This window comes from Myotis yumanensis, unplaced genomic scaffold, assembly GCF_028538775.1.
Source record: "Myotis yumanensis isolate MYYU_CA2020_CCGP unplaced genomic scaffold, mMyoYum1.0.hap1 SCAF_15, whole genome shotgun sequence".
NCBI lineage: Eukaryota > Metazoa > Chordata > Mammalia > Chiroptera > Vespertilionidae > Myotis > Myotis yumanensis.
The window spans coordinates 28,662,303-28,893,263 of NW_027223766.1; the positions used below are offsets into that span (position 1 = coordinate 28,662,303).

Sequence of the window (230,961 nt, forward strand, 5' to 3'; positions counted from 1 at the left end):
GGGGGGAAAAGGAGATATATATAATACTTGAAACAATACAAAATTAAATAATTAATTTAAAAAAAGAGTGAGTATAAAAAATGGGTAGTACAGGCACAGGGAAGTAGGCAGTGGGGGCTGGGGTGGGACTCCATAATTTGGGGACCAAAGTTGTTCATCTTTCTATGATAATAGGCAGTTTTTGAATGAGAATGGACACATTCTAAGGTTGACTCTCAGGTCCAAGATTGACTCTTAAGTCCCACGGGTATACAACTCCCAGCCAGGTTAGAATGTCCTTTCCTTGATGAGAACAAGGCAATCATGGTTAACAAAGCATAATTAATATTTCTTATAACTATAGCTAGTCCCCAATATTCTGTTTTTGACCCTAACAGTACTTGTAAAAATAAGAGGTAAGAACTCCAGATAAAATATAGTTGAATTTCTCACATTCACATACTAACTTACAGTTTATCAAACACTTAAGTCACATAATCTCAACATATGATGTTTTGATTTCACCTCCCCCTTGAATTTTACCTTATTCCATATGGCCCTCATGACCATAATTAAGACAGCTCATGACCACGTTAACAACTGCAGAATTTTTTTCTCAGTCTCCCTCCAATGTCTTCCATTTTTTCCATATCTATGTTTTCTCCTTGTTTTCTCAATACTGGATACTGGGCCAAGGGAAAGCCATCTCCTTCCTCCTGAACCCCAAGTCCAGCAGTTTCTTCTCTCCCAGTAGGATCCTAAATAAAACAGGGGTGCTAGGAGTACACCTAGTTATTAGTTCAACCTTTGCTGAGTATACACCATGTTATCATGTTATTAGTGATTAGTTGCTGATTTCAAAGATGTACCATCCTCCCAGCACTTGGAAATGCTGGGGGGAAAAGAAAAACAAATCAGGGCTATTTATAAAGGTCAATTCAAATTAGATTAATATCTCAGCTTCACTGCTATTGTTGAACAATAAAAGGAGAAAAAAGAGAAGTTGTTTTTTGCCACTTTACATTGTATGTATTGCTAGTCCCTGGTTCCCCTGATTAAAGATAAAGCAGGTAAAAATAATTATCTGATAACCTCTGCATCAGTTTTACTAACCTGGCAACTGCAAGAGACAGTTGGTATTACTTATTTATTAAGCTTCTCACAGCATCTCTTTCTTTTATAGAATCATGCCTTCTTCCAACTCTTGGTCCGTATGGTATGGAAAGGATGAATTCCATCCCTCTGATTCAGGGCAGACATATGGCCAGAGAACTATGTCCTTTGGCCAAAGGGATACAGTGAGGGATGGGCACATGATGTCAGCAGGTCAATTAGTGTTAACCCTTAGGACTTTTGCTGAAACTCTCAGGAAAGGGAAGTTCTTTGTTGTCTGTGATTGCTAGCTAGGAGAATGATGTAAGCCTGGGAATTCGGGTGGACATTTTAACCATCACATTAGAATGATTTCATGAGAATAAATCCAAAACTGAGGAAGGCAGGGCCGAGAGAGAGGGAGAGAGAGAGAGAGAGAGAGAGAGAGAGAGAGAGAATAAGGCAAGTTATAATGGCATTATTTGAGCCACTTTATCCAGCCCTCCAGAAGTTAGAACACTTCTGAAGTTCTAGTTTAATGAGCCAATAAATTCCTTTTTACCTAGAGAAGTTTGGTTTGAGATTGCAACTAAATGCAATCTCAAATTTTGAATTTCTATAAAGAAACTGGTGTGTGTGTGTGTGTGTGTATATATATATAATTTTATATCTTTTGTTTTCCCTTAATTATTGATAATCCAAGCTATGCATTCAAAAGGATGCTGTCCATATTTTAACTGGCATTTTTGTTAGGAGTTTCGGGTTATCTATTCCATCATATTTTCAAATATAAAAGTATGGCCATTGTTTTAAAATGTTTCCCATAATAAAATGTAGACTGCCTTCATTCTGACATAAACAGTTGTAAAAAAGCTGTATTGCAACCGGCATTACAGCTGGCAAAGGAGAAACGTGATTTTCCTATTGATCATTCTTTCTTTTGCAAAGTGCTCCTGTTGAACTAAAAGCCTAAGAGCACAGAACATATTTTTGTTTCAGTCTATTGAGTTATATTAATTAGTCAATGTTTTCAAAGTGCTTTTTGAAATGAAACCATTATTCATGAGCAATCCAAGTTTTTTGTTATAATGATGGCTCCTTTTAAAGATGTAAATTGGCCCACCTGCCATGAAAGAACAATTTCACCTTTGCATTAATGACTGAAAACAACATACCTAGACATCCCATTTATGAATTCATAAGTGAAGACTTCATAGGCGAATATATACGTGTATATTTTACTGTTACAATAGCAATGAAAATTCACTGCAATAAAAGTGAACATTTTGACAATTCTCTGTACCTCCTGAAAATAGAATGTTGCTTGTATGGGAGCCACAAGAGAAAAGCTATTTTTCTCATTGTTTCCATATCATTGTTTCTATATATACATAGGAGAAATATTTCCATATTTCTCAGCAAACTAAACCTTATTGAAGTAGTCCATTCTCAACATCTGGCCTATGAATATTGTTTTATGCTATTTCTATCCTCTTTCTGTAGAGGTGGAAGAATTATTAAATTATATTTTCAGTATTGAAATGAAAATAACAGTAATGAGTAACTAAGCAGTAACAAGAAGACTTATCTCCAGTTCTTTTCTAAAATGCAAAGAGAGAATATTATGCCCTTTATAATATTATCCAAATATTCCTTAACTTCCCTCCCCCCAAAATTATATTTTTATCCACACTGTATTTTATTAAATAGCAAGTGTTTGATATGGCATTTGAACTGACTTAATTTTTTTTTCCAAAGGCCAAAATAATTCTTATAAACCTTCCCTAGGGAATCAAAACTATTTGGAAAGCAACATAAATAGCCCTCTCATCTGAAAAAGTGAGAGGCCTATAAAAATCTAGCATAGAGAGCCAAGTACACTACAGCTCTTATAAACCTTACATCTAAAAATAAACCTTTTCATGACACTTGTTTGAAAAAAAGAGTTATTCTAAGAGAATATTCTAGAAATAAATTTAATCCAAATGTCTTCTTTTTTAAAAATTAGTTTTAAAGCCTTTATTCCATAATAAAAAAAAGCCCAACAGAGGAGCAATTTGTTAATTGTAAAGTAGGCATGTGGGGCTGTTGGGTTAACCCTTTCATCGACCCAGGTGCCCTCTAATGGACTGAAGTACCCACTTATTAAAGGGCATCCCAGGGCCCAAAGAGCTAAGGGAGCAATGAAAAGCACCAAAATTATTGTCATCAACCAGATTCTATCCTGAGATCATCTATATGGTCCACATAAAAAAAAATGAATACAACTGAAATTTTTGAAAATCTGATATGTAATGTTGAGAATCTGGTTTCTAAACAAGTCTTTATTTCAAAAATTGATTTGACAATTCCCTAGTAGACAAGTTTCGCTGCGTCTAAATAAAGAATTTAAAATAGCTGGCAAAGAAACTCTACCATCAGGGAAGCTAATTAGATGAATTTTAGGTTGACTGTAATTTAAAATTCGGAAGTTTACCTTTACATATTGTACTGGTCATTGGATGAGGAAAAGACAAATATAACACAGCCTTTGCTGTCAATAGTCCCACGGCCTGAGGGGGTACAGACACTTAAATTTGCAGTTATAAAACAATGTAATAAGCACAATGACTGAGCACACTTCTAAGTGCCTTGATGGCAAAAAGGAAGGAGTGATCGATTCCACTTGGGAAGCTCAGAGATTTCCAGAGAAGGTATTTGCACTAAGATTGAAAGCTAAGGAGGAGTTCTCTAGGTAGACTAGGGGAGTAAGAGTCATCTCAGCAAAGCTATGAAATATGATGACAGGTCTGGAGAATTGTATCAGTTCAGTATGATTCGAACATTAAGTATTCCAGGAGAACAGTGGGAATTGAGGTTCTGAAGGCATACATATACGTATATTTACACTTTAATATTTCAGCCTTTTTAAAAAATATATTTTTATTAATTTCAGAGAGGGAGGGACAGGGAGCGAGAGATAGAAACATCAATGATACCCTAGCTGGTTTGGCTCAGTGGATAGAGCATTGGCCTGCAGATTGAAGGGTCCCAGGTTCTATTCTGGTCAAGGGCACATGCCCAGGTTGTGGGCCCAGGTTGTGGGCTCGATCCCCAGAGTGGGGGCAGCCAATAAATGATTCTCTCTCATCACTGATGTTTCTTTTCTTTGATTTTTATTGATGTTTCTACCTCTTTTTCCCTCTCCCTTCCTCCCTGAAACCTAGAGTTCAAGGCCATAGTAGCCTCTGGCCTTTAATGTGCCTCTCATGGTGTCTGGAAACTCTTTATAAAGCAAAGAACCTTCACAGTATAGCTCCCACCTCTCTCAGAATTCATCAAATAGTAACTTATAAGTTCTTGTCTCCTCTTCCAGGGCAGCTACAGAGAAATATATAGAATATAGATCCCCACTGGTTTGAGGACACATAAATCTCATTTTCCCTATTCAGAACAATCTCTCTCCATTTCCTTGCCCTCACTTTCCCATCTCTTTCTCTGGGACACAATAGTTTTCAATACCCATAGGATTTTATAAGAGACAGAAAGAGTTCTTGACTTCAGGTTTCTTTTACTAAGGCTCAGGCTGCTACATGGTACAAGTGGGAAGATGAGGCACAATTAGGAATAATGGAAAATACAAAGAGAAAAAGCCATAAATGAATGTTTTAACCAATTAACCAATTAACCTGGAACACATACTGTGGAAAACATAGATGTAGACAATGGCTTCTTTGTGTTTTGTTTTGTTTTTTTGTAACCTGTCTCTAGTAACTAGTATAGTACTTGGCTCAATACATATAGATTATGTAAAAGAATGAATGAATAAATGCATGAAGAGTATTCAATCAGTTATATTTAATCCACCTTTGTTTAGGTCTGCCAAATGTAAGCTATCTCCATCACTTTCTCAGGCTGCCCACATAAATTGGTATATCGATATGGCAACTATCTGAAGAGCAAAGAAAAACTTCAAAGTCATCATGGTCTGAATTTTCAATGTGCACACATCAGACAACCAGAATGCAATCCAGGACATTTCAAACATCCTTTTATCAAGCAAAAAGTTCAAGGGCCTATTTTCTTTCTCCGTTATAAGGATCGTTGATGGCAACACTGCTAAAACCTGTACCAATTTTGATGTGGAAAAAGTGTGCAAATTACTGCTAGGCCAACAAGCCCTGCAAAATCAGTGTCCATTTAAAGAAAAATAAATACAAAAATGAGAGTGTGGATGAGACTATGGTGCTCTCAACATGTCTCCAGGTGGACAGAACTCTGTTTGCTTCACCCACTAAAAAATGATCTGTATCATCTGAACCCTTTGCTACCATTCCTCCATTGATGCTCATCAGTATGAAAAATGTCCCCCTCCTTTTTTTTTAAAGCAAATCTCTCTGACTATGCTTGGGATATATATGAGTTGGCTTTGCTGTAATAACAAAATCCCAAATCTCAGGGACTTGCATCAGAGGTGTACTTCTGTCACATTATGTGTTATCAGGGGACCGACTGCAGTTCATTCTAGGTGATAGGCCTTACTCTACAAGTCCAGAATGTAGGCGGAAAGAGCAGACCTCATACAATACCTCATTTTCAAGGTAAAAAGGAGAATTAAGAGAATTGAAGATGTATGTCAAGTCTACTCACAGCCTACTAACCAAAGCATGTCAGGTGCCCAAACCCAATCAGTGGAATAGGGATATATAAGTATCTTATAGGGAAGAGGGTTAATAATGCAATCTGAGTAACAATACAATTTATCATAGGATCCCTGTTGCTTCCTCATGGAGTTTTCTCCATTGATGATCCCCTTACTCTCCCATATCTTCAACCTTTCTCTCTATTCACCCCTTTCTCTGCATTTAAGCAAACTTAAGTCCTTTCCATTAAAAGAAACAGCAAATCATCCTGCAAATCTGATGCCTTTTATCTACCATCTAACCACTCTTCTTTTCCCTAAGATCCTTATAACAGGAATCAAACTCTGCTGTTCTTTTTACTCTTCAACCCACTATATTCTGATATTTCCAACCCTACCCACAAAACCTTGATGTGGCTGTTGCCAAGGTTACTAATACCCTCCTAGTTGCTAATATCAATGAGTGCATTTTCAGTCTTTATCTGACTTGACCTCTTGGCCAGGATAGAGCACTATTGACCACTGTTGAGGTTCTCACTGCACTTAGTCATTCTGATACATGCTTTCCTGGTTTTCCTCCTATCCTTCTGGCCATTAACTCTATCTTTTGAGAGCTCCTTCTCCTCTTATATGTCTGTGAAGGCTCAGTAATTAGTTCACCCTCTTCCTGCATCTTTTTGGAACCAACTGGGAGATAGGCAGGGAAGTCAAGCAGGTAGAGATAAAAAGGCAAGCTACATGTATTGATGAAAACTACACTAGTGATATGGTTTAGATGTACAACAATAATGAGCTTCCTAGAACTGAAACTCAGGGGTAGATAGATTTACCCACTTGGTCCCAGGCAGTGATGGACACTCACAGGCCTACCCGCAGGGGTAGACTTTTTTATTGCTTTTCAGAGGACTGTCTGATACTAAAGCAGAAAGGGAAGAAATGATTTTTCCTCGCTCAGTACTTCCTTTTAAAGCCACCAATTAGATAAGTCACTCCTCTACCCTCTAATCGACAGGGAAGTGAGAGGTCAAGCTTGTTACTCTAATCAAAGTCCCTCAATATAGAAATACAAGCCAGGAGGAAAGAGGTGCTTTCACATGTTACCCATGGAACCACTAGCACCCATTTCTTTAACATCAGTATTCCCTGAGATATTACCCACCATTTTCTTCTCAATCACCTCTATGTGTTCTTTGCATTATCTAATCTACTCAATTGATTTCAACTCTCACCTGCACACTTATAATTCTAATGATATAGAATTATTCACTTTGGGGGTCAGAGGTGTTTAAGAAAAAAGAATATAAGAAGGTACTTACTAGTATAGGGGGAAAAAAGACAGTAGAGGGAACAGTGGACTGTCTTATATCCAATCCAACACCATGCACTTGGCCTAAGCCCTAAGAATTCGGATCACTTTTTCAAGAATTTGTACAAAGCTCTGTGTTGTGAAACAAGTGTATATAACATTCTCCAGAGGCTCCTTAAGCTGTCCTTTATCATCCGCTAGGAAAAGGCATGGTGCAACCAATACTTCCTGAATCCAGGGAGCCCCTTTCCTCTTGTTCCACAGATGTTGCAAAATCTTGCTTTTCATCCACTCCAGGGAGTACCTGAACTCAGAAAGTTAGAGCACTTGGCATAAGCAACAAATTGCCCTTCAGAACAAAGAGGCACAGTTATAAATCCAGCTGCAAGAACACACCGTGCTAACGAATAGCTCCCCAGCTAGGTAAACCACCTGAACTCCGAGAGTGACTTTGCACCAGGGGCCTCTCACCAATCACCCATCCACTACTCATGCTTTATCAACCCACCCATACCCCCCTCACCACCACAAGGTCTGCACCAATCCATGCTCACCATTTCTTTTAAGTTCTAACTCAACACTCACTTGTCTGGCTCTGCCCTTTTCTGAAGATGCCCACCTTCCACATTTCCCTGAACACTGAAGTGTTCAGTCCCCAACACAATGGGCTCCTATGTGTGTTCAGGGAGTCAGAATAGCACGGTGAAACTCTCCAGGACGGACATCTGACAGAAGTGCAGAAGGATCCCAACTCTGGCTTTAGCTAGCTATGACCTTGGGCAAGTTGCTTAATAGTTTCCTCCACTGTCAGATGGATAATGGCAGTTGCCTTGTTGCAAGGATTAAATCAGATATGTGTAAAGTGCTTAGCTCTGTGCTTGACTCATGCTGGGAGACCTATTATTCTTAGTTTTACCTCTATTTTCAGGTAGTTTTATGTAATTCCTTTTTTTAAAATCCAACTTGTCCATCCCTTGAGATCAGAAACCAAGTCTTCTGTTTTTAATGCCATAAAGTGTCTAGAACAGGCTGTTTATGGATTAATGAATAATTGTTTCTGAAATTATTGGAATTTTTACATATTATTGAGGTCAAAGGTGAGAGGGACATGTGAATCATATTTTGAAAGTTGGTGGCCTCAACAGAATTGGCACAGTAATGTACAGAGCAGTGATTTCTCCAGATTCTGGAGAAAAAAGCACTCTAGTTTGACTCACAGAACCTGAGGTATGATAACCTTGCTAAAGTAACACATTGGTAAGTTTTTGTGTCCTGATCAATAAGTGATCTTAACAATAGCTGACCTGCCTACCTTTCCAGGACATTTTAAGGATCAATATAAAAACATGTCTAAACAGTAATATAATGTAAAAATGAAAGACCTAAGAACGGTCGGGTAAACTGAACTTCTTATGATTACCTGGGAAAGGAATAGGTAGGCTGTTTCTCCTGGGAACCATCCAATCTCTGACCATCATTAGAATTTGCAGCCTTGAAATATGTACATGATTTGATCCTCCCCTGGATGAGGGAGAGGCAGGCTTTATTTCGCAAGACTGCTCAGAAACAGATCTGCTAGCTCCTTAAATTCTGCCCTTGCACCTGGGTTAGAAGCCTATGGTTGCTAAAGCTAATTTCTAAAATATTTATGAAGAGCAAAGTCCAGGAACTTATCAAGAAACATTCCCTGGGCTATGATTATAGAGAATACAGAGAATCCTGGAACTCCTATAGATTCAAACAATTTCAAACTTCAGCTCCATACGAGTTCCATTTTTAGCACTTTTTAGATAATGTTGTTTTGGTTTCTTTTCATTTGTTTTTGCTGCAAGTTTGTGGAATTGTTTGCCTCTTGATAACTGGGATTTGGGAAACGGATGGAAAATCACTATCTGATAGCTGTTCTGCGCCTTTTTTTTTCAGGAACCTAATATGAAAGCATCCGGTCTGGTGTTGAGCCACACAATGGAAAACAGAATGTCTAACCCCTTATTTCTGTCTGTTTTTGGGGCACGGATGGAGATTGGCTGAATACATCATGACATGGAAGAAAGGCCAGAGGGCTAGTTGCCAAAAATATCCTATGTTGTAACAATTATATTTATTGTAAGAACGGGATGGGTAGTCTTTGGAGCTCAGAGATTTGATTTTATGAGAACATGAAATTGTATCAATGTACTAAAGATAGGCTTACCAAAAGCAAACTTCTCAAAGACTGATAAAGAAATCCATATCTTCCAATTCAGTTACTTACTTTGGGAATTACAAAGTCATGATCTAAAAAACAAATCCAGCCTGTGTGAGTCTTTCATTTGCTTATCTTTTATTTTATTTATGGAACCAAGTGATATTTTATGTAAATATGAGTCAAAGTATTTTCAGTTTCATTGAGATATAATCTATAATAATAAAAGTATAATATGCAAATAGACCAAACGATCAAACAGCAGAATGACCGTCCAGATGACCTTCTGGACGACCATGCTATGACACACACTGGTGCCAGGCCAACCAAGGCGGGTGCGATGCGATTGGTTGGGGGCCCCACCATCACCCCTTGATCACTCCGCAGAAGGAGGCCCAGGCCACCAGCTAGCAATGTTGTGGTGGGTGTGCGGGGCTGGCCAGCGATTGTCCTGCAGAGGGAGGCCCAGGCCAGCCAAGCGATCACACCCCATGCCTGTCACCCACAGAGGAAGGCAACAGGTGGAGGGGGAGGGGGAACAGCGCCACACAGATGGCAAGCAGTCAGCGGTGGGGGCAGGGCCAGCTGCCGGCAGCTGGGGGAAGGAAAGCCCCGATAGGCCCTGATCGCAGGCCAGGCCTAGGGGCCCTACCTGAGGGGTCCTGGATTACGAGAGGGCACAGGTTGGGCTGAGGGACACTCCCCCCCCTCTCCTCCCCCCCCTGTGCATGAATTTCATGCACTGGGCCTCTAGTAGATATATAACATTGTGTAAATTTGAGATGTACAACATATTGATATATGTACTACTATATATTATAAAATGATTATCACAATACAGGTAGATAACACATCCATCACTTTACATAGTTATCTCTTGTTTATGCTGAGAACTTTAAGACCTACTCCCTTAGCAACCTTTGAATATAAAATATAGTATTGCTACCTATAGTCACCATGCTACATCTTAGATTCCCAGAACTTGTTCATCTTATAACTGAAAGTTTGTACCCTTTGACTACCTTCACCCACTCCTCCCTCCCACCAATCTATTCTTTGTTTCTATGAGTTTGTTTTTAGATGTTATAAGAGAGATCATGCAGTATTTGTCTTTCTTTGTCTGACTTATTTCACTTAGCATAATGCCCTCATGTTGTCACAAGTGGCAGAATTTCCTTCTTTTTATGACTGAATAATATTGCATTATATTTATATATTCCACAATTTCTTTAATCCTTTCATTGATGGACATCTGTTTCCATATCTTAGCTATTGTGAATAATGCTGAATATGGAAGGTCAGATATCTCAGATACCTCTTCTAGATTGTGATTTTGTTTTCTTCAGATAAATACCCAGAAGCAAGATTACTGGATCAAATGGTAATTCTATTGATAATTTTTTTTGCGGAATCACTATAGTATTCAGTAGAATTTTATATTCCCACCAACAATGCACAAGGATTCCCTTTTCTCCACATCCTCACCAGCACTTGTTAGCTCTTGCCTTTTTGATAATAGCACTTCTAATAGACTAAGCCAAATTTTAAAAGTCATTTATAAGTATACTCCTTGATTATCTTGGAAAACTGGAAGATCTGGTCCTTACGCTTTCCTAAATGCCAGCAATCATTGGCTGGTGCTGAGTATTGCTGGCCCTTTACAGGAAGTCTGTGTACTCTAGGTCCATTTGTTTCTCACCACTGATTATTCCCCAGCACTGGGGCCATTTGTCTTGGTACCTGTGTACGTTTTCTTTCTTTCTCTCTCTCTTTTTTTTTGTAATAGAGAAATATCACTTGTATACTTATGTCACTATCACAATTTGGAAAATGGAATAGAAAACTAGACACTGGAGAATTTCCAGAAAATTCATGTATCATCATAATCTTTATCATCATTAACCTACTGTCACAGCTACTCTTTTCTGTAAAGGAAGAACACAATAACATTAGCTTTGAAAAAATTTCAGAACTCCCTAATTATAATGGGCTTTTTATGACACAATCTAAGTTTACTCTAAGTAGATTCTATTGGGAAAGAAAGAAAGAAAGAAAGAAAGAAAGAAAGAAAGAAAGAAAGAAAGAAAGAAAGGAAGGAAGGAAGGAAGGAAGGAAGGAAGGAAGGAAGGAAGGAAGGAAGGAAGGAAGGAAAAATTTTTCAGTTGCTTGACTTTCCAGAAAGAAAATAAATGGCAATAAAGTGTTTTTTACATTCGTGAAAAATAGGACTCCCTTACTCTGACTGAAGCCACTTTTTACTTGGGGCCATTGGTATTGTTGACACTAAGAGGAACAACCACAGTGTTTTAACCTTTCAGAAAGCCTGGGGGACAGAGTTTAAAACATAGCAATGTTAGGGCTGCCAAAGTTCGCTCTTTGGAAGACAGGTTGATCCTCCTGGGGGCTTCCCTTTACAAATAATTTTAAAGGCTCTCACTCAGAGGACCACGGGATGTAAAATCTGAGTTCAATCGACTGAAGCCTAAAATGTGGCAAAGGTGGCAGTGTGACCCAGAGGAAAGAGATGTGGTGTGGAATTTGTTAAACTTAAGTCTGAATTCCAATCCCTCCACCCCAAACCCCTGTGTCCTTGGGTGGGTTTCCTTATTTCTCTGTGTTCCAAGTTTCCATTTTTGAAACTTGGATGATGTCTGCTTCACAGAGTGAATATTGCATGAGAAAATATAAACCGACCCTTTGTAAACACTTTTGAATATTGTTGGTTCTGATTCTTCTTTGTTTGTTTCCTTTATCTATAATGATGAGAGCTACCATGAACTAGAATGCTTATTTGTCAGACCATTGCCCCTTAACCTGACTTCAATGTTCATGTTTTTAAGACCCTCCCAATACTTTCCCTAGCACTTTAATCATCCTTTTTCTGTAAAGGGCCAAATTAGAAATATTTTGACATTTTTGACTATTGCTATAATCAAAAGGCTCAAAGTTCAGAGGGTTCTAAAGTCTCTGTCATGATTAGTCAACTCTGCCTTCCAATGTAGTATATAAAAACTGCCATAGACAATATATAGACAAACGTGTGTGGTTGTGTTCCAATAAAACTTTACTTACAAAAGCAAACAGCTAGATCAGGGGCCATAGTTTGCCAATCCTTGCACTTGACTATGAATCTTCAGCATCCTATACATAGATCTTGTTATCCTAAGGCATTGATGGCAAACCTATGACACACGTGTCAGAGGTGACACGCGAACTCATTATTTTGATTGATTTTTCTTTGTTAAATGGCATTTTTTTTTTTTTTATTTATTTTTTTTTTGTTTAGCCATTTCATATAGAAGGAGGACACAAACAAGCCCTCCCCCTTCAGATCATGGCGATGTTACTCTATCCCATAAGCAGAGCCACCAAAATCTACTGGGAGAAAATGTGGCAGTCAAATGGGGAAAAATGGCATTTAAATATATAAAAGAAATATCAAAAATATAAGTCTTTGTTTTAATATGATTGCAAATATCAAAAAAATTCTATATGTGACACGGCACCAGAGTTAAGTTAGGGTTTTTCAAAATGCTGACACGCCAAGCTCAAAAGGTTCGCCATCACTGACCTAAGGCACAGTTAAAATTCCAATTTGTTTTAGGAATGAGGGAGAGAGGCAAAGAGGAAAGGAGGAAAGAAATAGCAAGAGAATGCAAAATGAATTTATATGCTGTATACTGTTATATTTAACTAGTTGCAGAGAAGTTTCTTTTTCTTGTCTTAAGCTACACACCTGAACTAGAACATTTAGCACTTTTTAGCTCTGTCACAACTAGTTAATGTTTATCGATCGCCTTTTTTTACTCAGTGTGGGCTTTGTGTCAAGTGCTTTACATGCACTATTTTATTTACTTCTTGCAATAATGTTCTGAGATAAAATAATTTTTAAACATATTTTATAGGGAGTTAAACTGAAGCTTCAAAATGTTAAATACTTTCCCTGGTGTCCCAGAGCCAACAAATTAGCTGGGAGTTAAATCTAGGCATTTTGACCTTACAATTGCTTACCCTGTTCGCCTCAGTTTCTTTATACATAAAAAAAATGGATTACCCCTTTACACTCTGCTTCATTGGAAAGATTACAACAGTGAAAGTATCTGAAAGTGCCTGGGTCAGCATCAGAAAGCACCGAATCAGTTCCTTTTTCTTTCTCTACCCTGCCATTCGTGATTACCCAGTAACTATTAAATATTTATTGAGTTCCCACTGTTTTGTTGGTTTGACTGGTCTAGAGCCACCAATTTCTAGGAAAAATAATTTTAGTCTTGGCTTTCCCCCCAAGGATATGTGGCCCTAGAAAGTGTTTGGCTTTGGATTTCCACATCTATAAAATGTCAAGTATCTGCTTGGCCTTTCTTTTTTTAATCCTCACCTGAGGATATGTATTTATTGATTTTTGGAGAAAGAAGAAGGGAGGAAGGGAGGGAAAGAGAGAGAGAGAGAGAGAGAGAGAGAGAGAGAGAAACATGAATGTGAGAGAGAAACAACCATCATCACCTGGTTGCCTCTCTTATGTGCCCTGACCAGAAATCAAACCTGCAACCTTTTGGTGAATGGCACAATGCTCCAACCAAGTGAGCCATCCAGCCAGGGCTCTGCCATTCTTAAAATGTGCTTTATTTGTATTAGAACCCCCTTGATACAATGTACATTGCCAGACCTTTCCCAAGACCAAAATCCTCAAAATCTTTTGGGGCAAACTTGGGTTTCTGTATTATTATCCCTAATTCTATTTTGAAACTAAAGTATGAAACCTATCAAGAATCATACAACAAACCCCCATCTACCATCCACTAGATTAATTTATTAATCTTTCCATAAATGCTTCAAAGGTCGCTCTTTCTTACTCTCTCTTTTTCACTCCATATTTTGAAAGTCGCTTCATAGTTTACACATTTTCTTGATAATTCCTTCGTCCTTCATTTGAAAGTCAGTTACAAGCATAATTTCATTCCTCACTAAACATATCAATACATATCCTCTAAGAAAAAGGAATTCTACAACCATAGTGCCATTATCACAGCAGAGGAATTTCACTGACATTGATACAATTATATTACCACATACACGGTCTACATTTATGTCTTGAATTGTCACACAAAAAATGCCCTATAATTTCTCTTTGACGATCCAATCCAAGATCTTGCATTTTATTTTGTTTTCATGTCTCTTTAGCTTCCTTTCCTTTAGAAAATTCCACTCTGCTTTTTGTTTTACATGACTTGACATTTTTGAGGCGCATAGGCCACTTGCTTTGTAGAATTTGTCACCATCTGGATCTGCTTGCTTTCCCATATCTAGATATTTGCATGGCAGATTAGATCAGGCATCTACATGGTACTCTGTGCACCTTTATTGGAATATAATCTAAGGACAAAAGAAATTGCAAAGACATTTTGAACTTACTAAGTAGGGTTGTTGTTGGTATTCCTATTGCAATAGTAATTCTGAGACAATTCCTTTCTATATTGTAGGATACAGAAAAATGAATATATTGACATTTTTGAAAATGAGATTTCTCACATTGAGAGACAAATATAGATTAAGGGAAAGTAAGGAAGTACCTCATGGTGTTGGATTTTAATTGGAATGTGAATATAAATTCTATCTTTTATAATAGTAGAAATAAGCATATTTAGTCTTCAGATCTTGGTTTTTAAATAATACCTTATACTGAAAGGAGCTAGGGATCCTTAAGGAATGGTTGATCCAGGGCTAGGCAGATAAAATACAAGTGGATCCTGGAATAGCCAGAAAACAAAAGAAAAAGAAAAATGTGCTTAAAGACAATAGGTGCCTGTCAAGAGAAACAGCAGTGAACTTGAAGAGGCTCATATTGGCCAAATTTGGTATATCTGAGCAGAAAACAAAATAATGATATTAATGGATTATAGCATTTTAAGTAAGAATCCATTTTATAGTGAAATCAAAAGAACAGCAACAAAAATAATTAAATAGAGAACTTTAGAAGCATGTCTGCCAATAAATATAGAAGGAATTGTTGAATTCAATACCTATCTTTTTAACATGCTCTCTATATGGTTCTAATTCCCTCCAGAATTTGGGAACAACTGTCAGATGTTACCTTGAAGCTCTTTAAGTCCATACCTGCCATAAAATCTTAAACATAGTCCCTGCCCTGAAGAAACTAATACTTAACTGAACTATATGAAAAATGAAATTCTAGTCGGCCTGTGAAGATGTGTTTCCTCCTTTCAAATACTTCTGAAAGTCTTTTTCTTTTTTTTTCCACTGTTTTCTGCACCCAGCCTTCGGGTTACTCCTGCATCTTGCCATTCTATTCTAGTGTGGTCCTAAGAGAATTCCTTCCCCCTCGTTGCCACGGTCATTTCCTGCCCCTACGGTGCAAAGCCTTTACACCCATGGGGATGGGCAAAGGCTGCCTGGGACTGGCTCCAGGCCCTGCCTTTTGATGGCTCCAGCTTCTTTGTTCTTTCAGCAGGCAGACCAGAGCTTTGAGGCATCGAGTGCCTCCTTGGAGTTTAGTCCAGTGGACACTGTATATACACACAATGTCTTGTGATGCCTCGGAGGGCTTGATTTTTCATTTCATAAGTAGGCCAGTAGCCCTTTGACTTTAAATGTGTGTTCTGCCTCTGGGCTTCCAAGTTTTGCAGTTAATTGGGGCTATTTTTATACAGTTCTAGTTAATTATGCAAAGAAGCAATTCAAAAGTTCGCAGAGTTGTGAAGTACTCTCTCCATAGTAAAGCTGGCCTTTGCTCTCCACATCCAAATCTATTGCCGAGCCTTGTCAATTCTTCTTTCAACATTTCACAAGCATCATTCTTTGACTTTTCATTTTCTTGCTATCATTACCAAGGAGCCATGACTGAGTTCTCCCTAACATTTCTCCCTTGATCACATTAGGCTCTAATTTAAGCAAATGACTCCAAAATGTTCTTATCCAGGCCCTGGACTTCAATGCTTTAGGATACTACTTGTTACTTGCTCTACTATTCCCTCAATCTCAACAAGTCTAAAAGGAGCCAATGCCACCTCTGGATGAGTTCTGTCACCCTCTTCCTGGCCACCTAAGCTCATGCCTAGTTTCTCATAACAATTAAAAAGCATGAGTTTCAGAGTCAAACAGAACTAAGTTAATATCAGGCTTGAATTGCAACTTATCAACAGTGTGACTTGTTGGACTCAACATTCTCATCTGTAACCTGGGGATAACCTTACGTACGTCAAATGATTGTAGTATGTAACCAATGACATATGTTATGCTCATACAGGGCTTAACATAGTGTAAAGATTTAATGAAATCAAATGATTAATTCATTGGTTTCTCCTCCTCTTCCTAGTTCTCTATCCAGTAAATTATCACAATCTGTTCAACCTTTCTTTAAACTATCTCTTTTATTTCCACACAAATATCCCTGCCTAGGCTATTGAACAATCTTTCTATTTTCCTGTCTTCAATACCCCCAAAGACTTGTGTCCTTTTTTGTTTAATTTAAATTATTTATTGTTTAAAGTATTACATATGCCTCCTATGTCTCCTCTCCTCCCACCCCCCCCCCCCCCCATTGACCTCTCCCGGGCTGTTCCCACCCCCCAGCACATGCCCTCATCCCCTTACTGTCTGTGTCCATGGGTTATGCTTATATCCTGCATAAAAGTCCTTTAGCTGATCTCTTACCCTCCCCATTTGTGTTCTTATGTATGCAATAAATCATGCTGAGGCACTTCAATCCTTCCCACCTAATCCATTCCTCATTCTGTCAAGTGGTTTATCTTCCCCAGTATCTTTTTTTCATTATATCTCCCCTTTGATTGGGAAGAATCAGTGGCTTCCCAGTACATTTAGGATAAATTCCACAGATAGAGTAGAAGAGTAGATAGGTTCCAACCTACCTATAGTGGAGAGCTAGCATGTGGTCTGGCCCAACCCTCCTGCCTGCCTTCTTCTGGTAATTGTATCTCTTTCTTTTGGTGAATTCTTTATCATTCCCATTCCAATCACGGGGCTCTACTGCGGACTGCCAATCACAGTATCTATCTGGGGCCACCAGGGTAGATATGTGACCTAAGCTGAGCCATCTGAGTTCTTTCTTCCTTTGGATCCTTTTCTAATTGAGACGAGGAGAAAAGAGCCCTTTTCTTCCTAGAAGCCAAGCTGCCAGTGGCCATGGTTTGGCCTTGTGCACTGAGAGGATCAAGTGTGCTAGAATCAATTCCAGCTGCTCTTGAGGTTAGCCTTTCTCTCACCATTAGTGGATTGGCAATGTGAGCCGGTGTATTTTCTCCTTGGTGATTAATGTCATTTGAGATTTTATCATTTGGAGCCAAACATTCTGATTAATAATACTATCTTTTCACCAGATCCCTATCTTATTTCTTTCCCATACCCATCCATGCCGATCAACCCACTGCTCAATAAAGATAATCTGTACCTCACTTTCTTCCTGCTTTGACCAAATTGTTTCTCCTGCTAGGAATGGTTGTTCTCTCTTATCTCATCCTCCAAAGTCTGCACTTCCTTAGGACTCGGCTCAAAGCCTTCCTCTTTTATGAAGCCCAGTTTTTCTGCCACAAACAAGCTTCCTTAGCTTCACATTTAAACTCTAGATCCTAAAAACTAAAGTCATCTGATATTTATTTGCTAATTGGGTCATTATTCCTTGCTATTTCCTATCAAACTACCAAATTAGATAAAAGTTCCAGGATCAACTGAGGTCTAGAAGTGAAGAGACTAGTTCCAAATCACAAACCCAATTGGAAGCAGAATACATTGAAGTGTCCTTAAAAATACTCATGTTTGACTGATGATAGCAGAGGAATACATTGAAAAGGAAAAAACAAGAGCCAGGAACTTAAATTACCCCCAAATTTCTAGATTGCCAGCGGTTTTGAGGAAAAGATAGACCATAAATTGAAGAAAGTACTAGAATGTGCTAAATGATGAAAAATACAAGACCATAAACATTCCATGATCTGGAAGTATTACTAGGCATCAAAAATGTTGGTGTAACTTTCACAAGACCTATAGGGCAGTCAAAGAGGTAAGACTCTTGCCAGAGAAAGCAGAAGGGTGGGAAGTGTGGTATTTGGGAACAACTGGAGTTAGGAAATAGAAGGAATAGATGAGAATTCAATCCAGAAGAAAAGAGGATCTATATGTAGCCATATTGGTGGACTAAGAGTTTAGTACAAAGGGTTAATGGAGAGATTACCTGGAGGGATTCCACAGCAGTGGGAGGGAATACATTGGGTGATGAAAGATAATGGGCTATCAGGTTGGGAGGTAGAGTACAGGAAGAAGTTTCTTGTAGATCAAGGGAGAGTGCACAGGAATGAGTCCATAAGAAGTAGAGATGGTGTGGGAAAGTTAGACAGTTTCCCTCACATATAGACCTCTGTTTCCAAAGGTTCCAAAAGTAAGTTAATAATCTGCCTCTTTTGAAGTTTGAAGGGTAGTCTAGCAAGATCCTGAAATATTTATTGAAATTTCATTTACTATGTTTTTAAAGCTGTGTATGGGAGAAACTTCAATTTCTTATACCTCTTCATTTTTGTACCAGGAAATCTTGTATGCCTATTTAGGCCAAGTTTCCAGAAAGTTTCTAGAATATGTTCAATGTCTTTAATATGGGATCTAACCTAGCAGTCTACAGTTTTTAAAAAAAAGAATCAAAGGTATGAACCCTTAGGAAAAATGATAAATTTATATTGTATATATTAAAAGACTGGTAGAAGATTTGTTTCAACAGCAGGTTGTTGTGAAGGAAGGAAAGGGAGTAGAACTCAATAACAGAAGGTGGAGGACAAACACCGAAGTACTTTAAATTCATCCTTGGGCTAGTCTGGTCCTGGAAAAGTCCCCTCTGCAACATTCTAAACACAGTGAGCAATCAAATAACTCTCACCTGAATGACTGGCTGGATGATAGTATAGGTTGTGGTCTATCTGGTTTACCAAGGATCCGCCCAGGTAAGTGACAGGTATTTGCAATACAGAGTATTTGCCAACCCATTTAATATTGATGATGTACCTGTTAGCACACCAGAGAAGAAGGAACCTGCTCAGCTTTCTGGTCCTGGGTCATCCCTCAATCTCAGTGCTTCATCTTTAAAATAAGAATCACTAACCATGCATTATGATTTTATAAGAGTAGGTAGTCAATTCAACATGTGTTTATATAGGTCAGACTCACTTTAAGAGATGTACTTTTCTAGCACCTCTCCTGCTCCTCTCTCATTCTGTTCTTTAATTTATCCCCAGATATTCAGGAGCTCTCCACTTCCTTTTCACTATTTACCTTGTTTCCACTGTTCATCCTGTATATTGGATAATTGCCCTAAAGATGCTCAATCTACTATTTGGACCATGTGCTCTAACCAGTAGAAGTTTATTCAGTAGTCAATGGGAAGTATTTAAAGTCAAGATTCTCCCTGATATTCCAAAATGCATGGTTGTTGGACCTCAAAGAAGACAAGAAGGATGGTCTGTGTCTCAATCCTCCAGAGCCTTACCTGGAATCTGGTCCAGCCTATCTCCCTGATCTTCTCTCCTACCTCTCTCTTCCTCCCATGGGTTGCCAAAGCCACCCTGACCTGCTTTTGGTCCCTTGAACCAGACAAGCTTGGTTCTGTCTCAGGTGCTTTGCACTGGTTCTTCCTTCTCTCTGGAACCTCTTTTCTAGGTCTTTGCAAGACTCTTCTTATCATCTATGTATCAGCCTCAAAATCACCTTCTCACAGGGGCTTTTCTTAACAGCCATCGTCCCCAAGGTGTCCCTTGCCCTTAGTCATTCTTGATCCTACTACTCTTTTTTAATTTCTTCCTAGCATTTACTTCTCCAGGGAAGTATCTTATGTTTGCAGTCTCTCTCTGTCTCCCACTTACTACCCACTACAGTGTAAGTCTCAGAGGGTACATCTTTGCCACTTTGTCGGCTCCCATTACTGTAGTACCTAGAACAGTGCCTGGGACATGGTAGTAGAAGCACAGTGACACTTTGTGGAATGAATGGATGGACACAGCTCTTTCCCACTGGAGGCAGGGGCATGTATCCTTGGCTCTGTGGAGCTGAGGATTGTGTGCCTTGTTCTTGCAAGTCCAAGTCCACCCAAACATCTGTAGAAAATGCACCTCTCATGGGAAAGAGGCATACACTGAAGAATCCCAATTTAGGACAGAAGGAGGAGACAGAACAAGAGACAGAGCTAAGCAAAAGAAATCTGGTTAAAAGCGGAGTGGAGTAGGGCTTCAGGTGTAATCCTATATAATAAAAGTCTAATATGCTAAGTGTCCAGTCGACTGGTCAGCTGTTCAACCAATCAAAGCATAATATGCTAATGATATGCTAAGGCCGCTCAACAGCTCACTATAATGTGCACTGACCACCAGGGGGCAGATGCTCTGACCGGTAGGTTAGCTTGCTGCTGGGGTATGGCCTATCGGGACTGAGCGAGATGGGCCTGACATGCCCTGGAGCCCTCCCTCGGCCCCTCCCCAGCTGGCCAACCCTCCCCATCCTGCAACCCTCCCCCTCCTGCATCCTTCCCCAGTTCTGATCATGCACTGGTGGTGTTTCTGGCCTGGCCTGCACCCTCTCTCAATATGTGAACTCTTAGGGGATGTCAGAAAGCAAGTTTTAGCCTGATCCCACAGGCCAGGCCCAGGGACCCCACTGGTACACGAATTCGTGCACCGGGCCTCTAGTGTATAGAATATTGAAGTTGAACAGGTAGCCATGGTAATGCAGTTGTGACTTTGCCACAAACTCCCTAAGTGGCCTTGGGTCTGCCATTGCTCTACTCTGAGCCACACTTACAAAAAAGAGGAAGCTGGAAATCTCTTTGGTCCTTTCTAGTGACAATTCATTATAAAGGGAGGCCTAGGAGAGTATAGTCGGTGCTAATGGTGAGTATTAACCTTGACTGCAGTGTGGTAGTTCCACCCAGAACTAAGAAATGAGGTCAATAAGGTTTACCTTTAAGAATCAGTATCACTAATCAGAGGCCAGATATGCTGGGCTATCTGAGGGATAAGCTGGGGCTTCTAGGCCAGCAAACCCCCAGCAGTTGCCAATTTCAACATATTAACATGTCTGAAGAAAAAAAAAAAGTGTCAATTAGGGGAGTGCAGGGTATTCTCTAACCTTGGAAAGGAGAGGCCAGGACTGGCTGGGCCCTCTTACATGTGGTCAAGGAGAAGAGCCTTGACCCTCAGAGCTTCCGTCCCCAGAGAAAGGCTGGCCTCAGTGCCAGATGAGCACTGCAGCTAACAGGCTCTGAGCATTTTCAGAAGAATGGAGGACAGTGGTTGAATTCAGACTGTTCATTGCTGGCTTCAAACCTTGACTACCACTTGCTAGCTACATGACTAAGTATTATAGGAGGCAAGTTCTTAAACAAGTATCCCCCCCGTTTCTTACTGTGTACCGGGAGTGATGATAATGGCAAGTATCCCCAAAAATTTCTGGAAGGATACAGTACTATGTGTAAAGCACTTAGAACAGGGGTCTGTTATTATACTTTCATTGGCAAAGCCATCCTCTGGCTATCACGCTCGTCGCCGGTTTAATATCAAATATCTGTCTTCCCTCTTTCTGATGCTACTTTCAACAAGCAACCTACTCCTTCCCATGTGGGTTTGCTTACACAGAAAAAAAGTGCTTATCACAGAGCTTCTGAGAAATTCCCGTTGCAGAGCCTGCAATATCTTATGGCAGAACTGATACATTATCTCTAGTTACGCCTGGGCCTCGCAATTTGCTGGACCACAGAGGCAAAAGGCACAGGGTATGATGTGAATGGAGGGTTTGGGGCCAGAGGCAGATCAGTGTTGATTTCTAAGCCATCCCACTGGCATTCTGGTACCCACCTCTACCTTAGTCTGCTGGGGTTAGAACGCAGACACTCTGATTTCCTGGAGAGTGATGCATGTGACTCCTCAGTCCCCAAGGCAGAGGACAGTCCTTGCTGCTTTCCCACCCAGCAGTGGTGTCACCTGTATCAGCTCCCTGTCTGATCCTGTGCATAGAAGCTGCAGGCCCTGCCTTGGGAACCTTCATAGATGAGAATAAAAAAGCTTTTGGGAAAACTGGTGGGTGAAAACTATAGAAAAGAAGAATCATTAATCCAAGGGCCCCACTGATCTGTCTGCAGTGACTTTCCCTGCTCCTCCTCGTCCAAAAAAAAAAAAAAAAAATCCAAATGTTTTCATTTCCTTCGGGGACCCTCCTGGAATACCATCCAACCCTTTAGGGGTTTGTCTGAGTTTTTAAGCGTTCTCCATTAAAAGGGTGAGTCATTCTGGAAGGGTTAGAGAACTTTCAGTGATGATACACATCAGTGGAAATGTGTTCAATATTTCTTTCCTCCTGACACCTTGCTGGATTGGGTTTACCTTTAGGAATTTGCAGCTTTGTGAGTTTGTTTATGGAGAGAAGGGAGAGGGAGGTGAGAAGGGGAGGTAAAGGAGAAGTGAAATCCTTGGAGAGGCCCAGGAGATCTGCTCAGTGTGGGGATAGACCTGAGAGGCTGAAGGACCAGGAGGACTCTGGGAGGTTGAGCTATGAGATGGGTTATGTTGGCATTTCCGAGTTGACCTGGGAAAGTAACTAACAATTATAATATTGTTCCCCTGGAAAAGGCAGCTTGAGTTCTAAATAAGCAACTCAGAAAGGAACTTCTGAGATACAACCCACTGCACCTGAGTTCTTAAACGGGGGCTTCCTAGCATAAATCTTGGGAAGAAAGTCCGGGAAGCACGTGGTGTGACATTAGGGGCTGGGGGTGAAGGGTAGGCGAGAGGCACCGAGCATATAATGTGTGAGAGCTGGAAGAATATTTGTCCCTGGGTCTGGGGCAGGCCGTGACCTGCTGAACAACCCGGCCAGCAGATACCTCTCCAGAGACCCGGCAGGAGGATGTCCTGCATTGAAGGAGAGGAAGTTTGGGGGAATTGGGTTATGCTGACGTTTCATTCTGGGTTCTTGGGACAGCCTTCCCTCTCCACTCTCAGAGGACTCCTCTGCCTGAGTCCACCTGGGAGTCCCTGAGAAGGAGTGACAGGTAAGAACTCAGCGGGAGAAGCCACGTCTTGGTTTGAGGGTTGGGACTGAGGGACAATGCCAGGGAGGATGTGAAAGGGCAGGGGGCTCAGGCACATCCAGCGAGGGGACCACGGCGGGACACGCAGACCCAGCAAAAGTGCGGGTGGGAGCCCGCGGGGAAGGGCGAGTCCAGAGGAGAGGGCTGCGCGGGGTGGAGAGCAGGCGCCAGGGAAGCTGTCCCTGCGGCGACGTGCGCTCGGAGGAGGGAGGCGGGGAGGGTCGGCGCCCACGGGCTCCGGTGACAGGTGAGCGCGCGGACCCCGCCCTGGCGCGGCCCGTGAGCCTGCCTCCTACCGGCTGTCCGCGGCGCTCGGCTCCTCTGGGCTCCCCTGGCTTTGGGGTTTTGCAACTGGCAGCTGGCGTTTTCTCTCCCCTCCCCTCGTTCAGGCTCTCCTTCTTTTAGGTTGCTCCACCCCGCCCAGGATCCGGCAAGGGGGAACCGGCTGGGCTGCGGCTGCCAACTCGCGCCCAGCGCGCCCGCGAACGCCCGGAGCCGAGTCCCGCGCGCTGCCTCCTCCCCGCCGGGCGCCTGCTCCTCGCGCCCCCGGGCCCCGCGGCCTCCCGGTGGAACCCTTCCCCACTTTCCCCCCGGTTTTGCAATCACATGGCATTTTAAGAATGCCGGAAAGATGGCGGTAGCGGCGGCGGCGGCAGCGGCGGGGCCGGCGGGCGGGGGCGGCGGCCGGGCGCAGCGGAGCGGGCTGCTGGAAGTTTTGGTGCGGGATCGCTGGCACAAAGTTCTGGTGAACTTGAGCGAGGACGCCCTGGTTCTGAGCTGCGAGGAGGGCGCCGCGGCGTACAACGGCATCGGGACCGCCACCAATGGCTCGTTCTGCAGGGGCCCCGGGCACCCCGGCACGGGCGGCGCGCAGCCCCCCGACTCGCCGGCCGGGGTGCGCACCGCCTTCACCGACCTGCCCGAGCAGGTGCCCGAATCCATCTCGAACCAAAAGCGTGGCGTGAAGGTGCTGAAGCAGGAGCTGGGCGGGCTGGGCATCAGCATCAAGGGGGGCAAGGAGAACAAGATGCCCATCCTCATCAGCAAGATCTTCAAGGGGCTGGCGGCGGACCAGACCCAAGCCCTGTACGTGGGCGACGCCATCCTGTCGGTGAACGGCGCCGACCTGCGGGACGCCACCCACGATGAGGCGGTGCAGGCGCTGAAGCGCGCGGGCAAGGAGGTGCTGCTGGAAGGTAAGGGGTTAACGCGGCGCGCGGGCCGTGCCAGGCGCGCACACCCACTCCCCCTCCCAGGGCGCCCGCACTGGCACCCGCAGGCTGTCACACCCCAGGGGGCCCGGGTGCTGTGGGTGACCTGGAGTTTTAACAACTTTTACCCACACGGGGGCAACTGGTCCCCTCCCTAGAATCGTTCCAGGCTTTGACCGGGCAGGGAGGTGTGAAAGGCCAGTGTTTTTTGAACTTCTACTACGCGCCAAGCACCGGATCCCATGCTTAGTGCACCTCGCCTCATTGTAATCTGCAGATAATCCACGTGGAGTGCAGGGACTGGGAAGTGGCGCTGGCAAGGGAGGGCAGACGGAGAGAGTCACCATCCACGCTAGGAAGCTGGCTCACTGAGTAATCACAGCCCTGATAGTTTTCCTCTTTGGCAGTTTCCTCCTCAGAAGCCTGGACAGCCCAGCGTAAAGGGCTGAATCATCAAGGGGCCTGAGAGGGGTGGCAGCTTTTGAATGCTGGAACTCCCACCACCCTTCTCCACTGCCCTGCTTCCAACGTGGAAACTGGGGTTCTGGCTGGGAGGTGTGCCAGGGGCTGGGAAGTGGGTTGCAGCTTTATGCAAAAGTTCACCTCTGCTGCCAGGTGTTTGGCAGGTCAGTCTGGATTCGGGGTTGTGCTGGGTGGAGGGCTGGTGAAGTGGGTTTTCTGCCTGCATTTTCCCGGGATTTTTCCAGAGGGAGGTGGAAACAACTTCGCATTTGTAAACAGTTTCCCCCTGCCTGTGAGGCATCTTAGAAACCACTCTGTTGAGCTGTGATGTCTCCAGCTCATCATTGAATGTGAATAAAATAGCTAGTGTGTTTTGTACCCATTTGTGGTTCTGTGGTGGTGGTGTGGGGAGGGGGAGGGGGAGGGGGGAGAAGGGCAATAGGGCAGTAAGCAGATAATGCGTCCCCTTTCCCGCCACAGCTGCATTTCTCAGTGATCTCCGCCTCTCTGCCACTTAGCTGGCTTTGCCCATGCCTCTGTCAGCACCCACATTGTGTAATTATTTTACCTTTTTACCCAGCTTCTAACTGCAGATTGAGTTGTCTGGGGTCTCTCACTAAGTCATGGCCTAAATAAGTACATTTAGTGTGGACTTAAGTAAACATTCTGTTCACCAACTGTGGTGCTGGTGTGTGAAACTGAGAAAGTTCCCAGTTGGGAAACCAACTTTGGTACATGTGACAGCTGATGCAATCCCTGCCCACCTCCTGGCCTAGACTACAGAGGGTTTTCCCCCTCTTATTTGTCTAGAGGAGCCCTGAGATGTCTTCATATTTAATTGCTACCCTGGATCCAGAAAGTGGAAGGCTGTTTGCTTTGGCTTGATGATTAACATAAGTAAACAGAAAAAAGTTTTCTCCAGTGTGTGTTGGTTTTTGTGACAAGGGGCAGGTGGGACCTGGCGCAGGTGTAGTTTGGACTCTAAACCACTGGACACCTGCTCAGCTTGCAGTATTTACTGTAAACCATCAGGGGGACAAAGTCAGGTCATTCCTATTTCACTGCCCTTCGTTGTGGCCCTTCTTTTCTTCTTCTTGCTTTCCATTTAATGAATAATGACTTAGCTAACAGGTAAAAATCTCTCACCCCAAAACAGGAAGGAAAGGTGACTCCCTGCATTTGAAAATAAACATAAACAAAGGAAAAACAAAGTCAAGCAGTTATGTGACCTTTACTGATGCCAATACTGAAAAGTGAGTTTTGTCAAAACTTCTAACATGACATTTTTACAACATGTTGTCATGTGTTGCAGGCCTGGCCTATGGGGAAGACCTCTGGGCCTTCTTGACAAGAGCCACCTGGGCTCATGGCAATGGTCTTATTTCCAGTCTAAGTTTTCAGAAATTGACTCCTATTAAGAGAACAAGTAGAGGCCCCATTTAAATGAGTGTCTCTTATTCTGAGGCAAAGTGTTGGTCCTAGATGCGGTGGGAGTGATCATATACCATCAAGTCAGCTAGCACATGACCTCTCTTTGTAGCTCGTACAGAAATCCCCAGCTGAAGGGGCTTGTCAGAACCACTGGGAGGGCTTGCCCACATTCTGAAATGCCATCTTGATTCCAGAATTTCTTTTTAGGAAAAGTTTTGCAGGTGTAACCTCGAGGGACGAGAGGGCTAAAGGAGATATTTTAAAGATATATTCATATGGCAACTACACTTTTTAATTTAGATTTCTTTTTTTGCTTTGTTTGTTGGGGGCGCTCATAGAAATTAGTGTAGTCCCTCCATGGCTGCCGGTACTGCACCCCATTACATGACATGCGCCCCCTAGTGGAGAGTCACTGCCTCTACTAGTGGGACACCCTGTGAAATGGAATGCTGAACAGCAAGTTTTAATGCCTGCCTCCTAGTCTGACATTCTGCCACAGAATCATCTTAACCTCCCTGAGCCTCAGTGTCTTCTGAAGATTGGGAATAAAGATACCCGGCGGGGCATGCTTACTCTACAGGGCTGCTGTATGGAAGAGCACTCTGAGAATAAAAGGGAAAACAACATGTATCAAATGCCTGCTGTGATTAGTTATCTTTACAATTCAAATGAAATGAAGATGCAATGGCCTCTTCTAAGAGATAATCCTTCCTTTTTTATTTACTAGATTTTATATTTCTTATTTTCATTCTACTTTATTTGTAGAATATGAAATTCTACAAAGTTGTCATATACAGAAGACCACTCTTCTGGGGAAAGAATCGTTCCAGTACTAATATTTCTTAAGCACTTACTATGTGTCAGGCTTCACTTGCATTCATTCATGTTACCTTCTAGTAACTCCATGAGGCTCGTACTCTTGTTCCTTTTATTGATGAGAAAGCTAACGCTTACAGACAGCAGGTTATTTGCTTAAAGTAACATAGCTGAGAGGGCTCCAGGTCTGACATAAAAGCTCATACTTGTAACCTCTGAAACTGATGCTCTGAGCTTCTGGGTGGAACTATGAACTTGGGTCAGTGGGAGCCTCATCAGTGATTGGGTCAGGGTATCTTCCCCACTCCTCAAATATGCTCAAGTGCTTGGAACAGCCCTGAACAGGAAATAGAAAGTGTGTGGGCTACTCAGAAAGGAGGGACAGGAAAGAGAACTGAGCCTTAAAACCCCAATGCACCAAGTCTCTCTGGCTATGAAAATGGAGCTGCTTCTGTGTGACTCAACTTGACAATGAGACAGGGCCTCCATCATTGAACACAGGGCCAGCAAGGAGACTAGACAATAATTCAAACTTAAAATAGTGAATGAACTGTGCCAGTTAAGTCAGTGTTTAACTGAATATTCAACAACATTAGTATCAAACATCTTCACACTATGAACTCATTTCCCATGTCAGGGAGTGGGAGCAGGCACCCTGCATGTAGCCATGCAGATATTGAACCCCTTGACTCCAGGGGTTACCATACACATAAGCCACCATGTGAACGGCACCCTCTGGGTTGGGCAGGGCACACCTACATAAACAGCCTCAGCAGCTCTGCGTAGGGAAGGTAGGAGGTGTTGTCCCCCCTCCCTTAGAATATTAATAAAGTAGGAATTTGAAACATATCAACCTGTTTGTAACTGAAGTTATAACAAAATTAGTTTCTCCATAACTGTGTCAGGATGAGGAGTACAGAATATTCTGGAAGATTCATATTGGGATGTGGAGGTTGGTTGGGGGTGGACAGAATCGTCTCTGATTCCAAATGGTCTCCTTTGGAACTAACCCAGAAAAAGTGGAAAGTCAAAGGAGAAAGTCAGAGACGATTGTTGACCATAACCCTGTACATCAAAGCTTCCCCCCCAGACTGCTCCCAGGAATGCTTGGATGTTGAGCTGATCTAAGGTGTTTTTCACAATCACTTCCTCTAGTAGTGGAAGTGGGGATGGTGGGGCAGGGATGTGGGGTACAAAAAAGGGGCAGTGATTTTGTCAGCATAAAACCTCAGGATGGGATGAGAATTTGATCTTTAAAGAATCTTACTTTGGTCGCAATTCCCTGGGCAGTAAACCACGCACCATCTTGTGACACCTCCCCCTCCAAAAAAAAAAAAAAAAGAATCTTACTTTGTATGGGATCTACAGATTCTTTTTTTGTTTTTGTAGGATGTACAGATTCTTAAAGAACACCCAAGAACTCCGGAATTAGAGTCTTGAAACTTGGATTATTTATCTTTTAACTAACAGTTACTCTTTTTACAAGATGCTGTATGTCTTTAGGCCTTGATTTTCTTCATTAGAAAGCAAGGTGGCTGGGGTAAGCCACATGTAAACCTTATTTCACCTCAAACCCTATCAGTTCATACCCAGAATATATATTTTTTTCCATTTTAGAATTTCACAAATCACATAAGCAAACTCTAATTTAAATTTAAAAATCAAGGTAATGCCCTATTACTATTATACTTTTAACATAAACATGATGGAGAAACTATTGTTTGAAAAGCTTTAGTAGAAAAATGCATGACACAACTACACCAGAGGTCACAGTGAAGGAGACAGATGCTAGTCCTTGTTTGTAAAATCACCATCAATGCGCACGGCTACAGATGAAGATGGCTAGGAGGCTGTGCTGTCATTTGGGATCTGGTAAAAGCTTGCACTGTTAAGTGACTGCCCTTGATGTTGCGAGATGTCTAGAATTCCTGGCTCCTATCACTAAATGCTAGTAGTATACCAACCTCCCATCCCCTTACCCTCTAAAGTGCTTCTGCAAATTTCTGAACTGCTAATGGGGAGGGGTGGATTGGCCCTTCACCCTCTTGAGAATCAGTGTTCTATAAGAATGTTAATATTACCTTGCCAGTTCATTATGCCTAAGTTTTTGCAAACTCTTTTTTTACATACGTAATAATAGCTAACACTTACCTAATACTGACATTGTGCCAAATGCCGTTCCAAGCACTTTACATAGATAAATCAGGGGTCCTCAAACTATGGCCCTCGGGCCACATGCAAATACAAATGTTGTTTGTTCCCATTTTGTTTTTTTACTTCAAAATAAGATATGTGCAGTGTGCACAGGAATTTGTTCATAGTTTTTTTTTTAAACTATAGTCTGGCCCTCCAACGGTCTGAGGAGCAGTGAACTGGCCCCCTGTTTAAAAAGTTTGAGGACCCCTGGTCTAAATCATTGATTCTCACAATGACCCAACACTACCAGTATGTCTATTTTACAGATGAGAAAACAGAGGCACTGATTGGTTAAGTCACTTGCCAAAGAAACACAATGCAGAGGCTGAGAGTCAAACTCAGCCCATGTGGCTTTCGAGCCTCATAAACAGCCGTATAAAATAAGCAGATCGGGGATCCTTACCCTCGGTGAGGATTAGGAGAGTGAAGCGCCTAGAGGGGCAATGATTTGTCTCAATTAGGGCTTCTACTTTCTTGTCTGGAATCTTAGTTTACGATTGCCGTTATAACAAATTACAGTAGTCCTCCCTTATCTACAGTTTCACTTTCTATGGTTTCTGTAACCAACAGTCAGCCATGGTTTGAAAGTATTAAGTGGAAAATTCCAGAAATAACAATGCATGAGTTTTAAATTGCACACCATTCTGAGTAGCATAAATGATAACTACTAACATCAGGATTGACAAGCCACTTTTACAATGATGCTCTGGTAACCCTGTGAAGGTCATTATTATCACCTTCATTAAAATCATCATCACTTTTATCATCATCATCATCATCATCCCTATTTTATAGGGAATAAAGAAGTTTTAGGCTCATAGATATTAAGTGACCTACTTGTGGGCAGTGTATGTATGAGTCAAGACTTTTAGTTGTGTTTGACAGTGACCCAACTCAAAAGGAGGAACCTAGGAGAAAAGTTCAAGGACCCCCTGAGTGTCAGGGACAGCTGGGTCCAGGTGTCTCATCACCTTTGTTTCTCTCCCCTCTTAATGGGAGACGCCCAGCAGCAGGGTTAGTATGTCTAATAGGAAAAACAGGAGCTCCCTTATCTGCAGTTTCCCATTCCTCAGTTTTAGTTACCCATGGTCAACCATGGTCCAGAAATATTAAATGGAAAATACCAGATGAGAACAATTCATCCATTTTAAATTGTGCGTCATTCTGAGTAGCGTGATAAGATCTCTCCTCTGTCCAACCGGGTATGTGAGTCATCCCTTGATCCAGCATCTCCGAGCTGTAGGTGCTCCCACCCATTAGTCACTTGGTACTTAGATTATTCTTGGTTATCAAATCCACTATCGTGGCATTACAGTCCTTGTCACCCTTATTTTACTTAATCATGTCCCCAGAGTGTAAGAATAGTGTGCAGGCCATTCTTGGATATGCTAACAAGAAGCCATAAAGGGTTTCCTTTAAGTGAAAAGGTGAAAGTTCTTGACTTAATAATGAAAGAAAAAAAATCACATGCTGAGGTGGGTAAGAACGAATCTTCTATCTATGAAATTGTGAGGAAGGACAAAGAAATTCATGCTAGTTTGCTCTCACACCGCAAACTGCAAAGGTTATGGCCACAGGACACGATAAATACTTAAGAAGGAAAAGGCATTAAATTTGTGGGTGGAAGACATGACATTGTCATGCTCGATGATCCGCCCTCTGATATCACAGTGCCACGAGGGCAGTGCACGTGTCACGCTGTGGCTATAACGTAGTGTGGCTATGCGGGCAGAAGGTGACCTTCAGAGCTTGCCGAGGGGCAAGGCTCTTGTCAAATGACCCAGCTCCCTGTGCCCACTCAGCTGCCCTGCTACTCAGCCCCTTGACCCTGAATTATACTTAGGAGCGCCTTCCTGAGCAAGACTTAGGTTTGTAGAGTGGCTTCACTGGCATTAGATTTTTGTCACAGTGGTCCCTTCTTTCTCCGTGGGTGGTTCCACTGGTATTGTGATCTCCCTTTTGTACAGCAGGAAATGGAAGTGCTAGAGTTTAGGGGATTTATCTGCAGTTACCTTGTGAATGAGGGAGCTGGACGTTAGATTATCTCACACCCCATCAAGCCCTTCCTGCCACATACTACACAAATGCAAGAATCATGCCATGGACAGAAAGTCGTCTAGAAGGTACCAGGTGTGGCCTCTGGTTTCAGGGAGCTTCCAGTCAGTCATTCACGGGGTGGGGCTTATGAGGCTGATTCTGAATTACTTGAGATTAGTAATACAAATAGTGTGATTTTTACCCCACCATATACAGCATAGTACCTGGCACATGTTAGACTGTTAAAATGTGTTAAAAGGGAGCGGGGGGAGGACAGATGGAAGGAAGGAAGGAAGGAAGGAAGGAAGGAAGGAAGGAAGGAAGGAAGGAAGGAAGGAAGGGAAAGAGGGAGGGAGGGAGGAAGGGAAGGAGGGAAGGAGGGAAGGAGAGAAGGAGGGAGAGAGGGAGGGGATTATAGCATCCAATGACCCTTTTTTATGACTTCCACCCTCCACCACTCATAGTGTTGGATGATGGTGATAAACCTAATGAAAATGGTACCTTGCTCCAGAGAGAAGAGAAATAAAGAAGTGAGTTTATAGACCTAGGAAGCACTTCCTTAATGTAGACCAGTCTTGAAAGACAGCTGACAGAAGAGAGCCAGACATGAATTTAAAAGTTATGGGAAAAGCTAATTATCCTTTTAATGGAATATATAGAACCACCTTTCCTTTGCCCCCTGAGGCTCAGGGACCTACAAGTCTGACCATGTAAGAAGGCTTTCTACCCGAGGAGATGGAAACTGTCTGCTTAGATATTTTAATTGTTTCTTTTCCAGGGTTAGGTATCAGCCTGAGAATTCAGACCATATTCCTTAAGTGAAGGTGATGTGTTCAATTCTGTTTCCGCCGTGGTGGGTAATGCTCTTCCCGTTTAGTGGTGCGTTTTAGCTGTCACCCCGTAGAGTATGTATTAAAAATAACTCGCTACACGGGGCTCCGCATTTGTGAAAGGCATCAAGCTACCAGTGGTCTGTTCCGGGGAGGGAAATTATTCTTCAGGAGCTAGTAGCCTACTAAGAATTCTATTTCAAATGATGCGTTTCCAAGCAGTTAATGTTAAAGAAAAGCCAGAATTTCCCTTGCATTTATACCAAGTGTTTTATATACCAAACCTCATTACCCACTTCACTGGTTTTGATCTATAATAAGGCTTGCCTTCAGCTCTGGCCTGCAGAGTGGGACTTAAGAGAAAATATGGAATATACACCATGAAGTACGTGTCCTCACAGACCCGGGCAAATGAGCCCCACTCCCAAAGTGGGATAAACAAGGGAAAAAGTTAATGATTAATGGTTATTATCATGGAAGTGAAAAAGATGACCCATACTTTTGCTGTTTAAAACTACCTCTTCCTGCGGTTTGAAGCATCTTTCTTAGCATGTGGATAAATGTGCAAAGATCTATCTCAGCTTGGACGGGTTGCTGAGCATCGATGCAATCGACATATCTAGTGTGTTTGCATTGCTGTTCACATTGTTTCTTCCCATGGCAATTTTTTTTTTTTTAAATCAAAGCAGTATTGTGCAGTGGTTTAGAGGCTGGGCCTTGCAGTTACTTTGTCTGGGCTTAAATTCTTGTTCTAGCTCTTTCTATCTGTGTGATCTGTGCAAGGTCCTTAAATTACAAGCCTCAATTTCTTAATCAGTAGGCTCATTCTGAGTAGTGATTATGTATGTAAAGTGGTTAGCTCATTGCCTGGAACACAGTAAGCACTCAATAATTACTATATAATATGTCACATCTTATGCTTAGCTAAGTATTATTTTCAGAGAGAGGGTTCAACCATATGTTATAGGAAGTCTATTGGGGGTGCAAGGGACGGTTTGGGAATTGCTATATTAGGGAGCCAAGTGATATAACTGATGGCCTAGTTCTTCTGCCTATAGGGGTGAATTATGATCTAACAAGGGTGTATTTCATTGATGATCTTTAGGAGCATCAGATGTTTTCCATCAACCCAACCACAGTGTAGGCTGCTGTGGCTTTTGGTGGGCAAATGGGAACTATGTCTTAAAGTGCTGATATGCAGGAACATACCGAAAACTGTTTTGTGAAGGGAAAGCCGGTGGGTCAGGATTTAACCTACCCAGCAAAATTCAAAATTCTCTGAAACATTTGCTAGTAATTATAGGAATGTGGATATCTTATTAGCCAAAAGAATCCCAATGCTTCTTTTATTAAAAATGTAAAATACTGACATAACTGTTACTAAGCCAGCATTAAATTGTCATTTTTTAATTCTATTAATTAGTATTGTATTTCATGGAACCTTGGAGGCCATCCGATGGAAGATAGATCATTGTTCATGTAACTTTAAGAAAGCAAAAGGTCTAAGATGGAGAATCACATAGGAAACCTGCTTACATTTGAGAGACCCAAAGGCTGTCTCTTCTGTGCAGGAATAAATGAAAAATAAACCCATCACACATAAAGGAATAGCAAACAAACTCACACCTCTCAAATTTGCTACTGGTGAAAGGAAGAAAAATGATATTGTCCAAGATTTTGAATTGCAAGTTGGTTCTAATAAATATTTAGGTCTGAATTTCCAATGTCAGTGTGAATTTGAAAAAATACTTAGGCAGATAATTCAATCTAAAGTGTTCTCAGGTTAGGAGGGCCCAGATGAACAATAGGACCAGTTGTAAAGACTTTCTGCAAGAACTCGGCTTCCATCCAAGCCTGCAGCGATTATAAGACACATTTCCCACAACAGAGAAGATAAAATATTAAATAAACAGGCAGTTTGAGTGTATGAGATACGGTGTACCATAATGACACAAGTAGTCATTGAAATACATTTTCTTTTAAGTGTTTGTAAGGTCGGATCTTATTGGTACAAGGAAGCAAGAGTTACAGAGGAATGAGATGAATCTCTTGCTCTTCTAAAATAGAATAGTCCAGAGGGGAGGCAGGTGTGGAGTAATAAAGTACTTTTATGTAAAATACCAATCAATTTTATTGCAACAATAATAATAGTAACAGTAAGTTATAAAGGAGCAAATGCTGTATCAGAACTTTTGGAATACTAAGGATATATGAGATGGAAAGGAATGCTCCACAGAAGAGTAACTTACACAGTAGGATTACATAAGCAAAGTGAAATTTAAAATTTAGGTAGTTATTTGGCTATTTCAGGGCCTGCATTTCAAATGCTTTCATCTGAAACATCCTTTCATTGGCAAGATTATCAATGTTAATGACTGCACATTTTGCTTGCAATATTCATATATTGTCCTCTCTTTTCTAATTCATTTTAGAATTTGCCTAAATCAAAATAATATATGCTTATAGCATTCCTTTGCCTGACCTTCCCCATACCATTTCTCCTGCTTCACATAATGTTAAATTGTATATTCTAATATTAAAATAGATGTTTTCATATTAAAATATTATAGTGGTAGTATAGGTATATTATTTATATTAAATATATATCTACATATCACTTGTGTGTTCATATATTATAATATATATTCTAATATTCTAAATAATATGCCTATACTGCTATCTTGATATATCATTGCCAGCCATTATTAACCAAATCAGCCTATGTGGATAAAATTATGATTATGTCAGTATCATTCCATTTTTCAGCCAAGTAATATTCTATGATCAGGTTTCTTGCATTTACTAATAGCTTCTCTTTTTTTCTATGTGCTTAATTTTCTTATACCTATCTCAAGTTTGTTTTTTCAAAGTGCAGTATCAGATTTATCAAGTCTCTAACAATAATGTTTTTTTCAAATGCTCACACATAACAAATAATCTACCCATTCTATTTTTTTTTTCTTGGAATCCTGCCACTCTGAACTGGTTCTCTCCTGGCCTGGTGCATAGCCATTTTCCTCAGGTTGCCCTTGGCTTTCTCCTGGGTCTCTTTTCCTGGACTCACTGTCACCTTTACTTTTGGTTTACTCCCTTGTTTTGCTGGAGCACATTCTTTTTTAAAAATATATTTTTATTGATTTCAGAGAGGAAGGAAGAGGGAGAGAGAGATAGAAACATCAATGCTGAGAGAGAATCATTGATCGGCTGCCTCCTGCACACCCCCTACTAGGGATCGAGTCTGCAACCTGAGCATGTGCCCTTGACCGGAATCAAACCTGGGACCCTTTAGTCCGCAGGCTGACGCTCTATCCACTGGAGCACATTTTTGAGTAGCTTCCTGAGAAAGAATATTTAGGAGGTGAGTGTCTGAAGCTATCTATTCTCTCATTGGATTGATACTTTGGGGATGATGGTCTAAGTTTGCTATCATTTTCCCTTGGCAGTTTTCAGAGTTGCTGGGGCCATGGTGCACTGGAGTGAGCAGAGATTATCTAAGGTGGGCAACTGAAGTTCTTGTTGCCATTCGGAAGAGATCTCTTTCCTGTTTTGCCTGGAGTCTCTGGGTCTTGTGGACTGATTTCCCTTTATCGGTGCTGTGGAGCACACAGAACACATGAACAACACTCCTCTCTTTTCATATTTCTGTTATGGCAGCAAAGCAACCATCGAGTCACAAAGTGACAGTCCAGAGCTCGGACTGGGCATGAGCAAAGTAGACAAACCAGCTTTGTGACCTTGGGAAAGAGCCTTATGGTGAAGAATTCCATTTTATCACTGGTAATATGAGGATAACAGTGTACTTCCATAAAGGGTTGAGGTGAGAATTAAAAGAGTTAATACAGAACCTGATACAGTATCTGGCACTAAGAGTTTAAAGTGTGTTGATTGTTATATTTGTCTTCCTGCACTAGACAAAATGATGCTAAGAAACGGAATTAGGTCTCGCTCATCTTAACATCTTCAGTAAACAGAACAGAATTGACCCATTAGCAGTTGTCTGTACTGACTGTAAAGTAATAGACATGGCATTGGGTAAACAAATACTTAAGAATGTCTCCTGACCATAGGCCTTTATTATATCAATCCTGGTTGAAACAGGGCCTAAATGAACAACGCCCACTGTGCCATCCTGATCCTTACTGGGAAAATGGAATTTTGAAATGGATTTACTGGGTTTCAAATCTTTTACACATTTTACAATTTTTATATGGATACATTTTCTTTTAAATTATAACTTGTGTCCCATAATCATTATCCTTCATTTTGTTGGAAAATGTCCTCCAAAAATTTCTCTTTGCCTCAATAATTATAAAATGCCAGAAGACCACATTCCCAGTATGGTACACTTATCATCTGTATTTATCTAGGGAAGTGGGGGGATGAGTATGACTTTATAACTGTTTCAAGTACTAAATAAATTGTGTGTCCTCTGAAAATGAGAATTATCTGAAAGAAGAAACTTTTTAAAGAATGTATCTCAGACACTGATTTTTAAAATTCCATTCTCAGCAACTTAATTTTTCAGGTGTGTTTATGTTTATATATTTGTGTGCACGTAATGTAAACCATGCACACAAAATATACTTTGGGAACATCGAAAGTTTGCCTGATACAGTGGTAAAGACAGAACATACATAAAACACACATACATGAAAAGCACATACATGGAAAACGCACAGGACACGATTGGACAGCTTTGCTGAATGAGTGTTAGAGATAGTTTGTGCTACACATACAATGAGGGAGGAAGCTGAAAGCTGGGGCCAGTGAGGAATGCTTTTGCAGAGCCAAGGCCTGAACTGGACCCAGAGTAACTCATTCTTGTCTGCCACAGCCTACTTCCACGCCAGCCCTTCCCACCAGGGGGAACAGTCAGATTCTTGGGGGCAGGTCCCACTGGAGCTCCCACTTCACATGTTTTCCTGCCCATGCTTCATATTGAGAACTGTTTTGTTGATTTTTTTTGTCTCTCCTCTACAGTCTTTCTACCACAGTTACAGATTTCACCCCTTGTTTTAAGTTGAATGTGCCCCCTCCCAATTCACATGCTGAAGTCCTAACCTCCAATAATTCAGAATGTGACATTTGGAAATAGGATTGTTGCAGATGTCAGTAGTCACGATGAGGTCACAGTAGAGTAGGGTGAGCCCCTTATTCCAGTATGAGCTGTACTCTTATGAAAACGGGAAATTTGGATACACACACACACACACACACACACACGCACACACCACCTTTTGAACACGAAGGCAGAGATCTGGGTGATGCTTCAACAAGCCAAGGAACTCCGAAGGTTGCCAGCAAACCATCAGCAATTGGAGAGAGAGGCACGGGACAGATCCTTCCATACAGTTCTCAGAAGGAACCAGCCCTGCTGACACCTTGATTTCAGACTCTGGCCTCCAGAACTGGGTGAGAAGGGCTTTCTATTGTTTAAGCAGCCCAGCGTGTGGTGTTTGCTATGGCAGCTCTAGCAAATGCATACACTTTCTATAGCAGGTTTTAGGATAAACTTGATGGAAATTTAGCAAGGAGTTTAAGGGGTGAGTGCATAGTAATTGAATTCTAGCGCATTTTTCTTTGTCAAATGTCTAATGACACCATTTGACTTTCCTAAGTGTTAAGATAAATTCCTCATCACCTCTGGGCATGTGAGTCAGCACCAAAGAGGGCTGGGCCATGACTAGGGTATTGCTGGTTGATCTGTGTTCATGAAATAGGTGGGGATTAAGCTCTCTGTTATGTTACATAGACTTGCTATACAGACTGTTACTTGGGAGCAATTTCTCTACTTTCTGGATGAGTCAAACCCTGATATCCATGCTATTGAAATCATGACTGTAGTTCCCTCAAATCTTCATATGTAGGGCTGCTGGATAAATTACTGTTATTTGATACAAATAATTGTTCTCAGTGGAAGTATGTCCAACATATTTCATGAGACATACTTATGCTAAAAAAAAAAAAAATCCGCTGCTAATCGCTAATCTGAAAGTCAAATTTAACTGGGCATCCTGTGCTCTTATTTGCCAAAGCTGACAACCTTATTTCCATGGCTTTCAAAATTGTAGCCCGCAGCCAGCCAGCGACAGAACCACCAGTCACTAGAGATAGACTAATCAGAGGCTGAATCATTGGAAAATAGTTTTATAAAGATAAAAATAAATCCAGAAGTGGCCCTGGACAGATAGTCCAGTTGGTTAGAGCATCATCCCAATACACCAAGGTTGCAGGTTCAATCCCGGTCAGGGCACATAAGAATCAACTAATGAATGCATGAATAAGTGGAACAACAAATTGATATTTCTCTCTCTCTCTAAAAATCAACATATAAAAATTTTAAAATAAATAAATAGAGAAGCTGATCAGAAGTTGTGGCTGTGGTCCTTTACGGGCCCTTCTCAGGAGGAGACAAGAGCAGCGGATGGAGGGTGTGATTCCTTCTCTGAAACTTTTGCTCCTCATTCCCAGTGTTGGAGGGACCAGAGTTTGAAGCAGCAACTAAGAAATGGGGGTAAGGGGCACGGAATAAGATGACTGTCAATCTAGAATCAGCACTGACTAAGTCATTAATAAGAACTAGTATTACCAATGTGACCTGGAGTAGTTATCTGCAATGGAAGAATTGATATTTTGACGCTGTAGTTGTAAAAACCAATGAACAAGATTGTTATTAATAACAATTCCCCCTGTATATGTTTATCCTGATGACTTTCTTGCACATCATTGCAGATATTTATTATATTCTCTCTCATGTACAGGGTGGGCAAAAGGAGGTTTACAGTTGTTCATATGGAAAACCACAAATTAAAAATAATAATACAAGAATAAACTGTTTTGTGTACTACAACTGTAAACCTCCTCTTGCCCACCCCTGTATATTATATTGCATATACTATATATTATTTATTGGATTCTTGTCTGTTTCTCTCTTTTTGAAACTATATTCTCAATGCCTAGAGGATTACCTGGAATTTAGCGGGTACCTGGAATTCAATGGACACTCATTAGATACTAGCTGAATGAATGAATGAATGAATGACTAATTTTCTGTAAGTAACCTAAGGCTTTACAGAAGACCCTCTATTTGAAACAAAGGACTTACCCTCTGAGCTTTCTATGTGAAGTTTTGGGAAATTTCTGTTGTACATTAACTTGGGCTGGTAGGGGCTGAGTGCAGTGGTGGGAGAAGTTTAGAGTAGGAAAAATCCTTTTTTCAAAAGTTTCCAGCATTCTGTTCTAAGTGATTGAATGGGGTCAGGCATCAGGACATCGTACGGTCTAAAGAACTTCTGGAACACTCTAGTTTCTTGCTCACTGGTAGTGAAATTTGCCTTCTTAATACTGAATTCACCGACTGTTTGCTCATTCTTCCACTTTGATTCCTGAAGGGGACTGGAGAACATGGGCAGAGCTTCACTTCCGGAATATTACTCTCCTATGGTCATAATGAAGCCAGCTGCAGGATTTCCATTTTCCTATCCCCAGCATCAAAATAATTTGTCATCCTTGACCTCCATGAAAAATAAGTTGAAGCATGTATTTATCATTGAGAAAGATGCTGTGAGCTAATCACACTTACTGAAGTTCTTTCAAACTTCAAATAAGTGCTTCAAACAACAAATACATGAAGAGGGGGGAAAAAAACCCTAATAATTTTTTTGTTCTTTGGCAGCAGCATTAAAATTCAGAGTAAGTCTTTGATTGTTAGTGTGTTCTCTAGAATCTTGTAATTAGGATTGTTTTAATCACCGCAGAAATATCTGTATTTGACACTTTAAAGCAAAATAGGTTTTGAAGTTAAATAGGCTGATCTGCAGTTGCACAACCTCTTGGCCCCGAACCACCCAAATCTTGATCATCCCAGTTCTTAGAAAAAGCCCAGACTCTGGAAGGAAAAAGGTTTGGGCCCTGGAGGTGGCCCTTGAGCGGAATCCTTGCTAGATTGTACGCTGATAGCTTACATTTGGGAACAGCTTTCCTTCGAGGGCAGCCTGTGCCCCCTTCTTTGCTAGGTCTCAGCTTGCCTTGGCTTTTCAGCAGCATGATTAGAAGTGGTTGCTGCAATATCTGTGGAAAAATTTACCAGGAGGTTATCATATTTAATGTGTTTTGAAAAACTTCCTTTGGAAGGTGATAACAGTGTTTCTCAATCGCTGTGCCGTTGGGCAAGCACAGGTGTGTTGCATACCGTTAAATCACCCGCTCCTTGGGACACAATGTGACTCTTTGAAAGTATTTGGCTCTCATTCCATCTCTTTTGCCACCCACCCCCTCTTCTATGCCAAAGAAGGCACATTTCCCAGACTTACTCTCTACACCCAGCAAGGTACTCTTTCATAATTCTTTTTTAAAAATATATTTTATTGATTTTTTACAGAGAGGAAGGGAGAGGGATAGAGAATTAGAAACATCCATGAGAGAGAAACACCGATCAGCTGCCTCCTGCACACTCCCCACTGGGTATGTGCCCACAACCAAGGTACATGCCCTTGACTGGAATCGAACCTGGGGCCCTTGAGTCCGCAGGCTGACCCTCTATCCACTGAGCCAAACCAGTTAGGGCTCTTTCATAAATCTTGAGTGATTGTTTTTTGACTCCTTTCATCCTGGTTGCCTCTCCAAGCTCTTGATGCATTTTTCCCTTTCAGTTCTGATCTACACATTTTGTACAGTTCCTATGAACTGAGTGTTCCAGAGATAGAAGCATATTAAAAAAGCACCGTTCTCAAGGTGCTTACAGTCCACTGGGGGAAAAGCCCTACAGAGTGGCCACGTTCTCTTTTTTTCTGTTAGAGTTTGCCTTGCATTGAGTCAGGGCGAATCAAGGTATAACAGATAGTTCAATCCCAGTAATAAGAAGGGTGGGTTGGAATTGTATTTCAGTCAGGTCTGGTTACATGCAAAGTGTGAGTCTTGAAAAGCACTTGATGGAGAAGCAGAGGACGTCTTGATGTGAAACATTTTATAAGACCAGCTACCTTTTCATTTGAACCGCGGGATAAAACCTCAGAGCATTGGTCTGCCATTTGAACCTGCTATGATGTTAGCTTCAGCCTACTTTTCCTCTTCCCATGTGAACACTATGCTTCAGCTAAATTATTCCAATAGTTACATCTTGAAAATACTGTACAATATAGGACTTGCCATGTACTTGGCTAGCAGAAGGCGATGCAGAAATCTTTGGTGAATGAATGAATGTATTATGAATGTATGTATTTCCTCATTTATGCTATTTTTAACACCATTTTTCACAGCCTTTTACACCAAACATATTCCAATTTTAAGTTTCTGGGTGAGAGGGAATCTGACTGGTGTGAATTCGGTCAGGTGTCTCTCCCATACCCAGATAGTTGTGTTCAGGAAATCAGACTAGGTGGCCTGGTGCTCACTTAGCAGGGACTCTGAACATTCTCTCTGGGAAGGGTGTCTTGAGTATGACCTGCCACACCTCTGAATAGCTTAAGGAACAGAATTCGTTGAAAGATTGTAGGGGATCAAGTACCTGGAAGGGGCAGTAGGGAACAAGGAGTTTACTGATATTTCTTCTTTGCCCTTGAAGTTTGATAGAGGTTGAAGGAGTGGCCAGAATTGGAAAGAGTTATAAAGGAAGTAGTATTTTCAGGGGAAAGCCAGGCTTCCGTCAGAGCAAGTTAAGAGGAAGAAGGAGTGTTTGAGAAAAGATTAAAGATAAGGAGAAACAGTTTTTAAATAAGTAAACATAATTCATTATATTTTATGCTTTCATTGTGAGTACTGACATAATTTTTTTTATTATCTCATTATGATTAGATAAGCATATATTGAACCCACAAGACCAGGTCTACCTGTGTAGCATTGCTTTTATTTTAAACGGTGCATTCCAGTTCCAAACAGTGTTATTATCAATTTAAGGAAAGCAATCCACTTAAATCATGGATTGACCCATGATTCTTAGTGTATCTGTTTTCACCAACTCACTCATTTACTCTTCTGAGTTGGTGAAAACAGATAAACTAAGAATGAGAAGTTGGTGTATTTGGATAACTATATCAGCTTTATGTAACTTACTTCCATGAGAAATATTTGCTATTCTCTATTTGTTTGCTGCCAGAACTTGTTTGCAAAATTAAGCCAAAATAGTTGTCCCAAGTTAGAAAGACACATTTGCAAACTTTTAAGTCTAATACACAATTGCATATTATTGGAGAACTTTGATTAGCTAGAGCTAATAAGAGGAAGTGTCCCCCACCTCCTCTTTAAACTGCCTGTGAAGTGTCCTTGCTATAAAGATGTGTGCAAGAAGGGTTGACTGGAAACCAAAGGGAAACCTGTTAGCTTTGTTTTTCTTTCTGAGTGAAAAGCAAAAGGTAAATACCATGGTCCAATGAAAAAGTAAATTAGATTTGAATTTTTATGTGTGCTTTCCAGGTCGAGGTGCTCAGAGTTCATTCAACTGTACAGTTATAATTGACAAGACCCCTTAAAATGTGACAGAAACACCTGAGGCTCTGTCACAATTTGAATGTAGCTTTTGGGTGAAAATTTTTACATTGTTGAATGGTGACTTTGTTGTATAACATTTGCTCTGCTTATAACATAACATTGTGTGTGTGTGTGTGTGTGTGTGTGTGTATGTGATTTGTAATTTAAATTATTATTACTTTATGTGATCCTAAAGTATCCTAGAGTTTATATGCCTTTAGTGAAGATAATGTTATGGTTAGCATTCTCTATATTATTTGGTAGAGGATTTAAAAATAGTTAAGTGTAAAGTGAATTTCTAACCAACAAATATTGTTTTCCAATTGATTCTAACTTTTAAAAAATGTATTTTATTGGTTTCAGAAAGGAAGGGAGAGGGAGAGAGAGATAGAAACATCAATGATGAGAGAGAATCATTGATCAGCTGCCTACCACACGCCCCCCACTGGGGATTGAGTCTGCAACCCAGGCATGTGCCCTTGACTGGAATCAAACCTGGGACCTTTCAGTCTGTAGGCCGACACTCTATCCACTGAGCCAAACCAGCTAAGGCGATTCTAACTTTTAATGGGATGCATTCCTGGGATGTAAACATGGGGATTGACTTTTACAAACACTGTAAATATTTGGGGAAAGGATATACGGATTTGATCATTTTCTGTTGTTATAGGTTGAATTCTTATCTCCCTCCCAACTCCTATGTTGAAGTCCTAACCCTAGTACTTCAAAAGGTGACCTTATTTGGGAATTGACTTGCTGCTGATGTACAATTAGTTAAGATGAGATCATACTGGATAAGGTGAGCCTGTAATCCAATATCACTGGTATCCTTACAGACAGGGTAAATATGGCCATGCAGCTGTGCATAGAAGGAAGACCTTGTGAGAGACACAGAAAGACACAGTTATCTGCCAGGAAAGAGGTCCAGAATGGATCCTTCCCTTACAGCCTTCAAAAAGAACTAACCCTGGGAACACCTTGATTTTGGATTTCTTGTCTCCAAACTGAGAGGCAATAAATTTTTGTTGCTTAAGCTGCCTAGCTTGTGATATTTTGTTATGGCAGCTCTAGCTAACTGATACGCCTGGCTATGAAATCACATCAGCAGTGGTGATTACACAGGGTGCCATGTCCTGCCCTCCCTAGAGACTGACTTTCATTTTGGAAATTCCAATTCCATACTTCAGCTCCTGGTACTTTCCTTCTTTTCTTTAACATCAGACATTTATAATGTCTAATGAGGCTGAGCTGTGATATGATAATGTTCCAGGAGGGCCGAGAGTGAAGTCTGAAAAGACCTGAATAAGAATGAATCCATGCCTTGTATTGTGAAATTAATAAAATGAAAAAGCTTGGGAGTACATGGATCAAGTGCAAACCTACTAGAGAAGCTGATTCTTTGGCTCTAAGCCAGCCGTGGGCAAACTATGGCTCGTGGGCCGGATCCGGCCCGTTTGAAATGAATAAAACTAAAAAAAAAAAAAAGACCGTACCCTTTTATGTAATGATGTTTACTTTGAAATTATATTAGTTCACACAAACACTCCATCCATGCTTTTGTTCCGGCCCTCCGGTCCAGTTTAAGAACCCATTGTGGCCCCCGAGTCAAAAAGTTTGCCCACCCCTGCCTAAGCTCTGTGGTCTGGGGTAGCTCACTTAACTTACCTGAATTTTTCTCTTTTATTTTACAAATTAGAAGACAGTCTGTATGTTTCTGTGACTTTGTGAATGTAAATTCAGATATCTATATTACATAAGTCGAAGTAGCATTCATGGCATAATAACATTTAATTGCTTTTTTCCACTTTCATCTTATCCAAACAAAAATGCCGTTGATTAAAATAAATTGCAAAGTATAGAACACCTTAAAATGAAAAGCATGGTCTCCTGCCTCAGCCATCCCCCACCCTCCTCAATCCCCGGTTCACTTCTCAGAGGAAACCACATTGAACCGTTTCCATGTTTAGCTCTTTTAGTGGTTACCGCCCTAACTTTAATATGTTTATGCTACATTGCCTTGATGATCAACTCTAGACATTAGCTCTTCGCTCCTCACCATTTAAACATTTAAAGTGAAGAATTACTGATTCAGCAGACATTCCTGATAGCCTGTAGGTCAACTGGCGTCTTTAGGCATCTCACTGTCTATGGATCTAATTTGAGAAAAGAGCTTTGGCTTCAGTCAAAGGGATACGGGGATTAGATGATTTCCATGGACATAGCACAAGACAATGAGAAAAAGTTTGCTTTAATTACTCAAGCTCAAATTGGGCCAGCGTTTTTATGTTTTCACTCTTTTCTATTTTTCTGTGTATATTTATTTCAAATAAAATAAAACAAAAACTGAACTTAAAATATGGTATGCTATTTTTTTTAAAAAAAAGGAAAAGTATTCTGTTAGCTTATAACTTAAAAAAAAGAGATGCTTAACAGGTAAGATGCATATTTTTTTATCTCAAATACTAACCCACCTGCTGTGAGAGTGTCAATGGATGCTCATTTGTGGCACTAGCTTGACTTGGTTTTGCTCCTTTTAGAAAAGTGCAATTGGTTATCCAAAGAGTAAGACACAGAGTTGAAGAAACCATTATTGTTTCTTGGAAACACGGGACTCCTGCAATTCAGATTTTTCTGGAAATGCTATTAAGCCAATTACTTTGACTTATGATTTAGAAGAACTCTTTATCATCCATGATGGCAGTAAAACATACTTGACAAAAATTTTCTTGTTGACCACATGGGGTTCCTTTGAGTCCATTCCAATAATCTGACACATGTCTGCTGCTCATTTTTGCCTCTAGATCATGTTGAATGCTTCAATAAAGTGGAGACAGAAAACCCTGTTGTTAATGGAGTTTCTGATTTAACTATTAAAGATACCATAGCCACAGACATTTATGAAGCCATGGCTTAAAAGGAGATATTAAAGGATGTGTCTGCTCATGGGACAAATTTAGTGGTGGTGTGAAAAGAACTGTAAAAGGGGTTGTGTTTCAGCACTATTTTGCTACTTACCAGCCCTCTTTCTGGAAACTCTCTCTTGCCTTGTTGACTTCATAGTAGCACCCTTTCCTATTCTCCAGTTCTGCCACATATTTTTTCTCACTAGATAGATCATCATCTCACCGATGTCTAGTAGGCTTTGGCAAAGTTCTATTTGTAATGTACTTCTTTTCTACTTCCATTGTTTCAACTGTCACTTATTTGCACAAAACTCTCAAATCCCTATCTCTAGCCGTTGCCTCTATCCTGAACGTCAGACATGTTCACTGGACATTTCTGCATGAATGACCCAGAAATTTCTCAAACTTGACATGCCCCAAACCAAAGTCATCATCTTTCACTCTTCTGCTCAAACTTACCTCCTCCTCATGTCCTTCCATTGGGTTGAAGACCACGCTCTATCCATTTACCTGAGCCAGAAAACTGAGGCTTGGTCTCTGTACCTGCCCACTTTCAGGCTCTGTTCATTCTTCTCATACAGTTTGCAAATCCTTATGCTTCTCTCTATGCCTAGGGCTCCTGTCCTAGTCAGGTCTTACCATCCTGTTTCTAGACTGGAGAAATGTCTTCATAGTTGAGCTGTCAGTCATCAGCTTCTCTAATCCTCCATTTTCGAATTTTATTTGGGGCCAGAACTATTTCACTTAGTAGAAGTTGTGATCTTATTATTTGCCTGCTCAGAAATCCTTGGCGAGATCCCTCCTGACTAATCAGGATACAACTGAAACTTCATATCCTGACATCTGCCTCTTTTTATCTGTCTCCACTGAGCCTGGCACATGGTAGAGCCTGATGAATAAATTAATAATGAATAAAGGAATGATTGAATGAACAAATGACTCAATGGGTATTGAGCCTGCCGAACATATACATGTCTCATGCTTCTGGGAAATGATTTTCCTCCTTCTAAAATGAGTGAAATTCTATTTAATATGTCATTTTGAGGAAGTTTTTCATGACTATCCAGCCTTCTCCATTTGTGACTTTGGGGCATTCTATTCACTCTGCAGTCATAGCAGTTAGTATACTGGTAAGTCATGGTTATTGACATCAGTGCTGGGTGTTCACAGAGTGTGTAACCCTTTATGACAATGAAGACTCAGCTCCTAACACAAAGCCCAACACACATAGGAAGTCAGTTCGCTTCTGAATTCTCACCACCACTAATTTCTTTCAGTCTCATTATATTTCTCCTGAAGTTCTACAATAGCTTCATAAGTGCTTTCCCACCTCCATTCTCTCATCCACAAATCTACTCTTTCTAGCTCTCTAGATTAATTCTTTTGTCTTGAATATGAAAAGTAATTAATCTCTATCATGTTTGCAGAAATGCCAAAACATGGATGAAATTAGGGGTTGGCCCTCGTGATTTAGAAGTTGTTGCCTTCTTTAAATTCTGAAGTTTTCCCTTTTTTGGTGACTTTGATCATTTTAGAGTTTTAAGCACCCAAGGTTGCAATATAAATGTAGGGCAGGGCCAAAGTAGGTTTACAGTTCATATAGAAAATAATACAATAATTAATAAATAATACTACAAGAATAAACTGTGTTTCGTGTATTCACAACGATAAACCTACTTTTCCACACCCTGTGGAATATCATTCAGGGGAATACAGGAGATCTTTCAGTAAAGTTTAGCTTCTTCACTATTGCTTGGTATTTGTTCTTTGAGAGTAAATATAGAGTCAGAAAGAAATGTTCAGGAAGAGGAAGGAGACATGTATAAACCTAATATTAACTTAACTAGAGGCCCGGCGCTTGAAATTCATGCATGGGTAGGGTCCCTAGGCCTGCAATCAGGGCCGATCTTCCCCGGCTGCCAGCAGCTGGCACCGCCCCCCGCTGCCACCTCTGGTCACCCTCTGTGTGTTGGATGACCAGCAGACCAATCAGGTGATCGGGGCCTGTGGGCTGGGGGCAGCTTCTGTGTTGAGTGTCTGTCCCCTGGTGGTCAGTGCGCATCATAGTGACCATTGGTTCCTCAGTCCAGTCGATTTGCATATTATGCTTTTATATATATATAGATAGATAACTCTGTATTTTCCCTGCTAACAGGAGTCTTGGAAACCACCTGAGTTGTATCAAGTCCATACAGTTATTACAGTTTGACTAGGTTTTCTTCATGTGCACTAAAAGTCTGGATGTGGCAGAAGCCATTGACTGGACATTGCTACCAGAGTTGTGGTCTGCAAAGCAGCTACATAAGTTTGAGTCTTGAGAAAAGGAAAGAGAGGAGAGAAACACCAGCTGAACCAAAGCGCTTCTGCTGCTGCAGCAGATGCCACTGTTAATTGGAATTGCTTATTACTTCACTCTCTTTCAATAGTGCGTTGGAGGATACTGTTGTCTTCCTATTTCCTAAATCTGGCCCTGCCACCAGTGACTGGACAAGGCAGGCATCCCATCAGGCAGCCTATTACCTGAGAGCAGGCATCTAGTTTCCTGTTAGAAGCAGACATTTCTCCTGGGATTTAACCTTCTGTTCAAAGCCTGAACCACTTCGGTAAGATGAATGTGGTCCTAATAATGCTGGCAAGTCACCTGTGGCTTGCAAAGTACTTAATGCTTATTAACTCATTAATCCTCTCCATGAATCCCGTGAGGAAGATAGATGTCAAGTCCCTTTTTCCCCTTCCTAGGGCTGTGAGTTTGAAGCACAGATTTGCACAGGCTGTTCGGGTGTATCCGTAGCAAATCGTGGGAAGTGACCCAAACATGATGAGGTATATGAACTGACATTTAGCAGCCAATTCTCTCCCCCGCCCCCAATAATTTCAAAATGGCTCTCCACTATACAGCCACCAATCGGAAGTCCTCATTGGGTAGATTTAACAGGAAACATTGGCTGAAAAGAAAACTGAGAGCAACTAATAGATGTTTGGTTGGATGGGGAAAAGATGCTTGTAACATTAAGACATGATGCATGATTTGTTTTTGTGTGTTTTTTCCAAATTTAATATGTTTGTCAATTTTTTGAGTCTCCTGTTTATCTGTGGAGTAAGAGTTTGCTTAACCAACTGTTTTATCCTAATTACCTTAAAAACATATGAATAAACCATGGCAGGTGCTTTTCAAGGGACACAGTCTCTGGCTTCTGGAAAGTTCTGTCCTCCCTCATTCTAAATCTGAGTGGGAGAAATGTATCCTAGTTGAAGTTTGGTATTTGATGGTTATAGCTGAATTATAGTTTATAGCTGCTACAATTCCTACTTGTAGTTAAGAGCCTCATTTCTGTTCCATAGAGCTACAGATTAAGGGTGATTTCCGAGTATCTGTTCAGTCTTAGGACCTCCCTTTAACCAACATGCCTCTCAGGAACTGGATTACATCTTATTTTCCTAATGAAGTATGCAGGGCCCAAGGACAGGCAGAGTGCTTACTCATCATGTGAGCATTTATTCATTTAGCAAGAGCTTCTTTATTACCCACCACATGACAACAAGTGCTGAGCTCCCGGGGGTTCTGAAACAACCAGGCTGATGAGGGAAGAGCAAGGGGCCATTTAGCCCTGGGTTTCATATTCTTAAAGGCCTCAGACTGAAACTCCTGACATTGTCTCTGAAGGAGGTTTTATTTTGGTTGTAAATACAGGTAATTTGTGAAATATAAGCATTTAAAAATGTACTAGAGTTTTGGTAATCCTATTTTAGTAGTTCTTAATTTCATAACATACTGGGAATTTCAAATGTGGAAGTGACCTGGCCCCCTTACCCCTCTGAGAATAGTAGGAAAGGCTAAGATACCCTCCCTGAGTCTCCTCACCCGACAGGAAATCAGGCATTCTTTCCCCTAAGAAAGAAAGCAAGAAGGTGGTATGCCTGGATAAAAGGGCATCTCCATGGGATATAAATGTTGGAAGGGGCTGGAGACAGTCTCTATATACCCCCTCATGTGTCGGTCAGGGGAATAGACCTCAAAAGGTGCAACACACCCTAAAGTCCTACGGGCAGTTGGTTTATGACACCATGAGACTAGAATGGTGGTTTCTTAATCCAGTGTTCTCCGTCCTTGCTTTCATAGAGTGGACTCTCAACACAAGATACTGACTTTACCTGGCCCCGTCCTTCCAGCATCGTCACTCCTTGAGACATAGACCAACTTCAGTTTCTTTCTTTCCCTCCCTCCCTTTCCTGTCCCTTTCCCTTTCCCCTTTCCCCTTTCCCCTTTCCTTTCCTTTCCTTTCTTTTTTCTCCCTCCCTTCCTTTCTTTTCTCTCTATCTCTGTCTCTCTCTGTCTCTCTCTCTCTGTCTCTCTCTCTGTCTCTGTCTCTCTCTCTTCTCTTTCTCTCTCATACACCTTTTTCTTTTTCCTTTTTTTTTTTGGATGAGTACATCCTGGTTTATACTTTCTACCAGTGCCTTCTTGCTATACTACTACATTATTCCTACCAACAATAGAGGTTGACCCACATCAAAAGCAGAACATTTGGTTTCAGTCAGAACAATATTTGTGTTGTGAGCTTTGATCTTGGCTCTCCTGCCTGGGGCAGAGCAGGGTTTCACCATAGCAGTGAACTCAAGGCCGCGTGTTCTCTCTGGAGCTGGGATCGCCAGGATGCGGTTAGCCTGTTGCAAGATGAGTATTACTTTGACTAAAAGTCTGCAACCAGTTTGTGTGTGTGTGTGTTTAAGTAAATCCCACTATTTGACGAAGAGAGAGAGGAAAAAATCCAAGTAAGCAACTCCCTTATGCCCCCAAAACAGAAAAAGACAAACTAAGCTACAATGACAATTTACCTGCCTCATTCTGATCTTACTTTTTCTTTCGATTTGGAATTTAGATAAAGGCAATATGACTAAAGTTTAACTCCATATTTTCCCTGGAGTCCCAGGATTATCTTTGAGCTGCCTCGTGGATAGCACCACTCACTGTGCCAAAGGCTTTTCAAACTCAACGTGCCGATACTGAATGTACCATTCCTGCCTCGAAACCAGCTCCTCCTCTTCAGGTTTTATAACCTGCCACCAGGCTCCTGAGCTAGAAACCTTGGATTCATCCTACACACCTTTCCATCACTCAGGTGTTCTGTCACTTCTACTGCCTAGATGTCTGTGAATCCAATTACTGCCTCCCCTCCACTCCCGGCTCCACATGGCTGCCAGGGAGATCTGTCTAAAATGCAAACCTGACTATGTCATTCTCCTTCTTCAAAATCTCTGAGGATCCCCAGAGCTCAGAGGATCACACCCATACCCTTACATATGGTCCTGCACATCCTGGCTGCAGCCCTGTGATAACTAACCCCTCTGCAGCCACACTGGATGTCTGACCACACCTTCCTGGGGCATGCTTGTGAATGCCTCTTTCTTGGCTCCAGTGTGAGACACATCCCCTGGAATATCCTTTTTAAAAAATATATCTTTATTGATTTCAGAGAGGAAGGGAGAAGGAGAGATAGAAACATCAATGATGAGAGAGAATCATTGATCAGCTGCCTCCTGGGGATCGAGCCCACAACCTGGTCATGTACCCTAACCGGGAATTGAACCCTGACCTCTTGGTTCATAGGTCGACACTCAACCACTGAGCCAAGCCGACCAGGCTGGAATATCCTTTTACGACTGATCAGATCTTGCTCTTTCTTCTAGATTCAGCTCAACACTGTCCCTTTCTGTCTATTCTTCTGAAGACTCCCAATTAATGAGAGACTTCATCCTTTTACCTGGTGTATGGCTTACTGGAAAGAGCATGGGCTTTGGAGTCAGGTCAAATGGATCTTGAGAATCTGTTCTACTCTGACTCTCACGTGCCTCATCTATAACATTGACACAGGGCCAACATCATTCATAGAATCCTTGAGAGGATTAAACAAAATAGCACAGTTTCCAGGTAAATGTTAGTTTCCTTCCTCCAGCAAATTGTAGAAATAAGCAGAGTGGTTCAAGAATATGGCCCTGAACCCAAAACATGTGTCTTCAAAGTCCAGCCCCTCCACTTATTTATATTAGTGACCTTAAACACAGGCATTCGCTTGAGCAAATCACTCCTTTCCTTGTCCTCATTGGTATGATCATAGCACCTACTTCATAGGGTGCCTTGGGTTATTCAACATTCCAATGAGATAACTGTAAAGTTAGCATGTTTGGCACATAGTAATCCCGCAGTGGATGGTGGCTGTAATCATTCCCCTGACCCTGCAGTTGCCACTCTGTATCATAGTTATTGGTCACATGGTTTTTTCCCTATTACCTGGAGGATTGCTAAAAAAAACCAGACAACTTTACTCACACCCGTATTCTCAACTACTCCAATGAAAAGGAATGAGCAATCAGAAGTCATTTCTTCAGATGGATAGAGCCAGGAGCATTTCTTCTGAAGCCTTAGGTCTGTACGTGGTCTGGGTTTCTTTTAGGATACCACCCTATTCTCCTATCCATGCCAGTCAATTGCCTTTTAGGACCCATTCAAAATAGGCTCCTCTAAGAAGCTTTCCCCATATTACCCCAAATCCATTCAGATATCGCCTTTAGATCTCAACTTCTCCTTTAGATCTCAGTTCCTATTGCTTGATTAGGTTTTAAAGAAATTATTCTTATTTTGCATGAGAATCCTCTGTGGGATTGTGGGAATGATGGGGACCACTATCTTCCCTGGTCTGTGAGTGATGTTGCTACCCACAACAATGGCACCTATGTGGTGCTTTTAATGAAAGCTGTTACTATCAGGCTGCCTCTGGTTTTCTTTCAGTTCCCTTCCTCCTCCTTCTCTTCCCATTCACTCCAAGGGCCCTTCCAGCCTTGAAAGAATGCTGGTGGTCACTGTTTTAGACCAGAGAACTTCCATTTTTCTGCTCTGGACACATGTTAGTGAGCTTAAGGGCTGTTCTGTTCTCTCCTCTGTCCTGACTGGGGCAGGCACACACAGTTTTGGGTGTTCCTCACCCTTCTCATTTCCTTATTGTTGACTCTGGTGGGTATTGGATGCCAGGAGACATCGATGCCTTTTTTGTTGTACTATACATTAAATTTTAAAAGTGTGCCCCTCACCTCCTATCTGAGAGGATTCCTGACAGATATAGGACAGGGATAAGACATGTATTGTTACCCATGAGAGCAGCATATTTTGGAAGATTTCTGTTCATAGGGCTAAATTCTGTTATAAACTTGTTTAGAGAGCTTGATGAAAGCTCTATGTTTGGGGTCAAGTTTCAAGGAAAAGATGGTTTGGGTTTATTTTGTCTTTAGCATATTTACCCATTGTTTTCAACTCAGACTCTTGAGTTGAAAATGCTTCTCTACTGGGACAAAGACAGAAACCAATTAAGGGCTTCTCCAGTCAAAACAGACTGACTACTAGAAAGAAATGTTAGCATATTCCACTTGCATTTACATAATCTTAATTTTATTCACTTTCTTAGCAAAGAAATTTAGACACTTGTGACCTAATAGAAATTACTTAGACATCTGTCCCCTATATCTCTTCCTTTACTTATTTTCATACAAATGCAGAATTTTTTCAGGTGCCTTTTCTTGAAGAATAACTGTTTCTCTACCCTTTGAGTAGCAGGAATAATCGAGACTAAAAGAGAACGTCACCCAGGGTTTTCTTTAATTCTATAAATTCTGATCTTCTTTTATCTCATTCTCCGGATTCTGAGATTCTAATTTTTGACTGGGTCCCTGGGCCTTTCTCTTTTCCCAAAACCTTGTTCACCTCCCTGTGGGACAGAGCAGTTTCCTTTCTTAGGGATGCTGGGCTGCTGGCCCCATTCTATTCCAGCCACAGATCCTGCGTTACTGAGCTGTCCAATCTGCCTAACTTCCTCACATGACTTCTGCCACCCTTCTATTGAATGAGCAACCTGAAAATAGTCGATCCAAAGTGACTCTTCCTGTTAACATTCTTCTAAGGTTATTACTCCATAAATTTGCCTGTCTTTCCCATTCCCCAGATAAATTTAAGTGCAGAAAAAGAGTGGTACCGGAAATAAACCACTTAAGAAAATAAATATGGTCCATGTAAGTTAGAAATTTCATAGTTAAGAGTCTGTGTTTTAAGCTATTTCTTGCACACAGGATTTATATCCTCTGTTTTAATATTGAAAGCTAAATGGTTGTGAGATCCAATATATCAGTAAGCACCCCAAATAGGGAAAGAAACAATTATTATTATTTTTTAAATCCTCATCTGAGGTTATGTTTTTATTGATTTTAGAGAGAGACAAATAGAGAAGGAGAGAGATAGAGAGAGAAACATCAATGTGAGAGAGGAACATTGATCACATTGATGATTTGCTTCCAGTGCTTGCCTTGACTGGGGATGGAACATGCACCGTGGGTATGTATGTGCCAGGGGTCAAACCCATGACTGAACCCACAATCCTTTGGTGCATGATACAATGCACTAACCAATTGAACCACACTGGCCAGATGAAATGCCCTATTATTCAGTATGACTCATATCGTGAAGGCAGGGATAGATGTAGGGAATGAGGTGAGAGAAGTTACGAAAAGGGTTCACACTGACTTCATTTTCTGCAAAGTGAATGCGGTTGTTTCTCTTGTCTGTGTCCATCCCTTCACCAGGATCAGTATCTGTTGGGAGGAGAAGCTACCTGACAATGTACAATTAATAGGACAGGCATCCAAGAGTGATAACTGTAGAGGCAGATGTTGAAATGATAGAAAAGACAGCTAAGGTGCATAGAAATGCTTCCCATAAAATACAGTGGCTGGTTATAACCAACTTCCACTCACTAGTGAGAACAACTCTGTGTAGTTGAGAGAGCACCTGGCTAGGAGTGCAGACCTGCCTATGTCATAGGTCCTGCCCCACAGCACATTTGCTATGTGAGTTTGGGTAAATCACATGATAATAATATCAGATTTAGGAATATATTGAGCATTCTGTTAGGTATTTTATATGCTATACTACAAACTATCCAAAGCTTAATAACTTATAAAAGAAGTATTATTCTCTCTTGCAATTCAGGGTGGATGTACTCATCTGAGCAGTCTTTATTTAATTGCAGTCCAATCGTAAAGCATCTGAAGTCTTTAATCACATGTCTGCAACCTGGGCTGAGATGGCTGGGCCAGATGAGGATTCTTTCTGCAGCCTCTCCCTGTGGCTAGCTTGGGCTTCCTCACAGCATGGCAGCCTCAGAGAGTTGGACTTCTTACAGGGCTGATGGTATGCCCCAGAGTGAGCTTTCCAAGAGGCAGGAAGTGGAAGTTGATAGTCTCTTAGACCTGAGAAGAAACTGGCACCACACATCATTTCTGACCCTTGTTTTATAGGTCAGACCAACCCCATCCAGATTAAAGGGGAAGAGAAATGGACCCCACTTCTCAATGAGAGAGGGGGAGGCCAAAGAATGGGTAGAATGCATGTGTCAATCACGCTTGGCTTTAGGGTACTGGTACATGGCCAAGGGGCTAGTGGTTGGTGCTGTTGTGCCCGAACTTGAGCAGCATGAGGACAGTGTGTTCCGTGGGAGACTGTGTTGTGATCCAGTACAAGTGAGGTTGTCTCGGTCCCGGTTTAATAATTCCTGGCTTGGCTGTCCTCTGCTGTGCAAGTTTCATGGACAGGAACATCTGCCTTTTTTTCTAGCCGTGCACTTAGAACATCAAAACAACTGTCTGGCACTTGGGATGATCAACAAACCAATGGGATGCAGTGGCAGTTAAATAATTCAGGTCCCAGAAAAGGAGCGATGCCTGGCTGGGTTGGGACCATCGTCCCTGAGTGATCCCAGCAGGACATCTGGGGAAGGAGAGAAGTAGCATCTTTCCTTTCATTCATCTGAGTCTCCATTTATAATTTATCAAGAGTGAGAGAGGTTAGTGTTTGGAATTGCAGAAAGATATAAACAACAGTTACGAGTATGTTAATAATAATGCCACTGTGCTCAAGAAACAACAGAGACTGATAAAAGCCTAGTGCTAACAGAGACTTTTTATTGAGGCACTCTTGTAAGGGCTTTATGTGTTTTGCACAGAGATGCAAAGTGGTTTGCCCGAAATCACACAGTAATGTGTCAGAGCCCACATTTCAACCAAGATAGTCTAGCTACACAGGCTGTGTTCTAAATAGCTATACCAGTTGATCTTTCTACTGCCTTTTAGTTTGTTTTTGTTGTTGTTAGCATTTTCAAGGTCTACAGAGTGGATAAGCAAGCCAAGTAATACACCTAACATGCAAGTTGTTTATGTTATGGAGAGATATAAGCATGCTATGTGCATGAACGGTTTATAGACACTGTGTACTGTTACAGAGTACAATGGAGTGGGAAGGGATTTTAGCAGCAGTTTATTCCAGCTTCCCACCCAATGCAGGGATCCCCAGAGAATCATCATCCTGCTTGGCTTGAACTCTAAGGTCAGGTGAATAAAAATACTAATGGCCAACATAAGAGCTGATGCTAATGACTGCAGTAACTATGGAAACCAACTAGAATACAAAGGACAAGAAATGTTCTTAAAAGAGAATAAAAAAAAAAGTACAAGGTAGTGACTAGAGCTGAAAACCCAGATAAATTTGTAAAGACTGGATAATGGAGGAGAGTGGAGGTGAGAGACGTATAAGCACTAAATTTCTGTTCATCTTTAAAACTTTGTCAAACACTTTTTTATTTAGATTAGGTAAATAAGATGTTTTGTGTTTGTGAAAAAACTCCGTGATAACCATTTGTATAATTAAAAATAGGATGTCTGTCTTCTAAATGGGAATAGGCTATTTTTCAGCCTATACAGAAAAAAAAAGAAAAAGAAAAACAGTAGAAAAGAAGAAGCAAGGAAACAAAAGAACAATAAACTCCAAGGTGCATGCATTATGGCAAATACACAGGTTTAAATTCGTCTATTAAAGCATTTGATATTTTAAAGTCAATTATAAAGCAATATGTGGTAATTTGCATTCATTACCAAATGAGTAAAAATTGTCCAGTCAATTATTGCATTGTACAGTATTTTATTAGTTAATATCTTCTATAATTAATTGCCTTGAAGACAGACTTTATGTCTTATCCACTTTGGCATTGACAATGCAAAGTTGGTGCTCAAATATGCATTAAATGATTTAATACTAAAAAGCTAATAAGTGCTTAACAATATGAGGGAAATAGCTTTTAATCAAGAGACTGGGTGGTTTCAATGGTATAACCAAAGGTGAAGACATAATAGATTAGAAACTTTATATGCCAAAGAGCATCACTATAAAACACAGGGAACAAAATCTCAGAAATTACAGAGATAGTTTGTGTTGAGAGTATGAGCTTTGTAATCAGTCATACCTGAATTTGAATTGTGGCTTTGCTATTTATTAGCTTGGACCAATTATTTATCTTTCCTGACTCTCAATTTCATCATCTGCAAAAATGGGAACAATCTGGTTGTTGTAAGGATTGAGTGTGGGAATGTAGGTAAAATACTAGCCCACAGCAGTCAGCCTTCCCTCCCAACAGGCCCTTTAACTTTAAAAAGAGGAAGGAAGGAAGGAAGGAAGGAAGGAAGGAAGGAAGGAAGGAAGGAAGGAAGGAAGGAAGGAAGGAAGGGAGGAAGGGGAGGGGGAAGAGGGAGAAAGGGAGGGGGAGCCCTGTTCTCAGTAGTTATTCAGCACTTGGTCAATAAATATCCTGGGCAAGCACCATGTCCTTGCCATTTTCATAGTCCCCCAGTGCCAGTGTAATGTCTTATTAAAGTAGATATTAAGATGTCTGCTGAATGCTGAATAAATTTTAAAAGGAGTTGTATCACTTAAGCTCTATGTGCCTGCTTAGTAACAGAGATCTGACTATAATAACTTTAAAAATTAAGATTTCTGCCTGGCCAGCATGACTCAGTAGTTGAGCTTTGACTTATGACCCAGGAGGTCATGGTTTGATTCTGGTCAGGGCACATGCCTGGGTTGTGGGCTTGATCCCCAGTATAGGGTGTGCAGCCAATCAATGATTCTCTCTTATCATTGATGTTTCTGTCTCTACCTTTCCCTTCCTCTCTGAAATCAATTTAAAAATATTTTTTAAAAATTAAGGATTTCTCTTTTTACATAAAGTCCAGGCATAGGTGATCCATGGGTGGTTCCATGAAGTTATCAAGGACTCAAGCTCCTTGTCTCCCTAAATTCTACCAACCTTACTATTTCCCTTTCATGTTCAAGGTCACAGAATGCCTGCTGAAATTCTAGCCATAAATCCACAATCCAAGTCACAGGAAGGGGAAGGGCAACAGTGAAAGACACTTCTTCCACCTAAGTTATCTTTCTTTAAAAGCTCTCTTAGGCCCTAGCCAGTTTGGCTCAGTGGATAGAGCATCGGCCTGCTACTGAAGGGTCTCAGGTTCGATTCCTATTAAGGGCACATGCCCAGGCTGTAGACTTGATCCCCAGTAGGGGGAGAGAAGGAGGCAGCCAATGAATGATTCTCTCTCATCATTTTATATATATACTAGAGGCCTGATGCACGAAATTCATGCAAGGCGCTCAGCCTCGCAGCCCCAGCTTCATCCGGAAGGTCGTCCAGCTGTCTGGTCTAATTAGCATATTATGCTTTTATTATTATAGATATATATTTATTGATTTCAGAGAGGAAGGAAGAGAGAGATAGAAACATCAATGATGAGAATCATTGATCAGCTGCCTCCTGCATGCCCCCTACTGGGGATCAAGCCTGCAACCCGGGCATGTGCCCTTGATCGGAAGTGAACCCTGGGACCCTTCAGTCCACAGGTCGATGCTCTATCCACTGAGCCAAATCGGCTAGGACTCTCTTTCATATTGATGTTTCTAGCTCTCTCTCCCTCTCTTTCCTCTCTGAAATTAATAAAAATGTATATTTTTTAAAAAGCTCTCTTAGAATCCCTGCCCATAAATTCTGCTTATATCTTATCCCATTCACCACTCCTTGTAAGGAAGACGGAAAATGTGGTTTTCTCTTTAGCTGGGTATTTAGCCACCCCAAGTAAAATAAAAGTTCTAATGTTAGTGAAGAAAGGGAGAATTGATATTTAGGAGGCCACAAACTATCGGTCAGAAGGACTGATGGTTTTCTTGGATGGGTACTTCATGCTTCACATATAAAACTCTACACTTATATTTATTTGTTGACTCCAACTGGGCAGGGCCCGGACTGGGGTCCAGAAGTGATCATGCTGCTTTCTTTTGTGGCTTCTACCCAATATATATTCTCTGAGAGATTTTAGAAGTCACAGGGTAATTAAGGGTGACTTAGGGATATTTGAAGGGTATTTATTAATTTATTTGACTGTATAAAATATATATAAAGAATTCAATAGGTATAAAAGAAGTACAAGTGAAAAGGAATTTTCCTCCTACCCTTGGCTCCCAGTCATTGAGCTCCTTTCCAAGAAGCAACCACTGTTGCCAACCGCTATTAGGATGTTGTGTAGATTTCTGGATACAGTCTCTGCATTTGCATACACATATGGGTATGTGTTCTAATCTTTTTTTTAAATACATATTTTTTTTTATTTCAGAGAGGAAGGGAGAGGGAGAGAGAGATAGAAACATCATGATGAGAGAGATTCATTGATTAGCTGCCTCCTGCATGCCCCACACTGGGGATTGAGCCCACAACCCAGGCATGTGCCCTGATTGGAAATCAAACCACAATCTCCTGGTTTATAAATCGACGCTCAGCCACTGAGCCATGCGGGTTGAGCTGTTATCAAAATTTTTTTTATTTTGCTCATCTAAGCAATGAGGAAAAGAAAACATTGTAGCTCTGATTTGCATTTCACTTATTTTGAGTAAAGTTGATTATCATGTTGTAGATTGAAGAGCCTTTTAATGTCTTCCTGGTTCTATTCCCCCCTCCCCCCAATTTTGTTTGGTTGACTAACTCTCCTAGGTGTTCTTTATAAAAACTTTAGCCTCTCCTTAGTTGCGGATATGTTTTTCCATTTGTCTTTTGACTTTGTTTAATGGTAATTTTAGGCAGAAATTTAAAAAATGCTTACATAGTTGAATTTATTAATTTTTTCCTTAAGTGAAATTCAGGTTTATGTCATATGTAGAAAGGCCTACCTTACCTCACAATTATTTTTAAAGGTCATTCTTCCTCTGATATATTTGGTTCCATTATATAAGTTTCCATCATGATCCATCTGTGGTTTATTTTGTTGAAGGTGCATTGTTTTAAAATGACCTATACATTTATGTACTAAAAACAGGCTGTACTAATAATATCCCTTTGGTGTCTAAAAAGTAAATATAGAAAGACCAAGAACTAGCTCTAGATATCAGACCAGTGGTTGCAGAAAAGAAGTGTGTCAGTTCTGATAGGACAAAAAGACCGGACAAACTACAAGTTACAAGGAAGTCAATTTCCGCTCATCCAGGAAGAAAGAACATTTTAACAATTAGAGTCCAACAATGGAGTCGGCTCCCTATTGCAGGGCTGTTTTTTGTGACTTAGTAAGCTAACCATTTTTTGAGTGTTCCAGGAAGCCTGTATTCCTTATTTCTGTAGTGCTCTGCTGCTTTTCAAGAAGAGCTTTGCATTTCACAATAGGTGTCATTGGCAAGAAGTTTTGGGGAAATTAGCACATATAGTTAATGGTATATGGAGGATGCATAACGACTGAATATGAAAAGACTTCCATGGAAGTCATGCACCTTGTGATAGAGGTAACAGTTTCTGAGATGGTTCAGTGTAGCACTAAGAGTGTGAGCTTCAGAGTCAACGGGGCTATTTCAGTCCCAGCTGTGTGCCTGGCTACATATCCCTGAGCATCAGTTTCCTCATCTATACAATGGGGATACTGCCCATACTACCAACCAGCGCTGACAGGCACTCTTAAAAGTCAAATGCTCAATTAATATTAGCTATTTTTAATATTATTAATATTATCCTGTTTAGGACAAATTCCATTGCCAAGCAATTTTTTTCTTCCAGAAAACGTTTATTGAGTGCCACTGTGTACTGACACTGTATTGGATCCTGGGGCATAAACAAAGAAGGTTAATCAGGTACCTTTTCCCAAAGACCACAGCCCTGGGTCTACAGAGGTATGGGGACAAAATAACACTAAGTCCACTGTTAGATCAATAGGCCAAAAGCACCGTACAAACTCTAGATTATAATCTAAACTAGAAAACGAATTGCACATATGGCAAAGTAATTTATGTTGGCAACAAGCCTAGGAATGAATAGCAGCTGGATTGGAAAATCAAGTAGAGGCTCTCCCCACCCCCCCAACCCAAACAATCCCCTTCTTTCATGAAGGTAACGAGAGATGACAGCAAGGATCAGGTCCTCATATGCAGCCTTTCATGACCCAGCCCCTCTTTTCATCTTGATTAGGGGATAAAGGAAATGGGTTTCCTGGCTGGTCTCATCCGGGTAAACATTTCCCCTGCTTTGCAGAACCGCCACCCTTCTAAAGTGCCATTTGCTGGACCTGTAGTTGGCAGAAAACAGCAGGGCCTTTGTCAGTGACTAGAGCTGTAGTGACAGGAAGGACATTTATAAAAATGCTGCTGTGTCTCCTGCCCGGTGCCAGCCGGTGCTCATAGTGCTCTTTTATGTGACTCTTGAAATTCACTAAACAATCCTGAAAGAAAAGCCAGGGCATAATGAGGAATCAAACTCAGTTCTCTGGAATCCACTGTGGTGGTGGCTTCTAGGCATGGGGATTGTCCCACTGAAAGTGGAAAAACTTCTGAGAATTTGAGAAAAACAGGTTGTTTTTGAAAATGTATCGTATTTTTGTAAAGAATTGTTTGGGCTCTTTTTCAGTGTTTTTAATTTTTACTAAGCAGCAGCAATCCATGAGTGGAAGGACGGTGTCTCAGTCTGTTCCGGCTGCTATAATAAAATGTCACAGGCTGGATACCTTGTAAACGACAGAAATGTATTTCTCACAGGCCTGGAGCTTGGAAGGCCAAGATCAGGGTGCCAGCGTGGTCCGGTGAGGACCCTCTTCCGGATTGTGAACTGGTAGGAGAAGGCAAAAGAATTTCTCTAGGGTATATTTTAGAAGAGGGCTAATTTCATTCATGAGGGCTTCACCCTCCTGACCTAAGCACCTCCCAAAGACCCCGCTTCTTAGTACCTTCACATTGGGCATTAGCATTTCAACATATGAATCTGGGGGATATTCTGACCATAATGACATGGGTAGCTGGAACCCAGCCCTTTTATTTTTAATCTTTATTATTGAAAGTATTACATATGTGCCTCCCCCCGCCCCCCCATTGACTTCTTCTAACCCCCTCTCCACCCCAGGCTTTCTCCACCCTATTGTCTGTGTCCATGGGTTATGCATATATGCATACAAGTTCTTTGGTTGATCTCTTCCCACTCACCCAACCTCCCCTGTCTGTTCCATGCTTCTATGTCTCTGGATCTATTTTGTTCATCAGTTTATTTTGTTCCTTAGATTCTACATACAAGTGAGATCATGTGCTACTTGTCTTTCTCTGACTGGCTTATTTTGCTTAGCATAATACTCTCCAGGTCCCTCCATGCTGTCTCAAAGGGAACCCAGCCTCTATGTAACTCCTGCATTGTGGTCTGAGTTACCATTCTGATAAAAAGAAACACTTTCCATGCATATAACATAAACAATGGACATAAGACACTGGGGGGTAGGGGAGGCCAGGGGATTGTCAAGGGTGGGGGGGGGGGGGGAAAGGACACATATGTAATACCCTTTGTAATACTTTAAGCAATAAAACAATAAAAAAAAAAAGGAAACACTTCCATGAAAAGCCTCTAGTTGCTTCAGGGGGTGTCCTATACTTATTCACAAATATAATGATACATATTACACAGCAGTGTGGGAAAATGTCTGGGATGTGATGACAAAAAAAAAAGGCCACTTCAGCTGCTTCTATTTTATGATCATCCTTATATGTGTGTCAACAAGGTCTCAAAGACATCTTTTCTATTAATAATATTTGATAGTTTGGGTAATGGAATGTGTCCAAAGTTTTCTCTTTTTCTTTCTAAATTTTATGTGCTGTAGAAAATAATTAAAAATGACTAAAAATAAAAGAACTGCCATTGGGCAAGTCTACAGGGCACCCATCATTTGCCCTTGTGGGGAGGGTCTTGGCCAGTTTTCCCATGTGGACCTGAGCTTCCAAATGGTAATGCTGAGAGTGGTGCTGGCATGCCTGGAGCTGATGGGGGGTTGTAGCCAGTGTAAAGATGCTGAAACCAACCTAGAGGTAGGCATAGGAGTGGATTAACTATGGCCTGTGGGCCAGTTCTGGACCACCACCTTTTTTGGGGGGCGGGAGGGGTCATCTATCCAGGTGTTAGGCTATGTTTATTGTTTACTATAGCTCTAGTGTCAAAGGCTAACTTTCCTCTTATGTCCTTGTTTTTGTCTTTCCTGCTGTCTTGGGTTTCCCTAGAGACTCCTTTATAAATAGGATCTGAGCCTTGCAGTGCTTTTCAGCTGTAACCCCACGTTATTATACAGGAACCTATTGATGTGGTGGCAAGCAAGGTGTGAGGGGAGGGGAAGCACTCTTTTATCCGATGACCAGGTCTCAGTCCTTAGTGTGTCTCTATCAGTGTAGATTTAAGAGCCTTTTATTTTCCTTTCCTGTTGATATTCTTTGGCCACTTTTCTGTTGGGTTGATTAACTTTTGTAGGCATTTTTTGATATTTCAAGGAAATTATCCCCCCATTAGTTGCAAATGTTTCCCATTTGAATTTTGACCTTGTTTATGGTTTCTCTCCAGGCATAAAATGAAAAGGAAAAAAAAATAAATAAATTTGACTATAAAATTCTTCACAAGTGGTTCTCAGACACTTTATCACCCCTTAGGTGAGACAGGAAGACTGGAAGAGGCTAGAGTTGGGTGTTCCCCATCTCCAGGCCACTAAGGCCCTGATGAAAGCCCAGTCACTCTGGGAAAATAGTTTTCCTTGAGAGCAGGTCTTGTTAAGGAGAACAGTACAATCTGGGTGTATTTCCAAATGGTCACACTCCCTCTCCCCCTACTGGAAGCACGGAGGTACTTTCTCTAATCTTTACAGTGAGAACCCGAGGGGGCTCCTGAAGATAAAACTCATGAAAGTGTGGGGCTCTCCCATGGTCAGGAGTTTTTAATCTCTAAAGTTTTAGGCAAAGCTTAGTTTCCAGTAAATTAGTATTAAAAGTAATCAGCCAGTTGTAACTTTAAGAATTCCTACCAAGTGCTGGCTCAAGCAGAGCTTCTGCTCCTGGTAAGATGTGACTTTCTGAATCTGCCTGCCTCTCCAGTTTTGGGAGGTAGTAATTTGCTCCATGACTTCCGTTCTCTAATGGACCTACAAAGAGTTGTTGATTTTTAGTTTTTCAGTTTTTGCTGTGAGGATAGAGTGACAGTTTCCAAGCTCTTTATATGTCAAACTGGAAACTGAAGCCCATCACCCTTTTTTTTTTTTTGTACAGCGTGTACACTAAGAATGGTTTTTGTATTAGTAAGTGGTTGAAAAAAAATGTAAGAAAAATGACATGTAAAACTTATATCAAATTCAAATTTCAGTATCCAGAAATAAAATTATACTGAATTATGGCCACTCTTATTTATTTATGTCCTAGAGGCCTGGTGCACGAAATTCGTGCACGGGTAGGGTCCCTAGGCCTGGCGGGCGATCAGGGCCGATCAGGGCCTTCCGCCTGCCGGCCAGGGCCCCCTTTCCCTGGCTGCTGGTCACCGGCCAGGGCCTTCTTTCATTGCGCACTGCCCCCTGTTGGTCAGTGCATGTCATAGTGAGCAATTGGTCTGGTCGAACTCCTGTGGGGACAATTTACATATTGGCTCTTATATATATAGATTGTCTATGGCAGAATCGTGTCTTTGCAACAGAGGTTTTATGGCCAGCAAAGCCTAAAATATTTATCTGCTGGTTTATTACATTCTGGACACAGGTCTAGCTTAAGTTCATATCCTTTTTGACATTGTGCTTGAGTGAATCATCACATTCTGAGATGAGTGAAGACATAGGTCTCCCCTCAAGGAGCTTACAGGCTTATGGGGGATACTAGAGGGTCAATAGATTAGCATTTACTGGACTGATTTTGAATGAAAAACATTGGAGTTAGATCTGGGCAAGAAAGAAAGAGTAATTGGAGCTCAGCCTATTTGGTAGAACAGGAAGTACTTGGTGGTGGGCCAAAGACTGGATCTTCTTAGGAGTGCCCAGGTCAGGAGGACACTGGTATGTTGCACTTTCTGAAGCAGTGACTGCTGTGGTCAACTCAGTATTGTAGTGCCACTTTCAATTATGCATAATGGTGGCCAATGTCATTTTTAGTTCTTAAGTTACTAAGAAGTATACAGCTCTGGAGAGAGAGTGGGTTGATTTATCAAAAATGTATTCAAAGCAGACCAGCAACGTAATCTCAGAAAGTAATGACCAAGGAATGGGGAGAATTTTGTAAACATTTAATATAAGAAAAGAAGCTAAACCACAAACTGTTGAGATCATGTATATCCTATAATACAGAGTGAGTCTGTTATGATCTCCATAGAGCAGCGGTTCTCAACCTGTGGGTCGAGACTCTTTGAGGGTCGAACGACCCTTTCACAGGGGTCGCCCAAGACCATCGGAAAACACATATATAATTACATATTGTTTTTGTGAATAATCACTATGCTTTAATTATGTTCAATTTGTAACAATGAAAATACATCTGGCATCAGATGTATTTTCTTTTTTTTTTTAAATATATTTTATTGATTTTTTACAGAGAGGAAGGGAGAGGGATAGAGAGTTAGAAACATGGATGAGAGAGAAACATCGATCAGCTGCCTCCTACACACCCCCTACTGGGGATGTGCCTGCAACCAAGGTACATGCCCTTGACTGGAATCGAACCTGGGACCCTTCAGTCCGCAGGGCGACGCTCTATCCACTGAGCCAAACCAGTCAGGGCATGTATTTTCATTAATACATCAGATATTTACAATGCGATTCATAACAGTAGCAAAATTATAGTTATGAAGTAGCAACGAAAATAATTTTATGGTTGGGGGTCACCACAACACGAGGAACTGTATTAAAGGGTCGCAGCATTAGGAAGGTTGAGAACCACTGCCGTAGAGAATAGGAACTTTAGAACTCTTGGCTATGACCTGCTGTAAACTCTTTAAGTCATTATTATGTATAATTGCTGTAAGACATCAGACGCACTTCCTTATCTTAAGTGTGTTGATGCTGAGGAGGGTCTGTGTGGACTTATATAATAGGATGGGTGTGGACAACAAGTAGATATACAATATGGATCTCCTTATTTATTAAGGAAAACTTCCCTGAGGCCAACAGCTTTAAGAAAGTGAGGTGACCACACTACCCTCTTGGGTCCCCTTTGGAGGTCATAGTATTAAGATCAGCCTAGTTCATTACTGAGTAGTAGCTTTGAGTCTTTTTTGGCTATGTACCCAAACTGCAATCCTGATTGCACACTCTGCCATGGTTTGGCCTGGAAACAAAAGGTATATTCCCTTGTCACCTTCTTATATTTTTTATTAGAGTGATTGTGGAATCCCCCCAGGAGATCTTATAAGTGGTTCATCAACAGATTACACTGCATGCTAACGGAGGTTGAGAAAAATTGAAGCAAGTGACCCCTTGCAGAAGTGACTGAGGCACAAATAACCAGCAGGTTCTTGACTGTCTTGCAGGTCTCCTAGAATTTAGATTTGATCAGGACCTCCAACTCAATTCAAAGATCACTTGAATGAGCCTGTGCCTTGTTATCATTCTCCAGACCCTTCTTGAATATGTTCAGAGGTTGGGGAACTCATGCTCTCACCTCAACCCATGTACATTAAGGTTGACTAAAGACCATGCCTTAGTCAGGGATCTTGTGGTTTCAAGTGCCAGAATCCAACTCAAACTAGTTCTAGGAAAAAGCAACATTTCTTTTAGCTCTCTTGACAAAATTTGGGAAGGGTAAGTTTTAGGGACAAGTAGAAACTGGTTTTGAATTCTGGATGTCAATTTCTCTGTTTCTTTTCCTTCCTTTCTTCCTTCCTTCCTTCCTTCCTTCCTTTCTTCCTTCCTTCCTTCCTTCCTTCCTTCCTTCCTTTCTTCCTTCCCTCCCTCCATCCATCTCCGATTTTCTGTGTTCTTCTTCTTTATTCCTTCATATTGGCTTTCTCCACTTAGTAGAAAACATGGCCAGGAGTAACTTTCCAAACTCACATATTCCTGCTTTACCAATATACAGGGTTTGGGATTTGTTCTTTCTGTTTCCCACGATCCTTGTATGGGGGAGGGATCTGATGAGCTTAACTGCCATCTGGTGTCTATACCTATGGTCACTGTGGCCAGGAAGATAGGACATCCCCACTAGAACGTTATGGTTGGAATAGAGGAATGTTTTTCAGAGAGGAAGGGAAGAATGTTAGGCTGATGAAACTAGAAATGGACATTAGAGACCTCTGGGGTGATTGGCAATGCTTTCATAAATTAAAACTGAATGGTTATACTACCTAATTTTGCTTTCTCTTAAAACACAAAATGAAAACAGAAACAGACTCATCCACACAGAGAACAGACTGATGGTTGCCAGAGGGGAGGAGGATTGAAAAAAGGTGAAGGGATTGAGAAGTACAGATTGGTAGTTACAAAATAGTCAGGAGGATATGAAGTGCAGCCTAGGGAATATAGTCAATAATATTGTAACAACTATGTATGGTGCCAGGTGGCTACTGAAACTATGAGGGGGGAACATTTTGTAATGTATATAATTGTCTAACCACTATGCTGTACACCTGAAACTAATACAAATTAATATTGAATGTAAACTGTAAATAAAAGAAAAAAAATTAGAACAAATTAATTAAATTATTCTTAAAATTTCTTTAAAAAGTGAATCAGCCCTAGCTGGTTTGGCTCAGTGAATAGAGCTTCGGCCTGCAGACTGAAAGTCCTGGGCTCGAGTCCAGTCAGGGGCACATGCCCGGGTTGCAGGGGCACATGCTCTGGTGTGCAGGAGGCAGCCGATCAATGATTCTCTCATCATTGATGTTTCTATCTCTCTCTCTCTTCCTCTCTGAAATCAGTAAAAATATATATTTTTTAAAAAGTGAATCAATTCTTCTCTGTGACCTTTCAAATATTTAAGTACAGCTTCTATGTCTGGCCACTTGGCTTATTATGGCAATCTCCTGGCCTGGGTTTCCTATCTCTGAGTTACCTTTCACTCCCATTGGACCCTCCCTGTTCGATCTGTCCTTAATCACCCTGCCAGGCCACCCCACCCTGCTCCAGTCCTCAGAGTTCCTCTTAATGGTTGCTCAGCTGGCCTTGGCAGCTGCAGGACCAATTACTCAGTATCATATCGGAATGCAGTCCTTTCAGTAGAAAACAGGTTTGGGAACCTGATATATCTGTTTTGATCCCATCTCTCCCACTGAGTAAAAGTGTGACATTGAGAAATTGACTGAGTCTTTTGCAGTGTTGTTGTAAGGATAACTGATTAATACCTAGCACCCAGACTGTAGCCCAGGGCCTGGCATATGGGTAGACGCTCCATAAAGGATAGCTGTGGTTACTGTCATCATTACTATCTGAATTCCTGACATCTCCCAGCTAAGGGACTTGTGGTTAGAGACCTGCAGTGCCCATGAAGAAAAAGATGAGATTCATCCTGAAAAAGACAACTGATTGACTGGGCAGGCAAAAAGGAGGCCTTAGGACGGCAAATTCTTTTTCCTGCAGGCCTTAGGTTTCAATCTCAGCACCTTGGCCACTGAGAAAGTAGCAGTTGATTTTCTCTTGTTTTCCACCTCAGGTCAGTTGTCCTGAGGGAAATCAAAGCCCTATTATCCCAAGCTAGGAACTTGGACAGAATGTGAACTCCATCTAGGTCAGCAATTAGAGACCCTAAGGGTAGAGAGGATTCCTCTCTGGAGCTGTACAGGGCGTGCCAGCTCAACTTGTTCAACTCGACAAGAGAAAGGTGGTTTTCATACTCTTACGCTGGCTAAATGTCTTGGCATTTGGGGCTGTCCAAATTTTGACTTTAGCCTACTTTTCCTGCTTTCATTCCCTTTACTCTCTTATACTTAGCTTTTCCACATTCACATGAGATAAATTTACTGTCCCCAAAGCTTACCCTGTGAATAAAGACCTCTGAATTTTTTAAGATAATTACCCAAGTGTGTGTCCTGCACCACACTGAATCTATCCTTACCACCTTATCCATTCATCCATCCATCCACCCCTCTATCCATCTACATCCATCCATCAACATTCATCCTTCTACATCCATCCATCCATCCATTGAACAAATTAACATTTGTTCTGTCCTATTATTCTTCTATTCCAGGCACTAGCAACACAGATGTGAAAATCCTGTTTCTGGGATGGGGCTTCCTCCGTAGCCAAGCAGCTCCCTCTCTGCAATCTATTGATGTGAACTTCTATACGCAACACCAAGCTCCTGGTCTCATGGAGCTCACATTCTAATGAAAGAAACAGAAAAAAAACCACCCACACAAATAAATACTTTTATGCCAGGTGTGTTAAGTATTGTGTTAAAAATTAAAGCAAATAACTGGGAAATGATGCTGGGGGTGGTCAGTGAAGGGAGTGACAATGTTAGTAGGTAAGTTCCTGATGGGACCTAGAATCTTAATGACTTAGAGGATCAGGTAACGGGATGTCATCTAGTGCAGAGTCCCACCTAATTTAGAGATCTCTTTGACAACATCTCTGTAAGATGACTAACCATAGAGACAATACATCATTACTTACAAGAGCATGGGCCTTGGAGTTGGATTAACCTGGGTCTGAAGTCCAGCTCAACCATTTGCTACCACTTGCTATCATCTCAGATCTTTGATTTTGAAAATTATATATATTTTATATTAATAAATATGTTTATTTTAAATTATATATAATACTTATATAGTTGATCCTTGAACAACCCGGGGGTTAGAGGTGCTGACCCCCTATGCAGTCGAAACTCTGAGTATCATTAATTAAGTAGCCCTTCACATATGTGGATTCCTAACTGTGGATCAAAAAATATATACATACTACATATTATTGTATACATTGGTCTTACTTTGTTATTTTTATTTGTTTTTTTGCTAACCCAAGTGTTTCTGGGAACTTTAAGTTAGGCAAGTTGCCTGACCTGATGTCAAAGTGGGTTTTTCATCACCTTTTTGTCTAATGAACCAAGTAAGCCTGCCTTTCTATTAGGCTTGGCTTTTGTTAATTATCCTTTTCAATTTGATGTTCTTTTCTCATTGTGCATATCACTTTTAATGAGACAAGTACATGAAGCAGTATTTTGGGGAGGTTTATATGCAAGAAAAAAACAAGACCTCGCCAACAACGGGTAGCAGGTTATAATGCCAAGATTCCCTAAAACATTTTAAGTGACGTGCTGAGCAGTGTGCTGAGTTGCACCATTTGTGGTTAACTGCTTTAAGCTAGAACACGGTGAACAAATGAGAACGGGTTGCAACCGCTACCTGATCATAATGACCGGCATTTATTGGGCACCCATTGTGTACAGACACTCTACTCAACCCTTACATGTTTCTCTTTTAATCCTCAGACTATCATTATCCCCATGTTACAGAAAATAAAATGGAAGCTTGTAGAGTTTAAGGAGGTAGCTCAAGATGATATAACTGATGGAGCTGCTGAGTTGAGAACATTTCTTAAAATGAAATAGTTCATTGGCCCATGTGGGGGGCGAAAGCTTTAATCGTGAGCCAAACGCATGAGGGAAAAGAAAAGTAGGCCAGCTGTGAGACCAGACGTTTCCTTCCAGTGCCAATAACAATATTGTCACCACTGCAGGTAGAGACACGATCATGGGGACAGACTTTTTGCACATCAAATCTAGTTTTTAAGATTTTATTGGTATAGCAGTATGAAGGGGCTGTATTTTTAAAAAAGAAGTAGAACTAAACACATATAAGGAGTGACTTTGAAAGACTTTCCTGTTCCAAATTATATCCTCTATGCAGTTGTCATATCTGAAATTCCTTCATTCGTGATGAACATCCCTGCATAGTTTTTCTAGGGGTCATCTTAACATGGGCAACACATTTATAGCCTATCAGATTGCATCAAAATTCATAGTTTATCTTTCCACATTCATTCCCCCTATTTCCTGAGATAACTTAGTGTCCTCATTTGACCTTTTTGCTTGTACACTGAGTCTCCTTCCATTGTCCCGTCCACCGGAACTTCTCCATTCTGTGACTCTGCCCCTCACTCCTTTGTCCTCTGAATCTGACAGTTGGTGATCATGAGTCAGTTATTAGATGGAATCCCTTAGCCACCAAGCATATGATTTCTCTCTTTAGAAAACAGTGCACAGTAGTTAGGCAGCAGGCTGATTCTGTGAGTTTTCAACATTTGGTTTGAAGTCTATTAGATTGGGAGAATGGTTGAAGGAAGGAAGCAGACTTCTAAATTTGCCAGGAGCCTTTCACATTCTTAAATTACAATTCCCTTTGCTCACGCATAAAGCTGGCTTTGCTTGTAAAATAGAAGCCAGCCCTTCATTTTCCACCTGCTCCTCATGACAGATGGAATTGTCCCTTCTGCTTCTCATTCTTATCTTTCAGCTCCCTTCGTCTCTGAACAAATGAGCCCTGGTGACTCTTAGTGAGTTGATTCCATTGAAACAGAAGGCCAGACTCACCCAGTGTATTCAATTATTTTATAATTAATTACCTTTGCCGGAGCATCTTTTTTTCCCAAGGATCAGAGATCACTTTACAAACTCTATTGGCAACATTATCACAATTCAGAACACAGTGGCTGGCATCCTTGGACAGTGATTTAGGAGAGGGTAAATATAAAAAGATGAATTTGATTTTGATCAATGAATAATGAGCACTTTGTGTGTTAGCTACATAAGGTCACAACTCAAAAGACAAGCTCAACAAATAAACCACTAATGAAGGAATTTTAGGCAAGCCATAGGTGTTGGGGTGGTTAGGAGCTCAGCAAGTCATTTCACATTATGGACACTTAGTACATCACTGTTGAATGACTGAACATGTAAATGCATTCATTCAAAATAGTTGTTGAGCTCCTGTGCCAGACCCTGGGCTCAGCCTGTAGGATGTTAAATAATGAATGAATATGCCACAGTGCTTGCCTTCAAGAAGGTAACATGAAGGCACACAAGGCAAATGAATATAATACAAATGATTGGGAAGACACAAGAGAACAAATAAACACAATTAAGATGAAATCCACAGATCAGAGGTTAATAAACTGGCATATTTATAATGGTCTGCTAGGAGATTGAAAAGAAAATGTTGTTTTGAGTCAATAATGGAAAATTGGGAGAGAACACACACACACACACACACACACACACACACACACACACACACCCCTCTGGTTTTGAGCTTCTTTTGAGTAGCTCAAATCTGGTAACATTAGCCCCTAGTTCGCATTGTATGAAGTAGTTGAAGAGAGTAGCCTTTTCGATAGGATTGTCTGTCTCTTGAACAGCCACAGCTTCCTCCTTCCCCACACCATGCACAATACAAACACATTCACTTACACACAAGGGACCCTCCACTGCATATATACCCCCTTGCCACCCTAAGCATTGAAGGTTGAAAATGCTGCTGTAGGGTGCAGTGCGGAATGACCAAAGGGGGTGTCAGTCCTATTTTGAGAGGTGTCAGAGAGGAAGTGACTCTCGAGTGTTGTTAAAAACTGGAAAGTTTAATTAGGTGGAAAATGGTGAATAGAGATTCCATGCATAGGGGATAGAAAGGAAAAGGCAAGCAAATGCACGAACTGTTAGGGGAACTGTGAGCTTTTGCCGTGTTTGTATTAGTGGTGGGGAAGGGATTGGAGAGATGGGGAAAGGCCAGATCATGGGCAGCCTTGCTTGGCAAGCTAAGCGGTTTGTTTACATTTACATCCTCTCTCTCGCTCTGCAACACCCTCTATCCAAGACAGTGAATTAAAATTCTAAAAATGAGCTAAACAGAAAGCCATTTAGTTTTTGGCCAGAATCCTGAACCCATCCTTAATTCTTTTGTCTCCACCCTTTTATGAATTTATTATCAAGCCCTGCCAATACCTCATTCCAAATATCCTCAATTTTCACTCCTTTCCATCTTGATCTTGCACCACTCTTTCTCTTGTTCACTGTGTTCCTTAAAAGCCCTTCCACAGTTCCTAGATATTTCTTCTAATCTCAAGCCTTCCTACATGTTATCTCCTTGCTTTCTTTTTTAAAAAAATATATTTGTATTGATTTCAGAGAGGAAGGGATAGGGAAAGAGAGATAGAAATATCAATGATGAGAGAGAATCATCTATCGGCTACCTCCTGCACATCCCCCATTGGGGATCCAGCCCCCAACCCAGGCACATGCCCTGACTAGGAATCGAACCATGACCTCCTGGTTCATAGGTCAATGCTCAATCACTGAGCAACACTGGTTGGGCTCCCTGCCTAGATCTTAATTTCCCTATGGCTAGCTCTTCCACTCTGCAGGTCCCAGCTTAATTGTCACTAACTCAGGGTACCTTGGCCTAACTTGGTCCTCCTCCCTATTTCTTCTTGCTCAATAACAGGTTTCCCTATATATGTTCTAAAATCATCGTTATTCTTCTTCATAGAACATATACTGATCTAATCACTTGTGTAATTATCTGCTCAATGGATCTCACCATCATTCATCTGTTACGTTCCAAGGGAGCAGGGATTGGTTTTCTCTATCTTACCCATGCCATCACCTGCCCCAGCTCCAAGCAGGTAGCACAGTCACTACCACTTTGTAGTAGTCCCTTAATCTAACTGTGGAGTAATGCTTATAAAAAATAATTATTTTTTAAGTCAATGCTTTACATTGTAATGATACTATGGAGTAAAAATTACTGCCATATTATTACTGAGGAGTAATAACAAAATGATTGGCAAAGGGGCCTTATTCATTCATTAATTTAAACAGTATATATTAGAGGCTTATTATGTGCCTAGTATTATTTTAGGAGCTAGGAATAAAGCAGTCTTTGATTTTATGGAGTGCATGTTGATGAATGTGTAAATGAAGGAGGTGGAAAGGATGAAAAGGAAGGGAGGGAGGTAGGGAGGGAGGAAAAGATGGAAAGACGGAAAGAAGGAAGAATTATTAGCCTAAGTAATGGAATAATGTGTCTCCAGTAGAGAGAGCTGGCCTTGGAAGATCAAATGAGCTTTCTCAATATTTCTTAATAATGAAAACAACCATGTTTATGATTGATTCAATTAAAACATTGAAAGCAGAACTTTGTGAATCTGTTCACATTCCATGATTGCCAGAGATTTATAAAGTGAAAACTAAAACTTGGAAAGAGGCAGCTAATGACTTTGATACAAAGACTTGAACAATCTGCTCACCCAAAGACAAAACAGAATCCAGACTTGTGAGGCGGGGGGTAAGTTCACCAGGATTCTAAGACCAGCCCAGACCTTTCCGTACCCATGTTTCAATGCAGCCCCAGTGTTGCAGCTGCTGAGCCACACCTACCTGGGCTTCCAGTGGAAATATAAAGCCTGTTTCAGTTTCCTTTTTTTTTTTTTGCAAACCCTTATCAACATTTTCTTACATTTTATAATAAGCAAAGAACTCAACAGGCGACCACAAGAGAGGGCCTCTTCACAGCGTACAGACAGTCACAAGACACTGCCAGAGAAGCAGGATAAAATGCGCCAGGTAGGTACATAGAGGGGTTGTAGTGGTTTAGGTAGAGTATATTGATCCAACTCCTACACATGGAAAAATCAATACATTCAAGTAGTCTGAAAAAAAAAAAAAAAGATTTGGCTTCTCAGTAAGCAGTCGGATCAACTGCCAGCACATAATGAAAGGAGTAATCGAAGGCTTAGCCTCAGTCACAACCAACTCTGCCAACATGGGGAGGAGAAAGAACGCTTTCTCTTTCTCTTTCACTTCCTTCTGCAACCAGAGGACTGTCTGCCCTAGCAGTTCATTTGAAAAGTGGAGGAAAAACAGGCTGTTGGAAGAACTACCTAAACATAGGCTCCCACCCAGACCTCCCAATTAAGGCCTGAAAGGCTGCCCTCTAAATTATTTTCAGACCTTCCCCTCATACAGAGTTTGAAAAATCAGGCAAACTAAATTATTTTTATTATCACCAGTGTTGGAAATAATGGTTTTTTTTTATTACTTATATTTATACCATTAGTAAAATAGCTGGCCTCTGTCATTTCCTTTTCGAAGGCCAGGCACTGGACTACCCATTACATATCTAATTACTAACAACAACAAATGACTACAAGGTTGGTAGTGTGATTTCTGTTATTTTTAGAAAAGGAAATTGAGGCCCCAAGAAATGCAAATGACTTAGTCCAAGTCCAGCAGCTGTGATGTTACATGGCTGGAGGCTTAACCACTTGAGTCTGTCTGGCTCCAAAGCCTGGGATGTTTCCACTGCACATGAGGCTTAATGAAACCAGAACACCGCCCCGCCCCACGCCATCCAACAAGGAGATGTCTTTAACGCCATTCTCGTCTTTTGCGGGGCACTGAAGTATTAACACTGCCCCTGGAAGAAAGTTTCAGAGTTTTATTTTCCTTTCAAGTTCCATAGTAAATTTAAGAACTAACTTCTCTCCCCTCCTCCCCTCCTCTGGGCAGCTCCAACACGGTCCTATGGCCCCTGATGCAGGAATTTGACCTTCCCAGGTAGCAGATCCCTTCACCACCCCCCTTCCTCTCTAGTCTGTACAATTCCTGCATGTGCCAGATGCTTCAGAAAACAGATCCTTTGTATTGAATTTCCAGACCACAGTTCCCAGACCACGGAAGGATGAGGACCACATTTTTTGTATTCCGTCATCTCTATTTTTGTGGATTGATGTATTTTTAGAGCAAGTTGGAAGGGAGGGGGGGAAGCCCACTCCCAAGGAAACAACTCCCCGGTCTCATACGGAGAATGTAAGAGCCTTCACGTTCAGGAGGATGGACAGGATGTCAACTGTTGCTACAACAGAGCTTGTTTGGTTAGAGTCAGTGTAATTTCTCTGTGAGAATGCCTGATTGCAGAGAGCGGGGAGTGAAAGGTTTGGGTTAATTAGAGAAGCCAACAGTTATTCTTCCGCAGGCATCCAACAGTGAAACTCTGGCAAACAAGTCTATTCAAGAGCTCATCAAACAGAAAATGCCTAGTAAAGTGTAAACTGCATTTCCTGTGGGGAAAAATAGAGAGAAGAAGAGGGGAAAAATCACTTTTTATCTCTCCACCCAGAGACAACCATGTTTAAAAATCAGTATCTTCTCCAGGATTATTTTGTTTGTATATGCACATGTGTGTGTGTACGTGTATGTGTATGCTACATGTACACACATATGACCATAATCAATAATCTTTATTTTCACCTGTCCTTTTTACTTAAAAATATACCATGGGAACCTTTCTCTGGTTAAGAAAAAAAGAAAAATATTTTACATGATTATTTTTCATTTCCTGAATGAATATACAACAGTTGTTAGCTATATATTTTGCTTTCTACGTATCTATTACAAACCACCTATGTTGACATCCTTGTAACTAAATCTTTATTCACTACTTCTTCTTTTCTTTAGGATAAATTAATATGGCATTAATCAGCTAAAAGCTGCTCTGCATATATTCAAGATTAAACTTCCCTCAGAAAGGTCTACAGTCTGAATATAGGAAATACCATTCTCTAACCTTCATGAACACTGGGTAATTCCTGATATTTAGTCATAAAGTGAAAGCCATTTTAAAAAACAGCTAACTTATGCATTTCGGTTGGTATCCTAACAGATGCCAATGTGATGCTGTATTATAAAGCTGTACAACTGAAATTTATATAATTTAATTAACCAATAATACCCCAATATATTTTATTTAAAAAAATTAATCTTAAGACTGTGACTTTTATTTAGGAAAATACCTGCTTGACTTTTTTAGTTGAGAAAGGCTAGGCCAGGAGCTGGCAAACTTTTTTTTAAAAGGATCATATAGTAACTATTTTAGGCTTTGTGGTCCATGAGGTCTCTGTCCCAACTACTCACCTCTATAGTAGCCCCAAAGACGCTACTGTAGTAAAGTGTAGCTGTGCTATAGATGATGGGTGTGGCTGTTCCAGCAAAACTTGATTTACAAACACAGGAGGATTTGACCCACGGCTGTGGTTTTACAATCCTTGGGCTGGACCCTTGCCATGGTCTGTTGAAAACTGATATATTATTTTAATTCTAAGTTTGATTTTAAAACATGGCAACAATACTGGGTGCTTTGGACATTGAGAGAAAGCGGGGGCAACAGATACATATGTAACTTGCATTTTCTGCTTGTTCTTGTATAGCCTAAGGAACTTGCACATCTTTCCATAGCAAGGAATTGTGTTGTTAGCATTAATCTATACTTAAATGCATCCATCTGGTTTTTAGAAGGAAGTGAGAGGAACTAGTTAATTTTTAGTGTAGGAGATGTAGATGCACCTTTTAAAAATGGGCTTCTCTTTCTAATGAACCAGAAAAAAATGGGGGCAAAGACATGAATTTGCCCAGCCCATTAGCTTCTTGTAGGAGGGATTCCTTGGCAAAAAGTATATAAATAAATGAATAAATAAATAAATAAATAAAGCACATTTTCTTTTCTTGAGCCCTGTGGTTTACCAATAGTGTGCTCTGTGCATTTGTCTGAGACACACAAGTTTAGCAATAGAGAGATGACTTCAGCACCACCTGCCAACATAATAAGGCTGACAACCCACAAAAGCCCCACCCCTCTTAAAAGCACCCAGTCACCAGCGAGGCTCCCTGCTGTTTATTTAATGGTTTATTCATAGATCACAAGGTCTTACTTTATCAGGAGATAGGGAATTACCTTGAAGCAAATCAAACTCCACCAGTTTCCAGCTTCCTTCCTTGAGGCACAGTGCCTTGAACAAGACCTTTTTCCCATGACCCTTCACTCAGCTTTCTGTTCATATAGTCTGATTACTCCTGCTTGCATTACAGATAGCACTTAACAAGAATGCTGTTGGCCAGGTAGCAGGGAGCCAAGGAAAGGGAGTCGAGAGCGTTTTTGTAATCACCTCTGTGTTACTGCCATTTCCAGACTCCAAGTGATAATGAAACACAATCAGACACTCGGTGTCATTTTAAGATTAAGCTTCATTGGGATGGCCCTCACATACTTTGTCCCTACTAATCAGAGGTTTCCCTGCAGTACAATTGAGCAGAAAGCCTCTTAAAGAAGAATTTCTGCTTCCCTCGTGCAGCCACTGACTTAGAACCTAAAGATGTCAGAGCAGGTTGCCAACTTCATACCTTGTTTAACACGCACAATAGAAAAGTGAGTCTATTCATTTGCATTAGGGTTCTATTCATGGAATGACCAGAATCCCAGCAGGCAAGTAAGAACACTGTAGACTTTATCTATCTTCCAAGAACAGCTAGAGTTTTGATAGCTGTCTTAAAGGAAGAATGGCTCTATTGTCTGGACATGGACTTGTTGAACTTCTTGACCTTTCCTTTGGGAGGTCTCTTGTTCTAAGGACTTGATTGTGTGTAAGAATTACTTCAAAAGTTTGCACACACAGTACCATGTAGGGCACTTTGAAAAATTTCTCAGCAGTCACTTTGGCCCTTCAGGACTTTTGCCTTATATTTTAGAACCAAATGCAGGCCCCCACTGTCTGTGTAAGATGAGCTTTCACCATTGCTCAGCAGAGTAATTCTGTAACCTGGTTGCACACACACTGAAGGTTCTCCAGTTCCCTGATAAGTAACTATTGATTGTCCTCTCAGTGCGCTTGGACTGCTATAACAAAATATCAAAAACTGGGTGGCTTATAAATAATAAACATGTATTTCTCACAGTTCTAGAGCCTGGGAAGTCCAAGATCAAGGCACTGGCACATTCCTTGTCTGGCGAGAGCCCACATGCTGGTTCATAGAGGGTGGTGTTTTCACTATGTCCTCACGTGGCAGAAGGGACAAGGGAGCGTTCCTGGACCCCTTTAATAAAAGCGCTAATCTCATTCATGAGGGTGGAGCCCCACCTCCTCATATGCTCATCCTGAGGGGTAGGATTTCAGCATAGGAATTCGGAGGGGACGTAAATATTTAGTCCACAGCAATTGTAAAAACAAATGAAGGCTTTTTAAGCATTTCATTTTAAACTAAGTTACAGTGCTTTCTGATCATAACACACAATTGCTGTGGTGTCTCTAGGATACAACCTCTTGGCTTCTGACAAGCTTTCCTATGATCACAAAGGCTGGTTCAGCATCCATTCTCTGCATCCTTTTCGGAAAGGCATTGCTTTTCATTCACCTTCCGGGACCAGGCAGCCCCTCTGGCGACCCTCGCTTTACATTTCCTTGGAATGTCTTAGCTTTTCACTTGGACATTTCTATATGTTCTCTCTTCTCAATCATTGGAGGCTTGACCTAGGGCTTATCCCCAGGAATCACTATGACTTTAACTTACCACCCCACCCCACCCCACCCCACAATATGTGGGCTGATCTGTCCTTCCTTCCATTTACAAGAGCCACAGGGCCACCGTCTTAGATTTTAGAAATTCATGCTGTGTTTGGGGCCTCCTCTGACTTTTGTCTGGGGTTCCCATCTAAAAAATAACTATCAGCCTGGTAATTGCCAGAAAGAGGAAGAAAATAATTTATTCTAAGAGACACATCGATTATTCCAGTGTACAAAGGTATCATTTAAAGCCATTAAAAGAAACATTTAATGAAATGCCACCCATGGGGCTTTAAATAGTTAACTAATGTCTGAGAGGTGGAAACTTCTACCCCCATCTGTAGCAGGAAGCTCGGTCTAGGGTCATACAGCTGGGGCAGGATGCTCAGGGGCCCTCCTGTTCCATCAATCTCTCTGCTTCTATAGAAAATAAATGGCCTCAGATGAATGTGATGCCTTCATTTGGAAACATCCTCCAGAGCAGTGAGCCAATCACCTCTCTCAATAACCTATCCCTTATTCAACAGTCCTGGGTACACTTGCCCTGATGAAAATCTTTTCTATTGCTTTTCAAACCAATGCAATAAAATACACAGGACAGGCAGGGAAATGTTTTTTTAAAGGCAGTTTTCTACCTCAAAATGCTTCCTCTTAAGCCAGGGCCATAAATGGGCAGGCACTGTTTAGCATGGCTGGCAGAGGGCTTGCTTTTTATTTTTATTTGAGTGTCTTTGATTTTCTTCTCTTATTTCCACAGGCCCTGTCATTTCCTACTGTTCTTCATCCAGCCCATTCACATGTGTATTCTACCAGCCCAGCCTCTGTGGATATCTGGGTTTGGGACTCTTAACTTAAACTCTGACTTTCTCAACTTTCTTTATAAAAGACAATATTTATGTGGTTACCTCCTTATCTCCTACCATAGCCATTCAATACATACCCTAGGATATTTTTGGAGAATAAGTTTTTAGGATGTATTTTTCTCTCATATGGTTAGGTAAAATTGATAGTGTTTGCCAGTTTCCATGCTGTAAATACTCCCAACATGGCTGATTTCAGGCTGCTTATGCAAAAATCATCGAATGCTAATCTGGAAAGATGTGCACATAATTGATTGTGCAAGCCAGCTCCCAACATACCACTAATTGTTGCTCACATCTATGTTCTCTTTCTGATTTATTTCCTCCTATATAAGCTAATTGGATGAAGAGCAAATATGACTTTGGCAGTGGATAGAGCAAATGCCTAGAGAAAATATGAAATACATTTCTCTGATAAACCTTCAAAATTATATAAAACATGAGATCAGCCATTTTTTTTTCTAGAAAGGGCCAAATAGTAAATATTATAGGCTTTGTAGGTCACATACAGTCTTAATCACATACTCCCTTTTTCTTAGCATTCCAGCCATACAAATACAGGGCAAGAACAAGATTGGTCAAGAGCCAGCTTGTAGATACCCTTGATATGTAAGAATAAAAGTGGGTAAGATGCTCAGATACATATATTTTTTTTAAAATTAGGGGTGGGTAAAATACCATGCTTCTAACCACATTTATATGAATGCCAATGCATAAAGGCTGAATCAAAGTTACCTAGAGATTTTTAATACAAGGAAATAAAATCAATGTGTTGCCACCAAGACTTGGTAGACTTGACCATATATCTGGAGTATGATTATGCGAGGATCAAGCCTCATCCAGAAGAAAGAGAGCTATAAGAAGTGGAGATGGATGCACTGAACACCAAGAAGATGCATCCTGTGTACAAACACTGCCTGACATTAGAGTGTGGACAGAAGACTGATGTGATGTTATTGTGCCTAGTGATTAAGAGCATGAGCTTTGGGTTCAAATCCTTATCTAGATATGATGCAATCAGTCTTAGATTCTCTTGGCCTCAATTTTCACATTTGTAAATTGGCTGTTATATCAGTAATTGTAACTACTTTGTAGTGCTGCTGTGAAGATTAGATGAGCAATTAGGTGCTCTATGTCTGGCACATGGCAAATGTTCTGTAACTATTAGTTATTATTATTGTGACTATTATTATTGTTTGACTATGAAATCCCATAAAGGAAATGGATGATGCTTTCTTGAGAGTTGACTCTATAGAAGAAGGATGTGGAGGTAATGGAGGAGCCTGAATTTAGTTGCTGTATTCTATGTAATATATCCCATGTGCCAAGTTCTTGACCTTGACAGCTTCATAGCTGAGAAGGTAGAGAACATGAGTAAGGAAGTAGCTGCTCTGAACTTCATCTTGTCCTTGGCCATATTTACATCACTTCCAGATCTTCTCATATCACTGAAATTAAAGAATCAAAGAAAAAAAAAGAATCCAGTATCTTGCCTGTGGCAAACACAGATCACAGACATTTCTTAATAGAAAGGAAGCAGATAATTGCTTTCTTATAGAATTTCTTTTAAAACCATTGACAGTTTTCCCCTGGATCTGGATTAGGTACTCTAGGAATATGAGTATCATTTTCACTCATGCCAGCCCAAATCTTCCATTAACTTAGCAATGTTGGATAAGTCACTTCCTCACTAATAAAGTAGGAGTAATAGCAACACTTCCCCATCTGGACAGAAGGCAAAAATTTGAGGAAGAATTAGAAAGCACTCTACAAGCCCAAAAGCTTTGTAAATATTTAATACTTAGTAGTTGAGGTAAATGTCAGTAGAGTGTGGACCCAAACATTAATCTTTTTGTTATGACAGCTCTTTACATGTGTTTAGTTCCTCAATCCAAACACTGGGCACCCTGAACTTTTCTGACTCTTTCTCCTTTTCTTGTTTGTCTTCTCCCTCTATGCCCAACTATTTCCCATTTAACATCAAATAACAGTTCATTCGAGTTCCTCCACAAAAGGTAGTTTGAGTTCATTTGGGAGTTCCCATGTGTTGCTCTCCATCTTGAGTTCCTAAATGCTAGTACAAAAAAAAAAAAAAAAAAAAAAAAAAGGCTTCAGCGGGAAATTTCTTTTGTTTTTTCTAAATATATTTTTATTGAGTTCAGAGAGGAAGGGAGAGAGAGAGAGAGAGAGAGAGAGAGAGAGAGGAAGAGAGAGAGGAACATCAATGATGAGAGAGAATCATTAATTGGCTGCCTCCTGCATGCCCCACACTGGGGATCGAACCCACAACCCAAGCATGAGCCCTTGACTGGAATTGCACCCAGGACCCTTCAGTCTGCATGCTGACGCTCCATCCACTGAGCCAAACCAGCCAGGTTGGGAAATTCCTTTTTTTTTTTTTACAGAAGTACCCCTTTGTGTTAGAATCTGACTGAATACCTTTGTCCCAGAATAGTCCCACTGTTGAAGTCCTCTCTTCTCATTGGGCTAGCATGTTTCCATGGATAGTAAATAAAGTAATTACCTTTCACCTTCAGAGCCCCACTGGTTTCTGGTAACCACTGAGACTCGGTATCTGCCACTGTCAGCAGGTTTGAGGACAGAAGGGGTTTAGGTAAATTGGGGGGGGAAGATTTTTTTTTTTATAGTTTTATTAATGCATGGAACCCTCTCCAGATTAACTCTGTTTTTGCTCTTGAAATTACAAGAGCTTTTCAGTAAACACTTGTCTGGACATAGTTTCATAGGGAGATGTTTCACACTCTGAGAACAGCTTTTGCTTCTACTGTTCATTGCTATTCCCATGTCACACCCACCTCAGCTTCCAAACAGAAGAACAATTCTTACGAAGAATGATTTGCTTTGCAGTTTTAGTTTATTTCTAAATTACAGAAATGCTTGATAAGTGGTCTTCTGGTAACTTTTTGTTGGAACAAAATGGAGCAGAGATTTGGGAATTCTTGAGGCTGGCATTTGTTTGTTAGAAACAAAACCTGGTCTTTTTGGCTTGAAAAAACCACCTTAATGATGATGCACGCAATTAACTGAGGCTAGCCGCTAGATAGCTTACTTATGCTTGTATTGAGCTTTGTAGTCTGCATGGGGCTTTCATGGACATGATCTTCTCAGCTTTAAAGTATTGATTTTGAGGCTTTGGGTTGATGTTTGGTGGCAGCTTTGGGACAGAGCTAGGATGAATGGCATATGGTAGAACACTAAATAAATATCAGTTTTCTTGACTATGATACAAATAAAACTTAAACTTGAACTTCTTAAGTTAAGCTGCCTTCCTCCTCTTTGTGCTCCTCTATTATTTTTATTCAACAAAATATTTATTGACAACCTGGTATATTCTAAGCACAATGCTGAGGTCTTCACATTCATTGATCTTATTTAATTCCTCCCAATAAGCCTTAAGGTTGGTGTTATTACTACCAGAACTCTACAATCCTGAGGCTATCGCCTTGAACAAGGCAGATATTTTACTTTTCTGCCAGAGCTTACAGTAGAGTGGGGAAGTCGGATGTTAAACTAGTAATTACAATAAAATAATCACACCAGCCCATACCTCCTTGAGGCAATGCCTACTTCTCCGTTGTGATTACCAAATCCTGGAGTTTCAATAGAGTTTGCCTTATGATTGCTAAGTGCTGCATGTTGTGAAATTATATCACCAACCTCTTGACTCCCTTAGGGGTCTTATCAATGAAAATCTTGAAAGTTTAGAGGGGGAAGAGAATGGAAAGGCTAGGGTTGTTTGTATTTGTTAGGCTGGAGCTGATTAGTTGACATTACTTAGGAAACGAGAGACACAGACCCAAGTTCCATGCCTTCTGTCAAATCCTTATCCCAATGCTTCTACTGTTCATTGCTATTCCCATGTCACACCCACCTCAGCTTCCAAACAGAAGAACAATTCTTACGAAGAATGATTTGCTTTGCAGTTTTAGTTTATTTCTAAATTACAGAAATGCAAATTCCTAATCAACATCCTTACAGAAGGCAGTTGTCAAACGAGAAACATTGCTTGGTTGGATAATTGGAAGTTTGAACAGAACTACTGTTTGGAGATTCAGAGTCACTCACTGGTCTTGGGCCCTGCAAATCCATGGTTCTATACACTGAACACAGACTGATGTTTTAGCAAGAAAAATGATAAAAACATCTATGCAAGCATCACCAATTGCCAGCCACCTTTCCTAGCCTTCAATTAAAAACCACAGCCAGATTTTTAACACAGATAGACATTCTTATCCGTGCCAAATGACCCCTCAGGTACGATGACTCATTTCAGGAAGAGGAAGGAACAGGCCACCCATTGATTCTGAAATAAATCATCAAAGTTTTTTCCACTTTGTACTTCTCAGAAATGATATGTGTCTACCCCATCCTTTGCATATGTATGTGTGTGTGTGTGTGTGTGTGTGTATATATATATATATATATATATATATATATATATATATTCTCAATCAGGGCCTACTGGGTAAAGTTAGTTTTTCTCTGTCACTCCTGTGATGTTTGTCATATTCACTAACATTCTTGATATTGCCTAATAGCTGTAGTTTTCTACATTTTTGAGAGGGAGAGAGAGGAAGGAAGAGATAGAAAGAGAGAGATAGAGATAAATAGAGAGGGAAACATCAATTTGCTGTTCCACTTATTATGCATTCATTGGTTTATTCTTGTATGTGCCCTGACCAGGGATCAAACCCACAACCTTGGCATATCGGGACAATGCTCTAACCAACAGAGCTACCCGGCCAGGACCATAGCTGTAGTTCTGATTGGCCTTTGCAACAATGTGTTTTACCCCAAATATAAACTTCTGAAAACACAGGCAGACAGAGTGGACTTATGCCCATTATGAAAGCAGCTATATTCCATTTGTCAGCCTGCAAGTGTCTCAAAGAAATGTTGAATGTGCTCCCTATTCAGAAAATATTTCTTTGTCCCAAATAGAAATAATCAACTCTGAACCAAAGCACATGGTGTAATGATCTGAAAGAAAAACAAAACTTTTCATGCTGAAAAGCCCAGAACCCACATCCTCAGAGTGAAGTTACTGCTTCTCTGGTTCAACCGGGGAATAACAGGAAGAGAAGTCTGAAGTCTGAATTCAGCAAAAAACAGCAAACATCATTTTGGGTGTCTTTCCATTTTCTTTTTTCTTTTAAGTCATCAATTGTAATGCTCTCTTCCTCTCAGTGGCTCAAGGTTGCAGAAATGAACAGTTAACATACAAGTTGTAGGAAAGTATTTGATAACCTAAGGAGACTTGAAGAAATAGCTGTTTTACCAACAAGTCATATCAGCGCTTTAAAGAAATGAACACAGTCGCGTGTCTTATTAAAAGCGACAGTGATACAAACTCTTTACAGAAGTTTTGAGCTTTCCAACTTTTAATTTTCATCCCCTTGAAGAGAGATAAGCATCTTAAAAGAAGCCAAATTGCTTCATAGGGCTGTCGAAAGGAGCCCCAGTTTTGAAAGACTGCTTACACAGTCCCCCCATTTTCATGAAATAAAATCACCATACTTGTTGCCTTTGCAGAAATTATATAGCATTTGGGAATGCTGAGTGTTTTCAGTTGAAGTTCATTTTAGGGATAGTTAAAAATTCAACAAGTCATAATCATTACCCAGAATTAAGCCCATGGTACCTAGTAACAGCTGGGGTGCGGAATGATAGACTGGAAAGTTCTGCTGAGGACATCTGCAGGGTTGGCTTTGGGTTCTGGGTTTGGTACTTGTCACTGATCAATTCAGGGCAAGTCTCCTCTCAGTGGGCCCCTGATGACACTGAGCCTGCTCACTGTCCCCGCACTGATGCTCTAGGACTCCAGGAAGGCAAGGGAGCGCGCCTTTCCTAATGAAATATTAAGCAGTCTGAGACGCCGTCTCTTCCAAACCTGCTTCATCCAAGATTCCATAAACTGGCCCAGAGCAATGATACTGACCCTATTGATTCATTTCTAATGTTCCACCACTGACCATCTTTCATTCTCTCTGGATCTGAAAAGAAGGAACTGCTCCCTCATTTGGCGGAACCTGTGTGGTTCCTTGATATTGTGGTTTAGTTTTGTTGTGTGTTTTTTTCAAAGAGGAGAATGATGATTTTTATTTTTATTTTTAAAAATATATTTTATTGATTTTTTACAAAGAGGAAGGGAGAGGGATAGAGAGTTAGAAACATCGATGAGAGAGAAACATCAATCAGCTGCCTCCTGCACAGCCCCTACTGGGGATGTGCCCGAAACCAAGGTACGTGCCCTTGACCGGAATCGGACCTGGGACCGTTGAGTCCGCAGGCCAACAATCTATCCACTGAACCAAACCAGTTAGGGCAGCGGTTCTCAACCTGCGGGACGTGACCACTTTGGGGGTCGAACGACCCTTTCACAGGGGTCGCCTAAGACCATCCTGCATATCAGATATTTATATACGATTCATAACAGTAGCAACATTACAGTTATGAAGTAGCAACGAAAATAATTTTATGGTTGGGTCACAACATGAGGAACTGTATTTAAAGGTCCAGAAGGTTGAGAACCACTGGGTTAGGGCATGAGTAGTTTTTTTAACTGGTGAAGGAAGAAAAGAGAGAAGTAAGCATTCTTTTTTTTCCCTTGAGCAAATTAAAATCGACAGAGTATAATTTGACTTTGATTTATAAAACTGCAGTTCATTCATTTAATTGAAAATACCTGTACTTTTTCTTCTTAGTTATTATTTATTCAGCCACCCCATGGTGGACACTGTGCTAACCTTTCTCTTTAGATATATACTATTTAATACCTTTAAATCACCATGAAAAATGGTGTCATTATGCCTATTTTACAGAAGATGACGTTGAAGTGAGAAGATATTAACTTGACTGTAGTCAACTCAACTTATGATGAACTGAGATTCCAATTCATCACAGTGATCTACCATATATGTGGTATATGTATACAGTATGTGTGCATGAAGTAAACTGAAGAGACATAAGTAGAAGTGATTTTTCCACTTGTAAAAGAGTTTGTTGCCAGATGAAACTTATTCTGATGTCCCTTTTAAGCTCACCGCTTGAATATTAACAATTCATTACAATAGTCCCTGGCATAGGGTAGGTTCTCAGTTTGGGTGAATAGATATTTGAATTCATAACAATGGGGGTATGTATGGAACATCACTTTGGGGTTGGTGATAGAACTGGCAGTGTATCTGATGTATGTTGAGTTGAGATGATTGCTTTTGCACTCTCCATGCTTGCACTTTGACCTGGACATTAGCATGATGGCTCCCAGAAGCTCTAGTCTCTTCCAGAATATTCTAGACATATATAAGCACTTACATATTTATGTGTTTTTTCCACAATACGTAACACATTTCACATAATTCTGTATCTTGGAAAATAGAATTCATTTTTTTAAATTGTTGGGCACATAGGGGCCAGTTAAAAAATATTTTTTGTTTAATTAATTCACAAAGGCAACAGGCAAGAGGGAGGGGGTGAGAGAAAGAATATTTACATGGTCACTCCACCCCATAATAGAACTCAGAAAGATTTGCCCAGAAAGCTGGCTTTTAATCTCCATTCTTTCCCTGTTTGTGTGCTATGAGGTGTAGCAAAAAGACCACAGGGCGTGGAAGCAAAGTCACACAGAATTTGTTCGCCATTTTTGCACCCAGTGATCAGCAAATGGAGAATCTCATCAGAAACCACACAGCCCAGTAGATTTTACATAAGAACGGTAGAAATGCCTGCTCCGCCATGAATCTCCTCTACTATATTTTGGTTCTACTTCAACCTGGGTCTTGTTGCAATATTCTACATACTGTGAAAAAAAATCTGGAAGCTTTCCTCACCTCTGAAAGCAGTGGCCAGCATGAGTATTATTGTGCCAGGCGCTGTGTGAAGCACTTTGCACACATGATCACATCTAAGGCTCACGGCAACCCTACGAGGTTATTATTATTTTTCAGACCGGAAACTGAGCCGAAAAGTCAATTCATTTTCTCAGTCACCCCTCAGGTAACTGGCCGCTGCAGGACTGGAAGCCTGATCTGCCTGATACCAAGGTGCATCCTCCTAACACGCTGGCCTGCCTCTTGTCTGCATCAGCAGGTTTCACGCTCTGCAGACACAGCCCTTGGCCATCACAGGGGAGAAAGGAGCTTGCTCCCACTGCAGCCCAGTTCTCTGCTCACACCCCTGAAGTTCTAAGCAGTGTTTTCATTTGTTGCAAATACAAACAGTAAGATGAGGCACACTTTGACCCCACATGTCAGAGATCCCACATTAGCCTGTACTGTGTGGGTCAGCAGGTAAGGGCTTGTCTGCGGTATCTTTTCTGATCTCTCCTACTCCTGTCCGGGAGAACCTTCCTGCCTTTCCAGCTCTTGATCGCAGCAGGCTCCATACAATTCCTGCAGTGTGATGTCAAAAAAGAAAAAATGTTGACTGAGAGTTCTGGCAAACATTATTTAAGCTGGAGAGGAGCACTGCAGATTGCCTATTAGACTATTCGTGCTAGGACGCCTTCTTGTCTGTATGCCAACTTCAGCTTTTTATGGCTGTTTAATTACCACCACTATTCCACCATGTACCTCTTCAGGACGCAACTGGAAGTTCATTGTCGATTACCACAGGCGACAGGCACTGTCTAAAGATTGTGGATCTTTAACAGCTTTCTTCATTCCGCAGTGCTGTCCCAAGTAGTCCAGATAACGTCTCTAATTTTCCCTCCGAGAACTCATTTTTCCCCCTTATGCACCTTGAAAAAAACCAAAAACTGTTTTCTTGCTGCTGATGAGTGATTTTCCTTGTAATGATTATTTCAACAGGACACTCTTTCAAACTGCCCACTCTCATCTTATGTGTTCTCTGAAATTCATTTATAATTTTATTTTGCTATTTGAATAATTCTGGGAATTCCATATTTGATATGAGTTTAATCCATAGAAGGTGATTTTATCAAGAAAATAGCTTTGCTGTGGAAATACATGTTTCTTTTCCTTTACAGGGTAACAATTCAAATCCTTACCCAATAAAATGTATGCTCATTGGCCAACAATGTCCCTGATAATGTCTAAGAAACTAGAGAAGTGATCATTTGAGGGCTAACATCATATTCAGGGTTTTGAGTGATAGCTAATGATTTTTAAAGAAACGTTTCCATTTGCAACAGCATGGATAGAACTGGAGAGCATTATGCTAAGTGAAATAAGCCAGTCAGAGAAGATAAATATCATATGATCTCACTCATTTATGGAATATAATGAACAACATAAACTGATGAACAAAAACAGATCCAGAGACAGAGAAGCATCGATCAGACTGTCAAACCTCAAAGGGAAGGTAGGGGAGCGTGGGGGTAAGGGGGAGAGATCAACCAAAGGACTTGTATGCATGCATAAAAGCCTAACCAATGGACACAGACACCAGGGGGGTGAGGGCATGAGTGAGGGGGGCAGTAGGGTATAAGGACACATATGTAACACCTTAATCAATAAAGAAAAAAATAAAAGGTTTTAATTTTAAGAAAAAGAAAGGATAAGTGTTAGAAAATAGACTTTCAAAACTGAATAAACAACAAGTGCTTAAAGAAGAGAAAGCAAAATAGTTTGCTTCTCCTACACCAGTGAGCTGGGAAAACTTGAAATCCTGTTGAATACTGTATGTGGTAAAATACAAAAGCCTAAGGGTCGCAGGTTTAATTCCCTGCCAAGGGCAGTACCTGGGTTGCAGGTTCGAATCCCTGTCCCTGGTCAGCGCATGTGCAGAAGGCAACCATTCTCTCTCTCTCTCTCTCTCTCTCTCTCTCTCTCTCTCTCTCTTCATTTCCTCCTTTATACTCTGTCTAAAAAACAATGGAAAAATATCCTCAAGTGAGAATTAGCAACAGCAAGTCCTATTGAGGTGGGAAGGAAGCTAGGTAGTAGTTTAGTATAATGAGCAAATAATTCACATGCTGAACTCCCACATATCATTGATCAGATTGGTTTATAACAAATCAACAGCACAAGAGGCTTTTGGTACCAGAAGTCTCATTGTCAGTGTTAATGATAATGATTAACTTCATTGATTTTGTTAATGATATCGAGGAATTTGTACATCGCAGCTCTTAAGAGAGTTTCCCCTGCCCGGGATGAGGAAGTAGCTGCTTTAAGGCGAGGAAACAGACTACTGCTGTAGGATTCCTTTCAGCCCTATGTTACTGTGATTAACATTAGACAATGTGGGACGTTTTCATGTGCATCACACCTGTTCTCTTCTGTTGTGGCTGCTGCTGCCACCAACCTCCTTCCTTCAATCCTCTTTTTCTTTGGGGTCCGCTAAAAGCAGAGTCTGAGACAGGACGAAGGTACAGGTAGTTTATTTGAGAAGTGCTCTCAAGAAGCAGAATGAAGGCAGAGAGATTGATAAAGGGAATGATGAGGAGTCTATCAATATTGCATGTATAATATTGAAATATTGAGCTGGTTACCACTTTGGGCAACTGGGAATACATCTCAATGGTGACTCTTTGAGGAATTGTTCAGAATGCACCTAGAACAGTGGTTCTCAACCTTCTGGCCCTTTAAATACAGTTCCTTATGTTGTGACCCAACCATAAAATTATTTTCGTTGCTACTTCATAACTGTAATGTTGCTACTGTTATGAATTGTAATGTAAATATCTGATATGCAGGAGGTCTTAGGCGACCCCTGTGAAAGGGTCGTTCAACCCCCAAAGGGGTCACGACCCACAGGTTGAGAACCGCTGACCTAGAATAATTGTCACCCCCCACCCCCACCCCACCTCTGCTCCCACTCCTTACCTCCCTCTTCCCTGACCCTCACTAACCCCTCTGCACTTGGCTGAAAAGATTCTGCAGCTTTGGAGAAAGTTCTGAGGCAGAGAAGCTGAGAAGCTTTCAGATGGGAGGTTTTCAGTGTCTAAAGGAACTGTCCACAGCTGGAGCTGAAGTTAGAGGTGGTTCAAGTCACAAGGGGCTGAAGGGAAGAGGCATGGAACCCCCCCTGGCAGCTGCGAGCTCCTGTTCTAAGTCCTTTCACACTCCACCTCCCAGCAGCTTCTCTATTGTTCATTCTCTGCCTTGCACTCTTCATCCCACTGGCTTCACTGGTCCCTGAGTCTCCTGGCTTTTCTGCTCACCTCCCCCCGCCCCCCACCCCATGCCTGCTGTATCACTAATTCAGTTGTGTCATTCTGCCACCCTCTCTAGCTGACATCATCCTCATTTGGGGGTCTTACCTTTCTTATATGCTTCCCATTTCATCAAAACAGCAAAAGACCAAAAAGAAAAAAGAACTGATCTCCCAAGCTCAACTCTTACATTGGGCAAGAGGTTGCACAGATATTGGGAGTTAATTTGCATCTGTATTTTTAAAATCTAGTGCCGCCTCTCTATCAAATCAGTCAAACTTCTTCTCTTCTCCCTGCTCCCTCGAAGGGAACAGATACTGAAAATAGCTTTCAGAGTTTGAAAGCGGGAACGTGGTGTGGGCTGGGGAGTTGAGCTTGTGACACAAAATGATGGGACTCCATGTTCTCTAGTAGGAGTGAAGATGTAGGCCAACTAGAGCTAATAAGAGCAGGCAGCCCTGGGCCCACGGTTGTCACTCTGAGCCCAAACCTTATTGGGCTGTCCAAGAGCTCTGACTGGCCATGCTACCCAGGCACATGTCCAGTGTCCCCTGAAACAGGGCACTTTTGCCCAGCACTCAGGGTGTACCTGCATCAGAAAAGCTAACGCATCTCCAAAGTTCTGCTCTGTACTGTCTTCCATGGATTACCCTTCCAGCTCAGGGACCCAAATATCTTGCCCAAGCTTGCATTAATCTCTTTCCTTTATGGTGAATGACCAGGAGTTTCAAGTTCCCTGGCTCTCACTCCATCAAGCATGTCTCCTTTAAGTCCCAGAACACATTGTTCATGCTTCTGTGGCAGTGAATATTGGTTGTCATGTAATGTATCCATTCACATGTCTGCTGCCTTCCTCACTAGACTGGACACAACTTGTGGCAGGAAACAGGTCCTCGCAATAATAGCCGCCACTTATTGGACTTTCAGTGTGAGTTAAGCATGGGGTATAGGGGTACAGGCATATTTAATTTTCTTTACCATGGTCCTACTGAGTAGGTATGACTTGCTTCCTTTTTCTTTTTTAATATAGTTTTATTGATTTCAGAGAGGAAGGGAGAGAGACAGAAACATCAGTGATGAAAGAGAATCATTGATTGGCTGCCTCCTGCATGCCCCCTACTAGGGATTGAGTCTTCAACCCGGGCATGTGCCTTTGACTGGAATCGAACCTGGGACCCTTCGGTCCGTTGGCCGACGCTCTATCCACTGAGCCAAACCAGCTAGGGCACTATCTTCAGTTTGTAGATGAGAACATTTGAGGTGGATCAAGGTCAAGTATGCTCAAGATTATGCAGCTTTTAAAGGACAGAATTGGAACTTGATTCAGTTGCCTATATGTCTAAGCCAGTGTACATGACCAGCGAGCTGTATGGCCACCTCACTGCTCATTTACATGTGCCTCTTTGCCAAGCAGCCAACTAGGAGTGAATGAAAAAATACACGGAGTGAACTCGGCAAACTCCAGGCTCATACACACATTTTCTGCTTTTGAAAGTAATGCCTATTATACCCATCCTTCTATGCCAAGGACATGTCATATTTCTTTGCTTTGCTTTATAAAACTAGTTTGTTTCTTTATTCTTTAATTTTTTTATTTTTTAAAAAATCTTTATTGTTGAAAGTATAACATTAGTTTTAACTGGCTTTTTATATAGTTTGTAACATTGACACATATACTTTAGTCAAGTGGTTCTCAACCTTCTGGCCCTTTAAATACAGTTCCTCATGTTGTGACCCAACCATAAAATTATTTTCGTTGCTACTTCATAACTGTAATGTTGCTACTGTTATGAATCGTAATGTAAATATCTGATATGCAGGATGGTCTTAGGCGACCCCTGTGAAAGGGTCGTTCGACCCCCAAAGGGGTCGCGACCCACAGGTTGAGAACCACTGCTTTAGTATCTTCTAAGCATATGTAATATGTAGTGTGTGTGCAGTTGACCCTTGAGCTACAATGGGTTTGAGTCCACTTATCTGTGGGGTTGGGCCTTTTCCTCCCAATAAATACTGTAAATGTATTTTCTCTTCCTTATGATTTTCTTAACATTTTATTTTCTCTAGCTTACTTTATTATAAGAAAACAGTATATAATACATATAACATACAAAATGTGTGTTAATTGACTATGTTATTGATCAACAATAGGTTATTAGTAGTTAAGTTTTTGGGGAATCAAAAGTTATTTGTGGATTTGGATTTTCAACTGTGTGAAGGGTCAACTGTTTATGTGTAAAATATTGTATTATATATAGCTTATTTAAACCTGTTTTGTTTATTTAATAACATAACACCATAAATATTCTTTCATATTAAAATATACTTTCTCTGATAATGGTTGGAACCTGTGTTGTGATAAAGTAACCAGATTGGACTTTTTGAGTCACCATCTACCTTTATCTAAACCAGTGGTCTCCAACTTATTTTTAATCATGACTTTTTACTTTTTCCAAATAAATCCACATAGTACACCAATAAATAGCATAAATAAATGGCATTAGAGTTATATTTGTTTGAACTTATTTCATAAGTGCAGTTTTATCACATTTATTTATTAAAAAGCCAGCCAATTAGAGTAATGAGGTTGTTTTGATTGGGCAGCACTTTTAAATTGGAAGTTAGGGATGGCAGTTGCAATTTTACATCTGCCTCAGCATCTTGTTCAGATTGTGTAGTGATGGGAGGATGATAGCCCCCACAGGTATGTCTTTGTAAGTGGTCATGCTCATTTAACAGATGACACTGCTATTAGCTGGGTTTGTGCTATGGGAAAAGCTAGGTTTCAAGGTCTGTACAAAAATGAATTAACCTTTAGCTGCACTCCAAACCTTGGTGTGCTCAACATGTAAGATATATAAATATACAAGTATTACTTCCTATTACCATTTTTTAAATAGTCTAAAGTAAATTTTCCTCCCAGAAGGTAAATTTTCACTAAAAAAAGAAGAAGAAGAAATCTTAACCAGATCTTAAAGCACGCATTATAGAAAACTGGACTTTAGGATACCCTAGGGTTTCTGAAATTCAGCTAGGAAACCACTGATTTGGTATCCACTCCCCACTTCCCCCAAAATCTAACAAATATCTAAGAGCTGGAAAACAGGGAGGCTACCCAAGACTTCCGCAGAAATGCACCCAAATATTTAAGTCCCCTAATTATGGTTAGAAAAATCTTTCTCATGCCTGACTCAAGTCTCTTAGACTGCTACCTAAACTTAACACAATATATAGAAGGTTCTTAGAAAATCCCTGATGACTGATTGATCAAGGTTTCTATGGAGGGGTCAGGTAATTGATTTCCCTCCTCCTCACCAAATAAATATGTTATTTTTTTTCTCACCCAGTCCTGGCTTGGCATTGTGATGGCCTGTGATTGGGCAGCATCATTTTCTGATTAGTCCAATGTCCTGCCAAAGCAGCAATGACTTCTTTGTCACCTCTGCATAGAAGACATTTGAACTGCTATATTTGTAGAGTTTGGGTTTCTAAAATGATCCTGTTCAATTCCCTTCATGGCACATGTGTATTCCTCTCCAGTGGTCAGCAAACTCATTAGTCAACAGAGCCAAATATCAACAGTACAACGATTGAAATTTCTTTTGAGAGCCAAATTTTTTAAACTTAAACTATATAGGTAGGTACATTGTTATTAACTTAATTAGGGTACTCCTAAGGCTTAGGAAGAGCCACACCCAAGGGTCCAAAGAGCCACATGTGGCTCGCGAGCCGCAATTTGTCGACCACGGCTCTTGTCACAACTCAGTCTGGGATAGAGATGATTGCACTGCATCAAGTGAAAAAGGGAAAGCCAATAACTGACTCGTCCACTTGAGTCTGTCCTATCCTTTCTGGCCCCTATCAGGTTTGTGTGAGAAACTGGATGCTGGATCCTCAGATGGGGATCATATGGAGAAATGGGGGAGAGAACTTCAGAGTAACACAGTGGAATATTACTCAACTATATTAAAGAAGAAAATGTTACTGTGTAAGATAGCATGGTGGACCTAAAGGGTACTATGCTCAGTGAAATAAGTCAGAGAAAAACAAATACCACATGATTTCATGTATATGTGGAATCTAAAAAATACATAAATGAACAAGCAAAACAGAAATAAACTCCTAGGTACAGAGAACAGACAGAGAGTTGTCAGAGGGAAGGGGGTTAGGGGATTGGGTGAAAGAGGTAAAGGGATTAAGAAGTACAAATTGGTAGTTACAAAATAGTCATGGAGATCTAAAGTACAGCATATGGAATATAGTCAATAAAATTATAATGACTATGTATGGTGCCAGGTGGATGCTGAAAACATTGGAGGGAACACTTTTTGTAAAGTATGTGACTGTCTAATCACTATGCTGCACACCTGAAACTAATACAAAATAATACTGAATGTTAACTGTAACTGAAAATAAATTAAAATAAATAAATAAATAAATAAATAAATAAATAATTGCAATTACCTTCTAATCTTGACAGGGAGTATAAAAATTTCTTGAAATATGTGAATAGTTTGAAATTATTTTACAAACAGGACAAGAGCTTTTGGCTTTCTCAGCCTTGGCCCCTATTCATGAAATTGGATTCTTGCATGAGAGAGAAAAAAGAGGTCAGATATCCCATGGTATGAAAAATGATGTGAGAAAGCTTAAATCTTAGTGAACAGTACATTGAGATAGCAGCACACCATATTGGCTTTTCACCCTTCCCCATCAGCCCCCCCTCCCTTATATCCTCATTTGTGTTCCTGGAATCAGTTCCCAAATTAGCCACTTACACCCAAATCTTGCCTGGGACTCTGCTTTGGGCAAAAGGCAAACTAAGACAGTGAGTTCAACTATGAGACCATCTTTTTCCACTGGTTGTGCCACAGCTTCGGGAGAGTGATGACATGGGGTGATGATGGAAAGCACGGACTTCAGCCAGATGAGCCATCTCACCCTGAGCAAACCAAAGAGAGACTTGCCCCTGCCAATGATCCATGCGTCCAAGAAAGTAGGACTGTGTCTGGAGCAGGGAAGTTACGCAGGGTTGGGATTAGTCACTTGGCACCTAAATGTGGAAAACTTGTATTGCCAGGTTAATGAGTTGCTTCTCTACTCAAGTCCTCTGCTGATGGACAAGGCTCTCTTTTACCCCATTGTTTGCTTCTGGATAGTGAGAGAAGTGGGGTTTGAAGCAAACCCCGATCCAAGCCCTTCATTGCACTCTCCTACTCTTGGTATCAAAGGGATTCTGGAATCACAAAAGCCAAGACAGAAGATAGTATGCATTCTTCTTTTCTTGCAAAGAACTGAAACTTATTTTTGAAATTTGAGTGCTTATAAAATTTTGAGTTTACAGGAAACCACAAGGGAGAAAGTGCTCTGTTTTTATTTTGTCCTGATGGTTTTAATTTCCTTTACCTTCTTTTATTTTTAAAACAATCTTTTTAAAAAAATATATTTTATTGATTTTTTACAGAGAGGAAAGGAGAGAGATAGAGAGTTAGAAGCATCGATGAGAGAGAAACATCGATCAGCTGCCTCCTGCACACCTCCTACTGGGGATGTGCCTGCAACCAAGGTACATGCCCTTAACCGGAACCTAACCTGGGACCTTTCAGTCCGCAGGGTGACACTCTATCCACTGAGCCAAACCAGTTACGGCTCCTTTACCTTCTTAAATGGTTCTAGTAGCTCCAGAGTGCCTCCTACCCAGTCCCCCAGTACCTTTACTTCCCACCTTCCAAATACTAGTAATGCTTAGTCTTTCTTTCCCTTTCCTTCCTGGAAGCAGTTAGTGGGCAGGATGTGTGTCAGGACCTGGCCCAGTCTTAATATTTTCAAAGCCCTGGGCATGAGTACAAATGCAGATTCACCTACTATAGGTCTAATGATTTTAATGTTATCCATCAAACTTATAAACATTAAATAAATAAAATCTATTCAGTGTCTTCCTTTGCTGGGTCATGCTTAGAATTCTCAGATACCTTGGAGTACCAGCCCAGACACTAGTGGAGGGAGAGCTTGGGAGACCAGGGGAAGGTGTGGTCCTGCCCTGAGGCCTGCTCCCTCTTCTTTTTCTACTGTCCCTCAGGCGCCACAACACACTTTTTGCTCACAAGGTGGACACCCTAGTCCATATAAGCTCTGTCTATGCCCGGATCCTACAAACATGCATCCCTGTTGACCATCTTGAGCCTTGGAACCTTACAGCCTTGAGCATACTATGGCTCAGTGATACTCAAGAAGGAGATGCCCACATGCCCAGGAGCCAGACACGGGGCCCTTTATACAGGAAATTATAGGGACTTGAAGGGGGACACAGACTCCAAAGGGTATAACCTCTTGCCCTGTAGGACTCCTCACCAGTGTTTTCAAAGGAGTTCTGGAATCTCTGAAATCAAGGCAGAGAAAATAATTTCTCCCTTTCTTGTATAGACGTGACACTCTTTTGCCTGAATGCTTGTAACATTTGGAGTTTCTAGGGAACCACAGGGGAGGCGTATGGCTGAAGGTCCAGAACAGACACTCTAAGAATGGAACTCTGGGCCAAAGCCCCTCTTAGCTGGTTCAAAGGGTAGGAGCACGTTTCTTCCACCTTGAGCCTGTCTCCAGGCTCCACTTAAGCACTGTATTCTTTGAGACACTCAAGGAAAGAGAGGTCTGTTTTCCATTTCACTTTTGTTTTTTCTAAAAACACCTGAAGATTCTCTCTCTCTAAAAATAAGCAGCTTCTGACGCTGGCTCTGTTTCTGTATCTGGGTACAATACACACTGGACAATCCATCTTGACCCTCCCTGGCTCCCTTCCACTCTACACATCACTCATGGCCTTTACCATCTGCACAGGGGGAAGGACTCATCAGACAATGCAAGCCAACTGCATAGACTCCTGCCCAGCCTCTCCAGCAAAGCTGGAAACTTCCCCATATTGGAGAAAGGCGAACATCGGTGCTCTGGAGGCTTAGATTATTTGCCAGCTGAGCATCTATGCCAGTAAAACTGAAATCAGAGAGAGACTGTATTGTGGTAATGTTGGAAGCAAAAACCAACTAATGAGCAGGAATTTTAATCACATTCCCTGGGCCACTGGAGTCACCCAGGCATTCCTTTGGCTTGGCCACCTTCCTGCAATGGCTCAGTGTCTTAGCTCTGGACTCGTGCAGTGGGAGAACAGTCTTAATATAGAGCAGGCTTGTTGGAGTGGAATTCAATGGGCTGCATCCCATGGTCTGTGATAGCAGGTGATGTTTCATATCATCTAGGCAGAATCGAAAGGAACATTAAACTGCATTTCCATTATCAGTGAGTCCTTAGTGGCCCGAGGATCAGAATCAAAGCATTCTAATCAGTCTGCCTAATGTTTTCCTGGGCCGCCAGTGATTAGTTTGCATAGCAAGGCTGAACCAGCTTTCTTAGGGAAAAAAGTGATCTACAAGAATGCCTGAAGGGTGTTGAGCCAGGGGGAGAATCAGTGACAAGTTAAAGAGTCTTGAACTATGAACAGAAGGATCACTTCTAGGGAAACCTAAGGATTTCCACAGAGAGGATCAGCTTCCTTGACTAGAATATTAAAATCCATGAAACTACTGGGAAGGAATCAGTAAGGAAATTGCTGTTCAGAGAACCCAAGGCCCTGGTATTTTTGGCCTTTACCCTCATGGGAATTATTTAGCGGTCTCTAAAACTACTCCACAGAATTTAGCAAAATCTTCTATTTCCAGTGGAGGAGATGGTCAAGGGCATCTAACTGAAAAGTGATGCGTGATTCCTCTCCAACATGCTGTCCAGCACACTTCCAGCCTCCGTGAGAAACCTTCAGTGATAAGGAACTCACTGCTTATAGCTGTGGGCATCACTGACAGTTAAAAGTTCTTCTTACTACCTATCAAAATCCTGACCGTCAAATGTCCAGAAACAGACCTATTTAGGCTCTAGCATCCTCCCCAAAGGAGGGAGGTCATATATTGGAAATGTCAGCTATTGGAATCGATGATTAACTACAAGTTTTGATCTTCACAAAATAGAATAATTTGCCTAGTATGTTGGCTAAGGAATCTGTTCTGTGTAAATGTGTGAATAAAGTAACATAATATAATGTAATAGCTTCACTAGGGATACAAATTTAAGGTTACTCATATGTGAAAAGTCTGAAGTCTATTTTGAGTGAAAGTTGTCAATAATAATAAAATAATAATAATAATGTAATTCTGCCCAGATTATATTCTTTATCCTCATGCAGTCAGTCTGTGGCAGGTGTGCTGGAAGTTGGAAAATGTATTCCTTTATTATTCATACATTCCAAAAACATTCACTGGGCACCAGCTGTGAGCTCAGCCCCAAAATAACAGGAATGAGAGACCTGAGTTTCTTCCCTGGAGTAGGAGCCCGGAGTCTAGTGGGAGAAATAATGATTTAAACCATTCATTATGACTCACCCAGAAGAGGATTCCCAGGGTTCTACCAGGTTTGAGCAACTGTACTTGAATTAAATCAGAAGGAATTTCCCAAGATAAATGGAACCATTACAGGCAGATATCAGCTGGTTCTCTTCATTGCTTTCTCTAGAATCCCTAGTGCCTTGATGAGTGAGGGACTTGGCTTTTTTGATTAGTCCAGACTCTGATTAGTTTCTCAAAACATTTCTCCCAGTGCTGCTGTGCAAGTAGGACAGTATCCTGAATATAGGCAGTGCTTAATAAATATGAAGTGAGGAGGAGGAGGGGAAAGAAAGGAGGAGAATGACACCTCTCCTCCCAGATATAGCCTCTGGGAATGGGATCCTTCTGTCTGTGCCAAGTAATTCCCTCTCAGTGCCTGATGTCACATTGAAATCTTGCACAGAAATTTAATCAAATCCTACCCACCCTCTTTGTTTATCACACCTTCTAGGCATCTTCTGTTGCTTATCACTCCTTGAAAGGGAACATCTTTCAATAGTAAAACCCAAGTCTGTCTTTTTTCTTTTAGATGAAATTGCTATTTTCTGGGCTCTGCTGAGGAACTGCAGCCTCACTGTTTTGATAAGAACCAAGACAATTGAGCATTGGCTAAAAATAAAATAGAAAGACTTAAATCTAAGAGATCTATCCTTCCTTAACAGTTAGGATAATGAACCAAATTCCCTGTTTCAGTTATGAGGATATTTTGAGCTTATGAGACCAGGCCTGTGCTTTGACTTGCATGCATTTAACCTTAACTTGTTTTGGAGAAGTGAATGAGTTAAGTTGAGACTGAATGACCTTGGGTATACTTGATGGAAGGGACATAGATCTATACATGTCAAGAAAGCTCTAAGGTAAAGGTTGGATATTTTTTTAACAACTTTCACAGGGTTGTGTATTGAAAGAGAATTCGACTGTGATGGGGATTTACATCTTTTGGGTACATGATATTTCTCCAATATGTGCTATTATGTAGTTCATCTTTCCCCAGAAATCCAAGACTGCTGACAGATTAAGAGGTTTAACAGTTCAGATCCTTTTGGCGTCCAGCAAATGCAATGAATATCAGAGGGGGCTTGTATTGAATATAAGAACAGATGTTTCTATAGGCAGCAGTGTAGAAACTTACAGCCAGGGGCTTGCAGTATCTTTGAACAGGTTTTCTTCCATACCTTTCTTTAAATGTGACTTGGTATTTTAATAAACTTTGTATACATTCATCTTTCCCAGGGCATCATGCTTCCCCAAGTTGCCACCTGAATAAGGGGTCACTCCCAAAGCTCATCTGTTAGTCCAGTTAATGGAAGCGTCTGTACTTTTTGCTTGAGGGTATGGAAGTTCTATTTACTTATACCTCTCTCTGTAAGACTGATTCTTGGGAAAATTCTTTGGGGCTGGTACCTGCTTCCCATTTAGATTTGAAGACTAAGCTTTTAGTGAAGAATGCCTCTGGGTGGAAGGAAAGGACTTAAGATTTGCATGTCAATGATTCTGTTTTCTTCCAGAATATGGATTTATTTACTGTGGCCAGATCTCCTTCTGTGAAGTGCCATATTGCTGTTATAGTTGTGAGGGCTAAGCTCCAGTTCCCTTGGAAAAACTGAATTCGAATTGACAGCATAAGTATGGCTCCAGCTGAAGGCTTAGGTTATGAATGGATTTTTATATGCAGGCCTCTCAAATGTAATCTGACATAGGGGGGCCACCATCTCTGTGGTGGGCAAAAGAGAATGTTACAGAAATATCCTGGGAAAGTACGCTATGAAAATCATCTCTGCATAGCAAAAAATTAATTTCTGTTCTGGAAGGCTAAATTCGACACAGTTCCACCCCATGTGCTAGATATATATGTATCTGGCATTGATGTCCTTCAACATACAAAAATATATGATACTAGGGATACTAATAGTGAACCCCTTTCTCCAAATATAGCCCGGCCTGTGATAGATTTAGATATTCCTCCCCCTGACTCTAGCACTCGCCAGTTCTGAGGTTTCATCTTTTGAATAACAATAATAAACATTTTTGGTATAACTGCATAGGTAATAATGTAGATTATCTCTTTAAATGCTTATATAAAGTTGTTATTATTGGGAATGGACTATTATTCCACACTACCACATGGGTGAATCTTAGAAATAATTATGCTGAGTAAAAGAAGCCAGAGACACACATAAAACAATACTGTATGATTTTCTATAATGGGATGGGAATGGGTATGAATAGGAACATGAGGGAAATATCTGGGCCAATGGAAATATTCTGGCTTAATATTCATTCATCCAAACTGACTGCATGCTACACTTAAATCTGAGCACTTCACTCTATGTAAATTATGCCTAAATTTTAAAAAGTATGATTTCTATTAAAATATATAGATGAGGAGGCAGAGCTTTAGGAAGAGTAAATTAATTGTCCAGCCCTGGCCAGTGTGGCTCAGTTGGTTGGTGCATTATCCCCTGCACCAAAGAGTCGTGTCTTGGGTTCCTGGTCAGGGCACATACTCAGTCTGTGGGTTGGAACCCCAGTCAGGGGACATATGGGAGGCAGCTGATTGATGTTTCTTTCTTACATTGATCTTTTTTTCTCTCTCTCTCTGTTCCTCTCTCTCTAAAATCAATTTTAAAAGTATCCTCAGGTGAGGATTTAAACAAAAAATGGATTGTCCATTGTCATGCAGTTGAAGGAGGGAGCTGTGCCTCAACGCAGATAATCCTAACTCTTAAGTCCAGGGTTTTCCACCCAAACAACTTACATTACTCTACCATGGATTCAGTGCATCTTAAGATGTTCTCCTTCCTGGGAATGGAGATGGGTTTCTGAAAGCACATGATTGGGTATTGGGAAGAGCCTTTGCTCTTTAGCAGGAGTGAGCACCTCAGATCTGCAGCATATAAATGGTTAATGGCTAGTGCTGACATTATAATGTGGGTTCAGATTCCCACTCGGCAATTTACTATGCATGTGAAATTGGGCATGTCAACCTATCTGAGCTTCAGTGTCTTCATATGTAAAGTGGGTTACTGGAAGACATACATGTCATTATTCATAGATTGTTCATAAGTGTCTATAAATTATCAATGAATGTTTCTTCTTACTATTTACAGTTTTGGTTAAAGGAGAAATAAATGCCCCTGGGGTATTAACATGTTTACTGTGTCATGATATGTCTCACAATGTGAAATCTTTGTCCATTACCATACCTTTCCAAGTGGCTACAGAGTTAATTTATCATCCTTTTAGAGAAATGTGCATAAAGCTAAGATTCCATTTCAGTACTTCTTTTTGTGACTTCCTTATTTTGGCAAGAGACATTGCAGAACAATTTTAAATTGTATGTATTTCACTCACTGTGTGAATAATGTCATGTATTTCTAAGTTCTGGTAGAAAATTCATTCCAAGTGCAATTCACTTATAAATCTAGGATTCCATGAACTCTGGGTATGATTCACTGAAATATGTCTTAATGTTTGAAAATGATTCTAGAACTAGAAGGACTTATTTCTTGGAACTAATTAGTTCATAGCTTAATGTGGGTGAACTTACTTAAAGCAGAATGTCCATCTAAATAGTGTTGGGCATCAACCAAGGATGAGAAAGGAAGAAGAAAAGTTCTATTATTGGTTTTGTTATGTTGGTGTGTTTTTTTTGTTTTGTTTTGTTTTTGTTTTTCTGATACATGACAAACAGAATAAATTGCTTAGATGGTAAAATTTTGTTTTTCAGGTTCTGCTTCTATTATTATAACATATTAAACTATAAATATTTGATTATTATAAACCAGAGACCTCTTGAGCCTGCACAGGTCACTGATTCTGCATGATTTGTAGGTTTATCCTAAAAGGTAATATAGTGATTCTTCCAATTCATGAATACAGAATATGTTTCCATTTCTTTGTGTCTTTTTCAATCTCTTTTAATAATGCTTTGTAGTTTTCAGTATATAGGTCCTTCACATCCTTGTTAATTCCTAGCTATTTTGTTCTTTTTGTTGCACTTGCAAAAGGAATTGTTTTTTTTCATTTTTTCCCCCTGAAATTTCATTGTTAGTATATAGAATGCAATGGATTTTTGTACTTAGAATTTGTATCTTGCAACTTTATTTGCTTATACTTTCTTAGTGAAATCTTTAGGGTTTTCTGCATAAATAATCATGCCATCTGCAAAAAAAAGTGACAATTTTACTTCTTCATTCCCAATTTGAATGCCTTTTATTTGTTTCTCTTGCCTGATTGCTCTGGCTCGGGCTTCCAGTACTATCCTGAATAAGAGTTGTAAGAATGGACATCCTTGTCTTGTTCCTGATCTGACAGGAAAAGCTTTCAGTTTTTCACGATTAAGTATGATATTAGCTGAGGTTTTGTCATATGTGGCCTTTATTATGTTAAGGAACTTTCCTTCTGTACCCCTTTTATTGAGTGTTTTAATCATAAATGGATATTGTATTTTATCAAATGGTTTTTCTGCATCTATTGTTACAATCATATGATTTTTATCCTTTATTTTGTAAATATGGTATACTACACCAATTGATTTGTATATCTTGAACCCCTGGAATGAATAGTTAAAATGTTCATATCACCCAAAGCAACATTCAGATTTAATGCAATCCCCATCAAAATCCCAAGGACATTTTCTTAAAGAAATAGGACCAAAAAAATCATCAGATTTGTATGGAACCACAAAAGATGCCAAATAGCCAAAGCAATCTTGAGGAGGGGTGAAAAACAAATTTGAAGGTATTACACTCCATGACTTCAAACTATACAACTAAGCAACAACAATAAAACAGCATAATATTGGCAGAAAAACAGACATGGTCCAATTGAACAGAATTGAGAGCCCAGAAATAAAACCGCATGTATATGGGCAAATAAAGATTTTTTTCTTTTTATCTTCACTTGAGGATATGTTTATTGATTGGGGGCGGCGGGTGGGGGGGAACATCCATGTGAGAGAGAAACGTAGTTCCGTTGCCTCTAGTCCACATACCAACCAGGGTCAAACCCACAACCTAGCTATGTGGTCCGACTGGGAGTCGAACCCACAACATGTTGGTGTACAGGATGACACTCCAACTGACTGAGCCACCAGACTAGGGTTGGGCAAATAATTTTTGACAAAAAATTAAAAAACATATGGTGGAGAAAATAAAGCCTCTTTAACAGATGGTGAAGGGAAAATTGGAAAGCCACATGCAAAAGAATGAAACTAGACTATTGTTTGTACCTATATACAAAGCATAATTTAAAATGGATCAAAGACCTAAATATAAGACCTGAAACAATAAATTACATAGAAGAAATCATAGGTACTAAACGTATGGACCTTGGTCTTAGAAATGATTTTATGAATTTGACCCCACAAATAAGTGATAGGACTGTATTAAACCAAAAAGCTCTAACAGCAAGAGAAACCACCAACAAAACAAAAAAGGCAGCCAACCAAATGGGAGATATTTGCAAACAACAGCTCTGATAATGGGTTAACACCCAAAATATATAAAGAACTCATAAATATCAACACCAAACAAACCATCCAGTTTAAAAATGGGCAGAGGACACACTTCTCGCAAGAAGACATACAAATGGCCAACAGATATATGAAAATATTCTCAACTTCTCTAGCTATTAGGGAAATGCAAATCAAAATTACAATGAGAACTCTTTGTAATACTTTAAGCAATAAAACAAAATTTAAAAAAATTACAATGAGATACCACCTCATACCTGTTAGAATGTTTATTATCAACAAGACAAGTAATAAGAAGTGTTGGAGAGACTGTGGAGAAATAGAAACCCTCGTCCACTGCTGGTAGGAATGTAAATTGGTTCAGCCACTGTGGACAACAGTATGGAGGTGCCTCAAAAAATTAAGAATAGAGTTACCATATGACCCAGATACCCTCTTCTGGGTATCTCCCCTCTTCTGAATATCTACCAAAAATTTTGAAAATATTTGTTCGTAAATATATATGCACCACTATGTTCATTGCAACATTGTTCACAGTGGCCAAGACATGGAAACAACGGAGTGTCCTTCACTAAATGATTGGATAGAGAAGATATGGTACATATATACACCAGAATACTACTCAGCCATAAGAAAAGATGAAATACTGCTATTTGCAACAACATGGATGGATCTTGAGGACATTATGCTAAGTGAAATGTGGAATATAAACTGAAAGCAGCAAATGAACAAGAAAAAATGAACAAAGCCATAGACACAGATAACAGTATGTTACCAGAAGGAAGGGTGGTGAGAAGATAGTAAAGGGGTCAAATATATGATGACAGAAGAAGACTCGACTTTGGGTGGTGGACACACAGTGCAATATACAGACAATGTATCATAGGATTGTACATTTGAAACCTATATAATTGTATTAGCCAATGTCACCCCAATGAATTTAATTTTGAAAAAAGGTAATATATTATAGATAAGCATTATCTGTTGAACAAAAAAGAAAAAAAGACTGAATGCCTGGAGTCCAGTAGAAAGTAAAGCACTTATATTTTTCCATGAGAAATACCTTGAATTCTTTGGTTCCAGACACCTGATTACATCTGCAGCTACTATTTCCACAGCACATTTGCATAGCGGAAAGCCTGGATGTCCAGGATGATGGACAATGAGAGAGTTAAATCTGTAATTCACAGCCTGGATTTCCCATCTTGTAATACGAACCTCATGGGGCTGTTATAAGTATTAAACCAGAGAATATACGTAGAGTGTCTGGTATTGAAAAAAAACGTGTACCAAAAATGGTAGCTCCCGCTGTCCTTTCTGACCAAAACAAACAGGCACAGAAGAAGGACAGAGGGAGCTGGAGGGTGTGTAACACCCTAGAACCATTTAATGGGTTCCAACCTTGGTTATATTTTCTTATGTTGCAAGTCATCCATGTCTCCCACCTTCTCTGTAGACAGCCCAGGGCCAAACAAAGGGCAAAAGGTCAAGATCAAAGCTCAAAAGGGAAGCAGCTGTTGAAGGGAACAGATGACTTAACCTTCCTCCTGTTTTAAAATGCTATCTATGTTCCCTGATCTAATCTGGGAGCAGGAAAGAAGAGGAGGGAGATTGTGGGTGATATGAAGGGAAAGCTCAAACTAAACAGGAAGCTTATTGGGCTATTCAAGAACCAATATAGTCAAACTTTTTCAAGTCAGGCCACTCTGGCTTATGCTCTGTATTCTTTCACAAATGCCTCCATGGAACTTCCTGACCTCTTAAGTCACAGTTAATAGGGGCTAAAACATGTAATGCACAGACAGCAGGTCCTTGAATCTTGTCTTTTCATTCAATGTTGTTTCATTATAACGATGAGGAAAACAAAATCGATTCCCAGCCTGGGCTACTGTCAGTGTGGTGTCGGCATGTTTTCCTCCGTGTCTATGTGTGTCTTCTCCCGGGACTTCGGTTTCCTCCCACATCCCAAAGATGCGCACATGAGGTGAATCGGTGGGTCTGCATTGTCCCAGTCTGCGTGAGGGTGAGTGCCCCCTGGAATGATAGGACCTCCTGTACATGGTGGTGCCTCCTATGTGCCCTGAGCTGCCAGGATAGGCGCGGGCTATGACCTTGAACTGGAATAAGTGGGTTGGAAAATCAGTATCTTACTTGTTTTTATTTATCTTTCTTAAATACATGTCTAGCTCACATTAATTTCAGTATTTAATATTAGAAGTGTTTTGGGTCTTTATTTTAATTATTTTTTTTAAGAGTAGTTTCTTGATTTTTAAAGATAGAGGAATGGAGAGGAAGAGAGAGAGATAGAGAAACATCAGTGTGAGAGGGTATCATCATGAGGGTCCCCCATTAGGAATTGAGCCCGCAACCCAGGCTTGAGCCCCGACCAGGAATCCAACCGCAACCTTTTGGTGCACAGGACGACACCCAACCAACTGAGCCACACAGGCCAGGGCTGTTTTGGTCTTTATTTAGAAGTTTGGTGATATTTTGTGACCAGAAATAGGTTGTAAGACCTTAACTCTTGTTTATGTCGATTATCCTATCATTAAATTTCTTCTGTTGTACGTCATTTTGATTAAAGTCCAAGTTTCCAAGGATCCATTGGCAGAGTCAAGTGAGGACTTACTGTATTTGCTATAAATGTTCAATTTAGCACATATTTAGACATATTCTAAAAGGCAATTTTTGCCTAAGTACCAATATGAATCTCAAAACGATCACCTGAAAATATTTTAAAGCATAGCTGCCTGCATTTAACAGAAGAATCTAAATCAGAAATGTTTTTGACTTGTGCAAAGGACAAACTACTGGTTGTGGTAGAGCACTGGAACTCGGGTGTTTATTGTCAGAGACTAAACCAGAGTTTTAACAAGCCTGGAATAAACAACCTGAAAAATATTTCCAATCCATTTTGTGATTCATGATATTGTGTATTGACAAGAGTGGTATGGTTTACTGACTCTAGGAATGAAACTCAACAGTTTTCTGTAGGCTGAAAGAGTACCTGAACTGTATCATAAAGTAAATAACACTGTTAAATACTGAATGATTTTAAGAAATTTGAAGAATCTTTATATACTTTAAATTTTGTCACCCTAAGGCAGAGTCTGCCCAAACCCTCTTACTGAAGGTCTCCCAGCTCCCCCAGACTATCTTCTATGTATATTATTGGACTTGCTTTGCTAATATTTTGTTTAGAATTTTTGCACTCACATTTATAAATGAAATGGGCTGGCAATTTTTCTTTCTGAAATATTTCTTCTCTGGTTTTGTTATTAATCTTATATTGGCTTCATAGAATTGCGGAGGCTTTATTTTGGTCTATTTCCTGAAATAGTTTAAAATTTGAATCATCTATTATTTGAAAATTTGGTAGATTTCACTATTAGACTTTGGTTCTGGTCTTATCTTTGTGGGAAGAATATTAACCAGTGTTTCTTTTTTTTTTTTTTTTTTTTTTTGAAAGTTATAGGACTAGCCACACTTCCCATTTCTACTTAGGTCAGTTGTAGTAAGTTTATTTTTTTTCTAGGAATTTGTGCATTTCATCTAAGTCTTCAAATTTATTATCATAATTCTGTCAAATGTTATTATCTTTTAAATCTCTTTTGTGTCTATTATTTCCTCTTCTATTTAGAATGCTAATTTCCTGTTCTCTCTTTTTATTTTATCAAACACTCCAGAGGTGGTCTATGTTTTTAGATAACCTATCATATCTTTATATATTTCCCTTATGACAGATGTGGACTGTTTTGACAGTTCAAATACTGATATAATCATTGCAGAGTATGTTTATTAATTTAACCCCCAATATCCATAGATTTTCCGGACATCAATAGCAACTCATTACCCATTAGCCAAAATAATTTAGCCTATGTCTCCATGTCACTTGAACCAATTGTATTGTTACAGCTGTGGTTATTCAATTTATTAGATTAGATATTAGATTTAGAACATGAGGGTTCAAATTCCAAGTCTGCTTCTTACTTGAAGTAAGATATTTAAGCTCTCTGAACCTCAGTTTGCCACCTTTTTTATTATTAAACCTTCTTATGGGTCTGTTTATTATATGAAATTGTATCTGCATGCTGATGCTCACCAGCATCCCCTTCCTTACCTCTTTAAAAAACAAAACAAACAGACAAGAAAAACAAGCCCCTCTGTCAACTGTTCAGAGGCAACTGAAGCTTCTGGATTTTTAGAGGAAAAACTTGTGAGGCAATATTCTCCTGGCTCTGAGAGTCAGATCCAAGAAGCTTGCTTAGGCTTCTCCTCTGTCATCTTGACCTATTTCTCACAGTTCTTGGCAGTGACTTTCCCCAAAGAGTTGTAAGCAAGGCCAAGATAACTTTGGCCTTGAGGAGAAAATCCAGTACATCTGGCGAATCCAATAGGCATAGTTCTGTGGAGGAAGATGCAATTGTGTGTGCACATGAGTGCTTGTGAGGGAGGAGGATTTGATGGGGGAAGTTAGGCTGTGACCCTGGGCCAGGGAAGTCACAAGCAAATGCACAGACTCTCACAGGACTTGCAGTTGATGCAAAGTTCAGATGGGATGACAATAAGCATACAATGAGATTGTGCACGTGGAAGTGTTTTCAGCTGTAAAGCGCTTTCAAAATAGCGGGTATTCATAATATTGTTGAGTTTGATGGTCTTTGATGTTGCAAAGCCCCCCTCACCATGTCCTTTACCTTCAGATGCCTCATGATTGCTTTGGGTGTGCGGCATATCTGGGCAAGAGTGGCGAAAATAGTCTCAGACCTGGACTGATTCGCCCTTGGTAATGATATTTTGTTTACTTTATGTCTCTAGGCTTCTGTCACTGAAAAGTAACTGCAAATTTACTGAAGTTTGATTCGCAGGATGTTATTACCAAGCTACACCTGGAACAATACAGGTTTAATTTACAGAGATACCTGCAAGGAGGAAGTCAGAGCAGCACTTCCTGCTTTTGACCTAGAATCCTATTCACGTATGCTCTTCTGTCTAGGAAAGAGGATGTGAGCATCCAGACATCCTTTCTGCCCGTTACTCACTTCCTGTCTTTAGATGTTAGGGTATAGCTGTTAAAATAGCTACTGTATTTTCCACGAGGAAGAGAATTTATGATTATTTGTGCTAGGGAGGAGCCTGCTGGACAAATTGTTGAGGGATGGAGTCCAACACATCATTAATCCACGTCCTCTCAGCACTTACTATTACCTGATGAATACATATTAGACTGTGTGTGCATGTACTGGATTATATTCTGTGGCAATTCCCTTTCTTCCCTAGCAGATTAGAAAACCTTCAGAAGCAGGAAACTGAATGTCCAACTGATTATTCCCCCTAGAGTGTCTAGTCCCACAAAGTGCACAGTGTGGCTTAATTTATGGGCAATGAATGAATAAATGCAGTGATACTTTCAAGCCCTTATGATTTTTATAGAGTCAGAAAAGAGACTGGTATCCTTGCAATACATTTTCCTCGTTTAGATTTCATAACATCGCCTGGCTGGTGTGGCTCAGTGGTTGAACACGACCTATGAACCAGGGGGTCACAGTTTAATTCCAGTCAGGGCACATGCCTGGATTTCAGGCTCGATCCCCAGTAGGGGGTATGCAGGAGGCAGTCAATCAGAGATTTTCTCTCATTATTGATGTTTCTATCTCTCGCTCCCTCTCCCTGCCTCTCTGAAATCATTAAAAAATATATAAAAAAATAAAATTACATATATGTACATGTATGTTACAATGATTTTATTTTGAATATACAATGAGAGATCTTTCTATCTTATCCTTATTATAGAGGGTGGGGCAAAAGTAGGTTTACAATTGTTCTTATGGAAAACAATACAATAATAAATAATAGTACATGACTAAATTCTGTGTTTCACGTACTTACAACTATAAACTTACTTTTGCCCCACTCTGTATTTTATTTTGTTAGTTTGGGCCTGTGTGAAACTCTTAAAGTCTTAATTCTGTCATGCATGGCATTTGTTGTTTCTCCAAGCCCCCATCTAAGTAAAAGCAACATCTTTCAGGCCTGTCTCACAGTAGGCTCATCCATCACCACCTTTACCCTTTGAGAGATGTGGACCAGGAGCCTGATACATCTGACCAGTAATTGCAGCCTCCTTTTAACTGGGCTTGCCTCTTTCTTTCTTTAAAGCCAAACACTCATATTTTATGTTTTATCTATTTACAAGATGCTCAAGAGGCTTTGTGTATTTCTGCAGAGTAGAGCCATAATCAGTGAATACAAATTATAGGGGTAAAATTTGGGTGTAACATAAGCAATAGAAGAAAAACATTTCAGACCAATTGGACTTTTTAAAAGCATGATTGCTAAAAATTTTTGTGGTTGGACAAACTGGATTCAGGCATGAGCATCTGGCCATGTGTAGAGGCAGCAGCCAGGGCACAAGAAAAGAGTGTGGTGAAGCCATCAGGCCTTGGGCTTTGGAGCTGGCTGAAGGTTCAAATCCCAGCTCTGCCAATGGCTACTGTGTGACCTTGGGCAAGTCACCTCATCTCTCCATGCCATGCTCCCCTTGCTTGTAAGGTAGGCATAATAACATTGCTACTTTATGGAATTGCTTTTCACTGAGCCACATTCTCCAGACATTTAGAGTAGGGCTCAATATGTGGTAAGTAGTCAATAACCTCTAGTTATTATTAGTGTTCTAAAGCTGGAGTTGACAAATTACAGCCACAGGTCAAATCAGACCTTCTGCCGATAACTTAAAGTGCTATTGGGATACAACCACATTCATTGGTTTATGTATTGTCTGTGGCCTTTTCCATGTGACCATGGCAGAATGCAGTGGTTGCAACCGAGATCCTAAGGCTCACAAAGCCCCCAAATTTCCTACCTGGCCCTTTACAGAAAAAGCTCCAACCCCCATTGCACAGGAATTCCCGCCCCCTCATCTGTTCCTTCTTTGTCTTGAAACCTTGGACAAGCGACAGATGCTCTGACCTCTGCTGCTTCAGTTCTGAGACTCCACTTCCCAAAGAAGAGGTATGCAAAGAATTGCATCTTGGAGAGCCTATTAACTTTGTTATTCATTTTCTCAACAAGTCCATGTTTTATAGCCAGACGTTTGTCTTCATTGATGTGGTGTAGAGGTGAATATCAATTTTTTTGTTTTGTTTTTCTAACGCTAATGAGCATTCCCCACGTGCTAGACTCCGTTCTAAGCCCTTTGTATGTATTAGCTCATTAAATTCTTATAGTAACTCTCTGAGGTAGGAACTACTATTTATCTCCATTTTTACTGATGGAGAAATGGAGACATTGAGAAGTTAAGGAAATTTAACCTCACAGTTAACTAACTGCCACAGTTGGCAAAGTCAAGATTTGAAACTAAGCAGTTTGGCTCCAGAGTCTAGTGTTTTAACTTCTATAAAGGAGACACTCAACTTTGAGGACATTATGATTCCACCAGAGACACCTATGTTCAAGTTGATCAGCACAGGGCCTTGCATGGCATGAGCCAGCATCATCAGATTTATGTCCTGATGCAGTTGATATCAGTGGAGGTGGCCACAAAGCTGAAGGGAGGCATGCCTGGAGGACTTGAAGAAGGAGGTCTTACCTGAATTGAGACTTACAGGGCTTAGAGAAGAATTTTCCAGAAAGATTCCCATGCAAAGGAAATTGCAGGTGCAAGAAACAGAGGCAGAAAGAACATGGCATGTTCAGAGAATTAAACAATATTTCTCTCTGGCTGGCATGAGGACTATGGTGACTAAGGTAGTTAGCTGAGATGAGGACAGGAGTTGGACAGAGGCCAGATTGTGAATGGCTCTGCGTGAACTGGGACAGAGCCAAGTCCTCTGGTGTGTCTCTTTAGGGACAGTGTCCTATATTTGTCTATTTGTTTAATGTCCATCCCCCCCCCCAATATGCACATGTACTACTAACATATAATCACCTTGGGCTAGGCACCAGTCTGTCATGCTCACTGGGGTAACCTAACACTCAGGGCCCTGCCTATCGTAGGAATTCATTAAACATTTGTTTAATTAAGGTAACTAAACCAATCCCTTACTTCTGGGTGGTTGTAAGTCTCATAAGATACTTTCCCTGGGTCTAGCTGGCATCTCTGGAGACAATGGTCTTACTTAGCTGAAGGATCAAGGCAGGTCTCATTGAATGGCTGCACTATCTGAAGTAGGGCAATTGTGAGATAATTATTTACTTGGAGGCCAAAGGTTGCTCTACAATTTATATTCAATTGGTTCTCCTCCTGACTCCACATACTGAAACTCAGCATCCTTACCCATGATGCCCTTATGACCTCATGAGAGCCCTTTGGTCCTTCAAACATCTTTTAAAATCCTACCATCAAGAACCCACCTGGTGGAATGGAAGAGGACTAAATGGTGGTAAGTGGATGAAAACAAAGATTCTTTTAGACAACACTGCCAAACCAAAGGACAAGTAAGTTGAGTACATCTTCTTAGCTAGTAGGCTTGTTTTCATATTTATCAGGTGTCTGCAGGGTTTGGGAAAAAGTCAGAAGACGCACCTGCCTCAGGCCTAAGAATTCGGCACACATTTTGACAGGGCTATTTGTTGATGCTGACACCACCAGTAAGATGAGATTCTTTTTTTAAAAAAATGTCTTCCCAGAGAATCATAGACTGTTTGAAGGGTAAGGACCTTATTTCCCTCTCTTGACAGGGGAGGAGAATGAGGTCGGGGTGGTGCAGTGACTTTCCCAGGGCTGGAGAGAGAGTTAGCGGCAGGCTGGAACTGTGATCCAGGTCCCCAACTCCCAGGGCCAATTCTCTTCCCACCTCCCGACTCAGCCTCCTGAAGGATTAGCTGTAGCTTCTGAGAAGCTTGTATTACCACTTTCATCATTCCTTGGTCTTTTTGGAAATATTGATGATCTCCCTCTGCATCTTTCCTCTCTAAGATGACCTAGGAAATGTCATTAAGGGAAAGTCTTAGATTGCATTTTGGCAGCAAATCCCACAATCACCGAGCTATGTCCCCAGCTTGAAAGTTTCACTCAAGGTCTAAATCTGCTGAAGGTTGATTTCTTGCCTCCGGCTTTTCCCTTAATCACATTAGGAAATATACATTTTGTGTTCACATCCTGTACAGTAATAAAATATTTCTTTTCCTTCCTGTGATCTGGAAATCCCCTTTTTTTTGTTATTTTTTAAGAAGAAACCTTGCATATATCAGAGGGACTTGCTGGCTCCTCAGAAACCTGTCTGGTAGGAGAGTTGATTGGATTTGCCTAAAGCATTTCCTCATTAGTAGCCTGTGTGTGTTTTTCTTTCAAATGTCACCTGGCTGCCCCAACAAAGATCTAATTGTTGTAACTCGGGGTCTCTGCAAACTTGGGCTTTACTGAATGTTCTTTTGAAATCTTCACAACTGCTCATCCTTCAGATAAAAAACTGGAAACATATTGAAAGCGACCTGGTGTATTATTGGTTTGAAGACCACTTCTTACTGCTCTCCTCCCCTTTCTTTTACAACTGAAGATTGGAATTTTAATTGCTCAACCACAGTTTTTAATTCATGATGCCCAGAAAGAGCATGGGTTATTAATTACTTCTGATTATGAGGCTCCTCGAACCCGGGCCTGGCTGCTTCTTGATGGGTTTAAATGGCTCTTCGCCTGACATGACTGTCTGTGTGCACATGGAGGTGTAATTATGCAGACACTAGCTGTTCAGTTCTGCCAGGTCAAACTATCATGAATACATATTATAGTATCTTAAAAGGAATTTATTGAAATGCCATAGTTTAATAGTTCAAGCTTACAAAATTAAGCTCTCTTATGCTACAGGCAATAGCCTCTTAATTGGATGTTTTCTCCTAGTACATAAAAACATTGGCTTAAACACACACACACACACACACACACACAATTAATTTTTCTTAAGTGTGAGAAAGTTTTTCTTCATGGTTAAAAGTAGGACTCTGGAGCCAGGTTGCCTGGATTTGACTCATGCACCTGCTACTTTCTAGCTCTTTAACTTGGGCACATGATTTAGTCCCTTTTGTAGTGTCTTTGGTAAAAATTCAGATGATTGCAATGTATCACTGGTGGTTCTGAGTATCAAGTGAGTTAACAAAGTTCATGGAACCTAGTCATTGTGCTTTTTACTAATTGCTCCAATGTATTTACTTGTATTTATGTGTTATAACATCTAGTGTGTTAAGCTGATGAAATTAGGGATGTCTCACTGTGTCAAAACCTGAGAGCTGTCCCCTAATATCGATTCTCTTCTTCTTTTACAGTAATTATTTCCCTTCCCCACTGATTTTAAACCGGTTTGGCAAAGGACTGTCCAGAGTTAAAATTTCTGTTCCATGTAGAAGTAGCCATGTGACTACATTCTGGTCAGTGGGTTGGTGTATCAACTTCAGCAAAAATGGCTATAAAGGAGGAAGGATTGTGTGTCCTTCATGTCTTCCTTCTTTCTACTCATGGGAATTTGATTGTGATGGCTGGAACCCAAGCAGCCTTGTTGGACCATCTGATGGCAGGTTAGGCTTGCAGGGCATGAAGGGAGCAGAAATCTGAGGCCCTGACCACTTCAGAGAGTAGAGTTCCCCTAGCTGCCTTTTTCTTTTACAGTAGACTTTTGGTAAAAGAAACAAAAATATCTATATTATTTAATACACTGTAATTTGGGGCACCTATTGCAATCAAATCTAGTCTTGGGTAACACCTTACCCTCCCTGACTTAGATCACACTCTCAGTATTTTGATATTCTATTTGGTTCTTTATCAATCTGTTAGGTCACTTTAAAAAAAAATAATCTCTAGATGATTCTCTCGAGCATTCAGTTTTTTCTTCAAACATAGTAAATATACTTGTGGTTTTGTAGTCTTTGTGGGACTGCTTATTGCTACCAGTATTTTTACTAATTCTTGTTCATGGAAACTTATTTCCTTTTGTGCGACAATTTCTTCAATTTTATGCTGCTCATTGCCCTTGAAAATGATTCATAGGGGCTCTTGGAAGCCTAGGATTAAATTGCCTTCCTCCAGAAAAGGTTGCATTTGATTTCCAGGCCCATAGGCTTATCCATCTTGGAACCTCCTAAAACTAAGGTCTAGATTTAATGAAAGAATAAGTCTACTCACTTCCCTTCCTCCTTTTCTAGGCTTAACCTTCTTTTAATCTGAGACCATTTCTTATCATGTCTCATGGACAGCACAGTCCTCAGCACATGAAAATTCACTAGTGAATTTTGGCTGAATGAATGAATCTTTAAATTATCATGCCTACTTTGTTAACTTATTTTCTCTGTCTTTATTTTCAGTTGGTAGTTGAATATCATTTCCAATGGGGTGTCCTTTCTTACTAAGTCTTCTCTCCTTTAAAACTCCCCCAAGTTGTGTGCCACATAGGGAGTGGCTACTTGGTGAATAAGTGCTTCCTGGCTAAGATTGCCTTTTTCCATGCCTCTGCCCATGAATGGATCAAGCCACACATTTCTGGAATTCCTCACACCTTATATATTGCTCAGGTTATCTCTGGCAGTAATCCCCAATGGCTCAGTAGCTGGTAGATCTACCACTAATTTGTTCTCCCCTCTAGTACACCCAATCTCACACTTCAAGAGTTCTCTCTAAAGCTGACTTCTTACTCTGTCATTTTCTTGCTTGTAGACCATCATGGCTATTACTACTGCCTATAGAAGAAAGTCCAAACCTATTAGCTTCTCATTTTGCATCCTTCATCTAAGTGGGCTAGCCAGATTCCATGAAAGAATATGATCTCTGGGAAATCAAACCCCAGTTTCACCCCTTACTGGCCACATGACTCCACAAAAGCTAACTTCTGAGTATTGGTGTGCTGATGTGTGAAATAATATTAGTTTTGCAAAGGATAACCTATGTGAAGCACCTAGTGTCCACCACAATTAAAATAGCTCTATAAGACATTTCCTTCTTGCAGGATCTGAAGGGGATAGCAATGTAATCTCTTGTTGCTTGTGGATAAGTGGATACTCAATAAATGAAGGATGCCTTACTCATTTTCTCTCTGGACCTAGTTTTCTTATATATACAGTGGGGCTTTAGGTGGTTATTTTGAAGCTTAAATGTGGAAAGTGAAGGAAAGCACTGGGTTCCATACTTGGTACATCACTAGGTTTGTGACAAATGTTCCTTCTTTAGCCCTCTTCCAAATTGAGGTCCAACTTTCCTTTCCTAGGGAATTGCAATAAAAATGGTAAACCAGAGTACATTATATAAAAGGATTGCAATTATTTGTGTGTTTTTTAAAATTTATTTATTTATTTTTTAAATTTTGGATTGTGATTCTTATCTCTACTTTTTAAAGTCCTACCTTCCCTCTAAGGCCAACTTGAAATACCACCCACTCCATGAAGCATCCTGGAATCTCACTTTCACAACATATGCCCCCTGCTTCAGCCAGAAGGATGACAATACAAGCAAAGGAGACTCTCCAAATGATCTCAGCTGGTTCTTGAAACCCCTATATGTCAACAAGTATAGCTCTACAATATACAAAGCTAAACAGTGTTTTAGCTTCTACTAAGCTATTTTTATACATGGAAAATTCAGTATCTTCAAAACAGATCTATTTATTTCCATTTTAGACAACTTGAATCTGTCCCCCTAAATTTTCAACATGTGCTCTTAGGTATGTCTGTGTTTCTCTTTAAATATATTGCAAAGAAACAAATAATATCCCTTAAAATACAGTGGCCAGGAATCACTTTTCTTCTTCTGTAACTGCGTCCTGGGCTAACAAGTTCTCGGCAACCCCGAAATTGTATTTTCAAATACGTGTTGGTGCTAAGTGACATCTCCTCTGTCTTGAGTTAATATAGCTGTTTTTAATACCTAGGATAGGTTCTCCCAATATAGATCCATACTGCATGCCTGTGGGCACGTTTGGTCTGCTTATAAATTGTCATGAACCTAATCTGTTACTAGTGCTCCTCAATCCTTTTTTCTCATGAGTTTTTCAAAGGTACTTTATTCCTGTATAAAACATGTGCCATAGTTTATATACTTGGCTTATATCACGATGTCATAGGTGGGACTCCCTAGAAGCAGTGTCTCCGTCCGAGGGGTTGGGCAGCAGCCCTAGTGTCTTCAAAGCAGGGAGGCTTCTGTTGGGCCAGGAGCAGTCCTCCAGAGCAGGGGACAGCTATGAGTTGGTCTCAGCCAACACACAGCCCCACTGGTAAAGGATCGGATGGGACATCAACAGCAACAACTACAGTCACCCATGACTTTGTAATTCCTGAGTATGGAATCTATGTGTTTTTTTACTAGGTTTTTATTGATTTCAGAGAGAGGAAGGGAGAGGGAGAGATAGAAACATTAATGATGAGAATCATTGATCGGCTGCCTCCTGTATGCCCTCTACTGGGGATGGAGCCCACAACCCAGGCATGTGCCCTGACCCAGAATCAAACCATGACCTCTTGGTTTATGGGTGGATGCTCAACCACTGAGCCACACTGGCCAGGCCTGGCTCTATGTCTTGCACTGTGAAGGTACTAGTTTCTAGAATTGAATCATCTAAGGTCTAGAGGAAATGCCCCTTATCTTGCACCCATTCCAATCTACTGCCATCCTATATAATAAAAGCCTAATACTCAAATCTTCCCCTCAACCAGGAGTTCAACTGGGAGTTTGACCAGGGGCAGGGCCGGCGACTGTGGCAGCAGCAGGCAGCCAGGGGAAGGGAGGCACCCCTGGCTGGTAGCTGCTAGGGACCTTACCTGTGCATGAATTTTGTGTACTGGGCCTCAAGCTTGTAATAATTAGCCAAGTCCTCCCCACACAACAGAGAACCAGACCATGAGCCATAGAAGGAAGTTTATGCCGCATGTTCTAAGAATCTAGTTGCCCTGTCAACTTAGACAGTGCTTAAATTCAGAATAGGCAAGTAACTTCTTAAGACCAAGAAAACATCAAAAAGCAGAATTTCAGTCTGTTTAACTCTTAAACTGTTTTTGTTTCTTTAAATTTTGTATAGTAATAGATGCATATGTCTAAACATGAAAATGTACAAAGGGCAATAAAGGAATAGTACTAGTAAAGGCCTGTTTCTCCAGCATCTTGACTCCCGAGAGCTAACTACAGTTAACATTTTCCTGTGTTTCTATCCAGAAATAGTTGTAGACATACAAGCATATATATTTATGACTTTATACATAAAATGATTACAGTATATGTTCTGCTCTCTACTTGTTTAAAACTAATAATAGATCTTACTGATCTTTTTGTTGTTATTATTATTCCTCACCCGAGGATATTTTTCCATTGATTTTTAGAGAGAGTGGAAGCAAGGGGAAGAGACAGAAACATCAATGTGAGAGAGATACATCGATTGGTTGCCTTTCACATGCACCCCGACTAGGGCCAAGGATCAAACCTGCAACTGAGGTATCTTCCCTTAATGGGAATTGAACCCAGGACCCTTCAGTCTAAGGGCCAATGGTCTGTCCACTGAGCCAAACTGGCTAGGGCCTTACAGGTCTTTCTACATCAACATCTCTATATCTCATGTCTTCCAATTTATTTAATCTGTCCTTTTTTAACATTTAGGTTGTTCCTGTTTTCAGCTCTTACATCTAATATTTTTGCTATTACAGATTTTTGCCAATAGAAAATAAGTGTTCTGTGCAATTTTTTTACACATATGTTCTTAGCACTATTAACTTGAAGAAGCCTGTTGTTGTTTCTCAACAGAAAAATGATGACATGGACAGTGAATGTGGCTACCCAGAGTCCCTGTGTCTAAGTTATGCTTTCTCATTCTCTGCCCATTTGTTTTTCAGCCCATTTCCCAGAATGCAACTGATAGTCAGAAAAGATAGAAGCTGTCCTAGTTGAAAAAAGCTGAAAGTAATTCTCACGTTCTAAAAACCACGTTGGTATATAATTTCAATAACAGGGTAACTATTATGTGAGGAACAGTTTTGAATCTTGTTTAGAATTTAAGAGGTCCAGTATGAAGAGCTTGTCTAATGCAAGTTTCAAACAATCGATCAGATTTTCCACACATTCCACCCTGCTGTACTTTAAAGAGCTTCTTGTCTTCGTTTGCTTGCAGTGAAGTACATGAGAGAAGCCACACCCTACGTGAAGAAAGGCTCCCCTGTGTCCGAGATTGGATGGGAAACGCCTCCGCCCGAATCCCCGCGGTTAGGGAGTGGCTCCTCGGACCCTCTGGCATCGTCCTCGCAGCCCTTCTCCTTCCACAGAGACCGGAAGAGCATCCCCCTCAGGATGTGCTACGTCACTCGGAGTATGGCCCTGGCCGACCCAGAGAACAGGTAAAGAGGACCAAAGCTCGCAGCAGCTTTTCGGCCGCTGACCTTTCGTGCGGTCCCTTGCCGGGGCTGTGCTCCTGTTCTGAAAGCGCTCTGTGGTTCCCAAAGAACAGCCTGGAAGGGCAATGCTGAGACAACGTGTGTGTTCAAGCCAGGCCTCCCTCCCTCTCAGGGTCCATCCTTCCTCCTCTTTTCTTTCATCCTCATGAAGAATCGGCACTCTGAGTTCTGGTTGTGGAAAGAGATGAAGAATTGAAGGTGTATTCCTCAGTGTCTTCTCTGGGTCTGTGGGACTTAGGGCAAGTTTCTCAAACCACTAAACCTCCACTTTGTTATCTATAAAATGGGAATAATTGAGGTATACACCTCACTGGGCTGTGAGGATTGCCGGGAGCGGGGGCGGGGGGGGGGGGGGGAGGCGGGGGGCGGGGAGGAGATGTATGGGAAGTGCTTCGCACAGGAAAGCCTTTCATGAATATAAGATATAATAAGATTGATTACTAAGGCCTGGTAGTAATAAGCAAATCAGCCTCTCTGGGCCTCAGTGCCCTCCACTGTGTATTTGGAGAGTCAGATGGAGGATATGTGAAACTATTTTTTCCTCTAAACCTCGTTTTGTGCTCAAGAGAGAAAAGAGTGGCTCCAGTCCAAGCATGGGGTGCTTCTTGCAAAGTCTGTACGTGACTTCTCAGGCCACAGGACAGCTATGTCACCCAGTCCATGGCAATTATAAGGCATCCAGCCAAGATCAGCAAATACTTGGGGTCTCTCTTCCCTCAAAAGTCTTCCTTTGCCGAAACCGGTTTGGCTCAGTGGATAGAGCGTCGGCCTGCGGACTGAAAGGTCCCAGGTTCGATTCCGGTTGAAGGCATGTACCTGGGTTGCGGGCACATCCCCAGTAGGAGATGTGCAGGAGGCGGCTGGTCGATGTTTCTAACTCTCTGTCTCTCTCCTTTCCTCTCTGTAAAATATCAATAAAATATATTTTTAAAAAAAGTCTTCCTTTAACTCATCTGAACAGAAAGCATGCATCTTGGAGGAAAAGAAGAGAGATGTAGAGAAAAGAGAGGGGACATGAGCCAGCCAGTGGGGGAATCTTGGTGACCTTTGCATCCACACTCAAATGCTAAAAATAGGAGCAGCCACTGGCCCTCATTTCTAACATGTGTGGAACAGCTGCAACCCACCCGCGTCGGGAATATTTGGCGAGGTGCTAGAGTTGATGGGGAAAAGCCAAAGGGAATGGGGGCAGGGCAAATGCTGCCTCCTTGGCTTGCTGCTCAATGCTGTTTTTGTTCTCTTCCTAATAAGCTCTCTAAGGAAGCTGCAAGCAAGCCTTTGGGACTCCAGCCAGCTGCAGGGCCGCCCTGCTGTCCCCACCCCTTCTCTGTCAGTTACATCTACACAGGGATGGGAGATCAGCAGTTGTAGGAGAGAGTCAGCAGGTATCAGCAGAAGATGAGTCAGAGTAAGCAGACTGGGAAGGAGGCAGCATTCTTAGATAAGCCACCTCCATCCATTCTCTGGTGTGTATCCCCTCGATTTCTGCCACTTTCCTGGGCCTACAGTTCATGTCCTGGTTACTCTGAGTTTCCTCTTCCCTGGCCTCTTATCACCACCCGATCAAACATGCCCTTTCTCCTAAGAGTCTGGTGTGTAAGGTTTCAGATCTGATGAATTTATAATTTATTGTCTGTCTTATGCTGGGCATTATGCTAATTACTTCAGATCAGAGACTGCAAAGCGGCAGCCTACAGGTGTACCCAGCCCACAGGTATGTTTTTTACAATGGTCTATCTACTGTTTTAACCCCCGTTGGTCCTCTTAACAGCCCTCTGAGTTTCTATCATTGTTCCCATTTTGTAGATTAAAAACATCATATAGCTAATATATGGGATAGCTGGCTTCAAACTCATGCCTCTGGAGTGGGTGACAGTATCAGTTTACTGTTACCAGAAAAATGCAAAGACTAGAAAACGTGGGGTATCATGGAAGTGATTAATGCATTGGAACGAAAGATCAAAGAAATGATTCCTCAGGTTTCTTCCAGCTGTGGACTTATAACATTTTCTCCAAGGCATTTAATTATATTTTAAAGAATATTTTTGGAGCCATCATTTTTTAGTTCAAATATTGGAAACTTTATTCTGTCAAGCCAGTCGAGGGAATGCATTTTTAAATTTTCTCTCGGTGCTCATCAAGGCCCCCAGGAATGAGTGTATGTGGGGCCTCCCAGGTGTTGAGGCAGAGCCAGGCCTGCTGTGGGGTGAGACTGTCAGGGCAGGACTGAAATGTCAACCCTGCTAAGCCAGAGGGTCCAGGAGGGGACTTTAGTCCAGACAGTTCCAAAACTTCTGATAATAAAATTAACCTTTTCCAATGTATACGTATATCAAATCACCATGGTATATACTTTAAATATATTATAATTTTGTCTATTATTCCTAACGAGACTAGAAACACACACACATATTAGGGACTTAGGTGAATCTTGACCCCTGTTGAGGAAGAGAAGGGGAAAAAAAAGAGAGAGAACAAGAATTTTACGGGACTCCAGTTACACACTGGGCAGAGGGTAATGTACTAGTCAGAATGCGGATTCTGTTGAATACAAGACACACCTAACCCAAGGTGATTTTAAAAGGCAAAAATATAGGGATGGACAAAGCATCCAAGGCAAATGCAAACTGACAGCCACAAACAGCATCAGTTTTGATCTTGGTATATGACAGATCAAATGCAGATTGACAAGGACAAAACAAGAAAGAAAAGGACTGATCTATGCTAAAGGCCAGAGTTCACAAGGAGCATTCAACAGTTATGAATGTACATCAAATGACACAGCAGTGACCTATAAGGCAGGACCTGCAGGTGATGCGAGAAGACATAGAAAAATACTAATATTAGGTCATTTCACACACCACTCTCAGACCAAGGACAGGGCAAGTGGACAAAAGGTAAATAAAGAGAAAAGACCCACCCTGGCTGGGTGGCTTGATTGGTTGGAGCATTGTCCTGTACATCAGGGGGTTGTGGGGTCACTTCCTGGTCAGGGCATGTATCCAGGTACATATGAGAGGCAGCTTATGGGTGTTCCTCTCTCATATCAGTATTTCTCTCTCTCTCTCTCTCTCCCTGACCCCCTGCCTTTCTCTCTAAGAATAAAGGGCATATCCTCAGGTGAGGATTCAAATATATATATATAACATACTTAATACCGGAGATCTTAGTACATCACAAACTTTGTATCCTGATAATGAAGAATACACTTTCTTTTCAGATTCACATGGAACATTCACAAAACTAACCATAGATTAGGCCACAAAGCATGCAGTAAATTTCACAAAGTAGGAATAACATGAACAATGTCCTTTGATGATAGTGGAATAAAACTAGAAAACATAACCAAACCAAAGCACGGAAGGCTTTTCTTCATGATTTCGTAAAAGCTCTCTATGACATAATTCTTGGGTCAAAGGGGAAATAGCAACTTCTGGTAATAAAATTAACTTTAGAAATTGCAGCATTTCTAAAAACAGTAATAATCATGAAAACAATGCACGTATTAAATATAAAGAGAAAGAAGGGAAAAGGGAGAGTGTGGACTCTGGAGTCAGCTCGCTCCACAATGGAATGTTAGTTCCACCACTTATGTATGAATAGACATCTAATGACACATGGATAAGAAATGAGAGTTGAAGCAAACCCACACCCAGCTGACAACAGGTCCAGTGTCCTTACCCCCCCCCCCCCCCCCATTACCTCCAACTTGAGCATCTGCTCACCTGAACTATAAGCACCATGGCCAGGACTAAATGGTCTCCTGGCTGCTAAAACCTAAGGACCCATGACAAATGCCACACCGTCTCAGGACTAATCCCCTTGGCTGGTGACACATAGCTACTTATAGTTAGCATTAAAATCTCTACTGTTCAATCTCTCAAATAGAAACAACCCTAGAACAGCAGGCAGGATTGCTGCTCTTTCCACAAAAAAGGTCACCCAGCAGGCACTGAATCCACAAGAATATGTCACTGCTAGTGGCCGTCAATGATTACAAGATTTATTTTTTTAATTCTACCTCTTAAATATCTTTTGTGTTTCATATTCAGCTTGTCTTTCTAGCCGCTGCCCTAGTACCGGCCACATCCTCCGTCCTCCAAGCCATTTGGACATATGTCCTGCCGGTGCTTTGTTTTTACTAGTAGTTTGCTCCTTCCCCACCCGCTACCAGCTACCCTACGCCCAGCTGGCCAAAGGGATGTGAAACCCTCCAAACTCATCCATTTGGTCAAAATGATGTCCTATCACTTTCAGTAATGTAGAAACTCCCCAGCATTGCGTACAAACCCCATGTGGTGGTTTTGGATCTTCCCTAAGCCTCCAGCTCCTCCCCATCTTAGCCTTTATGCTGCAGCAAACTTGAACAATTTGTACACGTCCTTCACTTGCCTCCCGGACAGCCTCCTCATCACCTGTGAAGCCTCAGCACAGGTGGAGCACAGGTCCCACTCTACCTCGCGGGTAGATCTATCTGTCCATGATGGCACCCCGTGTGACTAGAGATGTTTTATCTTCCACTGACTACCCAGTTCTTAAAGCCAGAAGACCCAGAAGTTCTGGAGCATCCCATGTTTTCATTTTAATATCCCAGCTTCTTAGAACATTGCTTGATACAAGTCAGGCATTCACAAATATATGATACTAGAGGCCCGGTGCACAAAAATTTGTGCACTCAGCGGGGGGGGGGGGGGGGGGGGGGGGTGTCCCAGCCCGGCCTGTGCCCTCGCGCAGTCTGGGACCCCTTGGGAGATAACGACCTGCTGGTTTAGGCCTGCTCCTGGGTGGCAGAGTGCAGGCCCAATCCCTAGGTGCAGCCCCTGGTCGGGCTCAGAGCAGGGCTGATTGGGGAGTTGGGGCGCCGCCCCCTGTCATGCACAGAGCAGGGCGGATTGGGAGGTTGTGATGCCACCCTCAGTCACGCTCAGGGTAGGGCTGATTGGGGGGTTGGGGCACCGCCCCCTATCACACTCAAGGCAGGGTCAATGGGGAGGTTGCGGCACCACCCCCTGTGATGCACAGAGCAGGGCCAATCAGGGGATTGGGGCGCTGCCCCCTGTCACTCACAGAGCAGGGCCAATCAGGGGGTTGGGGAGCTCCCCCATCACGCACAGAGTAGGGCCGATAGGGGACTTAGGGCACCGCCCCCTGTCACACACAGAGCAGGCCGGTTCAGGGGGTTGGGGCTCCAGCACTGTCACACTCAGGGCAGGGCTGATGGGGAGGTTATGGCTCTACCCCGTCACAGACAGAGCAGGGCCCGTGGAGGGGGGGGGGGGGTTGGGGTGCCACCCCCTGTCACAGACAGAGCAGGGCCCGTGTGTGGGGGGGGGGGGGGGTTGGGGCGCCACACCCTGTCACACACAGAGCCGCAGGGCGATCAGGAGGTTTGGGCGCTGCTCCCTGTCATGCTGATCCGGTGCCAGGAGGCCTCGCTGCTCCGCTGATCCCGGTGCTGGGAGGCATATTACCCTTTTACTATATAGGATAGAGGCCTGGGGGCCGGCCGGTTTGCCCTGAAGGGTGTCCTGGATCAGGGTGGGGGTCCCCACTGGGGTGCCTGGCCAGCCTGCATGAGGGGATGATGGCTGTTTGCAGCTGGTCACACACCCTTCAGGTTGGGGGTCCCCACTGGGGTGCCTGGCCAGTCTGGGTGAGGGGCTTAGGGCTGCTTTCAGGCTGGCGGTTTTGACTGAAGCTCCCAACCACTCCTTTTTTTCTTTTTTTTTTTTTTCTTCTGGGCCAGCTTTAGCTCTGGCTCTAGCTCTGAGGCTTCCGCTGCTGGTTTGTTTGCCATTCTATAATCGAAACAATGTATAACTTCAGCTCTGAGATCCCAGCTGGCTATATTTGTTACAAAGTTTCAAACTGCCAGCTCAGAGGCCTGCAAGGCAGGCGGGGAACGTTGGAGCCTGCAGTCACTGGAGCAAGCAAGCCTCATGTTCGCTTCCAGCTGCCTGGCTGCCGGCCGCCATCTTGGCTGACAGTTAATTTGCATAAGGATATGCTGATTAGCCAATGGGAAGGGTAGCGGTCGTACGCTAATTACCATTTTTCTCTTTTATTAGTGTAGATGTTAATCAATGACACATGGTCTATCGATCTGTCCATTTTTGGTATTTTTACCATTTCAAAAACTTCTCTTTAAAAAATCTTCCACTAAATAGCCTTAGGAGTAAGAGAATAAATCAAAGCACAGTTCTATCCTGCCAGGCTGAGCAGACTTAAGGGAACCAGGGCAATCTATTAACCAAACCTGTCACTGGGTTGACAGCAGATGGACCAGGATGGGTGGCGAATAAAGCTTTTGTCATGACTATGGATGCTAGTAATAGATGCCATTCTGTGCCTTCATGGTTAAATTATGGAGCTATGAACACAACCTTTCTTAAAAAACAGTGCACATCTCTATTTGTGGTGCACAAGTGAACAATTCACAATGTTTGGGGGCACATTATCCCCCTCCCACCACACACATATACCATATGTAGTGTTCTCAACTATACTCTTTAAACTTGATCACTATTGGACAATTCCCTTTTTAAGTGCATCCAGAATGAAGCTCCACGGGGTACTTATATCCATCTCTCTCCACAGCAAGCCCTTGTGAGAAGCACCTCTTCTGTTAAAGGGCTCACAAAATATGTACTTTCCTGGTTCTGTTGTCTTAATTCTTGGTTTGACACACCGTGGTGGCCTCATAACTGAAACTATTGCCCACAGATCATGATTAACATTTATGCTTTGGAAACAAAGGGAAAATGTAAAATCAATGTATAATGGTGCTGTAATAAGTGGACACAGTTGAAATATTTAAAACAGAGGCCCTAGCCCTAGCTGATTTGGCTCAGTGGATAGAGTGTCAGCCTGGGGACTGAAAGGTCCCAGGTTCGATTCCAGTCAAGGGCACATGCTTTAGTTGCGGGCTCGATCCCCAGTGAGGGGCATGCAGGATGCAGCCTATCAATGATTCTCTCTCATCATTGATGTTTCTATCTCTCTCGCCCTCTCTGAAATAAATTTTATATATATATATATATATATATATATATATATATATATATATTTTAGAAAATAAAATAATATAATAAAATAAAACTGAGGCCCAAATTAACTACATACTAATATCTCCGAGTAAAACTCTAGAGTTGAAGTTGGAAAATATGGCTTCGAATCCCAATCCTGTCACATATTGCCTTTAACTTTAGATAAATTATCTAATCACTCTGATTCCTTATCTATAAAATGTGCTTACAAATACCACATATAATAGTTGTGGTGATTAGACTTAATGTCGATATCCTCTACTTTCTGGCAACATAACCATGGCATGAATGCAGCTTTCAATATAAAATATCCTCATATCTGGGTTTAAGGGGAGGGGAAAGTTTTTGTTTTTCCTCTCCAGCAGAGAGGAGTGCTCAGATCATCTCCCCAAGCTGTTAGGCAAGGATTATTGTGCAAGGCATTCTTTCACAGAGGTTCACAGCCTTTGACATGTCTGGCACACCCCAGGAACCTCAGTTCCAGTTTCCTAACTCAGGGGATTGCAAAGCCTTAGCTGCCATCTGTGTCTCAAACTTTAAGTCCTCAGCCCACCCACTGTTACTCAACCCACTACCTGCCATAATACCACCCCACCCCATTTTCCCAGGATGCCTTGTGATCAGTTTGAATGATCCTGGTTTTCATTGCCCTCACACTCTTTTTTTAACACCTGGAAGTTTCCTTTCCCTTCCTACAAGCTCAGTATTACACGAAAACACAAGCAAGTAAACTTGTCTTATATCTCTTTTTTTTCTTTCTTTCTTTTCTTTTTTCTTTTCTTTTTTTTTTTTTTTGTCTTATATCTTATCTAGCATATCCAGGTGTTCACAGCAGAAGGTTTTCTGAATTTGTGTAAACACCATTTTGCTGGAACTGGAACCTCATCACATGGCTATGTATATATCATGAACAAAAGTCACTTGTTCTATTTTATCAGCTGTGATTAACAAAATAAGTTAACCTTTTACCACTATGTTTAAAATTAAAGACAAGCAAACAAGCAACAAAGAACCATGAGTATTATCTTTTGGACAATCTAGCACTTTCATTTGAAAGTGTGAATTTGCCTCTACCAACCACCAGGAACACCATTTTGGTTATGCTTATTCATCTGTATCTATCTGTCTATCTGTCTGTCTATGAATCATCTATCACCTCTACCTACCTACCTACCTACCTGTTTATCCTTGCTTCTAACTTAGACAACCCCTAGTGAACTATCTTGTTACTATAAAAAGAGTATGCATAAAAAGAGTGATGACCTTGGTGTGTGACTCAACAGTGCTCACATTCTGCATTTGAGAAATGTAGGAAGTGAAATATATAATAACATTTCAACAATTTGTTTAAAGGTCATTGGGAAGGGGATGTTCAAGGCTGAGTTAGTCAGGAAATAAAAACCCCCAAAATAAAGTTCTAAACAATAGTATTATTAGGTGTACATGGTGAGACAAAGTAAGGAGGTATGCCTTATAGCATTCATAACAGACCTAAGAAAATAGGTACAAGCTCCCCTTTCAAAGCTATTTTAAATGAAACTTTAAAGGTTATCAAAACAATGAAGGTAGATAGTTTAAAAATCAAGTACATCTAAAAGGTTTATATAATTTTTAAAAAGCAAATGGGTGTTTATCATACATTTTGCAGCCCATCTGTAAAGCAATCCACAGGCTCATGTCTGAGGTCTGGGAAAGCTTCTCCTATTTATTTGATAACTAGAGGCCCAGTCCACAAAAATTCGTGCACTTGGGGGAGTCCCTCAGTCCAGCCGGCGCCCTCTCACAGTCTGGGACCCCTCAGGGGAAGTCGACCTGCCAGCTTAGTGGCTATACCTGACTCAATTGCTGTTTGAACTCTTGCTTTATCTTATTCCCTTTTGGGTTTATACCTATTTTACTGATTTTTTTTTTTTTTACTGGAATCTTTTAAGGGAGAGGAGATGAACTGGAATGACCAAGCCAATATTGTTTTTCCCAATAAGCAGCCTTGCATAATGTGCATCTTTGCATACAACAGAGTGCACAAAAGGTTCCTTTTAATGAGCTTAAACAACATTTTTAGAGCCTTGTTATTTTTAAGAAACATTTCCTCCAAAGATAAACTAACTTCAGGATTCATCCTAATTATCATACATTTTTAATCAGTGGGAGATAAATTAGTAAGATTTCCCTGGCAGTGGTAAGCTAGTTTTAAAAAAGGAATTTAACTGTCTTTGGTTAGCCTTGGGAAAAAGAGTGGAGGAGAGGGCTCGCCAAGAATGGCCCCATTGATTTCATTAGTGCATAATAAAATTAGTTCATTTTAGCTCATGCTTGTGCCTCTAAGGATTATTTCCGGGAAAATCTCAGTTTTCCCTCTTCTAAGAGTACTTTAAGAGGTTGAACTCAACCATCAGGGTGTTGAGAGATTTTTGATAATGCTGACTCTCAGTGTTTAGGTCCTGATCCTTTACTCTTGATACATTAATTGAACTCCATTTGGTTTGCAAAAAGCTGTCCCAGGATTTTCCAGCTGAGATAATGAAGCTTCTGAAAATAACCCCAATGCTATCCTCTATTCAACCAGGTATCACCTACCACTGGGTGAAGAGAATGGAGAGAGACGGGGGTTCACAGAGAGGTCTCTGCCCTCCCTTTCACACATGCGTGCAATTTTATTTTCCTTCTTGGAGGATGGGGTCAGGGCACAGAGAGCTGCACGTACAGTTAGTCCGACATACAGGGCCCATGTCTGTTCACAGATACTCCCTTTGTTCCTAAATAATACTAGAATAGGAATTTTGACCTTGCTGGTCTATTAAACCTGGTTGAGATTGCTTTCTCTTTCTTAAATTTCAAGTTTTAAACAGTTTTTTAAAAATGTATTTTTCTTGATTTCAGAGAGGAAGGGAGAGGGAGCGATAGATAGAAATATCAATGAGGAAAGAACATCTTTGATCCGGCTGCCTCCTGCAAATCCCACACTGGGGATCGAGCCCGCAACCCGGTCATGTGCCCCAACTAGGAATCGATTGTGACCTCCCGGTTCATAGGTCAATTCTCAATCACTGAGCCATGCAGGCTGGGCAAGTTTTAAACAGCACTGACCATTCAGGTTTTTTTTGCGAGGTGCTAAGGCTGCAGCACTGAGAGTTCTTGCCCTGACATGGCCTACCGTCTGTAGGGAATATGTACAAGCCATCCAGCAATTACACAACAGGACCACAGGAAGGTGACAAGGGAAGTGAAGTGTGCTTTGTCAGCTCCCCACAGGGAAGCTACCTAATACAAAGTTCTGCTTTTGGAGGGGACAGGGCGTGTCTGAGGAAGTGATGTCTACACTGAGACTCGAGTAGTGAAATAGAAGTTGGACAGGTCAAAGGTTGAGGGAGGAAGGCTAGAAGGGCAGAGGGAATAGTATGATTTTGGGCACCAAGGCAAGAAAAAACACATAGTTCTTAAGAACTGGATGAAGTTCAGTCATTTTGGCACAACCTATACATACCAGAAAAAGAGTGTCCAGAGTCTGGAGAGGTTGTCATGGTCAGAGCTTAGCCATTTCATGGTGGAGGGGTCTGACGTAGTGGGAATGACATCACAGGGATCCCTCTGGCTTACAGTAAGAGGGGACTGGAAGGGCGCAAGACTGGAGACTAGGGGAGCCTTAGGGGATTATTGCAAAACCTGAGATGAGAAACAATCCTGGTTTCTACTGGAGCAGGACAGGAACACTAAAGAGAAGTTGGATGAATTTGAGAGATTTTAAGAGATGGAATCTTCAGAAGTTCGGGATAAAATGGGCTTGGAGGGATGAAGAAACATGAGTTCAGAACCAGTTTTGCTCTGTCATCCTTGGACATATAGCTGTGGTCAGGCACACACCTGGCCCTATGTCCTAGATGGGAGTCAGGGTGTGACTTGCCTAACTGAAATTTCAAACATGGCAAGGACGGCAGCATTGCTAGTTTTCCTTTTGTATTTGCCACAGTTCTTAGTAGAGCACACAGAAATCCCTCACTAAGTACAAGGATGTCAGGCGGGGTCCTGCCAGCATGCACTTTTAAAGTGTTCGCTGGGGATTGTTTAATGACGGCACTATTTACGGAAGAGCAGGTCGTGCTAAAGCAGCGGTTCTCAACCTGTGGGTCGAGACCCCTTTGGGGATCGAATGACCCTTTCACAGGGGTCGCCTAAGACCATCGGAAAAACACATATATAATTACATATTGTTTTTGTGATTAATCACTATGCTTCAATTATATTCAATTTGTAACAATGAAAATACATCCTGCATATCAGCTATTTACATTACGATTCATGACAGTGGCAAAATTACAGTTATGAAGTGGCAACGAAAATAATTTTATGGTTGGGGGTCACCACAACATGAGGAACTGTATTAAAGGGTCGCGGCACTAGGAAGGTTGAGAACCACTGTTCTAAAGGAACCAACCATGGATAGAGAAGCACCCAGGGCTTAGCAGAGGCGGGAAGCTGTTCCAACCCATGGGACTGAGGAGCAAAAGGAGCACTTTACCACAGCCTGGTGAGGACTAGAGCCCTCAGAGAGAAAGAGTGGAACCGCCCTAGAATGTCCTGCCCATGCTTCTGATTGGCTGCACACAATTGGAAGTAAGAGGCTAGCGAGCCTGAGTGATGCTGATTAGTACATAGAGTTTGACGTCTTGGAGCACAGAGCAAGGCAGAGAAGGGCAGAGAACTAATCTGCAGGCAGAAGTAGAAAAAAAATCACAGAAGTGTAATTATATTCTGCCTCTTTGCAAATAGCTCTGACGTGTATATGACAACTGTTAACTAGCTATAAGAAAAATGTGGTTAACCCAAACTCTTCATGTCCTGACCTTGTTGGAGAAAAACATCTTGGACAGTCCCACATCAAGATGTATAGGTTTCTGCCTAATAAAAGGTGTTGTGCCCCATCTAGAGTTTGGACCAAGAATTCATTTAGCCACGGTGATGCCAGCTAGATAGAGAAGTGACCATCGAAAGGCTCAGAGAAAAGAGTTTATTTCACTCAAGGGCAGAGCAGCAGGGAGCGGAAAGGGCAGCACAGCTAAGAAATGAACTGGATAGTGGATTTCTGTTCCCTCCTCTGAAAGTGACAGAGGTGTAGAGGGACTGTCCTCTTCCTTTATGACAAAGCTGGGGGCTGGAGAAAGCATAGGTAAGAGTGCAACTGACTATGCTTACCTGGTTTGGCAGGGAAATATCCATAAAAAGGCAACAGATAGCCCTGGCTGGTGTGGCTCAAATGGTTGAGTGTCATCCCCTACATCGAAAGGTTGCTGATTCAGTTCCTGGTAGGACACATGGCCAGGTTGCAGGTTTGATCCCTGGTTGGGATATATATGAGAGGCAACTGATGGATGTTTCTTTCTCATGTTGATGTTTCTCCCCTTCTCCTTTTCTCTCTCTAAAAAAATCAATGTTTTTTAAAGGCAACATATATACAAGAAGGTACATTTAAATAGAAACCCCTAATCCTGGGAATCAAAACTCTAGGGTGCACAATCTTTTTAATGTTAAATTGCTCTCACCTGAAATGCCAAATCACTTACCCTTTGTAGACACACTTTCACTTATAATGTACTGCTCCCCGCCCCCCCAAAAAAATCCTCTCCTCTACTTCTGTTATGAAACACACAGTGAAGGCCAAGTGCTACAATTTGTTTTCAATTCCTGTATTATTAAATATTCAGGCAATCGGAAAATGTTTTCTCATGTTACCTGGAAACGAAACACTAGCTCCAGAAGTTAGGATTCTTGCAGCTATTTTCTCAAGCTCTCTGGCAATATTTCTTAATGGCTGTGTTGTGCCATCTTCAAAAGATGATTGACGTTCAGGCCAGGTGAACCTAAGCTTTATTTCTAGCTTTTCTACTTATTATCTGTGTGACTTTAATTTGCTTAACTTCTTTAAATTAAAAAAAATAATAATTTATTGGGGTGATATTGGTTAATAAGATTATATACGTTTCAAGTGTACAATATTATAATACATCATCTGTATATTGCATTGTTGCTCCTCACCAAAGTTTAGTCTCCTTCCCTCATCATACATTTTACCTCAATTTAAAAAAAATATTTTTATTGATTTTTTTTTTAGAGAGAAGGGAAGGGAGAGGGAAAGAGAAATATCCCTGTGAGAGAGAAACATTGATCCCCCGCCTCCTGCACACCCCCTACTCGGGGTCTGGGGATTGAGCCCCCCAAACCCCAACCCTGACCTGGACTTGAACTGGCAACTTTTTGGTACACAGGATGACACTCAACCAATTAAACCACACAAGATAAGGCTTATCTAATTTTTTAAATATATAAAATGAAGCTGATAGTATCTCTATCTGTGTACTGTTTTAAGAATTAAATAAGTTGAGATGTGCCTAATACCTGGGACATAGTAGTCACTTTGCAAATGTAATCTCTTTCCATTCATTCATGTTTCAGTGATGTCTGTCCTTAATAAGATGATCAAAGGATTCTCTCAGTGTCATGAAGATGTGTTAAACATTTTTAGATAGTTTTATTAACTGATGGAAAGCCTTGGGTAAAATTTTGTGTTGAAAAATTTGGGTAGATGAAAACCACTTGACTTGATACATTTCGATATTACATCAGTTTGCAGAACTGCGTCAGTTTGCAAATAGTATCTTTAGATTAATTTCTCCAGGAAAGACAGAGTCTTGACTTGAATCCCTAATAAAGGGTAACTTCCTACCAAAGTTACATAGAAAGATCCGTTGCATAGAAATATCCCAGTAAGTCTTGATTGCAGAATTCTCTAGCCTGCTGTCACATATGCAGAGAAGTAGAGTGACAGATAAAACTATATGCATGAGCAAAGAGTAGGAATTCGAACCAAAATATTAGTGCTGATACCAGAGTAATCCCAGGATTCCACCAATGTCAATTTGCATCAAATTTCTAGGTTTCACAAATCTATGTATCTGTGTACAAAGTTTAATGGTATAATTCATGTGCAACCAGCAGTATTAGAACATGTGTTTTAGTCTTTTTTTTTTTTTTTTGGCTACAGATTTTTCAGTTGTGTTCCATTCATCTTTTCTTTCTGAATCCTTTATAAAGTGAGAAGTATACCATTTTGAGGCAGATGTTTATAGCTTTTGATGTCTGTGTAAGAGAGAAGAACTAGCTAGTACATATCTGCACTGAGCTAAATGAACTAGCCAAACCTTCATTGCAAACTAAATTTCAGAGCAACTGAGAACTAATGAATTGTTGTTCTTGTAGATGTCTGCATGGGAAGAGTGTGTGGCTTTGAAAACAGAAGAACCTGTGTTTAAATCCTAGCTCTTTGTGGCCATGGACACCTTATTTTACCCAGTTAACCCATCTATAAAATCGGCATAACGACCTAGTCTTCAGAGTTGTTACACAGATTAAATACCTCTCAAAATGAGGTGTGTATAAGATGAATTTTGCTCTGAATTTTGGGAGAACAGAATTTATTATAGAGTAAGCAAAAAGACTTTAAATTAATTTATGCTTGTAGTTATTTTATCTCAAACCTAGACTCACTTGTTTCAACAATTAAGAGTTTCAGATAGAAGTTATTAGAAGAACTTCTGTATATTACAGTATTTAGCAAATGTGATTTGTCATGCTATAGTGAGAGAAATAGGAACCAGGTTAGGTAACTTAAGCAGAGAGGGATTCAATACAGGCATACTTCAGAGATGTTATGGGCTCAGTTCCAGACCACCTCGGTAAAGTGGGTATTGCAATTGTAAGTCATGATCTTTTTGCTGGTGGAGGGTATTGCCTTTAACTAATAAAAAACAAACAAACACCCAAACACCATCTGTACAGTACAGTAAAGCCAAATGCAATGAAATGAAGTATGCCTGTATAAGGAATTAGTTGCTTTAAAAAAATGGGAAGACCATAGACTGGGTGTCCATTAATGACCCTCAGAACTCTATAAAATTGATACAATCAGAAAGTGGGGAACCAGGTCACCAATGGAACTCTTGAAATTATATAGTGCCAAAGCAGTGAATCCAAGAGCCAGGAAACTGGGTGAGAGTGCTGGTACCTTGCAACTGTCTCTTGACACTTGGAAAGCTGGTGATTGAACACTGGTGCTCTAAGCTAGCTGCCATTGCATCTTTTTTTTTGGACACTGACAGCCTTGCTTCCAGCAAAGTCAGTCAAAACATCAGGAGTATGTCCTCCTCTTCACCCCCACCTTTCAAATCTCATGGGGAAAAAAAATACACACACACACGATGTCCCCCCCAAAAATGTATACACAATGTAATAGCTGATAGCTCAATTTTGAAAATGAAATTTATTTTAATAAACATTGCCTTTATAATTATTCAAAGTGTGTGTATATATTTTTGGGACACTACACACACACACACACACACACACACCTGGCTGAACCTAATATGTCCCCAGAAACATAGCTGCAAGGGAATCTGGAAAGATGGATACTTTTTCCTTTAGCATTCACATCATAAAGAGAGTACAGTGAGATTGGATAAAGTCAATTTACAGTATCTGTCATATAAAGTATTTTCAACATGGTAGGAGCTCAAGAAATGTTTGTTACCCTCCCTTCCTCTGTAAAGTCTCAAAACAAGAATTTAAAGAAAACTGTGCCTTGATATGGTTGGGACAATTGTGGCAACAATAGTTCCTCCCCTACTGGGTCAGTTTTGTAGAGTTCTGGAAATAAGTTATAGTGGCAGAGATGGTGGTGCTCACCAAATAGCTCGTTTGTTCCCCTGAATTTCCAGGCCTTCTTTAGTAGAGTGTTGTGACTTTCTGCCCATTGAAATATGAGCAGGAATGATGTGTGCTGGGCTGAGGCAGTGATGAACACACATGTTCTTGATGGTACAACTACAGAATGGTAGAGCTTCCTTAACCTGAGTGACCTGATGGAACAGATTCCACACTCCACCTACCTCAGATCCTTTTTTAGAAATACAGCATATGTCTACTTTATTTTTGTAAAGTTTGGTTGTGTTAGATGAGTGAGATTTCAATATAATTTGATACCAACAGTGTAAACCTATCTTATGATTAATATGATCATCATGTAAATGTACTAACCATTCAGTCAAGCTGATTAATATTTACTGTGAGACACCAGTAATTCTCATGAAGCTAGGCGTATTTAGTAAATGAAATGTTTCCTCTCTTATTCCCACTTTGTATAGTTTTAATAGCCTAAAAACAACTTTATTGTTGTTTCCCCTTTTTGTTGAAGCCACTCAAGTAAAGGAGCAAGGCCTGAAGATACCAGATAAAGGACTATTGAAACATTTCACACTCAGAACGTGTGTGAAAAGCATCCTTTGTTATTGCAGTTACAGCTCTTGCTTTTGGAGACTGTTCTTTGTGGCTAAGGCTCTTTTCTCTGGGTCTAGAGGACACCTTTGTTCCAATGGTAACTTTGCCTCTGTTTGCCTCAGCAAAACCAGATGTAACTATAGTATAACCAAATTATGCCATAGCTCAAATGCTAGAATTGGTGTATATTTTTGTGACAGTACTTCTGTCCTTTTAGATGATAATCACTAGCATTTGAAGACAATACCACCAGTTTCTTATAAATGAAAAACAGAGACTTGAAAACACTTACTCTCTTATTTACCCTCACCCATTTATCATTTTTCTGGTATTTTTATCTGAAATAACTTCCATTAAAATAATTCTCAAGCTTCTTTTGTTTAAATCTTGTCATTGCAGTGTGTAAATAAAGTAATGTACGTAAAGGAATGCATAAGCTATGAAACTATAAGAATGTAAGAAAAAAAAATCATATCACATTGAGGATGTCTACACCTAATCACCTCTTCACTGGCACCTGCAAGGAACACAAAGCTTTCCCAGCTTGAGTCTCCATGTATCAGCCCTTTGTAGCTTTTTACCATGTGGTGCTTTTACAGTTGGTTGTGCCTTTATTTGGCTAACATCTGACTCTGTAGTTCCAGGAGTACAGTGACCTTGTTTGCTTTTGCTCATCATTCTAATTCCCATCACCCAGCTCAGTGAGTGGCTCAAAGCATGCACTGAATAAATACTCATTGGATGAATTTATGTATAGACGAATGGACTGATGAGTGGATGAGGGAAAGAGAACACCATGAAGACCTCAGAGATAGAGAAGAGCTTCTTAGCTTTCCCATAGTCTCCATGTTACCATTGGCAGAGCCAAACAGATGTTTAGAATTTCTTCAACTATGATCCCTATGGAAATTCCTTGGAAATTCCCCAAGATACTCCTGGTCCCCAGATGGAAAAATTGTTCTTTACAATGATTGCCTCAGTCAGTATATTAGGTTTCAAAAACCGTGAGACAACATTTATAAGAAAAAACATACCCTTTAACTATGACCACACTGCAGCATATTTATTTATTTTTCCCAAGAGAAGCAGAACTGTGACTTCTGTTGGCCTATTTGTAAGAGCTGGGAAGTTTAATATTGTGATGATCTCCAAGTACCTTCCCTGCTTCCACAAGGCCGGTGTTCTTACTGCTGTTACCCTCCTTCAGCTTAGAATTTCTAGTCCTGAAGAGCTGTGAACTCAAGCAGAAAGGGTCTGGTGTGGGGAGGGCTGGCCTTGGGTTTGGCCTTGGGAAGGTCAGTGGCTCTCCCTTTCCAGGAGGCCTTGGAGCTATAGTTATACTGGATCTAGAGGGTGCCAACTACAGGCACTTCTGGGAGTCTGACAGAGTCCATGCTGCTCCAGATTGTCCAGCTGTCCCTGCACTGTCTTGCATAGCCCAAGCAGAGAGTAAGACTGACAACCACAGGAAATCCAGCCTACAGAAGCCTTTCCAAGATCCAACCAGGAAAACAGACTACTCTGGCATTTTAAACAGAGGAAACTGGATATAGGAGATTGGTTATAATGGTGAAGGGAGAGCTGAGAAGCCACCAGGGAATTTCCCTTCCTCCTGTAGTCCAGTCTCTTCAGGTGCCTCCTCAAGTAATGACACCCTGTCATATTGAGCAAAGTCAGGGAAAGTATGGGGAGTGGGGGTGGGGGAATGGATTTGAGTGTCAACAGTTCCAGGACAGACCCAGGAAGGCACACACCTCCTACCTGCCATCAAAAACACAGTTAGGTTGTCAGACCTCTGGATTCCTAACAACTATTGTTAAACAGCTTGATAGTATGCAGGTTATCATTGAGCAGAGGCTGATCTCTCTCTCTGAATTGATTTTCCAGTGCAGAGTTTGATTTAGTGCATACTCAATTAGTCAGTACCTATTCAGTGTCTGACCCATAATAGTAGAGATCAATAAGTCTGCCAACAGAGAGGGTGCATTCATGAATACAAGGAAGTTAGACCTATACCTTCAAGATCATGATACATTTTAAAAAATATATTTTATTGATTTTTTACAGAGAGAAAGGGAGAGGGATAGAGAGGTAGAAACATTGATGAGAGAGAAACATCAATTCAGCTGCCTCCTGCACACTCCCTACTGGGGATGTGCCCACAACCAAGGTACATGCCCTTGACCAGAATCGAACCTGGGACCTTTCAGTCTGCAGGCTGACACTCTATCCACTGAGCCAAACCGGTTAGGGCAACATGATACATTTTTAAGAGCTGGAAGGAATATTAGAGAACAATTCATACTAGAGTAAACTGAAGCCCAATTGAGAAGGGTTCTCAAGTTACAACAGGGACTTAGTAGCAAAATGAGACATGAATGAATGACGTCTTGTTGTCTTCCAGATCCTTGCTACTCAAATAGGTATGTACAGGGACACCACGGAGCATCACCTGGGGGTTTCAGAGAAATGTGGGACTTCAGGCTCCACTCCAGTTTTGTTGAACCAGCATCTGCATTTTAATAGGATTCACTCCATTTCGGTTGGAGAGGCATTCTCTTTGTGAGTAGATCACTGGGACTTCAACAAACTAATCTCTCATCCTTTAGTCGAATGTCCTTTTTCTGTTGTTTTCTAAAGATGAAATTCAATTTCCTAGTGAATGCACGTGTGGGAGGAATTTATTAAGGAGGGGATGGTGGTGGTGAAATTAATTAAATTCATTCAGTGCCTTGGAAAATAAAAGCTTTAACCAATAATCAGGAAAAGTTCCTTCAGTGCAGAGGGGATAACCGGTTTCTCATTTAGAACAGCACCGACCCTGGCTCAGATCCAGGTAAAATGTCAGCTGCTCCAACTCAGGAAAGGTCAACATATTGCTTCCAACAAACTTTTATGAAATGCTCATCTCAAATTGAAAGTGCCATGGAGGTGGTTATCTGTACATAATCCAACCCCCCGCTGTCATCAACCCTGTGCCCTTAATGCAGCCCGCTTCATTCCCTCAGGTTCTAAGCTGGAGCCATGTGAGGCTTCGATTTCTCCAAACTGAGGTAGAGCCAACTCTCTATTATAGTTATGAGACTAAAATAAGAGCAAGAACCAGAGAAGTTGACAGCTCATCGGCATAAAGTATTTCCCTCCAGAGTTTCAACTTTGGCCCTAAGTCTAAGCCTAGGGGCCGCTTACAGTTAGTAAAATCATGTGACTTAGATGCTTATTTCCTCCAACTGTCTTTGATGCAAAATTAGTGATGATGTTGGCAGGGACCTGAAGAAAGGAGGGAATATTAAAGGCATGGATAAATATTCAAGACCCATTATTGGTTCCTTCCAAAGTTGTTTGCAGTATCTGTAAACTGATGTCAGGAAGGCAGACACCTTTGGAGATTGGTTCATTTTTGTAAACAGTGCTGTAAACAGCACAGAACATGGTAGCTGCTCAATAAATGCCTTTGAACTGACTTGAAGCGAATACAATCGCTTCAAGGTGTCACTGATTACATCAATGATAGCAAAAAAAAAAAGAAGAAGAAGGCCATAATTCCTTTATAATAATAAAGACTACCGTGCTAGAAATAGTTTTCCAAACAAACTGGACTATTTACTATTCCTGAAAATCTTCAGTTTGTGCCTTTTTGTCCCTGGTCATGCTGTCCCTGCAAACTGGAATGTCTTCCCTCTATTCTCTACCTGTCAAAATGTTCTTATTCCATAAGCCCCATCTCAAATGCCTTTATCTTCCTGTATGTCCTGATCCTTACACTCCAGCATGCTGACATTGCATACTCTTTGCTTCTATAATGGCACACCCGTTCTGCTATGTATCATAATTATTTTTGTACCATCTCCCTTACTTGGCTGTAAATGGCTTGGGCTCCATTCAACTTAACTTCGTGTCTCACCTCTCCCATGCCTAGCAGACTCCGTTATCCATGCGTGGGTATTTTTTTTTAATTCAATATTTGGAGAGCAGTTTCCCAAACTATTAATTCAGAAATCAAATGGTCATAATGGAATATGCTTCTTGGTCTTCGATAGTCTAATCTGTACCTAAAGTGCTTTCTCCGTGGCATTTCTGCTTCTGCCCCCAGCACGGCAGAGATGCCCTGGTTGGTCTCCTCTTCTCCAGTCTGCCTCCCCTCCAATCCCATCTTCCCAGCGTGATCTCACTGAAGTACAAGCTTGATCATGTCCCTTGTTTCAATTGAATTGACAGCGGGTCCCCTTTGGGCTCTCTCCCTGTTTGCACCTTCACCTCCCTTTCCGGGGATTTTCTCTCAGTCATTAAAGAACCACATGCAGTTTCCATAACATACATGCAGTGTGGTCGACCACATCTGCCTTTTGTTTAAGCTGCTGCTCTTCTTGAGATCCTCTCCTCTCAGCTTCTACTACTCCTTTTTGGTTTAGCCAATGTATCTTCTTGCTCCAAAGGTAAGCGTTAGGATCTTAACTATCTCAGGCATTGGATTTGTGATAACTCAGTCCACTCTGGTTTGTAGATGAAGAAACTGAAATGCAGAGGTTGAGTTCATTGTTCAAGGGTTCAAGGCTGCTCAGCTCATAGGCAATAGCTGGACCAAAGCCGGCTGATTCCATTAAGGACACACTAACCACTGAGCTATGTGGTCTCTCCTGGATGACCGTGATTGGCTTCTTTCTCTGCCATGACTCTCCCTTCAGCCCCATGGAAAATAAGCTCCTTGAAGGCCATGGCCAAGTTGTTGAACTATGTCCCCAGCACCGAGCAGACTGTCTGGCAGAGAGCAGGCATTCAATAGATATTTTAAATGAATGAGTCAAATGGGATTAAGGTTATCTGTACTTGCCCCACCCACCCCAAAATCTGGCTACCTTTAATTTCCTTTTTTGGAGGAGGTATAATGAAGTCTTAGTAAAAACAGTCTGGGCTAATTGGTAAGCAGCCCTCATGCAGATTGCTCAAATGTGCCAAGTCGGATGTAAAGTTTAATCAACTGGCTCGCACATTTGGAGGGAACAAATGTTTATAATGCTGAGGCAGAGGCAGGCCTCTGACGGCCCAGGAGCTTGGGTCTCCCTGGCAACAACCCCAGGAGTCACAGCATTCTCTTCTCCCCTCTCTGGCCTCTCCTTCTGCCATCCCTCCTCCCCAGCCCCTCCTGCACGTCCATGTCAAGGGGTAGAAAGCTTTGAGTAAATTTCTTTCCTTTGTGGCAGTTTTCCAGTTCCACTATTTTAATGCATATTTTCTTTTTTGAAAGAGAAACTAATGAAGTCAAAACAAAATCATAAAACCTAACCCACAGTTTTGCTGCTTCAGAGAGAGATTGACTCTCTTCCCAACTTGTTAGGCCCCTTGGCATTTACTATAAGAATGAGGAGGATTGAATTTCATGTAGCATAGTGCGATCTCTCCAAAGTTGGGAGGAACATTTGCATTATTCTGATTTTCACCCTCACTTGCAACCAGTACAGAATTGCATGACAATTTAAAACTTGTCTAGATCATTCAGATACAGACTTTTTTAAAGCAATTTTATGGGGAGCTGATTTGTTTGTGCTTGTTTCAATCCTCCAAGTAATGAAAATGATTATTGCTATCTACAAAAGAGGTGAGAGTGTCTTTGAGCAAAGGCTTCACAGAGAACATAATTACAAAGCTGTCACTTCCATAATAGCTTGACCATGACATAGCTACAAAGTACTACAGTGAGTGTTTCAAATACAGAAGGAGCCGCTAGCCCCACATTCAGGACTAGCCCTCTGGAAAGTTATAGAGAAAGTTCAGTTGGCTTCCGCATACCATCATTTTCCACTCTGCCCCCTTTCTCTGAACTTGGATAAACATGGTTGTCAAGAAGCCTGGATTCTGTGACCTTGTTCAATCACTTCCCTCCAGAAGTTAGATTTTTCACCTTTGAAATGAGTGGTTGAAGGAAATAACCTCTAAATTCCTTCCAGATTACGAATCCTTTGATCATTCGTTGGTTCATATACTTAACAAGGATAATTTTGGTTTCTGTTTTTCCTCTATATCTAGTTCTTCCATGCCCACTAAAATTGCCTGTGGTCTTTTCTATTTGGGGGACCCAAATTCTCTCGCTACTCTAGTTCTTTCACGAGGGAAAGCCTCTTCAAGTTCTTCTTGTCCCACCCCATGTATGCCTCCTCTTTGGGGCCCTCTTCTCTGCTGGATGGTGGACTATTAATAATTCTTGTTGGAGCTGTGGTGGGCTGTTTCTGTTTCCTGCGACCCACAAGGGAAAATGACAGGTTCTTGAGCGGAGGAGCTGGGGATTAAGAAATTAAAGAAAGAGGGAGAACCAAGATGGCGGCGTAGGGAGCAGACCTGTGTGTGCTGCTCTCTCACAGCATCATTGAAACTATCAACTATGAAGTAAACAAACGCCACTCAGAACCATGGGGAAGTTGGCCCAGTGGGAGATCTACAACTGGAAGAAAAGAAAGAAGCGCAGTGAGACTGAGTGGGAGCTACGGAGGCACCAAAACCAGAGGTACGCAGTCACACGCCACGCGGGCTGCAAATGGATTCTCGGTTTTTTACGAACTCTCGAATCCTCTGGGCTTGCTCGGGGCGGGTCTCTGAGGCCCCAGATCCCACAGGGAGAGGCGGCCACGGCCTTGCAGTGGTCGGAGAGCGAGGGAAGCTCTGACACGCGGCTGCTCGCCGGCACTGAGGGACAAGAAGTCCTGGTGTCCCGGGGAGGCGAGGGGCGCGGAGACGCCGCCATGGCTATTTCCTCCACGCTGGCGACTCCCTGTGACCCCGCCGTGCCCTCAGGGCTGTGCCAGAGGCACAAGAGGGAATGACTGTGCTTTTACAAACTCTCAAATCCACTGAGCTGGTTCGGGCAGGTCTCTGAGGCCCCAGGCCCCAAGGCGAGAGACAGCACGGCCTTCCAGCAGTCAGAAAGCGAGGGAGGCTCTGGCGCTCGGCTGCTCGCCGGCACTGGGGGACGCAAAGTCCTGGTGTCCTGGATAGGCAAGGGGCCACTGAGTCTCCGCCCCGGCGACTCCCTGTGACCCCGCCCTACGCAATTTACATTCCCATCTGGGCTGTGCCAGACTCACAAGTAGAAACGCCTTTGCTTCTGCAAACTTTCAAATCCACTGAGCTGGTTCAGGCGGGATCATGAGGCACCAGACCCTACGGGGAGAGGCAGCACGGCCTTGCAGCCATCAGAAAGCGAGGGAGACTCTGTTGCACAGCTGCTCGCTGGCACTGGGGGACACAAAGCCCTGGCAGAGATTCAAGGGGCCGCGGAGACTCAGCCAGTGCTATTTGCTCCACCATGGCGACTTCCTGAGACTCAGCCCTAACCAATTTACATCCCCATCCAAGCTGTGCCAGGTGCACAAAAAGACCCACCTGCGCTTTTGCAGCCTATCCCAACAAATTGCAGACTTCAACTGCTCGCAGCCATGGGAGACACACTCAAGAAGCAGACCCAGGAGAACCAGGATGGCGGCATAAGGAAGAGACCTGTGCGTGCTACCTCACACAACAACATCGAAACTACCAAATATCAGACAAACACCTATCATACAGAACCATGGGAAAGTTGGCCCAGTGGAAGCTCTACAACTGGAAGGAGAGAAAGAACATTGAGACTGAGTAGGATGTGACACCAAGTACAGAGCCCAACCCAACAAACTGCAGATTTCAACTCCTCGCATAGAAAGAAGCGCATTGAGACTGAGTAGGATGTGCAGAGGCACCAAGTACAGAGCCCATCCCAGCAGGCTGCAGATTTCAGCTCCTTGCATCTGGGAGGGACGCAATCGGGGGGCAGAGTCGGGTCCGGGGCCGGCCAGGGCTGGGCCTGACTGGGCTGGCACTGTGGAACTGCTGTACCAGCAAGCGCACAAACATGCCCACTGGTCCCAGTCTCTTGTGGGGCGCTGGGGGACAGCAGACAGGCAGTCTGTGCACTTGGTGGAGGGCAGGAGTGCTGGATGTTCAACCACCAGGAACGCCTGGAGATTTTGTCTGGTGGGGAGCCACCGGCAGGGGACAGAGGGCCAAACTTCCTGTTTCCCCAGTAAGGCTGGGATGGCCCCGGTGAGGTCGGGATGGCCCCGGTGAGGTTGAAACGGCCCCGGTGTGGTAGGGACTACCCCGGTCAGGTTGAAACGGCCCCGGTGTGGTAGGGACGACCCCGGTGAGGTTGAAACGGCCCCCGTGAGGTAGGGACGACCCCAGTCAGGTCGAAACGGCCCCGGTGTGGTAGGGACGACCCCAGTCAGGTTGAAACAGCCCCGGTGTGGTAGGGACAACCCCGGTGAGGTTGAAACGGCCCCCGTGAGGTAGGGACGACCCCGGTGAGGTTGAAACGGCCCCCGTGAGGTAGGGACGACCCCGGTGAGGTTGAAACGGCACCCGTGAGGTAGGGACGACCCCGGTGAGGTTGAAACAGCCCCGGTGTGGTAGGGACGACCCCGGTGAGGTTGAAACAGCCCCGGTGTGGTAGGGACAACCCCGGTGAGGTTGAAACGGCCCTGGTGAGGTCGGGACGGCCCCGGTGAGGTTGAAACGGCCCCCGTGAGGTAGGGACGACTCCGGTGAGGTTGAAACGGCCCCCGTGAGGTAGGGACGACCCCGGTCAGGTTGAAACAGCCCCGGTGTGGTAGGGACAACCCCGGTGAGGTTGAAACAGCCCCGGTGTGGTAGGGACAACCCCGTTGAGGTTGAAACGGCCCTGGTGAGGTCGGGACGGCCCCGGTGAGGTTGAAACGGCCCCCGTGAGGTAGGGACGACCCCGGTGAGGTTGAAACGGCCCCCGTGAGGTAGGGACGACCCCAGTCAGGTCGAAACGGCCCCGGTGTGGTAGGGACGACCCCGGTCAGGTTGAAACGGCCCCGGTGTGGTAGGGACAACCCCGGTGAGGTTGAAACGGCCCCCGTGAGGTAGGGACGACCCCGGTGAGGTTGAAACGGCCCCCGTGAGGTAGGGACGACCCCGGTGAGGTTGAAACGGCCCCCGTGAGGTAGGGACGACCCCGGTGAGGTTGAAACGGCCCCCGTGAGGTAGGGACGACCCCGGTGAGGTTGAAACAGCCCCGGTGTGGTAGGGACAACCCCGGTGAGGTTGAAACGGCCCCGGTGTGGTAGGGACAACCCCGGTGAGGTTGAAACGGCCCTGGTGAGGTCGGGACGGCCCCGGTGAGGTTGAAACGGCCCCCGTGAGGTAGGGACGACTCCGGTGAGGTTGAAACGGCCCCGGTGTGGTAGGGACAACCCCGGTGAGGTTGAAACAGCCCCGGTGTGGTAGGGACAACCCCGTTGAGGTTGAAACGGCCCCGGTGTGGTAGGGACAACCCCGTTGAGGTTGAAACGGCCCTGGTGAGGTCGGGACGGCCCCGGTGAGGTTGAAACGGCCCCCGTGAGGTAGGGACGACCCCGGTGAGGTTGAAACGGCCCCCGTGAGGTAGGGACGACCCCAGTCAGGTCGAAACGGCCCCGGTGTGGTAGGGACGACCCCGGTGAGGTTGAAACGGCCCTGGTGAGGTCGGGACGACCCCGGTGAGGTTGAAACGGCCCCCGTGAGGTAGGGACGGCCCCGGTCAGGTTGAAACGGCCCCGGTGAGGTCGGGACAACCCCGGTCAGGTTGAAACGGCCCCGGTGTGGTAGGGACAACCCTGGTGAGGTTGAAACGGCCCTGGTGTGGTAGGGACAACCCCGGTGAGGTTGAAACGGCCCTGGTGAGGTCGGGACGGCCCCGGTGAGGTTGAAACGGCCCCCGTGAGGTAGGGACGACCCCGGTGAGGTTGAAACGGCCCCCGTGAGGTAGGGACGACCCCAGTCAGGTCGAAACGGCCCCGGTGTGGTAGGGACGACCCCGGTGAGGTTGAAACGGCCCCCGTGAGGTAGGGACGACCCCGGTGAGGTTGAAACGGCCCCCGTGAGGTAGGGACGGCCCCGGTCAGGTTGAAACGGCCCCGGTGAGGTCGGGACAACCCCGGTCAGGTTGAAACGGCCCCGGTGTGGTAGGGACAACCCTGGTGAGGTTGAAACGGCCCTGGTGTGGTAGGGACAACCCCGGTGAGGTTGAAACGGCCCCCGTGAGGTAGGGACGACCCCGGTCAGGTTGAAACGGCCCCGGTGTGGTAGGGACAACCCCGGTGAGGTTGAAACGGCCCCGGTGTGGTAGGGACAACCCCGTTGAGGTTGAAACGGCCCTGGTGAGGTCGGGACGGCCCCGGTGAGGTTGAAACGGCCCCCGTGAGGTAGGGACGACCCCGGTGAGGTTGAAACGGCCCCCGTGAGGTAGGGACGACCCCAGTCAGGTCGAAACGGCCCCGGTGTGGTAGGGACGACCCCGGTGAGGTTGAAACGGCCCCCGTGAGGTAGGGACGACCCCGGTGAGGTTGAAACGGCCCCCGTGAGGTAGGGACGGCCCCGGTCAGGTTGAAACGGCCCCGGTGAGGTCGGGACAACCCCGGTCAGGTTGAAACGGCCCCGGTGTGGTAGGGACAACCCTGGTGAGGTTGAAACGGCCCTGGTGTGGTAGGGACAACCCCGGTGAGGTTGAAACGGCCCCCGTGAGGTAGGGACGACCCCGGTGAGGTTGAAACGGCCCCCGTGAGGTAGGGACGGCCCCGGTCAGGTCGAAACGGCCCCGGTGTGGTAGGGACAACCCCAGTCAGGTGAAACGGCCCGGGTGTGGTAGGGACAACCCCGGTGAGGTTGAAACGGCCCTGGTGAGGTCGGGACGACCCCGGTGAGGTTGAAACGGCCCCCGTGAGGTAGGAACGACCCCGGTGAGGTTGAAACAGCCCCCGTGAGGTAGGGACGACCCCGGTGAGGTTGAAACGGCCCCCGTGAGGTAGGGACGACCCCAGTCAGGTCGAAACAGTCCCGGTGTGGTAGGGACAACCCCAGTCAGGTTGAAACAGCCCCGGTGTGGTAGGGACAACCCCGGTGAGGTTGAAACGGCCCCCGTGAGGTAGGGACGGCCCCGGTCAGTCGAAACGGCCCCGGTGTGGTAGGGACAACCCCGGTCAGGTGAAACGGCCCCGGTGTGGTAGGGACAACCCCGGTGAGGTTGAAACGGCCCTGGTGAGGTCGGGACGACCCCGGTGAGGTTGAAACGGCCCCCGTGAGGTAGGGACGGCCCCGGTCAGTCGAAACGGCCCCGGTGTGGTAGGGACAACCCCGGTCAGGTGAAACGGCCCCGGTGTGGTAGGGACAACCCCGGTGAGGTTGAAACGGCCCTGGTGAGGTCGGGACGACCCCGGTGAGGTTGAAACGGCCCCCGTGAGCTGGGAACGACCCCGGTGAGGTTGAAACGGCCCCCGTGAGGTAGGGACGGCCCCGGTGAGGTTGAAACGGCCCTGGTGAGGTTGAGACTACTCCAGTGAGGTTGGGACAAATAAAGGGGACCAGTATGGACTGATGAACAGGGGTAGATACAGAAGCAGAGCAACAATGAACAGAATGTTAAACTACAGTGGGAAGCCTGGGGAGGGTTGGGGGGGGGGCGATTAAGAGACCAACTGAAGGACTTATATGCATGTATATAAGATTAACCAATGGACACAAGACACGGGGCGGGGGGGGGCGGGGGGGTAGGGGCCGGGGGAATGTCAAGGGGGGGAAAAAAGGAGACATATGTAATACTCTTTGTAATACTTTAAGAAATAAAAATTATTAAAATATAAAAAAAAAAAGAAATTAAAGAAAAAAAAATAATCCTTGTTGAAGGATATTAATGGCTTAATGTGCTGCCTCCCACAGGTAGCACACCTTATGTATATAGGGGCCTTACAGGTACAATACCTTTGCCATTATCTTCTCCCTTCTTCTCCTTGAAAAGAGACATAGTAGAAATTTCAATTGAATGAATAAGTTATATTTTGGCACTGGTGCAGCACTATTACCATGTGTAAGCAGCTGCCAACTTCACATGGTAAGTAATTACTTCAGTAATTTATTGAGAATTTAATTAAAGATTCTCTGCCCCTAAAACAGATGCAAATTATTCTCTCATGTTTGGAATTTCTCAGGTGATTTGAATGCTTAAGAGAGTGTGGGCTAGTCCAAAATTGCTAGACTATAGTCTCAGTGGTGACAGGAACCATATCTGTGTTGAGCTTCCCTTCTCCTCGTGTGCCTCATGCCATGTCTAGCAGGGATTAGGCCCTTGAAACAAGTGAGAAGGCATCTTACAATTTTGTAAATGAATGAGATAAACAAATCTTAGTAGTTTCATGAAACTCTGATATAAAAGTTGGGTGGAATCCACTGCAATTCTTACCTCTCAGATATCAGTACTTCAAATTAATAATCCTAGTTACTTTAATTCTGTGTTCTTTTTTACCGTGTTTTTTACACATTGGCAAGGCTGCCTGCTTTTACATCTAGTCTGGATAAGGCTCACAAGATTACAAATTAATGATTTTACCCAAAGGAAGTTGTGCATGGCAAGTTGTCTAAAATAAAATGAGCATTTCTGAGTTGACCACTGTTGCACATTATTCATGGAAACTAGCCTTCTCATAGAATATTAAAACATGTATGACTTAGTATAGCAAGCTTATTTTTTTTTTTTTTTTGGAACTGATGTACTTTGTACCATAGAATTAAGTGACATTATTCAAGACTAAAAGGGTTAACCTCTAATAAGAGAAAAACAAAAATGTGAAGGGAGGCAGTTATAGAACTTTGACTAGGAAGGGGCCACCATACAGGAACAAGCCTTTAAAGTAGGCAGAGCCATCCATTCACTAAGCCCAGCACATACAAACAGAGTACCACTCTCCCTTCATGTGTCAGGCAATGAGGGTGACACCAAGAAAATTCTGGTATATATCATGCTCCCAAGGAGTTCACAATCTGGTGGGGGAGCTAAACTATAAAAAGATAAGCCTTGTAAGGGAAATTATCAGATGACCAAAAGCCAGGATTCTCTCCAAGGGTCTGGCAATCAGGAGATATAGAGGTGGCCCATTTTCTGGAGAGCTTTCAGTCAAATGCTGTCTAGAAATGTCAAATAGATATCATGAGTGCTGCCAGTTCCCACTTCCACGCCCATGGCAGACACCAATAAATGATGATGACACTTTCCCAAGATAAGCCTAGAATGAGACCTCAGGCTTCTTTGCAAGACATCATTTCAGGCAACACTACCAATCAAAGTTGGCCAACAAAATAAAAAGTTATATTCCATCCTAGGTAAGTGATTGTCCCAGTTCCACTGAGAAAACTTGGTAATTTGCAGTCTTGCTGGCTCTTCTAAATGGGAGGTACTCCCAAGATCACACTGAAAAGACTTGGAGACTGAAAGGGATCTGGGAGTAGAGGACAGGGGACATCAAGGATGATTGGGTCATCTAACCCATGTTAATGGGAGGATGTCAATGCCATTAAGACATAATAGCTATAGAATAAACAGGCTGTTGAGGAGTAGCTGCATTATAAGTTTGAGGTCCTAACATGACACCTAAATGAAGATGGAGATATTTACCCAAACTCATAATGTTTCTCCACAACTGAATCATTTCCAGTTTTTTGTGTTTTTTTAAAAATATATTTTATTGATACTTTACAGAGAGGAAGGGAGAGGGATAGAGAGTTAGAAACATCGATGAGAGAGAAACATCGATCAGCTGCCTCCTGCACACCTCCTACGGGGGATGTGCCCGCAACCCAGGTACATGCCTTTGACCGGAATCGAACCTGGGACCTTTCAGTCCACAGCCTGACGCTCTGTCCACTGAGCCAAACCGGTTAGGGCCATTTTCAGTTTTTTATCTTAGTAATTGGCACTGTCATTCATTCAGTTGTCTAAGCCAGCAACCTAAACAATATCCTTGACACATTTCTCTTCCCCAACCCTCATAGTTAATCCATCATGAAGTCATATCAGTTCTATTTTTATACATTTTTCTAATCCAGGTACTTTATACCATTTCCACCACCAGATATTGCATGAGACATACTTACATTAAGAAAATTTATTCATTGTTTATCTATCTGAAAGTCAAATTTAATTGGGCATCCTATATTTTTATTTGCTAAATCTAGCAATCCTAGTCCCAAAATAGTCTCATTCAAAAAAGGCAAAAATAGGTCATCCGGTTGGATTGGACTATGGGTGGATTTTTAATTTTGTCAGTATATGGTAATAAGACTCTAGAGACAAATGTACATTTATTTGACCTGCATAGCACCTTGCATATTTAAATGACTTTTAAAAAAATTAGTTGAGCAAGGTCAAACCTCAGAATATTTTGTGAAGTATAGATAAAGTGTACAGTCAAAGACAAAATGTTTTCTCTAGTTTGACATTAGCTGACTCTTCTCCTAAAACTTTGATAACAATATTATTCCCCTAGGAAAAGCCGACGTGCTGAAATTCTTCACATATTTTGTAAATTTATGTGTTACTGAAAAACTGAAACCTAGCCAACATGAGAGAGATTGTCAGGTTCCCTCAGAGCTTAGTGGAATACTATATCAAGCATGACCTGTTTTTGAAATGAGATTTCAAGAAAAACTGCAGAACACCTTCCTTGGTTTCTTTTCCATTAACTGCTCACACTTGATACCTTCCTTAGATGACCTCATGAGCTCCCACCATGGCAACCAGATTCCCAAATCTGCATTTCTTACCTGGGAATGTAGTTTCAGGTAATAGAATTGACTCTGGCTAAGGATCTAGGGTGCTCACATATTCTTTGAAGAGTTCAGAGAGCTACACTAAGAAGCTCAGCACCCAGCCACATTGTGAGGGCTGTTCTAGAAAAAAATACCACTGTTGTCACCATTTAACCATCCCAGGGCCCACATAGCTGCCTCCGTTTGCACCAGTGACAAGTTGGGACTGACCAAGCTCTGCCCCTCTGGCTGTTAAGAACTGGATGGATGCCTCCACCGCTATAGGTATCAAGATGGAATCCATACACACTTACTTCCTCACATTGCCTCCATCAGAATTGCCGTTTCCAGTGAGTGGCTCTGTGCCCCAGCAGCAAGGGAGGCTGGGAACATGGATTCTGGCTTCTACCTTGGAGAAGCTCAACTCATAATTGGGAAAACTTTCCAAATACACAGGATGGGTGTTGAAAGATATTGAGCAGTGATCAACATGAACGACATTCCTACTCTTGAACACACCACACTTTACACGCATCCTACTAAATAAAACACAATGATTAAGACACAGGCTTTGGAGTCCGATGAACTTGGCTTTCAGTTCTAGCTTTGCCTCTTATTGACTAGAACACTGAGTTTTAACCGGTATGCTGCTGCTGCATACTGCTGTGATGCAAGAATTTTTAAAACATGAAATACTGGACTATTTAGTTAGGGGCATTGATCTCTATGCCCTTAGATTGTCAAGTAAAAAACTGACAACACAACAATAGATCTCTGGTGTGAATGCCTCAAGTTGTATTTTATTGGTTATGTTGCATAGTAAGGTTGCATCTGATTGGTTAATTTTTGGTACCAGAAATCCTTATATACAAGTATAGGCACCTGATTTTTTAAAAAGCCACTTTGGAGCAAAAAGGGTAGGTAATTACTAGTATTATTATTTATTTTGTAAATCAATCCAAATTATTCCCATTTCTTTGCCAGATTGGCAAAAAATATTACTTTTTTTTTTGCTGTGCCACAGAATTTTAGTAATTAGTTTATGTGTGCCATGAGATGAAAAGGGTTGAACATCGCTGATCGCTGGCCTAGAAGATTGGACAAGCTAGCCCCTCTGAGGCGCCATCTTCTTGTCTGTGAAATAGGACCATTAACACCATTCACCTCATAGGATGGTGGTAAGAATACAATGAGAAAAGCAGACACGTTTGGAGGTGGCATTTATATCCCCACAGGACAAGTTCTTTTCTAATCATTTTCTGATTACATTGCAAGGAAATTGGAAATTATAGAAAAGGGGAACAGTGGAAATAAAATTAAAATCCTACCATCTAGAGATAGCCATTGCTAACAGCAGGCCATATCTTTGTCTTTTGGGAGGTATTTTTAATAAACCATAGGAATCACAGATTTATGGAAATAGAAGCAACTGGAATGACCAAGGGGTGTGGATTTCCTTTGACCCCCGGTGGTTACATAAGCCCACAGGCCCCATCCTCCTGACCCCCTTCCTCAGTGTTTTCTCTCCCTTCACATTGGAGGGGAAAGGGCTCTTGAAACCTTTGTTGGCAGGTTGTGACTTTTGTTTTATTTATTAATTTTGCTGTAAGAGGCTTTGAGTTTTGTGTGTCAGCCCCAAGCAGGAGGAGTAGAGAGGCCTGGGAGGTAGTATTTGGCTCTGTGGGTGCCTTTGAGAGAGGGAGAGGGGAAGAAAATTACTTCTTTATTGTGAGGTTTGCCAAATGGTCTCTGAGAAGCTGTGATATCATTCAGACCCCGTGCCAAGCAGGATGGAACGGCTCATCTTGGCAGACATCTAGAGCGAATGTGTGATTCCTCGGGGTTGGTGTGAGCCTTTATCAGAGAGACTTCCATAGGCAGTGTTTACATAACCGTGGTGGAGGGTGAGAATCAACACAGCTGTGGCATTGCCCTAAATATTTCTATTCAGCAGGGAATTAAAAGAGAACTTTATCGCTGAACTACAGATAAACACAATTCATCAAGCGGTGGTCAGTTCAACTGGGGAACAAAATAGGAGCTATAAAAGGCTGGCCTGCTGGAAATAGCTGCAATCAGCCAGCCTGACTTCATTGCTCCTCCATTCCTTCCTTCCCTCCCTTCTTTTTCTCAGTTCCAGAAATATAGGACTCATCAGCTGGCAAGCAAGCTGTCTAGATTTATTATTATTTTTTTTTTTATGCCAAGAAGGTGGTGGAAGGCACTCTGATTACTGAGCACAGGCCTGCTATGGGCCAGAGTGCCTCCAGGTGCTGCCTAGGTGACCCTCATGTCAGAAAGGCCCCCTTTTTTTTCTGGGTTATAGAATTGAATTGGGTGAGAGTAAGATTGATTTATTTATTTTGCCAAGGAGAAGCTGTTTTAACGGCAATGTGTGTTGAAATGATATCATGACCACCACAGTTCTAAGTGATCCGCATCTTAGAAGATACCTCTAGCATCCGTGTATTTTAAACAGTAGTGCAGTCCCCACTCAGCTATGCACAGGGACAGCGATTTTCAACTGGCGTGCCTTCAAGAATTTTTAAAACGTGCAATACCTGACTTACTTAGGCAGGAGCACTGACCTCTTTTCCCTTGGATTGTCAAATAAAAAATGACAACAGCCAACACAATAGCTATCCAGTATGAATGAATCAAAATTTTACCTTTTTTTGTGTGTGTGAGATTGGCAAAACATGAACTTTTTGGTGTGGCGCAGAATTTTAGTAATTAGTTCATGTGTGTTGTGAGATGAAAATAGCTGCACAGGAAGATAGGTACATGGCACATTAGTTTTCTAGGATTTTCATATCATAGTGGGCACCCACTGGAAAGCTTGAAACAACAGAAATGTATCATCTTTCAGTTTTGGAGGCCAGAAGTAGGAGATTAAAGAGTTGACAGGATTGGTTCTTTCTGGAGACTTTGAGGAAAAAACCATCCCATCCTTTTCTCCTGGCTTCTGGTGGTTGGTGGATCCTTGGCATTTTGTGGCCTGTAGAGGCATCACTCCAATCTCTACTCCATCTTCCCATTGCCTTCTTCTCTGTGTCTCTGTGTGTCTTTCCGGCTCTTCGAATGATACTTTCATTGGATTTAGGGGGAGGGGGAATGGGGGAGGGGACAGAGATACTATTCAACCTACTACACAAGGGGAGCTTCTTGGGGAAAGGGACCATGTACCCTCCTTGCCTTTGTGGCACCCAATGCATGCTAAACACGTGCGAGTATCCTGGAATGCTCACAAATACAGCCTAGCTTTGTGCACCTGTGTAAAGAAATTGCTGCATGTTTCCAACTTTAATTTGGAATGCAGGAGATTTACTTATTCTCTGTTTCAATATGCAGGCCTTTATCTCTTTGCTAATAGTGTAGCTAAGAGAGAGCCTCGATAAATACAAAATACAATACAAAAGCATTGTCTTCATGAATGTTTCTTTCCCCAGTGACTGAGCCAACATAAGAGTCTTAAAATGCCAAAAGCATAGATAACTACTAACAGGATTATAAGTCACAGAGCACTTTCACAATTATGATCTCAGTTGATGCTCTGGTAACCCTGAAGGTTATACTAGTATTATCACCTTCACTATAATCATCATTATCACTTTTATCATCATTGTCCCTATTTTATAGGAAATAAAGAAGCTCAAGGCTCCTAGAAAATAAGTGACCTATTTGTGGTGTCTGAGTTAGGACATTTAGTTGTATTGGACAGTAATCCAACCTAAACTGGCTTAAGCATAAAGGGTAACATAGAAGCAAAATGCAAAAATATACTGAGCGTCAAGGTATGAACTCTGGATCCAGGCCTCTCATCTCTCATCTCTCCTATTCTTCCCTCTTGATAGCAACAGTGAATCCATGATTATATCTGACCCTCAGTACTTATAATGAGAAAAAAAAGTCTCCTTAAACATGACCCCTCCAGAAATCCTGGGCCTGTATCTCCACAGCCCAAATTGGATCACACCTACAACCTTCAAACCATCAAGTCCCCCGAACACATGGACTGAAAATGGACATAAGGCCTCTTACTAGAAAAGAGAGGAATGCAAACTGGACAGGCAGAACCACAGATGTCCATGAGGAAGCAAAGTTTATAAATGACAGAACTTGGACTTGAGACAAGGTTATATTAACCAACAGGCCAGTTCTGTTCTTTCTCCTCCTCCTCCTCCTCTTCTGTTCAAACACAGTGAATACACAGTGGGTACACATGGAACAAAATTCAGAAGATACAAAGTCATTCAGTGAAAAGTCTCCATTCTGAACTTGTCCTCCTGTCACTCAATCACCTTCGTAATTGAAGCCACCTGTATACCTCTCCAGGCATAGTCTCCACGTTTCCCAGCATTCATATAGATCATTTTTACATCGAGGGTATGATATTGTTCTCACTGTTCTGCCCCGTGCTTTTTTCACTTCCACTGTATTAGGCATTTTTGGTTCCCTGACTTGAATGACTTAACCACTGAGCCACAGAGGTGTTTTCATATACCACTTAGATATCTTTCCACTCTGGAGTTTTTCTCATTTTCCTTTCTTCTCCTCCCTCCTACTCCCTCTCTTCTTTTTACTTCATTTCCTTATTTTTATCTCCTTCCATACTTTTACAAATTGCAGTAATTGTTGAAGTGGAAACTGCCTTTTTAAAAGAATGCATTACATGAAATATTTAACCCTACAAAAAGGCTTCTTTTGGAGTAGCTGTCAGCAAAATACTTTAGAAGGATGAAACCATTTCCCATTTCTTTTCACCCCTATGGTCACTGGTTAGCTCTGGCAGTTGAGTGAGTAAAGGGACTTCAATAGATTGTTGTAGCTCTTGTTATGGCCACAACTCATATCAACTTGTGCTCCTGGCATGAGCCTCAAATAGTTCTCTTAGGTAAAACAAATAGGTAGATGGAATAAGGGGCAATGTATTATCAGGTTTGTCCCAGATCTTTCAGTATCTCACAAAAGACTCATGCATCTCTTCCCAAAGTTATATTTTTCCATTCCAGGAAGTTGTTAGAAATAGCCCTTGCAGAACTCTTTCCCCCTGGAGCTTGCATTTTCCTCCAAGTCCAAGTACTCTGAAAAAGAGTTGAACAAGAGCCCAACCTGGAGGATTCTCCCTACCTTGATGGTCTGCTACCATTTTATTGTACACAAATTTGCAAAGACTGTTCATTGCAAACTAGCATATAAACTAGAATTGATCAAGATCAGCTTAGCATTGTGACATCTTATGTGTATATTATCACCTTTAGTCTTTCCAGTAACCTTGAGAGGCAAATGTATTGAGCCATTTTACAGATAAGCAAATCGAGGCTGAGGGAGATTAAGTAGCTTGCTGATGGCCTCATAGCCAAGGAGTGTTAGAGCCACACTGAATCCTAAAATCCTTGTGCTTGACAACTACCTCCTGGCCCGTGTGCTTTAAATTGGTGAGAAAATGGGAAGAACTACTCCACAGCCAGGCCAGGAATGGAGCATCTTTTTCTGTCCTTCATACTCTAGGAAGTGTGTCACTGGATCACATTTTGGTAAAATGAGATTAAATGACAAATTAAACCAAGGTGTCTGTATTTGAGATTTTTGCTTGGTAATGTGCTCAGATTATATATATATTTTTAAATCACTGCTTGACCTTGTCTATGATCTTGAGTTGTCACTCAGTCACTCAGAGGTTCTGGGAACTTTGGTGCTACCAGGTACAAACTGTTACCTTTAGATAGTAGAGCTCATTGGTGTTAAAAGGAAAAGTTTATACTCCTGTTCCTTCTCTCCCCGCCCCTTTGGGGGGGGGGGGGAGGAAGATGTAGATTGCTGAATTCTTAATTTATTTCTTGCACAAATAATTGACATCTTTTTTGTGCCATACCAGCCAACAGTTCTTAATTCACCATCATTTCTGGTGCTTTCATGCTGCTCCCATATGCTGTCAATGAGAGGTCCTTTCTCATCTCTCCTGTTGTCCCTGACCCCTAGCTTGAATCCACATTCTCTCTCACTTTATAACTTGGAGCTGCGGCTAATCAGAAGGAATAGGCTTCTTCATCACCCAAATCTATAGGCACTTTATAAGCTGCTGGTTACAGCCACAAACACTCACCCTCCCTTTACATTTGGAACAGACTCCTTCCAGAATATTACTTCATTCTAAGCTTTTCCATGATGGTTTCAAGATATGTCCTCAAATTCTTTGATTCCCTTTCTTTCAAGAGGTGAAGCCTCACTCCCCTCCTTGTGATGTGCATTGGACTTAGTGACTCACTTCTAACAAAAAGAATGAACCAGAAGTGATGGTATCTGACCTTGGAGACCAAGTCACAAAAGGAACTGTAGTTCCTTCTTGCTCTCTGGGGAAAGAAACCATGCCATGCCATGAGGGCACTCACACAGCCTCCAGAGAAGGCCAAGGGACGAGGGGCTGAGGGCTTCTGCTGACAGCCATGTGAGTGCCCCACCTGGGGCATGGATCCTCGGCCTAGTCAAGGCTTCAGATGCCTGAGGCCCCTGTTGACATCCTGACTGCCAACTGACAGGAAGCTCTGGAGCCAGACCCACCCCATTCAGCCACGCTGAAGTTCATGATGCACAGACTATGAGATAACAAATGTTCGAAGTTTTAATCCACTTAATTCTGGAGGAATTTGTTACTCAGCAATTCATTACTAATACACAACAGAACCTTCTGTTGTATTGCCCTTCTTGTCATAATCACCGTTAGGCATAGCTTTAAAAATAAAATAAAAAAATAGATAGATAGATAGATAGATAGATAGATAGATAGATAGATAGAATTGAGAGGGAGAGAAGATTGATTTGTTGATTTGTTGTTCCTCTCATTGATGCATTCATTTGGTTGATTCTCTTATGTGCCCTGACCAGGGATCGAACCTGCAACCTTGGCATATCAGGACAAAGCTCTTACCAACTGAGCTACCCGGCCATAGCTAGGCATAGCTTTTTGGGGGTTTGAGCTTGGGCTTACAGAGGCCTGCCATGATCCTTCATCTGTATAATTTGTGGAACATTTAAAGCATATACACAGGCCTCACCCTGTAGAAATCTTACTCAACAGATGGGTCAAGCATCTGTATTTAATTAAATAATTTTTTAAAAAATGATTCAAGGGTTTTGAAGAATGCTTTTGAGTGAGAACTTGTGCTTTTTTCACTATAAAAAGCCACAGGCCTCTCTATTTTGTGTCCTCCGTGTTCTTTGAGACTGAATTGGGCGAGGTCACCTCACTTTTCAGTATAGCCACTTCAGACACTGGGAACCCAGCAAACAAACAAGCTCAGTGCTTTTCCTATGAACCCATGAGCAGCCTTCTCTAGCCTGAATTGCAGCAGATTTACCCTGAAGGCTGATTGCAAAGCCTCGCCCCTGGAATTCCTAATGCAGTGGGTCCAGCATGGGGACATTTCTAGTAAGTTTCCAGGTGATGCTGTTACTGCCACAGATGGTCTGTGACCACACTCAGAACCACCACTGAAAAGCACTGGGCCTGGTGTGTAAACTCTGCCTCAGAAATTGCCCAGATCCTCACTATACTGCAAGCCACAATAACAAATAAAAACAAACAAAATCTCATTCATTTTGCCCGAGACAAAAGTAATCCACAGCGACAGAAATCCTAGTAGTGCTTATTTGGGGCCATAACAACTGGAAAGGGAATGTAAAGGGACCTTCGGGGATGCTTGGAACATTCTAGTTCTTGATCTGAGTGGTGATTCCACCAAGGTGTTCCCTTTGCAAAAATCCTTTTGAGCTGTACACGGTAATTTGGGCACTTGTCTATGTTATACTTAAAATCGTCCTTAAAAGTAATAGTAATGATAAATGCTGTCGAAAACCTGGGCCTCCTCTTCACTATACCTCTGTTTACAAGTTGGCTTTCCCCCAGGGGTACGCTGGAAACCCAACAAAGAAAATATTTTTTTCTTTTTTGCTCACATCAGTTGTTTATGTATGTGTCTGTGGGTGATACCTGGGGAGTGGCTGCTTCCCAAGCCAACTTTTTTTTAAAATTCCTCTCCTGAGGACATGCCAAGAGAGAGGAAGGGAGCGAGAAGGAGAAGAGAGAGAGAGAGAGAGAGAGAGAGAAGGGGACAGAGAGAAACATTGATGTGAAAGAAACATCAATCAGTTGCCTTTCATGCGTGCTCCAACTAGGGCTCGAACCCACAACCCAGATATGTGCCCTGACCAGAAATTGAACCAGCAACTCTTCAGTGCACAGTATGATACTCAACCAACTGAGCCTCTCTGGCCAGGCCCAAGCTATCATTTCTTTACAAACAAATCTAGGTCTTCTAAAGAAAATATTGTAAAAGAAATATTTGCCTGTTTTAAATTTCTAGGACAATAGATATCGATGGAATAATTTGAAAAGCACGTTGAGCTCCCATTAATACTTCTCGAGAATCCATTTGTGTTTGGCCATGCAACTTGACCAACAAGTAAGAACTTCCCGAGGGAAGGAAAACTCAGCCTAGATTAACAGCCCATTCCTTTGGAAAGTGCCTAAGAGGCATGGCCTTTTTTTCCTTTGGATGAGGACAAATGCCACCTAAAGAATCCCGTTTCATTACATCAAGCTTTTAGGGTCTCAATGAGGAAGCTTGTTTTGTAAATTTCTTACCAAGAAAACAAAAAAAGACTAATTATTGCTAAAACTGCCCCCAGAGACATTTCACTTTCTGCATCATTCCTTTCCTCCCCTTTAAGTTTATGAGTAAGACGGTCTACTCACTCTAAAAGGTTGGCTTCAAATGTAAACGAGGCCAGGTAACTTGGGACTTGTGATTTTCAGGTGATCTGCAGAATTGTTATTTTGGAGCTCAGGAGCTAAGTAGGACACGTTGGGACACGTTTGCTGGTACTGACTTCACAGCTGTGGAGGACAGTGGCAGCTCTCCTACTGGAGGTCCTCCAGTCTAAAGGAGACACTGTGACACTGTAGTTCATCCAGGAGCTTTTGAGCCTAACCAGTGTCACCAACTGTGTGGCCTTGGGTAAACAGCTTCTTTCTCTCTCCCTCCAAATTACAGTTTTTCCTTCTGTTAAATGGGAATAATAATGTCAGTCAGAAGGTTACTAGGAAAGTTACATAATATAAAATATTTAAACTTTGCCTAGCACATAAGAAATACTCAATGAGGGACAGCCTAATTATTAAGGTATGAAAGGAAATTAATAAATGGACCATTCCATCCAGTGTCAAATTTCCTAATCCCTGTATCTTTCTAATGCAAACATGAATGAATCAGTGGTATTAAAAGACATATATACATGGATGAATAAAATTTTTTTCTCTGCAAAAGTTATCTAAAAATTATAGATGTGGAGAACAGGTTCCTGGTTGTCAGGGGTTTGGGATGGTGGGAGTGAGGGGAGCACTTGTTGCTGGAGGAAGAGCTTTGTGGTGATGAACTAGTCTTGTTCCTTGACCATGGTGGTGGTTACAAGAATCTGCACATCACAGAATACCATAGACCCATACACTTAGATTGCATCAGGTCAGTCTCCTGGCTCTGGTATCCTATATAATAAAAGGCTAATATGCAAATCAACCAAACGGCAGAACGACCGGTCGCTATGATGCGCACTGACCATCAGGGGGCAGATGCTCAATACAGGAGCTGCCCCCGGGTGGTCAGTGTGCTCACACAGGGGTAGCACCACTCAGACAGAAGCCCTGAGCTGGGCTCATTGCTGGCCAGTGCAGCGGTGGAGGTGGTGGGAGCCTCTCCTGCCTCTGTGGCAGTCGGACATCCCCCGAGGGCTCATGGACTGTGAGAGGGCAGAGGCCGGGCTAAGGAACCCCCCAAGTGCACAAATTTCATGCACTGGGCCTCTAGTTGTATTATAAAATACAGGCATGTGACATAAAATATAACCATGATCTGAGAAAGTGGGTGAAAGGGTATACCCAAACCTTTACACTATTTTTGCTACACCATGTTAATCTATAAGTACTTCAAAATAAATAGTCACACACAAAAAGTACCTGAATAGAATTTCCTCCTTTTACCGCAATTACAATATTCAGGTCTCTCACTCTGTATCTCATGTGAACCAGTTAGAGTTCTGGCTTAAGCTTTGGTGTTTGACTTTAAAGGTTAACATTCTCAGTGCATATATCTTCCCATTGTTATCCCTTTCCAGGCCATCTCTATCCTTCATTACATGGGATTTAGTGGTGGTTAAATGTGCCACAGGCAGGATTCTTAAAGAATACAAAGTTTAATCATCATTGATTCTAAAATATTCACAATTAACTCTGAGCAGTAGATTCAATATGTGGCTAGATATTTCCATCTGTTTTCTGCCAGCAGCAGCAAGGATATGAGTATGTGATTAAAATACTCTGTGGGTTGAGAGGTAAGGCAAATTCATATCAGTTCATAGTTTAGAAGTCTTGAAATGAAACTACTAATCAGCCAATCAGCCCTATAAGAGGAAAACCAGACATCCTTAATTCAGGTGATGTGGTGGTTGGATGGCTAGTACTGCACTAATTAATGCCTGGGTCCTTACTAAATGTTTGTGGATGCATGAGTGAGTGAGTAAATGAATGATGGGACCATTATAATAAACCATGTGAAACTGATCAAGTCTAAAGGTAAGAGTAAAGAATTCATTCAACTTGGTGGCTCAGGATTGGAGGAAGCATGATCTACCAGAAAACCTTCTAACCCTTCTCTCTCTGCTTCTCTAGGCAGCTTGAAATCCACTCTCCAGATGCTAAGCACACGGTGATCCTAAGGGGCAAGGACTCAGCCACTGCCCAGGCCTGGTTCAGTGCCATCCACTCCAACGTCAGTGACCTGCTGACCCGAGTGATTGCCGAGGTCAGAGAGCAGCTGGGGAAAACAGGCATTGCTGGCAGCCGAGAGATCAGGCACCTTGGCTGGCTTGCAGAAAAGGTAAGGAAAATGCGGACTACTCCCCCTCCCCCGTCCCCCCCCCCCCCCCTTCAGCTTGCCCCATCATCATCATTTTCCCCAAGGCATGCCCAGCACTTGTGGCAACTACTGAAATCACTTCTCATTCCATAGGCTGATTATTATCTCAGTCACAGTCTGTTTAGGTTTCATGTTGGTATACAACAGGTTTGCATTTGCATTTTACAGGGTCTGTGTCTTAATCAACTTTGATTTTCCACATATACTCCAGTAAATATGTGGTCAGCTGAATGGATGAATGAGTGAGCAAATGGAAGGATAGGTTGATTCTCACCCCACACATGAAGGGCAGGGAAAATAAACTCACAACAGAGCTGTTGCCTTGGGAGGTAAGGAAGTTGAAACTGTTGCTTAAAAGGGTTTGTGTGGGTTTTGCTGAACCTGCTTATCAACAATGCAGATACATCTACAAATAATAGCAATAATAATATCACCCAGGTTGTCTTTGAGCAGCGACTGCATGCTGACTCTTTTCATATATTATCTTATATTTTGTCTGTATTCTTAAGCCAGCAGACCCTGAAAGTCATCACTTATGAGCACCTCTTTTGTGCAAGGCATGGTGTTAGGCAGGAATGGTGGGTGTATAAACAAAGGCTTGGTCTCTGTTCTTAGGGAGTAGAGCAGCTGTGGGAAGGACCTGGGGCCATGTTAACGCTGTCACTCTGATTTCTTTTCCCAAGCTATGTGATATGTGGAAGATAGTAAAACTCACTTTGCGGTAATCTCCTGGGAGTTAGCCCTTCTGTTCATTTCAAAGCATTGAGCCTTTGCCATTGTCCCTATACCTGATTGCTGTCCCTTGAACTTGACCTTGAGTGCTCAGGAACACTGAGCTTTTGGGACAGCTTGACCTCCCAGTGACTCACATTCTAATAGGCGGTAAATGGGAATAATGATTGTCACAATAACAGCTTTCCTGCCAGGGAACCATGTCATCTGAGAAGCCCCAGTCAAATGGCACTTGAAAATAATACTTGAACACAGAGTTCGGCTGTTTTCCACCATTGTTCTTTGTTTGTACCAGTTCATGCGTGGGGCTCAGCCACACAGTTCAACACTCAGTGAACTGTTTGGTTTGGTATTGTCCCATCTCTCACAGATTTCAAAGGACTAAAGGGACAGTGCAGGTTGTAGGAGCTCTGAAATCATAATAAACAGAAACCACACATTTCTCCTTAGACTACCTTCTAAGTAACTGAGGTGGTTCTCAACTCTCAAAGATCTTTTGCTTTCATCTCTTTCAATGTAAAATACATTTAAAGTCATTACCGTTTGGATAGTTGAAAATTGTACTGGGTCAATAGCCTCTCGTGACTTTTAATGTCAAGGTTATTGAGGAAGACGACACTACCATCTGGATGATGTCATTTTAGTAGTCACAGTCTATAGCTCTCTCCACTTTGTACTCTCTCCAAATATGTGTGTTTTCATTAAAGAAGGCCTGTTAGGGATCTTTCATTGTCAAGTGACAGAAAGCTCAACTCAGCTTGAGCATTATACTTACAATGTCTACGGGTAAACGTCAAGCATGGTCGGATCCAGGGGTTCCGATAATGATAGGCTCTCCCCTCCATCTCTTTGCACCCTTTTGTACTTTGTTGGTTTATACTCGGGCCTGCCCTCTTCCTTGGCCTGACTGTTCCAGATTGTGTTTTTCCTCACAGTTGGCCATCGCAAGTAAATAGAGGCGTCTTTGCCCCCATAGTTCCAACAGAAGTTCTTATTATAAGCCTAATTGGACTGACTTAAATTGTATGATCAGCCCTGGGTTGGGGCTGAGATCAGCCTCATCCAAGCCTGTGTACTGAGAGATGAGGAGAGGCGATTCGCTCATGGAAAATAAGGCTGTTGTGCAAGGAAAGGACTAGACTGATTCTGGGAAAGCAAAAGCAACAGACATTCACTACAGAAGAAAAAGGCCAGGAGTTGATTGGAAAGAAAAATGTTCTACCTTGTTTCAGGTCTTCAGTCCTTGGAGATGTACCATATGTTTCAGAATTCTGGCAGAATTTGAATGATAAACTCAAAAGGGATGATTGGATAAGACTTATTGCAGGAATAACTTATAAGGTGTGGCCAAGGTAAGGGGAACCAATAAGAGACGGAGAAGTACCCCAGAGCTAACAATAGCAAGAGGTCACTACCACCCTTTACCCTAAAATGGCCAGGAAAAGGAGCAGTTACCTGAAACCAGCAAGAATTAAATAGCTATAGAAAAGGGTCACCCACTAAGAACTGTGGCCTTTGTGAGAGAAACAGCACCCTGCCAACCCCTGCCCACCGATCTTTCACTGGTGTCTCCCACTGGCTGAAGATGATTGGAAGCCAGAGGCACGGGGACCCCATTGATGTACTGTTAAGGTCAGCTCAGAGGGCACAGAGCAGAGTGGGAAGGGGGAGAGCCTGGATTTGGGGGCCAAGGGTGGTTGTCCAGAACACACATTTCTCCTTAGACTACCTTTTAAGTAACTGAGGTGGTCTCAACTCTCAAAGATCTTTTTCTTTCATCTCTTTCAATGTAAAATACATTTAAAATCATTACTGTTTCGATAGTTGAAAATTGTGTTGGGTCAATATTAATGATATTGAAAATTTGTCTTTAGGTTCCATTTTCTCACTTATAAATGATCTGCTATTCCTTTTGCTCATCCCACATTATCAGTAGAGACATTATTTGGCATTTCCATGGTGCAGTAATAAAGGTGCATAAAAAGCTCTTCCTGTTTTTAGAATATTTCTTTTCTTTTGATATCGTTTCAGTTAATCATTACTAGATGTTTCTTTAAATTGTATTATGCATTGTATCCATAAAAGAAATAATAACTTATCATAGACAGTTATCAGAAGCAAGACTATCTTTTATTGCCTTCATCTTCAAAACTTCTCAAACAGTTACCACAGATCAAGTCTGTGGGAACCAATTCAAACTAGAATTTTTTTCTGAATAAACATTTAATACTGAATCCTAGTGTGGAGACATATGAGTGTTTTTAGCAAAATGTTACAATGAATGGCAAACCCTCAATACTGTGACTTTCTTATATTATCACAAATATCAGCAAATTTGCTTGGTATTTAGAAAAAATATAAAGTATGATCCTATACTTCAGCTACAGTTTACCGTAAGTTGATGTCCTTTGTCTTTTCCTATACTGTTAACCTTTGATTTTATAGATTAATAACAGTAGCTCTGGAACAAGATTTGTACATATTATATTTAATTTTGAGCTTTTAGAACTGGCATTTACATGAACTAAAATGATATGAAACAACAACTTCTTTTGAAATCCTATTAAGTACAAATCCTAAAACCTCATCTATACTACACAGGGGGAAACTTTTTATTAGCATTATTCTTCTCTGTGAGATGGTCTGGGGACTGGAAGAATGGCTCCCACAAAATGGCTAGTTCTTGAGTCAACAGAGAGAGTTCAGTGCACTCCAAGGGAGGACAAGGAGCAGGAGGGGGGAAAAAGTGAAAGTAATGGATTAATATAGCTCATAGGGAAGGCAGGCCATAGACTTGTCTAAAGGGAGGTGATGGTTCATTCAGAAGGAAGGTGACAAGCAAGTCTAGCATCTTGGATGACATCCACTTATGGAAGATTTTGAAAGCTGGACAGATGGTTTGATTTTGATTTGGTGGCCAGTAGGGAACCTTCATATGCAAAAGCAGAGAGAAGGAAACTTAGGGGTGATTGCTATGGGTGGAGTGTTCGTGTCCCCCAAGACCCACATGTTGAAGTCCTAATCCTTAATGTGATGGTATTTAGAGGTGAGGTCTTTGGGAGGTAATTAGATTTAGATGAAGTTATAATGGGATTGGTGCCCTTATAGGGAATGAAGAGACCAGAGCGCTCTCTGTCCACCATATAAGGATACAACAAGAGAGTAGCTTTTTACAAACCAGGAAGAGGACCCTCACAAGGATCCATGTTAGACTTCAAGCCTCCAAAATTGTGAGAAATAAATGTTTGTTGTTTAAGCCACCCAGTCTATGGTAATCTGCTATAGCAACCTGAACTAAGGCAGTGACTTAACTCAACCTCTTCTCTCTAAAAAGAAGGAATCTGGGCCCAGAGGATGAAGGCACTTTAACGAAAGTTACACTCTAAATAAAAATACAGAAATAATTAGAGAGAGGGACCATGCTGTGATATCATTATTCCTTTTCTTTAACTCAAAAGAATTTCCTGGAGCTCATTCACTGCAATGTCTTATTCTTTCCTTGAACTCTAGTAGCCATTCTCTGCACTCCCTACAGTATCAAGGTCAGTGTTGGGCTAGTGGCCTTTGAACTGGGGCCATATTCCTGTCTTTGACTTCCTGGTTCTGTCAACTACACACAGTGATGTGTCCTGTACTGCTTTCTCCTGTCAGTGCCCTCACTATAGAAGGGCCAGGTGCCCAATATAAAGTCTTCCCCATTAACATCCCTGATCTGTAATTCCTACCCTGAATTATTAAATACAGCATGTCTCAAACACACTTTTTATCATTGTCCTTAATTTAATCTTTTTACAGTTACCATTAAGTTGTTTAAACTGTCTGGGTACAGAAAAAAGAAAGATAAATGAAGCCCTGACTCTCTTGCTACCTAGAAAAATAATAAACAGGGACATGGCAGAATTGCTGGATTGGTTTGTGCTTGGTTCATCAGGCTTTGCCTTTGCTTAACCTTGTTATCTCAACTTGCAAACTGTTTCTTGTCAGAGTAAAAGCACAACACCACAAAACAACAAAAACCAGTTGGAAGCTCTGAGATGCAAGTTCAGTTCTCAGCTTTCCTCATATCTACTTCAGATTCTTTCAAAGGAGAGCATTTATATCACTGTGCCTACGAGGGTATTCTTGGAGGAAAGGAAGCTGGTAATTAGTATTTATGATGTGCCTGGTCTGTTTCAGGCCATGTGCTGTAATCATCTCTGACCTATGAGGTAAGCTTGGAGAAATCGAGTTACTTTGCTAACATCACTCCTCTAGCAAGTGGCTGACCCAGAGTTTGAGCCCTTCTTTCGAACTCCCAAGCCCAGAATGTTCCACTAAGGTGAGGAGCCCAGGGATTATGTGGCCCTATGAGTGAGGGGCCCCAGAATCCAGTGTTGGAGCAATATCATAGTTTCAGAGCTAAGAGACCTATCAGAAACACTCAAAATCCTTTATTTGACTTTATGGAAATAAGGGGTGTGTTCACCAGTTGAACATAGACTGGGTGGCTTGCACAGGAATGTATTTCTCCCAGGTCTGGGGGCTGGATATCAGATTGAGATGCCAGGGTGGTGAGGTTCTGGTGGAAGCCCTCTTCCTGGTTCACAGAGAGCCTTCTTCTCGTGGTGTCCTCACATGGCAGAGAGAAAGGGCCAGCTCTCCTCTTCTTATAAGGACACTAATCCCATGGTGAGGGCTCTACCTTTATGGCCTAATTACCTCCCAAAGGTCCCACCTCCAAATACCATCACATTGGAGCTTCGACATATGAATTTTGGTGGGACACAAGCATTTAGTCTACAGTGGGCAGAATTTACACACCAGCACTGACAGTGTCTAAAAATCTTTTACTAAAATATTTACTCTTCTATATCCCCCACAACAATCCTCCACATTTATTTTATATTGTGAAGCCCAAAGAACAGGTCCTACAAAGACTGAAATCATCTTCAATAACATAGGTTAGGGGAAGACTAAATAACACACACACACACACACACACACACACACACACACACACCACATACACAGCTAGCCATATTTTGCATGTTTCCATGTTTTAATTAGATAACACCAGTCTCTTAACATGGTTCTGATTACATTTACCATGATATATTAACTGTGATTAAATTTCATAAAGTAAAAACTTTGCTGCAAGCCCGAGTCCACACCTCACTATGTAAACAGCAGATGGACATTCTGACCAGTGGCCAGTCAGGTCACTTCTTTCAAAGCCTATCTCTGGTTCGTCACTGTGTGTCTGTTAATCGATTTACAGACAGACAGCAAAGTGAGTGGTTGTATTTCCTTCTGTCTCCAATGGATTAATCTATATGGCATTGTACAAGAATGGATGATAGAGACGGGGAACTGTCGAAGAAAGATGAAATGTATCTGGAATTATAGAAGAGCTGACCATGGGAATGTAGACACTGATACTCTTCAAGAGCCTCCTAATATATAGCCTGCAGAACGTGGTGAAGGGCAACTTCTAAACATAGATGAAGAGGGAAGGATGAAGATGCCCCAGAAGAAGTGATGCCCATGGAAAACGTCACATGAAAGGACCTCTTAGAGATATTACACATCATTGAAAGTACAGAGTAGAAACTGTCGCTTGCTGATGCAAACTTAGAAAGAAGGATGACAACTTTCCCAGGCCTAGAAAAGATGCTCGCTCTGTAGCGTAAGTTATGAGGAGCAGGTGACCAGCACGGTTCAGACTATGCTTGAGAAGGTTTGGACAAGGAAATAAGGCAGTTTAATTCTCCACCTTTTTAATATTTTAAATTATAGATTATAGTACTAAATAAACATTAGTGTTATTCTTTCACTTTCCTATGCATTGATAACTGACAGTAAAACAATTTTAATGTTTTAATAAACATTTTCAAAAGCCACAGAACAATATTAATTTCTCCCACTGATTGTTAAGATGACATAGTATGGTTTCAGCTTGCACCATCATTTTTATTGTCCAGCACTACTTTGCAAAGGCAGGACTGCTACCTCCACCTCTCTTTTTATCTCTTGTCTATCTATTCACTCTCTCCCTCCATCTTCCTCCATCTCCATATCTCTCTCTCTCTCTCTCTCTCTCCCCTCATCATCTATGTATATATCTTTTTCTATATCTATCTACCCATTCATTTATCTTACCATCCATATCTATGTATCCATTCATCTATCTAGGCATATCTATATTTATTTATCTCTATTCACCCTTCTCTATTAACATATATATCTATCAACATATCTATTTATATCCATGTATCTATTTTCTGTATTCTCACATAATTCACTAGACTATCATTAATTTCAGACCCAGTAATAGCAATTTATTTATCCCAAAAGAATTCCCGCTAAATATAACCAAACCAGTAATTTCATACTCTGGCTACATTGCCCACCTGCAGCAGAAGAGTCCCAAGTGTAAATGTAAAGTAGCGCTGGCCTGAGTGAAACAGGCTGCTGGTAACCAAGACGTTGGCAGTGTAATTAATGGAATGATATTTCTGGAGCCTCCAAATATATCAGCTCCACCATCTGCCTACAAATCACCCAAGTAGGAAATCCCCACCGCTTCTTCCAGGAAGAAAATAGTCTCTGAGCTGAGGGAACACCAACCTGATAAACGGAAATAGAACCACTGTCCAGGCTACCCTGAATTGCATCATCCCTAAATCAAGACTCTTTCCTCTGCTGGGAAACACAGGCTGTCAATGCAATTAAGTGCTAATAAGTCTGCTGTGTGGCTTTAAAAGGCAGTCATCAAGTTCCTGAGTGCGTCACCTCTGAGATGGGGCAAGACCCAGGAAAACCTGGCAGCAGTTCGCTTATCTTTCTGCTAAGTGTTTAAAGTAAATGCGCCAATGTGAATATAATTCAGATTCCCCCATCTTGCAGTCTCTCCAGTAAAAACTGGGATTTAACATTGGGATGGATGGGTGGGTAGTTGGCAGCAGCAGCCATAATGAAAACACAAAAATATGCCCATTTTTTTTACATGACTTCACAGTGCAATTTAGTTACGTGAGTCATTCTCACCTAGGTGGAAACGTCAGAGCTGCCCATGGAGGAGAGACAGGGACACGTACATTTTGTTTTTGTAAGCGGATTCCCATTTACAAATGGGCCTGATTCGGTTTCTTTGGAGAAGATTGTAGGACCTGAGATAAAAAGTTCTCTGTACCTGGTTGTATGGCTAGCAGACTTTGCTAAACTTTATCTTATTGGTCATTATAGATTGTCCTTCCTTTATTAGATAGATAATCCATTGATGAATGTATTTGAAGTCTTTAGAGGCCCAGTCTGAGATGGGGGCTTCTCAGGGAGGACTCTGTTAACAGATAAACTGAGGTATATTGAAAATCTTGAGTTTGGGCAAAAATGGACTCCAATTGGGTAGCACTAAACAGGAAGTTAGCATGGACAGGAGCTCAAATAGAAAAAATGCAAAAGCAAAGTTAGGAAAGTATTGACTGGTTATAGCTTAAAGCCTAATCAGCTGTTTATGGTGGGTTGTCCTTGGTTTTGATTTTGTAACCTTATCGCATTTATAGGCTTAGAATTGTCAGCTGCCATGACATCGGACCCACCTCAGTCTAATGGCCTCTTGATTGAATTAACCCAGCAACTCTTAGGAGAAACCTGTAAGGAAGTGAGAGAAGCAGCATAGACAGGGAGGCCACTAGGCATAGAAGTGGTATCAGCTAAAATCTAGCCTCAGCCCAATCCCACAAGGAGCTCAGCCTGTGGATGGCAGCACAGAGCTCTCCAACCTCAAGCCAAGGCAGTCAGCATTTGGTGCCCCCATAAGTCAGCCGTTAGCTGTGGACCACTCCCATCAGCCAAGGGCAATTCTTTAGAGAAGGAGAAGGGTTAACCTGTGATCAGTCAATATCCACATGAGGTGAGGGTTGGATGCACCCACCTAGTACAGGGAATTTTGGCAGAGGACCAACAATATCTACTAAAATCACTGGTGTGTTTACATCAGAGGAGGATAATTCCAGCAGATGTCATGGGACTTTAAGTGGCAGAAGGACAAAGATATCTCTGTGACGTGCACATGGTTACAACCACTACCTACAAGTTTACTTTTAGTGACAACTGTATTCAAATTTTAGTACCTCACCCTGGTACTTACTCACTCCTTCCTCCCTCACACCATAGACTAATTATTTTTTAAGGCTTTGAAATTCTCTTTGCATTGTTATAATTTTGGCTTGGACCTTCTATTCTAACAGGACTAGGTTGCCATATTACAAATGCCATGCAAAGTAACACATTTCATTTTTCCATCTTGAAACTCCTTCAAGTTGGTATTTTCAGGTCCTATAAACTGAATCAATTCCCTGGTTTATCAAGTGAGTAAATTTGAAATTCTTTATATTGATTTGATTGAGAATTAGGGAAAGAAATATAGGTGTATCTAGAGTTCTAGAATCTGAGTTAAGACCATCCATATTTATATATGGTCTGTGTTGAGATAGAAGTGGGGGTCTTCATGGAGCCATAGAGATCAAGCAGAACTCTCAGAATTAATCCTACTCACATTCCTTTCTAATGAGTTGGGAGAGGCCCCAAAATATTCCTTGGTCCGTTTTAACATGCAGGTTGTAACCTTCCAGAGAAAAGAGATGATTTAGGTCTTTAGCTCCAGTGCCTAGGCAGTGTCTGGGAAATAGTAGGTGGGCAGTCTAAGTTTGTCTAATGAATGACTCAGTGGGCCAGTGGTGTCAACCAGAACTTGTAGACACTGCAACACATTTTCTGGGAATAGATTACAGTTTTACATTATGTGTTCAGAGTGGTCAGGTCCAGGCACCTGACCCTCATTTCTTCGTTCTAAGCAATCATCCTTTCACACAAGAACTCTCAGACCATGAACTTGGTGCAGCTCAGGGATCCTTACTTGAAAATGTCAAGTGTCTCAATTTGAGTCAGATGCAGGGCAGGTGCGATGGACTTTGAGTGGCTGTTCTTATTTTCAATCAAGTTATCATTCTTTTTAATGAAAAGAACACTAGATTAGAAATCAGAAAATGTGGCTTCTAAGCCCAGTTGCTCTGTTGCTAGTTGCTTTGTTGTCCCAGTAACACAGCTCAGATACATGTCTCACTTATTCCATGAGCATTAAGTACCATAGATTGCTATAAGAGCTTTAAGCTAGAATATACAGAAAAAAAACAATAAAATATGAATTGGCAACTTTATGTCACTTGACCATAGTCATGCAGCTAGTTTACATTAGGTATGAGACTAAAACTCATGTTTCTGTGATCTCCAGGGCATATTACCGAGGTGCACCTGACTATGCTTATCTATACTAATAATCGATAAATATGTAAATTTACCATCCCACTGCAACGCCCACAGCAAATCAGGAGTGAGTATGCAAATTAACCCGACAAAGATGGCAGGCCTGTGGGAAGCAAACATGCGCGCAGGCGCTGAGCGGCTGGGAGCAGGACACCTGCCTGCCCACTGCATAGCTGGGGTGATGCGGCAGGCATCCCCGGGACCCTGCCCACTCCGAGCCTGTGGCCAGCGCGTGCTGGCGCCAAGCGGCTGGGGTCCCGGGGACGCCACTGGAGTGTCTGGTTCTGTCAGCCTGGCCTGGGGCGGCTGGAATCCTCAGTTCTTTTGGTTTCTGCAGGCCCTGGACTGTAAGTGGAAACCAAGAGCGCGGGGAGAACCAGGAATTCTGGGAATCATAGTTCTGGTGGCAGCCCCTGGACCAGAAGCAGAAGCCCAGAGCATGGGGAGCACCAGGAATGCTGGGAATCATAGTTCTGGTGGCAGACATGTTGCGGGATCTCCTGGACACTAGAGCAAAGTGAGCCTGGAGCAAGTTACTATTGTGGGTGGGGGATGGAGGGAAAGCAAAGGTGAGAGACATAAATAAAGTCAGAGTGTCGAGGAAAAATTAAAAGAAAGATATCCTGCAACTTCTAGGAAATCTCCACCAATGAAGCAAAGAAAAAAAAAAAGACCTCTACTATTCTGTGAGCAACAAACCAAAGTGGGTTGGGGTCTCAGACAATTCACTCATATGATTGCAAAGACAGACAGAAACTCCTGGATTGGAGAGGGCTCCCCTGAGGGCTCCCAAATTGGAGAGGGTGCAGGTTGGGCTGAGGGACCCACCCCCTATGCACGAATTTCGCGCACTGGGCCCCTAGTAAAGCATCATAAGAACTATTCAAAATTATGTAAATATATGATCCTTTATTGCTGTTGCACCACTGGGAAACTGGTGGACTACTGGTCTAGAACTCTGCTGAGAACAAAGGGATAGGTATTGGGAGTACCGTGTAGAGAAGGAGAGTCAAAGAGTGGAAGAGATCTCTAGGAAAGTAAAAAGAGAAAATTAATAAAGAGTGAATCCTTGGGAGCATCAGTAGGAGGGAAAAGTTGGGATTGGAGTTGGTTCTTGGTTATAATTACCCATTGGCTAAGGCCCCTGTTGCCCTAAGTAAAACTGACATTTTCCTCCTTTCCTGAAAGACTTCTAAAATAGCACTGGCAATACTTATCATTGCACTTATTTGCCAAACAACTTAATTATGGTTCCAAAACATGTGGCTGTATAGTTCACTCACCTCTCTCCTACCTCTCTCACCCCTCTACCTCCCCACTCCTCGCTGTTTGTTCTCTCATTCTCTGTTCTGCATACAGACAGACTAAATCTTGTATAAATTATGACTTGTCTGATTCTTCTTAGTTGGGTTTCCTAGACTCTTTACTATAACTCCTTTTCCCTAGTTTGTTGTCTACTGGCAGGGCTTCTCTCTGCTCAATTGCACCTCCACTAATGGGAATGAAAAAAGGAGAAATCTAAATCACCCAAATTGTTTTCTTGTCAGAGGCATTGGGAAAAAGTGTGTCGGGGGACTCCATCAGTGATGATGGAGCAGGTAGGCATGTCTGTGCTTCCCAAGAACTTCAGATGAACATTAACTTCTGTATACCCAGATCTTCCGACACAGACACACAACACACACCAAGACGCTCTGCAGTCAATAGCAGTCAGTCAGCGATTTTCAACTGATATGCCGCAAGAGTTTTAAAACATGCAATACATGAGTGTTTAGGTAGGGGCACTGACCTCTTTTCCCTTAGATTGTCAAATAAAAAAAGAACAACAGCCAACACAACAAAAGCCGTCCAGTGTGAATACCCTGTCTTGAACCGTAAATACATAGGTCATGTACTAGAGTTGCAACTTATTGGTCACACCACATAATAAGGTAGCATCTGATTAATTCTTGGTACCAGAAATCCTTATATACAAGTATAAGCACATGATTTTGTTTTAAAGTCACTTTGGACCAAAAAGGAATATGTAATAATAATAATTATTATTATTTTATAAATCAGTCAAATCTGCACAAAATATAATATATTTTTGGAGTGCTGCAGAATTTTAATAATTAACTTATGTGTGCCATGAGATGGAACAGTTTGAAAATCACTGGTCTAGGGGTAAATATCAAAAATATATAAAGCACTATTACAACTCAATATCAAAAAATAAATAATTTGATTTAAAAAATGGGCAGAGGACCTGAAGAGGCAGTTTTCCAAAGAAGACAATAGACACACGAAAAGATGCTCAATGTCACTAATCATGCAAATCAAAACCACAATGAGATATCTCCTCACACCTGTCAGAAAGGTTATTATTTAAAAATGAGTGAATAGCAAGTGTTGGCAAGGATGTGGAAAAAGGGTACTTTTGTACACTGTTGGTGGGAGTGTAAATTGATGCAACATTATGGGAAGTGGTAGGTTTGAGGAGGTTCTTCAAAAAATTAAAATGAACTACCATACAATTTAGCAATTCCATTTCTCAGTATGTATCTTAAGAAATATAGAACATATACAGCCCTATGTTTATTGCAGCATTATTTACAATAGCTAAGATATGGAAGCATTCTAAATGCCCATCGATACATGAATGGATAAAGAAACGGTACATATACACAACAGAATATTATTAAGCCATAAAAAAGAATGAAATATTGCCATTTGTGACAACATGGATGGACCTAGATAGTATTATACTAAGAGAAATAAGACAGAGAAAGACAAATACTTACGCATGGAATCTAAAAAATAATAAGAAAATAAATGAACAAACAAAACAGAAACTGACTCATAAACACAGAGAATAAACTAATGATTGCCAGAGGACAAGGGGTGGGGGACTCTCAAAAACAGGTGAAGGGGAGTAAGAAGTACAAACTGCCACTTATAAAAACAGTCATGGTATATAAAGTATAGCATAGAGAATTCAGTCAAAAATATTTTAATAACTCTGTGTGGTGACTAGACTTACCATGATAATCATTTCATAAGGTATGTAAATGTTGAATCACTGCTTTATATCTGAAACTAATATAATGTTGTATGACAACTATATAGTAACTTTTTTTAAAAAGTGGAAAAATTTAACTAGATCATATGTTAACCATTGCTTAATTTCACAGCAAAAGTCCTTAAATAAAGTAGCATATTACGTGATGCCTGGAAAGATGTTGTAAGTTGAAGTTATGTAAATAAGATCTCATTATAAACAGTACATACATGTACAATTCATATAGATGTATAATTTTAACTAAAACCTTATTAAACTTGTAGAAGTAATCCCATATTTAATCAACTATAACTTATTAAAACATCTCTTTAAAGTTTATATAATCTTGATTAAGTAAAGTAATTGTAACTAAACGTATAAACATGAATTTTTAGCAAAGGCATAAAATAATATACTCATGATTCTTATTTTCCATTTCACTGAGATTAGAAGTTGAAGGAATAAGTAGGAATTTAGGATTCATGATAATTTTATAGAAACTAACCCATAGACTTGTATTTTGTTGTTTTCTCCATTTTATGTTTAAACTTTTCTTGTAACAAACAAGGACCTTAATAATATCTGGGAGGCATTCAAGTTTCTGGAACTTCACCCTAGACCAGCCGTGGGCAAACTATGGCCCGCGGGCCGTTTGAAATGAATAAAACTAAAAAAAAAAAGACCGTACCCTTTTATGTAATGATGTTTACTTTGAATTTATATTAGTTCACACAAACACTCCATCTATGCTTTTGTTCCGGCCCTCCGGTCCAGTTTGAGAACCCATTGTGGCCCTCGAGTCAAAAAGTTTGCCCACCCCTGCCCTAGACCCTGATATTATTCTGAGAAAGTGGACCTTAAAGTGTAGGAGTCAACTTCACCTGGTACGCGTTATTTCATCATTTGATCCATTCCCACATTGTTTTTCCTCCGTTTCAAGCTTCAAGGTTTTAGATTGAATAAAACTAGGTTGAAAGGTAGTTTTATCCAGAACTCAATAGCCATAAGTTCAGAATAGAACTGTCACAGGAAATTTGTTTTTTACTTTTCCATCATCTTTTAGGGGTTGCATGTCTTTTTTATTATAAATAATCAAGTGATTTTTAAACAACAAATGTATGATTGGTTATTGGCTTGTTCATTTGAGAAACTTTATTGAGCACCTATAATTCCTTCACTTAGTCAGTGAAGGACTGCTGAGTACATACAACACACCAGGCAGGTTTAAGTACTGGGGATATGACAGTGAGCAGCCAGACAGGTTCCTTGCTGCATTGGAGCTGACATTTTAGCAGGGGAGATGGATAGCATAAAGAGAAACACAAAATTCAGATAGTGAGAAGTGCTAGAAAGGGAATGAGAGATGTTGATGTAAGGGACTGACTAGGGAAGTGATTTTAGATTAATTATTTATAATGGGCAAGGCAGTGGACCAGAAATACCAAGATATTCTCAAGGAATTCACTAACAAATGGAGAAGACAGACACAGAAACTAAGAATTTCAAATATAGATCCACACATGCTATAATTTCTCTATTAAATCCTATAAAGGCTCATAGGAAGGAATCAGCTAACTTGGCCTACAAGGATAAGAAAGGTATTAAGCTGAATCTTAAACATCAGGTAGAAAAAGATCAGGTATCAGGAATACCATGTGCAAAGGTTTAGGCGCCAAATGCATGACCTCATTTAAGACCAGCCATTCATCTTGGGTGGCTAGAACACACAATATATCTATTTTCAGGTGATACTGCCTTTCTTAGCAACCCCCTTAGGCAATTGTACCTTCACTCAGATGCTGCTGTATTGCATTTTTAGAATTGCCTTCCAAGACAATTTCTAAGCAATGTATGAAAATCAACTTTAGAGTCACATGGGCATCCCCCTTGGTCCAACTGCATTCTATTTTTCACTTTCACCCTGATTGGCTCAGCTCAGCATCCTCACCCCCTGTAGACAATAACTCCAGCCTCTCCAGAGCTAGGTACCTGGAGGTGAGTTTTGAGCCTCAGAGTATTTGCGCATGCTGTTGTGCCAACTAAGGCTGACCACTAGGGGTGCCACATCCAAACTGCGGGAGGAAGGTGAATGCCTTAAAAAAACTTTTTTTTAATGCCATAAATTCTTGATGGAAAACAATTCAGCATTTTTTTTGAGTGCTTCCCATTGGGCAAGGTGCTCTATTCTACTTTACTATTAGTTCTAGTGAATTTTACATATTCAGTCTATCTTCGCCCATTATATATCAGTCTGTGAGCTCAGGATTATTTTAGAGACCTGAAGCATATTGCTTCTTATGAACTATAGTCTAGAACTTTATGTATTGTACCAAAGTCATTTATGAGTGAACAGTCTAATCTCTCTTCCACAAAAATGTTCTTCTTTGATATCCCAACTCAAAGAACTACACAAGTTATAATAAACAATTGTCTTGATCAGTGTGGGCTGCTCTAAGAAAATACCACAGAAATGTATTAATGACAGAAATGGTTTTCTCACAGTTCTGGAGGCTGGAAGTCCAAGGTCAGGGTGCCAGCATGCTCGGGTGAGGGCTGTCTTCAGGACTGTGGACTTCTCGCTGTGTCCTCACGCTGGGGAAAGGGTGTGAGAGCTTTATAGGATCTCCTTTATAAGATCACTGATTACCTTCATGTGGGTTCTGCCCTCACGTTCTAATCACCTCCCTAAGGCCCCGCCTCCTAATACCACCCCTTTGGGCATTCGATTTTCAACATATGAATTGGGGGGTAACAACCATTCAGACCAGAGGAACAATGAAATATTTGCTTAGTGCTTTATAGAGTGGTTTCATATGCATTATGTCCTTTAACACTCCTGAGAACACACTGATTCTGCACCGTTGAACTCCCAGAGCCCAGCTGAGTCTTGTTCTATTGATGAGTGAGCACGTGCCTGGGCACAGTTTGTGTGCCCAGTTGAAAGGGGTGGGCCACCTGTTCTGCAAGAGCCACATTCCACTTCAGGAAGAACACAGGCACCAGCAGAGGTGTCCTGCATGCCTCATGGTTATCACGGTGCAAAGTGCTTACTGGGATTTTGCCAAAAAAAAAAAAGTGTGATCATTGAGAATAAAAACTACTCTTTGAATTGTGCTGACAAGACAGCTGATCCTTAGTGTGGGTATGATTAGTTTGACCTTTTGTTTTTAAGTAGTTTTATGAAAATGTGAGCACTGCATGCTCTGTCATTTTAAATACAGTGGTATTTTTTTTTTTCCTATTCAAACCAGTCCCATAAAAAGCAAGCAAATTTTAAGTACCCATGATGGGTCGGGTCATCATCTCTAAAATCACTAACAGCTGGTAGTCTCTGACCTCATTGTTTTACCCATAAATAAAAGAGAAACTGTTAGTAATAGCATGGCAGTCCTACCCATATGGCCTATTAAATAATTACCTTGAACTATGACAGACCTGGAAGTCTGAGGAAGCCTTTCTTTCCTAACACACTTTTCCCCGGGGTTGTTGTCCTCCAAGAAAAGGAGATGGGAGGTATGTGAGCAGCCTTTGTGAGCCAAAGAAGGCATTCCCAGGGAGGATTTGAGATGCTCTGCTCTGGGATGAATAGTTAGTTTTTCAAGGGCTATTTATTATTACATTTAGTTACGAAAGAAATTGGTGGGAAGGAAAGAAGAAAACAGGAAGGAGGAAGGGAGAAGGAAGGAAGGAAGGAAGGAAGGAAGGAAGGAAGGAAGGAAGGAAGGAAGGAAGGAAGGAAGGAAGGAAGGAAGGAAAGGAAGGAAGGAAGGAAGGAAGGAAGGAAGGAAGGAAGGAAGGAAGGAAGGGAGGAAGGAAGGAAGGAAGGAAGGGAGGAGAAATACATGCTATAATCCTTTTACCTTCATTAGATTTAAACCAGCTTGTGTTATTTAGGGGCTAAAAGAGAACATTTGAATTTAACAATACATGCTTAAACTTCTGCTCAGATCCCTGGAAATATGATAATGCCACTTGGATGTTTCACTTTCTCTTATTTTGGTGATAAACCCAATACATTCTTCATGTGAGTGAAAGGTATGAAGCCCTCGGGGTCCTGCCAAGGGATTTTGCCCCCCTCAGTTTTTAATGAGGCCCCGTACTTGTCATCTTGCCCCAGTGGCCACTGTGAGTGCAAGGGGCTCCACGTGTGCTGTGGGGCTGACGCCAGGCTGCTGACCTCTGCATAGGATGGGATTCCGCTGAGGCTCTGCCTCAAGCCCCAGCATATTGTTGCATCCCTCATGCTGGTTCTTGGCTCTCATGCTAATGTGCAGCTAATGAGTTGCAGGGTGTACATATTAACCCAGGCTCTGGCACGGCTAATGCCAGACACACAATGAGATGGTCTGGGGAGCAGGGCAGGAAGACCCCCAGGGCACTGGCATCTTCACAGAACTGAGCGATTAGGAAAGCTGTGTTGCAGAATCACCGTGCCATCGCTTGGGGACGGGGGGGCGGGGGGGGGGTGTCGGGCATGGGGGGAGTAATAATCAATCGAGAGGTGGAAAAATCATGCTGTCTTATATCTCCCCTGAAATAAAAAATCCCTCCACACCAGAGAGGTGCTTTATGGACTATGAAATAGGGAGGAAAAGTCGAAATGTTTAAAGAGTCAGGTAATAGCTTTTATTACCAAAGAGAAGCTAAGTTCCTGATCTGCTGTTGAGTAACTGTAGTCTGAAGACCTTCAGATATGGCCATGGGACACTGACCACGATGACGTTGGTGACATTTCAAGGCAGTGCTGTACCATCTTGTGTTTTTTTTGTGTGTGTGTGTTTTTGTGTGGTTTTTTTTTTTTTTTTTTTTTTTGCCCCAGGAGACAGCATTCAGAGCCATGGTACAAAAGGGCATGCTGCTCTGGCCTTGGAAGCAATTTTTCAAAAGATAGTTGTACATAAAAGTTGCACCAGCACATTCCTGGAGATACAGTGTGCCAGGGAAGGAATTGTCCCTAATATTTCACTGTATCCAGAGTGCCTGGCACTGTGACTGGCTCCTAGTTCCAGGCAGATTGGTTGAACTGGTTAAGGAGTTAAGAAAAATGACTGTAAACTCATGCATGCTACTAAAGATAGCTATTTCACATCTAACAACGCACCTCTCTGAAACTTGTTAAAAAATGCCTCATGTTAGAGATGAGGAAGGAAATGGAGGCAAAGAAAGGGTAAATAAATGGCTTTGCATGATACTGCACTGCTCTCCTCAGACTTAGGTTATCTGGGAAAGAACAGTGCCCACATGATGCCATGGAGAAACAGTGGTCGCCGAGCCCAGAGGACTCAGTTCTGATCCTCACTCTGCTCTTGTGAGCCCTTTCTTCTTCGATGACCCACCGAGAATCTCTGAGCTCCTGCATCCATCCCAGTCAGTGGTAGTAATGATGCATGTGAAAGCACATTGTAAATTGTAGAGCCTCATATACTAGTAAATGAAAGCCATAATTATTAACTTATTAATTCTATTGTTTTAAGCCAGCGAGTTTGTGGTCACTGGTTACAGTAGCTAGAGGAAGCTAATGTTATACCTTTCACAATTTGGAGTGATTGCTTACCTTTTTTTTTTTAATGTTCCTCACTGGATACTAAGCTCCTGGGGGTGGGGACCTTGTTTGTCTTTGCTGCTGTGTCCATTGCATTTGGTTGGATGCTTGGCACAGAGTCAATGTCTATTAAGTGATTCTGCAGCTAATGCCACGTTGGAGAAGCATTTTGGAAGAGATTCATGGAAGAGAAGAGGTGGCATAAAGTAGGGGAGAGCCCTTCAGAGAAGGGGTGTTGTTATGAGCAAGCGTGCTAAGGTGAAAATGAAGGATTGGCATGAGGTTTGGGGGAACCAATGAAAAAAAAGGCCAGATGAGCTCTGAGTTCCCATTGAGAATCAGGGAGACTCTCCCTGGTGGGGTGACACAAAGCCAGATTGAGGAGGACTTTGAAAACCATGAGGAGAGGCGGGTAGGAGTGGAGAGGGATGTAATGAAAGTTGGACGGCTTTAGACTGGTGTGCAGATGGGTCACCCAGTGGGTAGTTATAAGCACCAGGAAAGTGACGCCCCCTCCAAAAAAAGAGAAGGGTTAAGCTTTGGGGAACTAATAAGTTTGAATTAGAATTTTTCAAATTCTAATGAAGAATTTTGCTGTTGGAAACTCTTTTAATTCCAGCATGCAATGTATTTTCTGTTAGAAAGTTGTCTAAATTTTAGTTTGAATTATTTAGTATGTAAATAGGTAGAACCACAACTTTCTCGGGACTTTAGGGTTCTACTGGTCTTAAGCCTTGGGGATCTGCCTGATGGACACACGGGTTCATTCCTGGCGGCGGTTGTGCCCTGCTGCCATGGCTGAGGCTCAGCAAGACAGGCCTTTCCAGGCTGCAGGGATCAGCAGCTTAGCGGGCACTGCCTCCTCCCATGGTGGTGCTCCCAAACTCTTGCTTTGTGTAATTAGCTGATGACTTATGTCTTCATTAAGGGAGCTTACCAGTCAAAATGGTGATTAATCAGCAAAGTCGTTATTTAGGATCTTTCTGCATGGTTCTGTTGTGAAGTCCGTTCATATTTTCACTGGTTTGCCTGAAAATTGCTGTCTAGTAAAAATGTTCATTTGGCAAAAACCCTGGCTATCAAACAAGCATGTGCACAACACACATGTTTAGAAAAATCCATCACACTACTTGTGGGAGGCAGATTAATGTGTGTCATCCTGTCTCCCCCTCCCCCACCCTTGCAAATTGCACTACTTTTCTATAACTGTGATAACGAATTACCACAAACTTCAAATTTAAAGTTTGAAATAATTCAGAAATCTCAAAATCATTTATAGTTGATACATGAAGATATGAGCTCTTTAGAAGAGACCTTCCCCCACTTTGCAAGTGGCAAAAGAGTAAAGGCTCATTAAAGACTCAACAATAGAGAATTGGGTTAAATGAACAGTGAAAGTCCCCCCTCCCTCCCTGCTTGGTCCCATCCTAAGGAAGAACCCCCTTGAACAGTTGGGCAGTTCCCCCTTTCCAGACCAGGACTGTTTTGTATTTGTGAACTTGGGCCAGCTCTAAAAATACACTCCCCAGATAGCTTCCAAGATGAGATGATTTATGGGATTAGGAGAAACCCCTGTCCAATGTGCCCTCTCCCCAAATAATTCTCTCATTATGCCATTTTATGGCTGAAATCCCATCATTAACAATTTATTTCTTTGGCTTAATGTTTTGTCCCTTCTTGAGATGCAAATACCTCCTACAAGACTAACCCTTAAAGTTCTAACAACCCGCCCTAGCCGGTTTGGCTCAGTGAATAGAGTGTCGGCCTGCGGACTAAAGGGTCCCAGGTTCGATTCCGGTCAAGGGCATGTACCTTGGTTGTGGGCACATCCCCATTAGGAGGTGTGCAGGAGGCAGCTGATTGATGTTTCTCTCTCATCGATGTTTCTAACTCTCTATCCCTCTCCCTTCCTCTCTGCAAAAAATCAATAAAATATATTTTAAAAAAAGTTCTACCAACCCTTATAAGAATGAGTTTATTTAAATTGTGATTCCCTCCCCCTGCTCCCTTATCTCATCACCTGCTTTGTTTATTATCACAATTTTGTAATCATGTGTTTGTTTCCTTGAAGTTTTGGCCTGTCTCTACCATAGACTGTAAGTTCCATGAGGACAGGGACCTTGCACCTTTGTCACTACCCAGTTCCTGGGATACAATGACAAAGAATGTGCCCAATAAATATTTGATTGGATAGAAGATTTTGAAAAAAAAATGGAATCAGATGTAAGACCTACAGGGGCTGGGACATAATGGAAGCAAAAGAAATGTGGTGTGCAAGGCCGAAGCTGCCTCCCGGGCCTGCTCTTCAGCTGGTGCATGGGGCTTAGGATCTGGGGCTTGCATCCTGATGGCTTTTGCGTCCATTGATAGCTGTGCTGGTTGTTATTTTACCTATCACTCCTGGTGTCCACAGTGAAGCTTTCCTGACCTCACAATTCTCTTAATTAGCCTCCCTGTGAATCAAAACTCTCTAGATCTGATTTGGATTTTTTTATAGTCTGAGAAGATAGAAAATCAAAGAAAGAGAGATCTGTTTTGAACAGGGGTTGTGTGTGTGTGCGCGCGCGCGCGCGCTAAAAGTTTTTTCTCCCTCTTTTTTTCATTTTAACAGCTGTATAAACATTTACCCCAAAAAAGTCATGGGAACAGGGTGTGGGCGAAGGATCATGTACAAAGGAATCTGCTGTTTGCAGAAATATTTAGAGAAAGCCAGGAATATCCATGCACCTGTTATTCCAGGTGTGTGCATGACATTCACTGACCATGTTAACACTTGCCTGTAATGGCATTTACCGCAAAGGGGATTTCAGAGTTTAGAACACGAAAGCCTCCAGAGTAGGAGAAAGTGAACTTGACTCGGCAGATTCCTGTATAAGCCCCATGATGAGTGGCAGCAGTTAGCACAGTTTGTAATTGAATATTTAATTGTTTAATGATTTATGTACCGTCTGTCCCCTCTTCCAGCCTATATGATCCATCTGGGAGTGCTGTCCTGTTCTGCTTCTCACAACATGCCCAGCTCCTAGCACAGTGCTTGGCATATAGCACATGCTCAAAACATATTTGCCACAGGTGTGAATACATATTACCTCATTTAGTTGGGATGGCCTGGTCTAGTAATGTGAATGGATTTTTAAAAATTGCCCAGCTTCTAAGTTTGACATAGGTCTGTTTATATACTGAGTAGCTTTCTAGCAAAGCTTTCTGCCTTAAAAAATCTATGTTCACAAATGACTTAGTTTTCTCATGAATGGGATCAACTGTAGATCATTAGTGACTATTAATAAAAGCAGTAGGAAAAGATTATCTCCTAATATTCCCTTTTTGAGAAAGCAGTAAAATTAAACTCAAGTAATATACTTTTTTCACTTGTTTCATCATCATCATCACCATCATCTTCAACTAAACAATCTCTTTTTCAATTTAATTTAATGAGAATGATCTTTGCAGCCACTGAGACCAAAATGCTTGCATATTAAGAAGATCATTTCCTTTAACCTAAGTCACACCCCTTTGCACACAATAAGGATGAAAGAAGAACTGAGTGTTTATGTGGGTGGAAAGAAAAGGGTGCAGACAGGACTGTGTAGGACACTTGGGGACCAAAGCTGGAAAGGACCTCAAAATTTGTTGGATGTAAGATTAGTTTGAGGCAAAAGAAAATGCCTTTATAGACCCCTAAAGGAGGGCAGTTTTTGGCACCAGTTACATTACATCTATCTACAAGCCATTGTGTTGTCCTGGTTAGTGTGTTTTCTATCCTAAACCTTCCACTCCCCACATTGTGAATTTAAGCCAGAGTTATTCTTAGATGCCCCTTCCTGGCGGAGAGTGAGGATGTCTCAGAGTTGCTATGCATCTCTGGCAAATCTATGGAAAAAAGAAGGCATGCCTTGCCTTTGATCATCAGGTCTTAGGATGGATTAGAAAGAAAGAGACTATAAGGAAAAAGGTCACCAATTCTCCAAGAGTCAAAAGGTAGTGATGGAGTCGACTAAATCTAACAGTTAGGCAATTGAAAAGCCCATAAGAGGATGCTGTAGGAAGAAGCAAAACCGTTGGAAGTGCAAGATGAAAAGACAGGAAGCATGTTTTTGAGGAGTTTGGAATAGCTAATTTTCAGAGCTTACTGATGATCCAGGGAATGAGGAAAATCCCAGAGAGCAGTGTCTGAGGATCCATGATGCTCAGTGTCGGGCAGGTTAGGATGTGTGTTTGTGTGTTACCTGCAGAGGCTTTCTTTAGGGAAGTATAGTGCCTTGCAGACAACCTTTTCCATAGAATTAAAGGAGCTGTCCATGTGTTCAGTTGAAACCTGGGATTAGCACATGGGTAGCAGGGATCAGACTTGGTTGAGGATGTGCTGATAGGACAGTGAATGTCATTTCATATATGACTAGAGGTCTGGTACACAGATTCGTGTACCAGTGGTGTCCCTTGGCCTGGCCTGCACCCTCTTGCAATTCGGGACCCCTGGGGGGATATCGGAGAGCTGGTTTCAGCCCGATCCCCATAGGCCAGGCCAAGGGACCCCAACAAATCTGTGCACCAGGCCTCTAGTATGAATATAAGATCTTTGGTTAATCTCTTCCCACCCACTCCCTCCCCCCTTCCCTCTGAGATTCATCAGTCTGTTCCATGTTTCCATGCCTGTGGTTTCCACTCCTGCATTGAGTGTCTGCCCCCTGGTGGTCAGTGCACTTCATAGCTACTGGCTGGTCGGCTGGTCAGCTGGTCACTTAGGCTTTTATATATATAGATGAGCTCTGCAAGGCAAGAGGGAGTGTGAGGATTTCAGGAACACTTACTAATAAAGTAGAAACTTTTATAACATGTACTCCTATTAACACTCTTTATAATGCTTCCTACTTTTCTTATGTTACCTCATTTGATTCTCAGTTATCCTGTGAATTAGATTCTGTTATCTACTTAAATGAGGCCAACATGAGGCACTGGTAGAAATTGGAGGACAGGAACAGGGAGAAACCAAGGTGTTTTCTCCCCTTCTCTGTAGTTAGATTCTTGTTTTGTTGTTGTTTTGTTTTGTTGTTATTAATTCTCCCTGGATTGTTTTTTTCCATTGATTTTAGAGAGAGTGGAAGGGAGGGAGAGAGAGAAACATCGATGTGAGAGAGACACATTGATTGGTTGCCTCCTGCATGCACTCCATCCAGCAACTGGAATTGAACCTGCAACCCAGGTACGTGCCCTTGACTGGGAATAAAACCTTTGGTGCGCAGGCTGACACTCTAACCATAGCCCCAGCCCAATACTGGTTAGGGCTGCAGTTAGAGTCTTAATAGTTAGTGTACATTACCAGTTACATAAATCTGAAGATCTCATACTTCATTAGAATGAGGGTAATTTTATATGAAACCTGTTATTAAAAGCCCTTGCATAGGCCCTTTCATCCAGAAAACATTCATATTTGGAAAGATTCCAAGCCTGGCATGGTACCACACTGGAAACAGTGCCTTCCTATGTCTCATTTAATTCTGCTGAGCTTTCATAGGATGTTCAAATGTCCTTGGAATTCTTCTTATGATTCTTTTAAGGATCACAAAAAGAGCATGCTGGCCACAAATATGTTCACTGCATAAGGGAAATCTGAGGGAGAAAACATAAAGTTAGAGAGAGGAGAAAAACCACATGTCATGCTATGTTTTCACAGCTACTTTTCTATTTAGAAATAACATTTCTAGTGCTTCCTGTTTGGGAACTACAAAGAGCACACAAGCAGACATGAAGGAGACCTCTTTCCAGTGCCAGAGGTACCTGTACATCTGATCCAACCAAATGAGTGTGAACTTGGATATGTAAGTGAGCCCAGTGGGGTGCAGGTGGAATGGACGTCCATGTTGGAATTATTGGGGGAGGGTGTATATGACAGATAAGCTGGAGCTCAGAAATATAATTGTTTAACTGGAAGTATTGTCACCCCTAATAATTTTGGAGGTTTTTTTTTTTATAAAAAGAAGGAGAAATAGATATTGGGTGGGCGGCTAGCAGTTATTCTCATAATAGTACAAGCAGATACAACAAAAGTTATGGTACATTAATTACTAGATTTCAGAAAAACTACTATGCAGTAGTAAAGTGTCCAGGGATATAACATTAGCAAGACATGAGGAGGGGAAAATCCCCAAGCAGAGCCTGTCTTAGGGTTAGGTTTACTTGGGCAGATAAACCTTTATTCAGCTCAGCTCATTCCAACAACAAACATTTATCATAGTATTGCAAACACTGAGTAAATGGTTAAAAAAATAAAGGGTTATGATCCAGTGTCAGAATGAGTTATGTGGGCCAGGGGATCCCAAAGCAGGCTGTGCATCAGTCTCCAGAAGTTACAAAAATAGAGATCAGTAGTCTCAGTCCCTAGATGTCAGAATTCAGTGGATTGGGGATTCAAGAATCTGGTGTGTGTGTGTGTGTGTGTGTGTGTGTGTGTGTGTGTATTTCATTGATTTTTAGAGAGAGGGGTAAGGTGGGGGGGGGGAGGAAGGGGGAGAGATGGAGAGATAGAGAGACAGAGAGAGAGAGAGAGAGAGAGAGAGAAATGGATGTGAGAGAGAAACTTCAATCATTTGCCTCCCACATGCACCCTGACTGGGTCTGAGCATCAAACCCACAATCTAGGCATGTGCCCTGACCTGGAATTGAACCTGGGACCTTTTAGGTGTATGGGACAATGCTCCAAGCAACTGAGCCACACTGGCCAGGGCCAAGACTCTGTGTTTTTAATTAGTGCCCCATTGATACTGAGGCAGGAAATCCAAGAGGGCTCCTCTTTGAAAATCACTGGTAGAAAACGAGGGCTGTGTATATTCTGAGTGTGGTGACGGCTACTAACACTTACTGCAGATATTCTCAAATAGTATGCACGAGACTTACCCAGGGCCCTTGCTAGACATGCAGATTCCTGGTGCCATCTCCAGCACTTTTGCATGCATGGATTCTAGGAGTGAAAGACATCTGAATTTGTAACTAGCAGCCTAGCTGATTCTGAAGCAGACCAAATTGCAAAAATCTGTGATATGCAGATCAAACTTTGAGAAAGACTGATTTTTAAGAACTTACTCTTTGCCAGGCACTGTGCTATAATCTGTTTATGCACATTGTCTGATTCCATCCTCCTGATAGTCACAGGAGAGAGGGACTTTTATCCCCCCCCCCCCCCATTATACAGATAGGAAAGGGAAGCATGGAGGAGATAAGTAATTTATTCGAGATCATACTGTGAATAGCTGAGCTGTAGACTTGCAGACTACAACTATCTGACAAGATTTATGGAAGGCATTTGAACTAAAGTAAGATAAGTGGACTTTGGAATTTGTCACTTGGTACTTAGATGCACAAATTTTGAGATTTCTCTAAAATGAATTCTATTTTGCCTGGCCAGTGTAGCTCAGTGGTTGAGCATTGACCTATGAACCAGGAGGACATGGTTCAATTCTTGGCCAGGGTATAAGCCTGGGTTGCAGGCTTGATCCCCAGGTGTGGGGTGTGCAGGAGGCAGCCAATCAATGATTCTCTCTCATCATTGATGTTTCTATCTCTCGCTCCCTCTCCCTTCCTCTCTAAAATCAATAGAACATATTTAAAAAATAAATAAATAAAATGAATTATATTTTTACTTTTTGTTTTTTAGCTATAGAACTTGAATAGATCAAACTGAAAGCAAACATGTTGATATTTCACATAGTAAATAGTATTACGATGTCTCACATAACTGAACAGCTGGTAGACGAGGCCATGGCTCCGAAAATGCTGATGTGGGGTTGAGGCTGGACTCTCCAACAACTTCTTCCTTCAAAGAACTCTTGGCTTTCTCCTCTGAAAAGTAAATAAAATGAGGAAATCAACAAGGAAACCGCAGATACACCCAATGAAAACAAAAATAGAGGACATGAAGCAGAGACCTTTTTTAAAGAACTTGCTCCCTTTGCATTTAGTGATAATGTCAATCTTTCAAAAGATAACTGTTTATAAAATTATGAACTTCTGCTGCATATCAGCATCCCTTTAAAGGGCGTTAGAGGAGTAAAGCCTGTAAGTCACAGATAACTTGTTTACCAAACTGGGACTGTAATTGAAATGGCCCTTTGGAGTTAATAAAAGTATGAAATAGCTTTTCCCACCAGACTGAGAGGCGTCTAATGTAATCATTCGTGAGTGTCACCGATTAGAAGCAGCCTTTCTTCTATTTTTAGAAGCTGAATATGGACGACTCCTACCTCGTGACGGGAACAGGAAGTTGGAGCCATGGGTGGGTGAAGAGTGTCCACGAGGGAGCACATATGTCGCAGGCCTCTGGGCCCTTTACGCAACACTAGTTAGATAAGTTAACAGTGTTTATTGGAGACCTAAGGCACCTAGATATGACTTAGGTCCTTCATAGTTCAGTCAGAATCCCCTGAGCACCCTTGATCTCAGGCATTGTGCAGGTACTGGGCATAACTGGATAAAATACGGAACCATGAGTGTAGGAAGGACTGTGTACTGTTTGCCTTTAGGACGCATGTCCCAAATTGCAAATTCTTTGTTGTTCCCAAATAAACCCATTTTGTTGGAGAAATATCTGGCTGTCTATTTGTCTAAGGTCAACAGAAGAAATAAGTAAGGGGGTGGGAATGGGTAATATGTTAGGGGGAGAGGATTATTATGGAGACTTTGTGATTTGTAAGAGCTGTTTCAAGAACATTGAGAGTCCCTACATCTTAAAGCCACCGAACATGAATTTTCTCCAATGAACTTCAGTTTTCCAAGAAAAATCACTAACCTACATCTTTTTATGACCCTTCACTTGTATCACCTGCTCTAGGTGTCCACTTTCTTTGGTATCCACTTTTCATATAGGGACAAAAATGGTATTCCTTCAAGGGAGCCACTAGCTAGGCTACTATGAGTGACACACACACACACACACACACACACACTCACATACACACTCACACACATGCACACACACAGAGTTTTGAGCAATTTATGTCACACTTGCACTTCAGCAGAATGTTGAGGCCTTTGAGATACCAGGGACTCCTCCAAGCCCTGCATGTTAGACCTGTGACTGCCTCTGCAACCCCTGAGTTTGCATGTGCTGTGTATTTGTCAAGAGGGTAGATGCTCATTATCTCACAGCATTCTGGCAGTCGGTGGGCCATGCCTGTCTGGCAGGTGTCTTTTCCTTGGTTCCCATATTGTTTACTTTTTAAATTTTTCATGATAGAAAGATTGACATAAAAGAAAAAACATTAATGAACCTCCAGTTTTAATAATTGTCCATATTTTGTCCATCTTGTTTTCTCCATCTACCATATTTGGGTGAAGGGGTGGGTGGGAGAGAGCATGCTGGAGATTTTAAGAGAAAATGCCAAACTTCAAATTACTTCACTCCCTACATTATTTTTAAACTCATATCAGATGCCAACTGAGGCAGGTAGAGGAATGAATGCCCCTTCCCCCAAAGATGCCCATGCCCCAGTCCTCAGAAAGTGTGGATATGTTGCCTTACACGATAAAAGGAACTTTGCAGTTGTAATCAAGTTAAGCATCTTGAGATGGTGAAGTTACCTGGTTATCTGGGTGGGCCCAGTTTAATCACATGGGTCTAAATAATAGGGAGGCAGGAGGATCGGAGTCAAGAGTAGGTGATGAAGTGACAGAAACAGCGGGAGAAAGGCAATGTGATGTGGGGCCATGAGCTAAGGAATAAATGCAGGCAGCTTCTAGAAGCCAGAAAAGTCAAGGAAATGGATGCTCCCCTACCGCCCCCAGAAGGAAGAAGCCCTCCCAACACCTTGATTTGAGGACTTCTGACCTCCAGACTGTAAGGGAATAAACACCACTATGTTTGTGGGGATTTCTTAGAGCAGTGATGGCAATCCTTTTGATCTCGGCCTGTCAGCATTTTGAAAAACCCTAACTTAACTCTGGTGCCGTGTCACATATAGAAATTTTTTGATATTTGCAACCATAGTAAAGCAAATATTTATATTTTTGATATTTATTTTATATATTTAAATGCCATTTAACAAAGAAAAATCAACCAAAAAAATGAGTTCACGTGTCACCTCTGACACATGTGTCATAGGTTCGCCATCACTGTCTTAGAGCATCAATAGGAAACTAATACACTAACTTTTAAAAATAGGGGAATTGCCCTGGTTGGGGTGCTCAGTTGATTGGAGCATTATCCTGTACACCAAAAAGTTGCAGGTTTGATTCCCGGTGAGGGCACATACCTAGGTTGTGGGTTCAGTCCTAGTCAGGGTGAGTATAGGAGGAAACTGATCGATATTTCTTTCTTTCTCTCTCTCCCTTCCTCTCTAAAAATCAATAAAAACTTATCCTGGATTGAGGATGAAAATAAATAAATAAATAATGGGAGGAATTCACATTAAATGTAGATTCCTGGATTTCTTTGAGAAAGTGGAGATTTGTCAATGCTGTGCCCACAATCTTCCCTGGTAATGACAGGGTCATGATAAGCTAATGCCGAAAAGAAGCTACCTCACAGTGGGACTTTTTTCCCTTATATCTAGTCCTCTGAATTTGTGACTTCCTGTCTAGAATATATATGATTAATATAGCCACTATAACATTGCTGAAAGCATGTGTTTTGAATCTAGTGGTTTCTAAGACATGGGAAAGGTCAGGAGCCACTTAACTTCCTAGTGATGCAAATATCTAGAAAAGTTTACTAATTACAAATACCCAAACACACTCTCATACCTATATATGCCACTTGCTATGATGGTGAGTTTGTGATTCTACAATTAGAAAGGTCTGCATTGTACAATTGGTGTTGACTGTTGAGGTTTCTTTTGCAAACTTAATATTATTTTTGAAGAATGATGCTTAATATTATTTTGAAGAATGTGTTGACATTGAAATAACTGGTTCCAGTCGAAGTTAATGGATCAGATCTGACTAGGTAAGTAAGATAGGCACTTTGGGAGGATCATTTATAGCTTCCCCAGTCTTATTTAATGAGCTGGAAAAGTAATTTACTGGGTTTTAATGTAGAGCCTGGAAAAGATGTACTCCAAATCTCACAAACACTTTATGCCTTGAGACCACAGCTTAGTCACCTTGTGGGGTCTGGAACATTGCCTCCCTTAACAATTCATTTGGGTCTCTTGAAGATTCTGTTGTTCTATTGGGAGGTAAAATAGGCTTAAATATTCATAAAATGCTTAAAGGGAGAAATAAGCCAGGTAGCCATTCACATTCTAGTATAAATAGCTTCACCGGGGATTTCTACCTTCTAGAAAAGGAGGTTTTATTCAGATTTGTTGAAGGAGGGCATGAATTAATAAAGGTGATCGCTATGTAACAAATTCTTCTTGGGAGAACTTTGAAAAGGATCCAAGGAGAATGAATTGAGGTTGTCGATATTCTGGGCTTGCCTTATAATTTTTCCCAAGAGAAATCATTACTTTGTCAGACTATGGGCATTTTCAAAGAACACCTTTTTTGACAAGTTTAGAAATTGGTTGGTCTGCTACAGTTTTCCCACCCTAAGTTTCAGTGAAGACCTGACCATCTGCCAGGTACTGTGCTGAGCACATTACATGCACGGTCTCACTTCACCTCCCCTGTAGCATTCGGAGGCACGAGCTACTTAACCGGCCCCAAATGGTGCTTATTCTGCACTGTGCTAAGCAATTTCGACATTTTAACTCAGTCCTCACAACAACTCTCTGAGCTTAGTGCTATTATTTCCCCATTTTACAGATACAGAGATTCGCTGACTTGCCCCGGATCCCACAGTTAGTACATCGTGGAGCTACGATTTATGACCAGGCATTCTAGCTCCAGAGTCAGCACTCTTAGCCACTGTTGTACACGATGCTATCCTTACTTATCAGCGAGGAAATAGGAGCACAGAGAAGAATAACTTGCCCAAAGCCACACGGGTAGTAAATAATGGAGCCTATGAAACTACATAACCTACAAAGCTCACCCTTTATACCATCTTGTACATCTCTGCTTTGATCACTCAATCCTGAAGCCACACCCACTTGTTTCCACCCTCAATGCAGATTTCACTGTGGCACCTAAAAAAAGATAATGATAAGAGGAGAAAGGGAAGGAGTTAGCATTATTATTTATTTAGCTTACTATGTAGTTTAATTTTGGATAGGGTTTGTTGCGAGAGGGTTGAATTGTCACTGAATTAGTTGCCAGTTTCAAAGACAGTCTCACCTCATCTAGAGCAGTGCTTCTGAATCTTTAATGAGAATATGAAGCAGCTCAAGATCATGTTAAAATGCAAATTCGGATTCAATAGATCTGGGATGGGCCTGAGACTCTGCATTTCTAGCAAGCTCCCAGGTCATGATGCTCCCAGAGCATGATCCTGCTTTGGGTTTTTCCAAACTAAGCATCAAAATGTCCCCCAGAGCTCCGATGGGAAGCAGGGCATTTTCATAGAAGAACATTTAGTGTGCGGGGATCAACACTGGGCAGAGATAGATCTGAACTTCCCAGACTCTCAAGGTTGGAAAGGACTTTCAGGGTCATCTGGTCCAATCATCCAAGTGGTGTTTGAATCCTCTCCAATCTCTCCCTGCCAGGTCATCTCAGCCCTTGAGTTAAAGAACTATCTTTAATGAATCGAACTAAACATTCTAGAGCAGTGATGGCGAACCTTTTGAGCTCAGCGTGTCAGCATTTTGAAAAACCCTAACTTAACTCTGGTGCCGTGTCACATATAGAAATCTTTTGATATTTGCAACCATACTAAAACAAAGACTTATATTTTTGATGATTATTTTATATATTTAAATGCCATTTAACAAAGAAAAATCAACCAAAAAAATGAGTTCGCGTGTCACTTCTGACACGCGTGTCATAGGTTCACCATTACTGTTCTAGAACAAGAGAATTCCAAGGTGGTGCCTGAGTCTGATATCTCACACTTGTTCAGACAGTCCTTCACCTTTGGATATTTATTCCAAAGCTTTCCAACTTCGCCCTTCATAAGAAAAGCAATGCGCTCTACCAGAGAACCAGCTGGGAGCACTTCGTGTTCCAGGCACCTGCCTCTCACAATGAAATAAAACTTTCAGTGCTGGCTGGCAGGTGAGAAGCAGTGGCAACTGTTTGACCCCTGGGCTGCTTCTTGGCGGCATTGGCTATACATCCCAGGCCTTGAGAAAAACATATTTTAAAAGATCGAGAATCATGAGACCATGACATGGTGTGTGTTTTTTTTTTTTCTCATTTCAATTTTGCAACCAGAACTGAAAGACCTTCCTATTGTTGGGTCTTCTGATTCGGGGGATGCCAGCTTCTCCTTTCCAGGCACTCTCCTTTGAGGCCGTCTTTTGCCAGTTCTCGTCTTTCTGTTTCAGGTGCCCGGGGAGAACGAGAAACAGTGGAAGCCAGCCCTGGTGGTGCTGACTGACAAGGACCTTTTAATCTACGACAGCATGCCCCGGAGGAAGGAAGCCTGGATGAGCCCGGTCCACATGCACCCTCTTCTTTCCACCAGGTAGCCATGGCTTTGTGGTGGGCTGTGATGTGTTTGCAGTTTGAAACTGTTTTAATCAACTGCAATTATTTCAATATCCTACATTACTGCTTACTGTTGCTGCGGGAGCTGAGAGCTCCTCCAGAACATAGCCACCTGTTTTTATCCAGATTATCAATGATGGCCAATCATAACCAACACAGAGACAAAGAACAAACTGCTCATCCATCGTGAAGGAGCAGTGACACCTGTGAGACGGTCCCAGCCTAGTCACCTTCCTTTCCCTCCATCCCATCCCCTTTGAGATGAGCTATGCACATGTAGTTATAATTTTGACGTTCACGTAGAAAGAATTATCAAGCAAGTGTCTTCCCTTGGTAGCACCACTGTGCTCTTTAAGCTTGTTGAGCACAAGACTCCATAACAAGCTCTTCCTCAGTTGTGTGATGCTTCCTGTGGAAGTGGGGCTGCCAGGGGCTGTCTGTTCCTTAGGAGCTTCAGAGCACATTGATTGCTCATGTGACAGTCTCTTAATGCAGCGTATGCTCAACCCATCTCTGAAAGCTTATATCCTGAGCACAAGATCACATCAAACCTGAGTCTTGCCTTCGAGTAGCTGACAACTCCCAGACCTGGCTTCTATTGCCAGCGCTTTCTGTATGTACTTTATGATAAAGGGCATGGGTTTCATTGCTTCTACACCCCTCTTTCTTTACCTAGAAGCTAGGAATGCTAGCATATTGTTTGTGGCCTCCCCGGGATGGTGCCTGGCAGTATTGGGCCTTTAAATGTCTGTTGAATGAATTACTGAACAACATGGGACAAACTCTGCAAGGAATTTGGCCCTACAGACAGAGCATAGTGGGCTGGGGTGTTGGGGCATCTGTCCTGAGCAAAAATATAGAATGGGTTCTCCATTCTGGAGGGATTGAGGTGCAAAATAGTCAAGGCTCAGGTGTAGGGAAGAGGATAAGGCCCAGCGGCAGAGCCAGAGGCTAACACAAAGTTGAAACGGTGGTAGTGAATACAGAGGAAACTCCTTAAAATTCCTCTTCCACTCATGGCTCATTGCGGAGACCAGCAAGGGAGACCTGAGGATGGCAGCTACTGGCCCCCGAGGTAAATGGAGGAAGCCTTCAGGGGCTAGGAACCAGGCCCAGAGCTCTTAGAAATTAATAAATAAGTTAGTAATTTAATTTTTGACTTTCCTAAGCCTCAAAATATTTGACAGGATATCTAATAAATGTTTACAACAAAACCTCAATAATCAGAATCCAAACATCCTCAAATATCCATACAAAGATTCAGGCTCTGTCTTGGGGTCCATTCAAATTCAGCCCAGTCGCCATCATTTTTGGTGGTTTACACCTCAGTCCCCATCATGGGCACTGGTGTTCATACTCTGAGACTCTCACAACCGAAACCAAAGAAAGATCAGACCGCGGTCACCGTATTCCAGTTACTAAGGAGAGAAATTGGACTCCTGCCTCTTGGAATGATTTTCAGGAACTGAAGTTTAAAGAAGGCAGAGTTTCTGGGTAACTGTTGGGCAGCTTGAAAGGAAAACTTACCCTAGGACACTGCTTCCTCCTCCCAGTCTCTGAGCGTTCTGACTCATGGAATTTTAAGGAGTTTCAGCTCTATTCGCTACCACCGTTTTCATTCACTCAGGATCTCAAAACTTCAGTTCCTCCATCACAGTCGCCACATTTCAGGGACTCAGCAGTTTGGGCTAAAGGCTACCATTCTGGACAGCACAGATCAGAACATTTCCATCATCACAGAAAGTTCTGTTGGACAGCGCTGCCCCTGAGCAGAACTGAGTACCTGCCAACTGGTCCCGATTGTTGCGAGTGGCCGGACTGGGCTTCTGCGATCCCACAGCTGTCCGTCAACAGCCCAGGCTGCCTGGTGGGATGTCATCTCGGAGGCTCACTAGGCTGACGGCACAAGCAGGGCTCCAGTGGCCCAGGGCAGTCCTGAAGAAGGTCACGGATGTGAACCCTTCAAAGCAAAGTTTCCAGGAAGGGGGATGGAAGCAGAGACACAGTAAATGACATCTGAGGAGGTTTGGGTGGGAGGCACCAAATGTACCTGCTCCAGGCTCCATGCCATGGGGATGCCAGGTCTGAACTGTGAACACAGCATGTGAGTAGCCTAGAACCATAAACCTGCATCCGATGTGGAACAGAAAATGGAAACCCCTTCTGTGCAGATGGTGCTCATTTAGAAAAATAGGTGCAAGCTTAAAAAAATAAAATCAGTGTCCACTGTCAAAACATCAAGCAGATACAAAGGTGACACTTCACCTCCCAACTTACTGCCCTTTCCCAAATGACCCAGCCTGACCTCTGACCTACAAAAGAAAGATGTGTTATTAGATGAGTATAATAGCCTTATGAGAGGTGGTAAAATTAGGCCCATATCCATGATCCCGGTCTCCAGCTGTAGCCTGTGAGGCAGAGTCTGTCCAGATGTTAGGACAGACTGGCTAGTCTTACTTTATCCCTTCAAGCTAGTAGGTAATTTGCTGCCTGGTCCTGAGCAGCAGCCTGGAAAAGAAAGAGCTGGAGTTTCCATCTGTTTTTCTCCCATCAGGATGATGCTTAACCCTAAGCTGACCACTCCACCTCCGTCTTTCAGAGAGCTCATCTGTCAAACACGCTCCGTGAATGCCTTTGTCTCCCAAGCCCAGGGAGAGATACACTTTTGTAGAAATGGGTTGTTTAACCGACCTTTTGGCCTATGCATCAGCCACCCTGGTTTGCCTATGCATTGGTCATGGTCCGTTTCCTTCCACATCTCTGCGGCTGTGCCTAGGAAAAGACTTTGGGAATGCAAACAAGCAACGAGGAAAAGGACCCCTCCCTTCCCCGAGTAGTCATGCTGGGAAGATGTACCCTCTTGTAGCTTCGGGCTGGGCATTGAATGAGATGCCATGGAGCAGGGTTCGCCCCAGCTGGAGATTGAAACTATCCTATCCTTGCAGATAAGCCAGCTCTTTAAGGGAGGAGCTGGGCTGAAGCTGTTCCTTTCTGCCAGAAGTGGTCAAAATCAGAGGAAAACTCTGGATCCTTCCATTTCTGAGGTCACCCCACTCCTTCCATTGGCTGCTTCCCTAGCTATGTATTTAAGTTCATCAAGTGACTCCTTCCTTTACTTCCCATGTGTTCTGTACAGTCACATGTGAAACTGTGTCCTTTATATTTGAGCTGTTGGGCACACAGCCTAACTAGTGGCATTACTTGTCTTTGAGTGCATATCCAGGCCACGAGAGTACCACTGGCAAATAAAGTTAAGTCCTCACTAATGTAGTCAGTAGGTTCTTAAAAACTGTGACTTAAATCAATTTTATCATAGGTTAATTGATTTAAACAAGAGTTAAGTTCCTATAGCATATATCTGTATTAGGCTATGGGAGAAATTGGTTCTCGTTATTACATCGTTTTATTTAAAGTTAAGTTTCCCAGAACTTATTGACAGTGTTAAGTGAGAACTTACTATAGACCATGTGGCAAAGAACCAGTGGCTGACATTTGCAAAGGGAGATTAGGTCAAGGCCAAGTAATTTACATAGATTCTATCTGAGTTTGCAAAATGTACCCAAATGAAGAATGATCTGGCTGTTTATTAAAGATTCCTGTCCTGGGGACCCTTTCCTGGAGATTCTGGCTCAGCATGTCTGATTGGGAGTCAGGAATCTGTTTTTAACAAGCATTGGGCAAATATAGTCCTCAGGGTTCCCACATCTAACCCTCACAAGCCTTTGAGGTTTAGGTTTTGTTCCTATTTCACAGACAAGCAAACCAAGGAACAAAGAGAGGAAGTAACTTACACACAGTCATACAGCCAGGAAGAGACCTGAGATTCTGAGATCACCTTCTTAACCACTGATCCTGGGCAGCTGCTTAACCACACAGAACCATGGGTTTCTTATTTGTAAAGTGGAGCTCATGATATTCCTTTCAAAGAGTCATGTTCTTATTCCCTGGAGTTTTAGTGGCTCCTTGAATATCCTGAGTGTATCACAGAAATATTGCCTTAACTCTCCTGACATCTTATATCATCACATCTATTGCAGAGTGATTATGAAATTAAAATATGGTGCCTGCATTAGTCAGCTCGGGCTGCCCCAACAAATACCATAGATTGGGTGGCTTAAGCAACAGATAATTATTTTCTCACAATTCTGGAAGCTGGAAGTCGAGGGCTAGGTGCTGGCACAGTTGGTTTCCGGTGAGACCTCTCATCTTGGTTCGTAAAGATGGTGGGCTTCTACTTGAGTGTTCACACGGCCTCTTTTAGCACATTCGGGGAGAGATCTCTCTGGTGTCTCTTCTTATAAGGATACAAATTCCACTGGATCAGGGCTCCTCCCTCATGATTGGCCCTATCTCTAAATATAGTTTCAATGAGGGTTAAAGCTCCAACATAGGATTGACAGGGTGGTGATGGGTAGAATTCAATCCATAGCAATGACGTAAGCACAGCTTTATTGAGCATAATGCCTGACACACAGCACGACTGAGCACCTGGTCAGTCCCTTGCCTTCACCTCAGCAGTGCTGGGAAGCATTGTTCTGAATGCTAGAGACAATCTTTTCCCTTGCCCAAGAAGAAATGGCTGGGACTATGGCCAGTAAGAAACAGGTTGCTTCTAAAATTGAGTTACTCCCTCAGGCAGTTCAGAGTTGATCTGTATATTTGTTTAGGTTTGTTTGGGTTTTTTTTAGGTCCAGGCACATCTAATTTATATTTTTCTGGAAGATGAAAATTTGATTGTATTTCAGAGCAGTGGCCCCAGACATACTCATGTGCTCTTGGCATTGACCACCATGCATAGACATTGACAAGCAGACGCCTCTCCCACTGGCAAACTTCAACAGTGTGCCTCTGTGTGTTATCGGTGCAATTTATAGGCGTGCACTCAGGAAGTTTGCAAAGATGGTGTAATTTTAGCTGTTCTCATCCCTCAGCTTTTTATGAGTCCTTGGGAAAACATTTTTTGCTTAGCCAAAGCTTATTTGATGTTGCTGAACATTAAAAAACAAAACAAAAAATTCTTGCCCATATGGAGTAAATGTGTTGGTTTTTTGTCACTGTTGTCATAATTGGCACATGAGATGGGTCTACAGAGAGCGAAGATTAAGGTCACAGTATTTCTGGAATTCTAGAGGAGGTCTAGCCCAGAAATTCTGCACATCCGGTTTATTGGTGAAAGGTTCAGAAGTACAAAGCTTGTAAAAAGAATGGGGTTTGTCTGAGCCCAGTTCTCTGACCGTTGGCCTGCGAAGGGTTTGGAGTAGTTGAAAAGGTGAACTGATGAATGTGTACTTCTTTCATTTTTTAAAAAATATATATTTTTATTGATTTCAGAGAGGAAGGGAGAGAGAGAGAGAGACAGAAACATTGATGATGAGAATCATTGATCGGCTGCCTCCTGCATGCCCCACACTGGGGACCACACCCACAACCCGGGCATGTACCCTGACTGGGAATCAAGCTGTGACCTCCTTGCTCAGATGTGGTTGCTCAACCACTTAGCCACACTGGCTGGGCTGTACTTCTCTCATTTGACACCACTTGGGACCCAAAGACACTGAGTGTTTCTACTAAACTTGTAGCACAGCAATTTTCAACTGGAGTGGCACAATAATTTTTAAAACATGTAATACCTGACTACTTCGTCAGGGGCACTGACCTCTTTTCCCTTAGATTGTCAAATAAACAAAAATGACAACAGCCAACACAACAATAGCCATCTGGTATGAATGAATCACAATTAAACATATATTTTTGGTTGGATCGGCAAAAATAGATATTTTTGGTGTGCTGCAGAATTTTAGTAATTAGTTCATGTGTGCCATGAGATGAAAAAAAAAAAAAAATGAAAATAGCTGTTGTAGCGTAATCATTGGTGCCTAAGGAACTAACCTGTTTCTAAGTGCTAAAAGTAGATGCTGCCTCAGGCCAGTCTCCGAAATGTTAGGAATGCTTTCCATAGGGAAAGTTTGGCCAATTGCACTTGTCAAACATTTATATTATAATCCGCCTGTGGTTTTCACACTAAGCATGGGGGGCCTCCTGACTCATAGAGAATGTGGGCATTGTCCATCGGCATTCCCATAGGGTAGCACAAAAGGATCTACCTGCCCAAGGTTCTACACTTAGTCAAACTGAAAAGTGTGGGGTTTGCCTACACACCCATCCATCCCATTTGTCCCCATATGCCTGGCGACCCTCTTCAGTTTGGGAGCTCCTCATTGTTGGTGGAAATGAGTAGAGTGGCAAGATCCATGGACTTTGGCATCAGACAAACCAGGAGTTGAATCCTGAGACCTCTACTTGTAATGTGACATTGGGCAAAATATCAATTTCTCTGAATTCAAGCCTCATCATGAAGGGGGCAGTAGTGTCTTCTACTTCACGCAGTTACTGATAGGACCAAGTGAGACAGTGTATGTAAATGCTTAGAATATGACTGAGACATAATAAGTGATTGACAAAGATTAACAATTGTTAAGACTGGAGAAAATAATTGAAATTAATGTATGAATGACTGATAAGTAATTGGACATATTTGATCCTATGTATAATACTGTATTTATCAGGGACTCATAGTGTCTTAAAGACATCTATAATAATAAAAGGGCAATATGCTAATTAGACCAGACATCCTTCCGGATGAAGCTGGGGCAGAGGGAAGCCAGCCCAGGTCCCAGGTGCCAGAGGGAAGCTGGTGCCAGCAGCCTGCGTAAAGGAAGGCCCACTCTTGCATGAATTTCATGCATCGGGCCTCTAGTTGAGATATAAGGAGTGGGCCAATGGAAGAGTTGTTTGTTGTTGGAGAGAAGTGTGAGACAGAAATGGTAAGTCTGGAACCCCTCAATCACACCACAAAACTAGTTCTGAATGCTACTTATAACAACACTGTAGGCAAGTGGCCTAATGATGGCTTTATTTTGGGGGCAAAACTGTTCTATTTAAGAAACATTAAAAGACTCGTGTTAGGGGCCAATATTGTACTAGGGATTAATAGTGGGGAAATTTTTTTAAAAAGCAGCGAAATATAACAGATAAAAGCCACGTTATAAGAGCTAATTGTTCAGGTTATTCACCCATGGTTTCATTTTCCCAGCAAAATAGGACTAATTTAATTGTCATTATTTTACATGGAGAAGTTCTCGGAGACCTTTTTATAATCCATATTCTGTACACACTGTGATCTATGTTGAACTCATTAAGGCATAGATGGGAGAGGGGAATATGTAAGAGATAACCAGAAAATTCAAAGAATATATTTAAAAATTAGAGCTCTAAGACTGCTAACTAATAAACAGACCATTAACTTAAAAGAAAAAATTTCCCAAGATGTTGGATGTTGTGATGTGAGATTATCTGTCGGACTGTGAGTCTTGTTGACCTTGGGGAAGGAAAGTGCATGGATGGTGTAAACCCATAGATGACGAGGTCTTCATTACACTGTCTCACTTCACTTGCCCTTCTACCTGTAGTTGACAAGCTGGAATGTGGCCCCTTTTCCTGGCATGATGGAAAGATATAGACTTTGTGGTCATGTGGATCTGGGTTCAAATTCTGGACACTTACTATGTGATCCTGGGCAGCTACTTAACCACACAGAACCATGGAGTTCTTGTTTGTAAAATGGAGCTCATGATACCCCTTTCAAAGAGTCAATGTAAATGATAGTGTATCAGTACAACCTTCCACCTAACAGGCATCTACTTTCCTCCCTCCATATGACTGCTGGCAGCTGGCCATGAACAGTCATGAGACCATGGAGAATGTTAGGACAAAACATCTCTGGAAACCCATCTAGATAATACCACTAAGTAGTCAAAACTTGGCTTCCATCTCTTTTGCTGCTCATTCTCCTACATTAAGTTGGTCTTTGCTTATAGTCAGTATCCCTCAATAATAAAAATGTTCCCAGAAATGGTTCCTTATGTAACTCTTTCACCACCGTATGCAAATGAAAGAAGTTTAGAAGATAGAAATGAGGTAATTGTTCAGCCATTCTTGGCTGAGGGGGTTTGGTACCTGGGCGCCACCCTCCCTCCCCCCCACCGCAAAGTTTGGTCCTTATTAGTGATTCTTTCCCCATCACTTCTTGCCTCGAGTCTAATAGGGGGGGCACTGGCCACTGGTTGAGAGTATTAGAGAGCACTAGACCAGTGGCTTTTACTTTTTTTGTGTGGCATCTGCTGGGAAATGTTAATTACAGCAATTAAGTAAAATGAGGATGTAATACTGCTTAGCAACCCAGTTACCTAATATGTAATTTTACTAATTTGGCCGAATCTGTGTGCTGCAATTGTTTTTGTTTTAATTAAGGATATTGATGATAATGTTGTCATGTGGAACATTTTGGGCAACATTCCCTAACACCTATCCAGAATTAAGTTAGTACATCAGCATACCTGGTAAAGCAGGTTTTTATTTATTTTTATTTTTTTTCATCAAAACCAGTCAGACAAAGGGGCATATCTGAAGAGCCAGAAACAATCTGTGGCCTACTACCAGTTATTGATAAAGACTTAAATCATCACATCTACTGCATGTGGCCTGGCCTTCTGCAGGAATGAATATCTCTACTGCCCCCCAAGTCTTAGACAAAGAATTTGACCCCAAAGTATGCTCAGCCTCACAAATCCACCACTCTGGGCATTTGAAGTAGTGTTAAGACATTTCACCCTTTCTTTGTATCTGGTTTAGAGAGCCATTTCATTTATATGCAGTTCTTTAAGTGGTTGCTAGATCCATGTTGGCCATGAATTTGAAATCTTAATGATTTGTACCTTTTTTAAATAAAATGGTCACTGTCTACTCTCAGACCAAAAAAGGTAACTCTGACTCACTAAATAACCAAGTCGTTACGAAAAACACCAGTTGTGAAAGATAGAAAGAAGAACTAGGTTGAAAAAAGAAACAGGAAATGAATGTTAGGCACATCTCCTAGAACATGTCATCTCAGTTACCTTTCAAATCACATTTTTTGCAGAACTGAATTAATCTGGAAACTAGCATTTAGGGGACGGTAACCCACATTCTTTGGATTTAGCATTAGCTACTGTTTTGTGTGGTTGAGGGACTGAGGGTGGGAGAGAAGTCATAATCTCTCATAGTAGCCATCAATCACAGACTCCATGGAAAATAGCCCTCTTTGTAGTCTAGCTGTTCATTTGGTTGTTCATTTAACAAATATCTACTGAGTGCCTGCCATGTGCCTGGAATTATTCTAGGTGCAAGGCATACAGCAGGAAATAATCAAATAAAAATTATTGCCCAGATTGAAGCAATGACAATAATGGCTATTACTATATATTCTGTACCAGGCTCCACTGTCTAATATCATGTGGTCCTATTTATTTGTTCACTTATGCACACTCCTAGCTAAAAGGAAATGTAAAATTGTGCTGGTAATTGTGACGTTGCTTTCACCCATGGCTTTCACCCTGGGAATGTGTATCTGAATTTTGCCACCAAGGGATGAAGCATGTCCTTCGGCTTCTCAAACAGCTTCAGATAAAACTTAGAAATTGGGTGTGAATTGTAGCATGAACGTCTGTCCCAGGGTGCCAGTATTTTTTCTGGCTGGGTAAGAAAGTTATCTTCCCTTGGGAGACAGCATTTTCATGGCTGCTGTAGTTTAGTTCATGCTACAGATAAGAGACAGATGGTCATATTTTTAAGGATACATAAATAGCTTGAAATGTAAAATAATTGAAAGATAAATAATCGCTATTTCAGAGTCCCTCCTGAGACTATAGATCAGGAAAAATCTTTGGGAAGAATCTGGGGAGGAAAATAAAGAGGCTGTTCTTGGCACAATGGGAAAACTTCAGGCAGATGGATTCTGTCCTTAGCCCTACCTTTCCAAATGCCCAAGTGATGACTTTTAACATTTTAATGTCCCACTGACATTTACTAGGTACTTAGTGTCTAGAATTTGGCTACTATAATGTGTTCCCCAGTATGGTCTACTACAAATGAAGAGTCTTTTAGGAGGCCTTTCACTGACCCCACAGTTTCAAAGCATTTCAAAATAGGTCAATGTGTGTGTGTGTGTGTGTGTGTGTGTGTGTGTGTGTGTGTGTTCTTTCCTTTGCAACCTTGCAGTCACATTTTTAAAGCGTTTTTGATAAACTTGCATTTAGGTAGTTAGTCACCAACATGAATTGCATGAATTGAACACCTAACATGTGTCAAGTAGGATGCTGGACACCACAGACTCGGGGAGAGATGGAACAAGGCTCCTACTCTGCAGGACATCAAAGTCTGGTGAGGGAGATGAGGTGCCAATCTTACAGCAGTGGGGCAAATGGATTGATAACAATGTGCGGGAGTCCAGAGAAGGGGCACCTACCTTGAGGAGATCATGCGATGGTTGGTCTTGACGGCTGTGCTGTCAACAGCAAGTTTGTTATCCCCAATATCTCCTTAGCCAGGAGCTGTCAACTTCGGCATATGAGCCACGGGCCTTACAGAGTAGGCATTCAAGAACACCTGCTGGCGGCCAGCTTAGACAGTCTCATCTTAGATCTCACAAAACAAATCATGTGCTCCAAGAATGGTTCTTCCTAGGTGGGCCAAGGTCTAGGGATGGCTTTGATCAGACTGTGGACTCTCAAGGTGAGAGCTGTCCCTTCCATCCCTGGGACGTCACTGACCAGCCTATGCTCAAACCCTCCACAGGTACTGCAGACATTTATACTTGCCCCTTCCTCCTTCTCATTTCCCACACAGAGTCTTCTCTTCTCCAGACAGGATGTCTCCAAATTATGCTCTTTCTGAAGGAGTTTTGGGTACTCTGCTATTCTGATCATAGTCTTCAACATCATGATATTGGGATGGAATTACATTTCAGTATCACTGGTTTCCTTTGTGATAAATTTACACACATTATTCAGAATTGGGGTCCATGGGTTTCATTTCACTGCCAAAGAGATTCACAGAACAAAAAAATGGTGTATTTTAGGCATGGTCTGCTCAGCATAGAAGAACACAGGAGCATCACCTCATTTCATTCCATTCATGTGAATTATTGTTGTTAGTAACTCTGGGTTGAGTCAACCATAACTAAATATCCAATGGTGCTTCAATACCATGTCTCCCTCCTTCTAGTTTTGTTGTTGTTGTTTCTGGGTTAACCTCAGTGCTTAACAATCTTATATCCTTAACCCATGCTTCTTCTTATTACTAGTTCTGGATCTTCCACTGAGTTGATGTCCATGTATTTTACAACTTCATACATCATTGATAGAAATGTTGAACAGGGTAGGTCTGAGGCCACAGCTCTGCCTCCATCCTTAATTAAATGGACTCATAATGGCTTGTGGGTCACTTAACAAAGTACTCATCTGACTGATAAGCTGTAAAGTCCAAATGAGGATCGAATTGTCAATACCTTTCTTCTGAATGTTCACTTCCTCTATCACTTTTCCAGTAATCTTGTTTCTGAATGAAATAGTTGAATATAAGAAAGCCACATAGGCTCTCACAAACTACTGTTGCCTGTTTTCCAAAGTGAAAGATGATTACTGAAAAAATCCATTACAAAATCTTGCTTAGGAACAGGGTCACAGAATCTAATTTCTTCCACATTTTGAAAACCAGGATATCATTTCCACTTTTCCTATCTTCTAGTCTCTCACTTGTTCTCCCCGATTTCCCAAAGATTCCACCTGCGTGTCACCCATGTAGTGTCTCCATCCTGCCAGTGCCTGGTGTGTAATCTTCCCAGCAAGGACTTGTGTTCCTTTGAAGCAGTGGTGTGCTCCTCCCAATACCACTTTTTCCTGGGCTTCCACCACCTTACTCAGGCTCAAATCTCAAACCATTCTTCTCATAAAGCAGCAAAGTAAGAAAGTACAGGTTATATTTTCTTTCAGCCATCCGTCATATCACTGTTAGCCTGAATGCAGCGCTGCCTCCTCCTTATCGTCCTGCACCACAAACATCTAAAGATAGCAGCTCCTGTTGTCTTTGGCATTGCTAGGGAATCTGTCCTCCTTTGGATATTCAATGTGCCATCTGAATGACTCTTTCTTTTGAACAGTGTGTTAACAACCAGTGAAAACTTCCTGTCCTTTGCAGTGGGCATGGCCCTTGTGGATCCTGGTGTAACGTAACTCAGAACCCAGATATTTAATTATTAAGATCTCAAGGACCTTAAGCAATGTAGCGTTAGCTTACATTGAGTCTGAGGTGCCTGTGAGGCCTCTGAGTGAAGATGCTCAGAGAGCAGACTACTGGACAACATAGTATCCAAGGCTGTATATCCAATGTATTCTATTGGCTTGGGGTTGGAAATATGCCAATACAAATTCATCTCAAGAGAAAGATTTCACAGAGCATTTATGAGTGTAATCAGTCCACTATTTTTTCTCTCTCTCTTCCTAGTAGCTGCTACACCTCTCACAAAAGGGGTAAGAGAAAGGATCTTGATCTTAAGTTGTTCAGTGCCCTGTGTCATCTTTGCAGTGCCATGATTTATAAAACAACCAAATCTCTGTCTAGCCTCCTCACCATGGCACAGTGGTGAATGTCTACATTTCTATGTAACATCCCCAAATTATTGCTGTGGATAGTCAAAAGCAACTAGCTGCGATGATATAAAGAACCGAAAGGAAGTCTATTTCCTATATCTTGATAGGAATGAAATAACAAATATGTTAATAACTGTGATGCCCTTCTTTGTCCTTGTCCCAGAATACACTGCTCTCCATTCTTGTGATGGAATTGCTTTCCCTCTGGAGGAAGATATTCATAATAATCAGGTGCCCCAATGAGGAGGAATAGTTCTCCAGATAACACCTAACCCTGGCTCATGTCCTTCATTTGTCATTTGTCAGAGGCTGGTTCTGACTCTCCTTCATATTGTAGGACTGAGTCTCCTAAGACCTGGGGCTGAACCTGGAATGGAGAGGCCGTGGGAATTAGTAAGGAAGAACTGTATCTCCTCAAGGCAGGGACCACGTCTGTTCTCACACTACCCCTAGCCTTGCTTTTATTTGTCTGCTCAGGCTGCCTTAACAAAATGCCACAAACTTGATGGCTTAAACCACAGAAATTTAGTTCCTCACATGTCTGGAGGCTAGAACTCCAAGATCAGGGTGGGGTGGGGTTAGTTTCTGGTGAGGGTTTTCTTCCTGGCTTACAGCCAGCCAGCTGCCTTCTTGCTCTGTCCTCTCAGGGCCTTTCCTCTGTGTGAGTGCAGAGGGAGAGTGCTCTCAGGTATCTCTTCTGTTTTATTTAAGGACACTCGTTCTCTTGGTTAAGGCCACACCTTTATTAACTCCTTATACGCCTATTTCTAAATACAATCAAATCAGGGGTTAGGACTTCAACATATGAATTTTTAGGGGGACATAATTCAGTCCATAACAATGTACCATACATATATGTGGGATACAGCAGTTCGTGACTAGTGAATTTTTGATTGATTGAATGGATGAATGATTTAGTGATTGATTTTTGGTGGTCAGCTGGAAGGAGAAGAGACTTGAACAGAGCAGGAAGTTCCTCTAAGGCCCCTTAGAGCAGCTCTGAATCCAAAAGGATCTTGTAACTTCAACTGGCGAGTCTCCACATCTCTCCTGTCCCATTTAAGGAAGCCAGTAGGTTTGTGTAAGGGATTAATGAGGCCACAGATATGGGTTTCATTCCACGTGGATCAGTTAATTTCATCCTGAGAAAGGCTATTCCATAACCACAGCCAATAAGCATTAGGTATTAGGAGCTAAACATTGGCAATTTAGAATAACCCAGACACAGACATGCCAGAGTTAAGCTCATCTAGTATTCCAGCACTGAACTGCCACTATCAAACAAACAACACATAAGGCATGAACGCCACACAGGGTCCAAATGCAGGTATTATTCTTTGCAATGGAAGTCCTCATTCTAAATATCAGAGTGCAAAATTTGGGTTCATTTCAGTCTGGTAACCTCTTAAAGCTAATCTTTAAGTTGTGTAGTATATGTTTAGAGAAAAATTTAGGAATAAAAAAAAACAGAAGAAATGAAATCACCCATAAAATTTCTTGACACCTTAATAAAATTGTTTCTAAGCTTTTCTTTTACATACTTGAATTGCATATCTAGAGCTGTTCAAGAGACATATATGCATATCCCATATTTAAATATACATTTATAAAATAATTTTCAAGGTCTGTATAACACTCCATCTAGGAGATGTGTAGTCATATGCATCCTGTGGATATATGTGGGATTTATTACCAGTATGTACACAAGGTAGCAGGAAAGATAATTGGCTTTATCTCATAGTTTACATACAGAATTTTACGTTTCATCCGCCAATATTGGCATAGTCAAAAGAACACATAATTCAGCCTGCCTGCTATTCTTCAGATAGCAAACTTACGTGTCCTTTAGTATAATTATTACAACATTCACACTTGGATAGTTGAAAACTGAATTATTTCCTTTTCTTTTCAATCAATGAGGATTTGGTGATGAGATGACTAACAAAGTACACCGATGGTCCTCCCTCCAAAGGCTCTCTTCTCATCATTACTTCCTATAAGGTGCTGGGTTCCCCCCAAGCACTCCCCATACGTGGTATTGGTCAGCTAGACACAGGGCCCTCATGCACATTACACTCTGTTAGTAATTTCATCCCTTGTACACAGACCTACCAAGTGCCAATTTTCTAACAAATTGCATTTTCCAGTTATTATTGGCTTCAATTTTATAGTCACTTTTGAGAAAAATAAATATCAGTTGAAAATTCACAAAAAAGTGACATTTCTCCATGAGGGCGGCATATTTTTTCTTGTTTCCCTGTCTCTCTGTTACATTTATGCTGGCCCTGGATTGTGACAGAGTCAAGGTGCCCTAGGTGGAAATTTAGGGGCTAGAAAGTGAGGATGTTAGGCGAGGGAAGGCACAAAGGAACGCCTTTTTCTTGAATGCTTACTATGATGCACTAAATACTGGAATAAGTGCTTTATATATTTTATTATATTTAATACTAATCATAGGAGGCAGGGATTATGCTTTTAAAATAAGAAAACTGAGACCCTGGCAGGTTATAGGTCGGATTTCTGGTCAGGGCGCATGCCCAGATTCCTGGCTCAATCCCCGGTAGGAGGCCTGCAGGCGGCAGGGAGTTGACGTTTCACTCTCACATTAATGTTTCTCTCTCCCTCTCTCCCTCTCCTTTCTTTACTCTCTAAAAATCAATTTAAAAAAAGAAAGAAAGAAAACTGAGGATACATGTGAAATGATTACCATGGTGAAGTTAATGAACACATCACCTCATATGATTACCTTTTTGTTTGTTTTGGTGAGAACACTTAAGATCTACTCTCTTAGCAAATTTCAAGTATAAAATACAGTGTCATTAACTGTAGTTACCAGGCTATCCATTGGAGCCTTATTCATTTTATAACTAAAAGCTTGTGCCCTTTGACAATTATCTCCTCATTTGCCCCAGTCCCCAGCCCCTGACAACCATCATTGTACTGTCTATTTCTGTGAGCCCCCCCCCACCCCCCGATTCCACATGTAAGTGAAATCATACAGTATTTGTTCTTCTCTGTTTGGCTTATTTCACTTAGTATAATGCCCTCCAGGTGTATCCATGCTGTTGCAAATGGCAAGATTTCCTTATTTTTAAAGGCTGAATAATATTCCACATTTATCCATCGATAGGCACTCAAGTTGTTTTCATAGCTTGGCTATTGTGAATAATGCTGCAATGAACATGGAGTGCAGATATTTCTCTGAGATACTGATTTTACTTCCTTTGAATGTATTCCCAGAAATGGGATTGCTGGATCATATGGTAGTTCTAATTTTAATTTTTTTGTGGAACCTCCATATACTAGTATCCATAATGGAAGACCAATTTCCAATCCCACCAACAGACAAGGGTTCCCTCCTCACCATAGTCTTGCCAATATTTGTTCTCTCTTGTGAATTTCTCAATCTTCAAAGAATTTTACAGCCAAAAGGTTTTTCAATGCTTTTTCTGCAAGTTGGCACTACACACCACTAACTTTGTAAGTAAAGAAAAGCTCCTCTAAGTTATATAGCAAGCTTGTTGCTAGAAATTCAACAAGCTACAATATGTTTTATTACATTGATAACTCTGGCTTACAATGCTTATGCTTACATGAGAATATAAGCTTTTGGATTTCCTTTGTGCAGGTTTTAATCTAGAGGTAACAAGGGCTTTGCCTAAGAAAATAACTCCCTCCCCGCCTCCCCCAAGCAAATAGACCTGAGATATCTGGAGCAACTAATAAATTGTTTCTTTCTGTGTTAAAAGATAAGGCTGAAAATAAAAAGACCCCAAAGAGAAGTAACATTTATTAAATTATACTTATGCTATCCTGCAAATTATTGATATGACAGTCTCTCCCAAAAGAAGGTTGAGATATCAAGAAGTAGGCGAGAGCTTGAGAAATCCAAGTGTTTGCAAGCAAGAAGTAGGACTAGCCAGTGCCTGCTCAGAAAGTAGGACTCTGAGACTTTTAAGTCTGGCTTTTCAGAAAGCATTCTGAAGTCAGTACAAACAACGTGTGCAGTAAAAATCACTCTTGAAAATCCCTTGAATCTCCTATAAAGTTCAGTTACCTTCCTTTTCTCAGGAAGTCCAGCATCGCCTCTTCTTTCTCAAGTTTTAACACAGGTTGCTACTTCCTCAATGGAGTCCCATGGCTGTTCCCCTGCATTTGGAAACATGTGCATGAAAAATGCACACCCAGACGTACCCTCAGTGCAGCCAGATGCTCCCAACTACAGGAAACAGGGGACCTGTGTCTAAGCCAGGAAACAATGGCTTCCCTGTTCCGTCCAGGAATGAAACCGTGGAGGGAATTTTACACACTATTAAATTGTTGTCTCTCTCATTTACTCAATTCTTTCTTTTTGGATGAATGAGTATAGTTGAATTTATGTACTGTTAGTTAAAATCATATTAATCAACCCCTCTGCATATGCAACTTGATGCAAAGTTGTTGGACACCTTCTTAATCTCACTTGACCATCGGAGGGGAACTGGGTGAAGGGGTGGCAGAAAGCCCTGGCGATCACAAGGGTGCAGTGAACCCTTTCATTCAGATCAGAAGAATGACAGCAAGTCACCAAATGACATGTCAGGTGATTAAGGCAGTTCAACTTTGATGATCTTTGGTGATCTCTCTTTCTCTCCTCTCTCTCCCTCAACAGGCTGGTCCATTCAGGTCCAGGGAAAGGATCTCCCCAGGCTGGTGTGGATCTGTCCTTTGCAACACGAACGGGTACCAGGCAGGGGATTGAAACGCATCTCTTCAGGGCTGAAATCAGCAGGGACCTCTCCCACTGGACCAGGAGCATAGTACAGGGCTGCCACAACTCAGCTGAACTCATTACCGAAGTCACCACAGGTGAGCACTGCTGGCTACGGGCTCCCCATGTCACACTCTTACAGGAAGAACACACCCTCTACTTCGCCCTGGCCTCAAAGTGGCTCCCATTCCTGGCCTTTGGGGATACTTAAAATGTCAAAGGTAAACATAAAGTCTTCTAAATTAAGGCATACCACATGCCCTCCTGAACAGGAGCCAAAGACTTTGTGGAAAGCCTTAGCCCATCTTCATTCAAGAAAAGTTCTGATTTGGCAAGGCAGATACAGTTTCCTGCCTATAAGCCAGGTGGCTCACTGGAGGCATGAACGTGAAGGCACCAACCAGAAGGGTTCTTGTTATAAACAACAGAAATGGATTCTGAGTACTTTATCACAGGATATAATTGTTGAAAATATATTAGGTAGATCGCAGAACTGATCAGAAAACTGGACAACCGGCTCTAAGAAAAGAGCCAGAACCAAAGGCATCTCAGTGGGGGAAGCAGAGCAAAGGGTTGATGCTTGGGGACACTCAGCAGTCACCCCTGCCCCTGGTATGAATGGAGAGGTGAGCAGGATGGAGGGAGCACACAACTGAGCACAATCCACATTCTTGTAGTGCGCTAAGATAGGACAAGTTAGAAATGGGACGTGTGTGTAGAAGGAAGAACCCTTCTATACTGTACTATTGATTGAGAACTTGCTATATGCCAGGCAATTTATATAATTCTGTGAGAAACAACCCTCTTGGGTTCCTAAAATCCACTAATTGAGACAAGACCAAGAATTGGAAAATGAAATAATTTGGAATAGAAACATCAGTGTAAATACTGTTTTGGGTTGTGTGTGTATGTGTATGTGTGTGTGTCTCCTAGGTCACAATGCATAGCCTCATCTCATCTAATAATCCTCACGATTCCCCTGTCTTGGTAATTTTACAAGTCAGAAAGCAAATTCTTAAGTAACTTGCCCAAGATCACACACCTAAAAAACAACAGCATTGACTTTAACTCTACGTTGTGTCTCTCTCAGGTCCATTCTTCATTCCCTGAACTGTCTACAGAGACATGGAACTTCTCACTGTTCTGTCAGTGTTCCCAAAACAACAGTTCTGTTCAGAATGCTGTGATAAGTAATTTTTCATGCCCAATCCATACAGATAGATAGGCAGGTAGGTAGGTAGCTAGATGAAAAATAGATGATAGATAGATAGATAGATTGATAGGAAATACATGCTGTAAAGTCTTGTACATCTGCTAAGGTGGACTCCATAGTTAAGCCAGTGTTTTCCATCAGCCAGCACAACATACAGTTAACACCGCCTGTAATGCTACTATTCCTGATTCTGAGCTCTAAGACAAATTGTTTCTGGTTCTGAGGCCCAAGACCACCTTCGTCGTCTAGGTCTCCTGTGGCCACTCATAAACGGGGCATTAGGTGACACAGTGCGGAGTATCCTCAACAGCAGTCTTCCAGTAAACCCAGCTTTGAAGGTGCTTCTTATAACATTCTCAGTACCTTCTTCTCTTGTGCTTTCTTGCCAGTTCTTTCATTTTTCTCTATCTTTGAGAATGTAGTACAAGATAATAATCACAAGTGTGGGTTTTAAAGTCAGAATGGCCTGGATTCAAACTCCAGCTCTATTTCTTTCTCAGTCTCTTACTGAAACCTCCTAATTTTTTCCATCTATAAAAAGGAGGAACTCATAATACCTACCTCATAGGGTGTAATCAAGAATTGAGAGAAATAATCCATGTAAAACACCTACCACTTGGCACATAGTAAGTGCTCACTAAGTATTACCAGTGGTTTCTCTTGTAAGTATTTCTCCAGACCTATGCGGGCCAGTATACTAGACTCTGGCCATGTGTGGCTACTTAAATTGAAATCAATTAAAATTAAATAAGTTCCTCAGTCACACTAGCCACACTTCATGTGCTCAACCGCCACTTGTGCCTACTGGCTACTACGTTGGACAGTGGAAATCTAGAGCCTCTCCTTCGCAGTGGGAAGCCCTGCAGTACAGCTCTGCTCTCAAGGATTTCCCACGTGACATTATGGGCACGGTGTTTCCGAACTTTAGCTGTGCTGAAATCAGCAACAAAAACAATGTTTTGAAGTGCTATCCTCCAAAGCCTCAGATTGCTGACTCCCACCCCAGAGGATCTGATCCCACCTGTCTGGGGTGGGGCCTGAGCACTTGCATCTACTGAAGTACCAGGTGGCGCTGATGCTGCTGGCCCCTGGCCTCTGTGAGTGGTACTGCACTGGGTGCAGCTTCCTCCTGCACCAGGAGTATTTGAAAAGATGGGACACACATCAATGTGTAGTAGGGTTTCTCCACATTTCCTCTACTTGTGCAAATATGAAAAACCAATTACTTTGTAGAATTTTTGCTGCATCTCCAAGCTAATTGATCTTTTTGAAATTAACCTGAAACAAATGAATGTCCCTAAATATTCTCCAACATTGTTGAAAACCTTTTTTGGTCACTGAATCTTATTTAAGTTTACATGCCCATTCTGCATGGCAAGAAAAACTGGAGTTTTTGAACCCATGAGTAGGGAAACTCATAAGCCACCTAAAAACAAAATTGAATGAAGTTTTACGTGTATTATCAGAGAAAGTTCAGACTCCTTGCAACAATTTTGGAGTGTTCTAGGAAAGAATAAAGATAGCCAAAGGGATCCGGTTTAGTTGACATTCCACAAATTCTGTAAACTCCTTCTCGCTCAATAAACAGAACTCTATTTCAACAGGAAAACAATGAGGCTGCTGGTAGACCAGCCAAAGGAGACTAACACAGACTTGTGTGGACTGATCTAGTTGGATGCTGGGAGAAAAGAGATGATGGCAACGAGCAATGGTGCAACCCAGCTACAAATTGAAAGATGCCTGCAGAGTTGGGCAAAGGGGCTTAGGTTTTAATCAGGGCTTCAATTAACTTGCTAATGTGTTCAGTTTATCCTGTGTAGGTTGAGAGCGTCTTCAGGTAACTAATTCTATTACATAAAGGCCATGAATGCCATCTGAAGTCAACTAGAATTAAAAATAACCACAACCAGTCCATTCAGAATATCTGATGGCATAATTTTAAAGTTCAAACATAGAGGAAGGGGAAAAAAGAAACCCAGAGTTAGAACCCATTCACACACATATTCTGCAGGTGGTAGAAGTGAAAGTTGTCAAAAACAAGGATTCAAGATGAGAAGCCATAAGTATGTCTACCACTATCCTTGGTTATCCTTGGGCCAGAGGGGTGGCAGTGGTCTAGGGCCTTTCTGAGAAGATAACAAGGCTTATTGAAGGACTCAAAGACTAATAGAGAATGTGCCTTTGGAAAATATCAGCCCTTTGTTACAAGTTGAATGCTGCCTGGGGTAAGTCGGAGGAAGGGGTTTGTGTTCTAAAGGAGCTTCGATGAGAAGCCACCTCATTCTGTGAGCACATTTGGACCTCTGTTGCTCCTGCCACACTCTGCAGGCCTCTGCCACCCACCCCACTGTTGTTATTACTCTGAGATGCCAAGATCCCTCTCCACAACCCTCCGTATCCTGAGTCCCAGAGGGTGAGAAGCTACATGGCACAGAGTGGAAAGAACTTGAATTTTGAAATCTAATCCACCTGAGTTGTGGCAAGCTCACCTCTCTAATCTTTGCTTTTTTTCACCTGTATAATATCCAGCTAAGGTCCTGCTACAGAAGGGTGTGGAAAGTAAAATTCAGTTTGGTTTATAATGCAGAGCTAAGCTAGAGATGGTAAAGAGGGATCAATAATGCCCTTATTCTGCTCTTCCAGAACCCCCTCCCTCAAGAGCTTTCACGTGTTTATGGAGGCCTGAGTGGATTTGCTTGCCAGAGTCTGTTAAATGTGGTGGTTTGTGATTAAAAAAAAAAAAAAGTCCAGTCAATACTTGTTAACCTTTCCAGAACTCTTTGGTCAAGGGTTTTAAGTATTCTCAAGTCTTCCTAATGGGAACTCAGATTCTGATGGCAGTCCCGTCACCAGCTCGTAAGCTCAAAGCACTAGTCTCCTTCCTAAACGCAATGAGCACAGCACCACAGAGGAAAGCCGGCACCTCACCTGATCGATCGGGAGGCTTCAGTTTTGTTCCTTTGGCTCAGAGGGCACCATGTGGGCAGCACCCGAGGTTCCTGGACACCACACTGAGCAGAGGAAGGACACAGCCCTCTTCATGCAGGGGCCACACCTGATATCTATCAATTACAACTGCTTTTCCAGGGCCAAGGTGATCCGCTCATCAGGAAATTTAAAAAGGCACTCCTCTTATAAAATGAGCTTGGTTCAACTTTCTTAAAAAAAAAAAAAATTAGATTATTTTTGAACAACTCACTCCTGACTTCTTAGGTGTGTCACATTTGTGAATTTTGGCAATGCAATGCTTGTTTTTCTCACCTGGTAATAAAGACGATAGTGTGCGCCCGTGTGTGTGTGTGTGTGTGTGTGTGTGTGTGTGTGTGTTTTGGTGGTGATGATGATGATGATGAAGATTCAGAGGTAGCTGCTTACTCTAAATCAGATATCAGTTTTTTCAGGCTTGAGACAAGGACCCCTATGTGTTGTCTGACGGGCAGATTAGGGCTGGAGGCCAGATAAAATGCAGTAAATCCCAGCAAACGGGATTTCTTTCCATTTATTCCCTTTAGTTTCATGGAGCAAGTAAAATTACAAGCTCAAAATCAACCCAAGGAGAATATTTTAATTGACAATTACTTCTTTTTAACTTTAGAAAGAAATTTGGGGCTGGCCCCTGGGACTGAGGAAAGTTGAAATGTAAGTGCCTGGGAAAATGGATTGCCTTCCATGGTTCATCTCTCTCTTTCTCTTCCTCTCTCCCTGCAGCTTGCACCTACAGAAACCAGGAGTGCCGTCTGACCATACATTATGACAATGGATTTTCTATCACCACTGAACCACAGGAGGGTGCCTTTCCCAAGACAATCATACAGGCCCCATATGAAAAGTTGAAAATGTCTTCAGATGATGGAATCAGGATGCTGTATTTAGATTTTGGAGGCAAAGATGGAGAGATTGTAAGTTCCCTTTTCTTTAGAAAGTGTGATTTCCTATATTTCATTATCCAACACACCTACAATGGCTCGCAAACATAGTGCTGCCTTGTATTTATTTATCATTTGACTATTTAAAAAGTACTTGCAGGTTCATGTCTTTTTTTCCTTTTAAATATATTTTTATTGATTTCAGAGAGGAAGGGACAGGGAGAGATAGAAACATCAATGATGAGAGGAAATCATAGATCGGCTGCCTCCTGAACGCCCCCCTAGTGGGGATCGAGCCCACACCCCGGGCATGTGCCCTTGAATTGGAATTGAACCCAGGATCCTTCAGTCCCTAAGGTCAACGCTCCATCCACTGAACCAAACTGGCTAGGGCCAGGTTCATGTCTTATTTGATCCTTAAAAAACTGATCAAATCTATTTTTTCCATTTATTTATGTTAGTCTTATTTTCCACTAGAATACTACATAACTATTTGAACCCAAGGAAATAATCCTTTATGAAGTCAGCATTAAATTATGCTCAAATATAGCTTCACATGTACATCATTTTAAAAAAGTATCAAGCATTTGATCTAGCGTTGGCGTTGTATTGTATCAGGGATGCAGAGATGTGAAATAGCAGGTTCTGGTCACCTGGGAGGTCCCACAGGAGCAGAGGGCATAGAGAGCACTGAGGTAGGAGGGGCTGGACCAGGGGCAGATTCCAAGCCACAGGGGAGAGAGGGCCAAAGGCCCAGAAGTTTGGGGAAAATGTGAAATGTCCAACAAAATGCCAATTTGCCAATGAAGACATCATGCTTTTCATATCAATTCAAATAGTCCCTGTGTTTCACTCCGCGATTATTACCACCTGCTGTAATGAGAAAGTACATTAGTTCAGATCCACTGAAGGGTGAGAACTGCCCTTCCTTCTATTTTCTAGCAAGTGTAGTTCTTGACATTTCTCAGGAAGACATAGCATCTCATTTAAGCTGTGGAATGTAGAAGGTCAAAGAGGATCTTGATTTGGTAATAACTAGTCTCAATTTGGGTCCTTCCTAGTCACTGGATTAGTCAACAAATGTGTATTGACTTCCACTTGGTAACAGGGATGGGGAATATATAAAATGCGGAGATAAATCTCAATTTTAAAGATGCAGGAATTTCACCTGGCCAGTGTGGCTCAGTGGTTGAGCATCGATCTATGAACAAGGAGGTCACGGTTCGATTCCCTATCAGGTCACATGCCCAGGTTGCGGGCTCGATCCCCAGTGGAGGGTTGGGGGAGGTAGAGGGGGGGGAGGTGCAAGGGTGCAGGAGGCAGCCGATCTAAGATTTTTCTCTCATCATTGATGTTTCTATCTCTCCCTCTCCTTTCCTCTCTGAAGTCAATAAAAAATATATATTTTTTTTTAAAAATCCAAGTATTTTAATTCAGCTACTAGCCTATCCACAATCTATCCTTCCCTACCCTCATCTCTCTAGTTATTTCATTGGCAATTCTCTGAAAACCATTCACGGCTGACTGAAGGAAAGGGCCAGGACCACACTTAAAAGAGCTTAGGGATCTTTAATCCCAAATTTCAGCACCACTGTTCTAGAACATGCCCTACTACTAGTCCTGACAAACTATTCAGATTTCTTCCTAGGGCAGCCACAGAGGGTCATGATGAGTCCTCACCCTATGGCTGACAGGTGATCTAAATTCACTTTCTGAAAACATTTTCCAGCCAGTCATCTTTCTAACTTTGAAAATGGATCCACAGCATTTTATAGGATATTTTGTCATTTATTTGTATGTTTCAGTCAGTAAAGTCAGCCCGAAGCACCAGTTGGGGAATAAGTAAGTGATCTGAAAGTCCATTTTACTAGGAGCCCTCCTAGCTCAGCTGCTGTTCTGCCAATCACCCGGTCGTGTGCTTTTCCCTAGAAGAGTCGGAAAGAACAAGAACCAGTCTCCTGCTTTACCCTTGACTTGAAAATTCAAGGCTATTTTTGCTTGTGAGGAAAATCACTTCTGTCTAAATGTCAGCCTTCCTGCCTGTAATTACGACCTGACTCGGAAGACTTAGAAAGGACTGATTTGCTGCCAGTACATGAGGCTGATAAGCTCAAGTGCACAGACAGCTCCCCCAAAGTGTCCGGTTAAGCAACCCCAGGAAGCAGGCAGCAGGCCTCTGGGGTGGGGGAAGGGAGCAGAGAAGAGCTGTGGGACAGGCAGTAAGGTGAGGGTCAAGAGACACATACTGTCTAAGTCTGGAGTTAATCACCACTGTCATGGGCAGTCCTTCCATGGCTTTGGATCTGAGTATCCCCATCCATAAAACACAGGGACTGAAGCAGGTCATCTTTAAAGTGACTTTCAGAAGTTTCGTTCTGTTGGTGAAACAGATCATGGTGGTGAAGCCCTGACTCTGACATCAGATAGACTTGCCTTTGAGCCCACTCTCTCTGTACTGCACGGTCAATGATCTCAGAAAGCTTTATCACTTCACCCAAATCTTAGTTTCCCATAGAAGTCACAGAGATCACAACAGCTACCTCACAGGGATTTTGTGAAAATTCAATGACAGCATATAGAAAATACTTAGCACAGTGCCTGGTTCATATATAATGTGTAAAACCTTAACTTTGCTAGAGACACATTCAGCTTGTTATTTTCCATCATCAGAGAGAATTGGGGACGGTAGATCAGAATTGGGCACAAGTCTAAAAATACAGTTTTTAGAACCTGTATCCAAATTATGGATACTGAATTGGACCAGGCGTTGGCTCTGCAAGAACACGAGGGTGAGGCTTTGGAAAGGGCCTTACCAGACATGTGACATGCTTGCCTACATCAATCCAAGAGTACAGGCCAGTGGACAGTGAGGACACAGTTGCTGAGCAGCATGAGTCCTGTGTTTGGAGCGTATAAAGAATTTTCACATACAGTTATCTCATTTAATACTCTAATCACCCTGTGAGTTGGGTAGGACTGAGAAAAATTTTAAGTGACGCTTCATTTAAAAGAGCCAAGACTCAAACCAAATCTTCAGACACGAAATTTAGTGCTGCTTCATGCGGTACCTAACCCAACATAAATAATATCAATAATGTGATATTGGAAATAGACAGTCAGGAAGGGCAATATTAATATTTATGCTATTGGTATGTATAAATTTCACAGAACCAATTTCAGAGAAAAAGATATGTGAGATGTAAGGAATAAGTTCAAAGAGGCACTTTTTAGTTTCATTGAGGGGAAAGGACTTAAAAACATTAATTGCCCCCAGTTAATTCTGAAAAGCAGGCAGTGCTCTGACCCCGTTGATGTGTAAATCGCTCTTCTGTACCAAGCATTACTTTGATAACCTATCATGATCTCTTCTTTTCAAATTTCAGCAACTGGACCTTCATTCCTGCCCCAAGCCAATTGTTTTCATCATTCATTCCTTCCTGTCAGCTAAAATCACAAGACTGGGCCTGGTGGCCTGAACAGAGGTGCGACTTGCCTTTGAGGGAAGGAGGGTTGTGATGCCACCAGCAAGTGTGCCATCGACGTCGCATGCCACAGTCGGCTTTAGATCCCGGGAGCCCTGCGTAACTGTCCCAGACTCCTCTTGTCAATTTCACCAACTACAAGGAGGAATCCTAAGAAAACACCACAGGGAGCATCAGAATCAAACTGTCTTTTTAGAGCAGTAAACGGGTAAAGAGGAGAGGGCGGTTGGAAATACTCGGCGTAGCTTTTGACAATCAAGGACGTTCCAGTAGAACAGCATGTGCAGATCTTAATCACACCAGTCACTAGGCAACTGGTTCACCCAGGTAAGCAAGGGCTGAATAGCAAGATGAGAAATGGACATTTTCCTCTCTCCTGTCCGGTAATGACCCCATGTTTATTGTGATTTATCTCCTACTTTTGAGTTGATTTTCCATGGAAAGGAGAGAGAAGTACTTTAAATGGAAACCCACCTTTTAAGTATGAAGCACCTCTTACTTTTTCTTAGTGAATTATCTTTCGGTGATGTAGAAAGATGCTGAAGTGTTCCATTAGCATATGCTGAGCAGGAATTGAAGCCCCAGACACTGATCTGAGTGGTAAGCTGGTGGAAGCTGAGCCAGCGGAGACTGAAAGATGCTTAATTCTGGGCTGCACTCACACCAAGGTCTGCCATTGTAGAGCCAAGACTGATAGCGTTATTTATAGAAAGCAAATTATGGATACTTTTTTTTAACGATTGCCATTTGATATATACATATATATACAAGTCATGTGGGGTTAACTAATTATCATCATTCTGTGGTTTTCAGTGGAAGCACTGAGCAATATATTGACCCTTGTTCCTGCCTGTGCTTGTATGCATGTATTTTTGAACCAGTAATAGAGCAGCCTCATATCATTCTGGATGATACTGGGTTTCACATATAGACCCAATGTTATAATCAAATCTATTGATAGCGTCCACAGCTCTTTCGGAATTCCAGGGAAATAATATAATGACCTGATATTTTTCTACAAGAATATTTTCAGACGCCACATAACATATTACTGATCAAATGCTTTTATCTTTTAAAACAAATTAATTAAAAAGACACCTAATACTTGATAAAGGAGCCACTTTCCTCAAACCCTGAAAATAAGCTCTAGAATTTCTATAAGCATTTGTAACCTTTTTTTCCCATACAGTTTACATAGACAAATAGTCTGGGTTAGATATGTGTGTGTTTTTTTTTCAAAGTTGTATTTTGGCAAATACTTATCCTATGCAAAGAGCTTTAAAAAGTGGAAACTGTTAAAGGAATGTGATTTGCTCACTCAGACATAAGTGTTTATTCAATTGCAAAATTTTATTTTAGATCAGCGCTTCCCCAATATGTATCGTGTCACACTAGTTCCAAGGGGCACTGAGTGGTGTTTTATGGGGGTGGCACTAAGAAGTTGGGAATAAAAAATGTTTGTTAAATACGGAGTTAAGAAAAGTTAAACAGATTGCAGGCCTTCTCAGAGACTTCAATTTACATTGCAGTTCTCCAAGGGGGATCCATGTGCCATTCCCTACATTTGCCTACAGAACTCCTTTCTAACAGAGCATCCTGGGAAGTTTGTGTTACAAATACAACAACAACAACAACAACAAAAACAAAACAAAACACAAGACATCCTGGGTAGCTCTTGTTAAAAGGGAAAAACAAACAAACAAACAAAAAAAACTGTGGAAAATACAGTTTTAGAACCTAGATGGTATTTTTTTTTTTTTTTGGTTTCTTATTTTAAAATGCTGAAGAGTGTCAAGTCCCAGGCTGACTATTGTAAGAAAAGCTTTGATGCATTTGTAAATTATACTGCACTCTTTCATTATATATTTTCAAAATCACTGGAATGTTGTTATACAAGAGAATTATACTTGTGATTGTAAATAACGTGTTAAATTACATATATTAATGCCAATAGTTTAATTCAACAATATGTAATCTAAGGTGCTCAGTAGTATATGAAGTATGAGTTACTCATAATTAAGTTGCAAAGATCCTATTATATATTTATAGACAAAGTAAAATGATCACAATTACAAATATGATTTCTTCATCACTTAAGTTTTGGACTGATTAATATCTGGGTGGGGAATCAACAGAAACTACATTCTCTGCATTTATAAAAACTTAATATATTTATATTTTAGAAAAAATATATTTGAATAAAATTAATGCATTTTCTGAATTAAAATGTGTTATGAGCAAGAAATAGAAAATTTTACTAAGAGAATTGTATATATGAATCATTTTATTTTCTTCCAAGTTAGTGTATCATATAGAGTGGCTATGATGAATCAATTCCAAACACTCATTTTTTTCTCATTCTGAATTCAAATTACGACTTTACAGTGTAGATCATAATCTTGTCTTGATGTGTGTTATGAGTGTTGTGAATGACAAACTCATACATCTGGATCATGCCTGGTATAATCAAATCAATCAACTGAGTCATTTTGATGAATTTGTCTCTGCCCGACTTGCTCTGTGCTCAGTCCGTTTCTTATGTGAATCAATGAATTATTAAATTCGCAGTGTTTGTCCCTTTAAGGGCAAACCAGCAGGAAAGAGGGATGTTTAACTGTACTTAGTGGGAAGCTACCCATTTGTTAGAGATGTGCTTAGGTGACATACCTTTAAACCATCCCAGAAGCATTTAAAGGCCAGCAGGAATATAGGTACCAATATTTATTTTTTCTGACTTGAACTAAGTAGGAGAAACAAAACCATACAGCTATTAAAAAGTATCCAGGCAGAGGCCTTAATTAACTCTATCAGTTGGTGGAATTAAAAGGCTGAAAAATGCATGCTCCTTTGTTTAAAAACTTATTGACCCTTCTTGGTTGAATTCAGAAGGAATGATCACAATGGTCAGAAGCACTCTCCCAAAATTAATGTGCAGGGCCTCTCTGGCCCTTTTTTTACAAATATCAGATATTCCATCTTCAGGGGATTAGAGTGGGGGTGGTGTGAGAGAGTAGTTTGGAATGTACCTTGAGTTTTAAAAAAATGTGCCTATGTTTATAACACGATGGATATCATGTAAAATTTATGTATGAGTTAAATAAATATTCACCTCTGAATATGGTAGACTGGCTGGTGGTCTCATGATAGCCACAGAGGGATATGGTCTTGTGTAAACACAGCTTATTCTCTTCCTAACACTGGCCTTTAGAAGGTGCTGATGGACAAAGGGGATGCCAATAGCAATGGGCTTTTGATTTTGTCTTTTGAGTTGTGTATAGTTTCAGGATGGGTCTTCACCTGAACTTAAGTTGTCATGGAATTCCCCTAAGCTCCTAATACTTGAAATCTGTAATGCTAGAACTTGGTTTGTGTTTAAATTGCTTGTAATAAATGTAACAGGCTGGGGTTGAGAAGTCATTTTATTATTTGATAATTTAGTAATATGGAGATTACATCTAGAACTGTAGAATCTCAGTTTTGAAGAGACTTTGGAAGTCATCAAGCATATTATTGTCCAACGTTTATGTATAGTTTTAGCATTTTAGAGTATATGACTTGCTAGTAATATAGCAACACAGCAAATATACATAAAAATGAATATAAACCAGTTAAAAATTTTAAAGTTTGTACCACCTAAAGTCATCCCACATACACTATGGTCGAGGTACCACATTTTCCTAAATGTTAACCTTGTATAGTATTCCAGTAAACTCAGAAATTTCTTCCTGAACATACCTTGTGGTTGTTTATCCCACTGGAAATAAAAATTTTCCAGCTCTGGGCAGGTTGCTCCACTGGCCACAGTGCTTAGAAAGTTCGTACATCCTGAGAGTACAACTTATGTCTGCCTACCTTTCACTCGTTACCCTGTTCTACCCTAGAAAGCACTGAAAGTCCAATCTTTCTCACATGAGTGTCTTATGTAAAAAGACAATTTAAAGCAGGTGACTACTAGGTAATATAAAATGATCTAAAAATGGCTTTATAATTCCTTATTTTCATCTTTAAAATACCAACTGGCCAAGATTCTATAATTCCTGGTAGAAAGTCATGGGAAAACAAACAATTATATCCACCATTAGCTGGTGTATATATATATATGATGTCCCAAAAAACATGTGTACACACACTTTGAATAACTATAAAGGCAGCATTTATTAAAATACATTTCATTCTCAACACTGAACTGTTAAAGTATGCATACATTTTTTGGGACACCTATATTTAGCAATAATTTGAAGGGCAATTTGGTAATATATATAAAAATTTAAAAATACATGTACCTTTAAGACTTTATCCTAGAGATACACATGTACACATACTAATGTGTAAGGATCGTCTTTGCAGCATTGTTTGTAATAAGAAGCTGAAAAGGTCAATGTGACCATCAAGAACTAAATAACACATCCTGGCCCACCGATGCACTAGAATATTGTGCGACTGTTACAAAGAACGGCCTAAGTGCTAATGTGGATGAAATGTGTAAATGCAACTCGTGCAAAACGCAGATATAAATATATTATAGATATTCTGTTTGTTTCTTAAAAAGTGGTCCTCAGGAGGAGCGGCACTGCTGGGGTTCGTGGAAATCTGTGCTAGTGTTTCGTTGTCACAATGATTGGGGAGAAGGGACACTATTGGTATTTACTGAACAAAAGCCAGAGTTGGCAGACTTCCTGCGTGTGATGACAGTCCCTGCATCCAATGGAACTACTCCCCACATAATTTTTGTGTCCAGAATTATTCATACAGGTGAAAATCATGTTTATAATGACTGGAACCTAGACCCTGACTACAGTTTACATGGAAAAGCATTATTTTTTATCTGATTCAACATATTCTGAGTTTTCTAGATATGCAATTTCCACATATATGGAAGGTTGTATTTTTGTTTTGTTCAGGGCATTTTATAAAAACAAGTCACAGGCAGCAAGTGTGAACATGGTACTTGAGTTACCAAAATAAGACCCCTGACTACTTTTTTATCTGTGCCTCATTCATGCTGAACCCAGGTGACTTCATTTTGTCTCAGTACAGCTGCACTCCAGCACCTCCATGTTGAAATGCATATACTTTATTATCATCTTTTCCTTTTCTAAAATGTCTTTACAGTCAGGGGATATCAATCAAAGAATCCTGACTGCATGTCGGTTATGTACCTGTACTATGCAAACACTGTGTATCTCCTCAGACACACTCAATGTCATCATCTAGTCGACGCTAAGCTGCTTACTCAAGGTTAGGCCCTAACAGCTCTGCTTGAACTAAGTGTTTCTGCCACTCAGAGCCAACTAACTGTTTGCCTGGAAACGCAGCCTCCCTAACTCTCCCCTTGGCTGCTGCCAGGTCGGCTAAGGAGATGCATACTTGAATTTCTGGTTTCTGTCATCAATTCCAGACTTGGATGGTAGGGCACACTGTAGGGCATAAGTACCCAGAATAGCTGCTAAGGCAGTGGTTCTCAACCTTCTGGCTCTTTAAATACAATTCCTCATGTTGTGACCCCAACCATAAAATTATTTTCGTTGCTATTTCATAACTGTAATGTTGCTACTATTATGAATCGTAATGTAAACATCATTATGTATATATGGTCTTAGGTGACCCGTGAAAGGGTTGTTTGACCGCCAAAGGGGTCGCGACCCACAGGTTGAGAACTGCTGTGCTAAGGTAATGACCTGAACCACACAGGACTGTAGGAGATTCAAATGTTTGCGGGCCAAACAGGAGTTAATAGTAGGCAGGAGCTGAGCATATAAAATAATCCTCTTCCTGCTCCCTCCTGTGTACTTCTCAGACATGGTTTCTCCATAGACTCTATATCCTGAGAGACATCCCTTGTGACTGAGAAGACCCCTGATGGGTGACTGGCTGTCTCTTTGGGCCTCATGAAGCAGTGGCCAGAGCAGGAATGGATCACCTTTGATGCCCTATTCTTCACTCTCAGTGCCCTGGAATTGGGCCTCTTAAAGCATCAGCACTTCATCCCTGCTTCAGCTTTGGTTTTCTAGGGAGCTTGGCCAGAGACTTTTATTAATTTTACCTTGGCACCAAAGGGAACATTAAAAATACTTCTTATAAAAGGGAGCCCACTGTATGGGAGAACAAATTTGGCAATAATACATCTGATAAAGGGTTTATATCCAAAATATATAAGGAACTCATACAACTTAACAAAAGAAAGATAAACAATCCAATAAAAAAATGAGCAAAGGACCTAAGACACTTCTCCAAAAAGGACATACAGATGGCCAAGAGACATATGAAAATATGCTCAAAGTCACTGATCATCAGAGAGATGCAAATTAAAATAACAATGAGGTATCACCTCACACCTATCAGAATGGCTACCATCAACAAATGACAAGTGCTGGCAAGGATGTGGAGAAAAGGGAACCCTAGTGCACTGCTGGTGGGAATGCAGACTGGTGCAGCCACTATGGAAAACAATATGGCGTTTCCTCAAAAAATTAAATAGGGAACTGCCATTTGACCCAGTGATCCACTCACTGCTAGGAATATATCCTAAGAAACCCGAAACACCAATCAGAGAGAATGTATGCACCCCTGTGTTCATAACAGCACAATTTACAATAGCTAAGATCTGGAAACAATCCAAGAGCCCACCAGTAGATGAATGGATAAAAGAGCTGTGGTACATTTATACCATGGAATACTATGCAGCAATAAAAAAGAAGAGTCTCTTACCTTTTGAGACAGCATGGAGGGACCTGGAGAATATCATGCTAAGTGAGATAAGTCAGTCTGAGAAAGACAAGTATCACATGATCTCACTCATATGTGGAATCTAAGTAACAAAATAAACAGATGAACGGAGTGGATCCAGAGATACGGAAGCATGGAACAGTGTGGAACCTTGGAGGGAAGGCAGGGGAGGGTGGGTGGGTGGAAGGTAGTCAACCAAATATCTTGTATGCATATATGCAAAACCCATGGACACAGACAATGGGTGGTGAAGGCCTGGGGCGGGAGTGGGGAGGTTTGGGGGGATTAATGGGAGGGGGGGGGGAGGGGGACATATGTAATACTTCCAACAATAAAGAATTATTTTAAAAAAATATTTCTTATAAAGGGCATCGTGGGCTTGCTCAGTGGAGGAAAAAACGGACACATAATAATATGCTTGTACTTGTATAAAATGCCTGGAAAGATACATTAAAAAGCCCTCTCATTATCAGTTATTGCTATAAAATGGGACCATGAGTATGACCTTAATACCCCCCCCATATTACATAAACTTCTTAAATGTGCATTTTAAAATTCTCTTTTGAAGGTTTTTTTAGGGGTAAATATTCTGATAATGGTGAATAATGTTTTTTTAAAATATATTTTATTGATTTTTTACAGAGAGGAAGGGAGAGGGAGAGTTAGAAACATCAATGAGAAACATCGATCAGCTGCCTCCTGCACACCCCCTACTGGGGATGTGCCTGCAACCAAGGTACATGCCCTTGACTGGAATCGAACCTGGGACCCCTCAGTCCGCAGGCCGATGCTCTATCCTCTGAGCCAAACCAGTTAGGGCGGTGAATAATGTTTTTAAGTTGTTTATAAAATCCTGAGTAATAGTACTATTTGTAAATATGGCCCGAAATTAATGACCATATCACCTGTTGCCTTCTAAATCGTGCTTTGATTTCACAAGGGAAAGCAAGTATAATACCTCATTAACTGACTGAACCATATCCATGTAGGGTATGGAATCCCACTTGTATGATAACAGACAAGCAGTAGGAACCTCTATTTTTTTTAAAAAATATATATTTTATTGATTCTTTACAGAGAGGAAGGGAAAGGGATAGAGAGTTAGAAACATTGATGAGAGAGAAACATCGATCAGCCGCCTCCTGCTTACCTCCCACTGGGGATGTGCCCGCAACCAAGGTACATGCCCTTGACCGGAATTGAACCCGGGATCCTTCAGTTCGCAGGCCGACGCCCTATCCACTGAGCAAAACCAGTCAGGGCAGGGACCTCTATTTTTGCCTTTTAACCTCTAGTCATCTTTTTCTTGGACATAAATATTTTTTTGGAAGAGTGTTAGACTCGATACAGAAAACATTGCTCAGTGTCAAAGCAAGAGTAGAACAGAGGTGGAGGATGGTGAAAAATGACTCCCAAAGGGGACAAGAGTGGGAACTGACGCACAACCAGCCAATCCACTGAGGAGAAGGCATCCCTGGATGAGGCCTCTAACCCTGACTCCAATCGCAGAGGCGGAGCCCATTGGCCTGATGGCTGCAATTCTGCCTTGACTTGGACCAGGGCCTGGGAATGTTGGAAAAAAACACAGCCCTTTGTTCTCTTCAAGAAACAAAGCCAATTATATTTTCAGCAACTTTCAACTATAATTCTTTGGATGAATAAAGCTGTTTCCTCCCAAGAACTCAAAGGCAACGTCCAAGAAAGACCCTCATTTCATGCCTCATTAATTGCTGCTTCTCTGCTTTGTAATTCTCACCTGCACAATGGGCGAAGGAACTGCTTCCTCTGCAAGTTTTCTGGGTCTCACGAGAAAGGCAAATCCAGTCCAAAAAGCAGCTTTCTTTTTTTCTGCACGTAGGGCCTTCAAACTAAAGCCTTCATAAATGACTTTTTTGCAACTTTCCTTCTTGCACTTGGCCTCGCAGTGAATTCTTCAATGTGAACGGAACTTCATGTTTATACAAAACAAATGACTGCACAATCTGGTGGCTTACAACACAGCAACGTATTATGTCTCCCTATTCTGTGGGTTGGTTGGGCAGTTCCTTGCTGGTTTTGCCAGGCTCACTCACGTGGCTGTATTTAGCTGGCGCACTCTGTTGGACTGGAAGGTCCCAAATGCCTCACTCACTGTCCTACAGCTGGTGGTGACTGTGAGATGAGCACCTCGGTTCTCTTCTGGCCCCTCGTCGTCAGGTAGGTTAAACCAGTCCCTTAGGAGAATCCTTTAGTCAGGGCCAGATTCTAGAAGAGCAAACCAGAAGCTGCAAGGTTCCAGTTCATACCATGTCACTTATGCTACCATATATAGTCAAAGCAAGTCACGTTGCCAGCCCAGATGCAAGGACTAGGGAAACAGACTCCATCTCCTCATTGGAGAAGCCCAAAGCTTTGAGGTCACATTTAACCTACCACATTCCACTCTTGGCCACAATTATTTTCATTCTCTTACATGCAAAATACGCTCATTTCCTCCCAATACGGTCCAAAGTCCAGTATTTCGTGACTTTCATCTGGTCCAGATAGGGATGAGACTTCCTAGGGTGCAGCTTTTTAAAATACAGAACATCGTGACTGAATTAACTAATTAGACTAGTTAACTGGCATTTATATATCAAACATATGACGCTGAGGGAGGGACAGGATAACTACAGCAGATACTTCCTTTCTTTAAGGACTTGTCACTAGTCCATAGTAATTCTGAAATCCAACTAGGCATGTCATCAGTTCACACGGTCAAAGGCAGGGAACATGAATCAGGATTCATTTCTGCTACCTGGAAGTGGTATCCTAGTCCATTATTTTTGGCTCTGCCTTGTGGATTCTTGGCTATGACTTTCTAAAATGTCTCCTTTCCATAAGAAATAGTCACTGTTTACAACTAAACATTTTTCTCATCCCGTTTCCTTCCTATTGAAATTTGGTGGTCAGGGGACCTCTTTTCATTGTGATACAAATTCCTTAAAACTTTATGGACTTTCTGTTGTAATGAAAATTTAATGAAGAAAGTATAGCTTTTTCAATAAATACTACTGACAACTGATATCTATATGCAAAAGAATAAAGGTGGATCCTTTCCTTACACCATAAACAAAAATTAACTGAAAATGCATCATAAACCTAAATATAAGAAAACTATAAAGTGAGAAGACAACTCACAGAACTGGAGGAAATATCTGCAAATCATATATCTGATAAGGGACGAGAATCTAGAATACATAAAGAACTCTTTCAATTCAACAAAAATATAAATAATCCAATTTAAAAATAGTCAAAGAATTTGAGTAGACATTTCTCGCAAGAAGATATAAAAATGGTCAATACAATATGCTCAACATCATTAGTTATTACGGAAATGCAAATCAAAAACATGAGATACAACTTCACACTTCGTATCAGTTATAGTGTTTAAATCATTAAATAGGTCTTAATAAAGGGTTATATAACCACACCTTTGATGTGATCTTTCTGAGGCTATTTCTTACTTAGAATCTTTTGCCATTGGAGATATTGGAAATGGGAAACCATTTTACTTCCCAATCCAGAATTTCCTAAGCCCTTAGTGTCTTTTTAAAAATCTGCTAAAAGCCCTAGCCGGGCCCTAGCCGGTTTGGCTCAGTGGATAGAGCGTCGGCCTGAGGTCTGATGGGTCCCGGGTTCGATTCCAGCCAAGAGCATGTACCTTGGTTGCGGGCACATCCCCAGTAGGAGATGTGCAGGAGGCAGCTGATTGATGTTTCTCTCTCATCGATGTTTCTAACTCTCTATCCCTCTCCCTTCCTCTCTGTGAAAAACCAATAAAATATATTTTTAAAGAAAAAGTTATACTAAGGAAATATCAATGATGTAGTAGGAAGATTCATTAAAGTTTTATTTATAATAGAAAAAAATGAGTCTATAGTTTCAACAACAAGGGACTAATTAAATGAATTTTGGTTCATTTGTATTATGCAGTTTTTAAAATAATAT

At 41.6% G+C, this 230,961-nt stretch overlaps 1 protein-coding gene and 1 non-coding gene across 2 annotated transcripts; one reads left to right on the forward strand and one right to left on the reverse strand.

Annotated features, from left to right (window-relative positions):
- Positions 1-12,455: 12,455 nt before the first annotated feature.
- Positions 12,456-12,592, reverse strand: LOC138993558 (small nucleolar RNA SNORA29). The gene has a single exon (XR_011468285.1). It is a non-coding gene; the product is annotated as a small nucleolar RNA SNORA29 (small nucleolar RNA).
- Positions 12,593-23,659: 11,067 nt separating this feature from the next.
- SNTB1 (syntrophin beta 1) lies at positions 23,660-223,671 on the forward strand. Its single transcript, XM_070392404.1, has 7 exons — positions 23,660-24,468; positions 120,070-120,292; positions 162,047-162,254; positions 194,269-194,408; positions 211,607-211,803; positions 216,627-216,817; positions 220,168-223,671. Exons 1-7 carry the CDS (start codon positions 23,904-23,906, stop codon positions 220,258-220,260), a joined length of 1,617 nt encoding a protein of 538 aa, XP_070248505.1. The 5' UTR covers positions 23,660-23,903; the 3' UTR covers positions 220,261-223,671.
- Positions 223,672-230,961: the final 7,290 nt, after the last annotated feature.

Excerpts from the sequence above, each read along its gene's own strand:
- SNTB1 (XM_070392404.1), top strand. The coding sequence starts at position 23,904 with ATGGCGGTAGCGGCGGCGGCGGCAGCGGCGGGGCCGGCGGGCGGGGGC. Across the intron at positions 120,293-162,046 it reads CTGGCCGACCCAGAGAACAG|GCAGCTTGAAATCCACTCTC; the intron begins GTAAAGAGGACC and ends CTGCTTCTCTAG. Across the intron at positions 162,255-194,268 it reads TTGGCTGGCTTGCAGAAAAG|GTGCCCGGGGAGAACGAGAA; the intron begins GTAAGGAAAATG and ends TTTCTGTTTCAG.